The sequence below is a fragment of the Talpa occidentalis genome, unplaced genomic scaffold (genome assembly GCF_014898055.3).
Source record: "Talpa occidentalis isolate TD23 unplaced genomic scaffold, MPIMG_talOcc4v2.1 talOcc4.7, whole genome shotgun sequence".
NCBI classification, from domain to species: Eukaryota; Metazoa; Chordata; class Mammalia; order Eulipotyphla; family Talpidae; genus Talpa; species Talpa occidentalis.
Genome location: NW_023605083.1, coordinates 51,025,917 through 51,289,520, shown reverse-complemented (window position 1 = coordinate 51,289,520; position 263,604 = coordinate 51,025,917). Strand labels below are relative to the sequence as shown.

General features: G+C 38.9%; 1 protein-coding gene and 1 pseudogene across 1 annotated transcript; one reads left to right on the top strand and one right to left on the bottom strand.

The window, feature by feature from the left end:
- Nucleotides 1-46,674: 46,674 nt before the first annotated feature.
- AGTPBP1 (ATP/GTP binding carboxypeptidase 1) lies at nucleotides 46,675-167,836 on the top strand. Its single transcript, XM_054689824.1, is given in 27 exon segments — nucleotides 46,675-46,713; nucleotides 68,769-68,833; nucleotides 85,584-85,708; nucleotides 89,392-89,459; nucleotides 92,308-92,371; nucleotides 92,787-92,933; nucleotides 94,515-94,646; nucleotides 95,239-95,332; nucleotides 103,520-103,557; nucleotides 106,772-106,980; nucleotides 108,414-108,591; nucleotides 111,646-111,743; nucleotides 116,659-116,775; nucleotides 117,884-118,590; nucleotides 122,364-122,447; nucleotides 123,941-124,027; nucleotides 124,112-124,260; nucleotides 131,052-131,139; nucleotides 134,102-134,246; nucleotides 137,798-137,951; nucleotides 139,035-139,215; nucleotides 140,460-140,589; nucleotides 141,560-141,691; nucleotides 143,832-144,008; nucleotides 152,123-152,283; nucleotides 167,088-167,215; nucleotides 167,218-167,836. Coding segments are annotated over 26 exon segments (3,672 nt in total). The 5' UTR covers nucleotides 46,675-46,713; nucleotides 68,769-68,801; the 3' UTR covers nucleotides 167,265-167,836.
- On the bottom strand, nucleotides 60,358-66,068 carry LOC119231414 (WW domain-binding protein 11-like; annotated as a pseudogene).
- Nucleotides 167,837-263,604: the final 95,768 nt, after the last annotated feature.

Below are 263,604 nucleotides of genomic sequence, written 5' to 3'. Positions count from 1 at the left end.
CCTCCTGCACATCTGGCCTGTACCCCAGTTCTTGTATGCATAAATAAATCTTTAAAAGCATTAGTAAGGCGATCCGTTTTAAAGTGGGGTACACTGGCAGTGTAAGAAATGCATCTTAAATACCTGTAAAATGGCCAAAATTTGAGACACTATCAAATGTTGAAAAACACATGGTGCAACTGAACTCATGAAGTAGAGGGTGTGGAATGGTGGGGAGCAGCAACAGGCCAGGCCAGTCACCAGTCACCCAGTGAACAGTGTAGGAGGACTGGAAAGATATGATAGATATCAGAAGAGACTGCATTTTTCTATAATTATCCTGTTTATTCCCACTTTGTTCTAATTTACACAGTTTCACTTTGGCTTTATGTGCCCATCAGCAATTATCTTCTTTCAAACATATTAGGACATTTCATAGATTTATGAGCAGCCCTTATCGCCAGGTAAACTCTGGAGTGATGCAAGATCAAATGTGTATGCTGAGCTCTGGAGGATACAGATTGCCTAAAAGAAGGCAATAAAATCTTCGAAGAGTACTTAAAAATGTTACCTAGCCCAAGTTGCCACTCATAAGCCAAACTGGAGAAACAGGAGTTGGGGTTAGGAAGATAAGATTTCATTCCAAAAACCGGTATTTCTGGGAGACGGCAGGTTCAGGCTCTTCAAAAACTATCTCCTTTCTTGGGGCTTAGTGTAGGGTTTGTATAAAAAAATCAGCAAAAAAACCCTGAGTTTTGGTAAATACCTGCCTCAGTCTTGCTGAGCCATATTGGCACCACCAGCTGTCTAGTTCTTGTCTCTTTAATTCATCTGTGAACCATGATAGCTGGCAGGAGAATTCTGGAGGTTTTTAGTACTTTAAAGGTTATGTAATTATAAAAATTAAAAGTTATATATGGCAGCCCTGAACAAATGTACAGTGACCAATCTGACCACTTTACTGGACAGGAAGTACAGAAATGGGCTAAAGCACATGATATTAAATGGACTTTTCACTTGCCATACAACTCCACCACTGTAGGGTTAATGGAGAGGAAGAATAGGCAAATAAAAGACATTTGGAAGCAGACTTCAGCAGATCATTCTCATTGGGGTTAGATGAAACTTTATAGTAAAATCAGAAGAAATCTCTAAACACTGGTATTATTAAGTGGAAATATATAAAATGAAATTAATACTAAGAATATGATTTATTCAGGGGCTTCCCTGGTGGCGCAAGGGGTTAAGACGCAACCTATGAAGCACTTCGAAGCCACTGTTTGATCCCCGGCCAGGAAGCTGCCCACATGGCGCTGCAGACCTGTCCTGTCTTGCCCACTGCTCTCCTCAGCAGTGTAATTCAGTCAGTCTGCCTGTTCTGTTCCTCACTCTGTCTCTGGTGAATCCTCTCATCCACCACACCTCTGGCCTGTACCCCCCCCCCCACCAGTACTTGCATGCATAAATAAATAAAATCTTTAAAAAAAAATGCACTGGCATATATGTAGAGAAAAAACAAACTGTGATGAGTAACTTTTCCAGTACTGCTCTAATTTTTTTTCCTTAGGGACATTTAAGAGCTAGGATTAGGGCCTCCCCGGTGTTACAGCAGGTTGAGAGCAGTGCTGTGAAGCTGTCTGCAGCCTCTGCAGAACGGGTTCGATTCCCAGCTGGCCAGGGAGATACCCACATGGCGCTGCAGACCTCTCCTGTCTCACCTGCTGCTCCCCTTAACAGTGTATTTCAGTCTGTCTGCCTGTTCTGCTCCCTACTCTGTCTCTGGTGAATCCTCTCACCCTTCCTCACCTCTAGCCTGTACCCCAGTTCTTGTATAAAAATAAATAAATCTTAAAGAAAAAAAGAACTAAGATTAGCCAGCAAGAAAATCCAAATCAAAACCACAATGAAATACCACTTCACACAATAAAGGAGAGAGACAATAACAAGTATTGGCAGAATGTGGAAAAAATTGGTGCCTTCACACATTGCTGATGGGAATGTAAAATAGTACTGCTGCTTGGGAAACATTCTAGCAGTTTTTCAAAAGGCTAACCATGAAGTGACCATATGATTCAACAGTTATGCTCCTAGATAGGTACCTAAAAGAAATGAAAGCTTATGTTCCCACAGAAATGTGATCATGAATGTTTGTAACACCTTTATTCATAATAACTAAAAAGGGATAACAGCCCAAATGTTCATTAAGTGACGAAGTGTAATATATCCATGCAATGTAATATTATTTAGCCATCAAGGGAAATGAAATAATGATACATGCTAAAACATGAATAGACCTTGAAAATATTAGGCTAAATGGAAGTAGTCAGTAATAGAGACTACATCTTATGTGCTTTGCAACCATCCCAGGACAGGTAGGTTCACTGTTGCTTCCAGTGATTTGAAGGAGAATTTTGAAGCCCTTGTCATAATTTTCACAGGTTTTTTTTTTTAAACTTTTTTTTTTTTAAAGATTTATTTATTTATTTATACAAGCACTGGGCACAGTCAGAAGCGCGGGAGGGTGAGAGAATTCACCAAAGCCAGAGCGGGGAGCAGAGCAGGCAGAAGGACCAAAGTACACTGCTGAGGGGAGTAGCGGGCTGCAGGAGAGGTCTGCGCGCCATGTGGGACCCTCCTCCAGTGGCCAGGGAGCAGCGGGGATCGAACCGGTGCTGCAGAGGCTGCGGGCAGCTTCGCAACACAGCACTCAACCGCTGTGCCACGGGGGAGGCCCAATTTTCACAGGTTTTAATGGTAAGCAGGGGAAATAAGCTGGAAGGGAGACAGCAACTGCAAATCTCTATGTGCTATTTTCTCTGGGCTTTCTCTTCAGGGTTTTCTTGTGGTCTTGTCCTCTCATAGCCCTTCTGTGGTAGCGGTCTCTGAGCAACACTGCCCTTATATCCCTGACCTCTAGGCTCAGGTGTGCACACTTGCACACGCATGCACCCATGCTCCGGTGTCCATAGTTAGGCATGCGTGCCCCACACCCACTTACCCTCTAACAAAAATCAAGGCCACAGGTGATAGCCAGAGGCCAATGGCATAAAAGCCTGACTACATTTACCCTACATTATATGACTTCATTTAAATGAAATGTCCCAAATAGGCAAATCTATAAAGATAGGAAGTAGATTAGTGGTTGTGTAGGGCCAAGGGAGAGAGAGTTAGGGGTGATGGCTAAGGGTACAGGGCTTCTTTTTTGAGATCATTAAAATGTTCTACAGTTGTTTGTAGTGGTGGTTGCTCTGACTATACTAAAAGCCATTGATTGTATACTTTAAATGGGTGAAATATATGGCATGTGAGTTATAACTTAATAAAAGGAATATTGGGGCTTACAACTGTAATTTAGATAACATTTTAGTTTCTAGAAATTTAGGCATGTTCTAGAATCAGAGCTTCAACCTTGGTTGCATATTGGAAACACTCAGGGATATTTAAATATTCACTTTCAGGCTTCTCCTTAAGAGATTTTGTTTTAATTGGGCTGCAGCATGATTAAGATAATATTTCTAGAAACCCTCCAGGTGATTCTGATGTGCAACCAAGCTTCAGAGTCACTACTTTAGAGAAAAAATGGCAAAAAATGTGAATTAGGGGTGAGTCTTGGGCTTATAGCCACAGAATATGGCATCAACAATAAAAAAAACCCATACGTTCCACAATGTTCACAGTAGCATTATTTACCATAGGTAGGACATGGAAGCAGCCAAACTGAACATTGCTGAAAACTGGATCAAGAAGATGTGGTATAGCGGTGACACTAGGGATTAAGACATAGCACTATGAAGCTATCTGCAGCCACTGCAGATAGCTGTAGATACCTTAGCCATGTAATATTTACATATAAAATTAACCGTCCGTAGAGGCAGGAATGGTCACGGAGCAGGTTTTCTATGATCCAGCAGACCGGGTATAGGAGAAGTCAGAGTCCTCAGTGGCTCAGGACCGCAGTCCTCAGGACCTCAGTCCTCAGTGGCTCAGGACCGCAAGGATCCATCATCTATCCTGATGGCAGGAGGGCAGAAAAGCCTGACATTTTTCCTTACCCTACACCATCATAGAGATGTTTGATCTTAAGCCCCATCTGCCACTTTAAAGAAAAAAAAAGATTTATTTTATTTATGCATATAAGAGCTGGAGTATAGGCCAGAGTTGCGGGAGGTGAGAGGATCACCAGAGACAGAGTGGGGAGCTTACTGAAACACACTGCTGAGGGGAGCACAGTTGAGACAGGAGAGGTCTGCTGCACCGTGTTGGTTACCTCCCTGGCTAGGGATCGAAGTAGTGCTGCAGTGGCTGCTGATAGCTTCATAGTGCAGACACTTAACCTCGTGTGCCACCAGGGAGGCCCCCCATCTACTACTTCTGTAAGGAGCATAGAAAGGCCCCCAGAAGTATGCATAAGGAGACTCTGTGACAGTTGTCTGGTTGTATGCAGTTTGGCAGCTGAGGCAAAAAATGAGAATTCACAAATTGCCATGTTATTGACTTCTGTATCTATATGTTTCTAATTCATTTTATAGCACTGCTTCAAGAGCTGCTACAACCAAAGCTGTTTCCCTCCTAAGTGCTTGGATCTTTTATAAGAAAAAAAAGAAAACAAAACAGGGAGGATAAGACAGAACATGAAAGGAATGCTCTCTGCCTGGCCTAGAGAATGTTCAATCAAAATTTTGATTTTGATATCATTATTATCATTGTCTGAAATAGTCTGTTTTACTAAAAACAGTAGAGCTTTATAAGATCCTCACCAATACTCTATCCTTTTTAGGTAATTCTTCTTTTCACTTTGTTTAGGTTCTTAAGGTTTTGTATTAGTTTCTTTCTTTCCTTATAATCATCCATCTGTCTTATATGAAAACTTACCTCTTTGACTGTAATTGCTTTTCCCTGAACTCTCACTTTTCTCAAAATCCTACCATCTGGAAATGAAATCCATCCCTTAGCAACTCAGTTCTTTCCAGAATAAGCCAAAATCAGCTGAAATCAGGTTATTTTCTTTTTTAAAAAAGATTTATTTTTTATTTATACAATAGCTGGGGGGTACAGGCCAGAGGCGCTGGGGGGCGGGGTGAGAAAATTCATCAGAGACAGAGTGGGGAGCAGAACAGGCAGATGAACCTAAAGCACTGCTGAGGGGAGCAGTGGGTCTGCTGAGGTCTGCTGGGCCATGTGGGAATCTCCCTGGCCAGCCGGGAATCGAACCCGCACTACAGAGTCTGCAGACAACTTCACAGCGCTGTGCTTAACCCGCTGCACCACCAGGGAGGCCCCTAAAATCAGGTTGTTTTCTAAAGTTGAAATCACAAATAAACTTAATGGGGAGTGAAGCTGGGTTATTAGGGGAAACAAACCCAGTTGCATAATAATACACAAACCTAGAAGAAAAACAATTGCTCTAAATATCCATAAATTCACCTAAAGGTGAAAAGCTCAACTCAAGCTGCTGTCTCTATTATCTGTTATTTTGTGTAATGAGTGGTTCTCAAAGTGTGCTCTTTAGACCAGCAGCCTCAGTCCCACCTGGGAACTTGCGAGAGGCACAAGTTCTCAGGCTCCACACCAGACCTCCTCAATTAAAAATTCTTAAGGTGGGGCTCAGCAATCTCTTCCAGCTGAGGCTGATGCCTATCTTTGTGATGCTTCATCTTGATAAAGTCTCCCTCACAACTGCATTGACAGACATCCACTCAAACTAATGGGAAAAGAGTTTCAGATCCCTGCCTGTGGGCTCACACAAATCAGCTAAACATGAGCTGACTCTTACCTGGGTTTTTGAACAACTCACAAATGAAGAAGAAGGGATAAAGGTCAGGGCAGGAGGATAAAAAAATTATAAGGTGAACTAGCACCTCTTTTATCCTAATAAGGAGCTATTACTATGACTTTTAGTCCATTAAATTGCAAGCATTTGTTGTTTGTTTTTGTGTTTTCTGCTGCTAAAAGCTTTGTTTCCATTTGGCCCACTCTAGGGAAATAATGCTCTAGTGTGGTTAAACAGTTGCCTAGCGGCTGTGTGGAGTGGCTGAGGCAGAAGGTCTGACTCCAAGGGGATCCCACTCGGGTGCCTTCTACGGCTGCTAGGCTCTAGATGCTCCTAGTTGTGTTTGAGGGGGACCCTTTCAAAGAGAAACTTGCCTAGTCTAGCCTGGGGGCCAAAGCCTGCAGAAGGTAATTAGGGGGCTTGCCCATCTCCTTGATGAGTTTCACCTGACCATTAAGGATTTGTTCTCCAGGAGGGAACAGAGATGGGGTCTGCTGGTAGAACCCAGGGCATGCAAATCTAAAAGGGCCTGAGGCAGATACTTCTGTGGTTTCCATAGCATGCAGTGTTCTAGTTGGTTTTTTTTTTTTTTAAATATTTATTTATTTATTTATATAAGAACCAGGGTACAGGCCAGAGATGCACAGGAGGGTGAGAGGATTCACCAGAGACAGAGCAGGGAACAGAACAGGCAGACTGACAAAATACATTGCTGAGAGGAGCAGCGGGCGAGGCAGGAGAGGTCTGCCCTGCCATGTGGGAATCTCCCCAGCACTGCAGAGGCTGTGGACAGCTTCACAGCGCTGAGCTCAACCCGCTGCGCCACTTGGGAGGCCTTTATTATCTCTTTATCCTTGGGCTGGCTTTTGCATGTCCTGAAAGAGAGCATAGCAGCTGGGCTGGTTTTGCATCTACAAGAGATCCTCCAAATGCTCTTTAAACTTCCCCTCAGCCAACTTCCAGAAGTGGCCCATGCTGTCCAAAGTCACAACCTCTTGGTGGAAATGGAAACCCTGAGAGACATTGGTATAGGAGGCCTACAGTGCAGGTTGACAAGAAGTTGACTGTGGCTCCACCTAGGGGGAAACATTCTGATGAATCTGGGAGCTCATGGTTGACTGGCAATACCAAGTTAAACTCAAAAAGAGTGCAGGATGGTCCTAGAAGAGTGCATAGAAGGTATGAACTGGAAAAAAGGTCAGGGCAGTTCAAAGGCTGTTAGAGGGGCTTCTCAACCTTGGTTGCACTGTGTAATCACCTAAAGAGACTGAAAAAAATAAAAACCAAATGCTGAATCTTGGCTCTCACCTCCAGAGAATCTGATTTAATTGGTGAGGACACAGATGTATTTAACATCTTCCTAGTGATTCTAAGGACTAACCAAGATTAAGAAGCACTATCAAAGTTTTCATGAGTCTTCCAAACTGTTTCTAAAAAGTAAAAAACAAAACAAAACTGAAAGACTCCGTGTAGCAGCAGGAAGGGTACAGTGCAGGATTTTTATGATTTGAGCAGATGGGGTAGAGTCCTGGAGCCCTCGGTTGCTTTTGCAGGCTTTTATTAGGATTTACCAAGTACACAGCAGGCAGGGGTGCTGGGGGGTCCCAGCCCCTAGCAAGTCTTCACACTTTCTGGGCTCTCCGGCATTCTTTCGTGGCCTTTACTTCTGTGCTCCTTTCGCTCTGTCGTTCCGCTGGAAGCTCTCTTTCACTCTGCTGTTGTCCCCGTGACGCCACCCTAATAAGCCCAGACTTAGCCCAGGTGTACCCACTTACACATGCCCACGCCCTACTCCAGGTGCCCACCATCAGGCATGCATTCGGTACTACAGGGTTCCATCATCAATCCTAATGGCGGGAGGGCAGAAAAGCCTGATGCTTTTTTTCTTGTTTTAAAGATTTATTTATACAAGCACTGGGTACAGTCAGAAGTGTGGGAGGGTGAGAGAATTCACCAGAGCCAGAGCAGGGAGCAGAACAGGCAGACTGATGAAGAACACTGCTGAGGGGAGCAGCGGGCGGCAGGAGAAGTCTCCTTGCCATGTGGGATCCTTGCCCAGTGGCCAGGGATCGAGCCAGTGCTGTAGAGGCTGCGTGCAGCTTTGCAACCCAGCGCTTAACTGCTGCACCACCGGGGAGGCCCAATAGCCTGATGCTTTTTTACCTTACCCTACACTCCGCTATCCAAGAATTTCTAATCAGGTGTCAAAAACAATTGAGGCTATAAAAGATCAAAAGAGAAATTGTTATGAAGGCTTCTTTGGTAATAGTTTTTCTGTAATTTTTGTTTTCAGAATGGAGATATAGAGGGTCCCTTTCTTATTTAGAGAATTTTATAATCATCTGACATAGCCCCTGATGTCTGGGCTTCCTGCTTACCTTTTGTTCAAGTTCTGTAAAGTCTTCCTCACAAAAATAAGATATGGAATTTTCCCATTTGCAATAATGTGGATAGAACTCAGGGTGGGGGGGAGGAGTATACTAGACAAAATAAGTCAGAAGAATAAAAACAAATCCTGGATGATTTCACTCATTTGTGGAATATAAAGAAACAAAACAAAGGAACAGGAAAAACTAAACCAAAAGAAACAATAGAAATTTGTAGAATTCAGGCTACCAGAAGTTGAAGGTGGTGTAGGGTAAGGAAAAAGTATCAGGCGTTTCTGCCCTCCCGCCATTAGGGTAGATGAGGGAACCCTGTGATCCTGAATGCATGTCTGAATGGCGGGCACCTGAAGTGGGTACACCTGGGCTGAGAGACTGAGTTTATAAGGGCGGCGTCATGGGGACGCCAGCAGAAGCCAAGAACAAATGGAAGCCAAGAGAAGAGAAGCAGAGAGCACGCCAGAGAGAGCCCAGATAGAGTGAAGATTTGCTGGGGGGCTGGAAGGACTGCCAGGCTCCTGGCCCCCCGCGCCCCTGCCTGCCATATGCCTGGTAAATCTAAATAAAAGCCTGCAAAAACCACTGAGGACTCTGGCTCCTCCTTTACCCGTTCTGCTGGATCAAAAAACCTGCACTATGCCCATTCCTGCCCCTACAGGTGGGAAGTGGGGAATAAAATGGGAAGGGGACCCGATGGACTCCAATAGAGGATTATGGATACTTTGGTAATGAGTGTGGTATGGTCACATCACAGAACCTATACCCCCAAATCATAAACAGTGTTGTAAACCAATGAAAAATAACACAATTTTAAAAATTAAGATGGAAAAAGATCTACAAAACTGTCTAACCAACATATATGAAACTAAAATGGCAAGAAAAAGAGATATATAACAAAAGATAGAATGAGATAAGATGTAAAAAATAAAAAATAATGTAAAAAATAAAACAAAGTAGGTATTTTAATTTTTTAAAAGATTTATTTATTTATGCATACAAGAGCTGGGGTACAGGCCAGAGGTGTGGGGGGTGAGAGGATTCACCAGAAACAGTGGGGAACAGAACAGGCAGATTGACAGAAATACACTGCTGAGGTGAGCAGCGGGTGAGGCAGGAGAGGTCTGCTGTGCCATGTGGATTGCTCTTTGGCTGGCTGGGGATTGAACTCGTGCTGCAGAGGCTGAGAACAGCTTCATAGTTTGCTTCTTAACCCGTTGCACCACCAGGGAGGCCCGGTATTTTATTTTTTTTTAAAGATTTATTTATTTTATTTATACAAGCACTGGGTACAGTCAGAAGCATGGGAGGGTGACAGAATTCACCAGAGCCAGAGCAGGGAACAGAACAGGCAGACTGACAAAATACACTGCAGAGGGGTGCAGCGGGCGTGGCAGGAGAGGTCTGTGTGCCATGTGGGACCCTTGCTGTCGGCCGGGGATTGAACCGGCGCTGCAGATGCTGTGGGCAGCTTCACAGCCAGGTGCTCAACCACTGCGCCACCATGGGAGGCCCGAGGCCTGGTATTTTAATTTTTAAACCAAAGAACAGTAAAAGTGAGAGCAAAGTAAACTGATTATGTAATATAACCAGATATTAAAAAAAAAAGGATCATGTAAAATGCATCAACATTGGGGGTATATAAACTGAATGAATATAGACTATTTTTTTTTAAGATTTATCTTTATTAGAAAATAATCCTGTCAAAAAATGGGCAGAAGAGCTAAAAAGAAACTTCTCTGAAGAGGAAATGCAAATGGCCAACAGGCATATGAAAAATGTTCAACATCACTTGTAATCAGGGAAATGCAAATCAAAACTACCATGAGATACCATGTTACACCAGTGAGAATGGCACATATTAAAAAAACTAGCAACAACAAATGTTGGCGAGGTTGTGGAGAAAAAGGAACGCTCCTGCACTGCTGGTGGGAGTGCAAACTGGTCCAACCACTATGGAGAGCTGTGTGGAGATTTCTGGACCTACTAAACATAGAGCTTCCATATGATCCAGCAATTCCACTCCTAGGTATTTACCCAAAGGACACAGAAACATCAATTCCAAAGAGCACCTGCACCCCTATGTTTATAGCAGCACTGTTTACAATAGCTAAGCTTTGGAAACAACCCAAATGCCCAAAAATAGATGACTGGATCAAGAAGATGTGGTACATATATACCATGGAATATTACTCAGCATTCAAAAAAGATAAACACATGCAATTTGCAGCAACATGGATGGCGCTGGAAGGGATTATGCTCAGTGAAATAAGTCAGAAAGAAAAAGAAAAATACCGGATAGTCTCACTCATAGCAGGAATCTAGAAAACTTAGATAAGGGACCAGGAAAATTAATACCTATAAGAAAGTGAAAATCAAAATCAACAAAAAACTATAAACCAGAGACACTCTATGGGGGGCGGGGAGGGGAAGGATTGGGGTCAAAATAAGGAGGTTGCAATTGTATGGGCAATATAAAAATAAAATTTATTTTAAAAAAAGATTTATCTTTCTTTATACAAGCACTGGGTACAGTCAGAAGTGCGGGAGGGTGAGAGAATTCACCAGAGCCAGAGTGGGGAGCAGAGCAGGCAGAAGGACCAAAGTACACTGCTTAGGGGAGCAGAGGGCGGCAGGAGAGGTCTGTGCGCCATGTGGGACCCTTCTCCGGTGGCCAGGGAGCAGCCGGGGAGCAGCCGGGGATCGAACCGCTGCCGCAGGGGCTGCGGGCAGCTTTGCAACGCAGCACTCAACCGCTGCGCCACCGGGGAGGCCCTAGACTATTTTTTTTTAAGATTTATTTATTTATACAAGAACCTGGGTACAGGCCAGATGTGTGGGAGGGTGAGAGGATTCACCAGAGACAGTGGGGAACAGAACAGGCAGACTAACTGAAATACACTGCTGAGGGGAGCAGTGGGCAGGAGAGGTCTGCCGTGCCATGTGGGATTCTTGCCAGCCAGCTGGGATTGAACCCATGCTGCAGAGCCTATGGACAGCTTCACAGTGTGGCGTTCAAGCACCTGTGCCACCAGGGAGGCCCAAACATAGACCATTTATTTTTATTTTATTTATTTCTTTTTATTTTTTTGTTGATTTTGATATTTTCTTTCTTATAGTTATTCTTTTTCCTGGTCCCTTATCTAAGTTTTCTAGATTCCTGCTATGAGTGAGACCATCGGTATTTTTCTTTTTCTTTCTGACTTATTTCGCTGAGCATGATCCCTTCCAGCGCCATCCATGTTGCTGCAAATTGCCTGTGTTTATCTTTTTTGAATGCTGAGTAATATTCCATGGTATATATGTACCACATCTTCTTGATCCAGTCATCTATTTTTGGGCATTTGGGTTGTTTCCAAAGCTTAGCTATTGTAAACAGTGCTGCTATAAACATAGGGGTGCAGGTGCTCTTTGGAATTGATGTTTCTGTGTCCTTTGGGTAAATACCTAGGAGTGGAATTGCTGGATCATATGGAAGCTCTATGTTTAGTAGGTCCAGAAATCTCCACACAGCTCTCCATAGTGGTTGGACCAGTTTGCACTCCCACCAGCAGTGCAGGAGAGTTCCTTTTTCTCCACAACCTCGCCAACATTTGTTGTTGCTAGTTTTTTTAATATGTGCCATTCTCACTGGTGTAACATGGTATCTCATGGTAGTTTTGATTTGCATTACCCTGATTACAAGTGATGTTGAACATTTTTCATATGCCTGTTGGCCATTTGCATTTCCTCTTCAGAGAAGTTTCTTTTTAGCTCTTCTGCCCATTTTTTGACTGGATGATTTTCTTTGTTTTTGTTGAGTCTCATCAGCTCTTTGTAGATTTTTGTGATCAGTCCTTTATCATTAGTGTTGTGTGCAAAAATGTTCTCCCAGTCGGTGGGGTTTCTCTTTGTTTTTGTTATTGTCTCTTTTGCTGTGCAGAAGCTCTTTAATTTGATGTAGTCCCAGCTGTTTATCTCTGCCTTCACTATCACTGCTTTGGGTGATGTGTCTGTAAAGATGTCTTTGATGTGCATATCATGTAGTGTTTCACCTATATTTCCTTCTATGTATTTTATGGTTTCAGGTTTTATGTCTACCAAACATAGACCATTTAAACCACATATACTATGTACAAACAAACTGGTGAGTGGTACAGTGCCAAAGGAATGTGATATCAGGGTAGAGAGGTCAGAGTTACTTTGGGGCAACCAACAGTTCACCTGGTCTTCAAGTATTGGGTAGTTAAAGGGAGCGCCCAGGATTCAGAGTGTCAGGATGTAGAAAAGCAGTCATTCAGCCAGATAATTCCTCAAAGTGTTAAAAAAAATCTATATTATTTAACTATAGTCTCCATCTTGATGCATTATTGGGCTTTCTGAAATTTCTTTCTGGTTTGACTGATGAATGCCGGCATGTTACACAGAGCAATAGGTCTGAATCAGAATAGTTTAAAAGTGAAGGCAGCAGGACCAGTAAAGCTTAGAGGTTAAGTGCACAGTCTTTAAAACTAGCTGTGCTCAAATCCTGGCTCTGCCATTACCTTGGTCTATAGATGTTTTTGCATTTAAGAAGCACAGATATAGGGGTCTCCCTGGTGGCACAAGGGGTTAAGATGCAATCTATGAGGCTGTCTGCAGCCACTGCAGCATGAGCTCGATCCCCAGCCAGGGAGATACCCACAAGGTGCAGCAGACCTCTCCTGACTCATCTGCTGCTCCCCTCAGCAGTGTATTTCAGTACATTTGCCTGTTCTGTTCCCAGCTCTGTCTCTGGTGAATCCTCTCACCCTCCCCACCACACACACACACAGACACCTCTGGCCTGTACCCCAGTTCTTGTATGCATAAATAAATAAATCTTAAAAAAAAAAGCACAGATAATAACAATAGTACTGTTAGGGGGAAAAGGATGTCCCAAAGCTAATTCCATATAGGCTTTGTGGACTCCACCCCCACCCCAGGTCAAAACCAAAGACACTGGGAACTCCAAATCCCATCACCACCAAAGGGAAGGTGGCTGGGACCTGAGGGTGGGGTTAAGCAGCCAGGTGGATATAAAAGGCAGACACGTGGGCTTTGGGAGCCCCCATTTTGGGTCTCCGCCAGCTCGAGAGTGACTTTGGGTTTCCAGGTCATCGGATCGGGTAGGACGCATTAAAGACTTTATTTCCCTATTTTCTCCCTGAGTTGTACATTTTCCTTATTTCCTTTTCTCTTGTAAATAAACCTTTTATTAACTTCTTGCGTGTGTCTGTAGTAGAGTATTCATAAGTCCCTTTAAAGCGCGTGGGTGAGGACCCACAGCCAGGAACCCGTTTAATATCGGGGTTGCTCTATAACAGTACCTACCTTATAGGAGAGTTTTGAGGTACAAGTGAGTTAACTACAGCAAGCACAGAGCATTATATGTGTTTGTTAAATTGGAAAAAAAAAGATAGGAAGGAAATTATCAATATCTAAAGAAATTACATTTCTCATCTCCATAAAATCTGTGAGATAGCTATTTGCATTAAAAACAGGAATAAGATACTTAACTTAAGTTGATGCATAGATTCTTGGCCTGATGTGAGTGACAGTCTCTGACACCATTACATAACAATGGGAGATGGGAATGAAAGGCAGAACCAACAGCTGCATTTACAATTTATTGGGATGCAATAAAGCATAGTGTATGGCAATTTTAACACACTAACTCCTCTAATTTCTGTGGGGTTTGGGTAATATGTGATAGTCTGAAGAGTTAATGAATCATTGCAGACCTGTGTGTCTCTTTTCACCTGCCTGTTGATTACTTATGTGACAAATATGTTAGTTGAGAGATAACCATTACTGCAGGTCCAAGAGAGAGCTGGGTAAGCTGTGACTTTCTTTATAAGTAGCAATGGCATTCAGTAACCAGGAACAAGTAATAAGAAAATAAGTCTCTTAAAGTGAGACAAGTTAGAATGGGAAAACCAAATCATGGAAATAGTGGAAAAGAGATTTAATTTAAAATTTATCTTGAACCATAACCCCAAAATGCAAAAAGTCTATGTTATATTGAAGTAAATTTTAGGTTATAATTATAACTGAGCACTGAGTCATAAGAATGAATCATGGATTGGAGACAGGAAGTGATGCCATCTTTCATAATTGACGTTCACTACACAATTACTTTTGCAGAAATATGTCATCAGCTTTCTCCAGAGACCTTTCTTAAAACCTTGATGCTTAACTCATTTTCTGTGAAACCATTCTCATTTCTTGATCATTTCTTGATTTGCCCCCTTGTTTATGAACTATCCTAGATATACCAGATCACATGGTGTCTCCATTTACAATCTTGCAACAGCAGGAATTAAATAATGAGTTTTCAGGAAACAAAATTGTATGAGAATTTTTGTTTTTATCTTCTGAGGAAGTTTAAATAACATTGTATTTAGAACAAGCTATTTCATACTTTGGAACCATTTATAAAAGGTTATAAAATCATCCTATTCCCTGAAATTACTTAAAAGTTTTGTTTTAAAATAATAGAGAGGGCCTCCCCAGTGGCGCATGTGGTTGAGTGCCGCACTGTGAAGTTGTCCGCAGCCTCTGCAGCGTGGGTTCGATCCCAGCTGGCTGGCAAGAATCCCACATGGTGAAGCAGATCTCTCCTGTCTTGCCTGCTGCTTCCCTCAGCAGTGTATTTCAGTCAGTCTGCCTGTTCTGTTCCCCGCTCTGTCTGGTGAATCCTCTCACCCTCCCGTGCATTTGACCTGTACCCTAGTTTTTGTATAAATAAATAAATCTTTTAAAAAAATAGAGAAAAATTAGGGGCAAGAATACCTACTGCTTCCTTAAATTCTCCATGATCCCAATCTAGACATTAGAATACAACACCCTGATGAAGTGGTAATTGTTCATAATTTGCATGACAAATTAACATCTACAACTATATTATTTTATAATATATGTGACAGTTTCTCAATGAAGTAAGTTTTGGAGTGCTAACATCTATAAGGAATAATAAGTCATGTGCTAGGGCTGCAGAATTCTTTTGCATATGTTATTCATATGCCGTGCATGAAGGCTTTTTCCACATGGCTGCCTTCCTTGCCTCATTTTGTTACAGGGCCGGGAGAGGGGCAGCCCAAACCCCGCAAACCTGGCTATTCTATATAGGGTTCTGCCATCCGCCGCATTAACAGAAAACATGAGACTTTAATGGGAAGGAACTTTAATATAATTAGGAAACAATACAGGAAAGGCAAAGAATCTAGTTTCTAAATCAAGCACCCAAAGTTACCCATCCCCTCATGGGTAAAACTCCATCCAAATGGGATTGGCCCAGAGCAAGGCCCCAAAGCCTGCCACAAGTCTAAAGCATCTTCCAGTGGGGACCCACAGAAAAGGTTAGAAACAACCAGACAAGCCCGGAAGGAAAAGAGCAATATCAAAATCAAGATAAAAGCTGCCATTGTCACCTCCCCACGGGTCTCACCCACATCTGTGTCACCCAGTCCACGACCAAAAAACAAGCGCAGTTTCTTCACGTGTCTCTAGGCTCCATGTGCCTCCTCCAGGTCTCCTTCTGGCTCCATCCTGCTTGCTTCCTCAGTCTCCTCTGCAGCTTCTTCTCCCTGCGCAGCTCTACCCTCCCTTGGGTGGGGCAGGAAACCTGGAACCTCCTCCTTTCCTGGGGACCACCCTGTTACAATTTGTCTTAGCTGAAAAAAATACCTTCTCAAGGACCTTCTCTGACCACCTCCTATTTGCCTTTCTTCTTCACTTTCTATTAATCATCCTGTCCCATTGATTTATCTCTATTTGAAATTATTAATTCATTAATAACTAATATGGCTATTAATAAATTATTAATTCATCTGCTGAGTAATTTTCTGTCCCCTTAAGAATGGAATCTTCCCAAGGAGAAAGACTTTATCCATCTTGTTCACTGCTATGTTTTCAATGCCTAGAGCAGTGTCTACCTGGCATATATCAAATTTGTTAACAAATTAAAGGAACGTCAAAGAGACAGTCTGCTAAAATAACAGATAGGCGTCTGAGTGATTCTCAAAGTTTAATTGATATATTTGCCTTAAAATATTAATTTTCAAAAAAATTAACTTGCAATTTCAAGTAGCAGGCAATGTAAGTATCAGAGACATGGTATTTTATAAACCCCAAGATTCCACTGTTCCAATGTGTTTTCACCATCACCTATTAGGGAAATGAAAAGCAAAATGGCAATGAGATATCACCTCTCACCTGTGAGAATCAAAAACTCAGAAAGCAGCAAATGTTGGTGAAGATATCAAGAAAAGGGAATCTTTGCACTATTGGAACATATACTGCTGCACCCATTATGGAAAACAACATTGAAGTTCTTACTATTAAGAAAATGACTACCGTATCATTCAGATATTTCACTTCTGGATATTTATCCAAGAATACAAAGACTCTAATTCATAAATATATATGTTATCTTTAAGTATACCTACAAGTACATTGCAGCATTATTTTAAATAGCAAGGATTTGGAAAAAAACTAAGTGGATGAATGCACAAAGAAGCTGCGATATATGCACAATGGAGTACTACTTAACTCTACTAAAGAAAAAAAAAACTTGCCATTTTTGACAACATGGATGAACCTTGAGGGTATTATGCTAAGTGAACTATGGATGGAGAAAGTCGAATACAGAATTGTATAATTTCACACCAAACAAAGGAACAAACAAACAAAACAAAACTCTTAGAACAAGATGGTACTTAACAGAGAAGAAGGGAGATCAGTGGGTGGGTAAAACAGGTAAAGGGAGTCAATTGTATGGTGGTGGATGAAAACTAGACTTTTAGTATCTAGAGACATATAATACTGCACATCTGAAACTTACATAATGTTTTAGATGACTGTTACTTCAGTAACAATTTTTTAATAATAAAAAACCTAAACCTAAAGACATACCCCTCCTCCCTAAATATATTTTGTCAGTTCCTCAGCTACAATGGCTTTCCTATATGGGATGACTAAATTTGGAAAATGTCCCATTTGTATGCAAATGCAGCATTCTCCCTATTTCTTAGAAATGTATATACTACCCAAAGTTAGGAAAACTAGACTGAAAATATGTGGTTTGAATGAGTGTTGCTTTAATTTGGGTCAATTTTTATTCTTAGTCAACAAAAGTTACATATTTATCTTTCTCTAGAAATGAAATCCTCTTCAATCCTCTTAACATTTGAAAGAATTTTCCACATGAATGAGACAAATGTCTAAGAATATCTAAATCATGCCATGGTCAAATCAATGTTTCATTTTCAGTAATTCATCTAATAGTTTCTCCTTTTAGCATACTTTGAAAATATTAGTAGGGTCCTCCCTGGAGGCCCGAGGGGTTAAGCGTCAGCACTGTGAATCAATATGCAGCTACTGCAGCACGAGTTCGATCCCTGGCCAGCCAGGGAGCTACCCACATAGTGCAGCAGACCTCTCCTGTCTCGCCCGCAGCTACTCCCCTCAGCAGTGTATTTCAGTCAATCCACCTGTTCTGCTCCCCACTCTGTCTCTGGCGAATCCTCTAACCCCCCGCACTTCTGGCCTTTACCCCAGTTCTTGTATGCATAAATAAATAAATCTTTAAAAAAACACAAAAAACCCACAAAAGAATAGTACTTTGTGCATATAAACAACTCAATAATCCAAATAAAACATGGGCAAAAGGCTTACTGAGACATTTTACTGAAGAAAATAATTAGATGGCAAACAAGTTCTTAAAAAGATGTTCAGCATCATTACCTATCAGGGAGAAGAAAATTGAAAATACAATGAGATATCACTATACACCTAAAATAAAACGAAAATAGTAACAACACCAAATGCTGTTGAGAATGTGCAGAAACTGGATCACTCTTATTGCTGGTGGGATTGAACAATGGTAGAGCCAGCCTGCAAACTGCATTTCTTAAAATACAAGAAGTAGTTAGCCAAATACTCTTATTCGCACTCCTAGGCATTTACTCCAGAGTAATAAAACCTGATATTAACACATAAAACTGTATGTGAATATTTATAGTAACATTATTCAGAATAGCCCCCAATTGTGAAACAATCCAGATGTCCTTCAACAGTTAGTGGTTAAATGAACTGTGTGATATTTTGATGTCTTGGGATATTGATAATTCAGCAACAAAAAGGAATGAGTTCTTGATAAATGCAACAACCTGGATGAACCTCTAAAGAATTACACTGAGTGAAAAAAGGCAATCCTAAAAGATTATAATACTACATGTTTCCACCTATGTAACATTCTTGAAACTTATGGAAATGAAGAACGGAATAATGACCTTGACCCTGAGCATGAGGAAAATGGAAGTAATTTAAAAGTGCAGCATAGTGGGGGAAAACTAGGTGATATTGAAGATGGTTGACTGTGAGGATGGTAGAGGCTCAATCATGAATATCAAACTAGCACATACCAGCTGCACGCACATCACAACTGGAACTTCCCTAGATACAGGAGCTTCCCTAGATACAGGAGCTTCCCTAGATACAGGTCTCCTATGTGGGGAATTCTCTCTCTTTTTTAAATATTTACATATTTATCCATGCATACAACAACGGGGGGTATAAGCTAGACTCGCGGGACGGTGAGAGGATTCACCTGAGAAAGAGTGGGGAACAGAACAGGCAGGCTGACAAAATACACTGCTGAGGGGAGCAGCAGGGGAGACAGGAGGGGTCTGCCATGCCATGTGGGACCCTCGCTGGCTGGCCAGAATGGAACCGCGCGCTGCAGAGGCTGCGGGCAACTTCACAGCGCTGCTGCGCTCAACTGCCTGCGCCACCAGGGGAGGCCCGTGGGGAATTCTTAAGTGAGCAGATTGTAGTAGAGGTTATTTTTCCCTGTTTCATTATGCACTAAAAAATAGAATAAATTTGATTGTGGAAGAAGCAAATCTTAACAACAAAGATTTCAAAGTTCCACTGCAAAGTCTGCTACCAGCAATCAAGATATTATCCCCACAGCTGGACATGGCTCATTTTTGTATTTCTATGAGCTAGATTTATTTCTTCTGTATATAAGAAAGAAACTATCTCTGAACAAGCTTCTGGTTGCATGGGTAGAGTCTAGGAGGGAAAAGGCATTGTGCCCTTTTAATTGCAGTTCAGCTTTTATTTATTTATTTATTTCCTTACACTTGCTGCCCTTTTAATTGCAGTTAAGATTTTAAAAGTTAAGAGAGAATGCATTCACACTGATGCTCATCCTCCAGGTGGCAGCAGTGCTTGTTATTAAAGAAAGACAATCTTGTCTGCTCTGGTTTTGTGTCTACTCTCCCCATGATATGCGTCCCAATTTACCAAGAGATGCAATGTCACTCTTTTAAACATGAAACTTATAAAGAGAAAGGCTCACTTAAATTCTTTTTTTTTAAAGATTTATTTATTTTAAAAGATATATTTATTTATGCATACAAGAACTGGGGTACAGGCCAGAGGTGTGGGGGTTGAGAGGATTCACCAGAGACAGAGCAGGGAACAGAACAGGCAGATTGACCGCAGTACACTGCTGAGGGGAGCAGTGGGCAAGTCAGGAGAATTCTGCTGCACCATGTGGGTAGCTCCCTGGCCGGTGATCGAACTTGTGCTGCAGTGGCTGCAGAGAGCTTCATAGGTTGCGCCTTAACCCCTTGTGCCACCAGGGAGGCCCAGTTTCCAGATTTGTTTGAAGTTAGACGTGACTATATGACTGAATTTAGCTCATGGCTTATGAGTGGAAGTGACCATCTGATATAAGTGTGTCCCTTCTGTTTCCCTTTTCCACTTCTGTATCTAGTTGCAGACAATGAAACTCTACACTAGAGTCACAAGATGGAAAGAGTTTGGGCCTTGAATCACCTTCTGGAGAACAAACATCAGAGTTCCATTGTCCTAGATTGTTACATGAGGGAGATGTCTAACTGTTGTGTTTAAGTCATTACCTGTATTATGGTTTCTTCATTATAGCAATTTAGCCTATAAGAACACTATATTTGATAAAAACATTACTCTGAAGATAATGTTAAAATTGACACTGCTGAGTTTTTCTTCTGGACATATAGGTGTAAATCACATAGACATGTATTTAAAGTCTTGAGTAAATTAAGATAATAATATAATCTTTTATAAAATAACACTTAAATTTTCAAGTAATACAAAATATGTTTCAGAAGAATTATAAAACTTTTATTTTTGCTTCAGATTGTCTCAATTTGTATAAAACTTGTTGCAAATATTATCAAAGAATAGTCTAGAATACATTTTTGTAAGAAAGAAAGAAATACCTTCATTAATTGTAAGGCATAATATAGGACATTTTAAGTTTGCTTATACTCTAACTCTGAAGGAATATAATACATGCATAAGTAACTTTAGTAAAATTATTAAAGGCTGATTGCATAGGGTGGTTTGGGAATTACTGAATTTAAAAGCATTCAATACCAGGGAGTATATATGCATATTTCTGTATGATTCATAATAGTATTAGAAATGCAAAAATTCATAATGCAATAAGGTATTTATTACTCTAAATCAAAACTTGAATTATTTCTACTTTTATTTGAGGGGATGGAAATATATAAACTTTAAAAATGTGCATATGTCCTCAGTGTTCAAAGACCTTAAACACTGCTAAAATGATTAGCAATTTTAAGACATGTCAAAAAAAAAAATGGCAAAATCACCAGTGTTGAATGTAATGAGGAAAATTTGGGAAAGACTGCGATAGTAATACAAAGAAGTTGAAACTAACATTGCAGCCAAGAAGAAATGACCATTCTTCATTTCAATGGCCTCAGGTTCTCAGAATTATAGGTTTGACAATGTACTGTCAATAATACTCCCCTCTATAAAGTAATTAAACCTTGTTTTATCAACCACTCAAAATGGTATTACTCACTCCAGCTTCTAGACTGTGGTCTAATAGACAGGGCTGTAACAAGTTCAGAATGAGCAACATTTTCAAAAGCTAGCTGGTGGACAGCATGAAACCTTAAAGGCAGAATAAAATTTCGCTCGTGACTTTGGCAAGGCTATCAAACCATTAAATGCACATTTCACCTTTTTATCAGGAATGTTATCAGTACAGCAGGATTTCATGGTTAGCAGACGTTTCCAGATTTTCAATTATTTCATAGCTCGTGTCTCCTCCCTCCCATGTATACAATGTTATTGCTAACTATGCTCTTTTTGGGGGGCATAAAGGGATGCTATTCTAATCAAGGCACGCTTTTCTTACTTATTGTGTGTGCTAGATTTGCTTGCCAAGTGAGTAAAAACTATCTGCTAATTGAATAGATAGAACTAATTATTTAGATATTAATGGAATTTTACTCTAATTTTCCCAGCGCTATATGGTAGAAGTCTAGCATACTTCATGAATTTAAATTATATTAACTCAACTATATGTACTTGACAAAGAAGAAAGTTGATTATAAATATATACATATATTTTATCCGTGTATTAAGGGATTTTTAAGAGGAGTTCTGAACTTACTCAGTTTTGGTCTTTCCTATTAGACTCTAACTTCCATGTATGAAACAATTCTCCTATATCTATTTTTGAAAAATAGCATTACCAAAAGAAAATTGCAGCTGGCAGCTTTCTGTAAGGTGTAAGCTAACTTTGATAAAGATTTATTGATTTATTATTTAAAGATTTATTTATTTATGCATACAAGAACTGGGGTGCAGGGCCTCATCTGGTGTTGCAGGCGGTTGAGCGCCGCGATATGAAGCTGTCCGCAGCCTCTGCAATGCTAATTTGATCCTGGACTGCTGGCAAGGGTCCCACATGGCGGGGCAGACCTCTGCCCGCTGCTCCCCTCAGCAGTGTATTTCGTCTGTCTGCCTGTTCTGTTCCCCACTCTGTCTCTGGTGAATCCTCTCACCCTCCCACGCATCTGGTCTGTACCCCAGTTCTTGTATAAAATAAATCTTAAAAAAAAGAACTGGGGTACAGGCCAGTGGTGAGGGGGCTTGGGGGAGGGTGAGAGTATTCACCAGAGACAGAGTGGGGAACAGAATAGGCAGATTGACTGAAATACACTGCTGAGGGGAGCAGCAAGTGAGACAGGAGAGGTCTGCTGCGCCATGTGGATAGCTCCCTGGCCGGCTGGGAATTGAACTCGTGGGGCAGAGGCTGCGGATAGCTTCATAGTGCTGTACCTTAACCCCTTGCGACACCAGGGAGACCTGATAATATTTTTTAAAGTTTGCGTGTCATAACTATTGGTCTTTACAAGGTGATTTTAGAGTTACTGAAGATAAAGTCTTTCACTCTCTTAAAGATTTTATACTTAATTACTTAAAGAAGTCTGGACTTGTTTCAGCTGAATCATCTTTATCCCCCAACAGTGAGAACATTTTCTTCTGTTGCTTAGAGAAGATACCAGCCAATAGTCACTATTTTCATTTTTGTCTTTTCAAATGCTTTTCAGTCTTATTCCATTGATAGCCTGCTTTATTTTTTAAAATTAATTAGTATATATTTTACATCATTTTTCATTTTTCACAATATTTGCTTTCTTTTCTCATTTGCAGTCCCCACAGAATTTCTACCACAAGTTCACCTGTGCACCGTCACCATTGTCCCTTGTGCTTTTCCCTCTCTCATTTTGATCCCTCTCCCTCCTCCTCCTCTGCAGAATGTCTCTGATTTATAGTTGTCTGTTTATTTTTGTTTTTTTGTTATATTTTTTATTGTTATTATTTTTTTCCCTAATGCCTTAATTGGTTGCCCTATCTTCCTCCTATAAGTGAAACCATCCGATATTTTTCTTTTTCCTTCTGACTTATTTCACTGAGCATAATCCCTTCTAGCTCCGTCCATGTTGCTGCAAATGGCATATTGATAGTCTATTTTAAAACAACATTTTCAGTTTAAGGGGCAATCGCCAAGTACTATTCTATGAGTCATCATGCTTGGGGAGAAAAAGAGACAACCACATTCTTGCCTTTGTAGTAAATAATTCTGATAAGTGAAATATGGGGAATATATACCAAAATGAGGGTTTTTTTTTTTTTTGTTAAAAATGTGTATGTTTTCTTTATTTTGTAGAACTAGGGTGTAGGCCAGAGGTGCAGGGTGGGGTGAGAGGATTCACCAGAGACAGAGTGGGGAAAAGAACAGCCGGGCTGAGTGAAGTACACTGCTGAAGGGAGCAGTGGGAGAGACAGGAGAGGTCTGCTATGCCATATGTGGGTTAGCCCCCTAACTGGGGATTGAACTGAGGCCATTGTGGTGGGCTGTGGTGAGTTTGGTGGGTTGTGGTGGGCTGTGTTGGTGATAGTGCTGAGACTTAACCCCTAAGCCACCAGGGAGGACCCCTAAAATGAATTTTAAAAATAAGATGCTGTCTTAGCTCAGGCTGCTATTACAAAACACCATGAACTGGGTGGCTTATCAACAACAGATATTTATTTCTCTTAGTGCTGAGGGTTAAAGTCCCAGGTTAGGGAGCCAATATATTGGGTTCTGGTAAGTACTCTTTTCTAGGTTTCAGGCATCTCACATCTCATTCTATCTTCGCATGACTGAAAAAAAGGGTAACTGGCTCTCTGGCTTCTTCTTTAAGGGCATCAATTCTATTCATGAGGGATCCACCCTCATATCCTAATTACCTCCCCAAAGTCCTACAAGTCCTACCTCCTATTTGATCATATTGGGGATTAGGTTTTGTAACAGTGTGGTCCTCAGGAAAGGGGGAGATTCCAGGTTTCCTGCCTGTAGGGTAAAGAAAATGTCAGGCTTTTCTGCCCTTCCGCCATCAGGATAGATGATGGATCCTTGTCCTGAATGCATGCCTGATGGCGGGCACCTGGAATAGGGTGTGGGCAGAGGTAGATGGGATTCAGCTGAGTTAAGACTGTGCTTTTAAGGGCGGCGTCACGGGGACGCCAGCAGCAGCAGCAGCAGCAGTAGAAGCCGAAAGAGAAGCGGAGAAGCAGCAGAACGAACGCTAGAGAGCCCAGATAGAGTGAAGACTTGCTGGGGGTTGGGAGGCCTGCCAGCCTCCAAGCCCCCCAGCCAGCACCCCTGCCTGCCATATGCCTGGTGAACCCTAAATAAAAAACCTGCAAAACCACTGAGGACTCTGACTCCTCCTTTACCTGGTCTGCATGGGATCAGAAAACCTGCACTGTTCCAGTTCCTGCCTTTACAATTGGCGTAAGTCAGCAGGATCCATGCAGACGGGTATTGGAGCCCTCCGAAGACCCGGAGGGACTAAGGAGAACAGACTGTTTGCCTGTGATGACGCTGGAGGCGCCATGGCGGCACAGAAGGTGGACAACGTCCACGAGCTACAGGACGAGACCTGGCGTGAAGGAGACGCCCAAAAGGACCAGGCAACGACACCAGAAAGGACCAGCCAACAACACCGGAAAGGACCAGCCAATGACCCCTAAGGCAGCAGGCCGTGCTGACGCAGGGAGAGGCCAATGGACTTGAACTGATGGACTAGGACTGACAATCCCGCCAGAAGGTGGAAGACCTTGCAGGTTGATATGTTTTCGGACCCTGGGGGTGGAACAGTTTTGTTTGTAAACCCCAGGAGATGGGAATCTGGGGGTGGCCAGTGGGCCTAGATGGCCAAAAGCAGCCTGTGCATGCCCAGCAGCCAGGTGGAGGAGAAAAGCCAACTAAGAAAGCAAAAGCTGGTACTGATGATAAGTTGAGAAGCCCTGAGTGGCTTCTCAGGGCTTAAGCAGCCTGGGTATGCTGAAGAACTGTGAGTCTCGTAAAATCACCTGTGGGTGATGCCCTGCTCATTCTTGAGTGAGGGTGAGGAGCTGAGGAACCTGTCCTTGGGGGACAGTTGGGGAACGTGGCTTGGGGTGGAGCCCAAGCCGAATGCAGAGTTTGGATCCCCGATCCATGTGCTCGTGCAGTGGGTTGGCCTGAGTGCAGGGGTCTGCGAGTCGCATGGGTGGCTGTGAAGGCCGAGTGTTGGAGCGACTGCAGACAGAAACCCTGAGGGTTGGCGATTACCCCCAACAGAATAGAATCGCTAATCCCAGAGCTAGTGCATCCTGGGGGTGGATGCTGTGTGTGGCTTGTAGCCGAGACTACAGCCAGAGAAGGCCAGGAAGCCTGACGGCTCCTGGTGTGTTATAGTAGATGCCGTGAGTGGTTCCCCTCCCTCGTATGAGCAGTGCCTTCGGCAGCAGATTTGGTGGCTCATCTGCTGGTACCAATAATTGTCTTTTGCACTAGGTTGGGGCCCAGCCTGGACTTATTTGTGTTCTGTTGTATTTTGTTATACTGTATTTTGTTATATTTGATGTATTTGCTTTTGTGGGCCATGGCTGCATTTTTTGTTTGCTTAGAAAATTGTACATATATGTATAGACTGTATATGGCAGAAAACCCTGAGGGGGTGGACTGTAGGGTAAAGAAAATGTCAGGCTTTTCTGCCCTTCCGCCATCAGGATAGATGATGGATCCTTGTCCTGAATGCATGCCTGATGGCAGGCACCTGGAATAGGGTGTGGGCAGAGGTAGATGGGATTCAGCTGAGTTAAGACTGTGCTTTTAAGGGCGGCGTCACGGGGACGCCAGCAGCAGCAGCAGTAGAAGCCGAAAGAGAAGCGGAGAAGCAGCAGAACGAACGCTAGAGAGCCCAGATAGAGTGAAGACTTGCTGGGGGTTGGGAGGCCTGCCAGCCTCCAAGCCCCCCAGCCAGCACCCCTGCCTGCCATATGCCTGGTGAACCCTAAATAAAAAACCTGCAAAACCACTGAGGACTCTGACTCCTCCTTTACCTGGTCTGCATGGGATCAGAAAACCTGCACTGTTCCAGTTCCTGCCTTTACACTGCCCCACCCAAGGGAGGGTGGAGCTGAGCAGGGAGAAGAAGCTGCAGAGGAGACTGAGGAAGGAAGGAAGCAGGATGGAGCCAGAAGGAGACCTGGAGGAGGCACATGGAGGCAAAAGACTGCGCTTGCCTTTTAGTTGTAGACTGGTTGACACAGATGTGGGTGAGAGACCTGTGGGGAGGTGACCATGGCGGTTTTTGTCTTGATTTTGATTTTGCTCTTTTTCCTCAAGACTTGTCTGGTTGTTTCTGATCCTTTTCTGTGAGTCCCCACTGGAAGATGTTTTAGACCTGTGGCAGGCTTTGGGGCCTTGTTCTGGGCCAATCCCATTTGGATGGACATTTACCCACGAGTGGATGAGTAACTTTGGGTGCTTGATTTGGAAACTATATTCTTTGTGTTTTCTGTATTGTTCACTAATTGTATTAAAGTTCCTTCCCACTAAAGTCTCATTTGTTTTGTGTTGATGCGGTGGATGGCAGAACCTATTTAGAGCAGGCAGGTTTGCTGGGTCTGGGGTGCCCCTCTCCCTGCCCTGTAACATATTCAACATATGGACTTGGGGAGAAGGAGGAGGGACACAAGCATTCAGTCCATAACACATGTGTAGGGTAGGTAAAAGGTATCAGGCTTTTCTGCCCTCCCGCCATTAGGATGGATGAAGGAACCCTGCGGTCCTGAGTGCATGCCTGATGGCGGGCATCTGGAGTAGGGTGTGGGCATGCGTAGGTGGGTACACCTGAGCTAAGAGACTGATTTATAAGGGTGGTGCAGCAGAGTGCAGTGTGGTGGTAGTGCGTGTCAAGGGTGGAGGAGTGGAGTGTATGGAGGAGTACAGCGACTACAAACAACGGCGAAGAGCATGTGGCTGCTAGAACCGTTCATAAACCTACCCGGAATGGGTTGGTTGCTTTACAGACACAAGCATCCAGTCCATAACACATGATTCATGGTTCTCAAGATTAGTTCATTCTGAACAGGGAAATATCTAAAAAGACTGTTGGAGGATAATATTGGCAGGGAGCCTGGATTTCTCAAGTCAAAAAATTTGGTGAGTTAGAACTTCATCACTTTCCTCAAAATGGATTTAATTGCTATCTCAAGTCCCCATTTTTCCCTAATATTAGAAAATTTAGACCCTTTGAAATAAACTTAACTATGTGTAGAGATTTCTTATGAATTTCAGTAGTGATTTAGTCAAACAGACTTGCTAGTCAAGGTGCAGCTCATAAACTGATAGTGTAGCACCATCTACTTGCTTGCTAGAAGTGCACACTCGTGACCCCCTTCCCTGATCTCCTGAATCAGAAGTAAGATCATATCAATTTCCCCTGAGTCAGAATCAAAGTTTAACAAGATTCCTGGGTGACTTCCATGCACATTAAAATTTGAGAAACTGAAATTTTGTCTCTCCCCCTCCTTGCCTATGTATTGTCAAGGTCAGCTGCAGCTTCTGCCACAGGAAGCCATGCAGTCAGCCTCCATATGATTGAGTTCTCCATAGCAGCTAGCCTCACCTGAGATGAAAGCTTGTCTCGTCTCTAATCTCTAAACTTACCTTCCCTCTTCAACTGTGGTTTTCCTTTACCCTGGCTGCAAGAAATTCAGTATCTTCACTATTTTTCTCTTTTCACTAATCTTATATTTCTCTGACTTCAAAAAATTTCTTCATTTTCCTAGAAACGTTCTTGTTTGTGTGGTCTTTGTAGAATCTCATTAGCCCAGGCATCTGGTGTGGGCACTCAACCAGCACAGGTGTGCTACTGAAATTGTAACAGGGATATTATTTTTGAAGATCCTAAATCCAGACAGTGGACTGCAGTTAGCCTACAGGCACAATAATTTGCTGAGTCTTGGTGTAATACCAGTAAATATTCACTAAACTGAAGAGATTTTAGTAGGATAGTAATAGTAGTATTATCTTCTATTTCCTTTATGCCTCTAACAGCTAGAAAATCAACGTTTACAAGATCATGCATTTGGATTTAAAATTTCAATTGTATACTTGTAATGATCTCCATTAAAAAACAACTTTCTGGGCCTTCCGGGTGGCGCAGCGGTTGAGCGCTGGGTTGCGAAGTGGCCCGCGGCCTCTGGGGCGCCGGTTCGATCCCCGGCTGCTCCCCGGCCACCAGAGGAGGGTCCCACATGGCGCGCAGACCTCTCCTGCCGCCCGCTGCTCCTCTCAGCAGTGTACTTTGGTCCTTCTGCCTGCTCTGCTCCCCGCTCTGGCTCTGGTGAATTCTCTCACCCTCCCGCGCTTCTGATTGTACCCAGTGCATGTATAAACAAAACAAACAAACAAACAAACAAATAAATTAAATAAAATAAAACATGCCTCCAAAAAAAAAAAAACACCTTTCTGCCCAAAGACCCTAAGTTTTATAATGCCAGACCTTTTCACCTTAATTTTCTGAAATGTGTTGACAATATTGAAAAAAAATCATTTTGCCTTTATTTCCTAATTATGAGGTTTTAGAAATAAAATATGAAGTAAACAATTATTTAGTGATTTTTTTTTAAACAGTCCTACATGAAACTGTTTAACCAGGTTTGTTTTAGAGGAGATTCTCTGGAGATTCTAGTTTAAAACCTCAGAGAGAAAACAGCTGCTCCTATGTGGAAAAATTGCGCAAGTCTTTCTGACAGTATGTTTAGTTTGTTTTCCCTTAGGCTCTGTTCACCGCAGGAACATTCAGTATTGAAGGGAGCTGCTGTGCATTACCTAATTGTTATCATCCTGAATAGAAATGTTGAAGCCCTTACACAACCATGGATATAATCCAGAAGTCAGAGGCAGTTTTTCCACAATGTGAAGTGATATAAAGAAGTAGTAGTATTTTAATTAATTTCCAAACTCTCATTCAAAGTCTTATATCTGATGGAACTTCTTAGAAAGATCCAGGGATGTGAAGTAAGACTTTTCAGTGAACAAAAATTCAGGGAGGTTTTTGAAATGGCTTTTTACAAATGGACCTGATCCCCTAGCTTCTGGAGTCCAACATTGGGTCTTACCTTTTGTCATATTCTCTTTAGGATCTGGTAACCACTTTCCAAATAGCATGTGGAAGAGAATTACAAAATCTTATCCACTTAATTTAATTCCTGGAGTGGAACCAAGAAACAATAGAAGGGCTTGAGCCAAATAACAGTTGAAAAGAAGCATAAAATAACCTATAGCACTTTTTTTATTTTTGAGAAGAATCATCTGATACTTTGGCATGCATATCTCTGTGAAATGACTAGGATGCAAAAGGAACAAATTGCCTACATCTTCATAATTTCAGGAGACGAGTGTCTTTTAGAATCACTTCATATGAGAATAGGCCCATAAATACTTAATGGTGCATTTTCCTCTAGAAGTACCCCTTTGATCACAGATCAAAGAAGACTTCTGTAAATGGGATGTAAGCCAATAAAATCACACTTATTAGCAAACAAAATGATTTATTTAAAATTACTTAGTGGAATGACTTCAAATTAACAATAAAATGGACACACCATTAAATTTTAAAAATAGGTTGCCTACAGGGAGGGAGAAAAATAGGTGGGAACAGAGAAGTTAGAGCTCTTCATTTACTTTACATATTTGATTTTGCAAGCAGGTAATTTGTTTTCTATAAGTATAATATAAAATTAAATGTGAAATTAAAATATAAACAAATTAACTGAAATAGAGTTCCAATTAATGGCATACTACAGAGAGAGGCTTTATGGAAGATTTCTTTAAAATATAGTAATTTGATTACATGTACCTACAGGTATATACCCTAAGCACAAAAAGAGCTATAAAATAATCCTAAACTGTCATCAGTCATCATGTTTTTGGAGGTTTTGATAGACGTGGAGAAGTACTGCTCAGATTCACCCTTCATAAAGTGAGGTCTATGCACAGCCTTAGGTTATCATGTCCATCCAAGTTGTCTTCAAGTTAGAGTCACCATGCCCTTTCTGATGCAGTCCACATCTGGCCACTGAGTTGGATAGTAATACATAGGCCTGGCCAGTTCTATCCAACATGAGAAATCAATGGTGGGCATTATCTATTCTAGTATTCCTTGTTGGGTTGGCCAAGATTTCGAGGGACCTAATATCATATTTCATTGATCTGGCTTCTGCCTAATTTTGCTTTCTCCGTCTTCCTTTCTGGTGTTGTATTCTAAACTCCATCTCAATGTGTACTTCCAGAGAACCCAGTCTGTGACACAGTTAGTTTTAGCAATATTATTCTGAGACCTTTGTATGTGTAGTTTAAACTAAATGTGCACATTTTGCAACTTACCCAAAATTTCTAGTACTATTTAAAAAGACCTAGATACAGTGACTTAATGAAAAAATGCTGTTTTGAGACCATAATCTGGTCAGTGCAGGTCCTCATTGTTACCCAGGTTGTCATTGTTTCTCAGTGTTTTGAACTGAGTAAGAAGGAACACCAGCACTCCTTGGAGAAATGGCTGATTCCAGGTGTGGGGCAAGAAAGGCAGAAGATGAAAATAAGCTATCAAACACTAATAGAATAGAGTTGTTTCAAAGGGACTTGGAACCAAGGGAATAGTTTCACTGGTCAAAGATGGAGAACTTTGGAGGATATTAGGGAGCTAACTCTTTATGTTAAAAACTACCAATAAAAGGACAAGGGATCAAGCTTTTATTTTGTCTTTTCTATATTAGTTGAGGAACAAGGTAATTTAATCGTTGTTGATAAGAAGTTTCTTTTTATAGATGTATAAATAGGTGGCATAATGGTTGAATTATCCCACTCACTCTACTTTCATATATGCTTGTGTAATGGTCAGGAAGGGATGGAGCAGTTCTCTATGATTCAAGCAAACGGGTGAAGGAGAAGTCCTGGAGCCCTCAGTGGCTTTTGCAGGCTTTTATTGGGATTTACCAGGTACACGGCAGGCAGGGGTGCTGGGAGGCACCCAAAAAGAGGAAAAGAAGTTGGTGGATAAAGGTTCCAGTCTCTTATTCTTCAGGAGGGCAGTTCTGGAGCCCTGCTTGCCTCCCAGCCCCCAGCAAGTCTTCACTCTGTCTGGGCTCTCCGGCGCTCTCTGGTAGTCTCTGCTTCTCTCATGGTTCTGCTCTCTGCTGGCGTCCCCGTGACGCCGCCCTTAAAAACACAGTCTTAGCCCAGGTGAATCCCATCTACCTATGCCCACACCCTGTTCCAGGTGCCGGCCATCAGGCATGCATTCAGGGCCGCAAGGATTCATCACCTATCCTGATGGCGGGAGGGCAGAAAAACTTGATACTTTTTTACCTTACCCTATAGTTTGCAATCTGGAAGATGGGCAGTAGTGAAGATAAATAAACCCATTTTAAGAAGAAAAAATATGAAAGCGAAGTGCAACAGCATTGGTATTTGATGTAAAGATTTCTGTCATATTTGATGCCTTGCTCTTTTCTGTGGTCTTTATTTTCTCAAGATAATCTTTTGTTCTTGTACTTGTTCTCCTGACCACCCAAGATCAGTTCTCTTGCTTTTCTTTGCCTTTCTCCATGTTTCTGGAGGCTACTTCTAGGGATTTTGTCATCCAGGCTTCCTTATAGATTTACTTCTGGTTGGGCTTCACCAGGAGAGTGGGGAAGAGATAGTGGTCAGGGTGTTAATTGCAGCATATCCTCCTCATTGGTCGCTGTGGTTTTGACAGAGGCAACTTCCTTCCACCACTTCAGCTCTCTCAGAAGTACTTCCTCTCCAGTTCTACTTTCCTTAAACTCTGATAACACTATTTCCTACCCTTCAGCCCTAGGTACGGTTATGGATCCCACCATTGCTATCTCTTGCTTGGTCTTTTGGGAAGGAGCTCTTTAAATAGTCCTTTCATTAAAGTGCTTTCAGCTAAAACACCTGAGCCTAATTGCCTCCCTAAACCGGAATAAATATAGCTTACCTCAGTTACATTATAATTTCAATACTAGAATTTTTTCCTTGCCATATGTAGGGTAAGGAAAAATGTCAGGCTTTTCTGCCCTCCCGCCATCAGTATAGATGATGAATCCTTGCGGTCCTGAATGCATGCCTGATGGTGGGCACCTGGAGTAGGGTGTGGGCATAGGTAGATGGGATTCACCTGGGCTAAGACTGGGCTTTTAAGGGTGGCGTCACGGGGATACCAGCAGAAGCCAAAAAAGAAGCCGAGAGAGAAGCAAGAGAAGCAGAAGCCGAGAGAAGGCCGGAGAGCCCAGATAGAGTGAAGACTTGCTGGGGGCTGGGAGGCCTGCCAGCCTCCCGGCCCCCCAGGACACCTGCCTGCTGTGTACCTGGTAATCCCAATAAAAGACCTGCAAAGAAACCACTGAGGACTCTAATTCCTCCTTTACCCGGTCTGCTGGATCAGAAAACCTGCACTGTGGTCCATTCCTGACCTTACACCATATTTTACTACTTAAAGTTGGAGCTGAAGCAAGTCAATATTTATTGAGCACCTACTGTGTGCCAGGTGTTGTGCACCTAAAAGAGGAAAAGGTTCCAGTCTCTTATTCTTCAGGAGGGCAGTTCTGAAGCACATTAGAAAGGATTCTTCAGGGGGTTCCTAGGGGAAGGGAACCTCAGTTACCAGTAACCCTAACTAGTCAATAAGTGGGTCCTTTATTAGATTTTTGGATTTTACTCCTTCCCAGTCTCACTCTTCACTTTCTCACTACTGCTTCCAGAAATCCCTTACTAAGTCCTTATCTCAGTTTGCTCAAGAGATGTCAAACTGAACCCAGCTGAGATCAGAAGCCTGGAAAAGAGTTAGCCATGCACAGAGCAAGGGAAAGGTTACAATTTTGAAAAGGAAAGTACAACTCTTCCATCAAATAGGAAAATAATTTATGTCAATTTCAGGCCACTAGAGAGACCTATGAAATGTAAAAATGAAAGTGCATTTAATGAATTTTTAAAAACAACTTTATGCTATTGTAAAGGCAGGACTGACACGGAGCAGGTTTTCTGATCCCATGCAGACCGGGTGAAGGAGGAGTCAGAGTCCTCAGTGGTTTTTGCAGGTCTTTTATTGGGATTTACCAGGTACACGGCAGGCAGGGGTGCTGGGGGGCTGGGAGGCTGGCAGGCCTCCCAGCCCCCAGCAAGTCTTCACTCTATCTGGGCTCTCCGGTAATCTCTGCTTCTCTCGGCTTCTGTTCGTTCTCGGCTTCTGCTGGCGTCCCCATGACGCCGTCCTTAAAAGCCCAGTCTCAGCCCAGGTGAATCCCATCTACCTATGCCCACACCCTATTCCAGGTGCCCGCCATCAGGCATGCATTCAGGACTGCAAGGATCCATCATCTATCCTGATGGCGGGAGGGCAGAAAAGCCTGACATTTTTCCTTACCCTATAGTTATCAAGCATTCTTATAACTTTTTGCATATTAAACATAACTTATATTGCTAATTCATGTAACGTGTTAAAGTTGTTTAGACATGTTCCCTCCCAATGCTCTGCAAATTTTTTGAAAGCAGGAAGTGCTTCAAATTGATGTCACTAAATTAAGCTCGTAAAATTTGCACTGAGTGTATAACATATCTGAAGAACTTAGCAAGGTTCTGCAAAAAAAATTGTCCTTGTTCGGGGCCTCCCTGGTGGCACAGTGGGTTGAGTGGAGGATTGTGAATCTGTCCGCACTCTCTGCAGCGTGAGAGTGAAAAAGTACACAATACTCTTTCACAGTGCTCTTAGTCTATGCTGCCCAACTTCCTTTTCCTTTGTTTATGTCTGCCATTTCATTTCCCACTCCCATTTCTTCCTCCCCTCTTGGTAACTTCCTATTCATCCTTGAAAGTCCAATTAGATTACTTACCCCTTTGTCTATACTTCCCTATTCACCCTAGACAACTCTTTTACTCATTTCCTCTTCTTTAACCAGTGACTTAAAAAAAAATCAGCTTTAATAAGATGCAAATACACTCAATTTTAGTGTGTAGCTCAATGAATTTTGACAAATGCCTATACCTGTTTATCATACATCATAATTAATAGAAAAACATTTCCATCACCCCCAAAAGTTCCCTCATACCCTTTTCAGTAAATCATCCCTCACCTTCCCCAGCCCTAGGCAATCACTTATATTTTTGTGATTTGTCTATGCTTTCTGTGCTAGTGGTTTGTTCCTTTTGTGGCTGAGTATCCATTATATGGATAGATAACAATTTATTTAACCATCCTTATTTTCAGTTTTTTGGCTATTATGATAAAACTATGCATCTCCACAATGTTTTACATTGATTTGTATTATGACATTTTTCATGTTGGTTGCAATTATAGTTTAAAGATAAAGGAAAGAGCACTAAAGCCTGGGACAAACCTTAGATTCTTCTGATTCTAAGATAGCACATACAAATTGCTCAGTGTACTTTCGACATGTGGAAATGCTTGATAAATAATAGTTATTGTAGTTGTGGTTCATTTTAGCTGTGTGACCATAAAGTTAGTTACTTACCCTCTCTGAATCTCAGTTTCTTCAAATGTAAAATGAGAACTTTCCAGGGACTTGCATATAATGCTGACACATACTGTGAGGAGTGCCCAGCAATCATGCAGGGAACTGGTGGGAGATGTTATGCCAGTGACCCATTAGGGTGTAACGAGACATGTTGGGACTGTCATCTCGGCCAATTCAGGGAGAGGGGCACTTATGGCAAGACACAGAAGACAGTCTAGACTATGCCTGTGAAATAAGGATATACAGTAGGAAGGTTGTGGGAAGCCAGAGATAGTAGTAAAGTTTAAAGAAGGATATGTTAGGGGGAAAGGATGTCCTGAGATAATCTCATACAGGCTTTGTGGACTCCACCCCCACTCCAGACTAAAGCCATCAGGACATTGGGAAAGACAAATCCCATCACCACCAAGGGGAGGGTGGCTGGGACCTGAGGGTGGAGTTGGGCAGCCAGGTTGGATATAAAAACCAAACACGTGGGCCTTGCTCTCTCTCTGGCTCGCGATCGCTCGCCTCCTGGCTTCACCGCTCCTGGCTGGCGGCCAATTCTGAGAGCGCCATTTTGGGATTCCTGATCGGCGGATCGGGTAGGACTCATTTAAAACTTTGTCTCCCACTTTTCTCCCAGAGCTGTACATTTCCTCATTTCCCCTTCCCTTGTAAATAAACCTTTTATTAACCTTTCACGTGTGCCTGCAGTAAAGCAGTCCTTTTAAGCGCGCGGGTGAGGACCCACAGTCAGGCACCCCGTTTTGTATCGGGGTTGCTCTACAACAGTTACACGCAGAAACACAGAATGTGGGACATTTGAGTTTCAGGCTCGAGGTTGCACAAGCTTTTTTCCTCTATAGTTCTTTGCTAATTATTTTTTTAAATTATTTTTATAAAAAGATTTATTTATTTTTTATACAATAGCTGGGGCACAGGCCAGAGGCGCGGGAGGGTGAAAGGATTCAGCAGAGACAGAGTGGGGAGCAGAAGAGTCAGACTGACGGAAATACACTGCTGAGGGGAGCAGTGGGCAAGACAGGAGAGGTCTTTCGCTCCATGTGGGTATTTCCCTGGCAGGCCAGGAATTAAACCCACGCTGCAGAGGCTGCGGACAGCTTCATAGTGCTGCGTTCAACCCACTGTGCCACTGGGTAGGCCCCTCCTTTGCTAATTAAATGAAACCCTTCTTGACAATAGAAGTCTCCCAAAGAGGGAGGGGGGAGGTGCTGAAGGATTAATTCACACATATTATGATTTGGTGTTCCAATTGCTTCAGGCTGCACACCTCAACTCACATTCCTCTTAGCTACTGTCTCCTTTCATCTCCCTTTAATGGCCAGTGATCCCTAATCTCATTACAGATTGGCCAACTTCCAGGTGTGACCGATGACTAAAATTTATGATTGCTGCTAATTCTCGGAGGATAGGGCTGTCTACTGGGCTTATGTCTTTGTAGAGTTCTCAGACATTTTTCTTTTTTAGCTGCAATGGCAATGGAATTTAAAGCACTTCAGTTAAAGAAGGAAACACTGTGTTTTATTTTCCAGTGCCAGGTATGTGTTAGAGCCAAACCAGCAATGGAAAAATCAAAAAAAGACACACTTTTCCACTCCCTTACCTTCCAGACAGTGGGCTTCTATTCACTGTCAAAGCTTGCTACACTTCATTTAAACCAGAACCCACACACAGCTTTCTTCTAAGCACTCAAGCTTCCTCCCATTCCTTCATGATTATCTCTTTTATGGCCTATTTTCTTTTCATGAAATTCACAAAGGTCTAAAAATTGTGTTTCTAACTGTTGAGGCATTTTTTTCATAGGTTAAATATTACATTGCTATATATTCCTTTGGAGAATTGTAATTAATTTACTTGACTAAGAATTTCAAGTAATTTGATCTACCTGCAGTAGGAGATGTTTTGTAATAGGTATTTCAAATTTTCTTTACTTCACATTAGCTACCAATGCTAGCTAATATTGTCTAATTGTCTAGGAGACGGGTAGAAATATTTTATAGTGTTTGTGATTCTGCACAAGATGGTAGTTGATCTTACATAATTGTGTGGGAAACTGAACCAAAAGATACTTTATTTGGACAACAGAACTGATCCTCTGGAACCCCAGTATGAAACTAGGACATATGGATAATAGGCAGTAAAGAAATGAAACCAATTATTTGTCAGGTCCAATAGGTTCTGTTGCTGTAGGAACACAGCATTTAATAAAAACTCTCCATCTACTCCCGGGAATAAATAAGGAGGAAAACACCCATAAGGCACTAAATTATCTCCGGGCCTAAAAGATGACTATTGTCATTACCATGGGATTACTTCTACAGAAAGGATAACTGTAAGGATTACTGCTGTCAAGAAATAGTAGGACTTTCACAATTTGATTACTCTCTGAACAAAGCCAGTTAGGATTAACACATGATAATAAGTACATTTGCCTTCTACAGAAACCATCCAGAGAGGTTTTGTAGATTTGTGATTGTTAGAGATTTCATACATTTTATAAAAGTGATCTACATATATCATCAAGACAGGATCATCACCAAAGAAAGCTATAGCCTAATAGATATAGCCTAAACTATATTATAACACATAACTATATTATAGCACTAAGATGTGAGCAAATAAAGAAGAAATAGAAGGTAGTGTTCTGAGTGGCACACGCACATATCAGTGTTGTGTTGGAGCTGGCGATATATATTCGTAAGAATGATTGTTCAGGGGCCTCCCCGGTGGCGCAGCGGTTGAGCGCTGGGTTGCGAAGCTGCCCGCAACCTCTGCAGCGCCGGTTGGATCCCCGGCTGCTCCCCGGCCACCGGAGGAGGGTCCCACATGGCGCGCAGACTTCTCCTGCCGCCCGTTGCTCCCCTCAGCAGTGTACTTCGGTCTTTCTGCCTGCTCTCCTCCCTGTCTGGCTCTGGTGAATTCTCTCACCCTCCCGCACTTCTGACTGTACCCAGTGCTTGTATAAATAAATAAATATTTTTAAAAAAAGAATGATTGTTCCGTATTCAGGTATTCTGTGAATCATTTAATTCTGTTGGTAGCTTGATATGAACCAGGGCAATTGCTATTAACCAGAGCTTTTTTTTTTAATTTAAATTTTTTTATAATAAATTTTATTTTTATATTCCCCATACAATTGCAACCCCCTTATTTTGACCCCAATCCCTCCCCTCCCGCCCCCTACCCCCCATAGAGTGTCTCTGGTTCATAGCTTTTGTTGATTTTGATTTTCACTTTCTTATAGTTATTCATTTTCCTGGTCCCTTATTTAAGCTTTCTAGATTCCTGCTATGAGTGAGACCATCCGGTATTTTTCTTTTTCTTTCTGGCTTATTTCGCTGAGCATGATCCCTTCCAGCGCCATCCATGTTGCTGCAAATTGCATGTGTTTATCTTTTTTGAATGCTGAGTAATATTCCATGGTGTATATGTACCACATCTTCTTGATCCAGTCATCTATTTTTGGGCATTTGGGTTGTTTTCAAAGCTTAGCTATTGTAAACAGTGCTGCTATAAACATAGGGGTGCAGGTGCTCTTTGGAATTGATGTTTCTGTATCCTTTGGGTAAATACCTAGGAGTGGAATTGCTGGATCATATGGAAGCTCTATGTTTAGTAGGTCCAGAAATCTCCACACAGCTCAACATCATAAAGGTCATATATGACAAGCCAACAGCCAGTATCATTCTCAATGGTGAAAAGCTGAAAGCAATTCCATTAAGATCTGGAACAAGACAAGGATGTCCACTCTCACCACTGCTTTTCAATATAATACTGGAAGTCCTAGCCAGAGCAATAAGACAAGAGAAAGACATACAAGGAATCCAAATAGGAAAAGAAGAAGTCAAACTATCACTATTTGCAGATGATATGATAATATACATAGAGAACCCCAAAAACTCCACAGAAAAACTAATTCAACTCATCAATCAGTTCAGTAAAATGGCAGGATATAAAACCAACACGCAAAAGTCAGTAGCCTTCCTATACACCAACAATAAATCTGAAGAAGAAGAAATAAAAAAAAACCATCCCTTTTATTATCGAAACAAAAAAAATCAAATATTTGGGAATAAATCTAACAAAAGAGGTAAAGGACCTATACAAAGAAAACTATAAAACACTGTTAAAAGAAATAGAAGAAGACACAAAGAAATGGAAAGACATCCCCTGCTCATGGATTGGAAGAATAAACATTATTAAAATGGCCATCCTACCAAAAGCAATATACAGATTCAATGCTATTCCAATCAAAATTTCAATGTCATTCTTCAAAGAAATAGAACAATTATTGATGAAATTCATATGGAATCACCAAAAACCAGAGCTTTTTGTTTGCTTTGTTTTAACAGAGCTGGCTTACCAATGTACCAAAGTCTAGTGCTGTGAAGGCATAGAGATTCTGTCAGGAGAACGTAAATTCCTGTCTCTCAGAGAGGAATGTATTATTGTGTAACTGGAACAACTCATCTGATGTTTCCCAGAACCTGGATTTAGTATTCCTCCAATTCTCTTTGCTTCAGGTCTTTGCTCACAGGAAACAACCTTCTGCTTATTTATTTGGTACCTGGAGATGAATTAGCATTGAATGGCATTCACTGAGGCCCTAGGGAGTCTAAGCAGCCCTCACAGGGGATAACCTAATGGTTGGAAGGGAGAAGGGTCACACCAGGCTGAGCAAGTCCTTCATCTGTCTTCAACCAGAGCAGCTTCATTTTCTGTTTTACAGATTGGTTATCCAGAAACAAAACAAAAAAGCAGTTGCTTGGAGAAAGCATACCATTGCTAAAAATAGTTTTGAAAACAGTAGGCCAAAGCTCTGTGTTTACCACAAAAGCATATCCCTTATTGTTAACAAATTATTTTTTCTGGGTATAATTCAGCCACTTGTGAACTTAGTTAACATCAGATAGTTTCCTGATAAAGTTAGGATGGAATGACTAAAAACCCGAATTTTTTGAGCAACTATGTAGAAACCAGACCCATCAGTGAGGGATTGTTCTTCTGGGATTTTGGCCAGGGTGGTCAGTATGGCTTCCTCTCTGATAGCTCTCAAATGCAGCAACTGGAAAACACTCCCCTTGCTAGAAGGAAACTGTGAATTAAGTGAGCTGTGTTCAAATTGTGGGGAGGTTTTATCTTTTAAAATGCCACCTCTTGGGCTGACCTAGTGGTGCAGGTGGTTGAGCACGCCCTGTGAAGCTGTCCCGTAGCCTCTGCACAGTGGGTTTGTTCCCGGCCTCAGAGATACCCACATGGCAAGCAGACCTCTCCTGTCTTGCCTGCTGCTCCCCTCAGCACTGCATTTTGTCAGTCTGCCTGTTCTGTTCCCCACTCTGTCTCTGGTGAATCCTCTCACCCTCCTGCGCATCTAGCCTGTAACCCGGTTCTTGTATAAATAAAAATAAATCTTTAAAAAAAAATGCCTCCTCTTCCTGTAAGAATTTAGAAAATTAGAATCCCAGAAGAAGTAGCTATGCAAATACGCAACTGAAATTTATCAGTGAACTAACAGGAGAATCTAGGATTCCTGGAACTTAAAGCTCACATGATTTTGGATACTCTCTTGTGATTTTGTTTGGTTTTCAGTTATATTTTATTTCTTGTTAGGATGCATGTTTACATTTAAAACATTTAAACAATGCCAAATATAAAAAGTAGCAGTACCTCTCACAACTTGACCCCAAGTAATTTTAATATATAGAGTGGTATTTTTTCCTCACTGAACTCTGTATGAACAATAAATACATATTTTCTATTGTATTGGTTTTATGGAAATATAAATGGGATTATACAATCAACAACTTGCTTTCCTCAGTTAACATATTAGACATCAAAGTGTATTTCTTTTTTTTTTTTTTAAATATTTATTTATTTATTTATACAAGTACTGGGGCACTGACCAGATGCGCCGGAGGGTGAGAGGATTCACCAGAGACAGAGCAGGGAACAGAACAGGCAGACTGACGAAACACACTGCTGAGGGGAGCAGCAGGCGAGACAGGAGAGGTCTGCTGTGCCATGTGGGACACTTGCCGACCTGCCAGGATTGAACCAGCACTGCAGAGGCAGCGGACAGCTTCACAGCACAGCTCTCAACCACCTGCGCCACCAGGGGAGGCCCCAATGTGTATTTCTTAAATGTGAAAAAGTGAATTTACTTATTACATTCCATTTCTAAATTTCAATGAATTAATAGTTAGGTGATATGAAAACTATTCAGTGTTTTCAAATCAGTTAATTATTAGTTGGGTAGTATTTTGGAAAGGAACAGTTTTATCAAATAGGAAAAGAGAGTACTTTTAGTGTTTTTGGTTTTTGTTACAAAGTTTATTATTTTATTTTGGTTATTTAAAAAGAAAACAACTTGTCTAGAACACAGGATTGAAAAGTTTACCTGAAGATGATGGGAATTTCCTTTTCCACACATTGTGGAGAGGCTCTTTAAAAGGAAAAAAAATATCCCAAAATTATATACAAATGCGAATATGTATAAAGAAGGAGAAATCAAATATTTTCCTCAGATTTGGAGGTTCAGATCCTTTCGAAAGATTTATTTGGGAAATTTATCAGAAATGCTTATATAGATATCCTTTCTGATTGCAACCTAGATTCCCCTTTGGTTCCAGAAAATTCGTGAATTCTCAGCAACTGACACTCACAGTGTCTGCATAAGTGACAGGTTATAAGGACCTTACTTCATTAGCTTCAAGGTAAATCCTACTGTTGATGAAATTAAACCTGTTGGGCCCAGATTAAGAACTGCTCCACCATATATTTTTTTTTATTTTTTATTTTTTTTTTTTTGGTGGGACCCTCGCCGGCTTCTGGGGAATGAACCAGCGCTGTGGAGGCTGTGGGCAGCCTCGCAGCCCAGCGCTCAACCGCTGTGCCACCAGGGGAGGCCCTCCACCTTATCATTTTTAATGAGTTCCTACTGGTTCATTGATTGGTTACAATAATATGTTTAGCCATGGTCTTTCTGTTGAATATTTAAGGTGGTATTAGAGACAACTCTTGGACAAGCATACTAAATAACTATCTCTAGCTGGTATAAATCTCTGCACACTTTCCTGTTTATTTCCTTAGGATAAACTCCTATAAGTGGATCAATGGATCTGCCAAATTAAATTACTTTAGATTTGGCAGGATTATTTAAGTTCTATTTCACACATAAAGTGAGGGTGTACTGGATTACAGATACGAATCTTTTAAACTCATTTTTCTGACCCAGAATTATAGATCATTCATAGCCTCCTGCTTGACTACTGGAAATCACTGGCTACTGTAAAAACTTTTGTCCAGAGACTGACTCCGTTGTGTGAAATGGTGGGGTTGCTTTCCCTCATTTCCCAGTCTTGCCATATTCCTTTAAATACAGCTCAAATTGTTCTTACTGATTTCTGCTCCAAGGTCTGTTTGTGGAATACCCTTTAGTTTGACAAAGGGCAGCTATTAGGTATTTTGCTGAATGTTTTTATTTGCTTAACTCCTCAGAAGATTTCAGAGGACTTGTGTCTGACACATAATAAGTTGTATAATTGATACCAGAATTGTCAGGCCTAGTCTCTCAACCAGGAACGGATCCCAGGCTGCAGGGCAGCATTGAGCCCCGGTCACTAGACCCCCACGGGTTGGTGTCTCATGAAGCCGCAGCAGGGACTTCGCAGACACTCAGGCAAGCAAGCAAGAAGAGGCAGGTTTGTTTAGAAGAAAAAGTTTATTGAGGAGAAAAAGAACAGAAATAAAGTGGGACTCCCAGACCAGGGAACCAGGCCTGGGAGGGGCAAGGAAGCCAAAGTGGAGTCGTGTCTCAGGGAATATATACCTTTTTTCCCTCATTATTCTAAAGCTCCACCAGTCTCTCTGTGATTGGTTAGTTTTTGGCTGTCTCACTTAATTTGCTACTGAGTGGGGGATCTTTATATTCCTTATCTAACAGCTTTTTCTTTCCCCATTTGTTGCATCTTTAAATTTATGGCCCAGTCTTCTGGATGGGCATCCCTGCATTGAAGTTAAACAGCTGCCCTTCTAATGTGTCCATAAATTAAACCACTCTCCATTTCTCCAATCTCCGCCTCCCTTTACCACCTGAAGGAAACCAGGACTAGCATTAACAATGTTGTCCTTGGTTCTGGGATGTTTGTTTTTCCTAGTGGAATGGGTTACTTTCCCTTGGTTGTCCTTATCTCTGAAGCCTCCCTAAATTCTTCAGAGGTCCCCTCTTGCACTGTCCCTAAAACTGCCTAATATATAGCTTGCCCTGTGTCTCATAATGGTGACTATTTTAAACATTTCTACAACTCCAGAGGCATGGCATGTTTCAGAAACTTCATGTTAAGAGCCTGTGCTTCTAACATTTATGGTTTTGTAACTGAGGCTGAATAATTAAATTGCTTTCAGACCCTGAAAGAGCACAGAAGAAAAAAAAAAAAACAACAACAGAACACTTAATCTAACTTTCTCTTTCTGCTTGTACTTACAGATGCAGCAATAGCAACACCCTTTAGCTAAGCTCTAAAATCACCCAGGAACTGAAAGCACAGAGAAAGAAGGGGCTACCCAGAGATAAGGCACCTTGAAAAAATTGAATGCTGACCCTGGACTCTTCCTATAGACAAAGTCTTTTCTAATTGACTTCACAAAGAGACCCTTACTCTATCCCTTAGTCACTGTTACTATAACATACTTAACTTCTTTTGATCTCCCCAGTTACTTAGTTCTCTTTGTTTCCAAAAGACTGGAGATATTAAAACTTCCAATAATTGTAACTCAAGGGTATAAACAACTGGGACTTCAACCCTACTACAAGCAGTCATATCTCAAATTAGCTAGGGAAAGCTTCTGTTCCCCCATGGGTACTGTAGGGTAAATGGTTTTCAGGCTTTCCTGCCCTCCCACCATTAGGATTGCCCTGCCTGATGGGGCACCTGCAGTTGTTACATTGTTGTAAACTGACTTGTTTACTTCTGTGGGCCATGGAAGGAGTATTGAGAATTAGTCACCAAGAGAAGCAGAAGCAGGAGAAGAAGCAGGAGAGAGGCAAGAGAGAGAAGAGGGAGAACGAGGCCAGAAAAGCCCAGCGTGAAGACTTGCTGGGGGCTGTGTACCTGTTTGTCGCAGTACATGTAAAGCTCAGTAAAAGCCTGAGATAGCCACTGAGGCCTCCAGGACTCTCCTTTACTGGTCTGCTCAGATCATAGAGAAACTGCTCAGTGTCTGTCCTTCCACTACCTGTACCTAAAACCTTCACCCCTACTCAGCAGAATGTAATTTCAGAAGATGGACCTTTGCTCATTGCCCCTAAAGAACGTGGAGCAAGATATGGACAAAGAAGGGAATTGTCAGCAGCCTGATAAACATGAATTCCTCATCTTTCCTTTGTTCATCCTTGCTCTGGCTCCTGTTGGTCTTGTTTCTCTTTTCTTGTAGACAAAGCCAGAAAACCAGGCAGAACTGTCTGAAACGAAGATGGAGGTAGAATTAAGGCAATGGTTAAGCCACAGCTTCATTATCATATTAAAAATCATGCCCACCATCCATGATAGAGGTGATCAAGACCAAACTTGTAAGAAAAATGGGTGTGAATGCAATTCTTGGAAACCCCCTGACTATTTTTCTGAAGTCCTGCTGATGCAGACCCTTTAGGCTTTTCCCATCCTGAGTACACCCCTCCACCCTCCCATGTAAGTCCCTGCTTCTCTTCAGTTTGTGGCGACTGCCTTTGAGACAGAAGTAAGCCATGGCCTCAGGTTTGTCAACCCCTGATTGAATCTGATTTCCTTTCCATCAGCAATTGTCCCTCCAATTTTAGCTTATGAGCGGTGAGTAGCCAGACCCTAGCTCCAGCATTAGATTTAGATTTAGAAACAGTTCTAAATTTTATGGCAAGGGATTTTTTTTTAATCAAGTTTTCTGCGTTGTGTATGTAACTCTATTAAAGGTATGGAGGTAAGTCACCAGAAGAGGAGAAAGATAGCTGGGCTCCAATGCTTACGTTTCTCTTCTCATTGACAAGTCCACAGTTAAAATAATCAAACATTTATTGAATATCTACAAGACACTGGCTACATGGATTTAAGGACTTTTAGCTAAATTAGTATCTTTAATATTATCCTTAATATCCTGATCTACATCACACAATCATTTATGCTTGATTTTATATGTGATGATAAGGTGTGCAGAGAAAACTATTTAAAATAATGGAAAGAGTGACAAATAGGAACAGCTTATTTTGTAAAAAACCTCATTGTGTAGATTACCTGGTTGTGTCCTGGCCATTAAACCACACTAACAATGCTTTGCTAAAGTGGAATTCAAATTCCACAAACACATTTATGTCTTTCTCTATTGCAGATTAACTCATTTAGGAAGATACTCTTTGAATAAAGTTTCATGTATATTTAATTTCTGTAAAATGGTAAATATTCTTAGATAATGGAATGTTATCAGAGAATGCTTTCAGACTGGGCAGTTTAGATCGGTGTATGTTTAAAACTACTTGGAATACTCTGTCTTTGGGGGTTCATGATGGGGGGGGCTGTGGTGGGGGAAACTGGCATTTATAAAAAGTCAATTTCTTGTTTATTTCAGTAAAGACAACTGTCAAGGGCAATCTGCAAGAAGCCTGTGTGATCACTTTGCATTAGTTTTTGAACTGTCTTTATCTCTGCTTAATTTCCTTTAAACATAACAAAACAAAAATCTCAGAGCTCTCAATCCAGTTCCCGTGTCTGGTTGTAATAATTTTATGTTCCTTTTTAACTAGTATAAGCAGGACCGAACATGAGCCTCCCTCTTGGAAAAAAGTAAATGCCAGTGTTTATTAAGAATATATAATATGGCCTCCCCTGGTGGCGTGGACGGTTGGGCACCGTGCTGTGAAACTGTCCACAGCCTCTGCAGCCCCGGTTCGATCCCGGCCGGCCAGTGAGGGTCCCACATGGCACGAAGACCTCTCCTGTCGCTCCTGCTGCTCCCCTCAGCAATGTATTTCATCAGTCTGCCTGTTCTGTTCCCCACTCTGTCTCTGGTGAGCCCTCGCACCCTCCCGTGCATCTGGCCTGTACCCCGATTCTTGTTAAAAAAAAAGTTAGGGCCTCCCCTGGTGGCGCAGTGGTTGAGCGCTGGGCAGCCCGCAGTCTCTGCAGCGCTGGTTCAATCCTCCGGCAGCAGGTGAGGGTCCCACATGGCACGACAGACCTCTCCTGCCGCACCTGCTGCTCCCTTCAGCAGTGTAGTTCAGTCAGTCTGCCTGTTCTGTTCCCCGCTCTGTCTCTGGTGAATCCTCTCACCCTTCCTCCCTCGCCCCCCCACCCCCATCTCTGCCCTGTAACCCAGTTCTGTATGCATAAATAAATCTTTTTTTTTAAAAAGAAATCACCTTTTTTTTTTTTTTTTAAAGAATATATAACAGCATGTTGACGGGCAGTCAAAACAGAAAGATGTACATCAGTAGTCACTTTTCCTGACACATTACTTTGACTCAAAAAAAAACATTCTACCATAACCTTCAGCCCCCAATGTAGCACCTCCATTTTCGTGATTCTATGGGGTCACATTCCAAAAAAAGAAAAAAAAAATCAGCCTACTATTTCATTCGCTGCAGCACAAGGCGCCTGATTTTTTGAGATTTGGCCACAGAGTGCAATTCTGTTGTGTTCTGGGATCCAGCTGTGGTTACTGTGCATGCCTTCCAGCTTCTTCTAATGACTTTCCCAAAGGTCAGGAAAGATCTAAGCTTTAAGACAATCGCTCCGATGCCGCCAAAAGCCTAAGAGAGAGGGCGGCAGATGGCAGCGGCTTAATTCCCGGACTAGGAGGCTTCTATCAGCGAGTGTCCCCGCAGGTGGCGTGCGCAACGTGGGTATCCCCGCACCTCCCCACCTCCCCACCTGCTCCCGGCCCCGCGGGCTGGTTCGGTTCGGTTCGGTTGGGCGGCGGCTGCAGGTGAGCCGGACCCGCGGCGCGCTCAGGTCTCCCTCCCGCCCCCGGGCGCGCGCCCCTCCCGGCCCTCCGCGCCCGAGCGTGCGCCCCGCAGCCAGGGCGCGTCCCCGCAGGCGCGCACGTGCGCCCCACCCTCCCCGCAGCCGGCGCGCTCCAGCGGCCGAGCCGGGCGTGCGGTGGGCGGGGCGCCGCGCTGACGTTGCCCGGGAGGCGGGCCGGTTCCGCCGCCGCCGCCTCCGCCTCGCCGGCCACCGGGGTTTGTATGAAAACACCGGGCGGCGGGCGGCGAAGCATCCGCCGCGCGCGCAGAGAGCAGCCTCCGGCGCCCCGCCGGGTGCCAGCCCCCGCCAGCGCGCCGCCCTGAGCCGGTGAGCGCGCCGCCGCCGTCAGCGCGTCCAGGTGGGCCGAGCCCCCGGCCGCCGCCCCTCCGCTCGCTCCGGGCCGCGGGTCCTGGACCGGGGACCCGGGGGAGCGGGGACCGCGGGGCCGCGGCGATCTGCGCCCTGGGGCTCCTGCGCGCCCCACTTGACAGCTGGGGTCACGCGTGTCTTTCGGCGGGTGGGACCGAATCTGGAGGGAAGCCCCCCTGTAGGGCGGGTTTCTGGAAAACGCCCTGCCCCGCCCCCACCCACCACCCTCGGGCATTGGGGGACCCCCGCCCTGGCACCGGTGGAGGCCCCCTGCCCGGCCCGGTCTTGGAGCAGAGGCCGCCCTGGTACCCGGCCCTTTCTCTCCGACCCTGAACGCCCGGGTTAGCGGTGCCTGCGCGTAGCCTAGCCGAGGAGGGGCGGCGGGCGGGCGGGGGGTCGTTGGTGGGGGGTGTTGAATGCGCCGGATCTCTTTCCCCACCTCCCTGCACCCAACTTCTAGGTGCGCGGTACTGCCTGGTGCGGGGTGGCGTGAACGTGGTTTGCTTCCTTGCAGTGGGTGGTTTGGCCTGAAGTGTGTTCTCTGTTTACAACTTGTCACCTTGTGGCTCTGGGTAGAGCCTGAATAAGATCGCCCTAGATGACAGCACAGTGTTTCCCTGCTGCCCGCCTTCCCCAGTTGCAGATTCTTCATTGCAGGTGGACTCCTGAGAGCCTCACGCGAAGGCTTGCTTGCCTTTATGATTGTTTACCCTCCTTGTGCCTTTTAAACTGCTTTTTAGTACCAGTGCACTTTTGAATCGCCTGGATTTCTTTCCTGGGCATATCCATTATAGAATGGAGTTTTCTTACATCTTAGTGTCATCGATGTGAGTATTGGTAATTTAAAGTCTGTTTCTCGTTTTAATACACTTTGCTCAAGTGTCTGAAGGTCTAGCACAGCTGATGACCTGATACCTTGTAACACTTAGGGGAGATTTTCATTGGCTGTATTAATTCTGTGTGGGTATTTTTCTTTTTTCTTTTTAAGGTGTTCACCATTGTAGCACTGTTTAATTATAAAGAATAACAGTTCTTCTATAACAAAGGACTGTAACAGTCTTCTCTGTCACTCCTTTTCACTTACCTTTTTGGTCCTTGTTGTAATCTTTGTGTCAATCCAGGCATCACTTTGTTAACCTTGAAATTCTTACAAAGTCCTTTTTTCCTGGGAAAATCAGAGTTATTTTTGTAACTGTGGAACGTTTTCAGTTCAGTAGGCCAAAAAAGTAGAAGTTTATTTTAGGCACTTTAAAATGGTGCACATATTTTAAAACGTGCCAAATGTTACAATCAAACAAAACCTTGAAAAATCTGTAAGCATTTCCTGTGCAATTACCGTGAGATAGTTACCTGTTCCTTGCTCTTTCTCATCTTTAATGCAGAGTTGTACTATGACTTGTTCAGTTTCCCTTTCCACTTTTTTTTTAGTTAAATTCTATATTGAAGTTATAGCTTCATTTTTAATGATTCCAAAACTCTGCCTTGAATTACTGCAACACTTATTTAGGACTGCAGTCTTCATCAGAACTCCAAAGTAAAGGGGATAGACTTAGCACTCCCCTTTATACTTAACCAATACTGTAGAACACTAAGATGTATTGACTTAAATTTGAACTTTCATAGAAGCAGATCTTATGAAGTTTTTTTTTTTTTTAAAGATTTATTTATTTACTTTATTTATACAAGCACTGGGTACAGTCAGAAGCGCGGGAGGGTGAGAGAATTCACCAGAGCCAGAGCGGGGAGCAGGCAGAAGGACCGAAGTACACTGCTGAGGGGAGCAGCGGGCAGCAGAAGAGGTCTGCGCGCCATGTGGGACCCTCCTCCTGTGGTCGGGGAGCAGCCGGGGATTGAACCAGCGCTGCAGAGGCTGCAGGCAACTTCGCAACCCAGCGCTCAACCGCTGCGCCACCGGGGAGGCCCAGATCTTATAAAGTTTTCCGGGGGACTTGAATTGAGTTATTATACTCTTCAGAATAGTCTAGTTGGACTTCTACTTAGTAATGGTTTTGTCTCCCTTAGCAGAATGAAGAGATCCAAATCATATGAAATGATGTTATTTGTATTATATTTTACATTTTGGGTTGAAAAAAATCTCATTCACAGAAGTCCTTTCCAAAATTTACTCTCCTTGCTTGAAGTCCCCTAGTATCTGGAAGTTGAATAGTGGGTCAACAGTAATGGATGGAACCTATCAGAGGAAACTTTGCAAATGGGAGCATCCTTTTGGCATTGGGGTCTTAGTGTAACAATAGAAGTTGTTTACATTTATTTAAAACTTTACACTGAATTTTATTTTATTTTTTTTAAAGATTTATTTATTTATGCATACAAGAACTGGGGTTTCAGGCCAGACGTGTGGGGGGTGAGAGGATTCACCGGAGACAGAGTGGGGAACAGAACAGGCAGATGGATGGAAATACACTGCTAGGGGAGCAGCGGGTGAGTCAGGAGAGGTCTGCTGTGCCATGTGGGTATCTCCCTGGCTGGGGATCAAATTCATGCTGCAGTGGCTGCGGAGAGCTTCATAGGTTGCGTCTTAACCCCTTGTGCCACCAGGGAGGCCCCTACACTGAATTTTAAACTTTACGTATTATTGTTGGTTACTGTGTGTTTGTCCTGTAGTGTAGGGTTTGGGTTTTGGCTTCAAAGCCAGACTGGCTGGTTGGGTTTGAATCCTGGCTTTGCTTTAGTGAAGTTCTTTATCCTCTTGGTGCTTCAATTTTCTCAGCTCCCAAAGTGGGGATAATAATGGGGCATATCCTTAAGATAATCTTGAATATTAAATGAACTAATATATGTAAAGTGCTTGACACATAGTAAATGCTCTGTAAATGTTATTACTACTACTGTTTTCCTCAGTCTTCTGAGGCATCTAGTAAACTGAAAAAGGCTTTAGGTTGATTGAGCATTATTAATGCAGATTAATTCCATTATAACCCGTTAGCTCCTTTGGGTCAAAGTGAGAGCTTAGTCTCACTATCTGCTTGGAAGCATGTAATTTAGTTTTAAATAGAACAGTAAATCAGTCCCTGAGCTGGGTTTCCTGAGATGCTGCTGGAGAGCTGCTAACTATCCCTGTTTGTCCTTTCTGACAGAACTTTGGATTGTCTCCCTCTGGGTGCTGGTGACTACTATTTTAATCATCTGTTTTTGAGTTTGTGTCTTTGACCGTTATGTGCTGCTATCAAAAATATTACCTATCAAACTAATAATGGGTTTAAATGTGTGTTTATCTGATCAAAATATCGCAAAATTACTTTCATCAAAACAGTCTTTGTTTTGTTTTGTTCTTCACTGATATTACATTGAGTGATACTAGCTTTCACTTGATATGTGTTCCTTTTTGGCTTTCATGTAATTTTCCTAGAAAGACTTATTTAAAGGATGATTTTTTTGTTCTTTCTGGTTTGTATTAATTGGATATTAATACTCTGTCCTTTAAATCAAATGTTTCAAGTTTTTGGTCTCAGTATTCGAATACTCTTAAAATACTATTGAGCACCCTAAAGAGCTGTTGTGTATTTATCCTATCATCAACCTATACTATATTATAAATTAAAACAGGTACAAATTTCACATTAATTTGCTTAAAATGATAGTTATAAACCTATTGATGTTAATACAAAACATTAAAAAATTTTTTTTGAAAATTTATTTATTTATACAAGCACTGGGTACAGTCAGAAGCACCGGAGGGTGAGAGAATTCACCAGAACCAGAGTGGGGAACAGAACAGGCAGACCGATGAAACACACTGCTGAGGGGAGCAGCAGGCGTGGCAGGAGAGGTCTGCATTCCATGTGGGACCCTTGCCGGCAGCCGGGGATCGAACCGGTGCTGCAGAGGCTGCCGGCAGCCTTGTAGCCCAGCGCTCAACTGCTGTGCCACCAGGGGAGGCCCTTAATACAAAACATTTTTAATGAAAAATTACTATCAGAAACAAAGGAAGTAATGATAAGAGTGACATTATTTTACATTTTCGTAAATTTGTAATAGAAATAACTGGTTTCTGTTTCTGCAGTGTCTATTGCAGTGTCTGTTGTTTTTAATTTTATATATGTATATATATCCTGTCTCACATGGTTTATGGCTGGTAAAAGGAGGGGTATTTTAATAGCCTCTCCAGAGAGTTATGGATATTGTTTGATACTATATCAAAACTCAACATATGGTAGTTTTTAATTCATTGCAATATGGAATCTGAAATCATGTTTGTGGACATTTTCATAGTATTATATTAAAATCCATTGATATGAAGTGTGAATGGATCTTATATATCCTTGCCTGAATTTTTGATATCATTCCTTAGTTATTTGTAAATATTGTTTCAGTTAGGCAGATCTTCCAATGCTGACACATTTCTCTATACAATATTAAAGGATCATATTTGTTGATAATCACCACCCATTCCATCAGAAATTATTGGGAAGCCATCCAGGTCATGACATGATAGTGGATATGAACTTTTCGCAAATCTGATTTTTTGCTTGAAAGCTCAGATTTTATCTTTGGTAGCAATATGATTGCTAGTTGTTTCCTAAAAGTGACAGGCAGACTTCATACATATCTGAGAAAACTCATGCCAAAATACTTATGTCTGAATACTGTAGACATTTTTATTCAAGTAGAAATGATTTTTCATGAAAAAAGAGGCTAGTTAAAATTCTCAATCCAGTCATACAAGCCCTTTTTCTTGAGACTGCCATCAACCATTGTAATTCAATATGCAAAGTAACCAGAAATGCTTCATGCATACCACATTGTCAGAGAATAGTGAAAGGACATGTATTAAAAGGCTGATATTCAATAAAAAATTATTGTTTTTCCTACTTCAGTGGTTTTCTTAAGTGAAACGGATTGATCTTCTTTCCTTTCCTTTTCTCCCCTTTTGTTTTTTCCCCTTTCTCCTTCCCTTTCCTTTTACCTATCGGTGCTTGATGGTGAAAAACAGAATGATTAAAAATGTAGTTTGGTGCCACTACAACAATTTGTTTCAAGATGCCAGAAGTTTTTACACATCATTTGTTCACATGATTAGTGTAAGCATTAATTCAATTGAAAAGACTGGTAATATTTTAGTATTATTATGAAAATAGTTTTGACTTTGTGGATCCCTTTGAGGACTTTTGGTATAAATCTTAGAAGATTCCTATCAAACTTTGGTTAGGAAGGGAAGTGGTATTGACAATTTCTGGTCTGTTTTTTGCTTCAAACTTCTGTACCTTGATAAGGGCCTTCTTTAGAAATCTTTTAAATCACAGTAAAGAATATTCACGGAAAGTTGAAAGATTTTTAAGGGTTTTAGCTAGCTTCTGATGTGAGAAGACTATAGTATTAGTAATCTAAAATTACACTATTTAAAAACAAAAATCAGATTTGGTATTACACGTCTACATAAATGTTCAAATCTAATTTTTTTTTGGATGATACATATTAGACAAATAAATGTGAAAAGTTCAACTAATATCATTTATAAATTAACAAAACAAAACAAAACAAACAAATATCACTTAGATTCCCTTCCTAACCTCTGTTCATGTCTCATGTAATTCATGCTGATGGTGAGCTGTGCTTAGGAGAGGTCCCCCGCACTTCATAACTTTGCCTCACATCTTTCCATGAAAAAGATGAAATGAAATCAAATCTCCTAATTATGAAGTGAGAAATTTGTCTGCCAGGGGTTTTTGAAACTATCTACAACTCTAGAATTCTGGGATTGTTTTCTTTGTGTGTTGAAAATGTCTCTTTTACTTGTTAATTTCATCTAATCAGTATCAATTTATATTTGCATTTGAAACTTGTTTTTCTCATTTTTAATTTATTGATTCATGTTCATATATTTTGGTCATACTTGATTTCTTTTTTTTTTTTTTTTAAAGAGGCATGTATTTTATTTATTTATTTATTTGTTTGTTTGTACATGCACTGGGTACAGTCAGAAGCGTGGGAGGGTGAGAGAATTCACCAGAGCCAGAGCGGGGAGCAGAGCAGGCAGAAGGACCGAAGTACACTGCTGAGGGGAGCAGCGGGCGGCAGGAGAGGTCTGCGTGCCATGCGGGACCCTCCTCCGGTGGCCGGGGAGCAGCCGGGGATCGAACCGGTGCCGCAGAGGCCGCGGGCAGCTTCGCAAGCCAGCGCTCAACCACTGCGCCACCGGGGAGGCCCCATACTTGATTTCTTAAAAAAATTTTTTTAGCTATAAAATACATAAAATTTATCAGTGTAACATTTTAAAATATATAGTTCAGCCTTACTAAGTACATTCATTAATGTTGTTATGCAGCTATCACCACCATCTACTGCTAGAACTTTTTTTCAAATTTGCAAAACTGTAACTTTGTATCTATTAAACAACAACTCCCTATTTCCTCCTTCCTCCAGCTCCGAGTGGGATATTTTTTATTTTTTTTTTTTTGACCAGTTTATTTCATTTATTAGTGTGTCTTCAGGGTTCATGAATGTTGTAGATTGTGTCAGAATTTCCTTTTTAAGGCTGGATAATATATGTATATATCATGTTTTGTTTTTTTCATTTGTCAGTGGACCCTTAAGTTGCTCTTTTTATTTTTTGGCAATTATAAATAATGCTGCTTGTGCAGCAAAAATATTTCTTTGATACTTGCTTTTGGTTCTTTTGGACACATACTCAGAAGTGGAATTGCTGGGTCATGTGATAATTCTATTTTTAATTTTTTTGAGGAACTGCCATACTATTTCCATAATGACAGTATCAGTTTATATTCACAACTGTGTATAAAGGTTCCACTTTCTCTATATCTCTTGTGCACATGCATGCCTCTGTGTGTGTGTGTGTGTTTGGATAGTTACTATCTTAATGGGTGTGAGGTGATATCACAATGTGGCTCTAATTTGCATTTATGCTGCTGAATGAGGATTTTAGGATTTTAGACCATAAGGCATATTGATCTGTAATAGCTTTGGCTTTGGTATCAGGCAATGCTGGTCTCATATAATGAATTAATAAGAGTTGCCCCCTTGATACTAGTACTTTAAATGCTTGGTGTAATTCACCAGTGAAGCCATCAACACTGGAACTTTTCTTTTTGGGGGGGAGGTTTCTCATTACAGATTCAGTCTCCTTAATAATTATGGATTTATTTAGATTTCCTGTTTTTTCCCCTTGTGATTTAGTTATCTTAAGTTTTATATTTCTAGAAAATTGTTAATTTCATCTATATTATCCAGTTTGGCAGTGCACAGTTATTCATAGTATTGTATTAAAGTCTTTTTTTTTATTTCAGTGGTAATGACTCTACTTTCATTTCTGATTTTAGTAATTTGAATCTTGTCTTTTTTTTATACTTGCTAAAGATATTTCAAATTTTTTTATCTTTTTGAAGAAACAGCTTTTGGTTTCATTGTTTTTTTTTCTACTCTCTATTTCATTTATCTATTTCATTATTTCCTGTTTTTGCTAACTTTGGCTTGAGTTCTTTTTTTTAGTTCCTTACTTTGTAAAGTTTGTTATTTTGAAATCTTTCTATTTTTACAATGTAAGTATTTACAGCTATGAATTTCCCCTTAGCACTCTTTTTGCTGTGTTCCATAAATTTTGCTATGTTATGATTTTGTTTTTGTCTCATGTATTTCTTTTTTTTTTTTTAAGATTTATTCTTTTCTTTTTTCTTTCTTTTTTTTTTTTTTAAGATTTATTTACATATTTATACAAGCACTGGGTACAGTCAGAAGCGCGGGAGGGTGAGAGGATTCACCAGAGACAGAGCGGGAAACAGAACAGGCAGACTGATGAAGTACACTGCTGAGGGGAGCAGCGGGCGGCAGGAGAGGTCTGCGCGTCATGTGGGACCCTCGCTGGTGGCCGGGGATCGAACTGGTGCTGCAGAGGCTGCAGGCAGCTTTGCAGCCCAGCGCTCAACTGCTGTGCCACCAGGGGAGGCCCTTTGTCTCATGTATTTCTAATTTCCTTTGTGATTTCTACTTTGACATATTGGTTGTTTAAGATAGTGTTGTTTAATTTTCATAGATTTGTGAATTTTCCAGTTTTCCTTCTCATTGATTTTTGACTTCATCTTATGGTTGGAGAAGATATTTTGTATGATTTCCGACTTTATATCTATTGTGACTTAATTTGTGGCTAACATACGGTCTATTCTAGAGAATATTCCATGTGCATTTAAGAATAAGGTATATTCTAATATTAGGCAGAGTACTCTGTTTATGTCTGTTATTTCTAATCACTTACTGTGTTATTTAAGTACTCCTTTTCCTTATTTATTTTCTATGTGGTTGTTCTGTCCGTTATTTAACAAGTGGAGTGTTGGAACTTCTTTTAGAGTAGACCTGTGATTTTTACTTTGATTTTGTCAAGTTTTGCCTTATGTTTTTTAGGGCCTGTTATTGGTTATGTGAATGTGTGTAATTTTTATGTCTTCTTGCTATTTTGAATATTTTATTAATACAGTGTGTCTTTTTAAAAAAAATTAAAAATTCATTTTATTTATGTATACAAGAGCTGGGGTATAGGCCAGAGGTGCAGGGGAGGGGGAAAGAGGATTCACCAGAGACAGACTGGGGAACAGAACAGGTATACTAACTGAAATACACTGCTGAGGGTTGCAGCTGGTCAAACAGGAGAGGTCTGCTACGCCATATGGCTTAGCTCCCTGGCCAGGGATCGAACTAGTGCTGCAGTGGCTTCCCATGAATGTACTTAATAAGTACATCTTCATAGTGCTGAGACTTAACCCCTTGCACCACCAGGGAGGCCCATTGTGTTCTTTTTTTTGGTCTGTTGTAACCTTTTCTGATTTAAAGTCAATTTTGCTTGATGTTTGTATAGTAACTAGGATTCTCTTTTGGTGACTATTTGTATTGGATATCTTAGTCCATCCTTTCACTTTCAGCCTGTTTGTGCCTTTGAATCTAAAGTGAGTTTCTTGTAAACAGCGTATACAAACATGTGATTAATGATGGGGTATATTCTGAGAAATGCATCATTAGGTGATTTCATCTTTGTGTGAATATCATAGAGTGTACTTAAACAAACCTAGATGGTATAGTTATTACACATTGAGGCTATGTGGATAGCCCATTGGGGCCACCATTGTGTATGTGGTCCATTTTTGACTGAAACCTTAAGCAATATATAACTTACTTAAGCAATGTGTAACTGTAGTTGAGCATGTCTTTTTTAATCCATTCTGCCAGCCTCTACCCTTTGACTAAAGAGTTTAACTATTTGCATTTAAAGTTATTACTGATAAGGAGGGCATTTTTTTTTTTTTTAAAGATTTATTTATTTATTTATTTATTTATACAAGCACTGGGTACAGTCAGAAGCGTGGGAGGGTGAGAGAATTCACCAGAGCCAGAGCGGGGAGCAGAGCAGGCAGAAGGACCGAAGCACACTGCTGAGGGGAGCAGCGGGCGGCAGAAGAGGTCTGCGCGCCATGTGGGACCCTTCTCTGGTGGCCGGGGAGCAGCCGGGGAGCAGCCGGGGATCAAACTGGCGCTGCAGAGGCGCGGGCAGCTTCGCAACCCAGCGCTCAACTGCTGTGCCACTGGGGAGGCCCTAAGGAGGGCATTTTTGTTTTTTAATATGTTTTATAACTTCTAGTCTCTGTATATTTGATTTTTATTGGGATATCAGTGGGAGCTGACTTTGGGCTGTAGTATTTTCCTTCAAAACAAAATATACTATCCTAATGGTTCATAGTTATAGATTAGAAGTAAGAAACTTGTGTATTTCAAGGTGAGAATTTCAATTTCATTTATCATCTATATAGACTTTGGAATTTTGACTTTAAGTCTAAAAATAGATAGAACTTGAGTTTGGGGAAGAGTTACTTTAAATAAATTGAAATTCAGTGGGCTTCTATTCCTCAAACAATAAAACCCTCTTACTTGTAGTATAGTTAAAACATCACATAGCAAAACAAATTAAACATTTTGTAAGTGCCAGAACACCTTTTGTGAAGTTGTATGTGGACCATCCAAAGTTAACCTTGAGGCTTACACTTAATCATGTTTCTTGATAAAATTAATGACAATAACATAGGTGAAATATATTTGCTTAATATATTTGCAAGCATATTAATAAGCTGATCATTGTAATATGAGAAAATTACTAGATGAAAGTAAAATAGAATAGATAGAATAGACAAGAATAGATAGTCCTCTAAGATAGAGTTGTTACAATTAAAGTTTTTATTATTTTAAAAAGATTTTATGTATTTTTGTGTAGAAGAACTAGTGTATAGGCCAGAGGTGTGGGGGGGTGGCTGAGAGGATTCACCAAAGACAGACTGGGGGAGCAGAACAGGTGTTATCTACTGAAATACACTGCTGAGGGGAGCAATGGGTGAGACAGGAGAGGTCTGCTGTGCCATATGTGGGTTATCTCCCTGGCCAGGGATCCAAGTCAGGCCTTTGCAGTGATAGCGCTGAGACTTAACCCCTAGGCCACCAGGGAGGCCCACAATTAAAGTTTTTAATAGGCTGACCTAGGAATACAATCATCAGTTTTTGTTCTTAACTTGGGCTGTGCATAATTAGTGTCAATTCCTAATTAAAGAAAATCATAAATTTACCTTGTCTGTGATGACAGTTTTCCTCCACAGAATTCTTTATTGAAAAATAAAATACTTTTATTTATTTATTTATTTATTTATTTTAAAAAAGATTTATTTATTTATTTATACAAGAACCAGGGTACAGGCCAGATGCATGGGAGGGTGAGAGGATTCACCAGAGACAGAGCGGGGAACAGAACAGGCAGACTGACTAAATACACTGCCGAGGGGAGCAGCGGGTGGGACAGGAGAGGTCTGCCACACCATGTGGGACCCTCTCCTGCCAGCCAGGATCAAACCGGCACTGCAGAGGCTGCCGACAGCTTCACAGCGCAGCGCTCAACTGCCTGCGCCACCAGGGGAGGCCCAAAAGAAAATACTTTTAGAGAACAGAATCCACTCCAGATGCTTTAAACAGAGTGGACTTATTTACCATAGGGTATTAAATAGTTTAAAGAATTATTGGATGCACTGAGTCCATCAGCATATAGAAACCACACAATAATTTAACAGGGAAAGATTGATATAAAGTGACTATAATGGTATTGGGCCATTAAGGGTTTTACTAGTAACTAGATAACTCAAAAGAATATAGGAATAGCTGATATAAAGAGCAATTATTACCTTCAGGAGTGAGAAGAGTAGCACCCTGCCTCCCCTGCTGAGTTCTAGGCCTTGTTGGGTAGGACTAGGTCAAGGCTAGTAGCTAAGATGTGGCACTAGTGGAATTTCTGGGAGAGCTATTCATGAAGTGATGTCTCATTGGAGGTTGTACAATTGGCGAGCCTTCTGGATAAACTGTATGAGCACTAGAAATCTGCTCCTAGGGTGGGTCCTGGAGAAGCCTTGTCTTCTGCAGCCAAGTAAGCACACAGGAACCAGTAACATCTTTTCCCCTGCAGTGTCTTCCCAAGGCTAGTATCATGCCAGCTGGCAAGGAAATAAGTGATATAAGGGCACAAATCCGTTTTCACAGGGCAGGCAACAGGGTGTATTTGTTGATGAGGGGCATCTCATTAATGTCTATATTGATTTATTAATCAATATCTGACACAGGTATTAAGTGGTTCACAGAATTATTTGAAGATCTAAATATCTAAGTTGAGCTTTAAAGAACAAATCCCCAAATCTCTGCACAGAACTGAGAAACTAAGATGAAGGGGACCTCTAATTGTAAAGGTGTTTGTAGAAGTAGATCTTCGATGCTGGAACCACTCTGCTGTTTTAAAATCAAAAACTATTGTGGTCGGAGGCTGTAGTGGTCAGCAATCTCCTGCTATACTTACTAGCTATAGAACCACACTGAACCTGTTCTGGTCTGCACCAGCCTTGCCAATGAGGAACTAGTCTAACCTTTCTCAGTCTCTATACTCTGGAGAATCCATGACATACTTTCAGATTTCAGGGAGCTCCTGTATAAAAAATATAACTTCTACAGCTGTAATACTAGCTTGAAAAGGTTTGTTTATAATAATTGTTCTGAATTCCCGCCCCCACTGGCCTCAGGGTAAGCTGTGCTACCAGCTGTTCCCTGGCCCAGCTCCAACCCCTGCCCAGCCCCAGACTCTGGGGCACCAGATTCCAGTCCTGACCAGCCTCAGAGCAAACTCCTACTACAACACCAAACCATGACAGCCCTAGCTGCCATGTTCACCATTCAGTAAATTCCCAGAACAGTGGGAGAGGAGGACCCTCATACAACAAAAGCCCCGAGGATAGCAGAACAAACAGAAAGAAACCAGGGGGAGAAAGAGAAATACAAATGACCAAGCAAATCCCTGGGAGACCAGTATACCACAGCGACAACATCTCCAGAAACAAGTCACAAAGACTTGGAAGAGCTTTTCTTCTTATCAGATACATAACTCCTATCAGAGACAGCCGTCATTAAGAAAATCTAAGAGTTGGAACAATATAAAGAAAACTCAGAAAAACAGTTTAGAGATGTGTAAGGAAATTCAGTGCTCCAGCAGTAATGTGCATAAATATAATCTTGGTGTAGACCATTTTTTTATTTCATGAAACACTCAAAATGTAGGTCAGTAGGAAATAATTTTAATCAATGAATTGTGTATTTTCCACCCAGATAACTTGCTTTGTATTAGATATTACGTATGATATATTTTACTATGATATTATAAAGTAGTTACATATTAAAAATATGTAGAGGGCCTCCCCTGGGGGCGCAGGCGGTTGAGCGCTGTGCTGTGAAGCTGTCTGCAGCCTCTGCAGCGTGGGTTCGATTGTGCCCAGCCAGGGAGATACCCACATGTCACAGCAGACCTCCCCTGTCTCGCCTGCTGCTCTCCTCAGCAGTGTATTTCAGTCATCTGCCTGTTCTGCTCCCAACTCTGTCTCTGGTGAATCCTCTCACCCTCCCGCACTTCTGGCCTGTACTCTGGTTCTTGTATGATGAATAAGTAAATCTTTAAAAAAGTATGTAGATATTAAAAATAACTCAAACACAAAAGTCAAGCTGGGGTGAAATAAACTTTTTTTCAGAAATCTTTTCTCCAGTGCCTGTGGAACATGAGAACCAAAACAACTAACAAAGATCCCCAGATCGCAAGTTTCCAAAGAACTGGAAAGGGGAAATAAACAAGATGAAAATGGTGTTATGAAAAGAAAGAGATGTTAGCATTACAGTTTCAATAGCCATTCTATTCTAAATGAAATAGCCTTACTTATATATAGGAAATTCTGAATAATGCTAAACTTTAGGATATTCCTTGAACTGAAATTAGAAAATACCCTCACAATGAAAGTAGCTCTTCCTCTCACTTTCTTTTGGGAGTAGGTAGACCTTTTATTCTCCCAACACTTTATCAGTGTGGTGGGCATGGATTGAATAATCTCTGCCTGTGGCACAGGTGGTTTCTATGGCTTTCTTCTCAAAATGGTGGCTCTGCTTTTATCATCCATGTTGGGTGGATGGAACACTTATAACCCCTGGGTTCAGCAAGGGAGCTTGTGGGAAAAGCCCAGTGGGGCAAGTCCAGGTGGACATGTATGCATCTTGCTATGACAAGGTAGGGGGCCCCTGGAGGTACAGGGGAGGTAGTCTTGGATGGGGCTCCCTAAGAAGGAGAGCCAGGAGGCAGATCTGGAGGTGGATCTGGGGGAGGGCCAAGAATCAGTCTGGTGGTGGTCCTGTAAGTAAAAGTTGGGATTAAAAAAAAAACCCTTGGAGTCCTGGCATTCCAGGTGTCTTGGGAATAAAAGAGGGAAAGACCTGTAGGTGGTTCAGGTGGAGTAGATAGTGGTCCAAGAGGAGGTGGGAGGTGCTTGTATCAAAGAAGGAGGAACAGACTGTGTGGGTAGCTTGTTGTGAAGAAGCAGTAGATATGCCAGCAGAAAGAGAGTCATCTTTATGCTGTTTTTGAAATTGCTTTTCTGCTTCAGAATCATCAGTATCCTCTGAAAATTCCTTTCTTATATTCCTCCTCGGGAATCTCCTGACTTATGTTTTGAAGCATCATGATTTAAAGAGGAGTCAGCTCCTTCAAGTTTTTCTTTATTTATCTTGACTTTCCAGGCCTATCTGCAAATCATACGTTCATATCTGATGTTTTTTCTTCATTGGTGTCTCTCATTATCACCATGGTGCACCACTTTCTTTATCTGATCTGTCAGTGTTGCTGTCTTCAGTACAATCCTCATACTTATCTTGATCCATGTCCTCAGGATAGCCATTATCTTCATTGATAATGGAAATATCATCATGACTCTGTTGAGCAAGTTCTGGATGATATTACCTGTTTTCATCTTGCCTGCAAAGGAGGAAGATCTAGAGCAAAGCATATTTTTTGATCATCTACTTATAAGACTTGAGGAGATGGTGGATCAGGAGGAGAGCCAAGGGTTTTCTTCCAGGAGGCTAACATGGAACACCACATTCAGGAAGAGGAAGTTTAGAAACTTCCTGAGGAGGCCAAGGTCTTCTTAAGGATAGCGGGTGGCTGGGCACCAGGAAGTGCAATGTCCTGGATTAGGATGTTGGAAGGAGTATGTGGCATATTTGGCAAAGGAATACTTTTTATTTCTACATACTGAGCATTCTTGACAGCATCAAAATATTGATTAGATTGAACCCTTTTTTGTTAATATTCTATATCTGGTTTTCTCAATATTTTGTAAATATCTGGATTCTCTTTAATAGAGTTATAAAATACATTCAAAGGCTTCTTGCAGGTTTTTGTGCTTGTCTTTCAGCACCTTCTCATTTAACTGTGGGTGCTGCACTGGATTAACTCTATTTCATCCATTTCTCTGTGTCCCAGATCATCTGTTTGGGATCTTTCATTTTCAGAACTGCAGCTCATCCTATCATGTGCTGTTTTGTGTTCTTTTAATTCTCTCTTGCAGGCTTCTTTTCAGGTTTGGTCTCTGGGGTTCATCAATTTTCCACTGTTGGTGGATGAAGTAGATCTCTTTCCCAAGTTGACAATCTATATGGTTTATTTGCTCATTAAAATAAAACAAATAATGAAACAAACAAAACTCTTCTGTTGGGCTTCTAGGACTTGGAGATGTGGGGAGGTGGCAATTTTCAGCATCAGTTATTTATTTATTTATTTATTTATTTATTTATTTATTCATTCATTCATGCACACAAGAACCGGGGTACAGGCCAGATGCATGGGAGGGTGAGAGGATTCACCAGAGACAGAGCGGGGAACAGAATAGGCAGACTGACTGACATACACTGCTGAGGGGAGCAGCGGGTGAGACAAGAGAGGTCCGCCGAGCCATGTGGGATTCTCACAAGCTGGCTGGGATCAAACCGGTGCTGCAGAGGCTGTGGACAGCTTCACAGCGCTGTGCTCAGCCACCTGTACCACCAGGGCAGGGCAATTTTCAACACCTTTTAAGTGGTAGGGGCCTTCTGCTTTTCAGTCAGTCATCCAGTCACTGTCATCTGGAAACCTTACACATCTCTGCTGTCTTTCCAAAGTAGTAATAATAAATATGTAGCCTAAGACATTATTTTACCAGAAGTTAAAAAAAATGCATTTTATTTTTAAACTAACGTGATGAGACTCAAATATAGGCACAGTGGTCTGTGGTAAAGGACTATGGGTACTTTGATGGTGGGTGTGGTGTGGTGATACACATCTGAGAAGGTGTGATGGTGTACTGGTGAATGGGTAGTGGAATTTTATGGGGAACAGCACCTGAGAGGAGAAGCATACATTGTACAAAAAAGGAAGAATGATGTATATAAATATATATAAAATAAAAAATAAAAATAAAAAACTCAAAGAATATCTAAAATTGCAAATAAAGGTTTAAATAAGTTGCTAAATAAAAAGAAAAGGAAAATATTCACTATTAATTTTCAGCTGACATAAGATGATTTCCTACTTTTGATGCTTGTTAACAACAAAAAATTCCTTGCACTCATAAAAAGTTGAAAATCTGCAACAAAATGTTCATTATTTTTCTGTGATTTATAGGACATGACTCCTTCATAGAAAGCTAGAACTTTTTTTAGGGGTCCATCAGTAATCTCATCTGGAATGTATAATCAGATTGCAGTATACAAAATTTTTCTTTCTCAGTGAAAAAAAAGTTCACAGCCTCAGAAGAATATTCAGAGAAAGGATCCCTCATTTAGTTTTATAATGTTTGAAATAAAGGGGAAATACTGTTAAATTCTGCTTTTTTTTAAATTCTGTTTTTTTTTAAAATTTTGTTTTCTTGCTCACTTGTACAGTAGAGTTTTCTGAGATGTTATTCCACTATGTCAGCAATATTTGAGGTTGCAGATGCCCTAGATGCCCTTTTTCATTCTTTTTTTTTTTTTGCTTTTATTTATTTATTTTTAAAAAAAATAATAGATTTTATTTTTATATTCCCCATACAATTGCAACCCCCCCATTTTGACCCCAATCCCTCCCCTCCCACCCCCACCCCCCAAAAAGTGTCTCTGGTTCATGGTTTTTTGTTGATTTTGATTTTCACTTTCTTATAGTTATTCATTTTCCTGGTCCCTTATTTAAGTTTTCTAGATTTCTGCTATGAGTGAGACCATCCGGTATTTTTCTTTTTCTTTCTGGCTTATTTCGCTGAGCATGATCCCTTCCAGCGCCATCCATGTTGCTGCAAATTGCATGTGTTTATCTTTCCTTTTTCATTCTTAAGTCCAAGCAGCAATAGCAACATTTTATGATTTCTTTTTGTTATATGTTTTTTTCCCCCAAGAACCTGTTATTTGAAGTAAAAATTTTTCTAAGGTCTTGCAGAGAGTTGTTCAGTTGTGTGATAGCAAATGCTTGTTAAGTTGACTAGTTTCAGTAGCCATTTTCACCTTCCAAGCACTTAGCAGAACCTGGCTTACTGTGCTTGTGAAAGTATTCCTGTAGTTTACCTTTCAGCTAGGACACCCTGTTAAGACCTCTTCATCTACCTGTCACTGGATTTCTTTTTCAGGAGATTTATATGCTTTTTGTCCAAGTTTTTGAAACATTTTTGAGTGAACAAGTTTTTGTTTAATAAAGGTAATCACTTTTAATATCTTCAAATAGATCGTTTTCCATTTAATATTCTAAAGCCCTGACACTTGCACTTCTTTATGAAGACCACCCTGTGTTACAAAGTCAGGTTTCATGGAGCCATTTATTAATGGGACATTATGAGTGCAGATGCCAATATAGGTCCTCTAAGACCTTTTGTTTCCAGATCAGACTCTTGATTTTACCATTTTCAAATCTTGTAATTGTCTGGGAAATTTTTTTAAAAAAAGCTTTCAAGCTCTTGTAGTTGAGGAGATACAGAGGGAACTTGGGGTAGATATTTTCTACCACTGTACCATACTTACCATATTGTCATGTATTTTAAAATATTTTCTTGCTCACTTGTGCAGTAGAGTTTTCTGAGATGTTTAAAGCATTTGTTCAAAAATTTTATTTAGTATCTTCCACATGCTGGCATTGTTCTAGATACTTAGAAGGCACTTATGTGAGCAAAATAAAGGTTTCTGTCTTAGGAGAAGGCAGAGAGCTCGGTAATAAGCAGTACACACAAATTAAATTCATTCTCTAGTTTACAAGGTGATTAAAGAGAGTCCAGTAGTGACCAGTGAGATTATATATTTAACCATGAGACTTTTTATGTGGAAATATCAAGAACCTTGTATTTCTACCACTTTTTCCTCAAAACCTTAAAATGAAGTACCCTACTGCAGTTGCTTTTGTAATCATCAGTGGTGATAAACTGCTCAGGATTTGGGATGAATTAGGTTACAGGATTGAGGTATGTGGTATGATGGGGCTTATAATGAGCATTTGTAAATTTGTAGAATTGAACTAATTGTAGAATTGATTTTCTCACATTTACATGTATAATCAGTTAGTGTAACAGTTTCAAAGTGTCCAGTTCCTTTTGAATACTCCTGTCTTAGTAGGTGGTTAAGTGCACTGGTGAAAGACAACGTAGATTCAGGCAAGGCAAGGGGCAGTGGGTATGCTGGGATCTGGAAGCAGTATATAATATTATAATATATAATCCAATGTAATATAATTGTATGGTTACAACTTAATTGATTTGAACACAGAAAATTTGGGGTGGCTCAGACACTGGGATTTCTGTCAGAAGAACATTCCAGGGAAAGGAAATATGTTGGGCAACTGTACTAAGGTAAGAGTGAGCCTGAGGAAGCGAGAAAGGCCATCCAGTGCATCTAGAGCACCGTGAGTGAGGAGAGTTGTAATAGGTAGAAGATGAGGTCAGAGGGAAGACTGAGGCTCTTTGCCTTAGGCCCTTCATGCCATTGAAATGGGCATGGTGTTGAGCAGAGTGGTGACAAGCTCTACCTAATGTTTTTTCTTTTATCTTTCTTTCCTTCCAGCTTTTAAAAGAGGCAGTCACAGAATGTTGTGTGGAGAATAGGACCAAAGGTAGAAGGCAAACTAGTAACAACTGTGACTTCACTGTGGTAGTAGATGTAGTTTCCAGAAGTGATCAGATTCTAGAAATATTTTGAAAGTACAATTATCAGGATTTTCTGTTGGATTTGATGTGGGGTGTGAGGCAGAAAAGTTAAAGATGAAGCCAAGACGAGCAGTTGGAGAGAGCTAATTATCTTTAATTACAGTTGGGAAAAACTGAGATTAGAGCACACTTGGAAGGGAAGGATGGAAGGTCAGTTCAGGGGATCAACGTTGGATATGTTAAGTTTGTGCTATTATTAGGGATCCAGATGGAGTTGTTGCATAGTCATGAGACTGGATGAGGTTACCAAGGAAGAGATTGGAGTTAGAAAAGGAAAAGAAAGAACTGAGCTCTGGATCACTCTAATAAAGGCAACTTGGAGAGTCTGTGAGGTAGGCAGGAAACTCTGTGACAAACTGAGGAAAGTTATTTCCAAGAAGAGGAGGAGATCAGCTAGATAAAATTCTGCTGATAGGATAAGTAAGATGAAGACTGAAGGATTGCCAATTGGAATTAGTAACATTGGTGACTCCCCAGAAGAGTGTTATGGAATAGCGTGGGGAAAACCTGAATGGAGTATGTTTAAGAAAGAATGTAAGGAGAAAACTTTGATAGTGTATATAAACACATTGCTTTTGGGAGGGGAGGGATGGATAAGTATCTGAATTGGTGAATTGTGGACAAGAAAGAGCCCCCCACACTACTCCCGCCAAGACAGAAATAACGTGATTTTATGGTGATGAAAATGATCCAGTAAAGAGGGAGTGAGTAGATTATACCTAACTTCCATGATCATTATTATAGTTACTCTCTCGAATACACTATCAACCTCTTTGCCCCTTTCTTGCTTTGCCATGTTTGGTTGGCAAAGCCACATGCTTGGTAAAATGCAACCTATCTGTTCTTGGAGATTGCTCTTTCTGTCAAGCCAGATTATAATGAACTTAAGCTTTCACAGCAGAGAGGTTTTCTTTTTACTCTGAGGCACCCTGGTTTCAGACTTGAACAGTAAAAAGTGACTAAAAGGGACACACAGGCGTTAGCCCTAGGATAATGATGTTGAGAGCTGGTCTTTTTCCTGGGAGACTTTTTAGTTCCAGAAAGTAGAATTGTTTGAGGACATCAATTACTTTTTTTTTAAAATTTATTTTATTTATACAAGAGCTGGGGTACAGTCCAGAGGCACGGGGCGTGGGGGTGAGAGGATTCACCAGAGATAGAGCGGGGAGCAGAACAGGCAGACGGACTGAAAGCACTACTGTGGGGAGCAGCGGGCGAGACAGAAGAGGTCCGCCACCCCATGTGGGTAAATCCCTAGCTGGCCGGGAATTGAACCGGTGCTGCAGAGGTTGTGGTCAGCTTCACAGTGCTGCGCTCAACACACTGCATCACCAGGGAGGCCTAGGACATCAATTTCTTTAGGGAAGATTATATACCAGGAGTTTTATGACTGACTCTGAACATTTTCACAGGGGTGATGTGTGGGGATATTGAGGAGGTAAGAAGTTATTTTCAGTTATCAAGTTTTAATTAATTGTTCAGTAGTTTCCTCCTCTGTTGTCTGGAATGTCCAAGTCCCTGGGTTCCGATTTTCTTCTAGTTCTTCTGGACAGAGTATTGCCCCCTCCCCTGTGTCATTTTTCTGTCTGTCACTGTGGGCTTAAACATCACTTTTTTTTTTTTTTTAAGTGTCTATGCCTGAGAAGGAAAGGACAGAAATGCCTGGGGTTAAACTATTATTTTTTTAGGAATTGGAACTTTGCATTGTTTCTTAACTATTGAAATGGAATTAACTATGACATGTCTTCAATGTTTACCTTCCAACATAAAAATCACAGTGAACTTTTCATGAGATAGACTGTTAATGTAGTTTTAGAGAAAGTAGAAGTAACTAAATTAATTTTCTGTTTGTAGAAAGGCAGCATTTTTTTTTTTTTTTTTTTTGTGGGACCCTCGCCAATGGCCGGGGATCGAACTGGTGCTGCAGTGAATCCTCTCACCCTCCCGCACATCTGACCTGTACCCCGGTTCTTTTTTATAAATAAATAAATCTTAAAAAATAAAACCTTAAATATTGATTCACATAATTTCCATATTTATTTTATAACTATTCACCAAAAATAACCTGATATTTTATGTATCAATGCTAACTAAAGTGTGGAAGACATCACTAAAATGATGTCTGCATCATGATGTCAGCATTTGTGAGGCTGATGGTTGCAGCCTCGCAACCCAGCGCTCAACCGCTGCACCACCAGGGGAGGCCCCAAGGCAGCATTTTTGAAGACACATAGAATCTCTTTCCCGCCCACGCCCCTTCTCCCTCCTCCTTTGCACATATAGTGATTCTTAGTGTTTTGGACTTCGGAAAAAGTAATTTTGACTTTGTAGGCACTTAAAAAGTGAGTTGAGAGAAAAACTAGATAGCAATACACTGAAAATTTTTTACTGACTTTAAAGATGTCTTCTTTTATGATTGAGATAATAAGAAAAATGAAAAAATATCATGTATGTTTTGTTGAAGTAAAAGTTCTTTGTTATTGAAGTAAAATATCCAGTATGTCTATATCTTCTGACTCTGCTATTAAACTGAAGCCTGTCCTTTTGCTTGTTTGCTTTCCTTTAAATATGGCATTACTAAGTATTGTATAAATATGTAATTGACTTGTTAATTGGCAGTATTTTTTGTCTTTGATTTTAGTGATGTCTTCCTCACTTCAGTTAGCATCGATACATAAAATATCAGGTTTTTTTGGTGAATAGTTATAAAATAAATATGGAAATTATGTGAATCAGTATTTAAGGTTTTATTTTTTAAGATTTATTTATTTATAAAAGAACCGGGGTACAGGTCAGATGTGCGGGAGGGTGAGAGGATTCACCAGAGACAGAGCGGGGAACAGAACAGGCTGGCTGACTGAAATACACTGCTGAGGGGAGCAGCGGACAAGACAGGAGGGGTCTGTCCTGATCTGTGGGTGTCTCTGTGGTTGGCGGGGATTGAACCCTCACTGCAGAGGCTGTGGACAGCTTCACAGCGCTGCACTCAACTGCCTGTGCCATAAGGTTTTAAAAAGCCTAACATATACTTTATAATGATGAAACCTTTATTGGTTCTAGGAAAATATTTGAAAAATTTGTTAATTAAAAAGTATTATATAGAAAAAAATACGTATTTACTAGTATTTGACTGCTGTATCAATGTGGACAGTAATCACACTAATCACAGGATGTGATGATGGGCTTGAGTAGTTTAAGGAGGAGAAATAGAACAGGGAGGATAATTTGAGCTATCGCAAAGGAAATCTTAACATTAGATCATAAATTTTTATTTTGTTTTTGTATTTTTGTAGCTCTAAGATTTTGACTGTCTTACTAGTTGATTTTACATATTGTACAGTTACGTGACCTGCCAGAATATACTCAAACATCCTCCTTTAGTTTCCAGTATTATCATATATTGCCTATAACAAGCTTTCCCTTTTATGGTACTTGTGACATCTGATTTATAGAAAACAGAACCGTGTGTCTAATGTCATTAACATTTTTCTTTTAGATTTTCTGCAATGATGAAATGAAGTAACTCAAGATGAGCAAGTTAAAAGTGATCTCAGAGAAAAGGTATTGTAATTCTAAATACCAGTATGTATAAATTACGGAAATAATACATGAAGAGAGTATCTGAAACTCTCTATTTAAAATTTTTGCTTAAATAATAGTATTTTACATTTGTATTATTTCATTATTTATTAATGTTTAAATTTACAGTTAAGGCAGTAATCAGCAAACTATGACCTCTGGGCCACCTTTAACCCACCTCTTATTTTTGTATGGCCTGTGACTTACATTTCTAAATGCTTGGGAAAAAAAATTATGAAACATGAAAATTATGTCAAATTCATATTTCATTGTTTTCTTAAAGCACAACCATTCTCATTCATTTGTATATTATCTGGCCACTTTTGTACTGCAATGGCAAGTTGAGTAGTTGGACAGAGACTTGCCTGTAATGCCTAAAATATATACTATTTTGGCTTTTTACAGAAAAAGCTTAACTGATACCGCTGGGTTGAAGCATCATTCCCATGTACCAATGAATTGTTTTCATATTGTTTTTGCCATAGACTCAGTTAAAAAACAAATGTGATTGATTTCACAATTTTCTTAGCTACATTGCTTAACCCTGTTAAGCCTCAGTTTTCTCATTTATAAAATGGGTTGAATAATAATAATGCTGTTATTATAAGATTGCAAAGATTACATAGTGCCCGATGGACTCAGTAAATTACCAGTTATTAATACTGATGATAATCAAAGTTTGTGGTTTGTGGCAGAGTTGTGTTTTATATTTTGTTTGCTATTTTGTATTTGCTTTGAATGCTTTGAATCTGTTTTATGAGATGTGTATGTGCAGTTTCTTTATACCCTTTAAACGTTTGAAATCCTGAGATGGGTAATATACATACCTCAGCAAATTATCTCTCATAAAAATAATACAATCTATTATTCTCACATTACTCACACTGAATTTATATACTTCATTTTATTTAATCCCATCTTCTGCATCCCCTCCTGTTATTTACTACAACAGAAGATGTGTCTCTGTTCTAATTAGTGATTAACAGTCACCTTTATTTTGCATTTTATCTCTTTCCCTCTCAGAGTCTTTTTTCCCCCCCAAATTATTATTATTTTTTTAAAGATTTATTTATTTATACAAGAACTGGGGTACAGGTCAGAGGCATGGGAGGGTAAGGGAAAAGAGAGTGGGAAGCAGAACAGGCAGACCGAAGACACTGCTAAGGGGAGCAGCGGGCGAGTCAGGAGAGGTCTGCCATGCCATGTGGGTTTCTCCCTGGCCGGCTGGGAATCAAACCCATGCTGCAGAGGCTGCGGACAGCTTCACAGCACAGTGCTCAACCCACTGTGCCACCCGGGAGGCCCTTTCTCAGAATCTTTTAAATTGAAACTTTAACTCCTCCATTTCTTACCATTTAAACATGATCTAGGTTTTTCAATATTTAGACTCTCGTTGGGGCCTCCCTGGTGGTGCAAGGGATTAAGAAGCAACCTGTGGGGCTGTCTGCAGCCTCTGCACCATGATGAGTTCGATCGCTAGTCGGCCGGGGAGCAGCCCACATGGCGCGGCGGACCTCTCCTGACTCGCCCGCTGCTCCCCTCAGCAGTGTATTTCAGTCCACCTGCCTGTTCTGTACCCCGGTTCTTATATGCATAAATAAATAAATCTTTAAAAAAATATTTAGACTCTCCTTATTTATCTGATTGATTTAAAAACCAAAAATTTTTGAATAGTCTATAAATGCAATCTGTATCTTATATTCGTCTAGCATATAATCATATAACAAATTGTAGAGAATGCAGTATAGGTTGATAAATTTGGCCTATTTGTACCTGTGAAAGTATCCTGTCAGTCAAATAATGTACTGTTCAACACACCCAAATGTTGCTTGGTGCCTTATTGTAATCCTTCCTTGTCATTCCATCCTTTACTCCATGTAACCACTGAACTTTCTGTCACTATAGATTTGTTTGCTTTTCTAGAAATTTAAGTATATAGAACCATATTAGTGTCTCTTTTTGGTGGGAGGTAAGGGTGTGTTTCTGGCTTCTATTAATCAATAGTTATTTTGTGGTTCATCTCTTGTAGAGTATATCAATTATACTTTAAAAAATTAATAAAGAATGGTACAGATATATTGCAATTTGTTTATCCATTCAACTTTTGGATATTTGGGTTGTTTCCAGTTTTTGCTATTACAGATAAAGCTGTTGTAAGCATTTTTACATAGTATTTGTGTGGTTCTACACTTTCTTTTCTCTTGACTAAATACCTAGGAATGGTTGAATCATACAGTAGGCTAGTTTCCTCTTAGAAAATGTTCAACAACCTGTTTTCCAAAGACATTATACTGTTTTACACTTCCTCCAATAATATACAAGAGTTCTAGCTCTTCTGCATTTTTACTAACACTTGGTATAGTTATTCTTTTTAAATTCTTAACTCTTGTCATCATTCTTTTTAAATTATAGACATTCCAGTAGGAGGTGTGTTGATATTTTATTGCGATATAAATAAATTGTGTTCTAGAAGTACTTTATGTGAATACAATCCTTTATAGATATTTGAGTTCATAACATTTTCTGTTTTCAGACACTAAATAGTATCTTTTAAAGACCAGAAGTTTGTAATTTAAATAATATAATTTAGTTTATTTGTTCTTTTATGAATTATGCTTTTTAGAGTTAGTATCTCATAAATATTTACATAATTCATGTTTACCAGTGTTTTCTACTAGAAGTTTTATAGTTTCATGTTTATTCTGAGTTAATTTTTATTTACGGTGTTTAGGTATGGATAGAAATTATTACTAATTTTTTTTTTGCATAGGGATATTCAATTGTTCCAGCATCAATTTTGGAAATATTAGTCTCACTCTCACCCCAGCTGTATTTCTTTTGTATCTTTGTGAAAAATCAGTTCTTCATAAAATTTATTATTTAAAAAAAAAAAAAAAAGAAAAAAAAATCAGTTCTTCATAAATGTGTGAGTTTCTTTTTAGACTCTTGCTAGTACTTCCCTGCCTGCATAACTGTAGCTTTATGTTTCTTGAAATTAGATAATATCAGTCCACCAAATTTTCCCCACAGTTTGGCCTATTTTAGGTTTTTTGCTTTCCATATGAATTTAGCATTTGTTTAACAATTTATATACAATTGCCTCTTGGAATTTTTGATTGGGATTGACTTGATTATAGATCATTTTGGGGAGAATTAACAGCTTAATTTTGTTTTTTGTTTTTTGTTTTTTTTTTAATAGAGGCATGTTTTATTTATTTATTTATTTATTCATTTGTTTGTTTTGTTTATACATGCACTGGGTACAGTCAGAAGCGCGGGAGGGTGAGAGAATTCACCAGAGCCAGAGCGGGGAGCAGAGCAGGCAGAAGGACCAAAGTACACTGCTGAGGGGAGCAGTGGGCAGCAGGAGAGGTCTGCATGCCATGTGGGACCCTCCTCTGGTGCCTGGGGAGCAGCCGGGGATCGAACTGGCGCTGCAGAGGCTGCTGGCAGCTTCTCAACCCAGCGCTCAACCGCTGCGCCACCGGGGAGGCCCAACAGCTTAATTTTGAATCTTCTTACCTTTGAACACAGTATATCTATATCTTATTTGTAATATTCTTTAATATTTCTTTTTATTTATTTATGTGTAAAAGAACTGGGGTACAGGCCAGAGGTGTGGGGGTGAGAGGATTCACCAGAGACAGAGTGGGAAACAGAACAGGTGGATTGACTGAAACACATTGCTGAGGAGAGCATTGGGTGAGCCAGGAGAGGTCTGCTGCACCATGTGGGTCAGCTCCCTGGCCAGGGATCGAACCTGTGCTGCAGTGGCTGTGGATAGCTTCATAGGTTGTGTCTTAACCCCTTGCACCATCAGGGAGGCCCCTTCTTTAACATTTCTTAACATTATTTTGTTTCTTTCAGTGTATTTTCTTTCAAATTGTTAGATTTATTGCTATTTCCTACGTAATTGATAACTTTTAAGAAATCCACAACTTTTTTTTAAGATCATAAAGATAGCCTGAGGTTAAAAAAAAAAAGACTGAGAACCTCTGACTTAGTTGATACTAATTTCTATATTAAACTAAAAATGGAGCTGAGAATTTTTTTTTTTTAAAAGATTTATTTATTTTTTATACAAGCTCTGGGTACAGTCAGAAGCGTGGGAAGGTGAGAATTCACCAGAGCCAGAGCGGGGAGCAGAGCAGGCAGACTGATGAAATACACTGCTGAGGGGAGCAGCGGGTGGCAGGAGAGGTCTGCGTGCCATGTGGGACCCTCACCCGGTGGCCGGGGATGGAACTAGTGCTCAACCGCTGCGCCACTGGGGAGGCCCTGAGAAATGAGTTTTTAAAGAGGGCTATAAGCCTATTATTGTGAGTGAATAGATATTGGGGGGAAATTAGCAATTAACCATGAATATTTACCTAAAATTCCACAGGAATATGACCAGATAAATGATAAAAAACAAAACAAAACAAAACAACAAAGAATATAAAATAGCATTCAGTTAATTCTTGTGCAGGAATTTAAAGAAAAATTTAATTATTGTTGATGCTAATTTAAATTCAGGTAGTTTAAAGTTTTCATAAGCTTTTACTGGCTGTTTTTAACAAATCAGTTGGTAGTTAGAGCTAGAATTTATTGTTAAAGAAAACTTTATTGTATTTTATTATTATATAAGAGATATTAAGAATAACATTGTTTTCCAAACTTGCATGTTTATTTAACTGTTTCTGTAAAGGAATGATAATAAAATTTCTGTTTTCATTGTCCTTGAATATGGTAAAGGAAAATTTTGGAGAGAAACAGCAAAGTGCTATCAAAGAAAAAGTAATAAAAATACAATTAAGGGGCCTCTCTGGTGGTGCAGTGGTTAAAATGTCAGCACTATCAAGCCACTGTGGCCTGAGTTTGATCCCAGTCAGGGAGTTGACCCACATGGTGCAGCAGACCTCTTTTGTCTTGCCCACTGCTCCTCTCAGCACTGTATTTCAGTCAGTCCTCCTGTTCTGCTTCCCACTCTGTGTCTGGCCAATCTGCTCATGTCCCTGCACCTCTGGCCTGGACCCCATTTCTTGTATGCATAAATAAATAAAAATTAAAACACTCCCAATTTATTGGTGAGTAACAAACATTTCTGAAAAATAACATTATTTACATTTTGTAACTAAAATCATATTGTTTGAAGTTAAGCCTTAATTTCTGTGAGTTCTGTTTAAGTCTAAAACTATTTTCCACGGTCTTGTTAGCTGTAATGTTTTTTCCTTATTTTATGAAGACATTGTTATTTTCTGCATTCAGCATGTTTCATGTAAAAAAAACTATAGAATTTACTTATAATGTGAATGTACATTCTGTAATGTTTGTGACACTCACTTGGAAAATTATTTGTTGCCAATAATTTGTTACACCTGTAAACCATTAGGATTTTTTATATTATTCAAGAAAATTTATGTTTTTCAGAATTATAAAGAATCAAAAAAGGAGTAGGAGAAATATTTGAATGACAATGTCTTTAACATATATATTTGAAATTTAACTCTATTAGATGTGTTTCCCATTAATCATATTTTCAGTTCTGTAATTTTCTCTTTATAAGATAATTATAATTCTCAAGATTGCTCTTATCATTTGATTCATATAAAAATAGGGTGAGGCAGGGGAAAAACATCTTTTTTAAAATTTTTAAAAAATTTTTATGCTTTGCAGTGTAACTAAAATTTGTTAACTGGATTGTATAGTGCTTCCCCACATTCCATTTCATCCTGTTTTTCATGTCTAAAAAATATTCAGAAGGTAGAGCTGCCCTCTGGTGTTCAACCTGTGATTCTTTCAATAATAGTGTCAATAACCTTAAATTTTTAGACCTTAGTTGGGGGTGACTTAAAGATTTTGTTTACTCATCATTCATTCTGTTGATGAGGAAAGCGATAATGGATAGGGAAATTGACTTGCTTGAATTCTCAATTTCCATTTATTTGCCTTTTTTCAAAAAATTAATCCTACCTGTCATTTGAAAGAGCATGCTTTTCAGAAAGGAATACCTTAAATGTAAGTTTTTAAAATTCTAGTATAATTCAGTTAAAAATTTTTAGAGTTAAACACTTTTTTTTAAAAAAAGATTTATTTATTTATGCTACAAGAATTGGGCTATAGGTCAGAGGTGTGGGAAGGGGAGGTGAGAGGATTCACCAGAGACAGACAGAGTAGGGAACAGAGAGGCAGATTGACTGAAATACACTGCAGAGGGGAGCAGCGGGTGAGTTAGGAGAGGTCTGCTGCGCCATGTGGGTATCTCCCTGGCCAGAGATCGAACTCGTGCTGCAGTGGCTGTGGATATCTTCACAGGTTGCCAACGTCTTAACCCCTTGCCACAAGGGAGGTCTCTAAAAAACACTCTTAACTTTGGATTGGAATAGAATATGTGTAATGCTCAGTGTGTTTTATATGTTTGTGAATTTTTTGAATAGATGTTTTATTACCTCCTGGAAAACATTAACTGCCTTTAAGAGAAAAATAATTGGAGAAAATTAAATAAACAATTATTAAAGTTCAGAATTTTGGTTTATGTAATGCAAATTTCTCTTAATCTGGGTTAGAGAAACTGATTTTAAAGGTAGGTTAAAGAACTGTTTTTAAAGGTGTCTCTGCTCCATAGTGTACAGAGTATGGTGTCTTAGTAACATTTCTCACTGAAAAGAACCATGGCTCTTTGTAGAATGGATTGAGTACAGGTCAGGAACACAGAATGTGCTAGATAAACTTAGAACAGTTCTCAAACTTTCTGTTCAGAACCTCTTTTTTTTTTTTTTTTTTTTTAATAGTTTAACTTTTTCTTTTTTTTTATTAAATATTAAATTTTATTTTTATATTCCCCCATACAATTGCAAACGCCCCATTCTGACCCCAATCCTTCCCCTCCCGCCCCCCACCCCCCAAAAAGTGTCTCTGGTTCATAGTTTTTTCTTGATTTTGATTTTCACTTTCTTATATTCATTTTCCTGGTCCCTTATTTAAGTTTTCTAGATTCCTGCTATGAGTGAGACCATCCGGTATTTTTCTTTTTCTTTTTGGCTTATTTCGCTGAGCATGATCCCTTCCAGTGCCATCCATGTTGCTGCAAATTGCATGTGTTTATCTTTTTTGAATGCTGAGTAATATTCCATGGTATATATGTACCACATCTTCTTGATCCAGTCATCTATTTTTGGGCATTTGGGTTGTTTCCAAAGCTTAGCTATTGTAAACAGTGCTGCTATAAACATAGGAGTGCAGGTGCTCTTTGGAATTGATGTTTCTGTGTCCTTTGGGTAAATACCTAGGAGTGGAATTGCTGGATCATATGGAAGCTCTATGTTTAGTAGGTCCAGAAATCTCCACACAGCTCTCCATAGTGGTTGGACCAGTTTGCACTCCCACCAACAGTGCACAAGAGTTCCTTTTTCTCCACATCCTCGCCAACATTTGTTGTTGCTAGTTTTTTTAATATGTGCCATTCTCACTGGTGTGAGATGGTATCTCATGGTAGTTTTGATTTGCATTTCCCTGATTACAAGTGATGTTGAACATTTTTTCATATGTCTGTTGGCCATTTGCATTTCCTCTTCAGAGAAGTTTCTTTTTAGCTCTTCTGCCCATTTTTTGACTGGATTATTTTCTTTGTTGTTGCTGAGTCTCATCAGCTCTTTGCAGATTTTTGTGATCAGTCCTTTATCATTAGTGTTGGGTGCAAAAATGTTCTCCCAGTTGGTGGGGTTTCTCTTTGTTTTTGTTATTGTCTCTTTTGCTGTGCAGAAGCTCTTTAATTTGATGTAGTCCCAGCTGTTTATCTTTCTCTTCACTATCACTGCTTTGGGTGATGTGTCTTTAAAGATGTCTTTGATGTGCAAATCCCGTAGTGTTTCGCCTATATTTCCTTCTATGTATTTTATGGTTTCAGGTCTTATGTCTAGTTCTTTAATCCATTTTGAGTTGATTTTTGTGTATGGTGTGAGGTAGTGGTCAAGCTTCATTCTTTTGCATGTAGCGACCCAGTTTTCCCAGCACCATTTATTGAACAAACTTTCTTTGCTCCAATGCATAGTCTTTGCTCCTTTGTCAAAGATTAGTTGACCATAAATCTGTGGGTTTATTTCTGGTTTTCTATTCGATTCCATTGGTCTGTATGTCTGTTCTTGTTCCAATACCATGCAGTTTTGATGATTATGGCTTTGTAGTAGAGTTTGAAGTCTGGGAGTGTGATGCCTCCATTTCCTTCTTTTTTTTTCAGTAGAGCTTTGGCTATTCGGGGTTTTTGGTGATTCCATATGAATTTCATCAATAATTGTTCTATTTCTTTGAAGAATGCCATTGAGATTTTGATTGGAATAGCATTGAATCTGTATATTGCTTTTGGTAGGATGGCCATTTTAATAATGTTTATTCTTCCAATCCATGAGCAGGGGATGTCTTTCCATTTCTTTGTGTCTTCTTCTATTTCTTTTAACAGTGTTTTATAGTTTTCTTTGTATAGGTCCTTTACCTCTTTTGTTAGATTTATTCCCAAATATTTGATTTTTTTTGTTTCGATAATAAAAGGGGTGGTTTTTTTGATTTCTTCTTCTTCAGATTTATTGTTTGTGTATAGGAAGGCTACTGACTTTTGCGTGTTGATTTTGTATCCTGCCACTTTACTGAATTGATTGATGAGTTGAATTAGTTTTTCTGTGGAGATTTTGGGGTTCTCTATGTATATTATCATATCGTCTGCAAATAGTGATAGTTTGACTTCTTCTTTTCCTATTTGGATTCCTTGGATGTCTTTCTCTTGTCTTATTGCTCTGGCTAGGACTTCCAGTATTATATTGAAAAGCAGTGGTGAGAGTGGACATCCTTGTCTTGTTCCAGATCTTAATGGAATTGCTTTCAGCTTTTCACCATTGAGAATGATACTGGCTGTTGGCTTGTCATAGATGGCCTTTATGATGTTGAGGTATGTTCCTTGTATCCCAAGAATTTCAAGGCTTTTATCATGAATGGGTGTTGCACTTTGTCGAAAGCTTTCTCAGCATCTATTGATATTATCATATGGTTTTTATATTTCTTTTTGTTGATGTGTTGGATAACGTTGATTGATTTTCGGATGTTAAACCATCCTTGTGCCCCTGGAATGAATCCAACTTGGTCGTGGTGAATTATCTTATGGATACATTGTTGGATTCTGATAGCTAAAATTTTATTGAGGATTTTTGCATCAGTGTTCATTAGGGAGATTGGCCTATAGTTTTCCTTTTTTGTGTTGTCCTTATTCGGTTTTGGTATTAGTGTAATATTGGCTTCATAGAACGTGTTTGGTATTGTCCCTTCCTTCTCAATTTTTTGGAAGAGTTTGTGAAGGATAGGCACTAATTCGTCTCTGAATGTTTGGTAGAATTCATTTGTAAATCCATCAGGTCCTGGGCTTTTGTTTTGGGGAGGTTTTTAATTACCATTTCAATTTCGCTGCTTGTAATTGGTCTGTTTAGGTGTTCTATTTCTTCTTTATCTAGCTTTGGGTGATTGTAGAGTTGTAGGAATTTGTCCATCTCCTCTAGATTGTTGAACTTGTTTCCATATAACTGTTCATAGTAGTTACTGATTATTCTTTTGATTTCTGCTGTGTCCGTTGTGATTTCTCCTCTTTCATTTATGATTCTGTGTATTTGTGCTTTCTCCCTTTTATCCTTTGTGAGCCTGGCTAGGGGTTTGTCTATTTTATTTATTTTTTCAAAGAACCAGCTCTTGGTTTCATTGATCTTTTGGATTGTTTTTTTAGTTTCAATTTCATTTATTTCTGCTTTGGTTTTTATTATTTCTTTTCTTCTACTGGTTCTGGGGTTTTTTTGTTGTTCTTTTTCTAGATCTTTGAGCTTCGAGATTAGGTTGTTTCTTTGAGTTCTTTCTTGTTTTTTGATGTGAGCTTCTATTGCTATATATTTTCCTCTTATTACTGCTTTTGCTGCATCCCATACATTTAGGATATTGGTGTCCTCCTTGTCATTCAATTCAAAGAATTTTTTAATTTCTTCTTTGATCTCCTCGTTAGTCCAGTGGTCTTCCAGTAGTGTGGCTTTTAATCTCCATGAGGTAGGATAGTTCCTTGCCTTCTTTTTATGATTTATTTCTAGTTTGATGCCTTCGTGGTCAGAAAAGATGGTTGGTATGATTTCAATCTTGGTGTATCTGTTGATGTTTGTCTTGTGCCCCAGTATGTGATCGATCCTGGAGAATGATCCGTGTGCGCTTGAGAAAAATGTGTACTCCGTTTTTTTTGGGTTTAGTGTTCTATAGATGTCTGTTAAGCCCAAATGCTCTAGGTCCTTATTTAGAGCTTTAGTTTCTTTACTTATTTTTTGTCTTGTTGATCTATCCATTGTTGATAGTGGTGTGTTGAAGTCTCCCACTACATATGTGTTTTCTCTGATGTCTGTTTTCAGAGAGGACAACAGTTGTCTGATATATTTTGGTGCTCTTTCGTTTGGTGAGTATATGTTAATGAGTGTTATTTCTTCTTGAAGTATTGTCCCCTTAATCATAATGTAGTGACCATTGGGGTCTCTTTTTATTTTTTTGAGTTTGAAGTCTGTTTTATCTGATATAAGTATAGCTGTTCCTGCTTTCTTTTTTGGCCCATTTGCTTGTAGGATTGTTTTCCATCCTTTGACTTTGAGCCTATTTTTATCTTTTGTAGCTAAATGTGTTTCCTGGAGACAGCAAAAGGTTGGGTTTTGTTTCTTAATCCAGGCTGCAACTCTGTGTCTTTTTATTGAAGAGTTTAGTCCATTTACATTTAGAGTTAATATTGATATGTTAGCATCTGTATTTGCCATTATGTTTGTCTTTCCTTTGATTTTATTTATTTATTCTTTTAATAACTTTTTTTTTTTTTTGGTCTTCTTTCGTTGTTATTCGTCCCTCTGAGGTTCTGGCTTTAGGATTCCTTGTAGTATTTTTTGGAGTGGGGGTTTAGTCGCAATGAAATTCCGGAGTTTCTCTTTGTCTGGGAAGGTCCATATTCTTTCTTCATGGAGGAAAGAGAGCTTTGCGGGATAGAGTATTCTTGGTTGGCATCTGTTTTCTTGGAGTCTGTTGACTATGTCCCTCCACTCTCTCCTTGCCCGTAGTGTTTCTTCAGAGAAGTCTGATGTCAGCCTGATTGGTTTTCCTTTGAATGTTATCTGTTTCTTCCCTCTTGTCAGCTTCATTATTTTTTCCTTGTCCTGGATTCTTGGGAGCTTTACTATTATGTGTCTTGCTGTGTTTTTCCTTTCGTCGTGGAAGTTTGGTGTTCTTCTTGCTTCTTGTATATCAATTTTCAGCTCCTTCTTCTCATTTGGGAAGTTCTCTTCAATTATATCCATGAATATTTTCTCTGTTCCTACATCTCTCTCCTCTCCTTCTGGAATTCCTATAACTCTTATATTTCCTTTCCTCATGGAGTCAGATAGTTCCCGAAGTCTTTCTTCATTCTTTTTCCTTCGTACTTCTCTTTCCTTTTCTGTTTTGGTTCTTTTTATTTCTGTGTCTTCAAGATTACTTATTCGTTCTTCCATTTCATCTATTCTGCTTTCATTGCTTTTCCCAGAGTTCTTTAGTTCCTCCATTAATTCTTTGATCTCCTGCATTTCTCTTACTTCCCTCTTTAGGGACTCAATTTCCTTCTTCTGATCTATCACTTTTTTAATCATGGCAATTTTAAATTCTCTTTCTGGAAGGCTCAGAAGTTCTTCCAAGTTGCTGTCGTTGCAATCTGGGGAGTGGTTTTCTTTTTGTGGTGTGCTTCTTTCCTGAGGAGTTTTTAGGTTGCGTGTGGTTCTTCTACTCCCTACTGTCTGTTTTCTAATTTGTCGTATGCGTTGGGACACTGTGTTGCTCGGACTGACTGACATCTTGGGTGAACTTCTCCGCTCCCCGCTGGCTCTTCCAGGAGCCATCTCTGTCTTCTGGGGGAGCTTTCTGCTGGTTTTAGGCAGTTTTTACTGAAGAAATGTCCCTGTTCTCAAATGGCGAAGCGGGATGTAGTCCCTGCGCCTCCGGTTTCAGGCACACTCTTCTGCGCACCCGGTCTGCCCCGGACGTGGGTGCCTGCTCCCTCTGTGGGCTCAGACTGCTGGTCGGAAGGGGCCTGGAGTGGAATAACTTCCCGGCTGGCCACTGGGTCCTCCAGAAACCTTCTGCCCTTTTCAAGCAGTCTTAAGAAATGTCCTGTTTTATAGGGTGTTAGTGACTTTTTTGTTTTCCTGGTCGCTAGGTGGCGCCAGAGATCTCTCCTATTGTCCTTGGGGGGCTGTTTTTCGCCTCCCCCCACCCCGTGGGACAGAGAACAGAGCGGGAATGGTAGGGTACACCTCAACAGCTTTGGGGCGCTGTGTCTGCCTTGTGCCCCACTGTCGTGGAGAAACCACGCCCCAAATTTTCGTGCCCGGGGTCTCAGTTCAAAGCCCTCAGTTCCAGGACGCGGGCTGTAGCCCAGTTCAGTGGCGTGGGAATGGCGCCTTTTGCACAGCTCCCGTGCCTGGGCGCCTGGTTCCTGCTCACTCAGGGAGGGACCTTCACCTCAGTGAGGACCTCCGCGCGTCTCCCCGCAAGCCTAGGTCGTCTCCCAAGCCTAGGTCGCAGGCGCGGGGACCTGGGCAGCCGCGATTCCGGTCTGCACTTGCTTTTCAAGCTCCCCGAGCGCGCCGAGTTTCCGTGCCAGCTTACCGGCAGCCCGGGCTGTGTGCGCGTCTCCGGGGTCTTTGTTCTTCTCTAATGGCGCCTGGAGCCGTTCGCTCACCGCAGCGGCGGATCCTGCAGGGTTCGCCTCAGCTCCCGTTCACGGGGTGTGGTGGCTGCAATAGTTCCTTTCCGCTCACAGTCCCGCTTGCTGCGTCGTTTGTTCTTGTGGGCCGTTTTGGTTTGTTGTTTCCTCCTCTCTGCCGGTTGGAGAGTGCCGCCTCTGTGGGCGGGGGAGCGGAGCAGGGTTCTGCGCTTCCCTCCCTTCTAGTCCTCTTTTATGGCCAGTTTCTTCTTCGGGCAGTTCGCTGGCGTCACCCGTTTATCTTCCGTGTCCCAGTTCTCACTGGGACCTGCCGCTTTTCCTCCCTATTCACTTTTTTTAATGGGAGATCTTACTCGCAGCGTCTCCTCGCCGCCATGTTGCCGGTCCACATTCTTGACAAAAATAAAATCGTTCAGAACCTCTTTTAATAAAACTCCCCAAATCTATTGATATTTACCATATTAGAACGTAAAACTGTGAAATTAAAAAAAATTCAAAATAATAAATTCATTACATAATAATGTAAAAACATTTTGTATTGAAAATAATTATTTTTAAATACATTTTAGTGAGAATGACATTGTTTTATTACATTTCTGCAAATCACTTAAATGTCTTGTATGTGTGTCCAGATGTTATGATACATGTATCTGTTATATAAATACTATACATTCATGTATATAGATATATGTGTGTGTGTGTTTGTGTTTCTCCATAAAGGATATGAAGACAATTTGGGTTCACATAAATATGTAATTGTAAAAAAGAAGGAATGAATATAAGACCCTTTCAGATATTTTTTAGCAATTGTTCTTTGATATACAATAGAGGAAAATAAAGCTGTGTGTTCAGTATTTGGAAAGAAGTAGTAAAAATATGATTAAAGTAAGAGTAATAGATGAGGAATAAACATTTCTGAATGATGATAATGTACTTTGGAAATATAGTTATGTTGCTTGAAATCCAAGTTGTAATGGATATTCTATGATAATACATTAAAATTTGTCAAATGGTAGTTTCTCAATGGTTACTTGCAATGTGGAATATGAAACTATGTTAGTGGACTTTTTGTTCTCTGTTATATTAAAATCCGTTGGTCTTTCTTGCACTTTGAATTTTTTTTAACCTATATTTAACTTTGTAGCATCATATCTTGGTTTTTAGAAAATATTGATTCATTGAGTTATGAAGAACTTCTAAACATTGAGACATTTTATTATATAGTATTAAAAAGTATATTTATTGCCATCACCATTGATTTTCATCAGAAAATTCTTGAACTAGCAGGAAGCTGTCAAGATCATGATGGTAGGTCTATATTTGCCAAAATTTTATTTTTTGTATTTTATTCAACCTCTAGATATCTTTTTAGGTAAGTACCTCCAGTGGGCCCACTTGTTAATTTGAAAATAGTATGGTGAATATACTATATTGGTGATTTTACTCATTCTGGAATATAGTTACGTATTGCTTATTCTTGCAAGTTGCTGTCTGAATTACTGGGTATATAAAATAAGGCATGCAAGTTCTCGACCTTTATGGAACTGTCATAATTTCACATAGTGATAAACTCTGTGGGTACATTTAAATATTGAAAGTGGTGGAGAGTTGGTTACATATTTGGGTGCACCATAAAATAAGGAGGACCCAGGTGTAGAAACTTTTCAAGAAACTGTTCTCCACATTGAAAGTCCAGCAAATATAAAGACATCAACATTGGGGGAAACCTTGTTGTAGTCAAGGAACTGATGGAAAACCCATGTGACTGGATCCCAGTGCATGAGGGAAATGTTCTGAGAAATGAAGTCTGAGGTAGACAGGGACCTCATGGCTTAGGACCTGTTTGGTTCTAATAAGAAAATAAGAATTTCTTAAGGCCTGATAGGAAGACATTAAAATGTTTTTAACTGGATAGCAAGTTGATTAGATTTATAGAACCACAAATTTAATCATTGATAAAATAGCATAATACTGCTTCCCAGTTTTGCTAATGTCCTAGTCTAGTTACAGAAAATGTAATTTTTTGTGGAAGCCTTATTTTTTTTTTTTTGCAGTTTTCTGTGACTCTCTATAGTAACTTCAAAATAAAAATTTAAACAATCACTTTGTGGAAGATGAATTATTGGGTAGCAAGAATGAAAGCAGACTACTGAGGAGGAAATCATTTCCAAGTGAAACATGATGGCTGCTTGGAATTGAGTAACAAATAATAGTATATCTGGAGAGAAGTGGATGCGTTTGAAATTTTTTAAAGATGGAGCTTGGTAGAGGTGTTGAAAAAAGGTTCTGTATTTTTGTAATGAACAACTGATGGTTTCATGTAAATTTGGGAAGTTTAAGATTGGGAAAGGAATAAATTGAGAGGTAGAAGCAAATTTTAATTGGGCTTGTTATATTGGATAAGCTATCAGAGACTGAGGGCAGAAGTGAATGCAGCAGCCAGGAAGCATATAGCTTATAATTATAGCTGTGGAATTAGATGGGATCGCTCAGGGCGAATAGTGGAGAGAGTGAAAAGAAGAGGGTTGTAAATAGAGCTGAGAGAGACTGCAGCAACTAGACGTGTGTTGAAGGAGGAGGATCCAATAGAAGAGATGCAAAAGAAGTGGTGATAGGAAGCAAAGTAGGAGAGTATGGGATCATTGAAGCTAGAAAGGTAATGTTTGAACAAAGAGGGACCTGATTTGGATAGTGCTGTCCCCTGTGAAGTGACCACAGGAGGTTTGGGGGCGACTATAGTGTACAGAAGACAAGCTAGTGGTTTGGAAAAGTGAATGATATGTGAGGAAATGAACAAAGTGTAGACATCTCACTCAAGGAGTAGCAGAGAAACGGGTCGTAGCTAGTGAGAGCTCTTAGATCATATTTATGTGTTGGTAGGTATAATCCAGTTTAAAGGAAGATATAGAGGATGAATCAGAGAGGGTAATTGAAGGAGAAAATACATTGAGAATGAAAAAAGGTCTGGGGTTAAGTGTACAAATGGAGGCATTATTCTTTGAGTTGTAATGCACCAGCTAAAGAAACATTTAAAAACAAGTAAGAGCATATCACTTATGTTTAAAACATCCCCCATCCACTCACTCGAAAAGCCAAAGTCTTCACAGTGACCTCCAAGACTAAATGATCTACTTCCTATAGTCTTCCCACTTAAACCCCCCAACTCTGACCTTATCTCTCACTATTATTTTCCTTTAAGGCTGTTCTAGCACTTCTATAATTGAATATACCAGACCCTACCCTGGGTCTTGTTTGTGACTCCTTTTTGGATAGCTTCTTCAGCAGGTATCTGCATGGTTCACTCTCTTACTTCAGGCCTTTTCTAAATGGTACCCTCTCAATGATTTTTCCTCATAACTACCAATCTGTCTAAAATTTCACCCTTCCTTCCTGTACTATTATTCCCCGAACCTGCTTTTCCCATAGCACTTCTTGCCACCTTACATGTTACATAATTTTTCTCTCATTGTTAGAATGTTCAGTCTATGGGGGAGGAATTTCTGTTTTGTTTACTGTTGGCAACACCTAGAATAGCACCAAATGTGTAAACAGATAATAAATGGGAACAAGGAAGACAGAATATGGTCAGAGAATGAGATGTTTAAACCCCTGGTGGTAGGAAGATGAGTGTATTTTTGTTTGATTGTATGTGGTTATGAAGCATGGGAATTAATTGATAATAGACTGGGGTGGAAGGGATGTTTAAAGTTTGAGAAGGGTAGGCAAAGCCTTCTTGGAGAGTAGAAAGGTGAACTTTCAGGGTATACTGTAAGATTGCTGGACAGAGTTGAATGCACATTTGTGATTTTGTTTTTCTGAAATAGAATGTGTTTCCTCACTTAAATCGATAGAATTTTAATAATATTAAGCTGTTAAGCAGAATAAGGAAATGTGACATATATAAATGCTTACTTCTTTTAGAAGTTTTTTTTTTAATAGTAATCTATATAGTATTCAATTTACAATTGCTATAGAATGTACTCTAATTCAAAGAAACATTCTTTTTAGTCTTACCAATAATTCCCGGGTTGTGGGACTCCTGGCTCAGCTGGAGAAGATCAATACTGAAGCTACAGAATCAGAGACTGCCAGATATGTTACATCAAAAATTCTTCATTTGGCTCAAAGTCAAGGTAAGCTGTACTTTGTTTTTAGAATGCTTTGCTTTTCTTATAATCTGTCTAGGCTTTTTTTTTTTTTTGAGTACTTTTTTAATTGGTTTTGGTGTGCTTTTTAAAATTCCTTAAAAGATTCTTCAAAATTCTTTAAAAAATTCTTTTAAGTTAGTTAAAAGATTCTAGGAATATTCAAACTTTTGATAAATGAATGATTTTCTGTAAAAATAGAACTATTGCAAATGAACCTAAGAAGTAGAAAACTGAATAACTGTTGAAGAAATTGATCTTCAAAGCATTGCTTCTAAAAATGATTACAGTTTTACTTATATATTGTTGCTGTTTTCAGATACATAATTATTCTGGGGCTACTTATTCTACAATGTTGATAAATAAGATGTCAAGTAGAATAAAACTTTGATTATTAATCTAGTCTCCATTTCAGAATGCAAGCTTAGTCAGTCACTGGCCTTAGGCAAAGTCTAGGACTTAGCTGAAACATCCCGGAAATAGAGATATGGGGTTGTCATGAGAAGCGTAAACAAGAATGTTAAAATATTTAATAAATTATATATGTAATTAGATATCATTTCTCTATTTTATGAAACTAGTGTTACTGAATTAATATAAAAGCTTTTACTGGTTAGAAGAGAAGAAAAAGTATTGACTTTGTACTTAGGAACATAAATTTGAAAAATCCCAAAGAGAACGTTAATGAATTAAGTCTAAGTATACATTAAAAAATGAATGTCATTGCTAAAGAACACTTATTTCAGGAATGCAAAGTGGTTTAATATCAGAATATGTATCTGCAGAACATTATTTGAACAATATATCAGTAGAACATTTGAACACGTGATTATTTCAGTATGCAGAAAGGAATTTGATAAGATTCTAAAAGCCTTTGCTTTGTTAAAAAAAAACCCTGTCTTGTAAGTAAGGATAGGAGTGGGTAAATTGGTGAATGGTGTATATTGTATGGTGAAGTATAGAACTGAACTGGGGTACAGGACAGATATGTGGTGGGTGAGAGGATTCACCAGATACAGAGTGGGGAACAGAACAGGCAGATCTGCTGAAGTACACTGCTAAGGGGAGCAGCAGGCATGCCAGGAGAGATCTCCTGCACCATGTGGGATCGAACTCATGCTGTAGTGGCTGTGGACAGCTTCATAGGTTGTGTCTTAACCCCTTGTGCCACCAGGGAGGCCCTAGAATTGAACTTTGAATGCTGAACTTAATGAATTATTACTCACAATGATGCGCAACTGAAACATAATGCTGGAATGCAATGTTATTCTAATAAAAAGTTATTGAAAAAGGGTAAGCCAGCAGCTATCTTAATATTTAAAGTGACACATTAAAGGCATTTCTATTAAAAATAAGACTCAGCAATTCACAATCAATATTTTAATTTAGTTTTTTCTATCATTATTCTGAAGATTCACATGTTTGAAATAAGATGTTTAGTCAGCCTATACTATATTAAGGAACTCCGTGTGCATTAATCATTATTTGTGGTCATAGACTTATAAATTTCTTGATAACTTCCTCCTCTGCAGCCCATGTGTTTAGGGGCCAGTTAACAATACCTAAAGTCCCAGGGGAGATCTCTACTAAATTGCGTTTGTTCCTAGTAAAATTTAAAATATCTTCACCTTTTTTTTCAAAGATTTATTTTTATTTATTTATACGAGCACTGGGTACAGTCAGAAGCGTGGGAGGGTGAGAGAATTCATCAGAACCAGAGCAGGCAGAAGGACCGAAGTATACTGCTGACGGGAGCAGCGGGCTGCAGGAGAGGTCTGCGGCCATTTGGGACCCTCCTCCGGTGGCTGGGGAGCAACTGGGGAGCAGCCAGGGAGCAGCCGGGGATCTAACGGGTGCTGCAGAGGCTGCTGGCAGCTTCGCAACCCAGCGCTCAACTGCTGCGCCACTGGGGAGGCCCTATCTTCACCTTTTAATCGGAAAGTCACTGTACAGTATTCTAGCCTTTGAAACAATTGAGCTTATCCAATAGATGTATAAAGATGTTAAAAATTAATTAAAATTTGATGTGCCAGGTTTATTCACTATATTGTCATATGAAATATCTCCTTAAAACATACCAAAAGTGAAACAAAATCCACCAGCAAAACAAAAGAAAACAATTTCTTCCAACTTATAGATAACACTTATGTACACTGCTTCTATCACTGTAGACTCTTCTCATCACACCCTGGACTCCCCTACTCTACTACCATTGAAAATGTCCCAACCATACCACTACCAGAGACTGCCCCGTCCCCTACCCTGCCACCCACTATTGGGAAACCTGTCCCTGAATACTGCCCCTCCTTCCCTCCCAGGTTGTGAAATACAGCAACTCCTAGTAACTTGGTTTAACTAGTCCACACAGTATAAATTAATAGTGACAGACTGTCCTATCATCATTTATAGGATAATCCAATTGGCTGCTCATTTGAAGGTAACCTATAGAGGTACTCCCACCAGGCTTTAACCAATTTTTTTCAACAAAACTCTATAAACAAGGAAAGAGGGATTGACATATTCAGAATACTCAAAGATAAAAACTGCTAGCCAAGAATTCTATATTCTGTAAGACTCTCAGATATGAGGGATAAATAATGGCCTTCCAAGACAAACAGAAGCTAAGGAGTTTGCTAACACCAGACCTCCCCTACACTACACTTGTTGAAAGGAAGTCTCCTATCTAAATTTAAGGGAATGAAGTCTACAAAAAATTGAACAAGATAATAGCACCAGACGGCTAAAGACAGAATGGCTATAGCAGGTCCTGATACTAGTAATCACCCTTAACATAAGTGGACTGAACTCACCAATTCAAGGTTGGTTAGATCAGTAAACAAAAAAATCCAACTTTTTGCTGTCTCCAGGAGACTTAAGCATCAAAGATAAATGTAGGAACAAAGTACAAGTTTAGAAAACAATCCTTCAAGCAAATGGCTCTCTAAAAAAGTAGGGCTAGCCATTCATATATCAGACAAAATAAATTTCCAGCTGAAAAAGATAACAAGAGACAGAGATGGACATTATGTAATGAAAACAGAATCAATATACCAGGTAGACATAGCACTCAGTACTATATATGCACCAAATGAAGGAACATCAAAATATAACAAAATAGTTATTAACCCAAAAGCAGACATGCAGCAACATACCTGTAATAGGAAACTTTAGCAGCTCACTTTCATAAATGGATGAATCAGCTACACAGAAAACCAAAAAGGAAACAAAAATCTTAAATCAGGAATTAGACTAAGTAACTTAAATAGACATTTATTGGGAATTTCACATTCCCAGAGTACACATTCTTCTTAAGTGTACCTGGAACATTCTCCAGATATGCCATGTGTTTGGTCATAAAACAAGTTTTAATAAATTCATGAAGATTGGAGTCCTATCAGAGATATTCTCTGATCACAGTGGTATTAAACTAGAAATCAATGACAAAAGAATGTGGGAAAAACCTCAAATGTGTTACTGAATGATCATGGGTTAATGAGGAAATTAAAGTCCCCACAGGGTAGAATAAGCAACCTTCAGATGGAGGAACATCTAGGAAACAGTTTAGAATGTTTAGTGGACCAGTGGAGACTTGATTCCACATTGCTATATAATAAATCTCTATGTAAGATTTCTTTCTCATGTTTTAAAGAAAGCTTTTTTCTGTTTTTCAGAAAAAACAAGGAGAGAAATGACTGCCAAAGGTTCTACAGGAATGGAAATTCTGCTGTCTACTTTAGAGGTAAATCACTGACTGATTTTAGTTATGTAACTAGTACTACAGTAGTAGTACTACAGAAAAAAATATTTATGAAGCTTAACATTTTTATCCTAATAAACATAAAACTTTATGTTTAACATAAACATATGTTTATGGTTAATAAATTTTACGTTTATTACCTAGTAAACATAAAACTTAGTTTTATTTTTATTTATTTTTTAAAGATTTATTTTATTTATTTATTTTATTTATACAAGCACTGGGTATAGTCAGAAGCGCGGGAGGGTGAGAGAATTCACCAGAGCCAGAGCGGGGAGCAGAGCAGGCAGAAAGGCCGAAGTACACTGCTGAGGGGAGCAGCGGGCGGCAGGAGAGGTCTGCGCGCCATGTGGGACCCTCCACCAGTGGCCGGGGAGCAGCTGGGGATCGACCCAGCGCTGCAGAGGCTGCGGGCAGCTTCGCAACCCAGCGCTCAACCGCTGCGCCACCGGGGAGGCCCTGTTTTATGTTTTGAACTATCATTTGGAACTAGAATTTAAGAGTTTTGTACATATTAGGTAAATATCTAGTGTATTTCCCCATGATAACCACAGTTTTAATCTTAACATGCCTTTCTAATTGGTAATAGAAAATAAGGCATTAATGGAGAGCTTAAGATAAATGATTAATATTGGAATTGTCATTTATTGTATTGAGTTAATTGATGTATGTTTGTGATTGTTTACTACATGTATTAGTTGAGTAACTATTATATTCATGATACTTAAATTTCTATGCTAGTGTAAAAATATTGGGTAGGATTAGCAGAATGTACTCAGAATCAGGATTTTGTATTCAGTGCAGTGCTGCCACAAGGAGTGAGTATATTGTGTATCTTAAACTTATACAGTGTGTATGTCACATTATAGCTCAGTAAAACTGGATAAAAAACAATAGGGAGTGAGTTCATGTGTTTCGATAGGAAGTCTTAGAGTCATAAGGATGTCATTGTTTTCCTAAATAGAACTGTCAGTTTAAAGAAATCTCAGTAATAATACCAACATTTCTGTTTACAAAGTCCAAGTAGGAAAATAAGAAGCAAGCATAGAAGGGCCATTTTTGAAAGAGAAGAGAAATGAGAAAGGATTAGCCCCATTAAATACCAAAGAAATTGTAAAACTTCTGTAACTAAAATAATTTATAAGTTGTTCATGAGTAGTAGACAGGCATCAGTGTAATACAAAGGAGAGTCCAAAAATGAATTAAAATATTTATGGGTTTTTAGTAATACTTAAAGTAGCATTTCAGATCAGTGAGCAATAGAGGGATTACCTAGTAAATGGAGCTGGGACAAATTGTTCGCCTATAGAAAAGCATAACAGTATATACTTTCTATGACAGAATTCCAAATCAAGCAAAAATTTAGAAATGGAAAATGAATCAAAATACTAGAGGAAGTAGGGCCTCCCCTGGTGGCCCAGCGGTTGATCTCTGGGCTGCAAAGCTGCCTGCAGCCTCTGCAGTGCCTGTTCGATCCCTGGCCCCCAGCGAGGGTCCCACATGGCTTACAGACCTCTCCTGCCTTGCCCGCTGCTCCCTTCAGCAGTGTATTTCATCAGTCTGCCTATTCTGCTCCCCGCTCTGGCTCTGGTGAATTCTCTCACCCTCCCGTGCTTCTGACTGTACTCAGTGCTTGTATAAATAAATAAATAAAGATTTAAAAAAAAATGCTAGCGGAAGTAATGGTAGAAATTTTAATTTTACAGTAGGGAAAGCTTTTCTAAGGATAAAAACGAGGAGGTATAAAGGAAAAGATTGATAAATTCAACTGCATTAACAAAGGCATATGGAAAAAATACCACAGGCACTTTGCAACCTGAGGAAAAAGTATTTCAACTCATATAACTTCTTTAAATCTAAAGAATTTCTTCAAGTTAATTCAGGGGGAAAAAAATCACTAACCCAATAGAAAATGTGTAAAGTTAAATAGTTCCCAGAAAAAGAAAAAAAATGGCATTCAAATTGAGCATTGCTTTTAGTAAGAGAAATGTTACCAGAGTTTGGGAAATAATTACTCTCTGTTTGCTGGTGGGAGTGTGCATTGCTCCATGAAGAGCTATTTACATTGAAATAGATGCCCATGTTCTTTGATCCAAAAATTTTGGCAATTTATCCCACATCTAGATATACTTAATCCTGTATATGTGTAAAAATACACACATACACACACACATTTACTTAGTTTTTTGTTATAGTTTTTCAATAGCAAAAGATTAATATAAGTTAAATATCCTGTTGGTGGGTGACTAATTACATAAACAATGACATAGCCATATAATAGAATATGTCCTGTGGCCCTTTAAGAGGATAAATAATACTATTTATTGATATTTAAAAATATCAATGTACAAAATAGCATCTATAAGGAAATAACACTTGAATAATTCTGTTTATATACACATTTACTTGGATTTCTTCCCGTTTGCACATTATCTTTCATACACAAGAATCTGATAATGGTGTTGCCTTCTGAGAGGGGATTTATGGAGAGTATATGATGACTAGGGTGAGTTATACGTACATGTGTAGTGCCATTTATATTTTGATTCATTTATTTATACTATCTGCTTGGTAGAAAGATGAAGTCAAATGACAAATTTATTCCTCTTGTATTGCTATTAATGTTGATGCTAAGAAAATAATAGCTCAAATGACTTGTAAAAATTCTTAAGAGTAAAAAGAGATTGAAGTGCTAATTGAGAATAATGGAAACCTGAATACATTTGTTCTTAGAGAAACTGGAAAGATTATTTATAAATTATACATAGTTCCCAACAAGTAGAAAACGTTTGGAAATCATAAATTTACTATGGTTTAATCTTTATTTCAGAGCACGAAAGATCTTCAAACTACACTTAATATCTTAAGTATTCTTGTTGAACTGGTTTCTGCTGGTAAGTTTTTGTTTCCTTTGGTCTAATTTCTGTTTGTAAACAGTGACCAACAATGTATCATGCTATTGTATGTTGACTTTTCTGTACCTATATGGAGGATATTATGAGCATTGGAATTTGAAAACTGAAATATCTTACTCTTTTGTTGTTACTTTTGATGTCTTCTGTACCTTCAAGCTACTCCACAAAGCCCATGTGTTTCAGAGCCTTGAATGTAGATTTTTGCCACCCAAAAATAGATTTCCCATTTATTCTTTGTGCTATTTGCTAACTTAAATAACTGAAATTAAATACGATTTTTTTTTGTTTTGAAATCATCATTGTTGATATTTCTTGAATCTTGATAAGTTGTGATAATCTAATACATTAAGGGAGGATTTGCTGTTTAAACAAATTAAAAAGGATTTTCTTTTAGGTGGAGGTCGAAGAGCAAGTTTCTTAGTTGCCAAAGGTGGTTCACAGATATTGTTACAGTTACTTACAAATGCCAGCAAAGAATCTCCCTTGAATGAGGAGTTAATGGTGCAGATTCATTCTATTCTTGCAAAGATTGGACCGAAAGGTAAGGATTTTGCTTGTATGGTTATCAGATCCTGAACCATCTTTGTAACCTTGATTGATTCTATCTGCCTTGAAACCGGTAATTTTTTAAATCTAAAATACTATTGCTTTTTTTTTTTTTTTGGTCTTTGTCATGTATGCTTTTTTACAGTCAGTTAGTGACCTGCAAGAATTTAAGATCCTAATTCATGAGGAGTTCTATTAAATATGGTGGGAAAAAGAAGAAAAATATATTAAAATACATTAAAATCGTGTGTGTGTGTGTGTGTGTGTGTGTGTGTGTGTGTGTGTGTGTATGTCTGCCTGCCTGCAAAGAAAGCACATAATACAGATATTATTGAGGCTAGAAGGAAGGAATCTGGATGGGAATATTTTGAGGATTATGGCATGAAATGTGTTTGCTTTTCACTAAAAATCCTGTTTGCACTATACAGTCTCAATGTCTCAAAAACTTATAATCTAATTGAGAAGACCAAAGAGACATTCTAAATCAAAAGACCAGTTATTACAACAAGAAGACATAAGTTATTACATAAGTTATTACAACAAGAAGACAGAATATTAAAAATATATAAATTGAGAAAACAGTATAAAATAAAGGAAGAAGCTGATTTATGTTAGGTTAACAGAGAAATGCATCCTTTGAATAGAACTGTAGTTCAGTTTATAATTGCCTGCATTTACAAAGTTTAAAACAGTTTCTAAACTCTTAGAATACTGAGTTTTGAGAGTTCTGTCATGGCCTTGTGGCTTACATATGGGTGTTGTACTTGGAAATATTTGATTAAGATGTTTATTCTAAGAAGTGAGTATGTATAGTATTTTTGTATTTATATGCATTTATTATTGCATAAGTATTTAATGCTTTTAACAAGTGTTATATTAAAGCATCCCTGAAATAAACTTTCCTTATTGATGAGTGTTGTTACCTCATTTTCTCCTCAATTTAGAAACTTTCTTTTAGACATAGATATATTTAATTGGTATTTACATTCCTTTAATGTCCCTTTTAAATTGTATTTCATTTACTTTCTCCTATACTTTTAAGTTTGTGACATTTCTTTTATTGTTTCCATTTTTGTGTCATTCAGAAACACTATTCAGGATTAGATTCCTTTAGAAATTTACTTGATAGTGTCTGCTAGATTATTTTTTAACATAGGCTTCATTTTTTTATTGATTTATATTTTATAAGTGTGAAAGGAATATGATTAATATTAAGTAAATTATATTGGTAATGGGCATTTAGATTATTTACTATTCTCCTTAGTCATGTGATGGTGTTCTTGGCAAACATGTTCAACTGGACAGACTTATACATGAAGTGAATCAGTTAAGGTCTTTGTTTGAAGGCAGACTATCTTCTCTCATTCACTTTAGCACATTCTTTCAAGCAGTGTTTCAAAAGTATAAGTAGAATATTAAAAACCATGCAAGCAAATGATTTCAATTTTTGTTATTTCAGGTCAACTTTATATTTGATAGTATGAATTTATAATAAATTTAAAATTTCAATGCTTCATGACATCTTCATTCGAAAGTTATATATCAATAAATTGTGTGTGTTTTTTTTTTTAAACAGATAAAAAGTTTGGAGTGAAAGCTAGAATTAATGGAGCTCTCAATATAACCCTGAATTTGGTCAAACAGAATTTGCAGAATCATCGCTTGGTTTTGCCTTGTCTTCAGCTTTTAAGAGTTTATTCTGCCAACTGTGAGTTTTTCAGAACAGCTTTTAGTTAACTTAGTGTTGTGAAGCTGCAGAAAATTAACATTCACAAGTACCTTAACTCTATTAATCTCTAAAATTTGTGAACAAGAGAATATTTAATATGGCTGTTTGTAATTCAACACTCCCGCTGCTCCCCACTAAAAATGATATGGCTTAAGAGTGTGAGGTGACAAAATCTTAAGAATTCTCACTAATTCCCCCAATTTGTAAAGGCCTGGAGTGATAGGATGAATAGACAGTCTGTGGGGAAAAAAAATGTGGTAGAATATGCTGATATTCACGTCTAGAAAAACTCTTATGCCTCTGGGTTTTCACAACTGAGAGAAAACTTAGAAGGAAGGCCTGGGTTAGCAAAGTCACTTGGAGCTAATTATCTTAAATAAACAATAGGGAAGTAGCAGAACAGAAAATAGACAATATAAGAGCCTTTGAGGAAGCTGGGGGAGAAGGGAGCTTGAGATGAAGTGTCTCCCCAGCCCACCCCACACACATACATCGTTCTCTCTAAAATGCTCTACTACATTGCTTATTGAGATTTTGAAGTAATTTTTTCATCTTTTTCTCCCCTTCCTAGCTGTGAATTCAGTATCCTTAGGGAAAAATGGAGTTGTGGAACTGATGTTTAAAATCATTGGACCATTTAGTAAGAAGAATTCGGGCCTTATGAAGTGAGTAAATGTTTTGAGTGTAAATAGAGGTTTTCCTCTGTTATTCTGGCAGCCTCATCATGATCTGCATAATGAGTAGGTTCAGTTAAATTATATCTCTTGTAGTTCTTAAATAGTGTTTTTATTATGATAAAGATTTTATTTAACATAAAATTTAATCTTTAAAGATATATCAAAATTAGAAAAATTTAAATTAATTTATTATAGTGTTATGGATAGACTCTGAACATTCCTAAGTACTGTAAGAGAAAAACAGTATCATTCATTCAGAAATATTTATTGATTGCCTACTATATTCCCTATCCAAGTTTTGCAGTTTTTTAATGACTATTTTCTTCCTTCTCATAATTATCTGACCACAGTTGAATTTGTACATTTCTGTTTTGTCAAAATGATGTCATTCTTTTTCTTTTCTTATTTTAAATACATATATAGCTCAAGATAAATATATGTGTATATGTATAACATATATATTGATTCATTTATAGGGTTCTTTTTTTTTTTAAAGATATATTTATTTATTTGTTTGTTTGTTTGTTTATACATACAAGCACTGGGTACAATCAGAAGCACAGGAGGGTGAGAGAATTCACCAGAGCAGGGAACAGAGCAGGCAGAGGGACCGAAGTATACTGCTGAGGGGAGCAGCGGGCGGCAGGAGAGGTCTGCGCGCCATGCAGGGGCCGGTGCGCAGTCGGGGATCGAACCGGAGCCACATAGGCTGTGGGCAGCTTTGCAACGCAGCGCTCAACCGCTGCACCACCGGGGAGGCCCTATAGGGTTCTTATCTTTAGAAAATGAAAGGAATTCCCAGTTACTTAGTTGTATTTAGTCTTTTCTTAAGCCACATTGATGGTTATTCTCTGAAACATTTCATATGGAATTTTTCAAACTCATGATATTATTATACAAATTAGTATTCTTGAATTTGTCTTATTAATTACTTATTTATATCCAGTAATTGCCAACATTTTCCATTTTGTTTCATTCCCCATCCACACTTTCATTTGTTGTTGCTTTATTTGTTGTTTTATTCTACTTTTTTATTTTTTAAAATATTTATTTATGCATACAAGACTTGGGATACAGGCCAGAGATGTGGGGGAGAGAGGATTCACCAGAGACAGAGTGGGGAACAGAACAGGCAGACTGACTGAAATACACTGCTGAGGGGAGCAGCAGGCAAGTAAGGAGAGGTCTGCTGAGTCATGTGTGTTACTCCCTGGCCGGGGATCGAACTCGTGCTGTAGAGGCTGCGGATTTGCTTCATAGTGCGGTGCTTAACCCCTTGTGCCACCAGGAAGGCCCTGTTTTATTCTACTTTAAAGCAAATCCCAGATGCATATATGAATCTATGTTTCTGTAAGCAGATTCTATATATTTTATCATATACTAAATACTTCAGTATATGACTAAATAGTGACTTGAAAATAACCACAATACTATAATCATACTCAAAAAAATTAACTCCCTAATATAATCAAAATTCCAGTTTGTGTTTAACTTTCTCCAGTTATCTCAAAATGCCCTTTTTAAATTTGATTTGTTTGAATCCAAATTCAATAAGTTAAATGTATTGTTCCTCATTGTAGTTAGGAAATTTCCAAAATGACACAGTTGTGGAATAGAATAATGAACCCTGATGTACTCATCATCAGTTTCATTCTTCCATTCTGCCATTTTAATTTTATCTTTCCTTCCCCTGGCCTTTTTTTCCTAGAATATTTTTAAGGCACATAGCAACCATTATGTTAGTTCTATACATTCTTTAGTATGATCACTGGCGGATACTGAGCTTTTTTCTTTTAATGTTATCCCCGTATCATTTTTATTCCCAACAGTAATAGTTCCTTAATATTATCTAATACTTTCTGATTGTCTAAGACATGTCTTTTTTATAGTTAACTTGTTCAAATCAGGATCTAAAAAGGGGCCTATACTTTCTATTTAATTGATACGTGTCAATTCTTTTAAAGAAAATAACATGCCCCCTACTTTTTTCCTTCTGTTTTGTTCATTTGTTGAAGGACCCTGGTGATGTCTTTTAGAATATCCCATCATTCTGGAATAAGATGACTATTCTGGGGTCATCTAACATGTAGGTATATCCCTCATATTTTCTTTAGGCCAATCCAGCTAGCAGATTGTTTAGATTTTTTTTTTTTTCTGGTCAGAAATATTTCATGAGTGGTGCTGGGTACTTTGTTTGCACCATTTGAAATCATTGAGTCGAGTTACTACATTTACTTTTTTATCTGATAATTTGGCAATATTTTGTGACATAGCCTAGATCCATTATTGCTTCAGATATTGAGCTGCAAAACAGTGAGTTGCAAAACAGTGAGTTTTCTAATTTTCTCATTCTATGTTCACCAGCTGTTATTCTTTTAAAAAGAAGAAGTTGTCCACATCAACTGGTTACATTTTATAAACTATGGTTCAGAATATTTCCAAACTTTTCACCTTTTCTTAACAAAGGTCAAATATTTCAGTTTTTACCTTTTATTGAAAATAGGAGCTTATTTGCACAATATTATTTTTTCAATATTATAAGGTGACAACATATTTACTTATGCAAAGATCATATGCAACCTGAAAGTATCTGATAAAATGTAGTGAGACAAAGAAAATGATAATATCACAATTAGTAAAATTGACTTAAAGAAATGGTGTGGTACAGTGTAGTGAGTGGGTTCTGGAGGCAGACAGAACTGGATTTGCATGTTAGCTCTCGCACTTACTAGTTCCACGAAGTAATTTATTTAACTCGTGTCCAGTTTCCTACACTGTAAGGTTGTCCTGAGAACTTTGTGCAATGATTTCTATACTTAGTCTATGACCTAATGAAATAATTCCTATGCAGTGTCTATGTTTTTGAAATGTAATTAGTAAATGTAATTAGTTTAGATAAATAATGTAGTGATGTGAATGAATCCTAGTTAATAATGAAAGTATATTCTTTGCTTTCAATTTTATGTAGCATATCTCTCCATGATTTTTAAAGTACTTCATAATTTATCTTTTATCTAATTGTTATGATTTCCTATTTAACCTTGTTACTCAGTTGTAACCACGTTGCCAAATTGAATATAAAATGGAGAAATGGAATATTTCACAAATATCCTTATAGTATACAACATGGATGTATCCAAAATCATATAAAAATCTAAACTAAGAAAGAAATATATTAATTAAATCATTCCATTATTTTCTTTAGATTTTTAAACAAGTTGTTTTTATTTTGATAGGTTGATGCTTCCCTTTAGGGTTTCCTTTTCCAGTTTTAGGTTTTGGATTTTAACATTATAAATCCACTTTATTTTTTTTTCAAAAGATTTATTTTTTATTTATACAATAGCTGGGGTACAAGCCAGAGGGTGAGAGGATTCACCAGAGACAGAGCGGGGAGCAGAACAGACCAAAAGCAGACAGACCAAAAGCACTGCTGAGGGGAGCGGCGGGCGCAATAGGAGAGGTCTGCCGTGCCATGTGGGAATCTCCCTGGCTGGCTGGGAATTGAATCCTTGCTGCAGAGGCTGCGGACAGCTTCACAGCTCTGTGCTCAACCCGCTGCGCCAGCGGGGAGGCCCTATAAATCCATTTTATACACTGTAAATATGGAAGAAACTCAGTTTCTCCACAGGTTTGGAGGTGATTGCAGGATTGATCCCATTCTTATAACTTCATGAGTACCCGGGCTTACGTTTTTTTCCCTTCACTGCTTCTAAATGTATAAGACATAGGCTGTGTTTTAGGACATTGCTGGTTGTATTGTGTGTGGAACATATAAGATTGGAAAAATATATGAGGATGTGTAAAACTGATACTTACACTAAGCAGTTCTAACCAACTAATATTATACAACCTATGCATCCTAATATATTAAAAAATTTTTTGTATAACATTTATAAGTTTATATTGGGTTGGAAGTGTCACAGTATTTCAGGAATTTGTTTGCATTGAAGTTTTAAAACATACCTTTTAAATATAATTTTGGTGAAAATAATAAGATGATGTTGCCTCAAGCTTTATAGTTTCTTTTAATCTAATGGCACTATGAAGCAAGTTGGTTGAATTTTGGAATCAGAATTACATTCATATTCCAGTTTTATCAATGTAGGGTAATAAACATTAACAAAAATTTTGTTATAGTTTTGCACTAGAAACTGTCAATATAGATGATAGATAAAAGAGGAAAAAAAGAAGGAAGGAAATAAAAGAAATACATTTTTTAGTATATTCATAGAAAGAAAATTTCAAATATTGTCCCATACTATTTCCTGTGAATATATCTAGAGACAGTGAGGAAATAAAAACATTTCTTTAGGTAAAACATTTCAATTTTCTTATTGAGGATATTTTGAGTTTTCAAAAGAAGTGCAGTGTGTAGTGTTTTCTGTATACATTATACTACAGAATCTTTCTTTCCCTATACCCTGAGTCTTTTGGGACACATTAAATTAAGATGATGTGCTATATTAAGAAAAAGAAAGAAACTATCAAAAGCACTGTTGTTTAATTCAGAGTGTGATAAACAACTGCATTCAGAGAGAGTTCGTGAAAGTACTTTAAGATATCTATAATTCTGAATAAAAATTTAGCTGTAAATGGGAAAATTCAGTGAGTTCATTGGAAGTGATTGCATCTGAGTAGTTGTATTTCCTAAGGTGTTGTAACAAAGTGTGCCTGGTACAAAGTAGTTGACTTGAAATAATAGAAATTTATTGCCTGGAATCTAGAAGTCCAAAATCAACTTGTCAGCAAAGCCATTGTTATCTTTGAACAGAATTCTTCCTTACTTCTTTCTAACTTTTAGTGGTTTACTCCAGTCTTTGGTATTCCTGGATTCTATCTGTAATATTTTGGTCTTTGCCCCATCATTAGATGGTGTTCTTGACTTGAGATTGTCTTTCCCCATCTTTTTTTTTTTTTTAAAGATTTATTTATTTATTTATTTCTACAAGCACTGGGTACAGTCAGAAGCGCGGGAGGGTGAGAGAATTCACCAGAGCCAGAGCGGGGAGCAGAGCAGGCAGAAGGACCGAGGTACACTGCTGAGGGGAGCAGCGGGCGGCAGGAGAGGTCTGCGCGCCATGTGGGACCCTCCTCTGGTGGCCAGGGAGCAGCCGGGGATCGAACTGGCACCGCAGAGGCTGTGGGCAGCTTCGCAACCCAGCGCTCAACCTCTGCGCCACCGGGGAGGCCCTGTCTTTCCCCATCTTAAAAGGGCATAATCATGATGGATTAAGGACTACCTACTCCAATATGACCTCAACTACTCATATCTGTAATTACCCTGTTTCCAAATGAGGTCACCTTCTGAGGTACTGAAACGTTTTGAGGATTCTGACATTTCTGACTTCATAATTTCCTTTTTCAACAAGAGACTTACATTATTCGTGTTTTTTTTTTTTTTTAATAAAGATTGATTTATTTATACAAGAACCGGGGTACAGGCCAGATGTGCGGGAGGGTGAGAGGATTCAACAGAGACAGAGCCGGGAACAGATAAGGCAAATTGACTGAAACACACTGCTGAGTGGAGCAAGGGGCGAGACAGGAGAGGTCTGCTGCACCATGTGGGTTGCAGCCGGTGGGGATCGAATCGGCACTGCAGAGGCTGTGGACAGCTTCACAGCGCTGTGCTCAACTGCCTGCACCACCAGGGAGGCCCCATTATTCGTTTTTCCTATAAATTCATTTTTATGAATATACATATTATATTCTGAAATGTTTGATTTCCCTAGCTATAAAATGTGATTTTATTTTGTGAACAAGGTTATTTTAAGAATTAAACTAGAAAACACTAATAGAAGATCTGTGACAATTCCTGGCATTTATCAGGTCTTGCTGAGCAATAATTTTCTAATTCTATTTTTTTTTATAAATTGCTGTTTTACTTACCAGATCCAGTTAAATCTGTGTTTGACAAATTTAAAAACCATCCTTATTGTGATCATGTTACAATTATGTACATTTTGCATAACTAAAAGTATGGAAAATTTCTCATGAATAGTCAATGCTATGAAAATTCGGTATATAATTTTGTAATTTTTTTTTTAAAGATTTGTTTATTTTATTTATACAAGCATTGGGTACAGTCAGAAGCATGGGAGGGTGAGAGAATTCACCAGAGCCAGAGCGGGGAACAGAACAGGCAGACTGACGAAATACGCTGCTGAGGGGAGCAGCAGGCATGACAGGAGAGGTCTGCTCCGCCATGTGGGACCCTCGCTGGTGGCTGGGGATTGAACTGGTGCTGCAGAGGCTGCGGGCAGCTTTGCAGTCCAGTGCTCAACCACTGCGCCACCAGGGGAGGCCCTATAATTTTGTAATTTTTATTTACTCTTAACTCATTGTTACTTACCAAAACTTCACTATGTATTATGAGAAAGTTACAGGTATGAATTTATAATATTTAAAAATATCTATGCCTTTTTATTTTACAAATGTTATCATAAATAAAGGTTTACATAGTTTTATTTGTATCAATAAACCGAAATGTAGCAGTAATGAGCACTTGTTAAAAATGAGCACTTACGGTGGCGCAGGTGGTTGAGTGCCCCGCTGTGAAGCTGTCCGCAGTGCCAGTTTGATCCCTGCTGACCAGCGAGGGTCCCACATGGCGTGGCAGACCTCTTCTGTCTCACCTGCTGCTCCCCTCAGCAGTGTATTTTATCAGTCTGCCTGTTCTGTTCCTTGCTCTGTCTCAGGTGAATCCTCTCACCCTCCCATGCTTCTGGCTGTACCCCGGTTCTTGTATAAATAAATAAATAAATAAATAAATCTTAAAAAAATATGAACCCTTATTCTCCACCTAGTTTTGGATTATTGTTTCAGGTTTTGCAGTAAACCAATATCCATCTCCAATCACTACACATCTTACATCTTCTAATCAGTTATTCACTTTAATTATACCACATCTGGTCAAACTATGTTTCCTTTACTACTAATGTATACAGCATTTTCTTTATTGCTGTTTTTGGTTTGAATTTCTTTAGTGGTTTTTTTCACTGCTATGCACATTTTATTACTTTTCTAGATTTCAAAATTTTCTGTGGAAGAGATACATTTCTTGTCTAAATTTATACCACTGAAGAACCTGCTACTGTGGGTGTCTAGTAGGCATTCAACAAATTCTTAATGGTGAATGAGATATTTAACAGTATACTATTTTTAATGGAGATTATTGTAGTTGTTGAAACCTTACTAAGGGGCACTGTAGTATAAAGACATATTTTTAAAGTTTTTGAAATTAACTGCCATATCTTCAGTAACTCCTTTTAAAAAACTATTTGAATGATAGATATTCCATAATGATGTTATATGTGTTCCTACAGCTAATTAATGACAACTAATTTTGCTATGTATAACTGAGTATTTATGTTTAATGAAAACATAAGTTTTGTTTTTTTGGTTATCCCTCTCTTCTCTAATGGTCAGTAAGAGTTTTCGAGATACTAGTTATGTTCATTTCTCTTTGGTGCTAATGGCTGAAAAATGTTAAGTATTCATACTTCTCTCCAAACTTTAATTCCAAAATGTTTTCCCTTTGTTGCCACTTTATATATTAAGATTATTGTCTGACAGAGCTAAAGTTACTTTAAGGTCAGATAAGTGAGAATATTCAGAGAATTTTGTAGTTGTGACCTTTTGTTAAAATCTAATTCCCTTGTGAATCAGAACCTATGATTCTTTTTTTAAAATGAGTTTTATTATTAATATTTTTGCTACGATGCTGATTTACATTGTTGTTTGTGTGTTAGAATTTTATGATCTCCCTCTCAGGTGATGTTACCACACCGCACCCTGCCACCAAATAGTGTTCCTTTGTGAATCTTCTCAAGTCAGATATAAGTACACTATTTCTATTCAACCAATTTCTGATATAAAGACTTAGTGTTAATTTTCTTCTTTAAAAATTTTTTGGGTGCTTTTCTGATGATAGTTCTGATATCTGTTATTTCTGATACTGTGATATCTGTTGATACTTCAGTCTTCCTCATATCTTATTTTAATCCAAAGAGATAGATATATTCAGAGAAACACAATATGTAATTGACTATAACAGGAATGACTTTTGGAACTGATAATAGAATAATTAATTATCTGAAATATTGTTTGAATTTACTACTGTAGATTAATTTTACTAGTTCTGTTGTTGTTTGTGTTTTCTCGTGTTGACAGGGTTGCTTTAGACACTCTTGCTGCATTGCTAAAATCAAGTAAGTTTTTAAATACTAGAAATACTAGATACTTTTTTTTTAGTGTTCTCTCTACTATGTTTAAGAAAGTAGAAATTTAGTTTTAGTCTATAGTTATAAATCCAATTTATAATATTTTAATGTCAAATTTGATTTTGTCTTTTAGTATAGTTGATTGATAATGTCTTTATATTTATTGTGCTGGAATTTATTCAGTACATTTATATAAGTATTTAAATTTAAACTTCCCATTTTCTAAGTTGTTTGTATTAAAAAAGTGCTGTTAGTAGAGGAAAACAGAAGTAAATATTATATAATTACCCTTTTTATAAGTGAAGCTAACAGAGTATTGAAAATGTTTACTGTGTAGAAAATCTTAACTATTGTCTGAATAGAGCACATGTGATTTTCACTCAAAATGATTTTATTAGAAATTTTGTTTCTAATATAAACTCAAATTCATTATATTAAAGAGACGACTATTAGTGTAAATTTATAGTTTACTAAATTTGTTTAAAACGAAAGCACCATTTTTGTTATCTTCAAAATTGAAGCATTGGATTAAACATCTTCTCATGATATGGTGCCTTTAGAGAGTAGTTATTTATTCCTCCAACACACATAGTGTTTCTGTTTGAAATATATATTTTGTGTTAGCATGCCCACTTCTACCACTTAATTTCATTAACATTTTTATTTCACCATAGTAACATTTAGTCAAAAAGATCTGTGTTGATGGCTTTCAATTTTTTTGTCTATGAAAGATGAGAACAATTTACTCTTAAGTTTGAATGAGCAGAATTGTTTATTTGAATAGTAACAAATGATTAAGTGATTGAAAATCTGATAGTTGGCAAAGCAGTGATTTATTAAATATTAAAAATTACCTAGGTATGTCAAGTGTATGTAAAACATTTAAGAGTTTATTCTTGAAATGAAATATGTGGTACTCAGATTAGCCATTTAGCATTTTTTTTTCAGGTAATGTAGTGATGAATGTTAGACCAAGATCAGAATTTTTGGATTAACTTAAAAAAAAGCTATTTGTAGTCTTGCTTTAATGTGCTTTGATCTTACAGTTCGAACTGTATACAGATTAAGTTTTTAATATAGACATTAATTTTGGTTTAGAGAAGATTAAAATAGCTATTAAAACCAAGCTTATTAAAGTATACTAATTTTCAGAATCACCAATAACAAAGTCAGAAAAATTCATAAATTTCAAGTGTCTTCTAGAAATCTGTTAACCTAAATAACTGAAATCTGATATATTTAATTTTGGATAGTAATCTTCTTTTTGGCTCCTTCCATTCTCCTTCAAAGGAGGATGGTGGGCAAACATATCTGTTTCATCAGGTTATAAAGTAACTGGTAAGTAGAATGACTCTAGTATATTTAATTATATTTTCATATGACACATGGCACTAAATAGGATAAAGACTTAATAGTACAAAAAATACTTAGTGGCATTCTACATTTTTAATACTTTGTGCATTTGGAGCATTCGCATTCATTAACTTTTTTTTTTTAAAAAAAGACTTTTTTTTGGTGTGTCAGCAATCATTTACTTTAAAAGGGTGAGTTAGATTGTTATAATAAGCCAGAAAAGGGTAAACAAAGAATATGTATATATACTGGATGCAGAAAGACAGAAACCTCAGTTGCCACTGCTGGAGTGTGGATTAGGTGTTGACTATGAAGGTAAACCTAAGTTGTCTTTTAATTAGAGAGGGAAGAAGAAGAGATACAGGCTGACTGGCAATTTGGTGCCCTGAACACATGAATAGAAACTCCTTTTCCAAACTATTGGGCTGTCAGAGAAGTCATGACGTATTTTTTCTGTTTATCAAGCAAAAGTGTGTCCTGACTTTTCTGACAACTCAATGTTTTAATTGTGCTCAGATGCTGATTGAAGATAGCTCTGTTCGCTTCTCTTAAGGGTCACTCAGCACCTGTGTTTCAGTTATGAGGTTTCTTATTTGCTCCTTATGAAAAATTGGAATATTTTTCATAAATACCATTTTTAGGCTTTTGGGAATTCCAGTATAAACATGCAAAATCTGCATGTTTATTAGAACATCCCCTCCCACCATGAATTTCTTCCAGCTGTTTAATGCAAAAAAATGATTTGTGAGAGAGCATTACTAAGTTTGTTGATCTCAGTGTCTTTACATTAACTTGTAGATATGTATTAGCACATTTGGAAATTGTACTAGTTCTTTGAGGCAACTAAAAGCAGTGAAATCTTACTGTCTTATTATTTTAGTGTCCTTACCATTAGCTTGGTGGTCATTATATGTAAACTTGAGGTTAAGGAGATATTGGTATTTCTTTGTAATAAATAGATGGGTTGGTGTTCCACATTATTTTGCACTCTTAACAGTAGGTCCATCCATGTAGTGGTAGCTGGCTCAGTGATTCCCTTGCTGCCATCTCAGTGAAAGGCATCCTTTTCATTAATAATGTTAAATATTAACATCTTGAAATAATAAAATAGTTCAACTTTGTGTATTTATTTCTGTGAATTCTATTGCAATGAAATTGGCTATTTACAAAAATATCTTTAATGCAGTTTTTATTATATTAAAAATTAATGACCAGAAAGCAGTATCTTCTAATCATATAATGCTCCTTACATTTAAATTATTAAAAAGTTGGATAAGTATTTAAAATGTTTTGACATGGATAATTATATGATTGTGGAGGTCATTAAAACAGTTAATTTCAGTGGAAATACATAAACGATTGTAATAAGAGCTACATTCAAATGGAGTTCATGTCAGTGGATACCTACAAAGTTTCTGATAGAAGTTACAATAATGATAATGATTTAATAAAATTATATTCACAGCTAGTAAATTAAAGGCTTATATGTTCCATTCAGTGTAAGCAAAGTTAGTTTATTTCATGTATATGAAACTCATGTTAAAATAAAACAGTTAAAAAGATGTAATGTAAAAAGGTGTAAAAACATGTAAGATTTTGGTATTTATAAGTCACAAGAAATATAGAGACAGGTTTCTGAAAAGTGTTTTAATTTGCTGTGTGGGACTTGTCATATTTATTTTGTTAGATAAAATATTTAAATATGTGGTTTGCCATGTATTTTTTGAGAAAAAAGAATTATAAGAATATTTCAATATTGTGGTCATGTTTGATATTTAATTTGATATATCTTACCACCACTTTCTCTTATCACTTAAAAAATACTCTTTCTAATTTTCTTTTGTTAAAGAAACCAATGCCAGGAGAGCTGTAGACAGAGGATATGTCCAAGTTCTCTTAACAATTTATCTAGATTGGCATCGCCATGATAATCGGCATAGAAACATGCTCATTCGGAAAGGAATTTTACAGAGTTTAAAAAGTGTTACGAACATCAAGTTGGGAAGAAAAGCATTTATTGATGCCAATGGGATGAAAATTCTTTATAGCACTTCACAAGTGAGTTTTCTCATTATTGTGTTTATATATTAATATTTGGTTCTTTTTTTTTTTAAGATTTATTTATTTATACAAGCACTGGGTACAGTCAGAAGCACAGGAGGGTGAGAGAACTCACCAGAGCCAGAGCAGGGAACAGAACAGACAGACTGAGGAAATACATTGCTGAGGGGAGCAGTGGGCGCGGGAGGAGAGGTCTGTCGCACCATGTGGGACCCTCCCCAGTGGCCGGGGATTGAACCAGCACTGCAGAGGCTGCAGGCAACCTCACAGCCCGGCGCTCAACTGCTGCGCCACCAGGGAGGCCCAATATTTGGTTCTTAAGAAATCTTTAGGTACAGAAAGAACAGCATGAAAGCAATAAATATATTTTTAAAAAGGAAACCATCAATTATTTCTCACATGACCTGAATTGAAGAAAATACTGCATACCTGCAATGTGAATTTTGTTCCAAAGTTAAAAGGAAGATGGTCCTTAAGGCAGAAAGGCTTCTGTCTTTTCTGAGATGTGCAGTTGGTTGTACTCAGCTTTGCATGTTCCCTTCATAAGGTATTTACAAATTACTGAAGTCTGCCAGAGAAGTTCTGTCATTTGTGAGTGTAAAGTGTTTTTAAAATAGAGAAGGTACAAAAATGAAATGTGAAAATTAGAGATCCTAGTTTTCCAGCCATCTTTTGTAGCATAAAATTTATTAACAGTATCTTTAGCAGGACACTAGTATTTGTAAAAGATTGTCAGCTATGAGGAAGAAGGATGTTGAAATGTAACCCTTTTGTTTTTCGAAGGCTATCATTAGAAGGAAATCTTTTTTTTGAAATTCCCAGCCAGCTATCTCGGTTGTATCCTCTTGGTCTTGTACACAGCAAGCAATCTCTACATGACAATAGTTAAAATATCTGAGAACACCTTTTATGTTTACCCTTAACTTAAATTTTTTTTGATCATCAATTATAATGCATGTGCTTTTACTATTCCTAATATAGACAGTGATGGGTATTTGCTTTCTGAAAAATGCTTGGTTGGTTTTGTTTATGTCTCTTAACATTTTGATCCATTAACAAATTCTCCATTTGTCCTTCTCAGGATTGGATAGCAAATTAAACTCAAATAAATCTGAAATTTGTATTCAGGCTTTTCGTTTTAAAGTTTAACAGCTGTTTTATTAGAACTGCTACTGCATGATTACTGAAAGATCTGAGAAAAGCTCAGCCAAAATGCACATTTATTTTTATTACTTACACTTTTCTTACTTATTGTCTTTCTTAATTCTTTTTACCTGAATAAAGATACTTCCGAATAGTCATAGTTATAATTATATTAAAATACTGCCTTTTGGTGGTATATGTAATGTATTTCTATCTGAAGTAATATAGAATTGGCTTAATTACTCACCAAAGGCACATAATTAATAGTTTTTTTCTTTAAAAAACAGGAATGTTTGGCTGTCAGGACCCTTGATCCTCTTGTCAACACCTCCAGTCTGATAATGAGGAAGTGTTTCCCTAAAAATCGCCTGCCGCTTCCAACAATTAAAAGTTCTTTCCATTTCCAGTTGCCAGTTATTCCTGTGAATGGACCTGTGGCCCAGCTTTACAGTTTACCCCCTGAAGGTACAACCATATACTTAATGCTGACTTTTAGTAGTTTTGGAATCGTGCAACTCTGTTGACTTTTTTCTTAGCTTGTGTCCAGCTACCCAGCAAAAGAAGGCCTTAATGAAACCATTACATTTTCAAGATTATGTTTTAGTTAAGGAATACTTTTTTAAATATAAGAAAATGAGGTCTAGTAAATAGGGAAGTAGTGTGGGGTATGTTACATATTTGTAAAAGTGAATTGTGAAAATATATAAGAACTCATGAGAAATTGATATTTGATAGTTATGTATAAATTTTCAAAGTATAAGAATATCAACTTTAAATGTTTAGGTAATGAGGTTTGGGCTTATATTTGTAGCTTTTTAATAAATCTCATTTTTCTTAAATTAAAAAAACCTAATCACCAAAAATGTTATGATTTTTGCTTAACAAAATTTATATGACACAATTGATAGAAGAAATTAACAGAAATTGACTGTTAGTGCTTTCCTATATAATATCTAAGTATGTATTAAAGAAAGTAATTGTTTAAATTTCTTAATGTGTAAAACCAGAAATTTCTGATAAGATCTGGCAAAAGTAGACCAGGATTACAATTTAATCTTAAAATGAATTAATAGAATTTCTAAATAGAAGTTTATGTAGAGTTTCTAAAGTGTTGTTACTGTTTATTTTCTTTTGTAAAATAAGTAAAAGTTCTTTATATTTAAAAAATATGTATTTGAAATAAAAGATTTAAAAGAATTTTAAAGAAATTATAATTAGTTTTATTATCCTTGATATGGATTAAGCAATAACATATATGTTATTGCTTAATCCATCTTTGGGTGTGGTATAGTAACAATACCTGGAGGGGGAGATCCTGTACCTCTAAAACAGAAATAATGATGTTAACCACTATTAACTCAGTAAGTGCCTACATACATGCATATATACACACACGTACATACATATATACATACATACATGCATACATAAATATCAGTAAAAAAGGAGAAATAGAAATAAAGCTGAAGGAATTTATCACCACTGCCTGCCTTAGAAGAAATGCTAAAGGAAGTTTTTAGGCTGAAGCAAAAAAATGCTAATCAGTAACATTAAAACATATGAAAGTATAAAATTTATTAATAAGGGTAAATATGTAGTCATATTCAAAATACACTAATGCTGGAATGTTAGTATGTAAATCGCTTTGAACCCTAGCATATAAATTGAGACTAATGTGTTAAAAATAATTATAGCTACAGTATTGTTAATGGACACACAGTATAAACTGATATAAATCAACTACATAAATTGTGGAGGAGGCATGTAAGTAGATAGACCATTTATATGCAATTGAAGTTAACATCTTAAAAATAGTTTATTCAGCCATAAAAAAGGAGGAAATCCTACCACTTGTAACAACATAGATGAATCTGGTGGTCATTATGCTATGTAAATAAGCCAGAGAGAGAATGAAAAATACTGGATAGTATTACTTATATGTGAAATCTTTAGAAATGAAAACAAACAAACAAACAAACTGATGCTATAGAAATAGAGACTATAATATTGGGTACCAGGGACTTAAAGAGGATCGATAAATGGGGTGATGAGGTCACCCTATTAGAAGAAATATGAATTCTGAGAATCAAATATGTAACATGGTGACTATAGCTAATTATATGGTATATTATATAATTGAAATTTCTTGAGATTCTCACCACATAGATATGAAGTGTTAACAATGTTAACTATGTGAGGTGATAGATATGTTTATTATATTCATCTTGGTCATCATTTTATAATGTATATTATATCAGATCATCCTTTTCTTAGCGCTATCTTGGGGACTCAACTCAATGACAAGTTGAAAAAATAAAAGAAAAAAAAAAGAAAGAAAATATAAAACAAATGGAACTACATCAAACTAAAAAGCGTCTGCACAGTTAAAGAAACCATCATTAAAATGAGAGAATATATATGCAAAGTATCCATCTGACAAAGGGTTAAAATGCAAAGTGTGTAAGCAATTCATACCAAATAATGAGCAATTTTATTAAAAAGTGGTCAGAGAGTCTGGTCTAAATAGACATTTCACCAAAGAAAATATCCAAATGTCGAGTCGTCATAAAAAGATGTTCACTATCACTTATCACTGGGGAAATGCAAATCAAAATCTCATAACATTTTGAAGTATATGTCATTATTAATATACATGTTTCATATTATAATTTCTTGTTTACAGTTTTCTGTTCTTTACCCTCATGAGCTTTATCTTCATGGGGAGTATATATTTACACATCTTTAAAAGAAAATTCCCAGCATCCAACACAATACCTGACATATGGTTGTCATTGAAACAAGTAAATAAGAGGTGACTTATAAAGAGATGAAATGAGTTGTTGAAATTAATCATAAATAGGAAACAAGATGTTTCATTAAAATTGTTGGAACAGAGGACTGTTAATTTTTTAAAACTGAAAACAGTACAAAGCCCATTTATTTTATGATGCTTTTACAAATTTTAAAGCACTTTTATCTTAAAGGTTTTCAACACCTGGAACAGCCTTAGACACATTTTTATTTTTTTTTTTTATTATTTTTTTTTTTAGAGGCATGTTTTTATTTATTTATTATTTTATTTGTTTGTTTGCTTGCTTGTTTATACATGCACTGGGTAGAGTCAGAAGCATGGGAGGGCAAGAGAATTCACCAGAGCCAGAGCGGGGAGCAGAGCAGGCAGAAGGACCGAAGTACACTGCTGAGGGGTGCAGCGGGCGGCAGGAGAGGTCTGCGCGCCATGTGGGACCCTCCTCCGGTGGCCGGGGAGCAGCCGGGGATCGAACCGGCGCCTCAGAGGCCGCGGGCAACTTCGCAATCCAGCGCTCAACCGCTGCGCCACCGGGGAGGCCCCTTAGACACATTTTTAATAAAAAATTTCATTTACTTTTCCTTTGGTGATTGAAATACTTATACATATACTATCTCTATATAATATTTTATACATAAAATACTACCTTTGGAGGTGCGTGTTGTAGAATGCTTACTACTGACCTACTTATAGCTCATTTTGTATCACAGTGGATGACGTAGTAGATGAAAGTGATGACAATGATGATACTGATTTGGAAGCTGAAAATGAAACTGAAAATGAAGATGACTTAGATCAAAATTTTAAGGTTAGTATAAGTTTCTATTGTTCAGCTTTGTAAATTATAAACACAATTGTAAAATAAAGATTGAATAAGTAGATGTAGCTAATGATGGATTAATTTGTACACTGTTATTACCAGGATGACTATGGACACTAAGCTTTTGAAAGGGAATATAATTTTGCTTTATTTCCATTGGTCTGAAAAGTATCTTAAAGTGACTTATTTTTGTGCTCTCTGACCAGGAAGATTTTATCTGACCTTTCTTGCTTAGATTTTGAAGTGTAAGGAAACCTTAGCTTGAAGGACAGTGGCTTTAGACTCTAAATGGCAGCATATTCCTCTCTCAATAACTGTTTGGGAATACAAAAATGGGTGGAAAATAATCTATAACTAATGAGTTTTTGTTAAGAATTAATGTTTGCATAATGAGATTTCATTTAGTTGGAAAAGGACGTGGAAAAAGTATTGGGTTGAGAAAAGATTGTCATGTGAGATGTTAGGTAGAGGCAGATGAGGTTTCAGAATTTTTGGAACCTCTGGAAATCTAGATAGACTCTATTTTGCTTTATTCACTGGTTTTAGTATCTGTAGGAAAATCTGCTTATTTCCATGTTTAGTGTTTAGTTTAGTGCTTTTTTTTGTGGGGGACTTAGTTGACTCTTGTCAGTGTGAATCTTTTTGTCTTGAGATACTACATCAAAATTAGTATATACTGAGTATTTGATTGCCTTAGGAGTTAGAATAAAATTTCTAAATAACAGATATAAAGTCAATTTCAGAGATTTCTAAATAACAGATATAAAATCAATTTCATTATTACCAAATGTGTCCATGGAGGGCAGGCGCTGGCAAATTTATCAAGTTAGTAATTTGGACAGCATGATGATTTGTGTACTGATCCCAAGAAGCAATAAGGAAGAAAAATAGTGTAAACTCTGATGGTCTAAGCAAATCCTTAACTGGTAGGATCCAAGTTAGGAGATTTAAATTCTGTATGTAAAGTATTCTTTTATAACAGGAGATATGCTAAAATCAACTTTTTGAAGTCATTGGGAAGTGAGAGTTTGAGTGTAGTAAAATTTCCCAGATGAATACTACATCTATAATTTAAAATACCATATTTTGGTAGAAACCTTTCTTTTTTTTTTTTTTTTTTGCCTTAACTGTTTTTATTTATATATATATATATATTTTAATTTTTTTTTACATCATTGTTCATTTTTAAACAATATTTGCTTCCTTCTACCCCCCTCAGGTGTAGTCCCCATAGAGTTTCCTTCCCCAGTGCACCCGTGCACCATCACCTCAGTCCTCTGTGCTCCTCCCTCCTTCCTTCCCTCTGATCCCTCTCCCTCCTCCTCCCCTGCAGGATGTCTCTGATTTATAATTGTCCGTTTTTGCTTTGTTGTGGTTTGTATTGTTATTATTTTTTTTTACACTGATGTCTTATTTGGTTCCCCTATATTCCTGCTATAAGTGAAACCATCTGATATTTTTCTTTCTCCTTCTGGTTTATTTCACTGAGCATAATTCCTTCTAACTCCATCCACATTGCTGCGAATGGCATGAGTTTATCTTTTTTGATTGCTGAATAATATTCCATTGTGTATATATACCACATCTTCTTGATCCAGTCATCTATTTTTGTGTATTTGGGTTGTTTCCAGGTTTTACCCATTGTAAATAGTGCTGCAGTAAACATAGGGGTACAGGTGTTCTTTTGAATCAGTGTTTTTGTGTCCTTTGGGTAGATCCCTAGGAGTGGAATTGCCGGGGAAACCTTTCTTTCCTTTGTGGTATATTTCCATGTCTATAAAAAGGATTAGACAAAGACAAACTGTAAAACTGACCCTTAAAAGCAGACCGTAGATCTGAGATACTCAGAGGAGGAGGAGGAGAGGAAGGGAGAGGAGGAGAATGGAGAAGGGCTGGGGGAGGAGGTGGGCACTTCAGTGGTGGGAAAATCATGGTGACCACACCTGAGGGGAGAGAGCCTATATTGTGAAAAAGTAAGGATGTTTAAACATAAAAAACAAACAAAAAAAAGCTAAGTGTGTTTAGTACAATTTATTTTTTCATGACTCAGGAGCCTCTTTTAAAATATATGTTGTGATTAGTACAGATGTAAAGAGAGAAATTGGTGGGGAAGTAGAAATCAATAGGAATTATAACAGTGATTCTAGTTATGTTGCTTGAAGATTGTCACTGTAATTTTTTTTTTATCATTTGTGAGTTTCATGTATCATATATTGCTGTCCTTTACCTTTAATGTAAGTATATATTTCCTAAGAATTGTGATACTCTCTTACAAAACCACAATACAGTTTTTAACGATTTGCAGTGATATATTTTAATCTAATCTATCATTCATAATTCATTTTGTCAGCTGATTTAATACTGTCCTTCATAAGATTTATTTCCCTCTCTAGTATAGGCTCTAGCATTAGGTATTGCTTTTAATTATCTTGTATCTTATGTCTTCATTAATATATTACATTTCACAGATTTCTTTTTTATGACCTTGACATTTTTGAAAAATATGGTTGTTGGCAGTTTTATTCATTGTAGCATCAATGATTGCCCCTGACTTTAACACACAGAATAATAAGAAAAAAGCATAGATTGTTTTAGTGAATTCTTAATCTCATGGTAATCCATGCTTTTTACATATATTAACCCTTAAATCCTCATAGCAGTCCTGTAAGATATTATTACCTCTACTTCACATGGCTAATAGAATACGAGGCACAGAAAGGTTATCAGTGTAGCTTATAAGAGGTGGGGCCAGGATTCAGAATAAAGCAATCTGTGTGAATGTTCACTCTTTTTTACCACTGTACTAAAGGGCTTCAAGACAGTTGGACTATATTATCTTTTTTTTCCCCTTCACCATTGTCTGCCACTTCCTCTTGTTTGCTATTAAAGGTACACAAGTTTTGTCTGTATCTAAGTTTCAATTCATTCTTTTTTCCCTCCTTAACCTTAGAAAAAGTACAAGGATTGGAAGAAGGTTTTTTTTCCCCTAAGTGGGTAGCTCTGCACCTTTGTTTTTCCCCAAACCAAAATAGTTTTCTGCTATGGAGATCTCAAAGTATAGTTTTCTTTCCTTACTATGCCAGTTTTACAGGTAAATTCTTCATTTTTAAAGTAGAAAGCCACTGTTAGGCTCTATTTTCACAAAATGATATTGAATATTGACCAATTAAATTTAGAGAAATTAATATCTTTATGATTTTTTAAACTTTGGAAGCATTGTCTATGTTATTAGATACTAATCAAGAAAATTATTATATACTACTGTTCATCAGTGCATGACTTAAAGATATATGCAGGGATGTATTCATGTAATAATAATACAATAATAGCATGATATTCTTTAAGTGAAATCACTTTTTATTATGCACGGTAGTGGGGAACACATTTTATATTGTTTATATAAATAACAGCTATATTTCTGAATATAAAGTGAGAAGTACATAGTCTTTCAAATATGAAAATGTATAAATATAGTCAGGTAAGTGTATGCATGTAAAACATTGTAATGATTTGAAGCATAGTAGAAGAAATTCTTTTTAAGGCAGGAAAAATGTAGTTTGGTAGAAAGGTGAATGAATATAAAAAATGAATACCAATTAAATGAATACCAATTAAAATTTAAAGATGGTTTATTATCTTTTTAGGCATCAGTGAAGTGAATGAATTTGTATTGTGTGCACAGCCAATGTTTTTGAGGGTCCTAGGAAATAGCTTGGATAGTCAGAAAACTGAAACTCATTCTCTCATTATGGTATACATTACTCTTTGAACAGTGATACAGACCAAATTGATCCTGCTTATATATCCTGTTTCTCTGAGGTCCTGCTTCTCCTTTAAACTTACCCTTTCTTTACCAAAGGGGCCTGGAAATCATTTCTGACAGTTAACTTACTCATTTTTTTTAAATTTTTAAAGATTTATTTCTATTTATTTATTTAACTTTATTTATTTATTTATTTATACAAGCACTGGGTAGAGTCAGAAGCGCGGGAGGGTGAGAGAATTCACCAGAGCCAGAGCAGGGAGCAGAGCAGGCAGAAGGACCGAAGTACACTGCTGAGGGGAGCAGCGGGCGGCAGGAGAGGTCTGCGCGCCATGTGGGACCCTCCTCCTGTGGCTGGGGAGCAGCCGGGGATCGAACCGGCGCTGCAGAGGCTGCGGGCAGCTTCGCAACCCAGCACTCAACCGCTATGCCACCGGGGAGGCCCTCCTTACTTTTTTTTTTTTCCCTCTGACAGTGAATTGTGACATTGAGCTTTTCTAAGGGAACTTTACTGACTGGAATACTAGTGGTAATCACTAGTTTACTGAAGCAGTGCATCATGTTGACTAGCAATATATGCTCTGCAATCACTAGTTTTACATCCTGGCTCTTCTCTCTGTGTGATTTTGAACAACTACTTAACCTCTCTGTACCTCAGTTTCCTCTTCAGTTAAATGGAGGTAATGATATTATCTACTTCATAGTGGTCTTATGCACATTAAATTAGGTAATATGTGTAAAATGTTTAGCATAGTGCTTCATATTGTTCATGTAATCATATACTTACTTTTTAAAACTTTGTTTTCTTAAATTTTATTGATCTTTAATATGAGCAAAATGATGACAATTAGGGAAGTTAGAGGAAACATACTTAGTCTTCTAAACTTTCTATCTTGACTGTAAATTAGAGGGTTATGTTAGAATAACCATTGGGAAAACCAGAACACAACAAAACAAGCAAAACAGGAAAAACTCAACAACCCCAAAATATAAGCAACTTTTATGGTAAAGTTAGTAAAGCCTTTATTCAGTGATTGTTTTCTAATTGTATATAATTGATAATTTTGAAAACTTTTAATCTAAAATGTATCTGTAATTTTAACTTTTCTTTACTGGTGACCTGTGTCTTTATTATTTCAGAATGATGATATTGAAACGGACATTAATAAACTAAAACCCCAACAAGAACCAGGACGAACGATAGAAGAACTTAAAATGTATGAACATCTTTTCCCTGAGCTTGTTGATGATTTTCAGGTATAAATATAGAAAATTCAGCATTTTAAATTATTTTAAGTAAAAGTTCCTTTTTCCTTTCTCTAAGCATTTATTCGTTGTTTTCATTTCTAAAAAATGACATTTTGTTGTTTTTAATGAGTTATTGACAACTCAACATTCTGAACTGCAAATTACTTCCTCTATAAAATGAGTGGGAATAGCTCATTTAATTCTTGGATAAAAAATTAAATTTTTTCATGCCTGTGGTTCATAACTTTGTATATTCATTTGCCTTTTCTCAAATTTTATTAATATATCAGTTGTTTATGTAACTGTATAATTTGGGGAATACACTTTTACATATGTACACCTGCTTCACTCTCCCTCCACCAAAACCCCATGGCAGTGTCCCATCCTTGTAGGTTTTCAGTTTGCTGTAATTCCATTTGTTTATTTTTGCTTTTGTTTCCCTTGCTTTTGGATTCATCTTGTTCATTCTAGTCTAGTCATCCCAGGCTCCTGCTGTTCTTGGAACACTCTAAGCATTTTTCCACTTTGTGTACTGGCAGTCTTCTGTCTTTGTGTATGTCTCATCTTCTCAGTGAGGCTTCCATAATCAATGGCCTTTAAAACTACAACCCACCGCCCCTTCCCCTCGCACTCCTAATCTGTGTTACCCTTCAACCCCACTCTTGTTTTTTTTTTTGCTATAACACTTTATCTCTCCTCTTTTTCCCTAAGAAGAATATAGGCTGTAAAAGGAGAGAGTTTTTTCTTCTTAAGTGCCAGAAGTAGTACTTAGCACAAAACAGACACTCTGAAATATTTGTTGAATTAATGAATAATGATTTAATTGAGTATTCACCAATAGGATTTGGGGTGATTTTAATGTGTTTCTACATTTCTAAAATTTCCCATTTTTTGGTGATATATGGGCATTTATAATATAAAAGTAAAATAACTGTAATGAATTTTGTTGGTTATTTTGTCTTTTATTAGTAAAATTAAGATATACCAAGTTTTACCCATCTTTAAACTTTTTTGAGTGTTTGCTTTCTAAAACAGCATATAAAATTAATGTGATCTTAGTTTTCTTAACACATTTTAGTATTTAAAGATAAAATATTAAACATTTTTTCCCCCAAAGGACTGTGATTTAATCTCCAAAGAACCAAAGCCTTTTGTATTTGAGGGAAAAGTACGTGGTCCCATTATTGTTCCTACTGCAGGAGAGGAAGCATCTGGCAATTCAGGCAATTTAAGAAAAGGAGTGAAGGCAAATGTGTCTCCTAAAGGAGATGAAGATAATACAAAACCTTCCTTTATGGATCTGACAAAAGAAGATGTTAAAAATAATGACAGAACATTACAACATTTAGGTGATCAAAATAGAGCTGTTTCATCGGTCTATGGCTTAAACAATGATATTGTAAAGGCTTTGGACCGAATTACATTGCAGAATATTCCTTCTCAAACAGTTCTAAGTTGTACTGCAGGAAAGAAGAAAGACTATAATCTCCCTCTCAGTGTCCTTACATGCACTAAAGCATGTCCACACATGGCTGCCTGCGGAAATGCTTTGTTTGAGGGAAGAACAGTTCAGCTAGGGAAACTTTGCTGCACTGCAGTTGAAACTGAAGAAGATGAAGATACTGAGTCTACATCATCTGTAGAACAAGCATCAGTTGAAGTAACTGATGGGCCAACACTCCACGACTCTGACCTCTATATTGAAATTGTAAAAAACACAAAATCAGTTCCAGAATATTCAGAAGTTGCTTATCCTGATTATTTTGGTCACGTTCCCCCTCCATTCAAAGAACCTATTTTAGAAAGACCTTATGGTGTACAAAGGTGAGTTTTAGATTTCTTCCCTCTTCTAAGCAAGACTATTATATATGAAGCATATTTTAAAAATTACTTTGGGTATTTTGAAAGAAAATTATTCTGAATTGTAGTTATTACATTTTTTGTCTTGCTTTGAAATTTTGCATTATTTTGAAATTGTCTTTGTGGGTTTACTTTATTTTCTAAACTCATAACTTATTCAAATGAAGCTAATATAATAAACCCGACCATCTGACAATATAAACTTTTTATTTAGATTGAATCTCAAACATAAATGTAGGTTCAATACTGGTTAGTAATATTTAATTAGTAATATTTAATTTAGTAATTATCATTTGAAATTGAAATAGGTAGGTGATTTAAAAATAGGCTATATATGGAGTATTGTGGACAATATTATTTTGTTGTGAAATTGGAAGTATACAATATAACAATAGTAACTAAAGTTATTAAACTCTGCTAAGTAATATTGAATACTATATAGTAGTATTAACTATTGCTAACCTATGAATAGTTGGCATGTAGATATACCTGTTTTTGGCATAGTTGTACTATTTTTAATGATCATGGTTAAGGTTTTGTGGTGATGATTTACTACAACCTAAAAACATGTGCATGCTCTTGTTATAAGGATACTATATAATAATAAATGAAGCCATGCTATATTTGATTAAGGAAACAATATTATTTTATTTCATGTTTTTATCTTTAATAGCTCATATATATTTCATCATTTTTCACTTGTAAATGTAGTATGTGTTTAATGCTACCAATTGACTCCTTGATCCACAAGTAAGGAATTCGCACATAACAGAATCACAAGAGGGGACTTACTTTACTAAGAAAGGTGTGTGGAGTGGGGTTGTGCCTTGATATCTATTGCTTGTATGAGGAATTGTACCTCTAGAGGCAGCTGGCATCTTGGAGTACTAGGATAACCTTTGGGAAATACTCAGAGAAAATACTCTTCAAGGATAGATTGCCATCTTTCAGCATGTGGTATATATGCTAAATTGGCAACTTATGCAAATTTCTGTATTCCTGATAGAAAGAATATATGGGTCTGGGGACCAGAAGGTGGAGCAGAGCTCATCTTAATATAGCTCAAAGGGTCCCACTGAAGGACTTTGTGCTTTCTGACCTTGCACCTCTGGGCTTTGCAGGGTTAGAGTGTTTTCTTGAAATCGATCCCTACCATTTTCAATTTGGGAAATTACACACAGAAATCTTAAGTTTCAGGTGTTTCTTGAAAAATTGGTATGACAGCCTCAATCTCTATTTACTTCTTGTTACCAGTTTATTTTTTATTTTATTTTATTTTTTATTTACACAAGAGCTAGGGTACAGTCAGAGGCGTGGGAGTTGAGAGGATTCACCAGAGACAGAGTGGGGAACAGAACATGCAGACAGACAGAAAGCACTGCTGAGGGGAGCAGCGGCGAGACAGAAGTCTGCCGCGCCATGTGGGACTTGCCCTGGCCGGCCGGGAATCGAACCCTTGCTGCAGAGGCTGTGGACAGCTTCACAGTGCTACGCTCAACATGCTGCGCCACTGGGGAGGCCCACCAGTTTATTTTTAGATACAGTCTGTGTTCCTCAGTTTTTCACAGTCCTATCCACTAGTGTCATATCTTTTCTATGTGAAGTGCTAGCCCTGAAGTGGGTATCTCCTTTATTTATTTATTTATTTATTTTATTTATTTTTTTAAAATTTTTTTTTCTTTTATAGAGGCATGTTTTATTTGTTTATTTGTTTGTTCGTTTGTTTCGTTTATACATGCACTGGGTACAGTCAGAAGCGCGGGAGGGTGAGAGAATTCACCAGAGCCAGAGCAGGGAGCAGAGCAGGCAGAAGGACCGAAGTACACTGCTGAGGGGAGCAGCGGGCAGCAGGAGAGGTCTGCACACCATGTGGGACCCTCCTCTGGTGGCCGGGGAGCAGCCGGGAATCGAACCGGTGCTGCAGAGGCTGCGGGCAGCTTCGCAACCCAGCGCTCAACCGCTGCGCCACCGGGGAGGCCCTCTCCTTTTTTTAATCCTGTTTTTATATTTCAGAACTTTGCTGTAGAATTGAGTTATATTATCTGCCTTTTAATACCATTTTTCTTTAAAATAAACTTTTTTAAGTGTTATTTTTTTGCACATTTCTAGTATAGATAAGCCTTATTTAATAAATCTGACAAATGGACAAATCTGCTTTCTCAGAAAATCAGTAAACTTATAGAGTTCTAACCTTCATTAGGAATTTTAGCTGAAACAAACTTGAAATTTAAATCAGTTCATATAATAAGCTCACTTTTTAATAATAATCAATATTATGAGAAGTAGCTATATGATAACACGACCCTGACACCTTCCCAATAAGGTCTTTGTGGTCAGTCTACCTGAAGTTCTAGGTACCTGGCTTTGTGATCCAAATCTGTTTTTTTTTTTTTTTAAGATTTATTTATTTGTTTGTTTATTTATACAAGCACTGGGTACAGTCAGAAGCACGGGAGGGTGAGAGAATTCACCAGAGACAGAGTAGGGAGAAGGACCAAAGTACGCTGCTGAGGGGAGCAGCGGGCAGCAGGAGAGGTCTGTGCACCATGTGGGACCCTCCTCCGGTGGCCGGAGAGCAGCCGGGGATCAAACCGGCGCCACAGAGGCTGCGGGTAGGTTCGCAACCCAGCGCTCAACCGCTGCGCCACTGGGGAGGCCCCAAATCTCTTTTTTTTTTTTGGCTACAGTTTGGTGCCACTGTTAGGGATTGTTGTCATCTTGGGTTTAAATATTGACAGGGGAGGTTCTGGAATCTGGGCTGACTCAGTGTTGCAGGACACTGGCAGGGATTTTTAGGAATTTTCTAAAGAGTTGGTTTCCATTTTGTTGGACTATTTCCAAGGGGAGCTCAGGCCTAAAGAATCCTGGAGGACCACTCTTTGCTCCCTGAAACAAGTGTTTCCCTCTTCAATTTCCTTTACAGTCACAGAAGAGAGAGGACTCTGCAGAATGTGCAAACCAGTTACCAACTGCATTTTAGCTAAATTCCTATTAAGATGGGTTTTTAAAGTCTTATTTAATCTCTAGCTTTTTAGATCTTCAGTGCTTCTAATTATGCTGTTATGTGTACAGAATTATTTACCTAAGGACTAGAGAGTGGATCTACACCATTTTTATGTAGAAAGGCATAGTAGACATTTAGGATTTTTTAAAAACTCTTGTAGTCATAGGCTTTATGGTTATTATTAGAACTCAGACTGATAAATATTGATTTTTACATTTCTTGTGGGCGCAACAGGAGAGGTCTGCTGTGTCAAGTGGGCATCTCCCTGGCTGGGCGGGAACTGAACCTGCGCTGCGGAGGCTGCGGACAGCTTCACAGCGCTGTGCTCAACCCGCTGTGCCACCGGGAAGCTCTGTATAGTTTTTCCTTTTTTTCAAATAATTTTTTTTTAAAGATTTATTTATTTATTTATATAAGCACTGGGTACAGTCAGAAGCGCGGGAGGGTGAGAGAATTCACCAGAGCCAGAGCAGGGAACAGAACAGGCAGACTGACGAAATACACTGCTGAGGGGAGCAGCGGGCACAGCAGGAGAGGTCTGCGCGCCATGTGGGACCCTCGCTGGCGGCCAGGGATTGAACTGGTGCTGCAGAGGCTGTGGGCAGCTTCACAGCCCAGCGCGCAACCGCTGCGCCATAAGGGAGGCCCCGTATAGTTTTTTCATCCAGACTTATTTTGGAGAAAGTTGTACATTGGCATACAGTAATGACTGGTGAAACTTTTCTGATTTCAGGACAAAAATTGCCCAGGATATTGAGAGGCTAATACATCAGAGTGATATCATAGATCGTGTGGTTTATGACTTAGATAACCCAAAGTAAGTCTCATTTTCCCCCTTTACTTGTTTCATTTTTACTGTAAAATTTTAGTGTTATTTTTAAAAGATAAAAATAATATAGTTCACTTCTACCTGTTTATCCTCACCCTGTTTTCATTTTTTTTGGCAGATATGGTAGGTAATCTAATAGTAAGTGATAAAGTAAAAATTATTACTTGAATTGAACATATCACAAATTTTGTTTCTAAAGTGACCTTCTAATGTGTTTAAGGTAAAGGTTACATACTGATGTTGTGTTTAAAAAGAACTGAAATTGCTTCCACTTGAAAAAGTAGATGTTTAATATGAAACGCTATAATTTTGTCCTGTAATATTGAGCCTTAATTTTCCTTAGGACAGTCCCTAATATCCAATTCTTTACCATCCATTATAGAATTTTCCATAGTCCCCCCCTACTCCCTTTTCTCTCTTATTGCTTACAATTTGCTTTATTCCTTTAAGTTACTTGCCTGGCCTCTGGAACCACTTGTGACCCTTGGTGTGGTAGTACCATTTACAATTTAGGATTTAAGTACAAGCAAATAAATGGAAATGTTGGATATGACTTTCATTTAATCATTTGCCTCCTCAAATGAGAAATTCAGTAGTCCTCAATACCCCCCATCCAGCATTCTAGTGTTTTTGGGAAATTTCACATTTTCCTGATCTTATTTGGAGGAAGTAAAATACTTAAAAAGATTTCTATAGAGATGTAAAGTTACAAGTTATATCAAACTTAATGACTGAACTTGAAATAATATTCTTTAATGTTTACATTTCTGTGTCAGATAGATCAGGTAGGTGTGATAAAAATGTGAACTCAAGAACCCTGAGTGTGACATACCAGTGCTAAATGTAACTGAGATGACTTTGGACAAAGTCATTGATCTTCGTGGAGTCTTAGCATTAGATTGTAAGCTCCAGAAGAGCTAGAATTTTATAGCTAGTCAGGGAAACAGATAACTAAAACAGTTTCAGCACCTAGTAGGTGCTCAGTAAAGATTTACTTAGATTTACTAAATTTATGTAAAAGTAAGGATAATACCTTTTTATGATGCTAATAAAATAGTAGATAACATAGCTTCTCAGTTTAAAATAGCATTTTCACTTGAAAACTGCATAGTTTATCAAAAATTATTACTTCTCTACAGGTCACATGCATTTTAAAATATAAGTGTTTCTTTTTCTGTATATTATTATTATTTTAGAAATGATATTCATAAAGCAAAAAATTTGCTTTTATTATTAACATTTACTATAAATGTAGGAACACATGTAGGTGTCTACTTGTAGTTGTAATTTTTTTGTCTATAAATATTAGACAAATTTTTAAAATTTGCTTGTGTTGATTCTATTCTTTAGTTTAATAAGAATCAGGTACAGTAGTAGTGTATTTTTAATCTGTAGTGTAGTTTTATTTGTGCTTTTTTCCTTTTGTTCACCTATTTAAATGCAATGTATTTTATTATACCTACTTTAAATAATTTATTTAGTTACATCATTCCTGAAGAAGGAGATATTTTGAAGTTTAACTCCAAATTTGAATCTGGGAATCTGCGCAAAGTAATTCAAATTAGAAAGTAAGTCATTTGAAATTTTTCTCATTCTGTATATCCACAGATACGTTCCTAACTTTCATCAAAATTCTTTGTTTCTATTTTCAGAAATGAGTATGATCTTATTTTGAACTCGGATATAAATAGTAATCATTATCATCAGTGGTTTTACTTTGAAGTCAGTGGAATGCGGCCAGGTGTTGCTTACAGGTTTAACATCATTAACTGTGAAAAATCCAACAGTCAATTTAATTATGGTAAGACATTTTTTTTTTTCCCAATTGAAAGGACATAAAGGAACTTTACTTGTAGAAAACTTTTTCTTAGTAAAAAATTAACTTCTTTATGTTTTTCTAGTGGTCAGAATTTAGATATTAATTATGCAAGATTTGAAAGAAACTAAATTTTGCTTTGTTGGTGGAAAGAGTTACCCAGTATAGGCAAGCCCTTTAAAAAATGTAATGACTGTGGTTGATTTCATTCAAATTGAATACAACTAAAGATTATGCATGCTGCTTAAAATCACACTGTTAGTATCAGTTCACCCAGAAGTGAATTACATAAAATATTCATTTGAAACTTTTTATTCTGAGTAGATTAGGCATAAAATTAAAATATTATGAAATTGCAGAAACAGCCCATGTACTTACTCTTCAAGTTTCCTTCAATGGTTACATCTTACATAGCTGTAGTACAGGTTTTCATGCTGGTACCATAGGGAGTAGTTATATGCATTTTTAAAAAATAGATTTTTATATCTGTCACCACACTCAGGATACAGACCACATCTGTCCCCACAAAACCTTGTGGTACTTGTTTATAGCTGATAATTCAATATGATGTTAGCTGTGATTTTCTGTACATTTCTTAATCTAGTTGAGAAACTTTCCTTCAGTAATTAGTTGACTGAGAATTTTTGTTCATGAATGGATAATGAATTTTGTCAAATGCTTTTAATGTATCAATTGGTCTGATCTAGTGATTTTTCTTCTTCAAATAGCTTATCTGAAAGGTAATATAAATTATTTAAACTTAGTATTATTAATTTAGAATTGAAACATCAATTTTCAAGTATTTAAACTGGTAATAGTAATTTTTGTGTAAAAGTTTTTTTTTCTGATAATCAAGGCAACTCACTTACATTGGGGGTTGAGGAGAAACATACATGACAAGTTAAAAACCTCAGATCTCAGTCGTTTGTTGTCAATATATTGACTAAAGACACAGTGGTTACATTATTTTACCCAATAGTGATACAAATATTCTTGACGAAACCTTACATTCTTTACTTCTGTGATTTTTAGGGTTTAATTACTAGTTATTGAATGCCAAATTTCTTAAAACATGTGTTTTTTGACTTAAACTTTCATATAACTTTAAAAATTTCCTCAATTGAAGCCCATTAAAAATAATACAAAAACAATAGTGTTGTGATTCGCCTACCTAACATGTAAGTATAATAATAACACAAAATTGTAATTTTATTTGTATTTTGAGTATCCCTTAGAATAAAAAGATAAAGGCATGGTTACCCCTGAAATGGTTGTTAATTCAGTTTCCCAATTGTAGTGCTACATGTAGATGGCATTTTTACTAACTTTGTTTTATGAAATAGTATTTTTACTGTTTTAAACTTTATTAAATATTTAAAATTTTAAATTAAAAGCATATATTTTTAGAGCAATGCTTCTCTACTATTTAAAAATCCTGTACCTCCCTGTGATAAATAAAATCTCTTCCTTGAGTGCCATTTGCAATTTAAAATGAATAAAATTCTGTAACTAGAACTAAAAGCATTGAGACAGATGGTGACTGTATTTTAAAAATGTCCCTCCATCTTCTACATTGATCTTTGGGTATTCTTGTATGCTTATCATATTTTCCAAATCCCTTTGTAGAGAATTTGAAAAACAGATTGGTGTTAAGAAGGAAATTAAATGCAGTTGATATAATAATAAGTAATAAACATAGAAAATCCTAGAGGCTCGATGGAAAAACTAATTAAAACAATAAACCAGTTCAGCAAAGTGTCAGGATACAAAATCAACACACAAAAATCAGTTGCCTGCCTATATGCACATATGACAATGAGTTAGAAGAAGAATAAATCAAGAAACTCAACCCATTTACGTTCTCACTTAAAAAAAAAAATTAAATACCTGGAAATAAACCTAACTAAGGTGGTGAAGGACCTATGCAAAGAACACTATAAAACATTGTTAAAAGAAATAGAAGACACAAAGAAATGGAAAGATATTCCCTGCTCATGGATCAGAAAAATCAAAATGGTCATCCTACCCAAAGCAATATACAGATTCAATGCAATCCCAATAAAAATGTAAAAGGAATGGAACAAATATTATTGAAATTCATATCAAATCACAAAAGATACCAAATAGCCAAAGCTCTCCTGACTAAAGAGGGAAAATGGTGGTATTACTCTTCCAGACTTGGAACTATGTTATGAAATCATAGTAATTAAAACAGCATGGTACTGAAACAAAAACAGACAGATAGGCCAATGAGATACAATTGAGTGCCCAGAAATTAACCTATACATATATGGACAGCTAATCTGTGATAAAGGAGGAAAGAACATACACTGGAACAAAGAAAGCCTCTTCGATAAATGGTATTGGGAAAATTGGAATGCCATATGAAAAAGAATGAAATCAGACAACTATGTCACACCATACAAAAAAATCAACTCAAAATGGATAAATGACTTGAATGTTAGCTCTGTCCATAGGTTGATCTGTCCACTGGTGAGAGTGGGGTATTGAAGTCTTTGATGATTATTGTGTTGCTGCTATTATCTGGTTTCAGATATGATAGTGGTTGCTGCATGTATTTTGCTGCCCCTTCATTTGGTGCATATATTGATAAGTGTTATGTCTTCCCAATATATTGATCCCTTAATCTTTATATAGTGTCATCTCAGTCTCTTGGTATCTGGAAGTCTATTTTATCTTATATAAATATGGCTGTTCCTGCCTTTTTCTGGGCACCATTTGTTTGTATAGTTAGTTTTCAAACTTTTACCTTGTTTATCTTTGGAATTCAGGTGAGTCTCCTGGAGACAAATTAAAACCAAGTCTCAGGCTAGATGAGATCCTTCTGGATTCTGACAAGTCTGTTTTGAGTTTACTTTTTTTTTTAATATAATTGTTAGTATTTAATTAGGCAGTACATGTATGTTGCACATGGACTCAGTCTCGGAGAAGGCCATATACATTTTTTTCTATGAAATGCTTTTTTTCTATGAAAATCTATCATTAGATTTGTTAATACAAAATAAAGAAAATCTGAGTTTGTAATAAAATCACGAGTTAGGAAAAGGAAGGGGCTGGTATTTTAGTAAATAGATTTCAAAATTTTAAGAAATTGTAACTGGCTATGTAGTGAATATTATTTTCAGCAGGTTCATTTTGAATTTGCTTCAGGATTGATATTGATGATGAAAGAAAATATTTTTAGCGGAAACTTTTCAGCTGGAAGGATATGTTTAGTTGCCATACATGGCTAAAATCAGAAAAAATATATTAGGAAAGTAGCTTATTTTTGTAATTTTTATAAAATTGGGACGTGCTAGCTGGGGGAATATTGAATTTGAACAACACTTAACAGGTCTTGTTCTTTGGCAGTGCCCCCCACAGAGGCAGAGCTTTTTTTTTTCTCAAGTTGCCATTTTCTTGGTTTTTTTTAAAGGTGATTTTATTAAATTCTTACTTTTATTACAAATGAGTGATGTTATTTGTGAATTTGTATTTCATGATTTATGTCACTATCTAATAGTGCTGTATCTTTTGTCCTTCATCACTCTTACCCCTGTTACTTGAAAGGGGTTTGCTCAAATTACCACCAGATGGCAGTCTTGCATTTTAGTAGCTTGGCACTTTGGTTGCAAACTCCCTCACTAGTGCTACCTTTGCTACTCGGTCCCCATGTCTCCCAGACAAAGAGAATTCTTAGCTGCCTTTCACATAAATTGAGCATGTGTGGAACCAGGCAAAGTACAATTTTGGACTCAGCATCTTCATGACTCAGCTTGATAAGTGGTCCTTATAATTTTTATTAAAAATGGGAAGATCAGAGTCTTGGACTGAAGGATAACGGCAATCACTTGAATCTCCTCATATACCCTTACCATGAAAAAAATAAATATAGCAAGTAGGATATATGCCCCAGGTATTCAGAAGACAGAATACAATAAACTTTAAATTACCTAAAAATAGAAAAATGACAAAAACATACTGGGCAAATCGAAACAATAAAGTGGGATTGAAATTCTGAAACCAAATAAATTTAAAGCTAAAATATTAAATGAGACGAAGAAGGAACTTTATAAAATCACAGTTCACAGTGAAAATATACCAAATATTTCTGCTTCAGGTAAGATATATACAAGAGATACAAGAAGGCAGAAATACACTATTAATAGTAGACTAACATACCACTCTCAGTAAGAGGCAGTACAACCGAACTGTTAAGGTAGAACTGGCCCTTGTTTAAGGGACCCCTTATATCCCTCCTCTCTGAGGTTTGAGATGAGACTCAGCTGTCCCTGTGCTGTCATTACTTCTGGCAAAGTAGGTACCCTCCCAGGAAGTGGGAAGGGAGAGTGCAGGTTCAGAATGCCTGATCTGCTATTGCCTGTGCTGGGGTTCCAATGGATATTCCAGCTGCTCCATAAGGTGTTCCCCTCCCTCAAGGGTTTGTGCCTCTACAAAACCTCAGCTTCCTCTTCCACAAGTCCCTGGCTGCACCAATAGCCCTGCTACCATTGCTGGCTTCCCCAGACCACAACTCCTAGGTTCCTGTCTCTACCCACCTCTGTCCATTGTAGTGTGAAACACTTTAGTGTTCAATTTGTTGAAGTATTTAATCTCTGCTGTTCTAAAAGATAACCAGTTCCACTGCTATCCATAGGACCATCTGTCAGGTCTGTGTCCCTTGGTTACTGCTCTAAGAGCTACAACCAGTGGGACCCAGGCTCTATTGTTGACTCCCTTGTTGGGATCTGGGCTCCCACAGCTGGTGGCTGGATGCCGCATGTGACAGGGTTCTCTCAGTTGGAGGCCAGGCTTCTGCAGCTGGTAGCTAGAGGTTGGGAGAAATCTGGCTGTAGTTCATGAAGTTGGTGACTGGTGGCTAGTTTCTTGCAGCTGGCAACTGGGGGCCAGGAGCAGCCTGGATCTTGTTTACAAAGCTGGCAGCTAAAGGCTGGGCTCCTGTGTCTGATACTGGAGGCCAGGGACAGCGGGGGTAGCTCATGCCACTGGTGGCTGGAGGCCAGGAGCTGCCTGATTAGCTCACACACTGGCTGAAGGCAGGTTTCTCTGGCTGGTGACTGGAGGCTGGAGCAGCAGACTCCCTCAACTGGCAAGTGGAGGCTGGGAGCAGCCCAGCTCTTGCTGACATTGTTGGAAGCTGGCTTCCCGCAGCTGGTAATCAGAGTTGTTTCGTCTTACCACTATATTCAGAATAGTTTTTGAGGTTGTTTATTTCTCCAAATAAATTAATGTAAAATAGCTAATACAAATAAAAAAAATAAAATATTTTAAATTATAAATAATATGGTTATATACCTGGACAAGCCAAGAGACAGTAAAGATGAATAAAAATATCTAATAAGTTTAACAAGATGGTTCTGGAGCAAGAAAATTAAGAAAATGATTGTATGTTTACAATAGCATTTAAAGAAAATTAAACTACATCTCAATAAAAATTGTCAACCTTTCTAAAATTAACATGAATTTCAGTTGGAAACCAAGTATATTATTTTGTGAATTGGATAAGATTTTTAAAAATTCATGTGAATGGCCTCCCTGGTGGCGCAAGGGGTTAAGCACCGCACCATGAAGCAATCCGCAGCCTCTGCAGCACGAGTTCGATCCCCGGCCGGCCAGGGAGAAACCACATGGTGCAGCAGACCTCTCCTGACTCGCCCGCTGCTCTCCTCAGCAGTGTATTTCAGTCAGTCTGCCTGTTCTGTTCACCACTCTGTCTCTGGTTATCCTCTCACCACCCCCACATCTCTGGCCTGTACCCCAGCTCTTGTATGCATAAATAAATAAATCTGTAAAAAAATTTCATTTGAAACATGAAATTTGCAGCAACATGGATGGAGCTGGAAGGGATCATGCTCAGCGAAATGAGCCAGAAAGAAAAAGAAAAATACCGGATGGTCTCACTCATAACAGGAATCTAGAAAACCTAAATATGGACCAGGAAAAAGAATAACTATAAGAAAGAAAAAAATCAAAATTAACAAACAACTATGAACCAGAGCTACTCTTTGGGGGGGGGGAAAGGAGGGATTGGGGTCAAAATCGGGGTTGCACTTGTATGGGGAATATAAAAAGAAAAAAAGTAAAAAAAAAAATTTCATGTGAAAGCATATTACCAAAATTGTCCAATAAAATATACAGTCATTGCACCTTATCTTAGGGGATATATTCCAAAACCCTAATGAATACCTGAAACTGCATAGTAGAAATCCTATATATAGTGTTTCTTCCTATAAGTACATACCTATTATAATTTTAATTTACAAAGTAGATACAGTAAGATATTAACTTTTTTTTTTTTTTTTTTTTTTTGGTGGGACCCTTGCCAGTGGCCTGGGAACGAACCCGCGCTGCAGAGGCTGCGGGCAACCTCGCAGCCCAGCGATCAGCCACTGCGCCACTAGGGGAGGCCCAAGATATTAACTTTTTAAATATGTTTTTTGACTCATTTGTTATAAGGGATATAGATTACCTGTTATTTTTGATTCATCTAATATGGAGACGGTAATAGAAAAAAGTTTACTGACTTTTCACTCAGAGGTTGTAATTCCATTTTAGTTAAACTGAAAATGAAAGAATATCATTGATTGACTTTGGAAATTAAAAAAAATTAATATTTTTAATATGCATACTAAAAGACTTTAATATAGTTTCTTTTAACTTTCCTAAATATTTGGTGCATTCTACAGTGGCAAGATTAACTCAATGCAAAACTTCTGAGAAGAATTCTCTCTCTTTTTTGTCTTTCTCTGTCAAAGGTATGCAACCACTCATGTATTCAGTTCAGGAAGCTTTAAATGCCAGACCATGGTGGATTCGTATGGGGACTGACATTTGTTACTATAAGTAAGTATTCAAAGAATAATACTAATGCCACTATTCTAATAATAAGAATAGGACGTCAGTTTACAGATGGGGATGTTAACTTCATTTCTTTTCTATCTAAAGATAAAAGATAGTTATTGCTGTCTTTGAATTGTGATGATATGAGTTAGTACTACTTCTAACAGAGAGACCTTTCAAATTTGAGATTCATTTAGGGAGTATATTAGTGGAAATAAAACATATTTTGTAGATAGACAAACTTAGGTCCAGATCTTGTCTCTACCAATTAGGTAACTAGGTGTTCTCAATTTTTCCAATTTTAAAATTCTGGCAAATTCATTGAATAAAAATGAAATTAAAAATTCTAGGAGAGAATTTGCAGTGCCTTTTTATTATTCCTATGATATCAAGTATAATTCTTTTTTTTTTCTCTTCTCTCCACAAATATTTACTTCATTTTATTTTCCAACATATTTTACCTGGAGATATTTTACCTGCAGTGACTTTGTAATAACTTGTACAGTGATCTGCGTAACAAGTTAGAAATAAATGCTAGGAATCATTTATTGCCTCAGTAGGCTTATTGGATTATTCTTTAACTCTTAAATAATGTAGGATTATAATATACTTTGCTTCCTATTTTTGCTGTGTCTGCATGTTTCCAGGTAACTTTCACTATTTAGTGCATTTGACCTTCCTGTTCTCTTACTAATCTTAATCTTGAAATTTCTATTCAGTGGATTTTGACTTTTTATTTTGTGCTTAAGTAGCACTAATGCCCCTTCATTATATCAGTGATAAGAAGAGAACTTCAAAAGTTAAACTGATTTTAATGGTTTTTAAACTTGGCTTGGGAAAAATGTAGGTCTTAAATGCTATTACTTTTCGGGAAAGAAAATGTTTCTTGGAAATCCTTTTAGTAGGGTTTCCCTCCTACTTTTCTTAGCAAAATAAATAGTATATAAATGAGGAACAGAAATAAGTAACTCATCTGCATCTGAATAAATTTCATATTTCTTTCAATGGTAGGCTAATATATAAACGTTCATCGTTTATCTTTTTCTCATCAGGTTGGAGAGAAGCAATGATGATCTGGGCAATGTTTGGTTAGGTTTTCTCAGACTTACTTAGACTGTTAAAGGGTAAAATGATGTTTTTCAAAATATTTGTTTCATGCTTTTCTCCTTTCGCACAGTAGAAATCATCACATTGCAAAGTGAATGATCGTAGCATGACAGGTGGTGAGTCTAAGGATTGTAAGAGGTGATGACAAGGATTTTTGTTTTTGAGGTTTTATTTTTTCTTTTGTCTGCTTCCACATCTAGAACTGGAGTTCAAGTCTGTGTAGCAGACATTTATTATCCATTTTCTACCTAACAACCACTGTTCTAGTTGCTTTTCAAAGTCTGAGGTCCAAATAATGAGGCTTAAAATCTACTATTTTTGCAGTGTGTTTTAGCTTCTATCAGTCAACTCCTCTGATGCTGGTTTATTTCATCTGTAAAATGAGAATAAATCTGTTTTCTATCAGCATATGAGAGGCTACAAACTGCTATATAGCTATAATATGGTGGTAAAATTACCTCACCAATTAGATGTTAAGCTTTTTGGGGAAAAGGAGTTGGAAGGGACTAGTTTTGGAACTTATATTTTCCTTTACCCTTAGCTATCTTATCATGAGTATATATTTCAAGATATAATGGTTAATATATACTTATTTGAAATCACTTTGTATGTTATGTGCATGAATATATAAATCTATAGGCCCCTGGGTCTTCATTTTGTGACTTACAACATTACAAAGTAATTTGGAATTTTAAAAATTAAATTTATGGACAGAGCATCTTTAGGTCATCATGTCAGCCATATTTAAAGTTTGGAATGTAATGTATAGTTTTTAAAACTTTTTATGTTTGAAATATCCAAACACTTACAAAAACAGGCAATAGGTTAATGAGACCCCAGGTATTCACCAAAGTAAATTGTTACCAACACATACTAGTTTTGTTTTAGCTATAGTTTTACTTCCATGCTTATTTTTTAAAAGCATTTCCAAATAACATTTATATTTCCAGATAACATATCCATAAACATATTTTGTCTTTTGGAGACAGATATTTAAGACAGTTTAACCACAGTGTTTTCATTGCATTTAAGAACATTTCCTTATATGATAAAAAATCCCATCAGTTCAAACTTCCCCCCTTGTCTTGTAAATGTGGTTTTATATATAGCTCCTTTGTTTCAACCAGACCAATCAAGGACTCCACATTGCATTTGACTTTTGTTGATATGTCCCTACAGTCTTTATTTATAGGCTTCCCTTTTCTACTCTTTTTTAAAACTTCTCCTTTAATTGTTGAGGAAACTGATCATTTGTCATGCAGGATTTTACACATTTTGGATTTGGTGATTGCCCCCCTGTGGTGCTAATGTATTTTTCCATATTACTGAATCCTATAAAATAGTGAGGTATGGCAGCTTGATTAAGTTCAGGCTTGATTTTTGGCAAGAATACATCACATCTGGTGCAGTGAACTATTGTGTCATGCCAAGAAACACATCATCTCTGATTCTTTTTGTCTTAAGACTGATCAGTGAATTCAGATATAGTTGTTTGATCACCGAATGTAAAGGCATCCATTAGCCTTTCATTTAATGGTGTACCAACCACTGTAATCCTTGCCTAGACCTACTAATGTATATGACGATAAAGTAATGGGTTTCTAAAAGTTTTATTGATATGTGGAGTACTAGTTCCATTTGAATTAGTAATCCAGAAATGAAAAGTTAATGTTGGCTGATGGTAAATAATTGCTTCATTAGTACCAAATCTATTTTTTTATGGAGTATTTAAGTTAAACATTTTATAGACCTTTGCTTTTTAAAATTTTTCCTATTGAAGTGCTGTTTACTAAAAGTGGTGAGGAAAATCAAAACTTTTGTTTGGATGAAATGCACATTTTATGCTTTTCTGTTGCAGAAATCACTTTTCAAGAAGTTCAGCTGCTGCAGGTGGGCAAAAGGGGAAATCCTATTATACAATTACGTTCACTGTCAATTTTCCACATAAAGATGATGTTTGCTACTTTGCTTATCACTATCCATATACATACTCAACTTTACAGGTAAAAACTCATCAAAATGTATTATGATCTTTATTGTATTATATGCATATGGGTGAAGAAAAGTTACTGAAGAAAAATTTCTTTAAATATCTTAATAAAATAAAAAATATTCAGTATTGAAGATTTTAAAAAATAATACATTATAATACATTATAAAACATTAAAAGGAGTCATAGGGGAGTATAATCTTTATATTTACATAAGAGAAATTAATGCTGAGGAAATTTTATGTGATTTTTACTTTCCTTCTTTATGTCAGAATACACAGTTGTCTAAGATTCCATGATTTATAAATTTTAATTAGGTGAGATTTCTTCTTGTAACACAAAGCATTGAATTTCATAGAAAATGTTATGGGAGAAAAATGTGGATGTACTTTAAGTTTTTTTTTTTTTTTTTTTTTGGTAAGGAATTAATTTCTTTTAGTGCTTTTATATGGACTCCTAGATCCAGATTGCTTATAATATGTGGTTTTTTAAAAAATTTATTTATTTATGCATACTGGGGTGAGAGAATTCACGCAGACAGAGGGGAACAGAACAGGCGGATGGACTGAAATACATGGCTGAGGGGAACTGCAGGCAAGTCAGGAGAGGTCTGCTGTGCCATGTGGTTAGCTCCCCGCCAGGGATTGAACTCGTCTGAGTGGCTGTGGATAGCTTCATAGGTTGCGTCTTAACCCCTTGCACCACCAGGGAGGCCCCAATGTATGGGTTCTTCTGAGATTCAGGTAATTACTGTGGCAGATTTCATCTCAGAATAGAATGTTCTGATGATCAAAGATCATGAAGGTATGATCAGTTTAGCCAGAAAGGAGTGGATTGGAAACAAGCATCCACATTAATAGAGAGGGGAACATGAAAGAAAAATGTAATTTATAGAACGGAAGAGGTATCCAGACTAATAGCACCAAATGAGGCACTTTATTTTAATAAAGGTCACAACGTACAATAAAGGTGCAATCAGGTATTTTTCTGTGCTGAATAACATGGCATTAGAATTTACATGGTTGCTCATTATTCTTTACCAATGTTAACTTTTTAATATATCTTGAATTTCCCTGCTTTCTTCCAATCCCACTATTACAGGGCAAACCCCGATATAAAATGGGGTTCCCTGACTGTGGGTCCTCACCCACGTGCTTAAAGGGGACTTATTAATGCTAAACTGCAGACATACACAAAGGTTGATAAAAGGTTTATTTACAAGGGAAGGGGAAATGGGAAATGAATAACTCAGGGAGAAAAAGAGGAACATAAGTTTGTAAATGCGTCCTACCCGTTCCGCTGACCTGTAATCCCAATGATCCCCAGATCAGGCAAAAAACCTAGCATGCCTTGTGGCCAAGCCACGACCACCCCCCCAACCCCTCACCCCCACCCCCCAACCCCTCACCCCCACCCCCGGCCTGCCACATTGCCAGTTAAATACCCAAACCAAGAGCCTAGTTGCTTAACTCGGCCCTCAGGTCCTTGCAACCTTCCCTTTGGTGATCATGGGGTTTGTAGTTCCCAGTGTGGTGGGGATGGAGTCCACAAAGCCTGTATGGACATCCTTTCCCCCTAACACCACAACCACTACCAAATCTACCAATGGCATCACCATTGTTTCTCACCTGGACTTCTGTCAACCTATTTCTAACTGGTGTAGTCCAATTCACTTTTATTCCTCTTTCTTCTTCAGCAGTCTTTTCCACAGGAGGATTCTTTGGTGGCAAATCTAACCTATAAATAACTTGCCTAAAACTCTGTAGTAATTTTTCTTGCCATTTATGTGAAGTCTGAAATTCTTACCATGGTTCATTCATCTACTATTTTTCACAATGTCTACCACTTCTGCATACTGTTTGAACTATTATTTACTTAAATTTATCTTTAATTAGACTTGAAATAAAATTTATTCTTGGGTGGCACAGCAGGTTGAGCACAGTGCTGTGAAGCTGTCTGCAGCCTCTGCAGTGTGGGTTCAATTCCCAGCCGGCCTGGGAGATTCCCACATGATGTGGCAGACCTCTCCTGTCGCACCCGCTGTTCCCCTCAGCAGTGCTTTTGGTCCATTTGCCTGTTCTGCCCTCCACTGTGTCTCTGGTGAATCCTCTCACCCACCTGCGCCTCTGGCCTGTGCCCCAGCTATTGTATAAATAAAAAAAAAATCTTTAAAAAAATTGTTCTTTACTGTTTATCCTTATCTTAATATCCACGGAATTATAGCTTTAATGTGGTAGATGTTTCTCTAATTCACAGTAAAATACCTATTAAATTTTTAAAAAGGTTATTCATGTGTCATTTATTTATCTCAATCACTAATGGCACATATGCTATGTTTTGGGAACAACTAGTCTACCAGGCTCTCAGCTCTGGATCAAGTTCTCTATGTCTCACCCTCTTCTTTCTGGTCTAGCTATAATGAATTTTTTTCAGTTGTTGGAGATTTCCTTCATTGAATTCATTGTCTTCTTGTGTGCCTGCACCATTCTTCTCTGTCCTCATCACTGATCCTTTGGATCTCAATTTAAATATTTTATGGATAAGATGTCTTCCTACTCCCCAGACTCAGCTAGGCTCCCCTCCCCTTATTATCACCTCTCAGAGTACTCTGTGTTTTCCCTAGGCTAGTATCCATTTAGTCCTTTTTATATCCCCCAAACCTGGTACAGTTTTTTAGCAACACAGTGGTTACTGTTTGACCACACAGTAAATAGTGATTTTGTGAATGAATATAAGCAAATGTTTGGGAACCAATGAAGTTTATCTTAAGATGAGGGATTGAAAGGCTTATTTCTGGTATAATCATATATTAAAAATCATTAAAACTTGTATTTTCAAAAGTCACATTTAACATTTAATGATTTGGGATAGTATTTATAGTTATGAATATGTGTGTGTGTAAACAATTAATTGATGAAAGCAAGTTATAGAGTCGTAGATGTAACTATAATTTTGTTCATATATGTTGACATTTGTTAGTATTAATCTAGGTGATACAGTTATGGGTGTTTTAATTTTTTTCTTTGTATCTTCTGTGTTTTCCAGACACTGTACAATAAATTTGTATTAATCTTAAAATCAGGAAAAGTTGTTTTAAAAATCTGTGCTGCCTGATTTTCATTCTGCATATTTTAGAACATTGTTGCAGGTCAGCAGTTACTCACAGTTCTAAATTCAGCAGTCTTTGAAAACCAAAAGCTTTTTCATACTCCATTTAGCAGCAAATCCTGACCTGAATTGATGTGAGCTTTTTTAGCATATTGATTGCACTTAGAGTGATCTTCATGTGTTTTGTTGCAGATAATAATGTGCTTATTAGAGGTTGCTACTGCTGACCCTACTGGCACTGTCACACAATTAATGGTATAGGCATGCATCTTTCCCCTTTTTCAAGTTTCCCAAATACCGACATTTGAACTAAATCTGGTTTTGAGGGTTTTGGAAAAGAGATTAGGAATCTGATTTATTTCTAGTTAGGTGGAGATGTGGATGCTTTTATTTCTATTTGTCATAGGGAGTTTTACATGATTTATTTGCATACTTTGCTTTTAAATTTTTATCAAGATGCATCTTCAAAAATTGGAATCCGCACACAATCCTCAGCAAATCTATTTTCGAAAAGATGTGTTATGTGAAACCCTGTCTGGAAACAGCTGTCCCTTGGTGACTATTACAGCAATGCCAGAATCTAATTATTATGAACATATCTGTCAATTCAGTAAGTCTGTCTTCTGCACTCAAAATTACCATTTTTCTTATTTTTCTTTGCTTCATATATATTTTGTAAAGGAAATACTACTAAGAATAGGCATCAGAAGTCTTTGGTTCTAGTTTTGCCTAGCCCTGATCCTACTTCTCTCCTTAGTTTCCTCATTTTGATAATGAGAGGACTGAATGAGATGACCTCTAAGGTCATTTTTGTTACTGATAATCTGGAGTTCTTATCCTTAGAAATCATACCCAAATATAACATAGCAAATTATTTTAAGAGTTCATGTAGTAATATCAATGAAAATTTTTATAGCTAATTTTATTTATAAGCAAAATGTCCAGAAACCTATCAATTTTGTGATGCTAGCACTGAATACCTACTTGTTTTCCCTGCCGTTTATATTTTAAAAGTTGCCTCAAATGTACAGCTGTGGTAGTTAAAAAAAAAACAAAAACCCAAAATCTGTTGTGCTCACTTTGGCAGCACATATACTAATAAACAAAACTGTTCTAATTTTTCCTGTGAAGTATTTTCAGGAAAGAGCAAGAGCTTGCTGTGCTTCAACACATGAGCAGATGAACTGAATGGTTATTTTGTAGACTTTCATATCTAAATGTATAGTGAAAAATAGCTTCCTTTTAAATTTCTTCGCAGAGACACTCTACCACTACACACCCCACCCCGTTTTTGTCATAGTGGTTATAAGCATAAGATTGCTTTTTTCCTTTTTTATCTCCATGATGTTATGTGAAGTAATTTTATATTTAAGTCTTCCCTAACTACTTGTTCTCTATAAAACCAAGGTATAATAGAATCAAACAATATGTTAGAAATTGAGAAAGAAGTGATTCAACTACTATTTATTGTGTTATGCTTATAATATAAATTCCTTCAGAGTATGATTTATATGGATTTTGTATTTATTTCCTCTGTAAGATCTAGTGTACCTAGTAGGTACACTGAATTTCACTATGGATTTTGATCAGAATTCACAGTTGAATAGAAATATTTCTTAAGTGCCCTAAATCAAACATCATACAAACTTTTAGTAGCTGTTCATTTTAATTTGAGATTTTATGTGTACTTTAGGAAATCGCCCTTACGTTTTCTTATCTGCTCGGGTACATCCTGGAGAAACTAATGCAAGTTGGGTAATGAAAGGAACATTGGAGTATCTCATGAGTAATAACCCTACTGCTCAGAGCTTACGAGAATCCTATATTTTTAAAATTGTCCCTATGCTAAATCCAGATGGTGTCATCAATGGAAAGTAAGTTAAGCAATAGTTACAGAAATATTGTAGATTATTGTGGTGGTCCTGTATAAACATGTTGAAATAACAGTGTCTAGGGTAATTCAGAAAACAAATCTAGTGATTTTTCTAGAACAAAGAAGTTTTTGGTGGGGAATTTAAGACAAATTAAAAAATGTATTTTGTATACTAGTAGTAATATGATTGGGGAAATTCTGTGTTTATTATTTGAATTTATGTCTTGTTTTAGAAAAATCACGTTAGAATAACAAAAAGATTTTTAACACATACCTTTCATAGTCCTTTCATTTTTTTTTTTTTAAATGCTGTTAGGTAGATTTAGAATCTTCTGGGATCTCTTTCCACTGATGTGGAATGTTAGCTCCATCTGCTAATCTCTTCTCGATCTGAGGAGGTATGGTTTCTGACAACAGGAGTTCTATAGACTAGAAATAACAGGAAGGTGACTACTTCTAAGTGGAGGTAGCAATACAGTTTATTTATTCTGCAATTAGACAAGGTCTCTATAGTATTTCTGAAAGATGGAATCCAATTGAGCTGTCATGAGCAACTCCAAATTTGAACATACCATATTTTATTTACTCATGGAAGTAATGTGAATATTTCTCATATTTTAGTAAATTACTGGATTTTTAAAGAAACAGGATAATTTCTTTTTAGTAGTAATATGTTTATTGAACTAAAATGAGATTGATTTTTATGTCATTTTAATTCAGAAACATTGATCAGTTAGAATTCTGTTTCTGTTTCTCTTATCACACTCTTATTTTTAATACTGATGCATATGAATAAATGAAAATGCATTTGAATATATTTTTCAAGAACATATCCTTTTCATATTTTTAGTTTTCTTAGTAGGGCCCAGATAACATTTTTACATAATAACTATAATATAATAAAAATGCAGGCAGTATAAACAAATGACAAAAATTATATAGTCAGAATGAAAAATATGATGATGAAGAAACTTTATAAAGTATGGAGGAAAAAATCCAGAATTAAGAATTAATTTTTTCTATAGCTTGAAAATTTTCATCTATAAATCCAAAAGCTTAACACAATTATATACATGTAACACAAGATCTTGCACATGGCAAATGCTTAAGGTGTGTTTAATGAATATAATATGTTGGGTTGAGTCTAACATGTAGACATATTTGAAATATTTAATGGTATAGAATAAAAAGTCATAAATATGGTTTATTGTACCAATTTCTATTTTTGTGTCTATATATGTGTAGTCACCGCTGTTCTTTAAGTGGAGAGGATTTGAATAGACAGTGGCAAAGTCCAAATCCAGATTTGCATCCTACAATTTACCATGCTAAAGGGCTGCTACAGTATTTGGCTGCTGTAAAGCGATTACCTTTGGTAAGTGGAATATTTGTTTGTACTTTGATTATCTAAAAAGTTAATTAATGATTTACTAGTTTATATATTTTCTGGTTCTAAAAGCCCAATATTAATGCTTTCGAAAGCAATTTCTTTAAAACGTCTTTTTCTTTTATCAATCACCTATGTATTAATTATGATGTCTGATTACTGCAGTATACCCATACTTTTATTTCATCAGGTTTAATTTTTATGATTCTCATAATCCCTTTGTTTTTTTTTTTTTTGTTTATGAATATTGGTGATCCCTGATTTTAAGTTGCAGGTATTTAATTTTACTGTTTGAAGACTGAGATAATGCTATTCTTCCAAATTCTCAAACTAGTAGTAGCTTATTTCTGAGCTCCTCTGAGTACATGTGGGAAAAGTAGTATATGGTTTTGATCGGAGAGCACCATATGCACATGTGTTGTTTATGTTTTCAGCAGCTTTTGTTTAGAATATTCCTATTATAGTAGTATTTAAATTAATCTTTCTTTAGTAAGGAAAGAAAACTTTGCAGAGGGGCAAAATTGGCATGAGTCTGCCTTTTATTTTTCATTTTAAAAATTATACTCTTGAAAGTTAAATTGATACCTTGCCCTTTTCCAGAGTGATTTTCAGGAAAGCATTTTCTGTTCTTTTAAATTAGGGTAAATGTTTAAACAACCCTTGGGGCAGTGATGACTGCAGCTGTAGATTTGAACTATAACATTACTTTTTAATTGGTGAATAGTAAATACAAAAGAAAGAGTGGAACTTGTGGCTTTATGCAGGACTGCAAAGGATTTAGAAATTCTAGAATTAATTATAGATCCTTTCTATAGATAGATATTGTTAGTTTTAAGAGTTCTAGTTGTTAAATGGTGGCTCAGTTAATAAAAGGGTCAAGGCTTGATAGTAACCAGATTTATGTGACAACATATGCATTCAAAGGTTTTAAATTTTTTAAAAATATTATTTTGTTAAGGTTTATTGTGATTATCATGGCCACTCCCGAAAGAAGAATGTATTTATGTATGGCTGCAGCATCAAAGAGACAGTATGGCATACCAGTGATAACGCATCTTCATGTGATGTTGTGGAAGATGTGGGATACAGGGTAATTATTTCAAACTTGCATAAAACTATAGTAAATAATTAAACATATAAGCTACTCAGATTTAGCAAATATTGTCATTTTGCCTTTTTTTGTTTCACATTTTTCATTTAAGATATTTCTTCTAAAAGTTTCGCTTTTCACATTTAGATTTTCAATCCATAATTTATTTTGGTATTGAGATGTGGGTATCTAATTTTATTTCATTTTCCTCCATGGGTAACAAGTTGTCTCAGCACCATTTATTAAACAGTATATCCTTCCCCTGACAGTTTTGTAAAGCCATCTGTTACATACCATGTTTCCATGTTGGTTGTTCTCTATTGTTGTAGTCATTCTTCTGTTTCTCTGAACAAGACATTGTTTTAATTATTGTAGATTTAGAAGAATTGATATTTTGGTAGCACAGATTTTCCATTTTTATTCTTTTAAAAATTGTTTTTGCTCTTTTTTGCTTATTGTTATGAATTGTAGGATCAGTTTGTGGATAAACTATTGCAATTTAGTTTGGAGTTGCATTGAATTTAAATTAAGGTAGAATTATGACTGTTATAATATGTAGCATTACTGTCTATGAACATTGCTAATCTGTCTCTTCATTTGGTCTGAAATTTATAAATTTTATTAGATTTATTTCCTTATATTTACTGAGTTTGTTGTGTTTGAGACTATTCCCTCACCTCACCCCCCCTACCCTTGCCCCCACCAACATGTCTGCCTAATAGATCATTAATGGTGCATGGGAAAACTGTAGCCTTTTTTCAGGAGAAATTTGTGCAAGTTTTCAGGTCCATCTACAAAGGATTACATGTCAGAGTGCAGCAGTTTTTTCAATGGAAATCTGAACTGGAAGCAAAAACTTAGTGGAGCAATGCCTTTGCAATTCTTAGGTAGATTTCCAATTTATAAACTCTGTATTCCACTCTGTCAATAAATGTGAAGGTTTAAGAAAGGTGTTCTCAGCCATGAGCGTTTGAAAAAAATTTACCTTACAAATAACCTTATCCTGGAAGTTATATCTTCACCAAAGACAAAAGGAGTATTCTGAAAAAGATGAAGGTGTCACATATCTTTGTTCTCAGATTTATTCATTTCACTAATTCTCTCATCCCAAGTTTCTTTATATGCTCAAGAGTGAGAGAGATGATTTTTACCCCCACAGTTCCCAGAATTTCCCACACTTTTATGGCTGTGTGTGTTCTTGTTGCGCTATAACGCATTGCTAAAAACTTAGATTTGGACTTGTGGAGCATCCCCATACTTAGTAGATATGAAATCATTATTTGTTGAATGAATGGATTATTATATATACAGACAAAATTTAACAATTATATCTTATTATGTTTGTATTGTACTTATCACGGTTAGTGTACTTCCATATGAATTTGTTGTGTGAGCCTCACTGTGCTGTGATAAAGGTAGGGATTATCACTGACACTTTACAAATGAGTCTAAGACAGGCTTGCTCTCTTCAGGGTCAGGGTAAGCCTTCAGTGTCAGGCAGGCTCAAAGTCCAACAGTAATGCGCCTGTGTGCTTTTTATCCCACCACAGTCTCTTCTTCTATATTTATGCCTTAATAAGCACCTCAGGTTATTTTCCAAAGAAGAGGTTCAGTCATGTAACACCCCCCCTTGGCAGAGCTTCAATGTACTTTTTGGTGTTGCCGCTCTTCTTCCCCTTCCCTAAGTAATTAAAGTGGTTAGAGTTATTAAAAGCAATGGAAAACACTCAATTTTCTCTCCATCAATCATGAATGAATCACTTATACCATATGTATTGTGAGACGTGCTCCTAGGCACATTCATTTGTAAATGTTCATACATATGTATAAAAAGTTTTGTTTTTCTGTTTACACCATACGCAGCTTGTCTTTCCACATGTTTCTTGGTCATCTTTCCAGGTCCTCATCTCTAGATCTGTCTTTGTAGCACTTACACAAGATTTTCTTTGTGCATTTTTGCTCTTATTGTACGATGTAATAACATTCATTTATTCAGTAGTACCTTGTTGATGCTCATTTAATTAAATTGCCAGATTATTCTTCATACAAATTGTACAAATTGATATTCTCCAACACAACTAATGGTTTAAGTACATAATCTCTTCTTGATATATTATTTTGTATATATATTCTTTTGCAGACTTTGCCTAAGATACTGAGTAATATTGCCCCTGCGTTTTGCATGAGCAGCTGTAGCTTTGTAGTGGAGAAGTCTAAAGAATCCACAGCACGTGTTGTAGTTTGGAGGGAAATAGGAGTACAAAGAAGCTATACCATGGAGAGTACTTTATGTGGCTGCGATCAGGGAAAATATAAGGTAAAACATCTCAGGGCTTTCAACCATAAAAATATTTGAAAACTTTTCCTCTCTATATACCACAACCTTCTATTATATTGAGTTAATGTGATTTGCAATAATGGTATTGAGTCTCATACAATTTAAGAACAGCTTTTTTTTCTTAATGTCTCTAAAGCAAAGATCCTAATGAAATCTTGGTTGAATGTATTTATATTCATAATTTTTAAGGAAGAACCTTGTAGTATACTTTTATATGTTGATGAGTAATTTATAATGAATTGTGTAAGTAGTACATTATAAACAAAACTTTTATTATTTTAATTTATTGAATAGAAGTATATCTATGCTTTTAATGATATATGCATTACATTTGTTTATAAAGTTTTTTTTAAGAGAACCATTGGCTTTTTAAAATGTTTCATGAATCCTATAGCATCTACTCTAGATGCTGCAAAAGGTTATACAAAATGGAGGGTATTTATAGACAGAAAGAGGGTAGGATATGGTTATAAGCAAAAGAAAAGATTATTTTAGGCAAACCCACCTTCCTTTGGGGAGTGAGAGGGTTCTTATCATGCAGAATTTCCTTGAAGGAAATTAAAGGAAAGGTATAGGAACACCTTTACCAAAATAATCTCTATTTCCAAATGACAAAAGTCTTAAGGATGACCAAGATCTGATGAGAGTTCGTTAAATGCAATTGATGAGAATATCATTGTTCTGTGACATTTTAAGATAAAGTGAGGTGTTGTAACATTATACTAGGACATCTACGACTTTTAGAATTTCATATAATTCCTAGAACACTTAAATTGATCCCTGTACAAATACAACGTAAAGAAGACTTAGCTGTTCCTCATGTAATTTAACATATTGAATAAGCCTAATTACTTTAATATCTCTCTTCCTAAAGAGAAAATAAATCTTATAGGAAGTTCCAGGGGTTTGGAAATTCTCAGTTTTTTTTTTTTTTCAAAGATTTATTTATTTATACAAGAACCGGGGTATAGGCCAGATGTACAGAAGGGGGAGAGGACTCACCAGAGACAGAGTGGGAAACAGAACAGGCAGACTGACTGAGGGGAGCAGCAGGCAAGACAGGAGAGGTCTGCCACACCATGTGGGTAGCTCCCTGGCCAGCCAGGATCGAACCTGCACTGTAGAGGCTGCAGACAGCTTCACAGCACTGTGCTCTACCGCCTGTGCCACCAGGGAGGCCCTGGAAATTCTCAATTTTAAGGTCAAAAAGACTTCATTTAGAATTTGGACTTGGAAAGTTTGTCAAAAATATCAAAAGATTTTGGATACTGGACCCAAAGGATTCACAGATTTATTATTAAACAATGATTAATCATCCATGTAAACAAAGAATAATGAAAGATTTCAAAGACAAATCTAGATGCTTACTTGGACACAGACAAGCTTAACTTTTAAAATGACATGAAATTAAAGCACATGAAATTATTTTGATAATGTAATAACATCCTTGCTTTAAAGGTAAGAAAAAAACCTTTCCTATCTTATCCAGAGCGGATAACAGATTGCCCATTTAACAGATGAAAGAAAATTGAGACCATTAGTTTTATATAAATATACTGTTGCTATTAAATTTTATTCTTAAAAACCTATAGCAAATTTTTAAAATCTTTTCCAACTTTATGACACGTAAGATTTCTTTGCTGAGATTCTGCTTCTGCAAACCTCTTATAACTTCTCTTTCGTACTCACATTTTGTTCTCTAATTTAAATAACCAACCTCACTTTATAAAAAAATTTCTTTCTTTCTCTTACTATTTCTAGTAGCTTTAATTACATACATTAATTAGAATTCTTAACCTTTACAGACCTCAATTCCTACTGGAAACTGAGAAGCAAATGATGGCATATTGTCTGATATGCCAGCATTCATTAGATTGGCAAATGTCACAAATATCTTTAGTTTCTTTGTAATAAGAAGCCAAAAGTAAATACACTTATGTTAAGTATTAAATGTTTTAGTATTTTATTTTAATTGAAAATGATTTAAGTGATTTAGATGTCCAGTGAATTTCCATTATTTAACTTGCCTTAGAAAATTCTGTATGGGTGTAAATTACAAAACAAACAGAAAAAAAAAAAAAAAAAACCTTTGAAAACTAATTTCAAGACCATAAATTCAATTATCACCAAAGCATTTGCCTGAAAGTTTTTTTTCCATTTATATGTATTTAAATCTAGCTGGAAAATTATGCAATAGTAAAGATAACATGAGCTCATTTGATTAAAAAACTCAGGTAACATTAAATGGCTTGTCTTATCAGTTCTGAAACTGCCTATTTTGTTAAACCAACAGCCTTAACTTTTATTTACCAATAACTATTCTAACTTTTAAAAAGTACATTCAGCTCAGTTTTATGAAAAATTGATTTTTTTAAGGAAAATTTAATTTCTATTAAGTGTTTACATCTTGGGCCAATTGAATTAAAAATTAAAGCTCTCTTAAAACTAACAGTTGGGGAGGACATTTAAGAATTTTTATTAGCCCATTTTTCAGATAATTCCCTTTTTCTTCTGATGAAAAAAATTTCTCTATTTGGAATTTCAAAAATTGGCCTAGTTTCTAAGGAAGGTGGGGGCAGAAAATTTACATCACTAAAGCACTGAAAAAGTCTGTGGATTCATTCATGAAGGATGTTGAAATATTTTTCTTTACCTCTTATCTGGAACAGTGAGTATTTCTACACGAATTTCTGACTAGCCATGTATTGAAACTCCCCACCTGAGAGTTATTTTCATAGAGCAGCTTCAAAGAGCTGCTCCTGCCAGTTCTCCTGGACTTTGGCAAGGTTTTCTAAGAATTTTAATTTTATTTTTCCCTTGACTGTTTAAAGGGATTATTGATAGCAGTTTACTAGAGAATTCTTGAGTCCTGGGAGGGGCCCATTTGGAAGTCTTTTTTTTTTTTTTTTAAAGATTTATTTATTTATGCATATACGAGCTGGGGTACAGGCCAGAGGCATGGGGGTTGAGAGAATTCACCAAAGACAGAGGGGGGAACAGAACAGGCAGACGGACCGAAGTACACTGCTGACAGGAGCAGCGGGCGAGACAGGAGAGGTCTGCTGCACCATGTGGGTTGCTCCCTCCCTGGCCAGCCAGGGATACAACTCGTGCTGCAGAGGCTGTGAATTGCTTCATAGTGTGATACTTAACCCCTTGCACTACCAGGGAGGCCTGAAAGTCTTCATTTTTACAATCATATAGTCTCTTCGAAATCGAAAATGTAAATACTCAGGAAAAAAGTACAGGGAACTTTGTAGGAGTCCTGTCAGTTCGATCCTGTTTTAGGTAATTTTTATGTCTTTAATTTTTCATTAGCTTTTTGCTGTGAATCTTTCAGTAATATGGGAACTCTTACTTTCAAAGTGCACTTCTTAGATAAAGCTTTTCCTAATGGAGTGTTCCCCATAATGGTCACTCTAATTTTATGTTATTTTCATCCAGATCTTGCCATTTTTCTAGATAACTGCTATTTCCTGGATTACAGTTCTTCAACATAGGAGTACTCAACTCCTTAGAGATACAGGATCCCATTAATGTTAGCTAACCTTGATTTTTATTAAAGCCAGACTAATTCCTAAACTTAATTCCTAAACTCCACCTCAACTCTTTGGTTTCCAAGATTTTCTTAGCAGTTACTTTTATCTTATGTGCATGTACCCCAACAATATCTGAAAAATGGAACTGTGAAACCCAGAAGTAACCAAGTAAGAAATGGGGATAGACTGAATCAAAGACTCCTGAAAATGGGGTTTGTAGACTGATTCCAAGCAAAGTGAGAACTGCCACGGCCACCAACAGTTCCTAACATGGAATCTGGGGAAGGACTCCAAATAGCAGAGAACTATAATTCTCTACAGTTCCCACACAGAAGCCAGAGTAAAGCTGCTGACTAAATCAGACCTAGTCCAATCTGGAATATTTACCTTTACCATAAATGTAGCCCAGACTATCTCTAACTTTGTCTGACTTCTGTTGGCTAACCCTTGACTTCAGTCCAGTCCACCTTGAACTTAGTTTAACCCAGTTAGCTAGCCCTGTGTTAGTGGGCAAACTAAGGGGTGGGAGTTCTTAAACCTTGCATGTTCTAAATAGGTTCTGTATCTACCACATAAAGACAAAACATAGTGCATCAGACCTTCAATAAAAAAGAATTTTAATAGAATTAGTATGCAATAGAAGAGAAGAAAGGATAATAGTTTTCAAATGAAGCACCCAAAGTTACTCATCCCCTCATGGGTAAATGCCAGCTAATGGTTGGCCCAAAGTGGGGCTACTAAGGCCCAAAAGCTTAGCACATGTCCAAGACACTTTCTGGTGGGGAGCTATAGGAAAGAGGCAGAAGGCCCCAGACAAGTCTGGAAGGAAAGGAAGCACAATCAAAGTACAAGTCAAGATAAATGCTGCCATTGTCAGTTTCTCCTTGGGTCTCACCTATGTCTTTTCCAAGTGTCTCCTTCCATGTCCCCCATGTCCCTAGTGCAAGTCCAAGGCCTAGAAGCAATCATGGCTTCTTCACAATGTCCCTCTGCTCCCTGTCCCTCCTCCAAGTTTTTCTCTCAAGTCTCTCTACAAGTCTCCTTACCACTCAGCTCCACCCTTCCGTAGGTGGGGCAAGGAACTTGGAACCTCCCTTTTTATGGAAAAATACACTCTTAAACCTGGACCTCTCAGTTTAGTTTGGACCTAGTTGGGCTCAACCCAACCCGGTTGGTATCTCCAACAATTCCTAATGTGAATTAAACCAGCAGACTCTAGTAAATAGGACTGACCCAGAAACAGGAAAGGTACCAGACCTAAACCAAGGGCAAAGGCCATACTCACTCTAAGCCCAGGGCAAAAAAGCCTGTTAGATCAGGAGCTAGAGGCAAAGAGCTGAACTCAAATTGTGAGGAACTTACATGCTGTCCTCAGTTTGAGGGCACCATCCCTATGTTTCTCATGTAACTGAATGCCCTGGAAATTTGCTTTGGATTCTGTCTCTCTACCAAACTATTTAAAAACAAAACTCACAAATTTAGAGATCTAATTAGCTTTATTCAATGATTCATGAATTGGCAGCATCCCACTTAGATATTGCCAAAGTTTTAATATTTAGATTTATGTGTGTGTGTGTGTGTGTTTGTATGAGAGAGGGGGGGGGGAGAGAGAGAGAGAGAGAAAGAGAGAGAGAGAGACTTTTAAATGCAGTCTCTTCACTAAATTATTTTTCTTTACTAAGACTGTTTTTCTTTGGTGCCATAGGTTTTTATTGGAAACAACCTCAGTTTAAACTTTACTTTTGAACACAACAAAGCAAGAATAGACAATTATAAACCGGAGACATACTGCAGTGGAGGAGAAGGGAGAGGGATCAAAGGGAGGGAGGGAAGAGCACAGCAGACTGTGGCGATGGTGCACGGGTGCCTTGGGGAAAGAAATTCTATGGGGACTCAACCTGAGGGGGTATTGGGAAGCAAACACTGTTTAAAAAAAAGAAAAAAAATTACTGACTTCCTTTGCAAAAAAAAAAAAAAGTTAAAAAATAAACTTTACTTTTGAAATTAGAGTCTTATAAAATGTTAAGTGAGCTTTAATTTTAATGTTTTAGTAATTAATGGTCAATGAACTATGCCTACATAAATTACAGCAAACCTGCCTACCCACAGAAAGATTTTCAGGTGTCACGCTAATTATTCCATGTGCTCTGTTGGAAAAAGAGGAAACTTAATCTAATAGTGATTTTCATATACCTCACATAAAGATAAGATGGTTTTAACATTGAAAAGAGATAAACTCTTCTAATTGGTTTGCATTAAAAATATAAAGGTATTACAATTGCTCTACAAAAGTGGAGAGCCTAAATATTGATGTTTTCAGACTGTAACACATGGAGGCAAATTCTATAGATTCTGCAATTGACATTCAAACTTTGTGGCCTAATAGAGTAGAACTTAATGAAATTCCAGTATTGCCATTGATTTGACTCTTACCTGAATTTTAGATTGCCCATAATATGGTATTCATCCAAAGTATAATATCTTTTGAATTCTCCGCAAATCTTGTTAAAACAGTAACTTCAAAGATAAACATAAGCAGTTTGCAGCAACATGGATGGAGCTGGAAGGGATCATGCTCAGCGAAATAAGCCAGAAAGAAAAAGAAAAATACCGGATGGTCTCACTCATAGTAGGAATCTAGAAAACCTGAATAAGGGACCAGGAAAAAAGAATAACTATAAGAAAGAAAAAAATCAAAATCAACAAACAACTATGAACCAGAGACACACGGGGGGGGGGGGCGGGAAAAGGAGGGATTGGGGTCAAAATCAGGGAGTTGCAATTATATGGGGAATATAAAAATAAAAACAACAACAACAAAAAAACCAGTAACTTCTAGTCTGTCTACCAAGGACATGATGATGGTGAGAAATACAATGTAGCATGAACACCACTCCAGCCTCCAATCTGTAGTCATTGCTTCAGTGGATAACTTTTCCAAAGTTTGTGGGATGGGAAAAAGCTTGAGAATCATTTTTGCATGAGACCATAGGTGACTCCTGGGGGAAAAAATCTTGGGCTATGTGATATGTGGAAACAGGATGTTAATTACTTTTTAATGAGATGCTTTATGCAATCCTGTTGTAGAAGGCATCTTAAAGCATCAGTGTCTGTGAAACTAGCCCCTGAGGCTGGGGTGAGGAGTGGATAGGGGAGTTGAGATTGGCTTCGCCCTTGAGGTCTCCTGTATGGCATCTAACAGTAGTGCATTCTTACTGTATTTGGATTCTACTGGTAGACTTTCATTGGATTTTTTGGGTTCCTTTTGTGTTTTAATAAATTTGATCAATGAAAAATACACATTTTACAAAATAGGTAAAATATATTTTGAAGCACATTAGACCAGTTTTATAAAAAATTCTTACCAAAAAGCTTTTTAAAATAAGATGGATAACAAATACTTATTTCTCTTTTACATGATTTCATTGTTACATTGAGAACTTTTATAGTGAGACGTGTCTTCCTGAACGAAGTGTTTTTTTTAATGTCTAAAGACAATTCTTTGATCGTAGAATGTACATGCTTTAGTTTTTTTGATCTATAAACTTTTGTTTTTAGAGCAGTTTTGAATTCACAGCAAAATGAATGGAAAGTGCAGTGATCCCAAATACTTCCATCGGCTACTCACTCTCCTGAACACAACATATAATTTTCAGAATTGTGTTAACTAATAAGTTGTGTGTGTCTAATAATATTTTGAGAAATAGTTTTCTTCACCCTCAAGAAATTTATTATGTTACTGTATTTTAAACTGTGATTGTTCTTTATTTTTATTTGCCATGAATTAATTCAGAAACAGGCATAACCTTTCTAAAGTTTTTATATCAAGAAGACAAATGATCTGATAAAATCAGGTCACATTTCATAGAATAGATGGGAAATGGATAAACTAATCAATTAATCCTTTTATTATAAAGGCATGTGCTTTGTGTAGGATAACAGTTTTTACAGTTTATGTGTTTAGTTATCCGGTGTTTTCAGTTTGGCCATTGAAAAACTGTTTTCACAGTGCCTTCTCTAACTGAAGTCTGCTGTCATCCACATCTGAAACTTGGTGGTGGAAGGATTTCTTTTATTTTAGAGATTCACTTTTATCTGAAAATTACATAGGCAGTGTCTTAATTTACAGTCCATTGTTCAAGTATACAAATTCAAACCTGGTAGTTAGCAGTATAATATTTCAACATTGGCATCCAGTGTTGTAGATTATAAGAAATGAAAGCAAGAGCTTGTGAAAATATAACTTTACATGTGAACTCCAAGAGTAATATAACCTCAAAGTTTTTTTTTTCTCTCCAGTGTATTGCTGAAAATAAGTTGCACATATTGTGAATGAGAATAGACACTGTAGAAATGTTTTTAAGACAGTTTTCCTTTGTGACTAGAATAACCTTAATACTGTTAAGGCATTGTGCTTATTGTGTCCTAGTTCCATACAAAGTAACAACCTTTTAATTTTATTGATACTGTTATAAATTCCATTTAATTTTAATTATATATAGCCAGAGGATAGCAAGTGTCCTACTTTTGTGTATAATGTTGCTTTATTTCTAGGGTTTACAGATTGGTACTAGAGAATTGGAAGAGATGGGGGCAAAATTTTGTGTTGGTCTCTTGCGTTTGAAAAGACTGACATCCCCACTAGAATATAATCTGCCTTCTAGCCTGCTTGACTTTGAAAATGATTTGATTGAATCGAGCTGCAAAGTAACTAGGTAAGATATTTCTTTATTCTGTTACTACATTGTAGTATTCAATACTTTGGAGCAGAGGAACATCACCGAGACTTTAGCAGGAAAGAGTATTTTTAGAATTAATTTATCTGTTTACACATGTTTGTTCCATATTGTGATAATATTCTTCCTTTTTTAATGTTGGTATTTGGATGTGATTTTGATGAAATATTCTTATACTTTGAATGCTGTTTTTAGTGATTTTTTAATGACTTTTAATCCAAAAATAAGCAATGTGGGCAACAATACTTATATCAGAAAATACCTAGATTGAGAGGGTTTGGAGTCAGGTTTCTTACTTCAGAAAAAATTTTATTGGTGTCTACACATTGGGTGCTGTCCAGTACCCTTTTGATCACATATACAAGAAACAGTTAATTCAGAATTCCTTTGGGAATTTAGCTGCCTAATATTCTTCTAAATATCTTTTGCTCTTTAAATTCAGTATGAATAAAAGTTGATCAGTAACAGGCTCACAGATAATTCAGTGTCATGGTCCTTAATCATAATACCACAGCTTAGCATTTTGTAGTTTGATATATATGAATAAGAATACCTCCATTTTTTTAGAACCTTAATCATTTTTGTTGTATGTCATCGAATCTGTTAATTTATTGCATGCTCTACTATATATGTCAATTTAGCAGTTTTTTTTGGGTTTTGGGGGGTTATATTTTCTTTCTTTTTTGCTAGGGAGTTTACATTTTCATTTCATATTTCATTCAGAGATCAGAACAGAATAGGTCAGATAGACTGTTTTAAATGTAGTAAAACATTAATTGGAACTTCTGTTCTTTATAAGGTGATAATTTAGACAGTGGTCACCTGAATTCATTATCCTTTAAAGTACTTGCTAAGCAGTAATGGAAATAAATATAAAGATTGCCAGTTGTTTTCACTGATATTTAGAAGTGTCCTGTTAATTCATCCATTTCCCGCCCATCTCCTCCCCACATCTTATTGAGGTAGAATTTACAAATGAGATTTTAAGACATTTAAAGCACACTTTGTGATAATTTGTTATATATTTATGTGTATATATCTACATTGTGAAGGTTCCTTATTAAACATAATCCATCTAATCCTCACATCCTTATTTTTTTGTGTGTGTATCTGAGTGTTTTTCTGCTCTTAGCAACTTTGAATTATATAATCCAGTGTTATTAACTGTAGTCACATATAATACATTCCTTCCTCAGACCATCTTTACCTTATGTCTGATACTTTGTACCCTGGCACTCACCTTTCTACTCTCTTTCTATAAGTTTGAACTTATTTTATTTTTTTATTAAGATTTCACATGTAAGTGACATTATGTAATATTGCTGTTGTTTGGCTTATATTACTTAGATAATGTCCTCCAGGTTCACCAATGTTGTGGCATATATAAGGATTTCCTTTCTAAAGCCAAATAATATTACACTGTATATAGTCCTGCATCACTTAATGACATTTCTGTCAACAATAGACCACATATACGGCAGTGGTTACACCATATGCCTAGTGTGTAGCAGGCTATGCCATCCAGGTTTGCAATATTTTTCCCATTCCATAGGGTATCTTTTCATTGTGTTGATGGTTTCCTTTGCTGTGCCTTCTCAAGGCTCCATTCCAAGGTTTTATTAGTTATACTAGCGCTATTTAAGTCTTACATTAGCATTTCCACTTCCCATCTTCAGTTATTGTGCAAGTCATTGAGTTCTTGAAGGTTCTATGATGCTCTGTCTTCTGACTTAGTAATTGCAACTTATAAAATCTTTAGTTTTAGGCAGAAGTTTCGTCCTTAGTTTTCCAACCTTTCTAAAGTGTAGTTGCTAGATCTCATGAGTCTGATTTTAGCTCCCTGCTTGTTGCCTTCACTTGGAGTTCAGGAGAACTTCGGCTGATTTTTATGTTCCTGTTTTTCTTGTCTTCCAAGGAGATGTTTGTCTTGTTTCTCTATGCATGTGTGTCTTTCCTAATTTTCATTTTTTTTTTAATCTGTCATTGTTCTGTCTTTATGGCAGGGGTAATAAGGACCTCAAAGCATGTACTTTTCTAAAACAGGGAACGCCCAGAATAAGATTAAAAGGAATAATAGCTTTTTACAAAAACCTTTAAACCAATTGTTCTGCTTTTCATTCTACCCTGAAATCCATTCTTTATAGATAGACAATATCTTCAATTCCTGGAGTGGAAATTGGATTTTGCAATGGAAATGAGCATTCACCCTTCCCCCCACTGCTTCTTCTATGATAGCCACTTAGCAAAGTAAAGAAATTGGAACTCAGTGCCCTCAGTTTCATCTATATGCTGCCACCTTCCAATATTGTGTTGTTATCTCTTCTTTACTATTAGCTCCACTCCAGTTTTCTTTTTCCTACAGATTTATCCTTAAAAAAAAAAAGGCTATTCTTTTTCTGTCATCACGGGGGCTTTTGAGATCACTATGCTTACCAAAAGTTCTAGAACTTCCTTTTTAGTGAAGCCTGTAGTTGAAAATGAATTATGTTTTATATTCCCACAGCATTCATTGGAAATTACCACACATAAATCATTTTAATTGTACCCAGTTGTATTTGTTATATAATAAAAATTCCATCTGATACAACACTAAGTCTGCATTATGTCTTTTCTTAGAGGGTGTTTCCTTTAGGTCAAAGCTAGGACTCTTTATAAAATTTACAGCTATATAGTATTTTTTGTGCTTAGCAAAAAGTGCTTTTATTATATCTGTCGCCTGAACTATTAAACAGCCTTCTCAGTAACCCTCATTTAAAGGATTTGAGAATGAGACAGATAACACATTTAGTAATTCTTCCCATCAGGATATTGCAGTGGTGGTTAAATTTCAGGATATTGGGCATATGGAAGAAGTATTTGAAGTTTGAGTATGTTGAAAACATCACAAGAAAGTGAGGTTGAAAAATACCAAACTCTGAACAGTGTTTTGCCATAATAAACAAACGAACAAACCATCCAACCAACCCACCCATGTTTAAATGAAGCCTGATTATTATCTTATACTCAAACGCTATTTGAACTTCTTTTTTTCATTGAAATGAAATGCACACATCACAAAATTAGGCTTTTTAAGATGAATAATTTAATGGTGTTTAGTACACTCACAATACTGTACAACCATCCTGTCTAGTTCCAAAACTTTTTTTACTCATTCCTGAAGAGGGCCCTCATATAAACTACGTAGTTATTCCCAGCCTCTGGCAACCACTAATCTGCTTTCTGCCCTTATGGATCTATCGAGTCTGCATATTTTAAATAAATGCAGTCATAGAATCTGTGACCTTTTGTGCCTGACTTCTTTCACTTAGCTTGTTTTCGAGGCTCATCTGTGTTGTAAAATGTATATCAGTATTCAGTTTCTTTGGTGCATATAGCATGGACATTAGGAAATTTGATGATAAATTCTTCTTAATGCAACTAATAAAATAAATTAGGACTTAAGCTGGAGAAAGCTTTATGTTTATTGTTAGTTATCTTTGGTGTTAATATTTTTAGAAAATCTAGTTTGATGTGGTAAAGAAAGAGTGCATTTCTAATAAGGTTTAGAAAATGAGTACAGGTCAGTAGATCAGTTGACGCATACTATTTCTTGGTTAATGACTCTATGCTTGTTCCTAGCACTGTAGGAAAGACTTACTAGAAGTTGTTGGCAAAGTAGTACAAAGATAATGATTGCGATAGACCATTAACACTAGAAGGAAATAGAAGCTATTATTCTACTTTTCTATGTAAAGCTAGTGCTCATAAATATTTAGGAACTTTTTCTTCTGAGCGAATTAAATTAATATTGTTACAGAAAAAATTATTCATGACATTTGTTAAAGACTGGGGAGGCAGGTTTTATTCAGGAGGACCACTACACTGGGCTTTTGCAATAAAGGAGAGAGATTGGGCTCAAATCCAAATATAATGAGGAAAAGCAGGGAATTATAGTCAAGATGAATAGTGCAGCATTGGTGGATGGAGAGTTGCTTGGAGGAAATATGAGGGGTAAGGAAGATTCTGGCTAAACCAGCCTGACAGAATTTTGTTGAAAGCAGGTCAGGGTGATCAGGGATTTTTTATAAACTGACTCAGCAGGATTCTCACTAAAACTAAGAAGGATTTAGCAGGCAGAGCCACTGGATTAAAGAAGATCCCCAGGTCAGGACATAGTCAGAAAGAGAATCAGAAGAGCTCTACAAGTTTGGTCAAGGAGTCTCTGTCAGTATGGATCATTTGTGACCAAATGTGAACAATGATATCTAATTCCTAGCCATGTAGTAAAGCTTCTTGGTATTAACGTGCTTTTTTTTTTCGATGTATGGTTTACTATTTAATAAGGTTAATTTTTAAAAAAGATCTTCCTTTTTAGTGGCTGTGATGCACACACTTGAAACTGGTTTGCATTTTTAAGAGTCATTTATTGCTGCTGTGTAGAAAATTCTTACTGTTATAATTGCTATTGGGGTATTTTATAGGCATATAAATCATGCCAGGTAATGGAAGATTATATCACAACTTCTTGTCTTCTGAAAATTATAGTTGCTTTTAACTAAAAGTGACCCATTTGTGTTTGTGCTTAGCAGATGAAATGCTTATACAGAGGAGATTGAAATCATCTAGGAAAATAAGTTTGATGCTGATATGAGTGAGCTCTTCAACTTCCAGGCCAGATTTGATTATAATGAAAGCCTTGAGACATCATGAGAGAAGGATATGGTCCTTATCATTGAGTCCAGATATGTATTGAGTTAGAGTTAGCTGTACAAGGAATTGGATGACTGTACATATTTATAGATATTTATGTGTTGTATTTTTGATAGCCTCCTGGAAATGTGAAATTATTTCTCTCACATAAATGTCTATGTGAGACTTCAAAATAAGAATATAGTATATCAGAATAAGGAAGAATACATTATTTCTTCAAAGAAGATTCAGTGGGTCTTCTGGCAGGCCGTAGAGTAGGGCAGATCTCCCTAATTTAGTGTGGGATGGAGCTGACTTGAGTTGGGTTTGCAAGATCCTTGCTCAGCCCCTATCCCCTTTCTAAGTGGTAGGCCTCCATTCAGAGGTCATATTTAAGTTGTGGGGCTTCTCTTCTTTGTGTACCATACGACTGCCAAAAATCCCATTGCTTATATTCTGTTTTATTTGTTTTGCTGCTTTCTGCTTTGCTTTTTAACCTCTTACACTGTAGTTTCAGAATTTGTCAGATGTCTCTAGGGGAAAACTGTTGGGGTCACATCTCTGCAACTCCCTTCTTTCAGGAAACTTGGCAGCTCTGAACTCCAATTTTTGCCTCCAGTCCTTTGAAATTGCTGAAAGCTCTGATGACTTCTCTGCCTCTTAGCAGCTGCCCTTGCTTGGCCTTGGTTTCCTCTGGATTTTGCCCATGCACCTTTTCTCTTGGTTGATTTTACTGTGTATCCTTTCACTGTAATAAGTCATACCTGTGAATACAACTGTATGTTGAATCCTGAAATTCTTCCTAGCCAGTCACTGTAGTGGGTGGTCATGGGACCCCCGACACACATGCCCATTATGAATTGCTGTTAAGTTTAATGATCTCAGAGATTCTTTTCTTCTACTGAGAAGGATGGTATTTTAATTCCCTCATGTATGTATGTAACCAAGACACAGATGAATTTACTCAATGTCTTAGTTTTCAACAGAACCAGGTATCAGGATCAGGTCTAACAAAATTTTCCCTGTTTCTTCATTATATATTGTATTCTCCAAATGAATAAGCAGAATTATTAAAATGCACTGTTTTCATTTTTGACACTGTTTTATTTGGGAATTTAGCCATTTAACTTTCATTATAAATAAGGAAGGTTTTTATTACAACAATAGCAAATTAAGTTGCAGTTATTAGTTAATTCCAGTCACTTTTCCTAAAGACATCTACTTAACTTTTTTCAAAACTATCAGTGAACTAACAACTTTGTTTCTTTTTTTAAATAGATACATTTTTGTATAGGTATTCCATATATGAGTTCTGTGCATGTGTGTGTGTGTGTGTGTGTGTGTGTGTGTGTTGTGCAAGCACTGTGGTTGCTTAAAGAATAACAAAACTTTTTTGTATTTTCTATAAATAATTTTGTTTACTTTGTGATATTTAGTAGATGCTTTATCTCTTACAAGATAGGAATCAAATTAAGTAAAGTATCCTCTTATATCTGCTCAGATAAAGATTTTCTTTCACCTTAGAACTTACAAAAGACACAATCAGCAAGTCACAAATTGCTGATAATCTGGAAATATTTTTCTTTTTGTGCATCAGTTCCAGAAATTCTTGCCCATTATAGCTTTATTTTGCTGTCTTAAAACATGTAAATTAGTGTCCAAATTGTAGAAGAGTGGAAGGTTAGAGGTAAGGCAGCATATTTGGTTCCACTGTTTGGGGCAGCCCATTGTCTGAGCTCTTCAGTAAATGAGAAAGATTGATTTACTGTTTTCTTTAATAAGGGAAGTTTTATTAATATCTAATAACATTTTATGTTTGTATAGCTTAATAGTTTATAAATAGCATTCATATTTACTACCTGATTTGATCCAACTTTGTGATGTACTGGGGTTGATATTGTTATCTCTGCTTTACATTTGGGAAAACTGGAACTCAGAGAGAGTGACTTGCTTAAGACACACAACCCAGAATCACAAACCCAGAATTTCTGACTCTATACAGTGTTTTCCTTCTTTCATGCTTACATAGGGAACAGAGCTGGAGATTTACATTCTGGTATCTCAGATGTCAAATCATCTCTTTTGGCAGTAGGTGGTATACATTTTTTGAGAGAGAGAGATGGGGAATTTTTTAGGCTTAGTTTTATGTAAGGGCCTAATAGTTCAACGTGTGCATAGCCAGAAAAATTTCTGAGTCTGAATGTAAAGATTTTTCTGTTCTTATTAGAAATCAGTTAGAATCATAAACCTTTCCTGCATCATAGTGACACCATACAGGAGAGGATTTCCATGCATGCATATTATGAGAAGACACTTTGGGCAAAGATTTTGACATTTTTCTTGAAGTGACAGGCAGAGGATTTGCTTTTGGACTAAAATGCTCTTAAGATGAAATGTTTCTTGGGCCTCCCTGGTGGTGCAGCAGTTGAGCGCTGGGTTGCGAGGCTGCCCGCAGCCTCTGCAGCGCCGGTTTGATCCCGGCTGCCGGGTGAGGGTCCCACATGGCGCGCAGACCTCTCCTGCTGTCCGCTGCTCCCCTCAGCAGTGTATTTCGTCATTCTGCCTGCTCTGCTCCCCGCTCTGGCTCTGGTGAATTCTCTCACCCTCCCGCACTTCTGACTGTACCCAGTGCTTGTATAAATAAATAAATAAATCTTAAAAAAAAAAAAAAGATGAAATGTTTCTTGTTGAACTGCTTTTTACTTAGTCACCTTTATCCTAAGAATTAAAATCTAAACTAGAAAGGCATTAAGGCAGATGTGTTTAGGATAGCCATTGGAGAATGAAGCAAAGGTAGGGCAAAAGAGTAAACTTACTTGAATGAAATGAGGGGAACAAGGAATTATTGGTGGAAAAACAAAGTAATGGTGATGCTAAATAATTTAACAATTAGGCTTTTTTTGTAATAGAAATAATATTTGAATTCCTATATATTGATGTATAAGGATTAATTATAGCTGCATGGCAAATTACCTTAAAGTCTTTTACTTCAGTGAAGTTTATTGTGAGATTATATGAATGTACTTTCTAAGATGTAAAATGTTAAAAACATATGTTGGAATTATTATTATAAGTAAAACTGATTGCCCTCATTGGGTAGTGCCTTAAGATATTTACTGAAGTAATCAATAGGATGGGGATATTAAAAAAAAATTGATGCTCTTGTCAACCTCGTGGCTTCTCATAGAGTCAGCAAACTAATTGAAGGCTTGTAATGTGTCAGGTACTTGGGAACTGACAGGAGGTACTAAAGATGAGTGAGTCTAATGGTTTCAACTATACACAAGAAGAGATCAGATAGAATGTTTGTGCAAAGTAGTGAGAGAACATAGGGAAAGGGCACTTATCCCAATATGGACTTTAAAGAGGAATATTTGAAGGTGAGCCTGAACTGTGGTTTGAAAGAAATGTGAGTCATTAGGAGAAAAAAGATGGATACATCCTCTAAATAGAGGAAACAATGTTGGTGAGGACTTGTGAAGTGTGAGCAAAGAAGTGGTCCAGAGGTGACTGGCAGGACTCACTTGCTGAGAATTTTGACTTCATGACACCCTGAGTGAATTGTTGAGAATGCCACAGGAAGACCTGACTTCGGAGGCAAAACGACAAGTTCAGCTGAGCTCATGCTACATTTCAGGTACATGTCAGCTAGCTGTGTGCAGATAGCAAATCCATTGACATGCAGGAGAAGTTCATGGGAGAAGTTGGGGCTAGAAGTTTTGAATTTCGAAATGATGAGAATACAAATTAAAAGCCATCGTTCAAAGAGAGCATGTAAACAAGAGCTGTTGGCCAAGAGAGCATTTTCATAAACACCTATTTTTATTTTTTTTTAAAGATTTATTTATTTATATAGGAACTGGGTACAGGCCAGATGCATGGGAGGGTGAGAGGATTCACCAGAGACAGAGTGGGGAACAGAACAGGCAGACTAATGAAATGCACTGCTGAGGGGAGCAACGGGCGAGACAGGAGAGGTCTGCTGCGCCATGTGGGACCCTTGCCAGATGGCCGGGATCGAGCTGGCGCTGCAGAGACTGCAGACAGCTTCACAGCGCAGCGCTCAACTGCCTGTGCCACCAGGGGAGGCCCAAACACCTATTTTTTGAGACACTCAAGATCTATACTCAGGAAGGACAGAGAAAAATGAAGCCAACCAGAAAAATGGAGTCTCAGAATTGCCACCACCGTTTAGTGCAGCAGAGAGAGGTAGAAAAAAAGGATGGGAGAATGGAAAGTAGAATAGCAGAAGGCTTCTTTCTGTGGAGTGATGGGGTTAAGAATTTTCCTTCTTGAAAATATATAGCAATAGAAGCTCACATCAAAAAACAAGAAAGAACTCAAAGAAACAACCTAATCTCGAAGCTCAAAGATCTAGAAAAAGAACAACAAAAAAACCCCAGAACCAGTAGAAGAAAAGAAATAATAAAAACCAAAGCAGAAATAAATGAAATTGAAACTAAAAAAACAATCCAAAAGATCAATGAAACCAAGAGCTGGTTCTTTGAAAAAATAAATAAAATAGACAAACCCCTAGCCAGGCTCACAAAGGAAAAAAGGGAGAAAGCACAAATACACAGAATCATAAATGAAAGAGGAGAAATCACAACGGACACAGCAGAAATCAAAAGAATAATCAGTAACTACTATGAACAGTTATATGGAAACAAGTTCAACAATCTAGAGGAGATGGACAAATTCCTACAACTCTACAATCACCCAAAGCTAGATAAAGAAGAAATAGAACACCTAAACAGACCAATTACAAGCAGCGAAATTGAAATGGTAATTAAAAACCTCCCCAAAAACAAAAGCCCAGGACCTGATGGATTTACAAATGAATTCTACCAAACATTCAGAGACGAATTAGTGCCTATCCTTCACAAACTCTTCCAAAAAATTGAGAAGGAAGGGACAATACCAAACACGTTCTATGAAGCCAATATTACACTAATACCAAAACCGAATAAGGACAACACAAAAAAGGAAAACTATAGGCCAATCTCCCTAATGAACACTGATGCAAAAATCCTCAATAAAATTTTAGCTATCAGAATCCAACAATGTATCCATAAGATAATTCACCACGACCAAGTTGGATTCATTCCAGGGGCACAAGGATGGTTTAACATCCGAAAATCAATCAACGTTATCCAACACATCAACAAAAAGAAATATAAAAACCATATGATAATATCAATAGATGCTGAGAAAGCTTTCGACAAAGTGCAACACCCATTCATGATAAAAGCCTTGAATTCTTGGGATACAAGGAACATACCTCAACATCATAAAGGCCATCTATGACAAGCCAACAGCCAGTATCATTCTCAATGGTGAAAAGCTGAAAGCAATTCCATTAAGATCTGGAACAAGACAAGGATGTCCACTCTCACCACTGCTTTTCAATATAATACTGGAAGTCCTAGCCAGAGCAATAAGACAAGAGAAAGACATCCAAGGAATCCAAATAGGAAAAGAAGAAGTCAAACTATCACTATTTGCAGACGATATGATAATATACATAGAGAACCCCAAAATCTCCACAGAAAAACTAATTCAACTCATCAATCAATTCAGTAAAGTGGCAGGATACAAAATCAACACGCAAAAGTCAGTAGCCTTCCTATACAAAACAATAAATCTGAAGAAGAAGAATCAAAAAAACCACCCCTTTATTATCGAAACAAAAAAATCAAATATTTGGGAATAAATCTAACAAAAGAGGTAAAGGACCTATACAAAGAAAACTATAAAACACTGTTAAAAGAAATAGAAGAAGACACAAAGAAATGGAAAGACATCCCTGCTCATGGATTGGAAGAATAAACATTATTAAAATGGCCATCCTACCAAAAGCAATATACAGATTCAATGCTATTCCAATCAAAATCTCAATGGCATTCTTCAAAGAAATAGAACAATTATTGATGAAATTCATATGGAATCACCAAAAACCCAAATAGCCAAAGCTCTACTGAAAAAAAGAAGGAAATGGGGCATCACACTCCCAGACTTCAAACTATACTACAAAGCCATAATCATCAAAACTGCATGGTATTGGAACAAGAACAGACATACAGACCAATGGAATCGAATAGAAAATCCAGAAATAAACCCACAGATTTATGGTCAACTAATCTTTGACAAAGGAGCAAAGACTATGCATTGGAGCAAAGAAAGTTTGTTCAATAAATGGTGCTGGGAAAACTGGGTCGCTACATGCAAAAGAATGAAGCTTGACCACTACCTCACACCATACACAAAAATCAACTCAAAATGGATTAAAGAACTAGACATAAGACCTGAAAACATAAAATACATAGAAGGAAATATAGGCGAAACACTACGGGATTTGCACATCAAAGACATCTTTACAGACACATCACCCAAAGCAGTGATAGTGAAGAGAAAGATAAACAGCTGGGACTACATCAAATTAAAGAGCTTCTGCACAGCAAAAGAGACAATAACAAAAACAAAGAGAAACCCCACCAACTGGGAGAACATTTTTGCACCCAACACTAATGATAAAGGACTGATCACAAAAATCTGCAAAGAGCTGATGAGACTCAGCAACAACAAAGAAAATAATCCAGTCAAAAAATGGGCAGAAGAGCTAAAAAGAAACTTCTCTGAAGAGGAAATGCAAATGGCCAACAGACATATGAAAAAATGTTCAACATCACTTGTAATCAGGGAAATGCAAATCAAAACTACCATGAGATACCATCTCACACCAGTGAGAATGGCACATATTAAAAAAACTAGCAACAACAAATGTTGGCGAGGATGTGGAGAAAAAGGAACTCTTGTGCACTGTTGGTGGGAGTGCAAACTGGTCCAACCACTATGGAGAGCTGTGTGGAGATTTCTGGACCTACTAAACATAGAGCTTCCATATGATCCAGCAATTCCACTCCTAGGTATTTACCCAAAGGACACAGAAACATCAATTCCAAAGAGCACCTGCACTCCTATGTTTATAGCAGCACTGTTTACAATAGCTAAGCTTTGGAAACAACCCAAATGCCCAAAAATAGATGACTGGATCAAGAAGATGTGGTACATATATACCATGGAATATTACTCAGCATTCAAAAAAGATAAACACATGCAATTTGCAGCAACATGGATGGCACTGGAAGGGATCATGCTCAGCGAAATAAGCCAAAAGAAAAAGAAAAATACCGGATGGTCTCACTCATAGCAGGAATCTAGAAAACTTAAATAAGGGACCAGGAAAATGAATATAAGAAAGTGAAAATCAAAATCAACAAAAACTATGAACCAGAGACACTTTTGGGGGTGGGGGGCGGGAGGGGAAGGATTGGGGTCAGAATGGGCGTTTGCAATTGTATGGGGGAATATAAAAATAAAATTTAATATTTAAAAAAAAAAAAAAAAAAAAAAAAAAAAAAGAATTTTCCTTCTTTCCTTTTGTCTATCTCAGTATTCCCCTAAATGTGGATCCACTGACATCTCCCTTGTTTCCTTCTCTGCCCACCTCCCACTTCACCCTCCATAGCCTCCTCAATCCTCACTTCCTCATCCTTTGTGCACTCTGAGCTAGCACTGGTGGCCCCTGTAGTGTAGATCTTGATTAAGTTGGGGCTAGAAACATGGTTTTCTTAGATCTTCAGAATTAAGAGACATTGTGGATTACAGGAATGAAATAAGGGTATGAAAATGGTTCATTCCTGGTTTTCAGTATGGATAATGCCAGGACAGGAGTGGAGTTCTTATCACAGTCATCATAGGAATGAACCAAGATCAGAAACTGACAGGATCAAGTCATTTGCTGTATCCAGGAAAAACTTTTGGATTCAGAGTCATGGACATTCCTCATTATAGGTTCCCCCACCACCTTCATTTCCAGAATTCGACTTCCTGGTTGTGGTCTATCTTAAAGTACATATGAGCATCTGATACCAGCATTGCTCAGTCTCCCTGCTGTCTATAAGCTTTTTTGGCTTGATCCTAGACATCTTTGTTGCTCCTCAATCATACTTCCCTCTTTTTGTTTTCCTTTTGTTTTACAGCTTAAAACTCTAGGTATTTTCCTTTAAACCTTTCCTTGGTTCAAATTAATTAATTTCTAGTAATCAGCTTTCCATGTAGATCTAGATTCTTGCTCTGAGTCCAGTGTAGTGATTGAACTCCCTGCAACCAATTTGACTTATGCCAGTCTGTTTTTATTGGTCTACATAGATGTTGTGCTCTTACTACTTATTAGAGGAGGCTAACCCTGTGATGCTGCTGGGTATCTACCCAACACTGGCCACTGCTTCCTCACTGTAGAGCCAATCTCCCCAGTCCAGATTGGTTTCCAGGCCCCTGGACAGTGCATGACTTTTGAGCTAGCTCTGTCCTCCTTTGCATTTTATGATTTATTCTTCTTCTTATGACAGTCTCTAGGAGGAAATACATAGCAAGAGAAGACTTGTCTTTTCCTTTTTTCTCCCGTTACTTTTTTCTTTAGTCTGCCATTGCTTCTGCTAGTCTTCTATCTATCTTATGAATCACTGGAACCAACCCTGAGAATTTGAAACATCAAGATCAATAAGGAGGTCTGAATTATTATTTTTAAAAAGAGAATAATAGTCATTTTTATAAAAGCAAATAATCTTTTCTTTTAATCTTTTTACAAAAGACCCAACAGATTCAATGATAAATATTTTTGTTGCACGGTGGAATGCTGTGAAAGTTTTCTTATGAGTGTTAGAAATGTTGTGAAGTCTCACACATTCCTCCAAGCTGCTCAGCTTGATCTCTCAAGACTAGTCTATCATAGTACAAGCTCTGAACTTTTAGTCGGAATTTTGCTATATAAGATCCAGGTAGGTTGCACTATATTTTTTATTCTTTTAGTGAGCAAAATTAAAACAGTTCTAGAAAAAAGATACTCTTACCAGATGAGTTTTACTTTCTCAGAACATTAGAACCATGGAATTCACTAACTTGCCTTTCCCACCTTCCGGATATTTCAACTGAATAAATGTTTAGCAGCAGGAGTTCTTTTATTTTAGGTGTCTAATGACATTCCCTTGTTGGGTCATTTTAATAGATTGTTGATTCCTACCCATTGTCTGATTTTATAGTTTTTAATTACATTAGCTATGGGAAAAACCCTTTTAGAAGCAGTTAGGTTATAAACAAATATGTATCTATATGTAGTAAGGTAGTTCTGGTAAAAGAAATGTATATAGTGAAATGTTTTCATAGTGTTTCTGTGACATGGTGTGTGTGTGGTTGTGTGTGTGTAAAATCTTCCAAATGGGGAAAACTCAGAATATTGTATTGTTTTCTGAAGAGGAAAGGGTCTGTGCAGACCCCAGTGGAAAGGTTCTCTTCATCTCAAACAGCCTACCTAATCAAATATTTAGAAGCACTTAGTGCTTTTAGGCAAATAGCTTATTCTCTGTCCCAAGGGAAAGCAGTTAATCTGGGTGTGGAGTGTTCACTTGTTTTTCATTTTTATTTGACTGATAGAAACTGAGGATGGGTATAGGAGCTGTTCCTATGGCAAATAATCATTTTATAGACTTAGAATAAGTGATTTCAGTGCATTACTGGAGGAACCAAGTGAACAGTCAGTTTCTTCTAAAGCCTGTTGAAGTTATGTTACTTGATTTATATTGATTAAAATAGGACTTTAAAAATGAATCTTTTTTAAAAATACATTTTTAATGAGGGTACATTGATTAATAATTTTATGTAAGTTTCAGGTATACCATAATGCAATTCAACATCTGTATATACTACATCATGATCACTACCAAAGTCTAGTTTATATCCATCAAAAATAAATCTTAATAGCCTGCAAATTAATCCTTCAAAGAAGTTATTGAATAAGCAAGTTCATTGTTTTTTTGTGATTGTATGATGTATACTGACACTCTTATAATTAAAAATTAGCATTTTATTTTACTTCTTACACATGCAAGGAGGTTTCAACTATTAAACATCTCTTGTTCATTTGGATAACATTTTTAAAGTTAAAACAGGCTATGTTATATTATGCTTGCATCCAACTTAATTCAGGATGGCAAAATCTTTTATTAGAACCTTAAAATCTAATTGTGTTTTGTATGTTCTGTATGCTTTGGCTACAGCCCTACCACTTATGTTCTGGATGAAGATGAACCTCGATTCCTTGAAGAAGTTGATTACAGTGCAGAAAGTAATGATGAGTTAGATATTGAATTGCCTGAAAATGCAGGAGACTATGAACCTTCTGCTCAAGAGAAGTACTTTCTGATTCTGAATTTTCAAGAACATATTTACCTTGAGCCCTCTGCCATCTCTTGTTAACTACAAAGAAGAAATGAAATATCTTGGTTTTTATTACACAGGAAGATTGAAAGAAATGAGTTTATAGAGAACTGACTCAGAAAAACAAAAAGTAACTTGGGCCTGTTTGGTTTCAAGTCAATAAATATATTATTAATTCATGATAAAATTGGCACTTGTTTTATTTTAGATATTCAGTGCACTTTATATGGCATTGAATTATCAAATATTGGATATACTTAAAAAAAAAAAAAAAACCTGAGTATCATTGCATGAATTTTTATCTCCTTAGGGTTATACCCTACATCAAATGGATAATCTTGAAGTGTGTGAGACTATAAAACCTAAATTCTAGATTTGTTGAAAATTCTGAGTTGTTAAAAAGTAATATATATGTACATGAATTTCTATAGATGTGTCTGTGTAGGGGTGGGTAGATATTGAATATAAGACTGTTCCTCAGAATCATGTCAATTGTTGAGTTGTGGCTGAAATAATACAGAGTTTGCCTTGAAACCATTACATTCTATATTTACCAAATTAAACAAATAAAAGCTATATATTAAATATTGCATTTATTTCGTTATCCTTTTTAACCAGCTCAGATTATTTGGTTTAGAGAATCTTTGTGAGAACATAATAAAAATCCATTATCTTGAACACATTGATAACATTTTGGGAAAAAATATAGCGCTTGATTGACCAGTATTAAGTTTTTTATGGTGTAGGTTTACCTCAGCCTACCATTAAAGATCTATTTGAATAGCTCTTTTCTAGACGTGTTTCTCATGGAGTACCGATCTTGTATCACTGCAGTGAGTGTAAGAAGTTTTACAAATGCACTGAGGGATGTATTCTAATGTTAAATATGTATTTGTATATTATGTTTATTTAGCATTTCCTGAACAGTGCTATGTTATTAGACTTACTGAATGAAATCATGTAGAACATGCTGATGCCGTATCCAAGTCCTAAGATGACTGCAGTAAATTGAAGCATGTTCTTGTTGTGACATCTTCCTGAGTTTAAGCTTTCCTGCTACAGGATGGGCTTTGTCTTCAAGTAGTACAGAATGAATCTAATGAGCTTGGTTACGTGCTTTAACAACTTAGTTTCTGTTTTACAAAACAAATCCAAAAAGAGTCCTCATAAACAGATTCTTACCAGGACTCAGGTACTTAGATTTTGGCACATTTCTTTTTCATGTGTTCCTGATTAGAATATTCTGTGTTTTTTTAAACCTGTAATAATTGAAAGGAAATGATAAAATAAATGAAAAGAAATGTATTTAAGTTTTTTGCATTTTCCAAATCAATAATTTTTGTTGTATTATTTGAAGCATTTCATCTATTGTAGCTGCTTTTTGGTGTCAGAAGAACTACATACCTGAGATAGCCTAATACTTATTAAATTTAGGAAATAAAGATTAAATAAATTGTAAAATTGAGCTAGTCCTAAATGTGTAGTGATCTAATTTACAAAAGATTGGGATACATTAGCAGTATATTTAATAATTTATAATTATAAAATTATATATTTTTACACATAAATAATTCCATATTTAGTTTTTTTCCCAGAGAGTAGATTATGGAGGCAGCATGTCCTTATATGAATTTTTCTTGGTTCTCATAAAATTAGAAGTTAAAGTGACTATAATTATCATGCATCATTATGAAGAGTAACTATTGTTACTACAGTGTGCAGAATAACTCAAAACTTCAACCTACTATATTAACATTATAAAAAGTCCTTACTGTGTACTGTTACATTATTTTATATTGATAAAATACATCTTTCAGCATATATTTCAAATCTGAATATGCCTTTCATTAAATAATTAATCTCAAAGTTAAAGGGAATGTTTTTATAGTTATGAAGTGAATTTCTCCTCTCTTAATAAAGAGCTTTGGAAAAATAAAAATGATTGAAAATCGTAACTTCCTTAGTTAGGGATAAAATTAAATTTCACCCACTAATTCAATAACCTCCACTGGTTATTAGTGGTCACCCACTAATGAAATGAAATTGCCCTAAATTTTACCTCTGTGACTTCTCAGGATTTTCAAAGAATGATTGAGATGCCATCAGTGTCATAATCCTGAAAATAAATGTGTAGCTGATAAAATGGCCTAATGATGGAGTTTAGATTTACTTAACTTTTGTTTGGAACTATACATTTCTTAAAAGTAGCTTTGGTTTAATTTAACCATTCTCAAACTACCATGTGCATCAGAATCACCTAGGGACTGTGTCTCAAAAACACAGATTGGTGATTATGTGTATCTGGGTAGTGATACTACAGGAACCAGACTAAGAATTATTGGTATGATGCAGTGTGTTCTTTCAGCATTAGTTTCCTAAGAATCATAAAACCTATGAAATGGAAATTAATACCAGGAATGATTTTGACCAAGCGAATTTGTAGCATCAAGAAAATAGACACACAGGGGTCCAGTAAGGGAGCATGACAGAATGTAAAAACCTGTGGTCACCACTTGGCTTTCCTCTGTGCAGTCATAGTGTTGTTTCAATGCAGGGTTGTTTGTCCTGCATTAGGAGTCTTTCTTAATTTCTGTCACTTTGCCAGCATTTGTGTGGTATTTAGAAACATGGACATTTGTCTCACACTTATCCTGAAATTCCACTTTGGGTATCGCACTAACAGCAATGAATACAATACTTACAAATTTCAAACGTCCAAATGAGGATGAACATAGTATTATAAGTACCAAAATGGATAAGACAATACATGTACTAATGGAGTTGTTTTTGTGGATGATCCAGAAATAAATGACAATAATTCAAAACTGTACATGCATCTTCAGAAATCATTTTGTTTTCCTATATGTACTTTAATAATATAAAATATTGAGAATTTTTGAATTTTTCTCTTATTTTGGTGAGAGTTTAATAGTTATATGTAAACCAGTTTCTCTCTTAAGAATAACCTGTTGAAACAATATTTCAATTGAAGGGCTAGTCTATTTTATACGATAGAATGTTAGTATTAAGTAAATGTTCCTTGGGTTAAAGCATATTTATATTCCTACATAGAAAAAAGGATACTTAGAAGAAAAATGCATAGCTATTTTTATCTCATTTTCCTTATGAGAATTAGTGTTTTGAAGTTTTAGTCCTTGAAATGTCACATTTAATTTGTTTTCCACTAATGATGCTTACAAAGCACTTTTACTCACCTATTCTGGGCTGCCCTTGAGTGCTCTTCTCTTTCTAGACTGAACAGTGACTTAGACCTACTTCTTCTCATTCCCCCAGCTCTATCTCATGAGATTTCTTTACACTCCAGGCCCTTTTACCTCCTGGTATGTTCTATCAAATCCTATTTTGTCTTGAGAGGTTGGCTAGTTGCTGAAGGCATTGAGTAAACTTATTTTGAATTTCAGGTCACCAAATATGCAGTGCCTAAATCCAGAGGGCCCTTTTATGGTGGGATTTCAGACATCTGATGCCAGTTCAAGTGATGTTTTGGAGTCTGGGAGGTGGATGACACCATGGAGTTCTAAAATGATCTCCATGTATATGCATTTGCTCACACACACATGCACAAATCCCTGTAAAATGGAAATGGATTTGTGATAACCTTGTATTTGTAAGCCCAGACAACTTTGAAGGGCTGAAGAGATTTAATGTAAATCTTTTTTTTAATTTATTTTTATTTTTATACAAGAACCGGGGTACAGGCCAGAGGCACAGGAGGGTGAGAGGATTCACCAGAGACAGAGCAGGGAACAGAATAGGCAGACTGATGAAATACACTGCTGAGGGGAGCAGTGGGCATGACAGGAGAGGTCTGCTTTGCCATGTGGGATTCTCGCCGGCTGGCCGGGATTGAACCCATGCTGCAGAGGCTGCAGACAGCTTCACAGTGCAGTGCTCAACCGCCTGCGCCACCAGGGAGGCCCTAGTTATAAATATTTATAAAGGGTTATGTGTATAAATACTAAATGTGGGATTTTCCCTCAAAAGACACCACTGATAAAGGCTGAGTGAATCTGAGATGAGCAATAGCAAAAATCAGGTCATGGGAATTCTGAAGCATGGTTGTCCTAACATTTTTAATACTTTTAAACCACAATGATCTGTGGCAATGATGTTTATTATTTAAAATAGGAAAGATTAGCAGTTAATAAATGAAAGTAAAGACTATACCTTTGAAAATATGTTGGCTTTTCTATAACATTTCCTCTAGCTGAAGTTGTGTCTAAGTAGTTAAATTTAAGACTGAAATCTATTTTCATGTTCAGTGCTAAGTGCTAATGTCAAGTTGTATACTCTGTTTACATGTTATGACTTTATAATCTACTTTTTCATTCTTTATATTGCCTGTATGATGTTAATTTTCAGAAATCTTTGACATTTCATCTGTTTTTGTTTCAGAACGTGGGCACCTGAAACAGTAAGTGAATAAACCAGATACTTTCATATAAAAGGATAAATCTCAAAATCTGAAAATATTTCTTTTAAAGGATTATAATTAGTATTTAATGGAGAGAGAGAAATGTCCAATGCATAACTACCTTTGCCAACCTTTATTTTCCCTTCCTGAAGAATTACACAAGATGAAAAATTCTCAAAAACTAAACCACTGTTACCACATATACTAAAATCCACATCACTTACAGGATGGAATGAATGTGGGTATGGTTGTCCCAAATATCCATGTTCCCCTTTGCTCTGACAACCAGTATTCAGGATCTGTGTTCTGATCATCCAGGACCAACTTCTGAAGTGGCGCAGCCTTTAATGTTTTTCTTTATCACTGACTTGATAAGTTATCTATTATACATTTTTTAAGATTTATTTTTTATTTATGCAATAGCTGGGGCACAGTCCAGAGGGGCGGGAAGGTGAGAGGATTCACCAGAGACAGAGTGGGGAGCAGAAGAGGCAGACAGACGGAAAGCACCGCTGAGGGGAGTAGCGGGTGCTACAGGAGAGGTCTGCCATGCCATGTGGGAATCTCCCTGGCTGGCTGGGAATGGAACCCAAACTGCAGAGGCTGCGGACAGTTTCACACCACTGCGTTCAACCTGCAGCGCCACCAGGGAGGCCCCCGTTACAATTCTTGATGTAGGTCATTTTGCTCTTAGAAATTCAGGTGCTTTGGTTGCTTCTCTCCTTAGTTTTGATTTATTATTTCTGTGACTAGATCGCTATTCCTTTCTCTTTCTCTCCACCCTCTGGGATGCTTATTATTCTTATGTTGGAGCCTTATGGTTTGTTTACTGAATTCGAAAGCATAAGTCCCCCAAACGAGGAGAGCTCTCGGGTCTTCATGGTGTTACTTCTAGTTAGTTGATGTGGGACATTTTACTGTATCTCAACAGCTAAGCTCATCAAGCTTACAAAACATTTTAGAACACTCTAGAACTTGTCAATCTGTTCAATGAGATTTAGCTTTGATGATAATTTAGGCTAGCATTTACAGTATACCTGTTATGTCCAGATACTGAACTGTGTGCTTTATATAGATGCCAATTTAATGTTCACAACAACCCTATTTTTACCCCATTTTACTGGTTATTATCATTATTGCCCCATTTTACTGATGCAGAAACTAACTTGCTAAAGATTATAAAGCTAATAAATATTAGAAAATGAGTTTGTACTAATTCAAATCATGTAGTGAATTTACTAAGAACTATAATTAGTGGTATTACAAAACTGTCATCCCAGACTCCACAGTATCTGACTAGGGAGCACATTTCATAGCCAATATGGTTCAAGAATGGGTTTGGGGCTGTATCATTTTGCTTGTCAACCCCCTAGGAAAAGACAGTGAGATACTTTTAAGCGTAAGCTAGGATCCTCACTAACTTGGAAATTAGCAGAATCGCCTCCTGTTCCGCCACATTTAATTTCCCAAGAGTAGCTCAGTTTATGGTGCTATCCCAGCAGATGCCTCCTGTGGGTAAAAAAGATGGAATTCAGTTAGAAGTTCAGCAACTCCATGCTTTAGTGTCCCAGTTATACCCATCATAAACCTTTTGTTGTTGTTAAGACAAAGGAGAGAAAATAGAAGCAGAACTGTCCTGTTGTCTCAATGGGAATAAAGAGAGAGTGCCTGATTAATTAGGAAAACATTCATGGACTGAGGCAAAAAATAACAGATAAGTGCTACTTGTTTATTAATCTAGAAGATCAATATAATGAAAAATCATTGATTAATAAAATAAGGTCGTGAATGTTCTTACTTGGGGGAGAGTCATACTTTATGTCTATCCTGTTACTCATTATTCAACTTCCTGGTATGCACAGAGCTTGCAGTGCAAGGGGGCTGTGTATGGAGACAGCCATGGACTCTATGATACCTGCAACCCTCTCCCTGCACGCTCCCCCCCATACCATTTGTGAATGGAACCTGGGGTATAGGGAGTCTTATAGATGTGGGAGAGTTCACTCGTCTCACGGAAGAGAATCAATGGGTAGAAATAGCCCGGGATTGATAGGCAGCAATGACTCCAGGTGCAGGAGCTCCATGCCAGAAGAACTGAAGCTTTGCCAACAAAGTTGACAACTTTGTCCATTTGTACAAAAACAATGAAACTCATTTTTACAGGCTTAGGGAAGTGAAAAGTTGTTTTAAAAATGTACCATTTTAGATCCATATAGGAACACAAAGGGCAAAAACAAAACAGAGAAACTTTGACTTCCTTTGTTCAGAGTGTTAATACTTAAATGGTCCCCATCCCATGTCAGAGCTACCTACTGAGGCATTTATAAAGGACAGGTGTAACACCAACAACTCTATGTTCCCTATAAGTTTTTGGAATGATCATTTAAAGCTTTAACCTCCTTACTTATCAGAACCATCCATATGCTATCCACAGTTGTTCTTTTTAACACCCAACTTCAAAGTTCTGGAATCTCAATAACTGTGGATACTTTCAAATTATGTGACTGTTCAAAGGGACAAATGCCCTTTCGTAATTTTCTTTTTCTAATTAGGGACTAGTTTGCACTGGAGCATTTAATGTCCACTTAATTCAACAAATACTACTGTCACAGCTTGGGAGGTCATGGAGACCCAATTTGTAGGGTGCATGCACAAAATAGCTCAGTTTGTGGTACAATTCTGTAATTCTATAGTTAAATTCATTTGACTCACTCATTCTACTTAGTATTTCCATTTTTCTGTCATTCCATAGAATCTTTAGTGCTGAAAAGACTCAGACATCATGTTCCACTCAGTTTTTTAGCTGAAGAAATTCAGTCCAGGAGAGATTACATGACTTGCTCAAAGGTCCCCCAGCTTTCTCACTCTGCTCCTTGAATCCCCTTACCAGGTCCTTTCTAATGTGTATACTCTATTGGTGCAGACTTTTAGGCTGAGCAGAACTGAGTCTAATTTCAGACTTGTTTCATATTCTGTTGACCAGCCCGTTGCCCATCTTGCTGTTTATAACTTTGACTTCATAGCTTTGGGAAGCACCTTAAAATATAATTGCAAACACTACCCAGCCAAATGTGTACTCCCCTTGCCTAGTAATGAGGCTTTTAAGCGGTGGCACTGGAGGGCAGCAAGAAGATACATAGCTCACGCAAAATGAGAAATCTGAGCAAATGGGATTTGGTAATGGACTTTTCCATGACACTACTTGTCTAATCAGCGGTCTGAGGTTATGCTGGTACATTTTGTATTTTGAAAGGCACAAAATGTCAGGTTATAGCCCAAATACTGGTTAAGATTTTGATTATTTTGCAGAATTGTAGCAAAATACCTCAGGACTGATTTTTTTACTTTTCCCAAGCTTATGTTTGCTGGTTTCCTTTGTTTGGAAGTTGTACTTCCTATTGCTATAGATGGGGCTCGTGTTCATATGCATTTCCCTTGCCCACTATTCTGGGTGTTTGCCTAGTGGTGGACACAGTAGCTGGGGCTTTGCTCAGCATGGTTCTGTGTGAGTGGCGGGTGGTGGTCTGGGCTGGAGGGCAATGGTGCTGGTGGGTAGGACCCCTGGCAGCTCTGCCCTGGATGTGGCACATCCGGGTGAGTGGTGGTTGGGAGGCCCCGGGCTGTGGGCATGAAAACTGTAAGACATCGTTAAATAGAAGAAGAGCAATTTTATTAAAAATTGTCCCTTCCCTGTTACTCTTCTGATTTGAGTGGCAACATCTCTACCAGGGTAGGAAAAGCAATGAACTTACTATCAGAGTCAAAGCATGGACCTGGGCCATGGCGTACACAATGGGAAGACCTCTCATACCACTTCTATCTGCCTGAAGCTTTGTTTCCTCGTGGTGAAATGGGAATAATAACACACCACTTACAGAGTTGTTAGAGCCACTTAACTGCTGACCAATGGTTTGAATGAGCTGGGCTGCCTTGTGCCCCGCAGCCCTGCCCACGCTGATTTCAAGCCTTAGAGAACCAGCTACGCCAGGCTGTGCTGACTGCTGATGAGAGAAACTGTGAGACAATACATTTTTGCTAATTTAATCTGCTGCATTTATAGTCATTTTAATCTGCTGAATTTGTAGCTATTTGAAATCTGGAGGGAATATGGAGAAAAGAAGAGAAGGGAAAAAACAAATGCCAGCTGCCCATGCTCTGAATTCTGCATGTTTCTAGAGAGACTGCATCACTCCTCCTTTATCAAGCAACATCAGCCACCTTGCATGTTGTTTGAGCTCAACGTTTTTAAGTTTGGCTTCCGTTTCAAGGTAATGCTTTTTTTTTAAGTATACGGACTGTTCATTTTAATCTCTTGCATTATGAGAATAGGAGAGTGTGGAAAATACAATTTTCCTCATTTAAGAAGTCAAATTATTCAGAATGGGTTGAAATTTAAGATTTTCTGTGATGAATACTCAGTGTGGAATAACAGTTTGTTTTAAATGTTGGGAGGAAAGAGTCATTGGCCCACCTGCCACAGCCGGGGTGGGGGTGGCACCTATCTCAGGACTGTGTGGTATATGCTGGCAGCATGAGCCAAAGAAACCAGAGGCTGTAAGGGACTGTGAGCCACGGAGGACCCTGAAGGGCCCTCGGGAGGACTTAGACACATACTCCTGGAGCACCTACCCCCAGGGGGTACTGACAGCATGTTGAGCCAGGAAAGCTGCAAAGACCAACAGGAAGTTTATAGCTGGGCCAAGTATTGTCCTTAACTCTGAGCCTGAGAGGCAGAGGTAACCAACAGGAGGAGGACTACGCTGGGAGCTACTGAGCTAAAGAAACACTTCCCATTTTCTTCTTCCTGTTTCTTAGGAACATATAATGGGGTTGTGTGTGCTGTACTGAAGACCAGGAGGGGACTCAGAGCTCAGCCACAACCTCCTCCCTCCATGCATTCGGGGTCTCTATCACTTAAGAGAGGAGAGAAGATGAAGGTTAAATGAAGTTTGAGATTAAATCTATGGTATGAACTCAAAATATCATTGAAGGAAGGAAACAGGAGATTTGACACAGTATGACTAAAAATAATCATTGGAGAAAAAACTGGTTCGTGCTTATATCTTCCCAGAGTAGAGAACTGCCCAGTACGTTGGTGTGGGTGTCATACAGTAGAAGGGTTGCACAGACCCCAGATGCTCTTTCACCTGTGGGTGAACAAACGCGTGGGAGCCAGTGGATTCAGACTCAATATAAAATAGGCTGAGCAGGGAGGAGTGAGTTCCCCATCTCTACAAGGATGCAGGCAGGGGTAGCTGGAGCACATAGATACTACTTAAAGTCTTGGGGGTGGTGGTGGTTGGCTGGGGTGACTCAGGAGGAGAGAGCAGGTAATGCTGGTTGCAGTGTGGATGGCCTTGTAGCTGGCATGAGTCTGAAGATATGTATCAAATGGGGCCGAACTTCCCAGACTGGAGTCTCCAGTTATCTTTGCGTGGATGCAAGCAAGCATGCTGATGGGCACAACTTCCTCCTCGCCCGAGGCATTTTGATGCTCAAAAACAGCTGGATGCATTGGGTCTGACCCAGGGGCTCCAAGGGAAGGTGCAGCAGTGGCAGTTACCCAGAGGGTGATGCCCTCAACCTATGACCTTCAAGCCATCCTGCCCCCATTCTGGTGGGAGGGCCAGAATGGGAGAAGCTGCTCCTCCCATTTGGTCATCTCTGCTGTGGATACAGTGTGGGTAGAGATGTCTGTGTGTCCAGTGTGGAGCCCTCCCAGGGGTAGCCAGCAGAATACTATAGAAATTAGTCATGGGATTTAATGTCCCAGTTACTGTTGATTTAAATTTGGGGGAAAAGAGAGACAAAAAAACCAGAGGAGATCATTAAGTAGCCCTAGGGTTCAGCAGCACATAAAGAAAGATGGGGGTTCAAGTCCACAACTTCTGTGGGTCTCTTTGGCCTTCAGACCTGTTTTCCTGAGGTGTCACTTCTTTCATATCTTCCTTCACTCTTGACTAAAGAAACACTTATTCCCAATTCTGAACCTCCTCCTGGCTTGACCCAGCATTTACTGTGATTACTCTAACAGAGCAGAGCTCTGTTACTCCTCTGCCAAGGGTGCAACTGAAAGAGGCCCACAGCAGATTTTGCAGTGAGCTTGGGGTTTTTAGATAGGATCCTCCGTTGAACTTAAGTCTCAGTTAAACAACAGCGTACTATTCAATTTTTTTAGATTTGTTTTTATTTATTTATGCATACAAAAACGAGGGTGTAGGCCAGAGATGCGGGAGGTGAGAGGATTCACCAGAGACAGAGTGGGGAGCAGAACAGGCAGATCTACTGAAACACACTGCTGAGGTCAGCAGTGGGCGAGACAGACAGGTCTGCCTGCACCATATGTGGGCTGCCTCCCTGGCTGGGGATAAAACCTAGGCTGCCGTGGTGATAGTGCTGAGACTTAACCCCCAGTGCTGAGACTTAACCCCTATGCCACCAGGGAGGCCCCCCAGCGTACTATTCTTGAAGTACCCCTATCACCAGGGGTTTCTTCAGCTCTGGGAATCAGCAGGCCTTCCTCCCCAACCTCTACCAAAAAATCCAACCCCACAAAAAACTAACAACCTCGCCCCCATCCCTCCAAAACCAAAACCCACCAACACCAACCATCCCCAGGGAATGGATTGCTTTCCCCTGCTGTTACACTCTAGCATGTTGTTGGAATGAGTGTCTTTTGGGGTTCGATGTGCCTTTGACCGGGTAAGGAGGAGCCTTTGCTCAGCTCCCTGGCAGGCCTCCATGTTCTCTTGAGGGAAGCCTGTTACAGACTTGGTTGAAGGCTCCTCCAGTTCTGTGTCAGAGCGCCTGCTTTAGGATGCCATGCTGCCAGATGGTCCTGATATTGAGCCAGATTTGCCTGTCAGATGCCATCTCTTCTGGAGGCCTTGCTCCCATCCTGCCAGCAGACCCGGGTCAGAATGTTCAGTCCAACCCAGAGGCCTTAATATTGTCAACCTCAAAGACTTGGGTCAGTTCTCAATCCTTATGCTCCCAGTAGGTGTTTTGGTTCCAAGCAAATGTTCCCATCCTTTCCAGCTGCTTGGTCTACATGCACAGTGGTTCTAGAAGGGGAGGCCCTTGCTCGGCACCAGGGCAGAGGAGGCATGCCACCTGACCTTATCTAGACAAAAAATCAGTTAGAAATTTGAAGACATCAGCTTCTTTAAATTCCTCCTGATCAGCCTCTGATCTAGCTGAATGGGAAACAGAAAATGGAGCCTCAAGCTGAGTTTTGAGTTTTGCTGAGTTTTGAGATTGCTGAGTTTGGGTCAATTCCATCACAGGGTGGTTTGAAAGACCATGAACAGCTGGCTGTCCCGCGTAGGAGCAGCCGGTGTGTACGTGTCTCTGGTGTCTGTCTGTTTAGTGTAAGTTCAACAGGTCCAGGAATCTTCTTCATCATCCATCCGGCCACTGGAGCAGCCCGGCAGTGTGTCGCGTGTCACAGAGCATTTCTTCAAAGTGGTAAACACACGTACAATCCATATTGTGTTTTCGGAAGACAATGGTTCAAAGGGTTTGCCGAACTATTTTTAACTTTGAAATCTGGAAGGAAAATGAGGTCACGCATGCCGGGAAAAGTGTCCAGATCTTCCAACAGACCACAGCTGAAGAATCCTGGTTTTTATTTGTTCGTCTCAGAGTTGGGAATCATTCAAAAAAGGTGAGTTTTAGACCCTTCATTCCAAAAAGCTTTGCGGTTTGATCTATGCCAGAAGTGAATTCACTCCTGCAGTTTATCAAACAGACATGTGCACCCCGAGTCCAGAAGGCTGGAGGGGAGTGGGTGAGCCTGTGGCAGGGAAGAGCAGCTCAGGAGCGTGGCAGTGAACAGCACGTTTCAGAGGACCGAGGCCAGCCATGCTGAGTGAGGAGAAAGCCAAAAAGAAAAAAAAAAAAAAGTTACCACTCTAGGTTTTCCTTCCTGTGTGGTGTGATCTTGGACAAATTATTGAGCCTCTTTGATTTTCATTCATCTCATTTGTAACAGTTGCCCGCTGCTCCCCTCAGCAGTGTATTTCAGTCAGTCCACCTGTTCTGTGCCCCACTCAGTCTCTGGTGAACCCTCTCACCCCCCACACCTCTGGCCTGTACCCCAGTTTTTGTATGCATAAATGAATAAATCTTTTTTTAAAAAGAAGTTTGTTGAGGGCACTGATAAGCTAATCAATGGGAAGAGCTGTTGCGGTGCCTGGCATACATGAGGTTAAACAGGCATTCATTTTCATCTCTCCTTTTACTTTGATTTTTCCATGACCAAGTTTTATTTGCACCCCTCTCCCCACTGTTTATTAGGAAACACATGTTACAAAGTTCCCCACAATCTGCTCTAGTTTGACTCCTCTAAGTGAGAAAGAGCACCCACAAGAAATAAAGCCAGAGGAATGTGTGGTAGAGAAGAGGGAGAACTTAGTTTGAATTTGTTCTGCTCCCTGTAGAAGTGGGGCTCACTTCTGTTTTTTATTTGCAGATGAGTGACATGCTGACATAGTCCACAGACTAACTCAGGCTAGAGGGTGGTCATCTTGGCAGCCCAGGCCTGCTTGGTGTTTAGGTGCAAGACAATGGGCTTCCTGGGGGGCTCTGGCTGTCTGTAGGTCCCTTGTGAGAACTGTATTCTCCAGTATCTTATTTTGCTTTTCCCCCTTGCTTGGGTTTCTTTGTTTATAACAGGGAAACTGGAGACAGTTGATAGCACTTTAGAGGAAACATGATATTTTCCTAGGAAACTCCCAGGCAGAAGGAAGGGAAGCAGGCCCTGAGTTGGAGCAATGGGCCGTGTTGCAGGCCACAGTGCAGGAAGGCAAGCCTGCCATTCCTCTCAGAGGGAGTAGATTGGGTCAGCTTGGGGTAGGGTGGATGGTCACTTCCATACTATTATGCAAAGTCTGAACTGACTCACCTTCCTGCCTTTTTCTGCTCATTGCTTAAATAGCAACTGCAGCCCGGTGACTTCTTTCTGTGGAAGAAAGAGTCTCAGAAATGATCCAGCTGGTAATCATGGTGCTGTGGGTCAGAAGGTCAGAGCTTTTGTGAGAAAGGTGGTCTCTTCTTTCCATCAAGTCACTAGGGCAGAGGAGAATTCCACCTGATCTTTCCTGAGTGACTTTTGAACAAGATGTGCTAGATTCATCTAGATAGAAAATCACTTAGAAATTTGAAGGAATTAGCGTCTTTCCACCCATCATTCAACTTATGTTCTAGGGGTCCAGGAGACAAGCACAAATGAGTGAGAACCGAGCAGATGGGGACAAACTTTGGAAAACCTGGGCAAAGGGAGCTCAGAGAATGGGCATCTTGCTTGGACTTGAATGGTTAGGCCAGTCTTTCTGGAAGACATTAAATATCTAAGCCAAGACCATCGGATAAACTTCTGACTCTGAAATTGGAGCAGATAAGTATGAGTCATGGGAACAGAGGGGCTTAGGGTATTGGAGAAGGTTCAGGCACTCAGGACAGGTAAAGGAAATGTGGGAAGAGTGAATAAGAAGACTGGAGAGGTCAGTGGGGGCTAGGCCATGTGGGATCCTTGCTCACACAGGCCGTGCTTGATGGATGAAGATGCACCACATGCTGCTGGAGCTTCAAATACCTCTTCTAACACTTCCACCCCAGAGCACCCAGCCCCACTTTCAGCAATGCCAACAGCTGTATTGCTTTACTGAAGGGCTTTTTGTCTTCTGCAGACTTTGCTGCTCATATCCACCAGGCTGCACATGCCAAAAAATTAATGTTTCAAAGCCAGACCCAAGCAATGACTCTCAGGAATTGGGGGATAAATACCCCAGCTCCTTCACTGACATGGGTGGGATAAGTGGAGTGTCTGTCTGACAGGCTTTCAAGTTAAACTTCATTTATACATTCAAATGTGCCCAGAACTCAAAGTTCCACTTCCTGGAAATTCTTTTTTTTTTTTTTTTTTCTTATTTTTTTAATTTTATATATTTTTATATCATTTTTTATTTTTGCACAGTGTACGCATTTTCATCTGGTTATAGTCCCCATAAAATTCCACCCCACCCCTTGTTTTGATCCTACTCCCTCCTCTCCCCTCCACACTCCCATAGTATGTCTCTGGTTTATAGTTGCTTGTTGATTTTGATTTTTACTTTATTATGATTAGTCTTTTTCCTGGTCCCTTATTTAGGTTTTCTAAATTCCTGCTTTGAGAGAGACCAGATGGAAATTTCTTTTTTAAATCACTAGGGGCCTTTGTACCTTCCAAAACTTGATCTCATAGATGATTCTACTAGTAAGATGACAGTTTGGTTACTAAATATTAGACATAATAACAGTGCCTTAAAGAAAGATAAAACTTATTTCTCCATTACCAGTGTGAGCAGTGCGGTAGTGACAGGGCACTGTGATTTCAGGAGCCCGAATTCCCTAGGCATTACTCAGGAGGGGCTAGGGTATGCTGAAGTGACAAACAATACCCAAATCTCAGTGGCGTAAAACATCAGAGTGCTGCCTGTCCCCTGAGGGTCAACAACAGGACACTGTCCATGTCTAGGACTCAGGTTGATGGAAGAGCCACTGTCAGGAATATTTCTCGTTATCATGGAGAAGGTCTCATATCACCAATTAAATGCCCATCCTGGAAGTGACACATCCAACTCAATGGCCATAAATCTATCCTTGGGTGTCTAAGGAGAGAGATAATAACTACATTTGTACAAGATGCACTAATGTCTACCATGCCTTGCCCTTCACCGCAGTCTGCCACTCTTGGGTCTACAATGGCAGCTTTAGCTCCTGCCAGCACATTTGTGTTCCAGCCAGCAGAAAGATGAGAAGAGTGATGGTGGGCATGTCCCTTCCCTCTAAGTCATTATTCAAACATTGTACACATCACTCAATGAATATCCCATTGTTCCAAATGTGGTCACAGAGCCAATCTCACTACACACTCAGCTGGGAATTATAGTTTTTATCCATATGGCCAGATAAAATGTGCAGAAAAATTGAAGACTGGATTCTGGCGCATCTTTAAAGGTCTCTTCCACATAAATCACTAGGAGATCACTTTGGCAAAAATTCCTATTGCTTGTTGAACTGTCTGGGGAAAATGAAGTAAAGGAGGCTTTCAGAATAGTCAGCTCACTAAGACAACCTTGCCCATTAAGTTTCTGGCCTTAGGTTATATATGCCCCTAGCTGGAGATCTTCTTTATGGTCTATTTTGTTGCAGATTAGAAACTATGGAAGCTCAGTGAATACCTGTACAAGATACTTTGAGAATTTTCCCAGCATCTAGTTTTGAGTTGATGGCCACAAGAGGTTATTGCTGCATTTCTATATTACAAGTGACTTTTCTACCTCTATGGATAGCCATATCTTTCTGCCATCCTTAAAATAGGTAGGGATCTTGTGAAATATCAGAAAGTCTATATTCAATGAATAGTCCCTAGAACAAGGGTTAGAATTTTTTTTTAAATATTTATATTACATCCATTTTCACTTTTGTATAGTGTTTGATTTCTTCTCTCAGGTGTAGTCCCTATAGAATTTCCACTACCAAGTAACCTGTGAACCATCACCATAGTCCCTCGTGCTCTTCTCGCCCTCTTTTATTTTTTTATTTTTATTTTTTTAAAAGATTTATTTATTTATTCATACAAGAGCTAGGGTATAGGCCAGAGGTGTGGGCGTTGAGAGGACTCACCAAAGACAGAGTGGGGAACAGAACAAGCATATTGACCCAAATACACTGCTGAGGGGAGCAGCGGGCGAGACAGGAGAGGTCTGCTGCGCCATGTGGGTTGCTCTCTGGCTGGCCAGGAATCAAACTAGTGCTGCAGAGGCTGCGGATTGCTTCATAGTGTGGTGCTTAACCCCTTGCATCACCAGGGAGGCCCTCGCCCCTCTTAATCCCTCTCATTCCCTCTCCCCTGCTGAATGTCTCCGATTTATAGTTTCTTGCTAGTTCTTCTTTTTTCCTGATTCCAAAGGTTAGCATTTCTATCTAAAGGAATTTTTTTTCCTAATTAGGATAATGTTTATGTTTATTGGCAAAAAGCTACCTTTATCAACAATGTTGGAGATTGCTGGGCTAGAGTCGGGATAAATGGGGATTAGGTGTCTGTTCAAGGTCTGCTATTAACAGCCTGTGGGCCTCTGTGTCCTCATTAGTTAAAGTATGGTAGATGAAAGATGGCCACAAATTCTCTGTTGTTCTTCCCATTGAGGTGTAGCCTCAAATTCTACTCCTCCTCAATCTGGGCTGACCTTCGAAACAGCAAGGTTCTCAAGCAGTGAGCAAGGCAGCGTGTCTGAAACTTGTCAGAGCATAGTAAGGAAACTTCAAGATTCTGTGTAGGCCTTATGGAATGCTTGCTTTTGGGACACTCCTCTCGTCATTTCCTGGGATGCCATACTGGGTCAAAGCCCAGACCTCATGGAGAAGCCATCTGTGGGCACCCCTATCCCCACACCTGCTTTGGGAGGGGCATCTGCTTGACGAGGCCAGTTGCCCCTTCAGGTGATACAGCCCAGCTGACACTGACAGCAGTTCCGGGAGACACCCCTCAAGGCCCTCGGGCTGAGCCCAGGAAACCCACTGACTGTGAAAGCTAAGTCACTCTCTTAAGCCAAATCCTAGATGGTTTGTTCTGTAGCAACAGTTGATTGGAACCATCAACATAAAGCACAGGATTTATGTGCTTTATGGATGCTTTCAAGCTTTATTAAGTGCTATTAATGCAATGATGAACTGATCCTAAAAGGAAGGTTAAGGACCTTGGATCTATCACGATTAGCTGCAGTGGGACCAAAGCAGATGAAAAAGTGAGATGTCACATGGTCACCCCTCAGCACAGAGAGAATGATGGACATGTGGGTGCTTCCCAAGTCCAAAAGGAAAAGGGCCGCAGTCATAGGACAGGGACATCTGTTTAATGTCAGTAGGAAGTTGGGAAGAAGCAAGTATTATCAGAAACTGAGAGAAGGGATGGCAGGGAGGGGGATGCCTTCTCCCAACCTGATGCTGCAGGTCATCTGTGGCCAACTAGATTTAACCTTCAGGAATTCCAGCAACTCCAGAACCTTCCAGCATGCCCATGCGTGGGTTTTGGATGATTCTCTTTAATCCTTTTTGTAAGGGATTGAGGGGACCCACACACTGGCACTTGCGTTTCTCCCAAGTTCCCTGAGTGTGTCTGCTTAGTTGTGCTAAGGAGGGGTGGAAAGTCACACGTGAGTCATTGGCGCATCTGTTCAGCTCCAAGAGCAGCGGAGTTGACTGGAGTCATGACTGGAAGCAGAGGGCATTGGCTAGTGGAATAAACAACACATGCCTTTTGTTCTTCACAAGTGGTGGGGACGTGACCAGATACGTGTCCTCCCGCTGGCACGTCCACACATGTCCCCACCTGCTTCTGGGGCAGCAGCTGCTCCCCATCACTGTCCAGGCAGGCCTTACCCGGGATCCTAGGCCCTAGGCTGTGCGCATGGCCCTGGATTGCAGGCAGGTTTTATCCATCAGGATTTGGTTGTTACCATACACAGTGTTTATTTTTCTTCATAAAAAGATGCAAGCTGGGAGCCTCCAAATGCTGGAAGCTCAGAATATTCCAATTGTGTGTGGCGAGACAGACTGGATGGCACGATTTCAAAGTATGAAATATACTTTGGCATACCTGGAGAAGGGGGTGTGCAGGAGCTCTTTTTTCCAGAAAGCCGAGAGCTGCACACACATTAACTCACCTGATCCTGGAAGAGGTCCTGGTTGGGGAGTCCCACCAGCCATGGGTGCCCAGGAAAATGTCAGGAACTGTCCCTGCTCTCCCTGGCGAGAGGCAGTGTGTGTGCAGCACATACTGTGTGCCCCATTCATTTACTCTGGCTTATAAGACATTTGTTCTTTTGGGTCTCAAACGGAAATGGCTTCTCCCCAATTGTAGAAGTAAACAGTCATTTTAAATGTTTCAGGAAAACAAAGACTAAAAGACCAAAAAAAAAAAAAAAAAAAAAAAAAAAACAAAAGCAGCAGCTCTTGTTTCTCCCTGTGTCTCTCTGCCTGTCTCTGTTTAACTTGCCTTATCGACTGTGGCCGGTTCCCCTGGGCAGGCCATAGAGATCAGTCTGCTCCAGTGTGGAGCTGGGCATTGTTTCCCCGTGTGGCTGTACCAGCGCCCATTGAGGGAGACTTGGTTGTTTTTTTCTCTTTTACAGACTGCTCACTGAACATCGTTATCCATGCATCTTAGTTCCTTTGTCTTCTAATTTGCTTAGGGTAAACACATCATGTTGGACTGCTGGGAAAACGCTTTCCACGAATGTTTCTGAAGTGCTGTCTCCTGAGCTTGTGCAAAGGGCACCCCACCCTCACCCCAGAACACACTTTGTCATTTCCTGGGGTCATTTTATCTTAGGTTTTTGAATGATTAGTCTATCTTACTTGGAAAACCTTTATGATTAAAGATGTTATTTTTTTCTTTTGATGTTTGTGTGTGTGAGTGTGTGTGTGTGTGTGTGTGTGTATTCTGGGGTCTCTGAGATTTCAAGGAGGCCTTTGTTTCCTGTGAGCAGGATCCTACAGGGAGCAGAAGAGTTGGGGCAGGGATGGGTAGGAGCAGCATTCTTTTTTTTTTAAGATTTATTTTATTTTTTTATTTATGTATACAAGAACTGGGGTGTAGGCCAGAGGTGCAGTGGGTGAGAGGATTCACCGGAGACAGAGTGGGGAACAGAACAGGCAGATCTACTGAAATACACTGCTGTGGGGAGCAGCGGGTGAGACAGAAGAAGTCCACTGCTCCATGTGGGTAGCTCCCTGGCTGAAGATTGAACTCTTGCCACATTGGCTGGCCATAGCTTGATGGAGCTGAGATGTTAACCCCTGTGCCAGCAGGGAGGCTCTGGAGCAGTATTTCTTTAAGGTGGCAAGGCCACCTCAGTGGGAGAGGGTGGTGCCAATGCCACAGCCCAACAGAGAAAATGAATTGTGAACTAACAAAGTTGTGGACTATTTGGTGTTAGGGGCTAGAGAGAGAGTATGGCGGTAGCCCAAGTCCACCCAGGCCCCTAACAAGCCTTCACATTTGTACAGGGTAGTTGTGGTTGGACACACTGTCCCTTTCTGCCCCATTCAATATTGCCCCATTTCTGATGCCTGGAGGTCAGGGGGTAGAGAAGGGGGATGAAACAGAAGTTTAGTCTGAATCTCCCCGAGCTTCTCATTGCCAGGAGAGTCCATTTCATTTAGAGCTTGGAACCACCATGGTTTTCAACAGCAACACTTAATGAACTGGGGCCTGAGAAATAGCCAATAAACTTCCTGGCCTGCTTAACGGAATATCGTTTCTCTTGCTCTGACTGCAATATGTGTTTTATTTCTCCACTTTTTATTAGCTTCCAGCTAAAGGCCAAGTTACAAGAACCCCCACGGCCTTCTTTCTGGGAGCAGTGGAAATCTCAACCTCACGTTCGCCCCCTGAGCATCTCAAATGTTCTCTGATGCTTTTCAAATGGTAGAACACCACCATCCAAAACAAGACTTCAGTAATGGTATGGTTTGCTGGCTTCCATCTTATAAATAAAATCTTTCCCTTTGATTTATATCAATGTGGATTATATAAGCTGGCAGGTGTTTTGTAACGAGACTGGTGATGGCAATGTAAAAAATGTACCCCCCCACACGAACACACTGTCACATCAGACTGAGGTTAAAGTGGGTGATGTAGGACAGGGGTATTTCTAGAAACTGTCTGAGAGCTGGATTTCTGTTGTTTCTGCAGTGTGGTTTCTTTTAGAAACATTTTAGCATTAGTAATTCATTCATTGGTGGCAGAAGTTTAATCTTAGCCACTGAAGAGAGAGATGCAGAGAGAGGTGGTTGGGCCTCAGGGGTGAGGGAACATGGGTGTCAGGTTCAGGTTAGCCCTTTCTGAAAATTCTGAATATGCTGAGGCTCAGTTTCTTCAAATCATCTTTAATCTCTGACTTTGAACATCGTGTTCCAGATCTGAGACTGTCAGCGCAGGTAAGCCCTTCAGAACTGGAATATTGCAGTTTTTATTGCATTTACTGGGATGGTGAACACAGATGTCACACCTTCCCCCACCCTCTCTTAGAGGCAGCTGCTAGATGCTTAAGCATAATGAGAAGCCAAATATTGTGAATACATGGTAGATATAAAATACATCTGCTGTAGACAGATTATGAGAGAAAACTTTTGTTATTTCTCAGGTTTTCCTGAGAATTATTTCACAGACAAATCTAATTCTCTTATATTTGAAATAGCAAAAAATTAAAGGATAGAAAATTAAAATGCTTCTCTTTAGTGATCTCTAGACCACCTGAAACTCCTAGCTTGAGAGCCATCCATCCACTGCTCATCCATCTACCCATTTGCTCATTCTTTTTATTTCTTTTTTTAAAAAATTTATTTATTTATGCATATAAAAGCTGGGGTACAGGCCAGAGGTGTGTGTGGGGGGTAAGAGGATTCACCAGAGACAGAGTGGGGAACAGAACAGGCAGATTGACCGAAGTACACTGCTGAGGGGAGCAGTGGCAAGTAAGGAGAGGTCTGCTGCGCCATGTGGGTAACTCCCTGGCTTGCTGGAAATTGAACTCGTGTTGTAGTGGCTGTGGATTGCTTTACTGGTTGCATCTTAACCCTTGCACCACAAGGGAGGCCCCTCTCTTTACTTCTTTTAAGCACTGACTACATCAGCTATGCCTCTAGTTTCTGTGAAGTTGATGCTTTAACATCTGCCTTGTACAAATAAGTCAGACATACCTGGTTCTGGACAACCTGATACTGTGCCTGAGTCAGCTTGCCCTGACCTCCTGTCCCCTCGTTGCATCCCACCAATTAGGGAGGAGTGTACATCTCCAACTCTTTCCCTGACTGGATTCTCACACTTTGGGTCACTACCCACCTACCTTATCCTCCAAGGGCCAGGTGCCAGACTAGTAGGAATGGCTCCTACTCCCAGAACCCACTGAAATTGCTCAAAGTAGCCAATCCTGCCCTTGCCTATGCTGCCCGCCCATTTCTCTCTGTGAAAACCACACCAGAGGGTCATGTCTACAATTGCCCCTCATTCTTTTTATTACTGGACTGACCCAGGGGAACCCTGTATCTCCCACTGGGGCATGGAGTGCCCTGTCCTCTTAAGAACTGTGAGCTACAGCTACCCAGTCAATGGCAGCCATCTACTGGTCTGTTGGTTTTACCAAACCTGAATAATATTAAAACCTACTAAAGTGCCCATAATGTGCAAGCTTTGTGAAGAGGAACAAAACGGTTTCTGTTCTAAGGAAGCTTACAGTTTGGATGGAGACAAAGAGAAGCAGGGGGCACAGATAGGGTGGGAAGTGCGCACGGTGAGGTGACCAACAAGGGTAGGGAGCTGGAGAGGAAGGCTCGGTCTGACAGGTGAGAAGGCGGAAAAGACATGCAGAAGCCTGGGGCTAGAGGGGAGAGGGTGGGGGCAAGCGGTTTGGGGTGGCTGGAATGCAGGGTGGGTGGCAGCATGGTTCGGGGTGAAGGTCTTGGATGTCATGCCAGGGATTTGGGACACTCACCTCTGAGTGATAGGGCCCAGCAAAGGCTTCCATGCAGGTGACCTGATGAGGTGTGCAATGAGACTGGCCCAGCCAGCTAAGGTGGGCTGCTCATGTTGCACTCCAGGCACTCAAGAGAGTGATTAAAGTGCAGAAGTGCTGAAGGATGCAAGCGTCATTTCGGAGACCTGGAAAGCAGACCTTGGTGAAGGACTGAGCTTGGGGACTCTGGAGCTTCTGTGGAGAAGCCACAGGTAGGTGCTGTGATGCTGTGAAGTGACATGGGTGCAAACTGGGTGAGTGGAAGAGAAAGGCAGGGGAGAGAAGGGTATGTTTTCGTGTTGTAGGGACTTCAGGGGACCAAGACTGGAGTGGCCTGTGGGCTTAGCATCTTTTTTTTTAATGTTTTTTTTAAATTTTTATATTCCCCATACAATTGCAACCCCCTTATTTTGACCCCAACTTTGCATCTTTTCTAACTGAACTGTGGGCATGGGGGTGGGGGAGGCATGAGGCTGCCTGGACAGCCTGCCCAGGACAGAAATGTGGGGAGTGATATACTACATAGCAGTGTTCATGCCAGCCCTCCTGCGGCACCCCTTACCTCCTGGGTTTCCTCTTCTCTGCCTGCCTCCCTGCCTTTCCCTGTGACTGAACATCGCAGGCCATGTGCGTGCACATGTGTGTGGGAACTCCTTGTGCACACCCAGGCCCCGGGGCACAGGGGCAGTGCAAGGCATGGGGGAATGTGACGCAGGCGCTGCCCTCATGGAGCTGCCATCAGCCCTACAGTCGGCAGCCCCCACCCACCTGCAATGGAACAAAGCAGATGGAGGAAGGGACGCAGCAGCTGTGAATGAGCCCAAGGGAGCAGCTTTGCAGGACATGGCACTGAGGATGTCTGAGGGGGAGTGTAGAGGCCAACAGGCTGAGAAAGAAGGGGGTGTACCCTCTGGTTGCAAATATGGCAAGCAGAAATGTCACCACCCCCAGCAGAAAAATGAAAGTCACCCCAAAGGGTGAGGGTCTGGAGTGAGGACAGATTTAAAACAGTGCCGTTGGCTTTGTCTCCAGCCTTGGAGTGGAGAGCCTCACCAGCGGCTGAACAGCCACGAGCTGTTTCTAATTATCACATCAAGACTTTGATCTGCTTTAATTATTTGTTTCCCCCTGCAAACACAAATTTGACTCACTGGGGCTGTGTTTAGCCAGCTGCTCGACTTGGAGGTGCTTGGGCAGTGGGCCAGGAATGCTTCTTAAATGAAATACAAACACCCTGCTTTTCTCTTAGCTCCACACACATGGAGCTCTTACTACGTGTAAGGTGATGGGTAGGGCAGAAAGAATGAGGGGACCCTGACCTGGGATCGCCTCAGATGCTTCTGTCTGTCTGCTCCTCATTCCCTGAGAGGAGAGTCTGAGGAACAAAGAAGAAAATTTAAGTCCTGATCAATTAGAACCTCATCTACAGAAATACGAACACCTTACCGATGGGTTAATGCTGGACATTTGTTATACAAAATGTTTTCTGGGGAGTTCTTGGGGGACTTGGGGTGTCTGCTCTGCATTTGAAGTTTCTATATCTTTCATGTAAATCCTGCAGCCGTAATCAGATAAGCATGCAGTGTGGTTTACCTTCCCAACTTGCTGATGCAGTCGTACACAAAGGATTTTAATATACAGGGTTATGAATTCTGTAATTAAAAAATACTTTATTGAGGCATAGTTGCCACATAATTCATCCATTTCAAGTGTAGATTCAGTGATCTTTTTAAAAGCAAATTTGCCAAGTTGTGTAGCCATCACCATAAATCACTTTTATAACATTTCTATCACCCTACGAAGATCACCCTTGAACACTTACCTTTAATTCCATCCTTCCCTCCTCACACTTCAGGCAACCACTGAGCAGTCTCTGCAGATCTGTCTTTTCTGGACATTTCGTAGAAATGGTGGTGTACAATATGCAGTGCCTTGTGTCTGACTTCTTTCACTTAGCCAAATGTTTTCGAGGTCCATCCATGATGGGGCTAACATTGGTCTGAGGTAAGAAAGGAAGCGTAGATGTAGGGTTGTCCCCCAAAGTTTCTATTGCAATATAATTTAAATATAAATTTAATTTACAAATATATTTCATATTCTTTACTGCCTTGAGCATGGAATAAAAAGGGCAAGAAATTTCTATGTAGATAAATAAGAGTAAATTGAGGCAAACAGGAAAAAAAGGAGAAAACAGGTACCTTTCTAAGGGCTGCTCTGAGGGGAGAAACAGCCCCTGTCCTCTGTCTCCCTAAGTCCAGAGCCTCTTTAGCCTGTGTGTTGGGCACTGAAGTGAGGCCCTCACACATGTCCTTTAACTTTAGGAGGTTGGTATTGTTATTGCATTTTCAGAAAAGAAAAACAAGGCTTAGTAGATTTAAATAATTTACTTGAGGTTACAAGGCTGACAGGTGACAGATTTGTTCTTGGAAGTCAGTGTTTTGAAAGCCTATGGATTAGCTTCCTGCAGGCTTCCTTCCTTAAGGAAAAGGCTACATGTTGGTGCCCCAGGAAAGAAACCATCTGATCATCCCCTGGCCTCCGGCTGGGTGACACCTGGGTCCTGTGGGTGGGCGAGACCAGAGGTGTCCCTGTGAAGAGCACGAACAGGAAAGAGCTACCAGTTCCACTGAGGGGCTCTGAAACTGCAGGGCCAGCTTGATGTAAGGGGAGAAAAGACCCAGAGAATCAGGACCTGAAGGGTGTACCTCAATCTTATGCCAGGAACCCAGCTTTTAAGGCCAGCAGACCTCTGTGCCCCACTGAGGGGGCTGTGGGCGCTGAGTCTCAGGGCACTTCTCACTGAATCTATTGGAGCTGAACTGCTAGGTCTTAATGGCACCCCCCCCCACCCCCACCATCCCTTTTAAAATTTCTCTGGTGTTCCCTTCAATAAAATCCCAATCCCAGCTCTTAGCTGAAGCAGGGAAAGGCACTTGTTCATTTCATTTTTTTTTTTTCCTATTCAGAGTTTTGAAAAAAATATTAATTTAATTATTTTTGTCTTACATTGTTGTAGTCCCCACAGTTCTCCTGCCACCATATTTCTTTTTTTTTTAAAGATTTATTTATTTGTGCATACAAGAACTAGGATACAGGCCAGAGTGTGGAGAGGTAAGAGGATTTGCCAGAGACAGAGTGGGGATCAGAACAGGCAGATTGACTGAAATACACTGCTGAGGGGAGCAGCAGCGAGTCAGGAGAGGTCTGCTGTGCCATGTGGATAGCTCCCTGGGATCAAACTCGTGCTTCAGTGGCTATGGATAGCTTCTTACGTTGTGTCTTAATCCCTGCACCACCAGGGAGGCCCTGCCACTGTATTTCTACAAGAGGAGACCTGGTGGTTCCAGCAATCTATTTTTTGGTGTGCCTTTGATCAGACAAAGTGTCTCTATCCTGTGGGCCTTTTGTAAAATCTCCCTTCTTTGAATCTATGGGCCTTGTCTCCGGTTGAATGGACTGGGAAGTAGGACACCCATTTGAGAGTCTCCTCCCCAATCTCCATCTCTAGATTGGGGGATGGTGAGTTCTCCTGTGAGAGTCTAGAGGGACAGTTGGTGAACTTTTCCTGTAAAGGGCCAGACAGTAAATATTTTAGGCCTTTCAGGCTATATTATCGCCGTCATCCTTTGCCATTGGAGGGGAAAACAGCCACAGGCAAAATGCAATGAATGGACAAGGGTATGTTCTAGTAAACCTTTACTTATTGAAGCAGGTGCTGGTCTGAGTTTGGCCCCCGAGTATCACTTATTCATCTTGGTCAAGAAGGTAGAGCAAATTTAATACATGGGGAGATTCCTTTCTGAATGCACACATGTAGCAGATTATCATGATGTATACTTTTAATCTTTTACAGTTTTATTTGTCTGTTAAACCTCAATAAAGCTGGTAAAAAAAAGGAAAGGAAGCTGGACCAGCCCAGTCTGCTCAAGCTGCTCTAGGACTCCACAGAACCCCAGCACAAAAGCGTAAAGACAAGAATTTTGAGAACAGGACTTCTGGAGCTCTGGGGGCGATGGTTAGAGGCTGGGGCTCCTTGTTTCAGAGCATGATATTTAAGAAGCTGTGGGTGGGAAGATGGGCCTGGATTGTATAAGTGACCATGTCCAGCTTGTCCACTTGCTCTCCAGAGCTTGCCAGCTGGGGCCTGGCCAGGGCTGGGGTTGTGTTCAAAGGCGGATAAACTTTCCAGAGACATGTTTTACCAGCAGACACATCCCAGCACATGTTCTCAAAACACCGGCCCCCCACTGTGTGCATTTGGAAAAAGTGTGTTTAAATCTGTTGAGGGTCAGGCCAAATCCCACACATGGAGGGGTACAGGAAAGTTTGGGGCATGAGCCCTGATGACCAGATACTTAGGATGCAAGATACAAGAGGGTGAGCACCTGATGAAAACAGCTGTAGTGTGGAGAGGCAATGAAGGAAGAGTTTAATTTGTGTTGGCTTCATGGAGGAGACAGCATTTGAGGTGGGCCTTGAAGAATGGGTTAGATTTAGATAGGAGAGGATCATAGTGGTGGAGGGAGAAGGTGGGTATGCTTGGCTGACAACCAAGGTCTCATCTGACTTTGCGGTATCAGAGCAAGTCATGCTGGGTTTTCCAAAGATGATCCTGATAGCATCTCCCATCCCCCAGCCTCTTCTCCCACGAAGAGCTGGAGTCAAAATTCCCTTCTTTGAAAATTGGATAGTCACATGTAAAAGAATGAAAGTAGATCACTAACTCCAAACACAAAAATAAAGTGGATTCAAATCTTAGATATAAGACCAACAACAATAAAATAGATGAAAACACAAGCAACATATTTTATAACATAAATGATAAGGATGCTTTTGGAAATTTCCCCATAGCAAGGGAAATAAAAACAAAAAAGAAAAACCAGTTGGGGTTGCCTCAAATTAAGATTTTTACACATAAAAAAAAAAAGATTTTGCACATTGAAGGAAAATGTAAGTAGAATTAAAACGACAATCTGGGCTTCCCCGGTGGCACAGCGGTTGAGCGCTGGGTTGCGAAGCTGCCTGCGGCCTCTGCGGTGCTGGTTCAATCCCCAGCTGCTCCCCGGCCACTGGAGGAGGGTCCCACATGGTGCGCAGACCTCTCCTGCCGCCCACTGCTCCCCTCAGTAGTGTACTTCGGTCCTTCTGCCTGCTCTGCTCCCCGCTCTGGCTCTGGTGAATTCTCTCACCCTCCTGCGCTTCTGACTGTACCCAGTGCATGTATAAACAAACAAACAAACAAACAAACAAACAAATAAATAAATAACATGCCTCTATAAAAAAAAAATTAAAAAAAAAAACGACAATCTACTGAATGGGAGAAAGTATTCACACATTACATAACCAACAGGGGATTAATAGCTAAGATATACAAAAAAAAACTATTTAACAACAAAATAAACAACCCAAGTGATAAATGAGCAGCAGATTTGAACAGACAATTCACCAGGAGGATGTCCAGAAGGCTAATAGATATATGGAGAAACGTTGAACATTGCTTTTAACAAGGGCAATACAGGACAAAACCACAATGAGAAGTCATCTCAACCCCATGAAAAGGACTTATATTAAAAAGACCCCCTGTGCCCCCCTGGTGGCCCAGGCGGTTGAGCGCCACACTGTGAAGCTGTCGCAGCCTCTGCAGCGCGGGTTTGATCCTGGCTGGCTGGTGAGAGTCCCACATGGCGAGGCGGACCTCTCCTGTCACGCCTGCTGCTCCCCTCAGCAGTGTATTTCATCAGTCTGCCTGTTCTGTTCCCTGCTCTGTCACTGGTGAATCCTCTCACCTTCCCATACATCTGGCCTGTACCTCGGGTCTTGTATAAATAAATAAATCTTTTTTTTTAAAAAAAGACCCTTAGCATAATATCTGTGAGAGTGACTGTGGTGTCCCATCTAACCCCCTCTCCTCACCCCGTCCCAGCCCTCATCATTCCAAGCCCCCATTGGAAACTAAAAACTTCCAACTGCAAGGGCATATGAAATCTGCCCTGCTGTGTCACCACAGCCCCTTGGTCTGCTGAAGGCATAGACTGAAGTGCTAGGACATTTATGTCCCCCCTCACCCTCCAGGAGCTGTCCTTAACCAGTGATGGATGGGATTTGGTGGATAAATACCCCAGACACTTCCCCTCTCAATAAGGCTACCTCAGAGGCATCATGTACATCTCCCACAGTTGCCCTCCACGTGTGAACCTTAATTGCCCACACTGATAATGTGTCAGTTCCCTCTCTCCTATACTTCCCCACACTTCTAGGTGCCTCCGGATATTGCATTCCAAATAACTATGCACCCAAATAGTCTTGTTTATCAGCTTCCCAAACTCAGACACCCTCTCAAGGATACCATGTTGCAGGGAAACAAAGGCAAGTCTGCCTTTCCCCTATAATATGTTTTCCCTGTAATGTGGCCCTTCGCTGAAGTTAGGGAGTGATAGAAATGTGGCTGTCTTTTTGGTTCTCAGAAGGGAAAAATACAGTGATAGACACAAACCAATAGAGCAAAGGATGATCCTGCTCCATCAGATAGCTCAGAATCTCTAAAACAAAACCAAAGAACAAAACAAAAATAAGAATCAAACCACCCTCCTTTTCCCCAGAACTAACAACACTTTTCTGTGGGCTGGAATTTATTGTGTCTTGAAAGAGGTTGTTTCTCAGCCTTTTACTTCCTTGGATTGAGTATCTTTCAAGCCCTGCTCCCTCTGATCATCAGGTGACAATAAAGCAAGATCTAAGCAGCTTCTGGGAACACACCTTGGCAGGTGTCTTGGCCCCCAGCCTGGGCCCCTACCCAGATGTGACCACCAGCCATCAACACGTACAACCTCTGCTTTGTAGAATACAGTTTTGGAGACAAAGGAACTCATCTTCAATTCACTTCTTTAAACCTCCCTGGAGTTTTGGAGTCAGTGAGGGCAGAAAAAACAGAACTCCAAGATTAAGAAACACATAGCTATCTGAGCCACTCCTCCATGACAAATGTGGAAACTATCTGAAAAATATAGTCCAAGCATTTTGTGGGAATTCAGTATGACTTCTTTTTGACACCTCCTTTGGAGGCACTGACCATGATGGGGGGGGGGGTAACCCCTTGGGGAGTAGTTACCCCTGCACAGCTCATGGACTTCACTGCTCATGCTTGATCTGCTCTCTTTGGTTACCTGGGCAAGCACCACTGCTGACTTAAGTCCACTGATGCTGGTAGATGTTTCTGGATCAGAAAACCAAAGTTTATGTATATGTAAGTTTGTGTATTATGTGTATTTAAGTATAAACAAATATGTTAAGTATATTTAAAAGTATAAAGGCCAACCCAGAAAAACTAAGATTACACCACAAAAGCAAGAGCTACAGGGCATGCAGATGCAGCAGGCAATTAAGGCCAGCAAATGTTCATCTTTCTTAGTGGAAATGCTAATAGATGTTGTCCAAAGTTGATAAATTAAGAAATGGAGGCACAATGGTCCCTGTTATCTGAATATTCATTATAGTAGGTATATATGCATATATTAAAAATATGAGTATTGATACAGTTAGTTCCTATTAAGACGTCCTTCTTGGCATTTGCAGTTTTCTCCATCTTTCATGTTCATTCAGTCAGTTGCAAATCTTAAATAAGATGTGAGGATTTATGTAAACTCTAATGTAATACAGAACACCTGTGGGAATTGTACTCAAAGCGAATGGCAAATAAGGGCTGGTGGAGGAGGCCAGTTTACAACTGAGAAGGGAATATCTGACCAGATGACAACAGTACAGACATTTGAAGGAAATGGATTTGAATGCTACAAAAGAAATGAAGCCCTTGAGAACACTTATGAAGTTGTCAAATGCTTTTGCAAAAATGACCATTCTGTGCTTCAACCATGAAAGTCAAATATGTAATGAAAGATGTCATATCCTGTAATGGTACAATTTGTCTGAAAAATTACTCCCTAAACCCTTTAAATGCTTGACTTTTTCTTTAATATTCTAAGAATTAGTGCACAGTTGCCATTACATTATAAGTTTTATTAAATAAAAATGCATTTCTTTTTTATAATTTTAGTTTCTGTTTTCAAGATAATCTCCTAATTACCATTTACTGTGAAATTTTGATCTCCACTTTAAATGGAGTCACTTTTAGTGGATTTTTTTCTGGTGCCAGTTGTCCTTGGATAATGAAGACCTGCTGTCTAAGGATAAGCTTTGGAGCAGTGCTTGTAACTGACAGTTTAAAAGAGAAATGGTTAAGAGAGTAGCTACCTCTGTAGAATGGGGTTCAGAGACAGAGAGTGACTTTTATTTTGCATTCTCTGTGGCTCCAACTTATTACATTATATATTTTATTTTGCTGAGGACACAAACTACATTCAAAAAAAATTTTTTTTAAAGATTTATTTATACAAGCACTGTGTACAGTCAGAAGCGTGGGAGGGTGAGAGAATTCACCAGAGCCAGAGCGGGGAACAGAACAGGCAGACTGACGAAATACACTGCTAAGGGGAGCAGCAGGCGCAGCAGGAGAGGTCTGCCATGCCATGTGGGACCCTTGCTGGTGGTCGAGGATCGAACCAGCACTGTAGAGGCTGCGGGCAGCTTCCCAGCCCAGTGCTCAACCGCTGTGAGGTCCAAGCCCAGTGCTCAACCATGGGAGGTCCAAAAAAATTTTTTTTTTCTTACTTGATAAAAAATGTCAGTGACATTTCTGGTAAAAATACTATGATGTGAAATCTAATATTGGGCCCCTGATATGGTTTCTGGTGGATGCTGTCAGTTCTGTCCTATCCATCCTTATACTCAACACTTACTGTCCCTGCCCGGCACATGCTGGTGGCTCCCTACCAAGAGCACCTGTGCCTCTGCCCTTGGCTGTCTCTGGCTGCTGGGCCATGCCTGGGTAGGACTTCTAAGCAGGGGTGTTGGTGCCCTAAGAGCAGCCCTCAGCTATGGTATCCCAGCTTCACAGCCTCCACCTCATGCATGGGGCATCTCGGAGGTATCCTCCATAGTATGCCCAGCGGTCCCCAGCAAGAGTGAGCACTGGTTGCCCACTATTTTAATCTGCTCACTAATACACCCTCTTCTGGCTTCCTCCCCTTCCCTACTCCTCTACTGGTGATTCCTGGGCTCACCTCCCAAGTTAAATTCTTGCATTGAGTCCTTGTCATCCCAACTGCTCTGTGGGAACTCAATCCAAGGCACAAATTCTAATCTTCCAGTCAATACCTGGAAGAAGTGGGTTGAAGAAGTTCTGAGAAAATGAGCTTTTGTGAGAGGAGAAAGTAAAGAGTCTTCTAGAAGTAGGTCCTATGATCAGGTTCTCATGGGGTAGAGGGCCTTGTGTGAAGCTGTCCTGTGCTCCTCTTTCTTTGTTGGAGAGTCTGATAGAATGACAACGCAAAGAGAAAAGGGCCAGAAGATCAGCCCATTCATTCTTTTCACCCCTGAAAGTGCCCCAAAATTCATGTGTTGAAGTCCTAGCATCCAGCACCTTAGAATGCAATTGTATTTGGAGATTAGACCTTTAAAGAAGTAGGTGAGATAAAATGAAGTCACTCTGGTGGAACCTCATCCAATATGGCACCTTAGGACATGGACACACACCCAGAGGGAAGACCATGTGACGACATAGGGAGATGACCACCTACAAACTAAGGAGAGAGACCTCCCGGCTGAAAAGGGAAGACACTAACCCTGCTGACACATTGACCTTGGGCTTCTAGCCTCCGGAATTGTAAGGAAATCAATTTCTGCTGGTTTAGTCACCCAGTGTCTGGTATTTTGTTATGTCAGTGCTAGCAGGCTAATCCACCATGTGACGTGTGTCCCTCAGCGCACTAGTAATAATCTTTATGCAAGCAGAAGATTGAAACAAGGCATGTGAATTTCTGTTTCTTCTCTTTCAACCTTTGCAACAACTAAGAATATTCCCAGGTTAAATTGTGAGAGACATTTGGAGAGTCAAGACCTCCCAGCTGCACCAACCTAGACCAACCAGCTCACAGCCAATCTGCTGTCTGACTGCAGTGTGTGAACAACCAAGTCAGCCAGGCCTGCTGAGACCAGCAGAGCCACCCAACGAACCACTGATTTGTGAGAACTCAATGGTTTGTGTCAGAAACCACAGTTTCAGAGTATTTTATTACCTATTATTATTGTGGCCATAGATAGCATTTATTTCCTACTTGAGGTCTTTTACAGTCTGCTTAGTGTTACCTTCTATCCTCTCCACTACTTTCTACCACAGATCAAAGTAATTAACCAAAGCAAAGCCTCTGTAGTATGTATGCTTTCCCATGTCCACTCATTGCTGAGATGGTGCTGTCTGGTTGCCCCAATATGTCTCACCTGTGTTAGCTTCTATAAACATTCTGATTAGCTTTCAAACTGGAATCTGAAGTCTTCCACAGATCACTTCCTAAGCTCTGCTTTAGTTCCCTATGGTTAATGTAAGCAATTATCACAAGTGGAGCAACTTAAAAATGTACTCTCACTCAGTTCTGAGTCCAAACTCAAGTTCTTGAGTCCAAACTCAAGATCTGCAGGACTGTGCTTCTTTTTTAGACTTCCAGAGGCGAATCCATTCCTTGCTTTTTCAGCTTCTGGAGGCTGCCCACATTCCCTAACTCTGAATCCTTTCTCCATCTTCAGAGTATATCTGCTTCTGTCACCACATCTTTTCTAACTCAGATCCTCCTGCCACATTCTTATAAAGATCCTTGGGACTAGGCTCACCTGAGTGAGCCAGGCTAATCTTCCCATAGCAAGGAGATCACGTAAGGTAGTATATTTATCGGCAGTAGGAGCTGGCATGTGGATGTCGTTGGGGGTAATTTTTCATTCAGATAACATTGTTTCTCTAAACAGTCTCTAAATCTGAAAAAACCCACAGAAACCTAATTTTGCACTTGATAAGCAGGCAGAAGTTGTTTAGAAGTCTGTATCTACTCTTAGACAGTGAACTCCACAGGAAAAGGTGCATTTTGTACATAACTCATTTTTGAATCCACAGTATTTTTAGCATAGTCCTTGGGACAGGGTCTCAAATTCAGAATAGATTTCTAGATGTTTAATATACATGTAATCTACTACCTCCTTATGTGCATTGTTTGTAGGAAGTTTGTGTCTCTATGAAAATAAATGCACATAGATACACGCAATATTTTGCATTTGGTATTTTTGAGGGAATAAGTAGGAAACACTTGCTACTGAGTGTATGATATTGATTTATTTAATTATCAAGTGGAGCAAAGAAGACTCTTTCTTAATGCATTTTTTCATACTTCCATTCTAATATTTTCCACCTTAGAGTGTCTGCAGGGTAAATGGAAGTTATCAGGGTTTTTTCCTGCCATTAGCATCAATGATTGACACCTGTGGTCTTACACGTGTGTATGATGGCAGCATGGTGTGGGTGTGTAAGTGGGTGCATCTGAGCCCAGAGACTGGGCATATAAGGGCAGGGTGGCAGAAGACCATGTGGCTGAGATCAGTGGAGAACTCAGAGAATGGTTACGAGAGGAAAGAGGGTATAGGATTTGCAGGGGGCACCAAGTTGCTGTCTCCCTGCTGACTTGCTTCCCCTAACTTGTGGGGATGATGCCAAGGGCTTCAAGATTCCCTTTCAAGCTGCCTGAACCAATGATGAACCTATCCCGCCTGGGATGGTTGCAGAACAGTGCCTCTGACCACAAAACCACACACAGTAGATTCTCTACTCTTTCTATAGCACCGCTGGGTAAGGAGTGCATGCTCTCATCCTTTACTTTGGAAGGATGGGAAATGAAGCCTGAGGCGGCTGAAAGGCTGGGCATGTTGTGGAGGTGCGAATGAAGAGCAGGTGCCTCCCTGACCAGTGTTTGCCTCCCAGCGAGTGAGGGGCTGATTGGCAATGTATCCAGGTGTACATCATTACCACCCCTTCCTCATTTGCATCACAGCTTTGGGATGAATTATTCCTTTGCCTGGAAAATTTTCATGCTTGGTCTACATTCAAAGGGAGAGGGAAGATGAAAACTAAAGGAAAATGTTCTGTGTTTTGCAACTAGCTGGAAGGATAGTTTTATGTGTGTTTGTATGTGCGTGTGTGTTCGACAGGCAAGCAGAAAATAAAAGAACTTGTCTTCCTTATGGATAACAAAAGCACATCTGAACATCTGACAATTACTGAACGAAACCTTGCACATGCTAAAATTTCCATGAAGAAACATGTGCCTATAGCGTTCAAGAAGAGAGAACACCAGCTTTACTCAAACTTCCCAGGACAACTATTCAACAGTTTCATTAGAATCTCATCAACATGGGGGGCTTCGTTGTGCTAAATAATTCAACACAACAGAGATGGACTCCACAGATATTGGGGGAGAGAAACCGGAGATGCCTTGGGGCTCAGGCACTTGGCCCCAGAACACTGCTTGCAGGCATTTTACTTCCTGCCACCAGTGCCCACACTGGGGGTCAGGCTGCTGGCACAGACCAGTAGTGATGGCGGAAGGCACAGTTGCTCCTAGTAAAGCACCCCAGGGCATGCAGCCCCTGGGGCTTCATGGGGTCAGCCCTATCTGTGGCTCCTCCTGCTGCAGCCAGTGGAGAGGCCTGTGGATTTGGTGCCTGGACGGTGGAAGGGAGTGATCAGCTGATGGTAAATTGTCCAATCAGCTATAGGATTGAAAGCGGTCCAATCAGACTGGTGGTCCAATCAGACTCCTGAAAGGAGATAAGGCAGGGCTGGCACCAGCCTGAGAATCCGCTGCTCTCTCCCAGGAATCTCAGGTTGGGTCGGACTGAACCGCCTCGGACTGGCCTCCTGCACGGCTGCGCTCCTGCACGCTCTGAGACTTGCTGGGACAGGACACTTGGACGCCTGTGCTCGGACTCACTTGGACTCGCTTGGGATGCTCTGGACTTGTTCTGACTTCCTTGTTAGGATTCTCTGGACTCATTTGCTTGGACCGAACACTTTCTGGCTTGGATACTCTCAAATGGATCTCGTAACTGACCTCCAAAGCAAGAAGAGACGTCGAAAGGCTTTGCAGAGGCCGGGCTGCTGCCTCCTCCGGACTGCCTCTGACATCAAAGAGCTGTTTGTTATTGGTGTGGGCACACAACTCACATAGAACTGTGGCGCTAGTGACTGGTAGTGATGGCCACTAATGGCCAGTGCTGTCTAGCACTGTTGATGGGTGACAGGCACTCTGTGTCCTGGTCACCTCTGAGTGCTGTTAACCACTCTGGTGACACCACCTTTTGGTGCTGCTGCTTGCGTTGCTGTCTGGTTCAGCGTCCAGGGCTGTCATGTCCATCCTGACCTTCTGGCTGTGGCTGCAGCTGCTGTAGCCCGGCTGCTGCGGCGTCATCTTAGCGGTCCTGCCTGTGAGTGCCTCCAGCTATGGTGAGTAGGGTCCTGGCCTCCTGCTTGCTGCTGGCGTGCCACATGCTCCAGGCCCTCACTGAAGGGATAACGCCATCTTGGATGAGCTGACCTTTTGTTTAGGACTTTTGTGCCCTGTGGACACTACCTGGAGTGAGATAGCTGGCAGCCTGGGGCCTTGAGAACTGTTTGTTTAATAAACTCCATTATTTTTTCCTGAGCCTGAGTAATCTAGCAATTATGCATGCAAATGAAGAATGCACTGTCCTCTACCTGGCCACTGTCCTTTGGAGGCTATAGCCCCCCTATATCCTTGTTTCAGCAGAATGGGGGAGAAGATCAACTGATTTAGTTGTCCCAGGGTCGTTCAATAGAGACCAAGACTTGGAGAAACCAGATGGTTCTGGAGGGAGGGTAGAAGTCACTCCTGCAGCCCTCTTGTCTCTTCACCATCAGAGAGCTTTTACACTTTGGAGAGTCTTCATCAGCCACTTTACCACTGAGAAGAAGAAATGAGTGTGTGGTGTTTCTAACTTAGTGGTGACTGCTGACATTGGAATGGAAGTCTGCCCTCACTTCATTTAGTCCTCATGGACATCATCATTAAGGTTAGACCAGATGCTCTGCATTTCACCATTTGGGGAAGAGAATCAACAAAAAGGATAAGGTAAGTTGATGGTTGATTAGTGAGGTTCATAGTTTAATGATGTACTCACAGGAGGCCTATAGCAACTTTACTTAAAACTTTCTAAATGGTTCCTGTTCCGAGATAGAGTGGGCTTGAGAAGGTTATAGATGAATGGGAACCATCAAAGACCACCCCAAACATGGGACCCCAGGGAAATGTCCTGAGGGCTCTATCCCAACGGCCAGGAGACTAGAATAAACTAGGAAGACTCAGCCTGGTCCCACCTATAATGTCACCTTGCTCCCGAGGGCCCTGCTCTCCCCAGTGATTGTAGCCCACCCTCACTCTCCCCTCTCTACCCCTCCCCATGGGTTGGCTCCTGGCACAAGCACACACACTTCACACGATTGTAATTCTGTACCTATGTTAATCATTTTCAGATGTTGCCAACTTGATATGTTAATAATCACATATTGAAAACATTGATCTATTATGTTCTGATAAGTCTGCTCGTTGCTTTCTGAGGCAAATAATGCAAACAAATGGTGAGCAGGAACTGGGTCTGGAATTGGAGCTGGGAAAGTGGTAAGGATGGGCAGGGACCCAGGAGCCAGTCTCTACTCATGAGCCATCAGTGCCATCAGCTCCTCGTAGCTTCATGGATATTCTGCTCTAGTCCAATCATCCATGGACAGGCTGCTCTGTATATAGTTTATTCTCCTCAATAACTTTGTTTCCATATAATGAATAGTATCTCTAATTTTGCCATTTTCCAGAGAGGAAAAGTTTACTTAGTCTAGTTCTTCTTACAGTAGGCCATGTGATGTTTTTCTGACAAGTTTATGAATTGGGTGTCCTTGGGTTAGGTGCTCATTCCTGGTCCAGTTTGCAAGGATCATAGTGTGAAGGGACCAAATCTCTAAATTAGTTGCAGGGACTATTTATAGAGTGAGTTTTCTTATAAGTGCCTGGATAGAGACCAAGTGATACGGAACAATGGTGTCAACTGAGAACATGGATTAACCAGGAAAGGAAAAAAAAAAAGCTAGAAAATGATGTATTCCTATATAAAAATGGAAACTAAGCCTTAAGAAAGCAAATGAAAACATGAACGTGATATACTTTAGTGTTAACTTTAGTTTTCAGGGACAACTGTTGGAAGAATAATGTAATTTCTAATTGTAGGTTTGGAGTAAACATTCTAAGAAGCAGAACCGTTTTAGTTGACAGAGCAGGGCTAAGAAAGGAAATGTGTTGTAAGCAATGCCTTGTTTTGTTATGTTGCTTAACTAAAGGCCAGGGCCTTCTTTATACTGGAAGCAGAGTCATTATGCCTTTAAATCTAATTAGATGAGTAAAGCAAAGATCAGAAAGCTCTGAACCTCTGACAATGACTATGGTTATGATTTCTGTTCTTTTTTCTTTGATACCAAAAGGAAACAAAGGCAAAAATAAACAGGTACAACTGCATCAAATTGAAAAGCTTCTGTTTATCTAAGGGAACTATCTTCAAAATAAAAAAGCAGTCTAAGGAGTGGGAGAAAATATTTGTAAATCATGTATTTGACAGTTCATATCTAAAATATATAAAGAACTCCTGTAACTCACTAGCAAAAAACCTAGACCAACTTGATTTAAAAATGAGCAGAGAAATGAAATAGATATTTTTCCATAGAAGACTTACAAATGACCAAAAGGCACATAGTGTTCAGCATCACTTGTCACCAGGGAAATGCAAATCAAAATGACAGCTCTCTATCAGCTCACATCTGTTAGGATGACCAGTCCTTCCTTGTGATGAATGAGGGAACAGAGTTAAGAAAAGTAACAGATGAGTGAGTTAATGGATAACAGCCCAGAAGCGTAGATCAGGTAATTCTTGCCTTGAGAGCTGGTTATAAGGAATCCGAGTCCTAACTCTAGGATGGCAGGAAGTTCAGTCTTTTCCTGAAGCCACTTCTTACCTGATTTTCTCAGAATGCCCAGTCATGCCCCCTGTCCCCTCGTTTTCTGAGAATCACATTTGCTGGTGGATCAGGTACCCTGAGTTTCCCCCAGAGCCTGAGGATCTGAAGTTGGGTGTTAAGGGTGCTTATTGTGGTTGCTGTGACTAACATCAGCAGACGCCCAAGTGGTGGAATTAGGACGTGGTGACTGTGCCCCACTTCTGCTCTGACACAATAAGAACATGTCACCTTCTGTGGTGACCAGAGTCCCACAGTGCTGGCATTTGCTTGTGACTTTGCACCAGAGGTACGTACCCACCAGGAAAGGTGCCGGACCCAGGAGTTGGACTCTCAAACATGCTCAGCCTTGCTTGTGATTTGCTTGTTTCTGCAACTGTGGTCAGCAGAATGGGAGACTGGACTTGGTGTCAGAGCCCTAAGGTCTGCTACACCCTGGTGGTGCTGCCAGTCCCTGAGCCTCTCTCTGTTGTCCTCAGAGAATGTCTGAGGGTGGGTGGGGTGGGGCCTAATGTACTGACCAGCCTCAGAATGCCTCAGAAAACTGGAAAATACTTTCCCTTCATGTTATGTTCAAGGGCAAGCTACTCCTGTTTTGAGGATTTCAGCTTTTTGGTTTAATGACTACCATTTTCTATAAACATTCTTGTCAATGTTTATAAAAATTTACATGATTTTTAAAAAAGTACAAAAAGGTGACAAACCAAACTAAATCAAATATTCTCCAACATCTGTGTTAATATTTTATATTCTATGAACAGTATAATTAATAAATAGCTATGAACCTATGTGTGTGTGTGCAAATATATACAGAAATAATTTTGGGAGAGTGGGATTCTACCACACAGTGTTTCAAAAACAAAATTTAGTAGCTACAATATTTGAAATCATTAAAAAGGAAGTGAAATTGAAATGCTAAACTTCAGGTAATTTTTTTCTATACAAGAGATTGTTACAGTTATAAAATTATTTTCATGTAGTAATAACACATGCAGAAGTATAAATAATATAACCAGGCTTTGTTGCCACCACTGCCCAGCTGGAAAGTGAGATGTATAGCTATATAAATTCACCCTCTGATTCTACTAGCCTCCCTAGGCAGACACAAGTTCTGGTCTCAACTGGTTTGTGGCCCTGGAGCCCATGTGCCCCTCAAATTGCTCCCAGGTGGTCCTGGAGCCTCACCGTAACAGTGAGTTCCTTCTCCTGGGCAGTACATGCCTAGACGGGGTGATTGTCTTCTGGGTTACAAGGGCACCACTTGTCCCTTGTAAACTTTGTTAGCCACCAGCAACCACCTGGGTCACTGCTATACTGGAAGTGGAAGTTCAGAAAATTGTAGCCATTGATCAGATCACAGCATCCGAAGGCCCCTTCTCCAGGCTCTTTCTGCCAATTCGGGCCTATTCAGAGGTTAATCTGATTAATCCTTCATTGACATCAGGTTTGAATTCTCCAGATCCGTTGAGCTTGGCATCAATTGTCTCCTTTCTACTTTATCTCTAAATTTATCACTGTTTGCCCTTCTGGTGGCAGTGCTCTGGCCTTTAGGTATTGCTCTGGATTTATTTTAATTTACATTTCTTATTTCAGTGAGATTTAGTAGAGAAAAAAGGCAAATATTTGTAGTCAGTTGGTTCTTTTGAATGACAAGTCTCATTCTATTGTTATAAAATATACATCTACTTCTATATGTGGATAAATAGGTAGAACTATATAGAATTATGGGACAACTGGAAGAAAAGTAGGCATTGTTTTAAATAGTGGAAGGTTTTGAGTTTTTAACTGGTGCTCCTCCATTTATTAGTCATGCTTCTGATATGTGTCTTCAATACTTTTTACTAAATTGGTACCTGTATCTTTATCTCTTAGGTATTTTATTTTCTCTCACTTGAAAAAATTATTTTTCCAATCTTATAGAGAGGTATAATTGACAAATAAAATGGTAAGATAGTTAATGCATACGGCATGATGATTTAATAGACATATCATGATAAAAGGTTTCCTCCCACAGAGTTACTTAAAACCTTCAGGAGACTTATTAGGAATGTCAGTTGACATTTGATGATGTAGGGTTAGAAAAGTTCATGGCCAGAAGCTGGGTGGGTGGGGAAGATGTTCCAGGTTAGAGTGAGGATTAGCTTCATCTGTTTTCTATTCACCTTGGATTGAATGAATTAATTTCAAAGTAGTTTGGAGGACTCTAGGGAATAGGATGTGGGTTCAGATCTTGGGGTTTAGGTGAAGTGTTCTTTACCCTTCCTGGCCCTCTTTATTATGGGGACAGTCTCAAATGAACCCTCCAGCTCTCACTTTCACTCAATGGGAAGGAAGAGGAGACAGTGTTTTAGTCTCTTGGATCCCTCCTCTCTGTGGGCTGGGTGTAGATGACTGTGCCTTTTAACAGAAATCACATTTTTTTAAATTGTATCTTTTCTCCTTATTGTCTTATTTATTTTAAAGATTTACTTATTTATGAATACAGAGCTGGGGCACAGGCCAGAGGTGTGTGGGGTGAGAGGATTTACCAGAGACAGTGTAGAGCAGAACAGGCAGATTAACAGAAGCACACTGCTGAGGGGAGCAGCGGGTGAGTCAGGAGAGGTCTGCTGCGCCATGTGGATATCTCTCTGGCCTGCTGGGAGATTGAACCCCTGCTGCAGAGGCTGTGGAAACTTCATAAATTGTGTCTTAACCCCTTGCGCCACCAGGGAGGCCCCCAGAGATCACATTTTTGAAGATGGCATTCTCTACACAAATCTTTCTACGTAACCATGGCTTTCCACTTTGTAACCATCCCTTTTTCACTTCTTTTGAATAGGTAGCATCTAGTTCCAATGAGATTAGGCAGGGGGATTGCAGTATTCCTGTGACTTCTCTACACAATTTGAAAATTTTCTTTTATTGTTTCGTGATTATCCTATTTGAGTGTGTCATGTCCCCTCTGCTAGAACCCTGAGAGGTTCAGTCTCTATGAAAAATTATCATTAATTAAGCCTTATATTAATAACAACTCTAAGAAGGCTAAGGAATATATGCAACACATTTTAACATTTCAGTATGGGTATCTTGATTTTATACTTTCTGATTTCTTACAAAACTTGTGATTGTGGTTAGGAAGGCAAAGCTTTGACTATAGCTGCGGAAGAGATAGATCAGCGGTGAAGTTTGAGTTGGAAATTCCTTCCCTAATCAAGAAGACATGCATTCATTTTTGTTGAGTTGGGCAGGCTCTGGATTAAGGCTTAGTTTGGAGGTGAAGCTCCAAACTGAATTAATTTCAAAGTTGTTTGGAGGACTCTAGGGAATAGGATGTGGTTTCAGATCTTGGGGTCGAGGTGAGGTATTTTCTTTACTCTTCCTGGCCCTCTTTATTATGGGGACAGTCTCACATGAACCCTTCAGCTCTTACTTTCACTCAATGGGAAGGAAGAGGAAACTGATTGTTTTAGTCTCTTGGATCCCTCCTGAATAGGAGGTGAAGCTCTAAAGGTCTAGGTGTGAGAGCAAATCACTTTGCATGTTGAATATTGGAACTTGAATATTTATTATCATACTTACCCACCAGATGTCAGTAGAGCATCTCATTCTAACAAGATAAGTACATTAAAAGTGATTTTCCAATAGATGAAGTAACTCCAGAAAGGAGTGCTTTAAAAACAACAAAAAAAATCACACAAAGAAATACCATGTGCTAGAAGAATCCTGACTTTTGACCTTCTTCCATTTAAAGACAATATTGCCAAGTTTTCTACCCTCTGTGAAACCTTCATATCCAGGATCTACAAGAAAACAACTCAGTGAAATTGAACACAACTTTTATTATATTCAAATGTAATAACCAATTTAAGGAGTTTGGTTCATTTATAACACACCATGCTTTACTTTGAATGTTTTTAGCATATATTCTGTAATTAACTATGGTCATCTCTGCTCCTCCCAGAAGCTTATAAACCTGTTTAAAAATCAACAATTTCTATTTTTATTTAACTTTGCATACAAATAGTTAAAAGTCAAGTATTATTATTAGGTTTATAATGAAAATCAGCAGTCACCTATTCTACCCTACTCTAGTCTCTCAGTTCCATTCTTCAGATATATAAAATTCATCTCTTTTACCTATGTCTTTTGCTTTGTACATCCATGTATCTAAATAACTTGCTTCAATATCTGTTTCTTGATTTATCAGCTTTTCTGTTGTCTTCCTATCACAATGGGTGAGTATATTAGTTTGGCTCAGTAATGCTAGCTGCTGTAATAGATAACATCCTCATTATACTAGCTTAACATAATAAAGGAGGGTTTCTTTTTCAGGGTATCAGGTGATTTTTATCCACATATGCAGGAATTCAGGCTCTTTCCATCTTTTGATGCCACCATCTTCAATGTGGTCACCAAGTTTCTGCTGGTAGATGAGGACAGAACAGGAGATTAAATGTGGGGAATGTGGACAGTGATTTGGGGAAGTCAGGTACATGTGGTGTTGGAGAAGCAAAGGGCAGCAAGTATATAAACCTGAGGGAATGATAAATTATGCCATGTAAGGAGAGAGTTGACTGTTTGGGCTAGCAACATGGATGTCATTGATAACAACAGGGAGGCTGTGTGGTGAAAAACTTTATTGGAGTCAGTCTAAAAAGAGAGAGGAGTTGGAATAAAATAGAATATAAGATCTTTTTGCAGCCCTTTTGGATGGAGAAATAGGAAGGGAGCTGAAGGTTGAAAGAGAATGAGAGATTGTCTGCATATTGATGGTCTAGTAGAGAGAAAAAAAATGACAACATAGGACTTAGAAGAATCTTGGAGCTTTTCAACTAGAAGGCAGCCTAGGTACCCAGGTCAGTTCATTTTCAGTAACAGGAAATAACACATGGGTATAGCTGTGGAGGGGAGGAGACATGGCAATGGGAACTGGAGACATTTTTTCTTATTCCTTCAGAATTCTCATGGCACATGGACAAGATTAATAGCTGAGAATGAGGACCAGGGTAAGTGGAGAGGGCATCTTTAAGTTTTCTTAGTATCTTCAATTTGAAAAATTCTTTTATAGTCATTTTAGAGGAATGTGGGAGAAGGTGTACAGGTGTTCAATCTGCCATGTTTAATAGGATGTCCAATTATAAGCTACTTAAAATTCCAGTTCCACTCTCTTTTGCATCTGCCAGGGCCTCAGCAAGTAGGTTCTTAATAAATATTTGCTCAGCTGAAGTGAATTTTCTTCATGTTCACAGTCAGCTGTTACATTGATTTTTGCTTGGTTCTTCCTTATCACCTTCGCAAACTTGAAAAAATTAAAGTTCAGCAGCATGTTAAAGACAAGTTTCTCTCTTTTCTTGCCAGATTTTTTTTTTTTTTCTTGGAGTTGCCATGTTTTCAGGCATGAGCTCTGTTGCTTCACTTCTTGCAGAACACAGGACTCTGAAGCCACCAGGAAGCCCGCGGGCTCAGGACCTGTTCATTGGCATCTCAGGCTTGGTTGTGACCCACAGAATCAAGTGAGCTTTGAAATTTACTCAAAAACAAAAAGAACCAATATTTTTTGATGCTTATTTAATCCTGACAACTTCTTTTTGAGGAAGTTGTACCTTTTTTTACATAGTAAGACACAGAGGCACGGAGAAGCCTAGTAACATGCTGAGGTCAGATAGTTAGAAGAAAGAACAGGATTTACATCAAGTCACATGGGCTCCAGACCAGAGTTTCTGAGCTTGTGGTAACTCCTAGAGCCTCAATTTTCCTGTTGTTCAAAAACAACAACAACAACAAAAACAAAAAACAAAAACAAAACCCAAAAAAGAAATATGAGCATGTATCTTGCAGGGTCATGCTAAAAATTAAATGAGATAATATATATAAAGTACCTGGAATATAACAGGACCTCAGTTTGAGTTTTGTTAGAATTTAAAGCTGTATTTTTTGTTCTTTATTTTAAACAGACTAAAAATGCTGTGATAGATCTATATATTGTATATATAATATATATGCAATGGAGTACTATTAAATTACCAAAAAAGATGAAATCCTGACATTTTCAACAAAATGGATCAACCTAGAGGGAATTAGGAAATAAGCAGAGAAAGACACTGGATTATTCCTCTCAAATGTAGTACATAAAGAAAAAAAGATTCAGTAAAACAAAAATAAGCATTTAGACAATAAACCAAAAGAAAAAAAGATTCAGTAAAACAAAAATAAGCATTTAGACAATAAACCAAATTAGTTGCTATCAAAAGGGAAGGGGGAGGGGGTGGGTAAATCCTTTAAAAGGGATCAATTGTGTGATGAAAGATGAAGTTAGACTTTTCGTGGTGACCATAATATAGTATATACATATATTGGTCTATAATCATGTCCACTTGCAACTAGAATGTTATAAATCAATGTTACTTCAATTAAATGTGTGTTTTTTTAATATAGGATAAAAAATCTGAATAATCTTAACAGTTATAGAAATCTTGCCTGAATTTTTTTCCTTTGAGTACTTGAGTATGCCATCCTGACCTGAAGTTTTCTGTTGAAAAATCTGCAGAGAGCTCTATGGGATTCCATGTTTCCCTTGCTGCTTTAAGATCCCTTTCTTTAATTTTGCCATTTTAATTTTTTGGTGTCTTTGGTTACTCTTATTGGAATCTTTCTGGACTTCTTGGACTTGGATGTCTGCTTCTCCCCGAGTCAGGGAAGCTTTCAGTGATTATTTACGAAATATTTTTCTGCTCACTTACTCTTCTTCTGTTTAGACCATTATAGCACAAGTACTTTCCCTCTTGTCCCAGGAGTTTCTTAGAGTATTTTCATTTATTAAAATTCTTTTTTCATTTTGCTGCTCTTTGTGGGTGTGTCCTATTACTTTCTCTTCCAGCTCACTTATTCACTCCCTGCTTTACCTTGTGGGCTGTTGGACTCTTCTGTTGTATTTTTAAATTTTGTTACTGCATTCTTTAGGCCTATGGCTTCTGTTTGGATCTTTCCTAAAATTTCAGTTCATTCATTCATTCTTCTCATACTGGTGAACATCTTTATAGCCATTTCTTTCCATGCTTTTATAAGCAGTTTGCTTATCTCTATTTCTTTAGGGTTTTTTTTCCCCCAGAGTTTTGTTCTGCACTTGAGGTATGTGCTTCTGTTTTGTCCAATTCTGTGAAATTACTTCTATGTTTTGGCAAATCTTGTCCCTGTTCTAGTGCTGCAGGTTTGGTATTATACAGGTAATATCCCACAGAGTCCAGGAGCACCATTCCCTCTGGCTTTCTTCTTTGTCCCTCAAGGTGTCCCCTTTGTGGGCTGCACCCTCCTGTCTGCTGTGTCAGGGCAGTGCTGTGAATTGGGCTTTCAACCTGACAGGCAGTGGCATGTTGGTTGGGTTTGGCCTTGGCCCTGAGCTAAGGTGAGCTCAGTGGGTGGTGCTTTGGGTTCAGCCTTGGCATGTGGCTGCCTGGATTTCCTGCTGGGTGTGCACCGGTATGTCTAGGCCGCCTATGGCATGGGTGCTCACTGGGTTGGCATCAGCACTCAGTTTTGTCAACAGCCTGTGGTCTTACAGGGTGTCTAACGGCAGGAGGTGTGGCCCTTATCTAACTGCCTGGGCTGCTGGTGGTGGCTGTGGTGGCATGTGCCATGCTGGTGGTCAGGCCAAGTAGCAATGGTTGGGAGCCTTGCTCATGGCTGGGGTCCCACTGTAAGGCCTAGCAGGGGACAGATCATATACATGGGCTGACAAGGCATGAGGTCTGGCTGCTGTTGCCCAGCAGGGGACTAGAAATGGTGGTACTGGTCACTGGCTCACTGAGTATGTTTTGGGAGGTTCCTGGAGGTACCTGCTGGCTACAGGGATAAAGCTTGCTTGCTAGCGGGAAGGTGGGGGCTAGCAATGGCCAGACATGTTTATCTGTCAGGAGTGGAACCTCTTGATTATTTTCTCTGGGTCCCTGGCTAGCTGAGCTACTTCCTAAGGTAGGTGGAGCTCTTACTAGTGATTCACACTCAGGGACTGGTCTGATGGAGGGTGGTCCAAGATGATGCCCACACTTGCTGTTGTCAGTAAGGCTGTGAGGAATTGTCAAGATGGGACCCGTCTCTGACCCTGGATAATTTCCTAAAGTTTCTGCCTTCTAGGTCAATGTTGTAAGAATGGTGTTTGGGATTCCTACACCTGTACATTGAAAGATGTTCAGACTGGTGATACTGCCTTGGAACCCAGATTGGGCAAGTCTGCTCATAGGATTATTAAGGGCTGTTTCTTAGTCTCTGCAATTACCTCAGCTTTCTGGTATTTGTTTCCTTCTGGCTCTCAATGTTGTGGCTCCAGGGGCTTGTTTCCACTAGCGCTGATTCTTAGGGTTAGGGTGCCAGGTATTAGGCAGAACTCTTCCCCACTCCCCAGGAAAGAGCAACCCAACCTTAGAAATCTCTTTTGAATTGCGCTATTTCCCCTGTGATGGGTTTTTCCCTCAGTGTCTGTCTGATTCTTCCATTCATCTGGCGGCTGCCTTTCCTTTGTTGTGGCAGCACTTCAGGTCCGCTTCTGTGTAGATGAATCTGTAACTGGGTGTAGGTTTGTTGAGATTGTGGGAAAAGGTAAGCATAAGTTCTCCCTAGTCCATTGAGATAATGTATATAGAGTATAAACCATTTTACAAATATTAGCAAGTGATAATCATTAATCAGCTATTTATGGAATATTTAAAGAATAAAGTAAATCAAAGACTTTCACTATAATTTTTGCATACCTTCTGCTGGCGAAAACACTATTTTAAGTTATTAGTGAAATTCTTAGTAATAAATTCTTAGTGATAATTCAGTTTTGTCTTTAGTCACGTCTAAGATTTAAATGCCCTTAATATGGAATACGGGATTCATGTTAGCACAATACCCCCCCCCCAACAAACACATGTTTATATATATGTAACATGTATGTAACATGTATGCATGTCTACAAATATATAATATAGGCTCCCCCAAAATGAATAAAAAGGGAAACAACAGACATTAACTGGCTGAATTCTGAACCAAATCAGTGCATAAGATAACCTAGTTTGAAGGCAAAACAAATATTTTTTAACTGTGATCATTTAAAAAAGTTTTTGGAGTGTGTTTCTAGCATAAATATATAAATGGTAGTTCAATATTCTACAAAATTAAATATTTGTGCAACCAAAAGAATTTAAAAACTCTTTGGCTTCCCTTTTTTAACTTATTTCTATGAAATTTTATAGTTTGAATCTGCATGTAAGAGTTTTTAACAACTGGAATCACATTCTGGATATAACATAATTTTTTTTAATTCACCATTGCCCTCAAGTCTATTACATATCAAAACAAGCCCAGATTATTATAGTGCTATTACTTTTTTTCTTCCCTTTGCATTAATAGTAATTACATATTATATCTATTGATATTGGTATTTGCTTTCCTTGGTCTGCCTTCATCAGTATTTATAACTTAGTTGGGGGCAAGGAAACCAGATAAACAGGTGTAATAAGACTGCTTTTTTAAGTAAACTCAACAGGCTCTAAGTAACAGCCATACCGCAAACCATGGTGAGTACAATGGTTGCAAAGCAGGCTCTAAGGCAACTTCTGTGTTTCCTTTCAGAATTTGAATTTTGTTTTGCTGTGCATGTCTGTTCCTTAGTAATTTTAAGGAGTAACTTTCTAAAAATTACTTACTAATACATAGTGTGTTTGGAAAACAAAGGTACAAAAAGGATGACTAAAAAATGTATTACACATTTTACAGCTAGGAATAGCCACTATTAACATTTGCATGCATTTCTTTCTTTGCATATTTATACACACATTTCTTTGCACTTTATGCACATTTTACAAAATTTGGCTTGTCCGCATTTAGAATTTTATGTTATACATTTTCATTTAATAATAGTGCTAATAAACATTTCCTGTGCCATTACATTTTCTTCAAAATCTACACCCATTTTAGAGGCTACCTTCATTACTTGAATGTGCAAGAATTTATCCTACTATCACTGTGTTCTTGGAAATATTTGATATTTTACCAAACAACTTTATATATATATATTTTTTTTGGAATGGACAAAGATTTTATTTATTTTTATTTATTTAATTTAATTTCTTTTTTTTGCTTTTTTTTAGATTTTTTAAAATTTAAATTTTATTTTTATATTCCCCATACAATTACAACCCCCTTATTTTTACCCCAAGCCCTCCTTTCCCTGCCCCCCCCCACTCCCCATAGAGTGTCTCTTGTTCATAATTATTTGTTGATTTTGATATTTTCTATTTTATAGTTATTCTTTTTCCTGGTCCCTTATTTAAGTTTTCTAGATTCCTTCTATGAGTGAGACCATCCGGTATTTTTCTTTTTCTTTCTGGCTTATTTTGCTGAGCATGACCCCTTCCAGCGCCATCCATGTTGCTGCAAATGGCATGTGTTTATCTTTTTTGAATGCTGAGTAATATTCCATGGTATATATGTACCACATCTTCTTGATCCAGTCATCTATTTTTGGGCATTTGGGTTGTTTCCAAAGCTTAGCTCATGTAAATAGTGCTGCTATAAACATAGGGGTGCAGGTGCTCTTTGGAATTGATGTTTCTGTGTCCTTTGGGTAAATACCTAGGAGTGGAATTGCTGGATCATATGGAAGCTCTATGTTTAGTAGGTCCAGAAATCTCCACACAGCTCTCCATAGTGGTTGAACAACTTTATATTTTAAGAAACATTGTGAATAAACGTTTGCTCACTTTTCTAAACACTTGTAGGAGGAATATAGGGAAACCAAATAAGGGTCAGGGAAAAAAAATAATTAAAAAACAACAAAAATAACAGACAACTATAAATCAGACATCCTTCCAATTTTAGTTCTAATTTAGCATTTAAAGTGGATCAAGCATCTCCTTCCATGTTAAAGAAATATATTGGATATATCATTTATTGGATATAAGACATCATTGATGGTTAGTATCATTAATGTGCCATTTCTGGAGCTGCTGAAAAAAAAGTAACAAATGCCAGTTAAACTACAACTAACCCCTGTGGTCAGTCCTGTGTTATCACCAGCTTTCTGATTCTCTGAAATTTCCCTCATCTGTTCTGAAGTTTGCTTGCCAGTTCTGTTCTATTCTGATATTTGTTTGCCAGTTTCTCCACCTTCATTTATGTATTGCATGGTGTGTGAAGACAATCTTTTTGCAGTTTCTTATCTTCAGTCACTCTGGTTACCATTTCTTGGGCCTCATTAAGCACTAGGGTATTTCTTTTCCAAAAATATGAAATTGTGGTCATTTTTCCAATGAAAAAAAATTTTTTTTGCTTCAATAACATTAAATTGGTGCCCTGCTTGGTGTTTCCACATCTTTCTGCATACGTTGTATGATTTTGCTTCAATGTTCGTTATGGTGATAACTTTTGGAAAATATTTTAAATAATAAACTTGATGTATGTAGTGCACATAAAATGTGTATCTTAATTTGAAATAACTACATAAAAGTTTTACAGAGTTTGTGCATGCCCAAGCAGTGAGAATAATGACAGAAACCACGTAAAAAATGTGTCTTAGAGTCAAATTATCCATCTTCTTTTTACAATTGAGATTTTATTAGTCTTTTTCTGATCTGCTCACAGACAACATAAACAATCTATTTGCAATTCTTAATCATAAGAATATATGCTTAATCTGTATAATATATAACAATATTAACAACCTAAAAAAGGGTTGCAATTATTTTCTAAAAAGTTGTCCAGACACTTCTGTTAAATTTGGAGGTAAATTATCCTTAAAAAGAGGATATTGACTTATATAATAAAATTTTGATAAGCTATTGGGTTTAAAATTCAACTAATTCATGATCCTATATCATACTTGCAATGTATTGAAAATTCAGTCTTTCATAACGTATTTGTAAAGCTGTAAGATAAACTGGATTAATCTATAAAGATGTCACATAGGCACTCAAGTCTGATGGGGAGAGTCAAGATCAGGGAGATTTCTTTCAAAATCTCTCCTACAAAAGAGCAGCATGGGTGTATAAGATTAGCAATTGAACATGTTTGAGAAAAAGAAACAGACTCTAAGGAAAAAACAGTGTTAAGCATAAAGGAAGAGGGAAAAAAGGTGATTAAATGGAGTAAGAGCATTCAGTTGTATGATGGATGGAAAATAGTCTTTTAATGGAGAGTATAGATGTTGATAGATATTGTTGGTCACCTGAAATATTTATATATATAATATATAGATGAATCTTACTTAAATTTTTTAAATTAAAAAAAAATTGAGACATGCAAAGTGCATGACTAGGACTGTGAATTACGTTTAATTATGCTTCATATTATATGATTAACCCTCCTAAATCCCATGCTATGGAATGCTACATTGGTGCAGAAGCTGTCAATATTTCCTTAAGTCAATATTTCCCTAGTTCATAGTTGTACAGAATAATAGAGATCAGCATCTGATTTTATGTTTTAAAAAAAGGAATCTTAACAGCTCTAAACATGCCTCTATGAAACAATTGAACAATGCTGGAGGCAGGGGGACCGAGGTGAAGATTTGAGATATGCTATGTAGTGTGAAACTGGGTTTCTTTTGTCCCTGCTTCATCAAAAGTAGAACTCTCTTCTTTGTTCTGCTCTCTGCAGGTACAGCTTTAGTCTCTTTGTGACCCACTCTGGTCTCTTCCTTGAGGTTCCTTTGCTGTTGGAACCCCAGTGTGATGCTTCATATTTTTGTTGGTCATTTGTGACCTGTTGATGTTCTTTACTCATTTCTTTCACTTTAGCTACATACTATTTTATTGATTACAAATACATCTTCCAATATATCAACTTTTTAATATGCCATACATTTATTTTAGCTTGTCATTTATTTTCACTTTTTAAATTTTTCATAACATTTTTTTTGTGCCATGAAGAAGTTCTAAATCTTTGAGTTCAATCTATTTTATTCTATCTTTGAGTTCAATCTATTTTATTCCATGCCTATGATACCTTTCTCATAACAAGAGAACATACATATTTTATTATTCTCTTTCTTTATATTGCTTAAAATGAAAAACCCAATTGGGAATTTGATTGTAAATTTAATCTAGTAGATGTTATTTTGGGGCTAATGATCATCTTTGTAATATAAATTCTTCTAATCTCCACTTTGTGTAACTTTGAAAAACTTCAGTAAAGGTTTGTAATTTTTTTCATATAAATCTTGCATATTTCCTATTGATTTTACTTCTGCTTATTTTGTCTTAGTTGCTATGTGAGGAAGTTTTTTCCATTAATATTTTCTAATAAATGAATGCTGATGTGCAGGAAGAGTTGCTTTTTGTATGTGTATAAGGTGAAGAATTTTCTCCTTTCTCACTGCTCATATTAACTTTTATTTTAACAAAGAGTTGATTTTACTACAAAAAAAAACCTGTGATAAGCCTGTAGAGGTTAAAGGAGTCCTTGTGTTGGTTTTTAGATTTTGTGGAAATTAAGAAAGTCTTTCTGATAATAATAAAAGCTAAATAAGAGAGGGAGAGGAAGGCTGAAAGGGCAGAAAATAAAAGAAAGAATCAAAAGCAGAGTAGATGTGGGCTCTGGGGAGCACATGAGTCCCGTGGAGCCTAAATTATGGGTGCGGATCCTGGAAGAAGCTGGGGTTCTTAATCTTGAGGCTAAAGGCTAGGATCCTGGCTGCCCATGTCTTATACTATTGGTGATACACATTTAGAAAGGAATTGTCTGATGAGAAGAACATGTGCTATGTGGTAGAAACGCTTTAATTTTGTGACATAATTGCAAATCCTATTTTTAGTTAGTAACATAAAATTTAGACCAGTTTTAGGTTTACAGCAATATTGAGTGGAAAGTACAGAGAATTCTAGGTATCTTCTGTGCTCCCCACCCCAAACTCTTCCACTTTAACATCTTAGCAAATTCTACCTTTTTCAATATTTTGGAGAATATTATTTGTTGGGAGTTGAGATTTGTAGCAGGACTAAATATTACATCAAGTTTGGCATGAAGCAAAAGCAGAATGCACATATGGGCACAATTAAATATCAAGATTTTATTTATACTGGTGTTAGAGTATATGTGCATTTGAAGTACATGAATTCAAATGTCTGCTCTGACAGGAAAGCAATAGAGGAAGAAAGAGAAAAAGAATGATAATGATATAAATGTTCGACAATTCTATTCCCTGTTCCACTCAATAAAATTATGTCCCATAGTGAGCACTAGAAAGGGGAAGTGAATTGGTTGATTCCTCTAATTATATAAACATTTTTCATGCTGCCCACAAGTATGGAAGTTAATATTTTTCATAAAGGCCATAAATGGCCTTTTACTTAAGTACACTTTATTCAAATTTTTAAAAAGTACACAAACTAATCTATTGTTATATCAGAGACATTGTGTCACAGTCGCTGTAGGATGAATTGTCTTTGTTGGACACACTGACAAGTTTCTCTCTTATGTTGAGAGTCCTCAATTATATTTTAAAATTCTAGATTCTTTTTCTTGTGATTTTTAGGTGAAAAATTATTTGTAAATCATATATCATCTACGAATAACAAGTTGCCTCCTTTCTAATTTTTGTCTTCTTTGTAATATTTATAACCTCACTTTCTTTTTTTAATACATAGACTAGAATCCCAGAACTAGTTTGAATAATGGATGTAAAAGCAAGCATTCTATTCTTGTTTCTCATTTAGTTAATGTGGATATTTTTCATCATGTTAAGAATCCATCTTTTTCTAGTATTGATTCATTAAGAGGTTTTTTAAATGAGAGAAATGGATTCTGAATTTTACCAAAATCTTTTCAGTGCTGATTGAAATTCTGATATGCTTTTATAATTTGACCCATTTTATAAAATATATACATTTAATCCTGCTTGCATTTCTGGAGTAAAGTCAACTTGGTAAAGTTGCATTGTTATTTTATCCTTTTACCTAAAGCTTTTAGTATATGCTTTTATCTCTGAGTTGCTTATTTTTTATTTCCATATCTATAGTCAAGGGTTGATGGTGTGCTTTTGTCATATATGTCAGATTTTGGATTACCAACTGTCTTTTATCTCATTTTTTCCCATCTTGTTTCATCAAATCTGTGATTTTGACACCTAAAAAGTTCCTCCTACCTAATTAAATTATAATTTTTAAAAGTATACTTTCCATAAGTTCAAACATTAATATACGCTCTATCTCAGCAATTCTATTAGGTAGGAATTCTATTTCATATTTAAACCTATTACAGTTCAGTTGCATATAACCCCATAATAATGCACATGTGTATTTGGAAGCATATAAATGAATGTTCTTACATTGTGTCCTAGATCCCATGTTGCTTTTCTCTGTTCACACCACATTGAAGCAGTAGAGGGCTAGTCAGGTCTGGCTTGTCTGGCTCCGGGTGGGCACTGGCCTTGGTCCCCATCATCACCCACTGGAATGCTGCCAATGTCCTCTCAGGTCTTAAGGGAGGAAGATAGGAACCTGTGTGTGCTGCTCTTCACTATTTGATGGTGTGGGGTGGTTACATATATCTCAAGAAGTGTGAATGAACTTTGAATCACATACAGTGTTGCAAACCAGCTACCTCAATAAAAAACAATACAATAAGAAAAAAACAGAACTACTATGTGAACCAACAATCCTATGCCCAGGTACATAGTCAAAAGAATTAAAATCAGAATCTTGACTGTATAGCCACCCTTCTATGTTAATTGCAACATTATTTACAGTAACAAAGGTATGGGAACAACTTAAATGTTCATAAGACTATATGGTATATACTTATCAATTCTTAAAAAAATGGAAATCTGCCATTTGCTACAACATGGATGGCTTTGGAAGATATTATGCTAAATAAAATAAGTTAGACACAGAAGAACAATTACTTCACGATCAAATTTATATCAGGAATCTAAAGTAGACAGATGCATAAAGAGTTGAGTAGTGGTTACCATGGATTGGGTGGGGGAAGTGAAGTGTTGATCATAGTTCCATTTATGCAAAATGAATGACTCTTTGAGTCCATCAGAATAGCGCATATAATTAACAGTATTGAATTTTGCATTTTAAAATTTGTTAAGTGGGTTGATCCCATTCTCATGAATATTCTCGTAAGAAATGGTGAGGGGAAACCTCTGTAGATGATGATTAAGTTTAAGACATTTTATATGATGACAGTTTCATGGGTCTGTACTTTTTTTTTTCAAATTCATCAAGTTGCATGCATTACATCATTATATTAATCATGCCTCAATTAAATTAAAAAATAAAAAGTGTGATAAGGAAAAAGAATATTCTTTCTTTTTTAAAAAGATTTATTTATTTATACAAGAACCGGGGTACAGGCCAGATGTGCGGGAGGGTGAGAGGATTTACCAGAGACAGAGCGGGGAACAGAACAAGCAGACTGAAGAAATACACTGCTGAGGGGAGCAGTGGGCGAGACAGGAGAGGTCTGCTGCTCCATGTGGGTTTCTCCCCATGTGGGTTTCTCCCAGGTTCGAACCTGCGCTGCAGAGGCTGAGGACAGCTTCACAGTGTGGAGCTCAACTGCCTGTGCTGCAAGGGAGGCCCAGAATTTTCTTTCTTTTGAAGGCAAACAATAGTCAATTGTATGGATCTAACCTATTTATTTATTCATCTGTTGATGGGCACTGGGGTTACTTCCACCCTTTGGTTATTGTGAGTGATATTGGTACATTCAAATCTCTAGTTTCCATTCATTTGGGTGTATACCCAGAAGTAGAATGGCTGGACAGCATATTTTTATGTTTGTTTTTTTTTTGAGGTATCACCCTACCATTTTCTATAGTGGCTGTATCATTTTGTATTTCTACCCTCCATTCTACTTTTTTTTTCTTTAGTGTAGAAGAACTGGGGTGCAGGGCCAGAGGTGCAGGGGTGAGGGAATTCACCAGAGACAGTGGGAAGCAGAACAGGTAGATTTACTGAAATACATTGCTAAAGGGAGCAGCAGGCAGGACAGGAGAGGTCTACTGTGCCATATGTGGGTTAGCTCACTGGCTGGGAATTGAACTTGGGCCATATAGCAGTGATAGCTCTGAGACTTAACCCCTAGGCCACCAGGGAGGCCCCCATTCTGCTCTTGATGGACATCTGGGTTGTTTCTAGTTTTAGCTATTATGAGTGATAGCAAACCATTGTTATATACATGATGGTTGGTGCACTTATTACACACTCCCATCCAGTATATGCCAAGAATAGAATTGCTGGCCCAGAGTGTAAGCATATGTTCACCTCTAACAGATTGCCAGAGTTTTCCAAAGCACCAGTAACAACTGATACTCAGTGCCAGCATTGAGAGAGTTCCAGTTGTTCCTTATTCTTGCCAACTTAGCATTGTCAGTTGCTAAAATTTTAGTTATTCTGATGAGTATGTAGCATGCCTCATTGTGACTTATGATGCTGAGTATCTTTCATATGCTTATTGATCATCTAGATAGTCTTTTTTTTTTTTTAAAGATTTATTTATTTATTTATACAAGAACGGGGATACAGGCCAGATTTGCGGGAGGGTGAGAGGATTCACCAGAGATAGAGCGGGGAACAGAACAGGCAGACTGATGAACACATTGCTGAGGGGAGCAGCGGGTGAGACAGGAGAGGTCTGCCGCACCTTGCCCACGGGCCGGGATCAAACCGGCACTGCAGAGGCTGCTGACAGCTTCACAGCACTGTGCTCAACTGCCTGAACCACCAGGGGAGGCCCTAGATAGTCTTTTTTAATAAAGTGTCTGATTTAAGTCCATTACCTTTAAAAGTTGAGTCATCTCTCTTTTTCTTATTTGGTTTGAAGTGCTCTTTATATATTCTGGATATGTTTTTTTTTTTTTTAAAGATTTATTTGTTTATTTATACAAGCACTGGGTACAGTCAGAAGCGTGGGAGGGTGGGAAAATGAGCCAGAGCAGGGAACAGAACAGGCAGACTGACGAAATACACTGCTGAGGGGAGCAGCGGGCGTGGCAGGAGAGGTCTGCGTGCCATGTGGGACCCTCGCCGGTGGTGGCTGGGGATTGAACCAGCGCTACAGAGGCTGCGGGCAGCTTCGCAGCCCAGCGCTCAACCGCTGTACCACCAGGGGAGGCCCTGGATATAAGTTCTTTTGTTGGATACCTGCTTTGCAATTACCTTTTCTCCCTCTGGCCTGCCTATTCATTTAGGAGCTATAATTAAAAAATAGCTTACATGTTCCTATATGTTACATAGTTTGTGGTCACAATTTAGATTTTTTTTTCACTATACCTCTTATAACACTTCAAAAGTATTTACTTTTCAAATAACAATAACATTTGTTATTTTTAATCTGGGTAAAAGATATTAATTTTACTATATTTATTTTATGTTTAGCCCTACCATTAAACTAATTCTATATTCTATTAAATCTTAAATTTTCAACAAAGTAAATACTGCTATATATAAGAACAAGAAAAATTCATCTCCTTTATTCATATTCTGTTAATTTTGTCTTATCATTGGTTAAAGCTTTTTAAACATTAATAAATAGAGGTCATAGTAGACATTCCTATCTTGGTCCTGATTTTCATGGAGATTACTTCAGTAATCACTGTTATACTATTTGTTGTGATCTTTTCCATGTTTGGAGAGTGTCTTCCTATTTTACATTATATGGAGTTTTTGTCCCACAATGATTCAGAAAGTGAAGTGCTAACTTCATTTTGGAAAATGGTCTAAAATTGAACTTGAATCAAATAGTTGATACCACTGATTCCATTAAACATCCTTTAAAACAGTAGTTTTCAATTTTTAAAGTTTTTCCTTTGATCATATTTCAGTCTTTTTCTCACATATATTTGAAAAATAATACTTGTTACCTTTTAATGTGCCATTTACTCTGATAATTCTACTATATTTTTCATTTTAAATATAAATATATTGAGACTTACTTGATTTTGTGACCCATTAATATTTTGCAATCTATAGTTGGAAACATTCCCTTATACGTTAATGGCTGTATCTTTTCTAGCTCTTGGACTGGGAAATGACCCTACAGGTAATAATTCAATGAAACAAAGAATAGTTGGGGCACATCTATTAGTTACATTGCTGCACCATTTAGGAAACTTAGAAAGTTTTGGAAAATGAGTTCCATGAAATTATTAGTCTTAATCACACTTGATGGCTTAGTTTATTAGAGAGTGGAAACATTTTTAGTGAGCTGATGACTATTTACAAATCATGATTTTTCATAAGGCAATGTGAAAAATATTTTCTGATTAAATAGGAAAAATAGTAATTAATGTCTATACTAGTCAACTATTGATATTGTAATACTGCATAACGAACAACTCCAGAGTCTCAAAGGTGTATACCAACAAATATTGATTTTTCTCACCCACAGATCTGTGGCTTGGTTGAAAGGGTTCTGCTTTAAACTAAGAGTTGGCTTCAGCTCTGTTCCATGTGTTCAGCATGACAGATGGCAGCTGCAAAGGGCCTGTATTCCCCATGGAAGATGCCAGAAGTGCACGAGGGGAAAGAGGTTGTTAAAGACCTCTGCTGTGAAATGCCACACTGTTATTCATGTTGACATTCCATTGGTCAAAGCAAATCATGTGGGTGAGCCCAACATCAAAGGAATAGGAAGATAAACTGTAGAGGATGATGGCAAGGATGAGTGAGAAAGTAAGTACTCTGACTCAACAAACAGCCTATTATAAAAGCCAGCCGTTCCACATCTCTGTGTCTACTTTATTCACTGTTCAAAATAAGAAATAAATATGTCCTTTCTTTCATTGTGAGGATATTTAATTCCTTGGTAAAAATAATTGTGTTTTCAAAAAATGGTCTCGTTTGCATTGTATAAGCAATTGTTTCCAGTATATTTAGTTGAAAATTTTATAAAAAGATCATTATATATTTATGCAATATTCCTAGGAAAATGTGTCCTTTTGATAATTTGGTATATTGGTTTCTTTTGGGCTCCTATTGCATTTCTTGTAGTAAATGTCCAACCTAGATGAAATCAGAGAAATGTAATGGCTCTCACTTAGGAAAGAAAGCCCTTCCTAATTCCCTTTTTGATGAACTTATTACTTTGACTATACCGTATCTTTCCCTGTGGGGCTAGCACAGTTATTTAATTACTAGAAGTGCTAAACTTGTTGAAATTAATTCATTCTCATACTTTGATTCATGATCTGAATACCGTTTATGAATAGCATGTAAGTCCATAAATGAAGTTAAATGACACAGGGAGTCAGTACAAACTCAGTTCTGTTCCCTCTTGAGTATTCTCTATCAGGGATTGGCAAGCCATGGCAAGGGTCAAGTGTGGCCCATTATCTATTTCTATAAATAAAGTTTTATTGGATCACAGTTATGTATATTCACTTATATGACTGCGTTTGTTCTACAACAGCAGGTTGGAGTACTTGCAACAAAGACCATATGGTCCACAAATGCTAACTACTATCTGGTGCTTTACAGAAAAACTTAGCAAACCTGCTCTATATGGTTATTACAAAAGAGTATTTTCAAAAATACAAAGTATAAATATATTTGATTTCTTAAAAAAATGAGATGCATAATTTTTACCCCTACATTGCAATCTTTGGGGGTCTGATATTTAATGAATATCTGGCAACCATAGTTGATGATGAATGACTGTCAATGACTATCAGTCAGCATAGGTTAGCTCATGTTGCAGTAACAAGCAGTCTTTGGCTCTCAGTGCCTTAACACAATAGGTTTCTTTCTGGCTTCTGCTGAATGTCCATTTTGGACCAGCAAGATAACTCCAGATCTGAGCAGTTGGTACAGTGCAGTCACTTTCTGGAGAGCTTCTGGCCACCACACAGAGAAGTTAATTGTAGAGTGAGTAATAGTTTTCATTCAGAAGAGACACATGCCAATCTCTCTGGCCAAAACAAGTCAGATGGCTATATCTAATCGCAACAGTTTGGGGAAGTGCAATCATGTCAGATAGGATTGAGAGAGAGAAATACTTCACTGGCAGCACTTACGACTATACTGTAGTTGTATGAACCAAGGAGTAGTTTCAGAAACTACTTACATTGGGGGAGTAGCTACCAGCAGTATGGACAGCAAAGGTCTAGTGCCTCTGAGAGAGGTTTGCAGTGAACTGAAGATACCATATTCTTTTCTTTGTTCTGCTCCAGGGCTTCATCTATGCTTTTGTCAGCATAAATACCTCTCGAAGATGTTGTAAATTCTCCCTCCAGAGAATTACTAATTTCCTTTATGTTCAGTATTACAGCAACTTTTTGCTTTCGGAAGTATTTGATGTACTGCTTGGAACATTTAGATCTAGAGGTCACTGCCAGCCTTCAACTTATCCTGAAAGTTCTGCTATATCCTAAACTTGGCATTGTATCAAACTTAGCACAAACATTTTAGGGGAAATGAAAAAGCAAACCAACATAACCTACCACCTGCTGGCTAATTTTGAAACTGGTACTGGAAATGAAGCTCTTTCTTTTCTTTCTTTCTTTCTTTTCTTTTTTTTTTTTTTAAAGATTTATTTATTTATGCATATAAGAACTAGGGTACAGGCCAGAGGTGTGGGGAGTGAGATGATTCACCAGTGACAGAGTGGGGAACAGAACAGGCAGACTGACTGAAATCCACTGCTGAGGGGAGCAGCAGGCGAGTCAGGAGAGGTCTGCTGTGCCATGTGCTTAGCTCCCTGGCCGGGAATCTAATTAGTGCTGCAGAGGCTGCAGAATGCTTCATAGGTTGCGTCTTAACCCCTTGAGGCATCAGGGAGGCCCAAGCTCTTTCTTTTCAATATCAAATTTGCTGAGTGACAGAGACAGAGCATCAAAACTGCCTAGAAGTTGAACACAAGTAAATTTAATGTTTCAGTTACTTAGAACTCCTGCTCTAAAGAAGGTATTTTGTTTTCTCTTCCTTGATCTTCTTAATGGTTTCAGAGATCAGATATCCTTATGGGACATCATAAAATGCATCCAAGATAATTTTAGAAGGAAAGGGGCCCACCCAGGGTATTAGTCTAGAGGAGGGAACAAAGGAACTGGGGTCACCTTGACTGTTTTTGATTGAGAGTCCATGGCAAGAGGTTGTGGGAACTGAAATGCCTATATTTTTTGGATCTGTATACCCTGTTGTAGTTTATTGGGTTTTATTGAACTTGATTCCTAGAAAGCTCCATGTGGCATTAATGTTCAAACTCTCCCTCTCTTGATGACTAAGGGGCTAAACAACGCCAGGTGCTGACAAGTCAGAACCCATTAGAGGAAACAAGATTCTAACATTAGGAATCAAGAGTAAGCCAGACTATGAGCACCAGGGGGTCATAGGTTTTCCATGGTTTTGCTCACTGTGAACAAATAGATCCTGGCACACAGCAGGCACTCAATAAATATTTCCTGAATAAACAAGTCTCCAAATCCAAAGACAGGATTAAAGTTGGAATTGAAGAGCCAGGAGATCACTGACAGGCAGACATGACATACTGGGGTGAAAATCAGTGAGAGAAATTCAGAGTATTACTGTGGATGAATGGGGGTGTCTGCAGCTAGCCTGGGTGTTACGTGTCCTTGTCAAAGATATGTTAGATTGGCTTTAAAGGCTGGGGATGAGGCAGATAAAATAGATGGTTAAAAATGGAAGTGAGATCAATCTTACTTTGGGAAGTTATTCATTAGGAATAGGCAACACTGTTGTAAAGTGAGAAAGGGTTTTCTTAGTAATTAACTTTCCTTTTTTATAACAAAAAGATGCACATTTAATAAATGGAGATGGTTGAACCCTTGTAGGAGCTCAATGAAATAACTTCTCCAGGAAGAGAATGTAGAAGAGGACATTGGGGGTCTGACCCTGGCCCCATTTCCGATGAATGATCCACTGTTTTTACTCTTGGTAGCAATCAGAAAACCCTTACAAGTTATTACTTCTTTGCACAGGTCTGCTTGTATGTATGTCTGCATTTCAACAGCTATGTCTTTTTTAATACTTGCGTTTATGATGTCAGAGACTTCAACACATTTCATATTATTTGCAGTTAAACTTTTAGCATTTCAAAATACTTTCATATTTCAACTCTAATCCTGAGGAATGTGTTATTCTACCTTAGCAGTCAGCAAGGATAAGAATTGTTACATGCCTTTAGGCCTTATGGAATGTTGTGGAGCTATGACTTGAATCCTAAACTTCTATGTCAAATTCAGTATTATTTCCACAGTCCTAACTGCCCAGATGCTTCCCAGTGAGAGAGGGTATCTAGTTTAGCTTCTAAAGAGCACCGTGTGATCTGGATGTGATCTGAGGGCCTGGCTTGTGCCCCTGAGGGTACAAACAGAATTGAGCACCTTACTAAGAAGTCTTTCTTGCTTCTTTCTTGCTGCACTGTCAGTAAGGGAGGTGGTTGTTCTGTGATCTGAGGAGAGAAGCAAGGTTTTTCCAAAAGGAGTCACTTAGGAGAAAACACGGATATTCTAGCAATAGCTGTGAATATGGCTTAATAATGAAGACTTGGGTAACTGAATTGCTATGTTTAGTCTTTTTTTTCTTATTCTTGAGAAAAGCAAAAAAATGATGGGAGATGAACTCCTAAAAGAATAACTGAGGGTTGATCTAAAAATATTCTTGGCCTATGTGTTTTGTAATGCCTGTCTTTAGTCCTCGTGGGACACAGACTCATTCTCCATCTTAGCCTCCTATGAGATAACCCATCCTTTTTCTAGTTTAGCCCAGATGGAATGCAGCTTCTGACTGTCAGTCCTGGCCTTTGAGTTTATGGTGTCTTTTCATGAGAAATCGCAAGGAGAAACAGAAGAAGACAAGCATTGTCAGGAAGATGCCTGATTAAAACTACTCCTTCACTTCTCTGTGTATCCACAGCATGAGATGATGTTTGTTAAGTAACTTAGTACAAGGGCCTTAGGGTAGCTCAGTCTGTTCAGAAACATCCTGGTTTCATGCAGCTGAGCCTGGATTCGAGGATGACATCAAGAGTGTCACCTGGCAGAAGTGACATGGAAGTACAGTCAAAGTGTAAAAGACAGGGTGGATACTGCAGGTTGTCCCCTAAAATGCATCTTAAACCTCTAATTTTTACACTGGGAACCTAGTTGCCCAGTGAAAAGAAATCATTTTTTAGCCACTCCTGTTGGTTATGTGACTATAGAAGCTCCTAAAAAACCTTCTCTTAAAGGTAAACAACTTGCCCTCTCTATCCCCCTGTTTGTTGTTCTTTCCCCATCCAGCTTTTTGGCAGGTAGTTGTGAGAGCCAGTGCTCTAGCCATCCCCTCAGGTCATGAGGATTAGCCCAACCCATGGAGATGGTAGGGTGGTGAGCTGGGTCCCTGAGGTTGCTGTGAGCCCCCACCAGCCCCATACTGTCGACTTCTGGGGCTTTACTTGAGAGAGAAATACATTTCAATCTCGTGTTAGCTATTGGTGGTTTGTGATTGTACTAGCTGGAAATGTGTAATCCTGACTGATGGCAGAGCCTCAGCAGTGGTGGGTGACCTGGGGGAGGGGATGTGTGATAGCAATTTCCCCCTCCCCTCCCAAATATGTCTCTGACTTTTCAGAATAATAATTCAAGACAATAGGCTGATGACTATGGTCATGAATAGAATGAAATATTCTCTATTCTTCTCATTTCCTGCTTTTAGAGGGCAATTGGATGAACTCTTTGAATAGCTTCAGAAAACAGCTCCTGGTCATTTTATTGACTACCTATGTGCCCTTAACATAGGTAGTCAGTAGTCACACTCCAGGCTACTCAGTTTCAGTTTTCAATGATCATGACCCATTGTAAAGAGGGAAGGCCTTTAAGAAAAGTTTCCAAACTGCTAGTCATAAATGAATCAACATAGAATGCTCAATCCATTAAGGCCATATATAATCACAATAAAATATGTTGAAAACCCTTTTAAACTATAGAATGCTATACAAATGGGGTTATTATCATTAATTATTATAAAGGAGATTCATGCTTTCTTTAATATGTACTATGGAGTTATTAATAAAATTTCAACCAAAAAATAGGGAATTTGATTTTTAAACAAAGGGTGATATATATATATATATATATATATATATACGTATTTTTGGAAAGCAAGTTTGACTTGAGTCTTTACGGTCCAGCAGTGTGTGACAAACTTTACAGCTTGCCAGATACATTCCCTTTATCCTCAGGATTTGGTTAATCCTGATCACTATCTTTAACAGCAAAAGAATTATAGTTCAGAAAGCTTAAGGAATTTGCTCAAGCCCCATGGCTGATTCTGCTGGACCCCAGACCTGGGACTGTGGGGTAGTGGGGGTCAGAGAAAGAGACCCTGCCATGTCCCCCCGGTGTGAAGACATAGCCCACGTTAGGACAGGAGCACAGTCCATCCAAAAAACCCACAACAGGCCCTTTTTGCCTTAAGTCAAGTTCACATCTGGTGTGCCTGGACACAGTCGCCCCTGTTAGGGGCATTGATTCCTGCCTGATCCCTGGCATCCTGGGCACATCAGCAGAGCTTGCAGGAAGAGCCTCTCCAGGCAGCTGAAGTGCAGCCGCCTCTTAGCAGATGGTGGTTAATAACAGGCTTTGTTCTCCAGGTTCTTCTATTTTCAGCCACTGAATACAATTTATAAAGGAAAAAAATACACACCACCATCCCCCCCAGCTCTTATCAGATCTCTTATAATTATAGAATAAGGTGCCTGCAGACTCCCAGGGAGCTGGTTTCCATGGCAATGACAAGCTATTATATTCTAAAGGCCATGCTAGAACTCCGCCCCCTCGTCCTTGCCTCCGCTGTGCGTCTTGTTATTGCAGTGTTCCAAAATAAACTTGCTGCCTAATCGTAAGTCCCATATAATTAGAGATGAGCTAATCTTTACCCCGCTACCTTTGTGCAGCCCACTCATCATGCTGGCAGTTTCTGGAACAGTGATGCTGACGGACTGTTTGATGTCAGAACAGACCTTCCACCCCCAGGAGCTGGGTACAGCGTAGATCCATGTATGGCTGGGGGTCCTCCAACCGGAAAGGCCCTCTCAGCTCAGCGACCTGGCCCAGGTGCTTCAGCCAAGGAGAGAGGGACAGTTGGGCATTGGTTGGGCCCCAAGATTGCTGGCTCTCTCCAGCTCTCCATTAAGGTGGGGGCAGAGAAAGCATCTGGGAGGTGACATAGTGCTCTAACTCACACTTCTGGCCCTCTGCTGTGAAGCAGAGCCACATATGTGACCTGCAGAAGGAGAGGAGTTTCCCCATCTCCCTCCATTTCTTGCCCTGCTCCCTGTTCCTACTTTGTAGATTTGAGCCTGCTTTTGGCACAGTTTGTATCTTTAGCACAATTAGTGTTTGTTCTCATCCATGAGACGTTATTGTCTGGATTTCAGCAGGTGGGGACCCCAGCTGGCATTGTTCTCAGTGCTGGAAGAGCAGTTACAAACATTAGAGCTTCTTGGGAACTCGAGCTCTCGGAGGACAGATGATAAGATAGGACAAAGAGAACAGGCTAATTTCAGAGGAGTGCCATGAGGGAAACAGATCAGGGTTGATGTGTTGAAATGCTTAGGGGAGTCATTTATATGTGAACAGAGACCTGGGGGAGAAGGGGACTGACTGCAGCTCACCTGTTCGGAGACCTCCTCTAGTACCTTCAGCCTAAAGGCCCAGCATGCCCAACAGGTGCTGCTCTGGGGCTTGAACTGTGTCTTGGCCTCTGGGTGTTCTGTGTACTAGCTCTCCCCCATCTTCTCCTCTTCTTTAGAAGGGGTGCCTCATTCTATGAAGGTCCTGGTGCTGCCAGGTGGCCTTTCTGGGTCCTAATGCTCATTTTCTCCCCTTATTCTCTAGGGGGACCTCTCTCCTTGTCCTCTAGGTTTCTTTTTTTAAATGTATTTTTTAGCTATATATATTTTACATTATTATTCATTTTTAAACAGTTTTCTTCCCTCCTCCCCTGGTGTAGTCCCCATGGAATTTCCTTCACCAATTCACCCGTGCACCATCACTGAGGTTTCTTATAGCTGCCCTACTGCTGCTCTCCCCTGTTTGAGCAAGCTTGCTTTTTTCTTCCAGGCCTGATTGAATCTGTCTCTTCCTCCCACTTAAACCACCCTCCTTTCTACCTGTTATTTTAATTGCTCACTCACTCCCGAAAATGTACTCCTGGGCCCTTTGCTTCTTTTACCCCCCCTCATTCAAGGCTCAACGCAACCTCTTTCTATATTATCTTCCAACCTGTCTTCATTCCTGCAAACTTATAGTCTATGAATCAGTCCCCTGTAGCGTAAGGGTCACTTCTTTGTTCCCTTATTGTTTCCTGTCTGTTGATTTTACTTCCCCAGCTAACCTTTCACCTTCTTGAAGGATGGGACCATGTTAGCATATTCTAGAAATGCAAGACTCACAGACTGCTGGTGCATCTTGCCTGCCTGAGCAATCCTCCTTGGTGGCTGTGTTTTCTGCTGCCCCCTGGGCCTCAGGTTGGAGGTCTCAGATTGTCAGTCTGGGAGCCTCAGGGCAAGAAAATGCATTTGTTCTTTTCATCTGGTGTCTAAAGAGGTGGGCCTGTTGAAGTGACACTTAGCTGGGGGGTGGAGGGGATGATGGGGTGAAGGAATCACACGTTTTTTATTTCCTAAGAAGTGGTAGATGATTCCAAAGATATCATCTGGTTTCCTTTTTTAAATAGTAATTAAAATAAGAGCATGAAATCTATTTAGGATAATACGTTACAAGTCCTATCCACACAGAAAGTAAAATATTGTAAAGATCAGGGGGACTGGAAATTCCTGGAATGAAAGTATGTACAGGAACTAGATAGTAAGTGCAAAAAAAAAAAAAAAAAAAAAAAAAAAAAAAACCCACATGCTTTGAAGGGATCACAGTCCCGGCAGCAGGATCACTGGAGGACTTACCGCCGTTATTTTTAGGTTCTTTAGAACCCAGGAAACATAAATGAGATCAGCAGATTCAGTTGTTTCTTTTGCCTGAGGGGGAAAAAATGTGGCTGATTTTTAAAAAGTGCTGCTAGAGAATAATCTATTGAAAAAGCAAGGCTCACAGGGTTGTCCAGGATTAAAATCAGAGGAGAAAAACAAAAGGCAAAATCTATCTTCCACCCAGATTAAAAGTAATGTAGCTTCCCAAGATGCTAATACGCTGAATTAAAAAAATTGCTAATCGTCACAACCGTGAATTGTCGTTTGGGAATATTTATGCAATTTTATTATTGAGCTTCCTAAACAAGACCCCATTAATATGGGATTTTGCAGCGTTCTTTTCTGATTCCTGCCTTGTACTCAGCTTATGGAAAGCAATGTGCGATAAATTTCTCTGGCCTCTGGCAGCTGAGATAATTTGAGGCTTCACTGGAGTGGGACAGGTCACTACAGGTTGAGCTACAAAAATTGACTCCAGTGCAGCGTTGTTCTGGTAACATACTGCACAATGCTTGGACGGTTTATCCATCAGGATTAAAAATGGCCATTTGATGATATTTCCATTTACTAAAGGAAGGCTTGTGTTTGGTAGTCCTTGCGGGTAGAAGTTCTTCAGAGGACATCCTGGATTTAGTTCTGGATTTCCTTTCATGAGGTGTGGGGAGGAAGACAGGACCAATTTGGGACCTTCTTAATACACAGGAAAAGGGGAGAACTCTTCCCACCTCAACACAGACACCACACAGCAGTGCTCATTCTTCAGTCTTCCCTGCACCAAATAAGTGCCCTGGGCGGAGAGGGCAGCTGTGTCCAGAGGACATGTAAACAGCGGGCTAAGGAAAGCTGCAGTGGCAGTGGTGTTCCCTATCACTGTGTGCTTGTATCCCAAAGATGAGGAGGAGGTGGGACCAGAGGCAGAAAAAGATAAAAATGGTAGAAACAGGGGCCTTCCTGATGGTGCAAGGGGTTGAGTCTCAGCACTGTGAAGCTATCCACAGCAACTGCAGCACAAGTTCAATCCCCAGCCAGGGAGCTAACCCACATGGCACAGCAGACCTCCCTGTCTTTCCCCTCAGCAGTGTATTTTAGTCAATCTGCCCATTCAGCTCCCCACTCTCTCTCTGGGGAATCCTTTCACCCTCCCCCACACCTCTGGCCTACACCCCAGCTCTTGTATGCATAAATAAATAAATCTTAAAAATATGGCAGAAGACATGTGACAACCTCAGATGGGCAGACAGCTGACAGGACATAATTGCTGGGGCTCCCCAGAACTACTTAGCTGGAGGACTTTGTAAGTGGTTGACTTAATGTCAGCAGGTGGGGCAGGAGCCAGAGAAACATGGATGATAAGCAGAGTTAGAGAAGTAAGATGGAAATGTCTGACTAGTGGGCAACTAAAGATCTGATAGGAATGGGTTTAGATTTTCTGGTTGATTTTTAAGTAACATAGAGATCTAAGTGAAATGTTGTGTTATTCAGCAGATAGGGATGATTGAATATCTGGAGTTTTAAGATTACATATTTCCTTCAGAAGAGAGTCCCCTTAAACACTAATCAGTCACTGGTACATTAGTATAAATTAGAGACCTGTGAACAAGTTTTGATAGGAAGGGAAAAATGAGCCACATATAAATACTGGTGGGAAAGTAGTTTTCTCTGAGAGAAATTCAGCTGCAGAGGGAGGTTGAAGTTGCCAAGGGCTGTCTCTATAAAAGATAGTCCCAGCCTGCTCTGTGGGCAGTTTGCCTCAGGACTGCCCTTCATTTTATTTCCAAGCTTATGGAGAAACAAATTTTTCTTTAAGACTCATACCACATTACTTAATCTACTTTTGGTTATAAATTTTTTTTTACAAAATATTTTTATGTGCTTTATTGAGGTATAGTTTTCATATCATAGACTTAACTCATTTTAAGTGTACAATTCAGTGATGTTTAGTAAGTTTACTGAGTCACTTTATTTTTTTAAGTTTTATTTTTTATTTAAAAATTTACTTATTCTTTATTTTTTATATTAATTTTTTATTTTTTACATCATTGTTCATTTTTAAACAATATTTGCTTCCTGCCCCCCACCCCCGTGTAGTCCCCATAGAATTTCCTTCACCAATGCACCTGTGCACCATCACCTCAGTCCCCTGTGCTCCTCCCTCTGATCCCTCTCCCTCCTCCTCCCCTGTAGTATGTCTCTGATTTATAATTGTCCATTTTTGCTTTGTTGTGTTTTGTACTGTTATTTTTTTACAGTGACATCTTATTTGGTTCCCCTATATTCCTGCTATAAGTGAAACCATCCGATATTTTTCTTTTTCCTTCTGGCTTATTTCACTGAGCATAATTCCTTCTAGTTCCATTCATGTTGCTGCGAATGGCATGAGTTTATCTTTTTTGATTGCTGAGTAATATTCCATTGTGTATATATGCCACATCTTATTGATCCAGTCATCTATTTGTGGGCATTTGGGTTGTTTCCAGGTTTTACCTATTGTAAATGGTGCTGCAATAAATATAGGGGTACGGTGTTCTTTTGAAGCAATGTTTTTGTGTCCTTTGGATAGATCCCTAGGAGTGGAATTGCCAGGTCACAGGGTAGCTCCATTTTTAGTAGACTGAGGAACCTCCAGACAGCTTTCCATAGTGGTTGGACCAGTTTGCACTCCCACCAGCCATGTAGGAGAGTTGTTTTTTCACCACATCCTCACCAACATTTGTTGTTACTTGTTTTTTTGATATGTGCCATTCTTACTGGTGTAAGGTGGTATATCAATGTGGTTTTGATTTGCATTTCCCTGATTATAAGGGTTGTTGAAGATTTTTTCATATGGAGAAATGTCTTTTAAGTTCTTCTGCCCATTTCTTGATGGGATTGTTTATTTTGTTGAGCCATGTGAGTTCTATGTATATCTTTGTGATCAGGCCCTTTATCAGTTGAATGGCGTGCAAAGATTTTTTCCCAATCAGTGGGGTGTCTCTCTGTTTTGGTTAATGTCTACTGAGTTACTTTAAAATATTTTTCTTACCCCAGTGAACTACCTCATGCCCATTTAATGTTAATTCCCATTTCCAGTACTATTTTTATTATGGAAAATGGGGGTTCAAGACTGATTCCAACTTTTGCAGAGAATTGAGTGTCAGAGATCAGCCTGGGGTTCTGGAGTCAGGATGGTATGAGTTCTAATCCAACCTCCTTCATCTGTACCTGTGAGCTTATTTAACTGCTCTGACATGAACATCAATTGTTCATCTGAAAAGTGTGATTAGTAATATTTTCCTTGCAAGATTTTTCAGGTGGTCAGAGATAATGTATGTGAAGAGGCTGATACATTGCAGATTATGAAATTATTTTATCATGAATACACAAATATTTGCAAGTGATAGGAATTGATTGGGCACTGGGCTGAATCCCAAGGTTCATTATTTCAAAATTTGTAATTTAATCAGTGGGATGGATTAGGAAGAAGAAAACCACTATAATAGATATTGGCTGCTTTTAAAAATCAAATGCATAAAAAAATTTCTTTTGATTGGGTTGCTCAATTTTTTCCCTTCTAAAACTACACATTTTTGTTCCACATGACCTGAATCACCTCACCACTACCCTCCCCACCCCCCAGTTCAGCCTTGTCTATAGAGTTGTTTTTCCTTTCCGCTGAAATGGATTTGGAAAAAAAAAAATCCTGGCTTTCATTTTTCAGAGGGGGTAGTGATTTTTCTCTCCTGGTATGAAATTGAAGATCCGTAAAATGAAGTCGCCATATCTTGTGGCTGTACCACTTCCACGTTCCGATTTCTCCTGCCCAATGAATTAAGGCCACAGTAAGTCCATCCATGGCCCCTCGTTATTGATAACAGCGTCCTGCATTTGTGTAGGGGCACGAATTTAGCTGGCTGAAACGAAATACATGGAAAACTAAACTTGGCCACTAGGGGGTGCCATTCTCCCAGAATCTCGTCCAGGGTGGGTGAGAACCACAGTCAATGCAGCTTCAGCCCTGCTCTTCCCCTTTGAAGGGCCCTGGAGGATGGGAGGCTCCCCATCAAGCCCAAGCTCTCCACTTAAGCCAATCCTCACAAAGGGACAGCTTGGATGGGGATAGGATGAATATGAGCTCCCTGACGTTTTGAATTTTGGGGCCCCTCTGTGATGCTTCTGGGTAAGGGTCTATCTGAGTCACCAGAATCACTAGCTTGCTAAAGATACATGTTCTTAGATTTCATTCTCTAGACAAAGCGAGTCAGAATTTCTGAGACGGGGTTCAGAAGTCTGTTTCCCCATGATGTTCTCTGGATGATTTTAAAGCACTCCCAAGTTAGAGCCCTGAGAAGGTAGGCTGCTCTTGGAAGACACCCTTTATTAGCTCCTCTCCCTCAAATTACACCTCAAACCAAAACAGAATTTTTCAAAGCCAGGAGAATAGCTCTCACCCTAGCCTCCTTGTTCATCTTAGTTCATTCTGTGGGCAGAATGATGCTCCCGGCTCTGTCAGTATTTGAGGATCCTTGAATTCTCCAGGGCTGATTTGAATTTCAGAAGTGTGACTTAAGAAAATCAAATATCAATATTTAATTGATATTTAGTTAGGTCTATTTGCTTTCTTTAAAAAGAAATGACCTTTGTGTTTCCTGTGGCTGCAGAAACAAAGTGCCACAAAATGGGTGGTTTACAACAACAGAAATTTAATTCCTCGAAGTTTTGGAAGCTGAAAGTCTAAAATCAAGGTGTCAGCGAAACCCAGTTTGGCCACCGGGGTGTTCCTCTCAGCCTCCAGGGGACAATCCTGTCTCCCTCATAGCTTCTTTTGTCTCTAGCAACCCATTGAGGGTCCTTGGCTTGCAGATGTATAGTTTTATTATTTTTTTTTTAACATAGTTTTTTGGGAGCAGTTTTAGGATCTCAGCAAAATTGATGGGAAAGTACAGAGTTCCCATGTACCCCCACACCCCTATGCTTGAATAGCCTACCCCATTATCAAAGATACTCACCAAAGCGGCACTAGTGATGAACCTACATTGGCACAATTATCCCCCAAAGTCCAGAGTTTACATTAGGGATCACTTTTGTCATGCATTGTATGGGTTTTGATAAATTTATGACTTATCCACCATTGTAGTATCATACAGAATATTTTCTCTGCCTTAATATTTCTCTGTGCTCTGCCTGTTCATCCCTCTTCTCCCCCATTCCCACCCCTTGGCAATAGCTGATTTTTTTTTTTATTCTCTGCATAATTTTGACTTTTCCAGAATGCTATATATTTGGAATCCTACTGTAGGTAGCTTTTTCATATTGGCTTCTTGCACTTAGTAATATACATTAAAGTTTCCTCCATGTCTTTTCATGAATTGATAAAATTTTTTCTAACTATATTGCTTTTTTTTTTTTAAAGAAGTAACGTTGCATTGGAACATAATATAAGTTTTGGGCGTGCATCACTGAGAATCAGCTATGAGTCCAAATCTATTCTTCATAATACCATTGACCCTTTTTCTGTGATCTACCCACCCTTTCCCCCTTCCCTGCTGGTAACCACTAATTGTGTTATAGTGAAAAATTTATTTTTGTTTTATTTAGTTCATCTGGTTGTTTGTTTTCTCTATATACCACATTAAGGGAAATTATATAGCGTTTGTCTTTCTCAATCTTGTTTGTTTTACTAAGAATAATTCCTTCTAGGTCCATTCATGATGATGCAAATGGTAGATTTCATTTTTTTTTTTTTTTGGTTTCATTATAGATGGGATAGTTTTCCTGTGTGTGTGTGTGTGTGTGTGTGTGTGTGTGTGTGTATACATACCACATCTTCTTTTTATCCATTCATCATAAATGGGCATGTAGGTTGTTCCAGTTCTTGGCTATTATATATAGGGTACAGCTGCATAACTTTCATCTCTGCTTCCATTGTCACGTGGCCTTTTTCTCCTGTGTGCTATGAGGACACGAGTCTTGTTGGGTTAGGAGTCACCCTAGTGTCTTTATCTTAATTTGGTTATATCTGCAAAGACCCTACTTCCAGATAAGATCCCATTCCCAGGGGCATATAATTCAACTCATAACAGACTTATATCATTTCCGATGACTGATCTAGCCTCTTTTTAAATTTCCAACTCACTGAGTGGCAAGGAAAAACTAAATTTAGTCCAATCAAGTAAACTTAGTCCAATGCAATGATTTAAATGGTCTATTCATTCTCGGCAGACGTGACTCAGATAAAAGCTCAGATGTTCTTATAGTCTCTTGTTTGTTTATATCTACACGCAGTGACATCTGGAGGTTTAGCAGATGGGGCTAACATGACAAGATGGACATAGAGCCGGGCAGACTCATGTCATCTCTTGCTTCTTGCTGGGCTCTTCTGCTGCAACATGCAGCTTTGCTCCTGCAGCAGATTCCACTGTGGGAAGGCTGCTTTTATCTCACTCTTTGGGATTATATGGTGTTCTATAATCCTGGCTATTTGTATGTAAAATTTCGAAATTTTTCTCATAAAGATTAACTCTTAGGCTATTGTTTTATTAAATGAACTAAGAAAATTCACTTTCAGTTGACCAGTGGCCTTTCTGTTTGCAATAGCAGCCAACCTTTCCATCTTGGAGACAATGACCTTTATGGTTTAGTGTCTGCCTGCAAGTGTTCACTCTATAAGAGCGGGTTGCTAGTTAGCTGTTGCTGTGTAACAAAGCATCCCAAAGTTCAGTGACTTAAAAGAAGGATTTGCAAACTAGGGCTGCTGGGCCAAATCTGGCTCACAGCAGCTCTTATAGGACTCACAAACTAAGGGTGGTTTCATATTTCTAAAGTGTTTTAAAGACAAGAAAAGAATAGGTAACAGAGACCAACGTGACCTGTAAAACCTAATATTTTTCCTGTCCAACCGTTTATGGACAAATTTTTCTAAAGTTTGGCTTCAAACAATAAGCATTTATAATTTCCCACAGGTCTAAGAGTTCTTCAACCCCTGGATCGACCCCTTCAGAAATCTTGGCTGGTCTTTCCCACATGTTTGAGGATAACTAGGATGACATTGGCTGGGACAGGGGGTTCTTGTCCATGAGATCTTTCATCCCCTGGAAGTCTAACCTGGTAATGTTCTGAAAGAGCAGGAATGGCTAGGGTCTCTTGTGGTTTAGACTTGGAATTGACTAGCACCACTGCCACATTCCAGTGGCTACAGTTCCTGACACAGATTAGAGGGTGGAGAAATTGGCTCCATCCCTCAAGAGGAAGTGTTGCAAAGTCACATGATAAAAGATGTGGGTGGAGTGAAAGGTGAAATAGTGAAGCTATTTTAATAATTAAGATACCACATATGGGTTATTACTTTCTACATATTTCACCAGTTGCAAAAATTGTAATTTTTTTGTGCTCTTAATATTCCTTGTGATTGTAAGACCCTTCTATAAAGCAGTTTTGACTTACAGCACCTTAGGAACTTGTACACACTCCTCATAGACCTTTTAGGCTCTAAAACCTTAGGATAAAGATTTCAAAAATTTCACTTAAGGGTTATCTTCTTTTTCCTCTAATAATGTTTTCCCTTCCTATTCCTAGATACCTCCACTTGAAGGAAAAGAGAGAGTCACTTTATTTTGTTTTATAATTTACAATAGTCATTGTTTTTCTGTCCATTCAACCCATAGGTTATAAAATACAGACTGGCTTAGGGGGTCCTGGAGAGGCAACCCCAGGATACCTACCTATCACCATCATGGAGTTGTTGTGAGGCACCGCTTTCAGGAGGTTTTAAAAAATCTTCTGACTTAAGGAAAAAGATCAATATTGGATGGTTTCACTTATATTCAGACTATAGAGAAACCAAACAAAAGGTGAAGCAAAAGATAGAACAATCAAGCTGAGCTTAAATCTGAGTTATACAGCGAGGGAGGTGGGGAGGGGCCTCAAAATAGGGGAGGGAGGAGCACAAGGTACTATGGTGATGGATCATGGGTCTGTGGTGGTGAGAATTATGGGGACCATACCTGGGGGGAGAAACCAATTACTGTACAAAAATGAACAACAATGTAAGAAAAAAATTTTTGTGACTTAGTGCCCAAGAAAACCATCCAGAATTTCATACCAGCCAGCTTTAAGATGAGTTTACCACCAAGCTTCCCTTAACAGAATCTTCAAGCTCTGTGATTCATCATTCCCTATTTGGGGGTCTCATAACTTTTCCTTGATGATGTTTAAAGAGGAAAAATAAAGCAAACCACAAAGATCCAAACTACTGACTTTTGAAGTCAGAAGGAATGTGCAACCTCTGTCTGATACATACACACTCAGCCACCTTTAAGAAGTGGCAGAACAACCTCTTCTGGGTTGTCTTTGGTATCAAGGAGCTCACTGCTCTTGAAGACAGCTTTAACGGGACTAGGTTGGTGTAGACCCTGCGTATATCTCCAAGATATTTGAAGAAATGCCTAGGTCACAGTCGCCATTTTGTCTTTAAAACATGACTTAGGAACTGGTATCTGGTTGGTAAAATAAGAAAACAGAGTAAAATTGGAAACCTGCCTGAGGCAATGGTGTACCCAGTGAGTCTCTTGAGCTGTCTTTCTAAATTCCAGATGTAAAAATCAAACCCTTACCACAGCTCCAAATGTGAGGCCTGGGATTTAAATTTCTTGATGGTTTCCCTAAATGGCTGCTGGCTAGTGGAAGAATGGGGGTGTGTGTGTGTGTGTGTGTGTGTGTGTGTGCGCGCGCGCGCGCGCGCGTGTGCGCGCACGCTGAGGACAGAGATCTGTGTTATGGGGCTGGAGTGTAGAAGGAAGAGACGTGGCCAGAAGGAGGCAGCTTTGCTAGCAGAGAAAAGGCCTGTGAGTACAGAGAAGGCTGCCTGAAATTGTGTGGGACCTGATAATTTTAAGATTGTCATATGTGATAGAAATTGCTGACTCCCGCATAATCACCCACTATATAATCTCCCCTTCTTCCTTACTAAAGAACCTCATTTTATTTGAGGCAGCTTTGTGCCTAGCTGAGGACACTTGCTTTCCTATATTCCCTTGCAGCTAATGGTGGTTATCTGATACAGCCAGGGCCAATGAGATGTGAAATTTGGGGGCTAACCTTTGCTTCCTGTGTAAGTTCTGACACCTCCCCTCAGCCCCTTCCTTCTTTCTGCCTGCTTGTAGATGTGGGTGCAACATCTCTATGGCAACCACAGACAACAAGCATGAATGGAAGTCAGACACCCTCAGATTCACACTCAAGCAGCTGCACCAACTTAAAACTTCATTCGTGGACATGCGCTGTGTGTTTAAGCAAACATCAGTCAGGATTTTCTGTTACTTTCAGTCTAGTTTTTACAGATGTAGAGCAATATTACTTGGCTCTTAGAATGTTCTTATGTCTTAGTACAATATCTGAGCATCAAGAGTTGATACCAGGTCTGTGTGACCTTGTTCTTTGGAAACTACAGCGGTGAGACAAATGAAGACTGTTGTGTCTGTGAAGTCCCTGATCTGGGACACTTACCTGGGCAGGGGGAGCTATGCGTTGGCATGATGCCTACATGAGGGTGGTATAAGAGACCAGTGGAAGCCAAGGTGCTCTGTGCTGCTCTGTATCAGGGTGACTTCCCTACATCTTGATACTCATGCTTGGCCACTGGGCTTGTCCCATGAGGGTGAGGGGGGAAGGAAACCATGCCTGTGGGTGGTTTGTGGTGCCTTCTGATGAGCTGCAAATGTCTCTGCTGTTGCCCCCATTCTGTGCCCTTCCATACAGCTGAATAAACATGGTATCTGGGTGAAAGCCTCTTCGTGTCTTGTGGGTCTGTTTGCCAGCTCAGACCTGTAACCACTGTTGTGCCGGATGAAGACCCACGTGAATTAAGACTATTTAGCAACATCTTATCCTCCAATTTACAATAATTATTTTATTGACATTTTATGTTTCCTCAAATATTTCTGTGGGGCCTCCCCGGTGGCACAGTGGTTGAGCGCTGGGTTGCGAAGCTGCCCGCAGCCTCTGCAGCACCAGTTCGATCCCTGGCTGCCGGGCAAGGGTCCCACATGGCACACAGACCTCTCCTGCTGCCCAATGCTCCCCTCAGCAGTGTACTTCGTCAGTCTGCCTGTTCTGCTCCACGCTCTGGCTCTGGTGAATTCTCTCACCCTCCCGCTCTTCTGACTGTACCCAGTGCTTGTATAAATAAATAAATAAATCTTTAAAAAATATTTCTGTGGATGGTTTGGGGGGCAAATGATTTTAATAAGTACAATTAAAAAGCTTTCCTTATTGGGCCTCCCTGGTGGTGCAAGGGGTTAAGCACCGCACTATGAAGCAATCCGCAGCCTCTGCAGCATGAGTTCGATCCCCGGCCAGCCAGGGAGCAACCCACATGGCTCAGTGGACCTCTCCTGTCTTGCCTGCTGCTCCCCTGAGCAGTGTACTTTAGTCAGTCTGCCTGTTCTGTTCCCCACTCTGTCGATGGTGAATCCTCTCACCCCCTGCATCTCTGGCCTGTACCCCAGCTCTTGTATGCATAAATAAATAAATCATTAAAAAAAAGCTTTCCTTATCAATGCCAGTCACCCTTGGTCACAATAAAATATATGGGCTCTTCAGGAAGAGTGGGTGTGGACTGTGAGGTGGCCACTCTGCAGGCAGGGGTGGGGTGGTGGCATGAAAAAAGAATGAGTGTATGCTTTGAAGTCAGGGAGACCTGAAATAAAGTCCATAGATACTGTTACAGCTGCAAGGCCCTGGGGGGTTTATTTAGCTTTCCTAAGGTTACCTTATCCTTACATGGGAGTACATTTCTGTGGAGATGAAGTGAAACAATTCAGATCCAGTGTCCAGCATAGACCTGACCTGGGTACAGACAGGCTTCCCACCACCGTTAGTTCCCTTTACAATGGAGGTACAGGGATGGGCTTAGGGATGGGGGTTTGGTGGGGGAGAGGTGAGTGTCAGACTCCTGGGTTTGAATCCTTGTTCTGTCCTGTGGTGACTGAAGACTTTGGGCAAAATATTTAACCTCTTTGTGGCTTATTTCATTTGTAACATGGAGATAATACCAGTATTTGTTTCATCGGGTCGTTGTGAAAATTCAAAAAGATGAAAGTAAGTGTTTAGCAGAGGATCTGATATATAGTAAGGGATCAAAAATGGTTCTAAAAAATGAACATTTACAAGGTTTTATCCCTTAGTTGCTTCCGCCTGTATGCAGTGATGGAGCTGGGGCTCAAAGCCAGGCTTTATGGCAGCACCGTGGTGGGCACAAGGGGGAGAACCGTGCGTGAGATGCAGCCTCAACTTGGATGTTCAAGGAGCTCCGGGTCTGGAGACAGTTGATGATCAGGAAGTGTGAATATTGAGGTTCCATGTCTCTTAATAACCTAAACTATTTGAGCTTCACTCTCCCTAGGAACAGGGAAGCTGTCCCTGAATCTGCATGATGGTATCTGTGAGGAGACGGTAGTAGGCAGGAGCAAGTCTGTGAGCTCCAGCTTGTTTTCCCATCTCTGCTGCACCTATTGTGCTCTGGTGAGGTTCTTTCCCTCACAGATTTATGTAACTTATCACAGTCATGTCTGGTGTATTTTGTTGATGCCATTTAAATTCTGTTACTATTTAATACCAAGAACGTCTAAAAAAAAATTTTTGAGGGACTTGAAAAATCCAATTGGTCTATTGGTAATTTGATTTGTAGGAAATAGGAGAAGATAGTATTCTGAATAGAGTGTTTCTAAATGAATCATCATTGCTTTCCTGAGCAGGCACTAGTTGGGTTCAGATTGCGAGTCTGCTAAAGCTCTCATTAGGTGGCAGAAGCAGTCTGTGTTGCTTAGGAAGGATTCAGCTGTATGTGGCAGAAAGCCCAAAATAATAATGGCTGAAACAAGATGGATGCTATTTGTTTCTCATGAAAAAGGATTATGTTCATGGCTGACAAGTGACTTCACGGAACTCCCAGGGGGCCATACTCCTGTCTTCCTGGCCCACCATCCTGACGTGGCTTCCTCCTGAGGTACCAGGAAACCATTCAGACTCCACTGTCATGGTGCCTGTATCCCAGGAGCAGGAAGGAAGGAAGGATTAAGAAGGGGGTGTATCTTAAGGCATTTCCCAGGAATTACACATTCCACTTTTACTCAAATACGCTTGGTTAGTTGCCAAGGACCAGCACAGCAGTAGACGATGAGGCCACCTCAGGGTTGAGAGAAGCGTGCAGGGTGGTCAGGGCGTCGGCGAAAGAAATGACAAACAGACACACTTCAAGAGTGAAAATCTGAGTGTAATTTTCTTTGAGTTTGTGACCAATATATATATGTTTTCCAAAAGCACAGGAATGAATATCAAAGAAATTAGCTTGCTCATGGGCTCAGTCTATCACCATCAGGGAGGTGATCTACATAACAAACAATGACCATTATAGAAGAAAGGAGGAAGTTTAGAAAGACAGATAAGGGATTAAAGTTTGTAGTTTTAGAGGGGGAAAAGATTTTTAGCATTCTTGTAGTGGTTCTTGGTGGTCGTTATCTTTTGATAAGCTTCTGCCTTTTCAGGGAACTTCCGCTGCACTTCCTCTGCTTCAGGCTGTTCTCCCACCTCCCGCGCTGGTTGCCCAGGCGGATCTAGGGACCGTGGTGAAAGCCATTCCTAAAGATCACTGCGGGGGGGGGGGGGGGGGGGGGGGGGGAGGTGCAGCAGGTAGGGTTTTGCTGTTCTTCCCCTGCGCGCTGGTTGCCCAGCCGGACCTAGGGCCGGTTAGCCCTAAAGGTCACTGCAGGGGGAGTTAGTGCTTAGTCACATGACCACACTGAGCTTCATTGACTGTGTGGGGATTAGTCTGTTCAGGCTGCTACAACATAACATAAAATCCCATAGACTGGGTAGTTTATAAGCAACAAATTTGTTTCTTAAGCTCCAGAGACTAGCAGCCCACCATCAGGGTGCTAGCACAGTTGAGTTCTGGTAAGAACCCTCTCTGTGGTTGCCAACTTCTCATTGTGTCCTCACATGGAGAAGAATAGAGAAAGGAATCCAGTTCTGCCATTGTTAGGGGGAAAAGGCGGTCCCAAAGCTAATTCCATACAGGCTTTGTGGACTCCACCCCCACCCCAGGTCAAAGCCAAAGACACTGGGAACTCCAAATCCCATCACCACCAAAGGGAAGGTGGCTGGGACCTGAGGGTGGGGTTAAGCAGCCAGGTGGATACAAAAGGCAGACACGTGGGCTTTGGGGCTCTCTCCATTTTGGGGCGCTCGGCCAGCGCGGAGCCTCCGGCCAGCTCTGGGAGTGACTTTGGGTTTCCAGGTCGTCGGATCGGGTAGGACGCATTAAAGACTTTATTTCCCTATTTTTCCCCTGAGTTGTACATTTTCCTTATTTCCTTTCCTCTTGTAAATAAACCTTTTATTAACCCTTTTGTGTGTGTCTGTAGTAGAGTATTCATAAGTCCCTTTAAAGCGCGCGGGTGAGGACCCACAGCCAGGAACCCGTTTAATATCGGGGTTGCTCTATAACACCATGACCCCGAGATGCCCACAGACTCCAACATGGGGTTCCATACCCATGACTTAACTTTATCCTTATTACTTCCCAAAGGTTTTACCTCATTTTGGCAGGACATAAACATTCAGCTCATACCAACTGGGAAATTTACTCCTAGTCCAGATACCTAGATACTCAGCTAAATGGTTTCATTACTAGGGAAGGAAGGAAGAATGGACATTAAGGCTTACCCATAGGCTTTGCAATGCATTGTTGGTGACCCAGTGATAGCCCCTTCTCTGCAGGGAAAGGTTCACTTGTTTGAGGCTAATCAAGCAACCAGTAGCAGGGAAATTCTTCAGCAGATGAGACTGCAAATAATGCACACATGGTGTAACAGGGTGGTCCCCAGGAAAGGGGGAAGTTCCAGGTTCCCTGCCCCACCCAAGGGAGGGTGGAGCTGAGCAGGAAGAGGAGAAGCTGGAGAAGAGACTGAGGAAGGAAGGAAGCAGGATGGAGCCAGGAGACATGGAGGAGGCCCATGGAGCCTAGAGACACGTGAAGAAACTGCGCTTGTCTTTGGGTTGTGGACTGAGTGACACAGACGTGGGTGAGACCCATGGGGAGGTGACAATGGCAGCTTTTATCTTGATGTTGATTTTGCTCTTTTCCTTCCGGGCTTGTCTGGTTGTTTCTTACCCTTTTCTTTGGGTCCCCACTGGAAGATGCTTTAGACTTGTGGCAGGCTTTGGGGCCTTGTTCTGGGCCAATCCCATATGGATGGACTTTTACCCACGAGGGGACGGGTAACTTTGGGTGCTTCATTTAGAAACTAGACTCTTTGCCTTACCTGTATTGTTTCCTAGTTTTATTAAAGTTCCTTCCCATTAAAGTCTCATATGTTTTGTGTTGATGCGGCGGATGGCAGAACCCATTTAGAATAGGCAGGTTTGCGGGGCTTGGGCTACCCCTCTCCCTGTCCTATAACAATGGGACTAGAAAGAAAATGAGAATTGCAAAGTAGGGATTAAGATAAAGTTGAAGAGCCTTTAGAAATCATTGAAGGCTGTAGGTCAACCTCCTAATTTTATGTATAAAGTTACTGAGGGCTACTGTGTATCAGGAGTCACAAAGCCACACTTAGGCTAGAAAATTCAGGACTCACAGGATTCAGAAAAACTATTATAATCATGGTTACAGTATATATTACAGCAAAGGGGTACAGATTAAAATGAATAAAAGACTGATAAATTAGGTATGACTTTTAGTTATCTCCCTGTGTAGTTACTAGGCAGTGAATACAAGATATGACAGCATATATGAAATTTTGCCAACCATTGGAAATACACTAGAGTGTTGGAGTCCAGGACTCTTATTGGAACTCAGTCTCATAGGCACACAGCACCATCACCACTGATCCTAGCTACTCAGAATCTAGCCTATCTCTGAGAGGTCAAATCGATAGAGGTCAGCCCAAGACTCTACTATAAACTTCATTGTCAGCATAAAGGTGCTCAGAGGTGATCTCCTAGGAGTTGCTCAAGGACCAGTCCCAAAGACCTTTAGAATGTACAGGGCATGGGCAGCTGAGGCCTGCTGAGTTAATCCCTACTGCACAGTTGTCCAACGCTACACGCCTGTGGTGGATCCACGCCCGGAATATTCATCTCCTTGGAAGTCACTGAGGAGACCTGGCCTGAATAGACCAGCCATGGCAGAGAAAAGCCTAGAGCGTTCACCCCTCACCCCCCAGCCTGTACACTAATGGGAATAATGGAATGATTGGGAATAGATGTCTGAATTCAGGTTGGCTCTCCTAGTGACTGGGGAAAAAAGTTATATAAGCTGTAAAGTGGCTTAGGTTGCTTATCTGTAAATTTGAAGAAGATAGGACTATCACCTGTCACAGTGTTTCTGAGGGGTAAATTGTTAATTAACATGAGACTGTTAGAACAATGCCTGATAAGTGATAAGGGAAACCTTGTTACTATCATCCACATAGTTTCTATTCCTCAAATCTCTTCTTAAGTCTGCATAACCCTGGAGCTGGTTCAGAACCTGGCTATGGACAAATACACTCTTGGCCAAGGCACAGTCTCTTCCTGGAAGGTCCACCACCCAAGGGTGAGCTGCCCTGGGAACTCGGGCCCTCTGTGTCACTGAAGACTCGAACTCTCCTTTATGCTGACATTGCTCATGTTGCAAGGATCATTTACCCTGTTTTCAGTAAGGCACATCTGCCTGGTATAAATTATCTTTCATCTGTTTTTAAACTGGGTGTTCTCTGGTCTTTTCTGATTTCTAGAATCATTTCAGATAAACCTTTCCTCTGAGAGACAGGGTTCCTAATTAGATTTTGCTATTTCTTTGGTCAAACTCTGCCACAAAAGGTAAGATCAAAGGATTCTGGGATCCCTTCCCTTATTTGTCACTATCAGGCTGTGCACTTTTGGAAAAGTCACTTAACTTCTCTGGGCTTCAGTTTACTCATCTCTAAATTGAGGGGTAGGAGAGAGATGGCTTGGCTGCTAGGATTCTTCCCACCTCTCTGCTCAGATGCTGAATGTGAATATGCTTCTCTGTGCCTTGGGTTATTTAGCCACCATATATATGTATGTATATAGTATATACATACACATGCATATGTACATATGCATACGAACACATAAATATAGATATACACCTATCTAGCTATATGCACCTATCTAGCTATACACACACACACACACACACACATATACACAATGTGTGTGTGTGTGTGTGTGTGTGTCTGTGTATTCCTATTTCCTGTGCAGGGGCTGGGGTAAATGGAAGATGGGAAAACAGCAGGGATTCAACTAATGTGTCCTCCACCCCCAAGTTTTATGTTGCTGAGCAATCCTGAATCACAGGCCTGTCACAGGGGAGGCTGTGTTCAGGGCAAGAAACCCTCAGCTCGGCTCCTCCCTCTCTCTCCAAGCTGTAAATGCCAATGTATTCAGAAGGGTTAGGGCAGAGAATCTCCAGTTTTGGGGAAGCTTTGGTAATGCCTTGGGGTGATGACCCTCAGGTTAATGGGTACCCACTACCCTTCTGAGAATGCTAAGCTGAATTTTAAGCCAGTGCCATGGAGCATTACTTATACAGAAATGTGCTGGCAGGTGTTTGTGAAGAGGACTCCAGGAAGGAGAAAACCCGACTCCTTCCATTTGCCTCTACTTACCCCCAAGACTGCTCCTTTAGGAACCCTGCCACCCTTTACCTTTCCACTGCCAGGCTTCCTAAATTCTAGAGGCAGTACCACCTCCAACAGGTACTGAGTCTGCCTGCACCTCAGCAGTCACAGCACTCCAAGCAGCAGGCACCTAGCTCAGGCTTCTTTTTAAAGCAATTTAAAAAAGGAAACAGACGTTCCCCATGAAACCTGAATAGCAGCATTTCTATCTTCGGTTGTCATGACATGGGCTGACATGGGAGCAGCCCCAGCATCGGCTGACAGTTTGATGGGTTTAATTTTGGTGCAGATTTCTGTAAAGAGGCAGCTGCCAAGAACGTACCACTGGTGGCTGGGGGAGAAGTGGGGGAAACAGGCTCAGGAGGCAGCCCCTTGTGACAGCAGCTGCCCAGCGGGCTGGCAGTGAAGCACCACATAGCTGCTTTCAGGCTCTCTGTTGGCTTAGTATCTGCCCAACTCAATACTCTCCTAGGGAGGGGGCCAGTTTTAGTTTTTCATATGAGAAATGGAGGCAGAGACCAAATCAGTTGCCCTGAGATGCCATTTGTGACAATGGGGAGTTAGTGCAGGGGACAAAGGAACCTGTAATTCTTATTCATAGTCCTGAGTGCAAATCACTCAATGAGGTAGAGAGAGATGGCACAGTAGAATCCAATCATGTCCCCTCCACTCAGCCCCACGTGGGCATTCTAATGTGACCTGACAATGAGTGTGGCAGAGGATTTAATTATAAGAAAAACAAAATGCCAAAACAAGGCAGGATTCTTTCTCTTGCTTTGTGCTTGTGTTCTTCTAACTGCTCCCCTCATGGTCTGTGAGGTGTAACTTACAAAAGATGGGCCTGACCAATCTTCAGCTGCCCTTAGCTTGTTCACAGCCTGGCTTCCTGGCTTGTTTCGCTCTGAGCTTCGTGGAGTGGGAAGCCAATGAACTAGCACCATTTAGTGCTGGAAAGTGTTATGTGCTGGAGCCACAAAGCCAAATGATGCATGCTTCCTAGCTTTCGGAATTAGGATATCTGGTGGAGAGGACCGACATGTGCAGAGGTAATCTAAGGAAGTGTATATTAAAGACCAGTTTATAATGTCATTTTAAAAATTGGAGTAATACTGTATTACAACATTATAACTTTCAGGGGTACAGTTTCACACCTAGACAACTAAGTACTATACCACATCCATCACCATCTGGTTGACCCTTTTCCCTAGCACAGCTTCCCTTCCTCTCTAGTAACCAATATTCTGTTGTCAGACTGTAAGTGTTTGTTTTTATTTTTGTTTTCTATGTTCATTTGCTTTGTTTATATTCCATATGAGTGAAATCATATATCTGTTTATCTTTTGGACTTATTTCATGTAGCATACCCCCCTCCAATTCATCCATATTGTCACAAATGGCTGTATTTCATCGTTTTTGTAGTTGGATAATATTCCATTGTGTTTATATACTGTACATCTTTATCCATTGGTCAATGGGCATTTAGGTTGTATCCATATATAGACTATTGAGACTACCACATCCACCACCATCCAGTTGACCCTTTTATCCCCCTAGCACAACTTCCTTTCTTCTCTGTCAGACTGTCAATAAAGATGAGGGTGCATATATCATTTTGAATTAGTGTTTTCATATTCTTTGGATCAATACCCAGAAGTGGGATTAGTAGATCATGTAGCAGCTTTATTTTTAGATTTTTGAGCCACTTCCATATTGTTTTCCATCAAGGCTGCACCAAAATACATTCCTAGCCACAGTGAACAAGTGTTTTTTTTCCTCCACATCTTTACCAACACTTTTTGTTTATTTATTTTTTTAAATCTTTTTTTAAAAAATTTATTTATTTATACAAGCACTGGGTACAGTCAGAAGTGCGGGAGGGTGAGAGAATTCACCAGAGCGGGGAACAGAACAGGCAGACTGAAACACACTGCTGAGGCGAGCAGCGGGTGCAGCAGGAGAGGTCTGCGCGCCAGGGATGGAACTGGTGTTGCAGAGGCTGCAGGCAGCTTGGCAGCCCAGCGCTCAACCGCTGTGCCACCAGGGGAGGCCCTGTTTATTGTTTTTTTGATAAAGCTCTTCCAGTAGTTGTGAATTGAAATGTCATTGTGGTTTAGATTTGCATTTCCTTAATGATAAGCCGGTCACGTGTCTGTTGAACATCAGCATGTCTTCTTCGGTGAAGTGTCTCTTAAGGTATTCTGCCATTTTAAATTTCAGGTTGGTGTTTTTGATTATTGTTGAATTGGATGAGTAGACTATATATTTTGGATTTTAACCATTTGTCTGATAGTTTCCAAATATATTCTTCCATTTATAGCTTACTTTAATTTTTTTTTTCATTTTCAGCATTCACAACTACTTTCATATACCTAATTTTCTTTTTTAAAAAATGTGGTACTTTTTTTTTTTGTAAAGATTTATTTTTATTTATACAAGAACTGGGGTATAGGTCAGAGGTGCGGGAGGGTGAGAGAACTCACTAGAGACAGAGCAGGGAGCAGAACAGGCAGACTGACTGAAATACACTGCTGAGGGGAGCAGCGGGTGAGACAGGAGAGGCCCACCGCGCCATGTAAGTTTCTCCCTGGCCGGGCCGGGAATCGAACCCACGCTCAGAGGCTGTGGACAGGTTCACAGCTGGCGCTCAACCCGCTGCGCCACTGGGGAGGCCCAGTACTTTTTTTTAATTGAGGTACTTTGGTTTACAACACTGTATATGACTGAGAGGTATAGAGTCACACCTCTTCAGATGAATGTTACCACATGATAGGCACAAGCAAAGCACCCATAATCTTCCACCATAGCCCATTGGGACCCCCCCACCCCCAACCCGTGCTTCTTCCCCATTCCTACCCTCGCACTCTGGCAGTCTCAATTCAGGTTAGATTCCTAGGGTTTGTTTTCATACAGTTTTTTTCTGTTTCTTTATATTCCACATGAGCAAAATAATCTGATATTTGTTTTTCTCCTTCTGACTTATTTCAATCAATATAACTTCCAGTTCCATACAAGTTGTCCCAAACGGCAAGATTTCATTTTCTTTATAGCTTAGTGTTTTGTTGTGTGTATATAGATTACATCTTCTTAATCCATACATCTGTCATTGGGCACTTAGGCTATTTCCATAAGTTGGCTATTGTAAATAGCACTGCAGTGAGCAGAGGATTGCATATATTGTTTGAATTAGTGCTTTTGGGTAGATACTGGGAGTGGAGTTGCTGGATGATATGGCAGATATATTTTTAATGCTTTAAGAACCCTCCACATTGTTTCCTATAGGGACTAGTTTCCTATAGGGTATAGACTAGTCTATATACTCACCAAAAATGTATAAAGATTCCTTAACCTCTATACCCTTGCCAACACTTCTTGTTTCTGGTCTTTTGATATGGGCCATTCTATGGTATAAGGAGGCATCTCTTGGTTTTGATTTGCATTTCCCTGATGATAAGTGATGATTAGCATTTGTCATGTGCCTGTTGGCCATACATATGTCTTCTTTGGACAATAGTATATTTTGTTCTTCTGCCCATTTTTTCTTTCAGTTGTTTTCTTTTTGCTGATTTGTATGAATTCTTACAGATTTTGAATGTTAAAAGTTTGTTGAAAGTAATTGATGTGCAGATGTTTCCTCCCATTCAATAAGGTGTTTTTTCACTTTAGTGATAGTCTCTTTTGCTGTGTAGAAGCTTTTTAGTTGGCTTTAGTCCCATTTGCTTATTTCTGCTTTTGTTTTCCTTGCCATTGGTTCAAGTACTCAAATTTATCAGTGAGGCCAATGTTGTAGAGTGGATTGCTTATGTTTTCTTCTATGAATTTTATGGCTTCAGGTCTTACATTCAAGCCTTTTTTGAGATACTTGTCTATTTTCATCTCAATGTGGTTGTCCAATTTTCCCAACACCATTTTTGAAGAGTTTCCTTTCTCCATCATATATTTTTAGCTTCTTCATTGTTAATTAGCTACCCATGAAGGTGGGTTTATTTTGGGACTATTGATTACATTGATTGTAGAATATCTATTCCATTGATTGATATATCCTTTTTATGCCAATAGCATGTTGTTTTGACTACTATAGCTTTGTACTATGGTTTGATTCTGGGAATGTGGTATCTCCATTGTTTTACCTTTTTTTTGGGTCAGGATTGCTTTGGCTATTTGGGGTCTTTGTGGTTCCATACAAATTTCAATACTGTTTGTCCTATTTTCTAAAAGAATGCCATAGGAATATTCCTAGGGATTGTGGGATTATGTTAAATCTGCATATCATGTAGGGAAATATGGTCATTTAGACAACATTAATTCTTCCATCCATGAATAGGGAATATCTTTCCATTTCCTTGTGTTTTTTTTTTTTTCTGTTTTAAACAGTGTGTTATGGTTTTCATTATATAGGTCTTCTGTTTTGTTAAGTTTACTCCAAGGTATCTAATATTTTATTTGGGACGTTTGTCTTTTTTTTCTCTTCTAATTTATTGTTTATATCTAGGTAATGCTATCAATTCCTTTTATATTGGTTTTGTAGCCTGCCACTTTACTTCTCTTGCTTAATTGTTTTTGTGTGTTTATGGAAGCATTCCATTTTCATCAATTCTTTGGAAGAGTTTGAGAAAGACAGGTGTTAGTTTATCTTTGAAGTTTTGTTGGAAATCACTAGTAAGAAGTCTGGTACTAGGTTTTATTTTTTGGAGATTTTTGACTACTGTTTCAATTTCCTTGCTAGCAACTGGTCTATTTAGGTTTTCTATTTCTTCCCAAATTAAGTTTAAGAAGGTATATTCTTGAATTATTTGTCCATTTCTTCTAGGGTATTCAATTTACAGACTTAAAGATGTTCATAGTACTCTCTTATGATTCTCCATATTTCTGAGATGTCTGTTATAGTTTCTTTTTTGATTCTGAAATAAAAATAAGTTTCCATATCTCTTCTGTACTGCTTGTAAATGGGTATTTTAATACAATAACTTGAAAAATAATTTCATATTATTTAACAAATAAGATTCTCATTTGTTTTATGGATAAGCCACTGATTAAATATGTCCCCAAGAGAAATTCTTGTGCATTCACTCACAAAAACCATTGAACAGTACAATACTGGAAACAATAGTAGGTGTTAGTCCTGCATTCTGAAGCTTTCAATATTTGATGAGTCAGAGGAGGACCAAATCCACTGGCAACTTAGACCAGCACTATAAGTGGTGTTCAACCATTAAAAATCAGGAAAGTTTCCAGGTGTTGTTGATGTAGATGCTGAATGACACCCTTATCCTGAAAATTGTCTTCAACATTTTCTCTGTTGGCCTCTTTGAGAATTTGTGGTGACAATACACTGAAAATAAGAACCAGAACCAGATCCTAATTTATACTTTCAGATTCTTGAGTAGCTTCATGGCTATGTCTCATGTGAGAACATTAGGAAAAAAATAAGTGGAGAGCAATCTGTCCACTAATGTGAGGTACCCCTTGGATTCAACTTCTCTCTGCCTAAGGCAGAATCATTAAAGAACCAGATGAAGTTTCCTCTCTTTCCACAAAATGTACTCACACACTGTATTATGTGTCAGAGAACTAACGGAGGCAGATGTAGAGGACGTGCGTCATCCTTTGGCTGTCTAACTTTCAAATCCCCCTCTTCCTTTGAGTATACTGATCTATTGGGGAAATTTGATGTTTTGTGTTATCTTGGTGGGTGGCCAATGCCTGGTGACATTCATGCATGGTAACACTTTGGTATCCCTTACACAGCACTTGCTACGTGGAGAATGCTCGTTGATTGTTAATGAATCAAGGCATAGAAATAATAGTGCTGTCATATTAGAAGACTCAAAAAAATTCTAAACAAGAAACAAATTTTTTTTCTTCTAAACAAAAATATTATCTAGAATACCAGACTTGGGAGGCTGGACCCATGCTTGGGTTTCAATTGTGATCTGTTTCAAAGTCTTCATTTTGTTGATAAAGAGACCCAGGAAGTCCAAAGGACATGGCCCAAAACCCTCCTCCCCAACTCCTTAGGCACAGGGAGAGCTGGGTTACAAATTTCCAGGCTCCCTGTTCATTTTACTTTCAGCTACTCTAGCTCCCAATCTCATAAAGTGTATTTAATATTTGCCTTTTTAGACAAACACAGACATAAACATATAAAGGCAGAGCCACTGAGAATAATTCCAGTGAGGGGTAGCTTTGTTACGAGCCAAGATTCAGGAAAGAGTGATTCAAGGTGTTCATTAATAGAACATAGCTTGTTAATAGTCCAGGTGGGTCATTTTAACATGAATTTTAAGATCCCAAAGTGCCGGGGACCAGCCTCCGGCAAAACGTCTTGTCAGGGGTTCCTGAAAGGATGAGACGGCGTCGGCGAATACGAATGATCTGAAACTTAGGGGCTGAGGGGAAGGGGATGAGGTAGAATGAGGAGACACTGACACTTGGTGAGGTGCTAGTATCTTCTGCCGAGAGACTCAGCAGGTCTTTTTTTATTCATTATTAGTAATAATAATAAGGAAATACATTATCATGTGTAAAGCAAAAACAATTAGTATATTATGTTTCCCATAGACTACTGGCCCCTACAGGTCTCAGCTAGACGGCAGCTTTCAAGGTTAATAGATAATAAACCAGACCTAACATTAAAGCTACTTATTTTTTCATTTAGACAATTATTTAAAACAGTGAATAACCACCAGTGCATCCCTATCAGCTAAAGCCTAAGCATCAAAGGACTATTCTATTCACATGACCTTCAGCCGGAGACTAGCTGCTGCTCAGTTATCAGAACTTTTTCTACCTACAAACTTCTTAACACAGTTAACTTCATTTAAAAACTTTCCTAAGAAACTTCTAAATAAAAAGGAAACTTCTAAAAATCAAAACAAGGATATACTATAATTGTTATGCTGGATTGCTTGTCAGATATATACAATAAATTGTCTCCCATTGATAATTGGGCCGAATTGTGTAGTAACTAATTTCTAAACAGGTAATTTTCTGTGCCAATTGCTTGCAGTCTGCTGATACATATAATTTATAGCCTAATGTACTTTTCTGATAAATTTTTCTCTCTCTATGACCAAGAACAAAAAGCAAAGGGATGCCAGATCTTCAGCCCCACGGTGTGAGGCCTTTTCTCTTAGCTGCTTGTCAGTATCCTATCTGGCTGGAGCAACAAGGCCTCCTGCAGCACCAAAGTATCCTTTCACTATTTTTTAAATGCTGCAAGTTTATTTTCAGTAATTTATTTATGTAATCTCTTGAAAAAGAGCCAAAGCTTCAGCTCTTTAGATTTGTCGGTTCAGCAGCATCATCTAGAATCTAGAACACAAGTGTGGCAGTTTTCTTTTTCTTGTCTTTCTTTTTTTTTAATATGGAAGTTTTTTTTAAGGAAGATTTTTACTTTTTATTTTTAAAAAGTTTTATTTGTAGAGAAGAACTGGTGTGTAGACCAGAGGTGTGAAGGGTGAAAGGATTCACCAGAGAAAGTGGGGAGCAGAACAGGAGGATTTGCTGAAATGCACTGCTGAGGGGAGCAGTGGGCAAGACAGGAGAGAGGTCTGCTGTGCCATAGGTGGGTTAGTTTCCTGGCTAGGGTTCGAGCTCAGGCCATAGCATGATAGCAATGAGACCTAACCCCTAGGCCACCAGGAGGTCACTGTATGGCAGTTTTCTAATATGTGTGCACTCAACTTAGATTTGTATCACTTGAAGTGTAACCACTTGAAAAAGGGTCTGTAGTTAATTGTTAGAAAAACACAGACATAAACATATAAAGGCAGAACCAGTGAGAATAATGCCACCGAGGGGTAGCATTAAGTAAAATCTCAGTTTTTAGAGAAGACACTCTGGATTCTGCAGCCAGATACTTTCAGTGTAAGCATTTAAATTTAGATTCTTCCAGAAGCACATCCTGAGACAAGGAGTTGGGTTCAAGTGGTTTATTTGAGAGGTGTGGGATAAAGGAAAAGGGAGAGTGAAATAAGAGAAGAAAGAGCCAATAAAGGGTGTGATCATGAGAAGATTACTGCTAGTAGCACTCGAGGTTCAGGTTTGCTGGGGATCCTTTGAGAGATGGTGTAGATTACAAGTCAGGTTCATCCCACTCAGGAAAGGGAAAAGGGTGGCATTATCTACCAACTCTTGCCCTTGATTGCTTGAGGGTTGCACCTAAAATGTCAATCAACTCCCTAGCATTTCTGACTGCAGGTGACCCCCAAGCTTGGCCAAGCTGTGTGGTTGGAGAACCAATGGCTTGTGCTACACTATGGGAATCCTATTCCAGCTACTTGGAGAAAATAGGATCTTTGTATATAGCACTTTACAGTTCTCCCTTCTTTAAATGTCACCATGACAACCATCACAAAATAGAGCACCTAAAGTTAGGAATAAGTTAAAATTTCAGGAGTGTGAACTATAGGTTTGCATTTCCTTTTAATAAGAAAGCTTTACAGGAAAAATTAAATCCTATAACTAGATTCTAGCTCTTTGTTGTCCACAGATGTGCTGTTAGCATCTCTCACCTCTCTCTCCCTCAACATTTTGCTTAATTATAGTGCAATATCAGAATCAATAAAGTGATATTGATATTGATACAATCCAATTCAGTGACCTTATTTAGATTCCATTTTTTTTTATTTTTCTCAAAATACAATAGTATTAAAGCTAAGAGTTTCTTGTGGTCTCCAGTGCTCTGGGCAGAGGCAGGGATTCCAGCAGGGGACCAGGGTAGGGAGCAGTTACTTGGATCCCGTAAGAGAGAGGCTGGGCCACTTTGGGGCTGGTTAACTGGGATGATCAGGCAGTGGAACACTAGTTATACATTGGGAGATAACCTGTTCCTATTTCTGCATAGCTTGTTCCCCAGCCTCTAGTACTTCCTTGTGAGTGACCTTCTCTAGGGTTTCACAATCCATAACGATCTTAGTAGTAACAAGGGAAAATCCAGAGGTTTGGAGTCCATAGTGCCTTCCCACAACAGCTTCTGATACTGTGTTCGGGCCAACAGCATCTGCCCCCAGCCTTTGCAACAGATAGGACTCTGCCACAATCTCTGCCACTTTCAGATAGGTGCCTCCCTATAGCTCTCTCTGATTCCCCCATTTGTTTCCAGGTATGGTGAGCCATCAGCCTCACATTCTGGTCATAGACACTCATCAATTTTATATGCACTTATTTGCGTATATTTAGTTCTATGTAATTTTATCACTTATGGATTTATGTGATCACCAACACATTGGGGACCCAGCGTGGTTCCTTTGCAAGGATCCCTTGTGATACCTTTTACAGCCAGTCACCTCTCCTTCCACCATCACCAATCCTGACAACCATTAATCTGTTATCCATTATGGCACTTTCATTATTTCAAGAATGTTGTGTAAAGGGAATCATATAGGTGTAATATTTGAAGATTTTTTTTTCTCAACATAACTCCTTTGAGAGCGATCAAATTTTTGAGTGTATCAATTTGTTTCTTTTTATTGCAAAGCAATTTTGCATGGTTTAGATGTATCACAGTTTCTTGACCCATTCACCCATTATGGGATGTTTTAGTTGTTTTGGGGATATTGTGAATATACTGTTATAAACACCTGTGTACAGGCTTTTGTGTGAATATGAATTTCCATTTCTCTGGCATAAGTGCCCAAATGTGTAATTGGTAGGCCATGTGGTAAGTGTATATTAATTTTATGAGAAATTGCCTCACTCTTTTCCAAGACGGTTGTGCCGTTGTACATTCCCACTGATGATGCAAGTGACCCAGTTTCTCCACACCCTCACCAGCATTTGGATTTTGTTTTACATTGGTTTCTTTGGTCTTAGATTGGCCATCAAGAGATTTTCTTTCCTTAGGTTTGAAAACATGCTTATAGGGCAAATCTCGTGGTAGAAAGCTCTATTGCCTTTGTTTGTCTGGGAATGTCTTTATTTCTCTATCATATCTGAGTGATAATTTTGCAGGATAGAGTATCTTTGGCTGAAAGTTTGTTACATGGTTAAAGTTACATTTTTAAAATAATTTTTCAGAATTATAAATATGTCATTCATCTCTCTTCCAGTCTCTGCTGAGAAAGCCAAAAAAAAAAAAAATCTGATTGAGGTATCTTTGTATATTAATTTTTTCCTTAGCTTTTAATCTTTTATCTTTCACTTTTTTTTTTTTTATAGATTTATTTATTTATTTATACAAGCACTGGGTACAGTCAGAAGCACGGGAGGGTGAGAGAATTCACCAGAGCCAGGCGGGGAACAGAACAGGCAGACTGACAAAGTACACTGCTGAGGGAAGCAGCGGGCAGCAGGAGAGGTCTGCGCGCCATGTGGGACCCTTGTCAGCGGCCGGGGTTCGAACCGGTGCTGCAGAGGCTGCGGGCAGCTTTGCAACCCAGCACTCAACTGCTGCTCCACTGGGGAGGCCCTTATCTTTCACTTTTGATAATTTAGCAGTGATGTATCTTGGTATAGGTTGTCTTGCATTTTGAAATTTGGGTGTTCTGTTAGCTTCCTGGTCATCCATGTTTAATATTAAGGTTTGGGAAGTTCTTAACTATTATTTCTTTGAAAGTGCCCCTGCTATCTTTTTTTCCTCTCTCTTTTCCTTTTGGAATAACCATTATGTTTCCTTTTCTGCTGAAGTTTGGTGTTTCTTACAGAGTTTCTTCATTTTTTCCTAAATCTACTTTTTTTTCTCTCTTTCTTCCTCTTGGGTCATTTATCTATTTGAATCTTTAACTTTTGAAATTCTCTCTTCTGCCAGGTTAAGTATACTTAATTTGTTTTCCCTATTTCTTCTCATTTCACTAAGCATTTCTTTTGTAATTTTTTTTGAGATCTTTAAGCTCTTTAATGAAGAAAACTTTGTTTCTTGATCTCTTCTAAGATCTAAACCTGCCTTTCTGTGTTGAATGGCCAGCACCTCACTGAGTGTTTTAACAATTGTTATCCTAAAATATTTGTCCAAGAAGTCCTTGAATTTTGAGTGTCCTTGTCATAGGGCTCTGGCTTGCTTTATTCTCTTCCCACTTTTCCATTTTGTGTTTAGATGCTCTTTGTTTTCTAGGCATGTGTGTTTCATTATTTGCTTTTTTTGGTTGGGCTACTGTGGCTTCAGTTTTATCATTTCTGTTTAGGTTGGTGACTAGTGAGGGAGTGAAGGGATGTTGGATCTGAAAGACTATGTCTCAGTCTTTGGGTAGAGGAAGGGTCATTCCTTTTGGAGAGATCTATGCCACCTCTTCTTCCTTTGCTCTACAGAGCAAATGCTCTTCATTGCTTCAAAAGGTGTCCACTGCCTTGCTGCTCCTCTCTGCAGCTCAGGAAATGAGGATATGCATTGTACAGCAGGTGATCTTCCAGTGGAGAGGCAGGAGAGGAGATCCACTACATGGGCTGCTGGCAACCAGATTCTGCAAACTGAACAGCAATCCCGGTGCCCATGTGCCTATGTAGAGCTGTACTCAACTCTCACTGAAAATATCCCCCATGAACAGTCTGTGCGCTTGCACAGTCTGTACCAAGATCCCAGCTTGTTTGATGAACTGGAATGACCTCTGCCCTTACTCCAACTTCCTTATCATCTGGTCTCCCTGTTCTACCTTACAGTGATCCCTACCAACCTCAGAGTAAAGTATTTGTGGTTCAGTCGCCCATTACTGGTGATATTCTTGGTGAAATTCCCACTGAGCAAAATTTTATTATTTCTAGATGTACATAGGGGAGAAGTTTATCAGTAGGTTATCTCTAACCTACCCTGTCGTGGATAGAGTCTCATTCTTTCTTTTCCTTGTAAGATAATGGGAATCTCTCCTCAGACAAGGCTCTTGTTTTCTGACTGCCTTTCATTTTACCTTGAAATAAATTGTAATAGAGCAAAGTATTTCAAATGACTTCTTTCTCTCAGGTTAAAAAAAAAAAAAAGGTCAAATCCCCATTCCTTTTTTTTTTTAAAGGTTTATTTTTTATGCATATAAGAGCTGAGGTATAGGCCAGAGGGTGAGAGGATTCACCACAGACAGAGTGACAGAGTGGGGAACAGAACAGGCAGATTGACTGAAATACACTGATGAGGGGAGCAGCGGGCGAGACAGGAGAGGTCTGCGGCACCATGTGGGTCACCTCCCTGGCTGGGGATCAAACTTGTGCTGCAGTAGCTGCAGATTGCTTCATAGTGCTGATGTTTAACAAACCCTGTGCCACTAGGGAGGTTCCCAAATTCCGATTCTTCAGAGATAAGTAAAAGAATCACATCATGCTTGAATCAATGGGGGGAGATGGAACATAGGAGAAAATGAAGGATGGAGAAACCAAAAGAAAATGGCCAACAAAATCTTTTTTGATAAGATATAATGAATATTGGAACAGTTTGCGAAGCAGGCTGAATATCTTCATTATACACACTAGCAAAAATAAATATATTTGTATCGACAAACTGTGAACTACTTTAAGGGGCATTGACTTGATTACATAGTTAAGGACTTGTTAAAATAACATAATTTGGGTGGGAAGGACATAAACTTTCATCAATTTATAGTCTTAGAAATAATGCCATAGTTCTAGAAATGATGTAACTGATGCCTGGAGCAATGAAGCAACTTGTCCAAAATCACACAGGGAACTGACTGCAGAGAGGGGCCGGGACCCTGCATTGTATAACTGGCTCCAGTGTGCTTTCTACATGTCTGTGGAGACATGTCTTAAAAATACTTTGATCTTGACTATATCAGGTATTTTCACGTCACACCAGGCCATGTCTTCCTTTCTTTGGCATGCCACCTGCAATATGTCCAAAGCTCCTAAGTTGTTCCATTTGGCTTTACATACCTCAAAGAATGGACATCGGAAGATGGGTGAGTTATCTTTGCATAGATAAATAGTTACTTATTTATAAACATCCTCTGTCTTCAGGTAAGTTTGAAGATTTAGAAGTGAAAAAGAAGAACTGGCCATTTAAAAAACAAATCAGCCAGAGCAGGCTTTAAAATAGCAAGACTTAAAGTGGTTCAATGTTAATTGAATATTGAGTAAGGAAGAGGTAGGGAGTTAATTGAATGAGTGAGCTTGGGGTTTTTGATAATTTTTTCATGATGTGAAGGAAATTATTACAGAGTTGGACACAGATCAGGGAGGAGAGAGGCAGCATGCTATTTGGAAGCAGTAAATGAAAGCCATTTAGTTTGATGGGAGAAACATAATCCTGTTGGACTGTTGATTTTTTCCTTTGAGCTTATAAAATTCTGTCTTAAAAAACAATTTTATTGTTATAAAAAGTTACATGTTATCTCAAAGAAAATATAGAAGCTGTGGAAAAACAAAAGGAGCAAATATCGTCTGTTATCTAATTATACTCACCACCATTTTAATTTACGTTTTTATTTTTTTCTATAAGTATATTTAATTTATTTATCCACATATATAAATCCTTATAAATATAGAATAATATTGTTCACTAACCTACCTTAAAACTTGAGAGTTCAAGGACAGTTTTCCAATGTAATTTAAAATCACTGTTTAATGTTCTTTTGTATAAATATGGTTTAGTGAATTTTCTCATTATTTTCCTCTGTTAAGCAGTCTAGTGATAAATGACATAGCTTCATTTTTGTGCTTATCTATAATTTTTTCTTTAGGTTAAGTCTGGATCTAATGTCAAATTAAATGTAAATTTCAGGATTTTTCAATTCCTAGTGCCTAATTAGCAACATGTAAAAAAAATTGTCAATTGTCATTCTCACCCACTGTTTGCAGGATTTCTTGCATCCTTTCCCAAAACTACTTCCATTGTTTCTTTCTAAATTGCAAATTTCACAAATGAATAATCATGTCTTATACAGTTTTTATTTCTTTGATTACTAAGGACATTGTCTTTTTTAAAAA